Below are 288,358 nucleotides of genomic sequence, written 5' to 3'. Positions count from 1 at the left end.
TATTGTTATTTTATAGTCTTAATAGTATGAATTAATGTATTACTCATTGTTTTAATTTTATTGTTAATGTTATTAGTTAATTAATTGTTAAGCAATTATGTTAATTGTGTCATGTTTTACAATAGTGGTGGTGTTTTTATAGGGGTATTTGGTGAGAGGTAAATTATTTTTTATTATTTAAGTATTTGTTAATTAATGTTTATTATTTTGCTGGAGTGGGAATAGTAAATTATTCCCCTTCGCTATCCAACACTTTCCCTTCTGTTGCACTCGCTAGAGTGGGAATAGTAATTTTATCTCCTCCGCTATCCAACACTTTCCCTTCTGTTGCACTCCGTGGAGTGGGAATAGTAAATTATTCCCCTCCGCTATCCAACACTTTCCCTACTGTTGCACTTACTGGCGTAGGATTAGTAAATGTTACCCCTCCACTATCCAACACTTTCCCCACTGTTACACTTGTTGGAGTGGGAATATTAATTTATACCTCTCCGCTATCCAACACTTTCCCTACTGTTGTACTCACTGGAGTGGGAATAGTAATTGTTACCCACCCGCTATCCAACACTTTCCCTACTGATGCATTTGCTGGAGTGGGAATGGTAATTTTTACCCATACGCTATCCAACACTTTACCTACAGGTGCACTCACTGGAGTGGGAATAGTAATTTGTACCCCCCTGCTATCCAACACTTTCCCTACTGTTGCAATTACTGGAGTGGGAATAGTCATTTTAACCCCTCCGCCATCCAACACTTTCCCTACTGTTACACTCCGTGGAGTGAGATTAGTAAATTATTCCCCTCTGCTATCCAACACTTTCCCTACTGTTGCACTCTTTGGAGTGGGAATAGTAATTTTATCCCCTACGCTATCCAACTTTTTCCCTACTGTTATAGTTAATGTAGTGTGATTGGTTTTTTTTACAAATAAATATGAATTTTAATATTTTAATTTACTATATATATATTTTATTTTTATATTTATATTACAGGTTTAGGTATATATATATATATATATATATGTCACACCACAAAGAGGCCCAATACTGGAGGGGCAGGCATTTATTCACCAGCATAGCAGCGCAAAGGATTCCCCCATTTCCTTACGCGTTTCGGCATAACTTCTGCCTTGATCACAGGTGGGTTCATTAGCTTGCAAAATGCATACGTGCGTGCTTTAAAGTCGTAAGGTCACATGACTTGCTGTTGCAAAAATACAATCCCCATGGTGCACTGCACTGGTATTCAAAGTACTGTTCAGGATCTTAATAAATCCATTTTCGTTTTATAGTTAAAGATTTTAAAAGTACAGTTTTGCGTGCATCCATGTTTCATTAATGTTCTTTACTCACGCAGGCATGTGTTGAACAATCTTAGCATGGTGCTGATATTCCATGTGCGTCTAATGAACCCCACCTGTGATCAAGGCAGAAGTTATGCCGAAACGCGTAAGGAAATGGGGGAATCCTTTGCGCTGCTATGCTGGTGAATAAATGCCTGCCCCTCCAGTATTGGGCCTCTTTGTGGTGTGATGTTGGATTTTGACGGGCTGCTCCGTGCCCGTTGTCAGAGGCCGCCCTGTAGGGTCGGGGGCTCCATGGCTCGGAGGCTTGTTTGGAATATATATATATGTATGTATTTATAATTTGTATTATTTTTCTAACATTTTATATTTACATAAAATAATTATGTATTAATATTAAGTTACTATATATATCATTGTTTTTAATATGTATGTTTAATTTTTTTATATTACATTTATTATTTATCATTTTTAACTTTTTAAAATAATTCTAACTATGTTTTTATTAATTATATTTATTATTGAATTAATTTTATATTATTTTTAAGACATTTAAAAAAAACAATATTTTAAACAGCGATATTTTAAACAACGATATTTTGGTTTCGATATTTTTGTACTTACCTTTGTAGAGCTAGGATGTCGATATTCTGTTCATCGATATTTGTACTCGATATTCTTCTAGGTCGATATTCGGTCCGTCGATATTCTGTCAGTGATCCCTCCTAAAACTCACCACATTGTAATCAAGATCACCTAAAACTCCTCCCCCTCCTACATATTTCCCCAGTAAAAAAAAATAAGTTTTACTTTGAAATTGTTGCAAAGCGTTCATTTTAATTGGCAAGTCCAATAAAAAATATAAATCTTAAGTATTTCCATAGGTTAGCCCATTTAATTGATTTACAAAGTCCCATGGACAAGTAGATTTTTTTTTTTTTATTCCACATCCCTGAAATTCTACCATGATTTGTCCAAAGTGTAGAGCTTATATCAATGCCCTTTGTTACTACTTTTGAAGCAATTCTTCCTGATAATGCCCTGTAGGCACCTGGACCAACCACATGCACAAGAGCCCCAGGGTATGTTACATGATTAGACCCCTTCAAAGCCAACTCTGGTAATTCCAGCTACACCCCTGACTGTGAGTCTCTGGTAATTCCAGCCACACCCCTGACTACAAGTACCTGAAGCCTCCAACCCCGTCTCTGGTAATCCCGGCTCCACCCCTGACTACAAGTACCTGAAGCCTCCAACCCCGACTCTGGTAATCCCAGCTACACCCCTGACTGCAAGTATCTAAAGCCTCCAACACCAACTCTGGTAATCCCGGCTACACTCCTGACTGCAAGTATTTGAAGGGAGTCAGTGCATTTCTGCAAATTTTAGAACACTCAAGGGCTTTGGAAAACTATCCAGGCCCAAATCTACTGCTGGCAAAAAGAAGTACAGCCAAAAGCGAAACTATTATTCTGGTTTACATATCCAATACAATAAACCAAAATTATGATGGGAGGATGGCTCAGTGAGTTAAGCACTTGCTTTTGAGATAGATGTTCAGCAGCAAGTCCCAAATACGTATCCTGACAAAGCATTCTAAGCATCCCAACCTTCCGATGTCAGTGAATTGACGATCAATACATCAAGCAATATGAACACCTGTTATTTACAGCGCTGAGAAACAGCAGAAGTGCTGTCTACAAAACAAGTTATTAAAATTAATTGAATGTATTAAACAGGTACATGCAAGAAAGTAGGCTTTACGATTAGGAATCAAATTTGAAACGCAAACCTGCAAAGAATAATTTCTTTTTAAAGTTCTCATTCTTCTTGAAATATGGCAGAGTACTTAGTTCAGAGAATTCCTCTCAGAGCCAGGAGCCAAAACAAATGTTGCAATGCCAACAAAAATTTGGTTGGCAGCTGGCACAGGTAAGAGTGGTGTGTCGGTGGGGTGGGGCGAGGGTGTGGTGGGTGGTGAAGTCGACAGGGATAGGTAAAATTTCATAAAAAATAAATAAAACCACTTACCTTGCGCTCGCTGCATCACCCCCCACCCCATCCCCCCCTACCGCTGTTACCTGTGCCAGCTGCCACGGAACAAAATACTATATAGAGTAGCAAGGTGGATAGATGCTAAATGAGACACAATTAAAAGTATTGGTGATCCAAGGTTACTATGGTGCTGGCAAAAAGGATAATTGCTCCTGCATGCAGGAGAAAGACGCATGCTTTGTTTGGTGGGTGAAGGACTTGCAATGTTACAGTGAAGTGAAAGTAGGTTCCAGGCAACTGACCCACCCCAACCAGAAGACCTGTAACTTCTGGGATGGAGTTCTTGGAAGCTAAATATGGCAGATAAGCTAAACATGACTGATACCACAGATGAGCAGGGAGGGTTTAGCAATGCATATACCGAATGCGGATGGGTGAAAATAAACATTTCTTCCCGGGTTTTGTGCAGTGCTTAATTTGAGCTGGTGGTTTCCTTGGTGCTCAGCACAAGCGCTTAATTGCCAACACCGGGTCTTATGTCACTCTGCAACATGGTGGCGCTGTTTGTGTTTTTTTAGAGATGAGCACAACAACAATTGTTTATTAATTAAATATTCATTGAAATAACTAATACCGGCCACCCAAGCCATTCTTATAGCTTTGGGGGCCTGGAGTAGTCTGAAGTGGCACACTTGAAGGAATGTGATGTTCGTACATGTGTTTGTGCTGTCACCGACAGGGGCAATGGGTGGTGCAAGCTGCAGAGGCCTGGCTCTTATTTTTCTGCAAATTAAGCACTGGTTTTGTGAAAGCAGACCACTGCATAAATCCCCTCACGGAAAACTACATGCAAAGCATGTAGTATCCTTGGACCACCTCTACTTTGAGATTCTTCTGAGCACCCAACCTGTGCTCCGGGGCCCAGGTTCTAGAAAGGTCTACACAAAGAGGCCTGTTCTGATTGGTTACAAGGCAGTCAATCAAGATTTGGTATTAACCTGCTCTTTCACTGACTCTGATTGGACTTCTTTCAAATTAGTCTTTTTTGATCCGTGTTTACATCATACTGAGTTACTGAGAATTACTGAGAACAGCCTGCAACTCCGTAGACTTTATTGCCGTTCACAGACAATTAAGGAATACTCCAACACCCGCAGTGTTCTGTGGCTGGGGAGGGAGTCTGTCTGCCTCTATTGTGGTTTAACGGCAAAGCAAAACAAAATCCTCTCCACTCACCGTCTAAAAAATAGCAAAATCCGCAACTTGTGTCTTTATGCAAAATTAAAGATAACAAAGGCCAGAAGATGAGCTTTACAAATGGCTGCTGACAACACAAACAATATCCCGCATGGCGTGACTCATTCTGGACACAGGAGTGGAAACGCCAACTGAAAGATTTAGGAATGCTGCAGATTACAAGCATCTATCAGGCCTTTTTGTTGTGCCGGTGTCTTCTGTCGTGCCTGAGGAGCCACTGTCTGCAATGCGAGTTCAAAGCCTTGTGGTGAGCCACAGTCAAAACAGGCTTAATAGGTTTAAAATAGAAGTGTTTCAAACTTGACTCACGCCACTCGTCGAAACAATGCGTCATTCACGGCCCAGGGCAGGGCTCCGGTGTTGCTTGGGACAAAAATAGCAATTTATTTCCCTTCTACACGGCCTGGTGCTCACAGTAAACTTCAATAGGTTATATATATTTTCTTCGCAACATAACTAGAGGAGTGGGCCAGACATTTGGGATGGTCCCTCTCTGCCAGATAATTTCCGAAATCTCAACACTAATAAGAGGAATCCCTATCCAGCTCCCAGAATGTTGCACCTTTGCCAAGTGCTTGAAATGGTAAAATAGAAGTGTAGGTACTCTATGCCAGAGTACCTGCTTGTTTCTGAGAAGCGCTGGTACTCTCCAATTAAAAGTATTACATTTGTCTTGAAAAGTTCAGGTACTTTTTCACTCAAAATTAAAAAAGTGCCGGTACTCCATACCGGATAGTACCGGCCCATTTAAAGCAATGTCTTTGCCGGGTTCTCCTCTCCAGCACCTGCTGAACTGAGGTTTTTCTTGGTGTTGAAAACTTCAAGTATCAAGAGAACCACTTATTTAATTACCTTGGTGAAAAACGCTAGCCACGCATGCAATGGATGCTTAAAGCTACCACTTACAAAGTTTTAATGTCGGCTCCGGTGCGGTGTATCCAACCTCTCCGGAAAAGGTGGTGGTCGGTGGGCGTTGGAGGAATTAAAGTTAATTGGGGCAAACAATTAATTTCACAGCATAAACAAGATTTAATCAATATAGCTGCTAAAACGCGTCAAAGCAAGCAATGAAATACTGATAATAGATTTTCTTCTATCCAAGGCACCTTATTTTCAGGGGCAAAACTGTATTTTTGATCTGAAACATTGCATTTTAGTTTTTATTGAAAACCTGTTCGGGCCCCGAACTTCAGCACTCACGTATGCTACTGTCATACATGGACAATTTGCCTCTCACGTTATTTATCATCATTATTAATGTCTGCCTTTATGTGGTAGTGATTTTCACAACCATTATGCACGGTTTAGAAAGAAGTATGTCAATAATGGCACAATAGACCTGGGTACCGAATAGCATGTGTTACCACTAAGGGTGGGCGTAGTGGGCCTACGTGAAGCAGCGCGTAGTGTACCCAAATCTACGCACACTACGTGCTCCGCGTAGCCCCATTACGCGCCACCCACCTCCCGCCCGCACATGCGCGGGCGTCCGCGCATGCGCATTTGTCAGAGGAAGTTGGAAACCAGGAAGAGGGAGCCCCGGAGACGCCGCGCTTCAGGTAAGTGTCTTTACTTTTATTTAATTTACAATTAGGGTATGTTTTAAAAGGAGGGCGGGCGGGAGGTGGGTGGCAGGCAGCTACGCTTTGCCCTGGCGTGTGCGTAGCGCTGCCTGCTTCGCCTACTTCGAAAACTGCGAAGCAGGCAGCGCTACGTACACTACGTGGGCGAAGCTTAGTGTCACGCCCAGGGTTAGTTACCACGCATGCCAGAACCATGTGTGGCTTAACACCGCAGTCAATGCCACAACTGTGTCGTTACTCGTTACCACGAGTTCCGTTACAACGCAAGTCATTACCACTCCTTGCTTTAGGGAAGCACTGGACTTTGGAATAGTTTAAATTACTATTCCAACTCCAGTCGGTACATCAGTAGGGAAGATGTTGGACTTAAAATTCAACACCAGTCCAACACAGCATTCCCTAAAGCAAGTCGTTGTAATGACTTGCGTTGTAATGGAACTCGTGGTAACGTTGCAGTCGTGGTACTGACTGCGTTGTAAAGGCACTAAGTTATAATGCCTGCATTGTAATAGGTTTCCCATGGGTACTACTGTAGCAGGGCAACACTTACAGAACCAATTACCACAGTTTTGTCAACAACGCACACTGTCTGTCATGCATTGGCAGCTATGTACAAGGGTTAACCAGAGTGTTGTCAAGAATGAATTCCCACAAAATGTCAAGGATTTGGCCGCAATTGCGCCGATTTTCACCATAATAGCCAGCAATATGTCACAATTGGGCGTCTATAATGTCACAAATAGCCAGAAGTTGTGGATCAATGCACACAATTTGCCAAGGATGGACCATTGATATACAATAATACTGCCAGAATGTCTCTTTGAATGCCCACAGTGTGTCATGATGGGCTGTTTTAATGTCACAGATAGAAGTCCGCAGGAATGCCCACAGGGTTCAGCACCTGATATTCCTAGGATAGCGACTATATATATAGATAACCAATATAATCTGTTGTAAAAATAACGACATACATTCACAATCTCAGAATCAAACCAAGTGGCAGTTATTTTATTCATAGAGTATCACTGATTTACAAAATGCCCCAAAAAGTATTAATTCACCGTAGTAGTCAATGTGTAGCTGCTGCATTAATACAAAAGATATAGAATTCATTACATTAATTATCAAGTCATTGTAAGCAAAGTTCCCCCATTTTTTAAAATCGCTTATTGAATGATTCATCTCGACATGATACCAAATTTCAATTAAAAAAACAAAACATTTTGGCCTGCCATTCAGGGTATTTGGGCTGTCAGGTGCCTTCCAATTCAGTATTACCAAGGATCGAACTATCAACACACAGATAGATATAAGATTTTTAGAATGTTTATCACACCAAGGGGCAATTCTATTAGGTCAAGAAGAGTAGGGTTGGGTTTGGATTCAATAGTCGTCAAAACATTTCTACTAATTTCATCAAACATTTTTTGCCAACACTGCATTAGCTGCCTGAAAAGCCAAAACAATAATGTAGTCAATCACCCGTACTGTTGAACTTAGATCATCTATCAGTAAAAGTTGAGGAAATGGTGTTGATTATGCAGGTTGCATTGGTAGCTATATAGATCTTAGTTCAATCTTTTTATTTAGTTCTAATCACAGTGTTTACCTGAATAAAATCAGAACGCAGTCCTTTATATCAATAACTCAATGAGAATTTCCGCCTTTTCTCGGAAAACAGCTTACTAACTGGACCAACTGAATTCACTATATTGATATTAGGGAGTTTATTAAAAATACATTTTATCTGCAGGAATGCAAAATAATAGCCATGACGACTAGGAATTTCTAGCAGACAGAGCTTTTCGAAATCTTTAATACGGGTTGCTACTAAAAAGATTGCCCATTTTGGCATAACCCACTTGTTTCCTTTTTTGTGCCGGCCCTTTTGTATTCTGGGAGATACATGTATACAGTTTTGCCAGTGGGTCTCAGGGTGAAAAAGAGGAATCTTAACTGGTGAACAATGTTGTCTCTCAGTCTTCATTAGAGACGGAGATTCTCATTTTTCATGTTTGCGAATTTTAGGGTTCGTTATACAATGTGGCAAATCTGGTATATCTAAACTTCTTAGCATTGTTTTACCTATGGTATTATCAAAATATGAAGGTGTGTTTGAAAATCTACTGAGTTTTAAAGCGTAAGCAGCTATATATTCGGCAGTCCAAAGGAATACCTGGCAGTCCAAGTCTGTCTTCTTCCTTAGGTAATCGCCAAATACTTATTTTGGCCTGGGGCTTTTTGCATTTCATATAAAACAGATAAACAGACTCTCAAGTTTAATAAAAAATTCACACCCAGGTTACATATTATGGTCAAAAAATAAAAGAGAAGAATAGACATTTTAATTAAAGGAACCCTTGCAATCACTGATATTGGTAAAGATTCTCTGGCCAACACAACATTTATGATTTTACTTATTAACAGAATGAAATTGTTTAACTAAAGGTCTTTGGGATGTTTGGAATAGAAAACCCCAAGATATCTATTTGGTTTATCAAAAAAGTTGGATCTAAAGCTCAGTGGAAGAATTTCAGATGATAAATAACAAAGATTCTGTTTTTGAATAATCAATTATGTATCTGCCAAAGCGTTTTTATTTGCCTCAGGTGCCAATTGTAAATTAGAGCTCTTAGCTTCTAAAAATAAACAAATGTAATTGAGATAAAGTTTGAGCTTAATAGCTTCGGAACATAAAGTTTGAGCTTAGTAGCTTCGGGACTCAGGTGGTCATTACGATGGCCGTCGGACTTTCGTCTGACCGCCATAGTTGTGGTAGTGGGACCGGCCGCCTATGAGGCAGCCTACCCACCTACTGCATCACGATGTGACTGCGGCGGTCGCAGTCCCTATCCCTAACATTGCGGTGGAGATGCAGTCAGCAGCCTCTGCCACAAATCCCGGAAAAAGGCACTGGCATATTCCTGCACTACATGGCAGACACAATGCCACGCTTGCCACATGGTGCAGGGATATGCAGGGGTGCACCATAGGTGCCTCTCAGTGCCCTTGCCCCAGGCCCAGAGATGAAGGGGGGCCCGCTACAGGCCCCCAAATCCCTTTCCGCCATTAATTTTGCTGCAGATTGTCCGCCGCTAAACGAACGGAGGAAAGGGATATCATAATGCCTACGGTGGTGCCTGCAAGGCACTGCCGCAATGTTGGGCAATATTTTGGTTCCGACAAGCGGTCGGAAAAGGACCGTCTGTCGGAACTGTGGCGGGCAGTCTTTACGACCGCAGCGCTTAACCAACGATTCCCCCACCATCATAATTTGGCTGGGGGAAAACAGCAGCAAGATGGCGAAGGACCGCTACCGACAGGCTGTCGGTGGCGGGCCTTCCGCCATCGTAACCAGACCCTCAGTTTGGAAATGAATTATTAGAGCAAATAAATTGTGCAAGAGGTTCAATTAAAAAAGGGCTAAGAAAATTGGAGAAAATGGGAAGACCTGGCACGTTCCTCTGATAAGAGAGATTTGATCAGCTGTTTGATTATTTATAATAACCTGAGCTTATGTGACCTATTAAGGTTCAGAAATCGACCATGTGAGTGAGACAAAAATGTTTCCAAATTTTTTTAATCAAAATCTCCAGCACACTAAGTCAAATGCTTTTTTGGTATCTAACAGATTAATGGCCATATTAATTGTGACTAGGGTTACAATATCTGTAAAGTCAGGCATATAATGTGTATTAGCAATGTGAGTATGGTCCGGTTTAAACGTGTTTTGGTCTGAATGTATTAGATGTGGTTCACAAAATTCAGACAATTAGCTAATATTTTTATTGGGATCTTGTAATCAGTGATTAATAATTTTATGGGTCTGTAGCAGGCTAGATAAGCTTCTGTTTTCCATGATTTTGAAACGTTTATCAAAACGGTGCTATCAAAGGAAGGGGAACTTGAGCCACCCTCTAGTAAGAGATTGAACAAAACTATTTAGAGAGTTTTCAAAATAATCCACAAAAGTTTTCATATAATTCCGTGCCAAAGCGATCATCTCCATGGGCCTCGGCATTTGGTTACTGTCTTATGACCCCTCTGACTTCCATTTCCGAGATGGGATTCTCTAATAAAAATGTGGCTAGATTAAGCCCTCTGATGAACAGATTGATCTCTTGTTCGCCACTCAAAGTGTTAGGATCCTCCTCATTATATTAAGCTGTTTAGTAACTTATGAAGAGCTTTGAAATTTGGGAACAATAAGAAATGTACTCATTAGAAATCAAATTTCTAATTTATGTAATCAGATTTCTATTATTTTTTCTCTAATGGATCAAGCTAAAAAGTGATGCCCTTCTTCATATACTTCGTTCTCAAGTGTTCTAAAATTAACAATCTCTATTTGGAGATAAAAACTGCACATTTTGTTTTTTGCAATGGTCCAATCTTTAATAGTGTGTGAAGAATTATTAAAAGAGATTACTTGGTGAGCAGCCTCTAGCTCAGACTGGATAGAATATCTTCATGTTTTTTTTTTAATGCAGTATGGTTTTAAAGAGATACAACTGCTAATTGTAACCATACAGGCTTCCCATACCATTGCATAGTCTTTGGATCCTTCATTGTACAAGAAGTAATATCATATTTTTGTACTTGACATTTAGCGGTCCATTAGGATGTAGGGCGGTGGGACCACCGCGGCGCTGGCGGGCGGAAAAATGCCTTTTCCGCCCGCCAGCATCGGACATCGCGCCCGCCATATTAGTATTGTCAAACATAGGCCAATTTCCGACCGCCGCGGTGCAACGCGCACCGTCATCAAAGTGAGCCTGCCACCGCGGCTGTGGGAGCCAATGGAGACCCTCCGCCGTGCAGAATGACGCCCGCCCGCTCCACAAATTAAGATGACTCAAGCAAACAGACGCACCGCAGCGGAGACACTGCCCAACCAGAGACAGCGGAAACTCGACAGCGGAGCACGAAAGCAGAGTCCCGGTCACGACCGCCATGGACCCAGCTCTACACGTATTTCTGGTGCTGTACCTGCTACATCACCAGGAACTCATGAACCGCCGCGGACGCCGCCGCAGGTACGCAATAACACAACACACAACCCACGGCCTGACACAGGGTCCATATCCACATCAGACACCCTAGGGGGGACAGGACACATCCACAAGGGCACCCACACATCACCCACCTGCCACAAAGTCACCCCGCTGCATCCTGGACACACAGCTACCGCCACCATGCAGCAATGTCCCGGTCACATCACCGCAGCAGCGTACACAAGCAAATACATGCGCACAATGCAGAAGGCAGGGCCAGTGCCAGGCATGGGCAGGGCACAAAGACCACAGGGACACACCCACTTCCACCACACACTAGCACACCCCATGAAGGCACATGCCATGTGCCCCCGTGCACCCCATGCACAACAACAAGCCAGGGCAATACATACCCTTCACCACACAACAAACAATCATGGAGACACACAATGCAGGAGTGGCAGCACAGGAACACACAATACACAGCACAGTAGCACAGGGCCAGGGAAACACACACAACACCACACTCAGGGAAAAAGCAATGAGGACAAGCAACAAATGAACACACACAAGGAATCAACATCCAAATGGACACACAGCCTGCACAGTCACACATACATATCACAGACTGACGCACACACACATACACACCCCACATGCCAACAGCAATGGAGCACAACAAATAGGGAAACCAAAGTGGGCTGCACACAAATGGAAGGCCATGGAGACACACAACAAGCATGTGTACATCACATCAACACAAGGAACAGAGCACAACACCCTCACACCATCAAAGCACACATGGCTGGCACAGTCAGTGAAAGCAAACCACAGACAGCTCAGTGCAACAACACATGGTGACAGCATGGCAAACCATGTATAGGCACAAGGATGAAAGGAAGGCCCTGAAGTCAAACTGGGTACAGCCACACATCCATACAACTACTTCACAGGAGTACATCAGCAGCACTACACACAGGGACCATCTATACACCTCAGGATTGACAAACACCAGTAAGAATCTACACACATACCCCCCTCACAGCAGCAGCACACAACACCAGTGACAAACACACTGAAGGCTGGCAATACTTGACAGGCAATAAACACACAAACAACCACACACCCTGGGCCCAGCCACAAACATCACACACACAGGGATGCCACCACAAATGTGGAAACAAATACAACAGACAAACACATAACCCAACAGAAACACACACAGAGCCACAACAACAACAGACATGCCCTGTGCAGCTAAACTGGGGAAAGGCAATGGGTGCTCAGACACAACAGGAGTGCACAACCTCATCACTCATGAACAATGCACAGACAACATACCACAACACACACAAGAAGTGCACCATCACAGAACAACACAGCCACAGCAAACAAACAACAGGTGCACCCACAGAACAATCACATAGCAAACATAGCACGCCATCAGGCCATCAGGCAATCACAAGGCAACATACACACACAGCACTGCATGCACAACAAGCTGTGTGTGCACACCAAGCATACCAGACACACACAGACATCAGTGACAGAACAGCAACCCACACAACATCATACAGCACAGCATAAAGACAACAGCACACCCAGGAAGTGAAGCAATAACACCAACAACACACATACATCCAACATAACACCCAATAGATGCACAAGTCTGGGACACAAAGGTGGAAACAACTTGACCACAGGACTGGGCAGCACACACAGCTGAACTGCATATCGGCAACCATGACTGACAAACAGCACCAGAACATCACACATGACCCATTGGGGAGTGACACATTGACCCTGGACAAAGAACTGCACCACAAAGCACAGTGGCACAAATGAAGTCATGGGGAGGCACACACACATACAAACCAAGGGGACAGCTCACACCAAAGTGAAGTGTACTGCATGTCAGTAGGTGACATGGCAGGAGTTTACCATACACAAAGAGAGGGAGTGCAGACCCACAATGGGTAGGCAGCTGAAGCACAGATAGGGGATGGCATGACAACACACACAACATGCCACACTGGAGGCAAGAAGTCACCATGGGACAGCAAGGCATGAGAAAACACAACCACAATGGCAGTGTGGAGCAGCAGGTCTGCACAGACCCCACAAACAGCCACCAGACACATGGATGTGCAACAAAACACAACACTAAATTGCCAGTAACACCCTCTGCATACTCACAAGTGACAAGTAGGAGTCAGGCAGAACTGCAAGGACACATCAACACACTGCACAGTGCACAACATACAACTCACACATGGGCATACAACCACATCCACAGGGATGAACAATCAAAACAACAGGCACACAACTCCTGGGTGACAAGTGTGTAGTTGACATTGCATATGCACGCACTCATCAACACACCCCACAAACTCACCCCCTTCACACTCCACACTACCTGCCCATCCAAGAGCACAAATGGAAAGTAAGCCATGGGACTAGGATGACTGGCCATCACAAGATGACCACATACATACACCACTGGGCACTCATATAGGAAGAACACACACATGATGACCCTGGACAGCCTGCCTGCAATACTGTGTGCAGAAACCCACCCTGTGCTGGCAGTGCCCCCCAACCTGACATGTGTACAATAGAGCCAACATGAACTAATCAAGTAACTGACTACTGCTAACCATTCGAAATTGACACCATTGCCACCATAAGTATCTGGGCCAAGAAGAACTGAAGACCCGGTCACCCCTGAAAAAAAGAGAGCAAGTGAGCCCAAACATTGACCATGTTGAAGTGCCCCACAGACCATGTGGCACAGTAAACTATTTACTCACAGCAAAATAACTTTATTCAGTAAGGACACTGACAAAATAGACAAATGGAGCAACTGTCTTTATTCACACATTGCACAGATAGGCACCATGAGAAGAGAAGAGTAAGGCGCAAAATGCAGAGCATGTCCATGAGAAGCTGCACGGGCAAGGGCAAAACTACAAGGCCAGTGGCCAGGGCAGAGTGCAGAGTATGTCCATGAGAAGCTGCACAGGCAAGGGGAAAACAACAAGGCCAGTGGCCAGGGCAGAGTGCAGAGTATGTCCATGAGAAGCTGCATAGGCAAGGGCAAAGCAGCAGTGAACAACAAGGCCAGTGGCCAGGGCAGAGTGCAGAGTATGTCCATGAGAAGCTGCACATGCAAGGGAAAAACAGCAGTGAACAACAAGGCCAGTGCAAGGGCAGAGTATGTCCATGAGAAGCTGCACAGGCAAGGGCAAAACAGCAGTGAACAACAAGGCCAGTGGCCAGGGCAGAGTGCAGAGTATGTCCATGAGAAGCTGCACAGGCAAGGGCAAAACAACAAGGCCAGTGGCCAGGGCAGAGTGCAGAGTATGTCCATGAGAAGCTGCACAGGCAAGGGCATAACAGCAAGGCCAGTGGCCAGGGCAGAGTGCAGAGCATGTCCATGAGAAGCTGCACAGGGAATGTGTGCGACTGTATCTTTCCATGGTCAGCAACACAGTCGGGGCAACAAGGTGCAGTACAGACCCACCTGTGTGAGACACAGGTGTGTGAGGGTGACTACCACTCAGACTTGGCGGACTGGGAGCTGGCTGTGTCTCGGGACTGTCGGGGCACTTGACGGGGGAGAGAGCGGAACAGCAGAGGTAGAGCTATCAGTGGCTTGGCAAGCTGGAGGGCTGTTTGGACCAGGTGGTGTAGTGGCACGTGGAGGTGGAGTCATGCAGACGGGAGTCACGGTGTGGCTGGGAGATTGTGGAGGAGTGCTCTTCCACTTCTTGGGGATCCTCAATGGCTTGACTGACTGTGGATCAATGGGAAGTGGTGTGGGCACAACAGGCAGCCCCTCTGGTGATGTGCTGAACCCAGCGGAACGCTTTGCCTTGCTTCGCCTCTGCCCCCCCTTCCTCTGTTTACTAGGTGTTACCCCTACAGTGCCTTCCTGCCCCTGCTTCACTGGGCTTGGAATGGGAGTCAAGGTGGTTGGTGATACTGCCTTTGAACCCTTCCTAGGTGTACCCTTGGCATGCACCACCTCCTTGGTGGGCACAGACACTGTACGATTATCTTTGCACGATGCTTTAGGGACAGGAGAGTCCCTGGATGGGGATGTCACTGAGGCATGTGTGCCTGAGGTCTGCTGCTTTGCTAATTGTCCACTGGTGTTGCCTGACAGGCTTTTCTCCCTGCGCTCTGGGGTGCCTTTGGTCTTCTGTGGGGATAGTGTCTGTGCCCGGGACCGTTTGGGTTGCTGCTGCTTTGTGCTCCTTGTGCTGTATCGTGACTTTGATGTATGTGGACCATGGTCACTATCGTCAGACGTGCCCACTGCCCGGGGGGGTTGAACAAAGGGACTGGACTGTGAGAATGTGCCTGTTGCAGAGCAGACGTCAATGTTGATGACACAGCCTGGACTGTCCGGTGCAGCCCACCCACGTTGGAATGTATGCCCTCCATGAAAGCAACCACCTTGGCCAATGTCTTGTCATGGTCAATGAAGGCATTGAGGAGAGCTGTCTGGCCTACACACAGCTGGCGCAAAAGGTCCACAGACTCAGCACTGATGGCAGCAGGGGGGACAGGGGCAGGGGCAGCGGTGCCAGGGGTGAAGGACACTCTTCCCCTATTACTGAGGAGGACACAGGCAGCACCAGAGGAAGTGGCTGGGAGGGCGGGCAATGGCCGCTGTGTGGTGGAAGTCGATGCAGAGTCCCCATTCCCTGTGCCCTCCAACATGGATGCATCCCCGCTGGCATTGGATAATGTGGTGCTTTGCGTCTCAGGCTGGGACTCCTCTAGCAGACTCCTTTCCCCCTTTGGCGCTGTGTCACTGGGATCCTGGGCAGCTGTGGTGCTAGTTTCACCCCCACTGGTGTCCGTCTCCTGTCCCTCCGTAACCACAGATGAGGCTGCATGGGAGAGAGAGATGTAGGGTCAGGTCAGTGGCAAAAACAGAACAAACATATGCAAGCAATGCATGACAAAAGTTGAGCAAATCTACATGTTGCACACCATCCTGTGCAATCACATTGTGCCAACTCACTACATAGACTCAAGCAGTGCGTAGAAACTGGAAACTCAGGCATGAGTGAGCCATGTGATGACCACACAGCACAACACCCTGCTTGTGGCTCCGTTCAAACAGACACACAACTAGTTCTGAGCACACCTAGGGACATGATGGGGGGCACAATACTTGTTGCCAATGACAGAACTGGATGGAACAGGAGGGGACAACACAGACCCAGACTACAACATGACAGTCCACAATGGACATTAGCCCATGCCACCCACCATGTCGCACCTTGGGGACAATAGAATGCTGCACATTGCTGTAAGATGTCTAGCCCTCCCCAATATGGGTGCATTCAATGGACGCATTGATGTACGCACAGTCAGATTAAGCACACTGCAGTTCCCTCCCATGGGATTCCCAAGACTACACCAATGCAGAAGAAACCTGAAGAGCACAATTCAGAATGTAATGTGAAGGCACAGCATCCAAATATACTTTGCAAGTACAGGTAGGGCAAATGCATGCCACAGGCACCCAGGCCAGCAGCCACTTACATGCCACAGCATCACACTACCAACATCACAGAGGCCAGCGCTGGCACAGACTCTGTACACATGCAGCCAATCCCATCCAAAGTTAGACTCCCCAAATGCTCACCCCTGGCTTGCTGCTGATGCTCCTTCAAATGTGCATCCAGCTCAGGCTGTGTCACCGCCACGATGCGCCCCATTAGTGGTGTCATGCTGTGCCGTGCCAGACGCCCAGTGCGAGGAAGCAGCCCCAGGGTCATCTCCGCCACATTCTTTGCCAGCCGGCTGATGTCGTCCCATCTCTTGTGGCAGTGGGTGCCCCGTCGGTTTGAGACCCCCAGGGCTCGCACCTTCACTGCAATGGCAGAGACTATAGTACAGCTCACATGGGACCCCTGCATGGGAAAAGCTGATGTTAAAGCATGCAGTTGTGAGGGGGAACACAGTCTCTGCACATCTCACATACATGCAGGATGCCAGCACTGAAACCTGCCTGCCCACATCTCCAGTCAATTGTTGGGTTGAGCAACACATACATCACATATCAACCTGTGTTTGGGGGGTGACCCACTGTGTCCAAGACTGCGCAGCCCTCAATGTCCCTGTCCTGTGAATAGATAACTGTGTCATGGATGTCACGTAAAAAGTTTCCACTCATATACTTGGATATAATTGATGCGAACAACGTTCAGTTTGCTCGAATCCCTGGAGTGGGGGATAGGGTAATTCCAAACATGGAACGAAGAGCTGCGTTGATTTATGAAGCACATCTGGGAGAGGGTCTGTCACATCAGGGAATCTCTAAAACAATATTAACGTTAAAAGAGAGGTACTGGTAGCCTGGAATGAATACACTGATTCACATATTCATCAATAACTGCATAGACTGCAATAGAGATCACAGTGCAGAACGCCACTAGATACCAGACTACGAAATAGCCTGCCCAGTACGGACACCATTGTTAGACAGCATTAGTCTATCTACGTGCAGGCATCCTTTTGGACACATGCAATTCCATAAACACTAAGTCAATGTTCATATGGATGTGGCCTCAGCGCTCGGCTGACGCTCGAACTGTTATAAAAGATTTGCGAGTCTTTATCGGCACATACGCAATCGGCACACTACACTCTGACCAGGGCCCTGCGTTTAGCTCTCGAGCTTACAAAGAAGCCATGGCCAGTTTGGGCGTAGCATTGCAGTACTCCTCTCCATTCCATCCTGAGGGAAATTCTGTTGTGGAAAGGAAAAACCGAGACATAAAGTGGTCTATAACAGCTAGAGTATTAGGTTCGGGTGATGGGTGGGTCAAACATCTTTATGGGGTCCAACGCTCATTAAACAATTTGCCAAGAAGTTCTCTAGGGGGTGTCACTCCATATGAGGTCCTGTTTGGGACAAGAATGTGGGTACGAGATCTCAATTACAAAGGCACAGTGGTGGAAAATAAACCTTTTGATTTCAAAGATCGTTTGGCTGTTTTACAGGACTTAAATGAACTAAGATCGAAACAAAGCAACGTGTTCCTGAAGCCAACCACTACTGGGGAAAATCCAGCCGTCCCAGCAAGGCCTGTCTGGATCCCAAAGCTTGGGGATCTAGTCAGAATTTGGGGCTTCTTACAGACAACCAGTACCTGTCCTAGCTATCCACGGATCAAGAACAGTACTTCTGCCGCCCCTTGGTGGAAAAAAAGAGAAAAGATTTGTGTCCATCGACCTGATCAAACCACACTATGTGGCCGATACTAAGCAGTAGACCATGTGGACTCCGACCAAGTAGCAGACGTACTCCTCTAGCTACTATCCAAGAGGTTCAAATTGAGAGACTCATCACCATTGAGAATTCAACAGTGAGAAATGAAGGACTAAGCAACAATAATATGGAACTGATTCCTCTTGAGACCCGAATAACAGTTCGTCCTGATACACCTTTCTACACCAACCTAACAAGTGATCAACTGGTTCCAGCGATTTCAACGAATCCTGATGCAATTTCAACCATAGACAGAACTGCCTTTGGCTATTTCATTAACTTTGATACATTTTCTGAGGATCCAAGTGAACCTGAAACGTCGCCAGCAAAAAGAACTTTCAAAGAGCAAGCAACAGACTTTTTTCATCTCCTGGAAAAGACTTATCTGGTTTCACCATGGATTGAACTATGGAGTATCTCTGGAATATTTTTCTTTGTACTTTGGCTAGCTTTCGTAGTATGAGTATGCTGATAAATGGAAGATATATTCAAATGGACACAGCAAGTAAAAGAGTGAACTTACTCCTGAAACCACACAAATCCTCCCATCGTGAAGCAAGAGACTTGTCAACAGTGAACATCACAGCCATTCCTATACAAGATGGTATAGTTTGGGACAAAACTGATTATGATATATTCGGCCCATCGGAACTTTTGAAGATTCCACACTTATTTAAAATTTCATTAAGTGACTTTATTACCTGTATGTTGGATAGGCCACATGAAGGGCTTGCCCCCTCCCCGCATGACAGGGCCCAAGCCCCGGCCCTCCAGGTGTACCCACAGAAACAACCCGCACCCCGTCTCCCGACGGAACTCCTGCCCCCGGACATCTATGTATCATGGGGCCGAACCACTACCGGCTCCCCCGGCCGGACCAGCCGCCATCTTGGACACTGCACCACGAGGCCGCGTGGCCTCAGCTCGACCCTAACCCTGGGCCTGGCCAGGCCCCGACATCCCGGCACCACCATCCACCCAGGAGGTGAACGGACCACTTGGCAGGTCAATGGGAGAAAGAAGTGTCGATGGCTCTCCCCCGCCAGGTGCCGATCGCCCTCCAGCTCCCCCGGGCGCTGACTCCACCCCCCTGCTGGGTGTCTGGACTCCCTCATCCTGGACCTCCCGACCTCCAAGTGCGAGGGTCCGGACATCAAAGGGCGCCAGACCTATAACTAGGGCAGCTCCGGAGCAGGAAGGCAGTTGTATCCTGGAGTCGAGAGACACCGAGAAGAACTCATCCTTGACGGACTACCGGCGCTGCCGTAGCCCTGCCTTGTGAACTGTCGTCCTGCCTGCTGGCGTTGCCGCGGCCTTCTGCATCCTCCATCCTCGTTGGGACCTGCTGGCGCTGCCACGGACCGTTGTAACCACCACCTTCATCGGGACCTGCTGGCGCTGCCGCGGACCGTGTAACGACCACCTTCATCGGGACCTGCTGGCGCTGCCGCGGACCGTGTAACGACCACCTTCATCGGGACCTGCTGGCGCTGCCGTGGACCGTGTAACGACCACCTTCACCGGGACCTGCTGGCGCTGCCGCGGCCCATCCAAGCTAGAACACCGAGCTCGAGGATTGTGAGCTATCCATCATCGCATCTACCAGATTGGTAACCAGACTGTCCCGCTACCCCCTTTCCCAAACCAAGAGACTAGAATCGAGGGGACCCCTGAGTCCAGACCTCCTTGTACCATTCCATCGTACCTTAAGAAATCGCTTATAAAGAACGTTAAAACCTATCCTTGTGTGGTGTACATCTGTGGGGGGGAAGTTACTCGTCTGTACGATCGCTGGAGACGGCTCTCCCCGGAGACCTCTCCCCTTGTCCTCGGCCGACCCTCCCGGTCCGTCTAACATTGGTGGCCAGCGGCGCGATCCGAATCAACGCGTAATCGTACAGAGAGTAGCTCACCCCACGACAAAACCACAATGTCAACCAAAGAGAGCGGATCCACCGAGAAATTCCAGATGGAGAAATTGGAAGAGTACAGCCATCGTGAATTGAAACAATTCTGCATGGAACTAGGCATTGCTACCACCGGCCTGAGTACCAAGGACGATTTCAAGCACGCCATTGAGTCGTGGGCAGAAACCGGGGTCGCCAGATCCCCAGACCGAAACATGGCAGCATCAGAGAGGAACGCCACGGCTCCCGAGGAGCGAGGAACGGGCCTCTCGCAGGAAGAGATCCAAGAAAGAGAAAAGAACAGACTACATGAGTTAGAAATGGCACGGCTCAAAATGGACGGTGAACTAAAATTAGCCGAGCAAAAACTGAACCTAGAACATCTGCGGCTCCGAGAAGAACGGGAAGAAAAACAGAGGCAGAGAGAGCTCGAAGAAAAGAGATTAGCATACGAACACGAGCGCAAACTGGCAGAAATAGACCTACGGAAGCAGAACAAAGAACCGGAGGTGCCCGAGCGACCGCGCACCCCGGGAGCGACAGAAAAGAAAGTCCACATCCCCAAGGATGTCGTTCGAGAGTATGTCCGAGAGGACGACATACAACAGTGGTTCAAGGCCTACGAGATCGCCATGACCTCCCACCGGATCGATCGAAGTGACTGGGGAGCCGGCCTATGGGGGAGGTTCGTCAACGAAGGCCGCGATGCCCTGCTACAGCTCCCAGACCATCAGATGTCATCCTATGACCACATGAAGGCTTCCCTCCTCACCCGATATGGGCTCACACCCGAAATGTACCGCCAGAGGTTTCGAGACTGCACCCGGATCCCAGGTACAACTTGGGTGGAATATGTCAACTATTTCAGCCGAGCCTTCGAGGGTTGGATCAAGGGAAGCCACGTAACGACCTACGAGCAACTTTTTAATCTCATGGTATGGGAGCACCTCTCTAACAACTGCTTCGTCGAGCTCAGGCAGCACCTCCTCGACAGTAAATTGACTGACCCACGGCAACTCGCCGCCGAAGCTGACCGGTGGGAAAGCACCCGAGTGGGCCGGAGAGGGCCACACGAGCAGAACCGGAACAACCAAGGTCAGCACCGTCCCCGAGGAGGAGGCCAGGGACGAGGAAGAGACACCGTCCCGGCCGCTCCCGCTGCCAGCACCCCGCCCCCGGCCAGCCGGGGCAACCCCCCGATGCACCCGGGGTTCCGAGCCAACGTCACGTGTCACCGATGCCAGCGAGTCGGCCACTACGCCAATGACCCGAACTGTCCACAGAACCAAACTCCAAAACCCCGCCAGGTAGCTGCCGCCGCCCTGGGGGGAGAACAAATCTCCGAAGAACAAGAAGAATACGAGCAGGCACAACAAGAGTGGGAACCGGCCGCCATGGTTCTAGCGTGCCTAGGGGGAAAAGACATGGTCCCGCGGGCTCCCCTACCCGCCAACACCAGGAAATATAGTCAGTGGGTGAACATTAATGGGCGCCGGGCCGAAGCACTACGTGACACGGGGGCCAGTGTGACGGCCGTCCGCTGTCACCTGGTAAAACCAGAGCAGATCCTGCCGAACATTCTCTGCCCCGTCCGTTCAGCCGACAATTCAGAGAGTCTATGTCGGATGGCCTGCGTCCCCTTCGAATGGGGAGGAGTCTCCGGCATGTTGAAGGTGACGGTCCGGGATGATGCCCCCGTGGACTGTCTCCTGGGGAATGATCTTGAGAGTTCCCCGTGGGCCGCCGTCGAGAGAAGAGAGCACCTGGGGATGTTGGGCCTCCCGGACTGGGCGTGCGTAACCACCCGGTCCATGGCCGCCCGTGCCATCCCCCGACCAGAACAACCAGAATGGCCTGCACCTCCTCCCCCGATCGCTCCAGTAGAGGACACCGACTATACCGACCCCCCAGAGCAAACCCCCGAAGGGGTCGCCCAGGCCCAGGACCTTCGCGACCTGGCTCAGTGGCGTCAAGAAGGGGGGCCCACCCAGAAACAGTTCCGTCAAGAGCAGAAGACCTGTCCCTCCCTCGAGGGACTCCGCCAGCAAGCCCTCGCCCAGAGCGCAGGGGACACCACCGGAGCCCATTGGATCTATTGGGACAACGACCTGTTATACAGTGAACAGAGAATCGCGGAGTTAGGGGCCAGTCGAGTGCTGGTGGTGCCCCTCCGTTTTAGAGACTTCCTGCTAAATTTGGCCCACGATGTCCCTCTGGCTGGACACCTGGGCCAGGACAAATCCTACAGTCGCCTGGTGACCCACTTTTTCTGGCCGAAGATGAGAAACGACGTCCTCAACCACTGCCGGTCCTGCCCCACGTGCCAGGCCAGCAGGAAGAGCGGCCGCAAACTCAAAGCACCTCTGCAACCCTTCCCAGTTGTCACCACCCCGTTCGAGAGGGTGGGAATAGACATTGTGGGGCCCCTGGACCCCCGTACAGCACAAGGACATCGGTTCATCCTGGTACTGGTGGACCACGCCACCCGCTACCCCGAGGCTGTGCCCCTGCGAACTGTAACAGCCCCGGTGGTCGGCCGGGCCTTAATGGGGATCTTCTCCCGGGTGGGCTTCCCCCGAGAAGTCGTCAGCGACAGAGGCACAAACTTTATTTCGAAATATATGAAGTCCCTCTGGCAACAATGCGGGGTCACCTACCGATTCACGACCCCCTATCACCCTCAAGGAAACGGACTAGTTGAACGATTCAACCGCACGCTCAAGGGAATGATTGGGGGATTGGAAGAGCCCCTCCGTCGCCAGTGGGATGTACTACTTCCGTGTCTCCTCTTCGCCTATCGAGAAGTTCCCCAGAAGTCCCTCGGCTTTAGCCCTTTCGAACTCTTGTAAGGGCACCCTGTGCGAGGGCCCCTCAGCCTAGTCAAAGAAGGTTGGGAGATGGCCCCCCCTAAAAACCCCTCCAGACGTCTTCAAGTACCTCCTGACACTACGCAATCAGGCCAGGCGATTCAGGGAAATGGCAAAAGCGAATCTTGAGGCCAGTCAGGAGGACATGAAAAAATGGTACGATCAAAATGCCTCCTCCGTCGAATTCGAACCTGGTCAACAAGTGTGGGTGATGTCCCCCACCGAACCGTGTGCCTTGCAGGACAAGTGGACGGGGCCCTTCAAAGTGGTCGAACGCAAGAGCCCCGTCACCTATCTCATCGATATGGAATCTCCCCGGAACCCCCTCCGGGTCCTCCACACTAACAGACTCAAGCCCCACTTTGTGCGCTCGGAGCTCAGCCTCCTGATGGCTACAGACAGTGGAGCGGAAGAAGACTCCGAGCCTCTCCCTGATCTCCTGAAGACTCAGGAGAAAGATGGTTCCGTGGACGGGGTCCGGCTCTCCGATGCCCTCACCCCAAAGCAGCGCCAAGGCTGCCGGGACCTCCTGCTGCAGTTTGCTACCTTGTTTTCCCTCACCCCAGGGGTCACCCCCTGGTGCTTGCACGACGTGGACACTGGGGACAGTCCCCCTATCAGACACCGGGCATACCGCGTACCAGATCGGGTGCGGGCCTGTATCCAAGAAGAAGTATCCAAGATGCTCACGCTCGGGGTCATCGAGCCCTCGGATAGCCCCTGGGCCAGCCCGGTCGTGCTGGTCCCCGAAGCTGCTGCCCCCGGCACCACTCCTGAACTCCGATTCTGCGTCGACTATCGGGGCTTGAATGCTGTCACCAGGACCGACGCTCATCCCATCCCCCGAGCGGATGAATTGATCGACCGCATGGGGGCTGCCCGCTACCTCAGCATCTTCGACCTGACAGCGGGCTACTGGCAGATCGGTCTCACACCCCGGGCCCAAGAACGGTCCGCCTTTTCTACCCCCGATGGCCACTACCACTTCAAGGTCATGCCCTTCGGCATGAAGAATGCCCCAGCTACTTTTCAGCGACTAGTGAACCAGGTCTTGGCGGGGCTCGAGGAGTTCAGTGCCGCCTACCTGGACGATATCGCTGTGTACAGCCGCCACTGGTCCGACCACCTCCACCACCTCCGAGAGGTCCTGCAGGCCCTCCAGCGGGCCGGCCTCACAATCAAGGCCGGCAAGTGCCAAATTGGTCAAGGATCCGTGACCTACCTCGGACACCAGGTGGGAAGCGGTCTGGTGGCCCCTCTGCAACTCAAAATCGCTGCCATCCAGTCCTGGCAACCCCCAGTCACGCAGACAGAGGTCCGAGCCTTCTTGGGGCTCACCGGCTACTACCGGCGGTTCGTGAGGGACTATGGCAGCATTGTGGGGCCCCTCACGGGACTCACATCCAAAAAACACCCGAAGAAGATTAACTGGACCCCAGACTGTCAAGCGGCCTTCGAGAAGCTGAAAGCCGCCCTGTGCACTGCCCCTGTGCTCCAGGCCCCCGATTACAGTCGGGAATTCATTGTGCAAACGGATGCCTCCGACCATGGCATCGGGGCGGTCCTCTCCCAGCTGAACTCCGAGGGACTTGACCAACCGGTGGCCTTCATCAGCAGACGCCTCCTGGCCCGAGAACAGCGCTGGAGCACAATCGAGAGGGAGGCCTTCGCAGTGGTGTGGGCCCTCAAAAAGCTCCGGCCCTATCTCTTCGGTACCCACTTCCGGGTACAAACAGATCATCGACCCCTGCAGTGGCTAATGCAGATGCGGGGGGAAAACCCCAAACTATTGCGCTGGTCCATCTCCCTGCAGGGGATGGACTTCACTGTGGAACATCGACCGGGCCAAGACCACGCCAACGCAGATGGCCTGTCACGCTTTTTCCGCCTCGACGAGGAGAGTCCCCAAGAGGATGGGTGACTCTCCCCGCCTTCAGCTGGGGGGGACGCATGTTGGACAGGCCACATGAAGGGCTTGCCCCCTCCCCGCATGACAGGGCCCAAGCCCCGGCCCTCCAGGTGTACCCACAGAAACAACCCGCACCCCGTCTCCCGACGGAACTCCTGCCCCCGGACATCTATGTATCATGGGGCCGAACCACTACCGGCTCCCCCGGCCGGACCAGCCGCCATCTTGGACACTGCACCATGAGGCCGCGTGGCCTCAGCTCGACCCTAACCCTGGGCCTGGCCAGGCCCCGACATCCCGGCACCACCATCCACCCAGGAGGTGAACGGACCACTTGGCAGGTCAATGGGAGAAAGAAGTGTCGATGGCTCTCCCCCGCCAGGTGCCGATCGCCCTCCAGCTCCCCCGGGCGCTGGCTCCACCCCCCTGCTGGGTGTCTGGACTCCCTCATCCCGGAACTCCCGACCTCCAAGTGCGAGGGTCCGGACATCAAAGGGCGCCAGACCTATAACTAGGGCAGCTCCAGAGCAGGAAGGCAGTTGTATCCTGGAGTCAAGAGACACCGAGAAGAACTCATCCTTGACGGACTACCGGCGCTGCCGTAGCCCTGCCTTGTGAACTGTCGTCCTGCCTGCTGGCGCTGCCGCGGCCTTCTGCATCCTCCATCCTCGTTGGGACCTGCTGGCGCTGCCGCGGACCGTTGTAACCACCACCTTCATCGGGACCTGCTGGCGCTGCCGCGGACCGTGTAACGACCACCTTCATCGGGACCTGCTGGCGCTGCCGCGGACCGTGTAACGACCACCTTCATCGGGACCTGCTGGCGCTGCCGTGGACCGTGTAACGACCACCTTCACCGGGACCTGCTGGCGCTGCCGCGGCCCATCCAAGCTAGAACACCGAGCTCGAGGATTGTGAGCTATCCATCATCGCATCTACCAGATTGGTAACCAGACTGTCCCGCTACCCCCTTTCCCAAACCAAGAGACTAGAATCGAGGGGACCCCTGAGTCCAGACCTCCTTGTACCATTCCATCGTACCTTAAGAAATCGCTTATAAAGAACGTTAAAACCTATCCTTGTGTGGTGTACATCTGTGGGGGGGAAGTTACTCGTCTGTACGATCGCTGGAGACGGCTCTCCCCGGAGACCTCTCCCCTTGTCCTCGGCCGACCCTCCCGGTCCGTCTAACACTGTAGTACCTATTCTGATGATTGGGACTTTGAGACTGTTAATAACATGATGTCTGATCTAGAAATGTCTGCGACATTCTCTAACCATGAATACTTAGAGTGTTCAACAGACTATGAACAGCTTTTTTGTTACAACCACTATGGTCATCATTTCTTGCATAAATCTGCAACACCTAGAAATGTATTTATGTGTAACCAATGGGAACATTGTCCTACGCCACCAAAGGGTAGTTCAAAAACTTTTGCAATGAAATTTCCATATTTTTCAGGGTTCAACATATCCAATCCAGAAACGTTCCATTTAAAAAATGTGAACAAAGCAGGAACGAAAAATATGTTAACCAATGCAAAACAGATTTACCCTGCAGCCTTTATTGCCCAACTGTCTAAACAAGGTTTCGACTTTTGGAAAGACACAATTGACACAAAATCTGTCTGGGGTACAAAAGATTGGCAAGTACAGGGGATAGAAGCTTTGTTTAGAGCCTGTATCATCCCACAGCAAATAATGTTTTTGAATGACACTGTCCAACAAACGTCTTGCCTTGGGTTAGCCAAGATCAAAGACATGAACACTCCGTCCATACCTACACCTACTCGTAATAGCACTACACAGGGGGAGGTCGACGTACATACAATTTTACAAAACAACCGATCACATCCTGAATGGGAAAAATGGTTGCTCTGGCCCACAGACAGAACGATTCCTGAACAGAATACAGGGTTTTACTATCAATAGGCCAGACCCACACTATGTTCAAAGACAGCATCCAGGGGTACTAACAACATACAGTGTAGGAAAACTATGCCTTGATTGGCTACAGACATCTACACTAGAGGATGTGAAACAACACTTATCTTTACTTAAAGAAGACGCAGACCTTAGGGATTTCTTGCTAGGTCCAAGAAAACCGCATCAAAAACATTTCATATATGCCGGTATTTATGCTGCTTATAATGAAATATGGAAGGTTACCCAAGCAGACGCTGCAGAAAGAATACGAGAAATTGATAGTATTCATTTAGAGAAATCTCTCCCTGTAGTCGACAATGGGTTAACGACTCTGTCATCCAGTGTATATTCACTGGGCAACATTGTATCCTCTGCTATAGACATTGTGGAACAAGATTTGGTCCTGCTTCAACAAAGCCAGTCTCAATTACGTTCTATTCTGTTATTAGGCTGGACGCTACAAAACTTGCGTGCAGGCTATGTGCCTTGGCGTTTTATCAACACGACGTCTCTGTTTTCAGAATACAATCTCACTGATAAACAGATCGAACTGGCACAAAGGAGAGCAAAGTATACAGTGCTGAGCATTGAAAAACTGGAAAAATTGCCATTTATGGTAGCAAAAAAAACAGCTACAAAATGGATAATTCATGGCAAAATAACTCTGCCTGTTACAACTTTCCATTTTCAGTATTGCCTAGAACATATACCAGAAGGCAAATATGAAAGGTTGAGTAAAGAATACATCAAGACATCCTGGTATTTACCTTACACACACAGATGTTGGAGTGGGGGGGCGTGAAGTGTTTCTTAGCGGTACACACTGTGAAAATGCACTGAGCGGTTCTCTCTTATGTCAAGGTATTAATTTACATGGGGCCCGTAATGGTTCCACTGCAAATGTATCCTGTCACCTGCAAGGTTCACCAGCCGCAGTGATTAATCCAACGTTTGGACTACTTTCGAATGGAAGTTACCTCATGTAGAATGATCACAGCTGTTGTGGCATGTTGCCAGGCATCCCATATCTAGTAACGGTTACTTCCAGGATCACTTGCTGTATGCAAGTCTTGTTCCCCCAAATAGACACAGCCAGGGAGTTGCCTTTATGGCCTTCACTGAACATCTCTTCTATACGAATTGATACTTTAAGCAAAATGAAAGCCATTCTTTTACAACAAACCTCAGCCAAAGAAACCTATGATCTGCAAGTTGCAAGGATTTCGGCTGAGATACAGGCTCTGTTAAGTACAAACTGCCCTCCGCATTTCACAGAAATGTTGGGATGTATCTTAAACATGTCTGATACGAGCGGTATTGTGCATGTATTTAAGACCATATGTTCAGGACTGTTAACACCTTTTCAAGCAGTCCTCGGAATCATTCCAAACTTCGTGCACTCGGTGTTTGGTGGTCTGCCGCTAATTCTAGCACTTGTTGCAGTAATCCTGTTTTTATTCCTACTGCGACGCTATGGCAAGCCAATCCACCAGCGACTTGGAGAAAGCTCTCCTGGAGAGGAAGTGTTGTGAGTGCATAGTACAGATATTGGGTTTATCTCGTCTATGAGAATTAAATACAACTTGGTTTCTGTCATTCGGACCAATCTGGCAAGATTGCATCTTACCTGTTCTACGATGCCTGCTTTGCGGTGAGAATGCGTGCTAGACATCTGTCTAACACTCCCATCAGTCATGCCAACGGATATCGATACTCTGCTGGACCCGATAACGGAGATCTCACAGACACAAATTGCTACTTCTGAGGTACGAGAGGAATCAACGGGCACACAGGTAACATCGGAAACGAACATTGCTGTTGTATCCAATGCTGAAGGCGATGCTTCGCATCTATGTGCGGTTAATCTTCTAAACGAGGTATGCCAACTATCACCTACATCGGTAGATGATTTTTTGTCTACAGGAATAGAGGATTTCATGTTTTCACCAGCCCCATACACTGACTTTTGATTTGGCTCACAGTGTACCGGGAAAGCTACGAATTTGGCCTTCCTTTTTCAAAACAAAGACAAACCTTGCAACTATTTCCTATGTTTAATTTTTTTCTTCGGAAATTGAATTTTTCTTTTTATGGCACAGTAATCTGCTTACAGTAGAACTATTCATAGAGAACAGACTTCTTTGAACACTTCCAGAGACACATTGTCACCTTGTCACAATAACCTAATTTATGTAATTTGACATGAAATGGTTTTTGTACTTTTTCTTCTGTAATTACTAGCGATTTCGTCATGTGTATATATTTATGTCCATTCATTTGCTTTGAATGAAACATTGCTTTGATATGTACAGCACCATTGCATTTCATGCAAAGCAACAGTTTTAAATGCTTTTTAAAAATATGTTTTAGACATGTTTTTAGCAATTCATGTGATACTCTATTTTCATATGTTTAGCATGTTTAGCATTTAGTAATGTCGATCATTCGAAACTGGAGTGGGTGTTGTGTTTCGTTTAGGTACCCGTTCATAGGTTTCCCGAATCATGCCCTTATATAGGCACAACTCACATTGCCCTTAATTAGGCATAGAATCCCAGTCCTTATTTAGGTATTAGCAATGTTATCCAAATACAGGCATGGTCACCTACATCCGTCCATCCCACGTCACAAAGAGTTCTTAGAAACCAGACCCTTAAGCCATTGGGACTTTTCCTGCTTGAAATATTGATTTCTCCAAGAACTCATTTATTATGCATGAACTACTATTCCTTAGGGGTTCATTCATGACGTCTTCCTCTGCCCGACTTTACGTCAATGCTACCATTCCTAGGCACCTTCCAGGTATAAATATACCTTTACTTACCATGGCAAACAACGGCTCGGCTGCACAGCTCGATACGGCTCGCCACAACAAGTTCGGAAGGAATTCAACTCCCCACCTGGCGCACTGACGCTGTCATCCTGCTCGCATAGAATCCAGCTTCCAGTGTTCTGACTCCCTTCGCGGGGTGTTAGAGATTGAGATACGGAAAGAGATTCCCACCTCTCCCATTTTAAGGTATGGAGCAGACTAGAACCTAGAGGGACTCTTGGCATACGGTTAGCGGGTCAACGTGAACAGACACAACTCTATGTGGAGTTAGGGAAGGTTTTATTTTGCGTATAAGTTTCTTTCTCAATGCCAGGACGAAAGTTCAAAAACAACAACAAACAACAGAGGATGGTCTTCGGTTCCCGCAGTCCTCCTCCTCTCACCCGGTGTCGTCAGGGCGAGCCTCGTGACCTTCTGGGATCCCGACCCTGGTCCACAATGGGCGGTGACACGAGGCAAAAAGGAAAGAGATTGGGTATGTGTCCTGGCCGGTTGATATACGGCGGGATGGGGTAGTGAAGGAGCACCTAAAAAACCCAGTGACGAAGCCTAAAGAAAAACATGGTAGTGATATTGTGGGGCAGGGGGTAGTTAAAGGCACAGGACCCAAGGGAGAGGATTAATCCCCTAGTCGTCCGGTCTCTCCCGCCTCCCTACGCAACCCAGGAATTGTTGCGTGGCTGGGCGAAGCGCCGTCCTGGCCGCTCCTCGGCTCTCCTGACGTCTTCGGACTCCCGACGTCTGCCTCGCCAGATGGTTTTCGCATTTCTTCTCGCTTTCTGACTTCTCCCTTGTTAATTTGGCTACCGCTTTCCTCACTCCGTCGCTCCTCTCGCTCCTTTCTCTCTCCGGTGTAGAGACACACCTCCTTCCGGTATACGTCGTCTTTTGTTTGTGTGATGACGGCCACGTCATGGACAAGGGCAGAGTCGTACACCCTTTTGTCTCAGTTAAAGGTACAGTACTCCAGATCACTGGGACTCTCGCTGCCTTTATGTGTCATTGACAACCATTCATCTTGCTGTATAGAAAAGAGAGCTGAGTGATCAGGTTGCTCCTCCCACCAGTCCACCATTCTAGGTAGCGCCTCCCCGGGCATCCCGTCCTGTGACACATACAAACTATAGCTAACCATACTATAGAAAAAAGCACCTACTTCTTACCTCGTCCTACACTTAGCTTGGGTACCCAGGGCTAGAACTATTTAGAAGCACCAGACGAGTATTCACATTTTAGCCTGTGTTATTTATGTATGTATATATGAATATATGTCATAGCTAAAAGACAATGCTATTGCAGTATTATTTCTTCTTACTGCTCAAGCTGTATGTATTATATCTCGTATACTGTCTTGCGATTGTAACAGCTCATATCTCTTACACGAGAAATAAGATTGTTCAATAAACCCTTTTTATTGAAACGCCCGTCTATCTATTTCTGTGTAACTCTGAAGAAACTAAGCATGCACGATTGACTGAGTGATACTGTTATCTATTGTTTCCACGTTTCTGAGACAGTTCCGATTCTAAGGGAAACAAAGTTGTCATGTTTATGCGGTTGTCAGAAACGACTCCCTTCTTGTTTATTCGAGACGTTTCTAGTGACCGCTGAGTTAGCTGCCACATAAAGTAATTAAGTTTAATGTACTTGATAGAGGCATACTGACCTCAGTCCTATGCCACAACTATAGTGTATATTATTCCAATGCGCAGAGCCTATAAGGGAAATAGGAACTACACTACAGTACCTCAATCTCAATCTTACCAATTAACATGTTTGGGTGCCTGCCATAATTAAAGAAGAAGGGAGTAAAATCAGTGGAAGAGTGTACGGAATTATTATAGGCAAATTCTGTTGTCCAGAGCAAAGCGGACCAATCTCCCTCCTGATCCAAGTATTGCTCTAGATCCTGATCACCCTTTCCGTCTGTCCATCAGTCTCAGGATGGAAACTGGTAGACAAGCGGAAATCCACTCCCAAACTATTCAAAAATGATCTCCAAAAGTGAGACACAAATTGTGATCCCCAATCGGAAATCACCACCTTTGGAATTCCATGTGCCTTAACAATGTGTTGGGTGAACAAGTTTGCTAACTGGACTGCGTTTGGAAGAGCTGCTAAAGGAATATAGTGGCTCATCTTGGTAAAATGGTCAACCACCACCCAAATGGTGGAATATCCTTGACTAGAAGGCAAGTCTACAATGAAGTCCATAAAGACTGTATGCCAAGGCTATGGGGCTACAGGGAGGGGCATTAACAGTCCCTGAGGAGCCTGTCTACTGGCCTTCCCTTACACACACTGTTCACAAGATGCCACATACTGCCTCACCTGAGCTTCCATGCTAGGCCACCAGACAGTAGCGGTCCGTGGAGGGAGTTCCGTGGGGCGGTGAGGCGGGGGAGGGGCGGGGCTGGGGAAATGTAAACACCGGAATATGGATGAACGGAGGTAAGTACACATTTAAATAAATAAAACGAATTTCGTTGCGCGCGCTGCATCGCATTTTGCATGGCCCAAGCAGCGGCATCTCCACTCAGGTAAGACAATATGAAAGCTACCTTGGATTGATCTTCCTTGAATATTATAGGCCTGCACAAGAAATGTAAAGAACACTGCGTAAAGAAAGAAAATCTGTGCCTTGTGTGGGTCCCCATGAAACTTCTCGGTGGGGTGCAATGGAATAGTTGGGGAGATGGCATGGATCACTTGGGTAGTTAACTCTGCTGCTGAGGGAGAAGAAGTGAAAGACTGGGATTTTTGTTCTCTAGTACTAGAACTGGTACCAACTGAAAACTCCTCAAACTTTTGTCGAAGAAAACTAGCTTCCTGAATAGATTTCCTAACCTCCTCCCTAGTTTCACTCAACTGCTTCTGCAACCCTTCTAAAACAGACGCCAAAGCTTTAACGTCTATGCCTTCAGCCATTCTGCCCAGGTGTAGGATTATTAGTAGGCACTTCAATCTGTCGGACTAGGTACCTGAACTTGTGCCTCCGCGGGATCAGAAGGGCTGAATTACTGCTTGGACAATAATTTCCCAACTCCCCATCCACGCTATGCACAAGAGTACACTCTGCCCGCAGAGAAGAGGGGAAAGGGGATTGGAAAAATAGAGAGACTGCCACAGCGGTGCCACCTCTGGAGCTCTTCCTCAATCTGGTCTCCTAGCACCTGTAATTACAAACACAAGATTACTCTGTACACTACTCAGACAATATATACTCAATATTTCTCTCTATATATTGTATAGTAAGATTTCCCTGTACCTGTGTTACTCTGCGGACTAGCTTCTCTCTGTATATGTATTTGCCTTATTATATGTTGTATCTTGTCAACTCTGAGTCACTAACACTCGTCTTCTTTCTTTTCTTCTTTCAGATGAATGCGGATGAAGGAACTGTGCCAGTAGAGTTGCTAAGTAGAAATATATATATATTTATACCTACTTGTAGACAAGTAGGAAGAGCACTGCAGGTAAGTGCGAGTTCATGTTTTAGAGGTTTAATTATATGGTGAGACTCTGTGCCTTTCGTAGCGCTGTCTGGAAAGTTCTGCGCTATGAGTTCTGCAATTAGTTTTCTGTATTAGCAATGTTTATAAAGAAAATGAAGACTCTAGTCTACAGTTGAATGGAGGTAATGTAGCAAACAGATTCTTTTCTGTCTCTGAAGGAAAAATCATATATTGAATGTCTCCATGCTGACAGCAAACGAAAATGCCTTTTCTTTTCTGAATTTCTGGGTGAATTCCTGACTAGGATATTGCTAACAAGCAAGGAAAAAAGGTGACAAGGCGGACTGCTCCGGGAATCCACTGAACAGGACTCCCTCAGGTCCCAAGGAAAAAATACCTTTGTTCTCCCTCAACGGCGGCAAAGGGAACCGCTTACTGACCTACGGAACTATCTAATACTGGACTCTTCTAAGAAAAAAGCGAGCGAAATATCTCTCGCAACTTTTCTTGTGAGGAACTCTGGAATAACGTTGCTTCTCCGGTTGAATGATGGTTGAAGTGCGAGGCGCTTCAGGTGCGCGAGCACGATAACCAGCAATTGCCTCGGAGGAGAGAAACACTGAAACGCTAAGTTTCTCTGCATAGCCGTCATGTTGGAATTTGCGCGGCTGCTAACAAACTGACTCTGAGCTGCGGAATGTTTTGGCAACTAACTGCCTCCAACTCATTGGAACCTGTCTGACACCTAGTCCCCCAATCAAACCACGAACTGATGAAGAATGCTTCTTCCTTAAGGGGAACCGATCAGCCTTCACAGCTGTTTATAAATATAATGATAACAATTGTTGTAGGTTTGTAATTAATAATATTATTAATTACACATTTTTCTAATTCTATTTATGTTTTCAAAGTTATTTAATGTATATTTTTATATTTTCAAACATATATATTACTAGTTAAAAACAAACATTTATATACCGACAAATCAAACATTTGTAATGCAATTTTATTATAACATAAAAAATAGAAATCATATTTAAAATACGTTTTTGCAGTTCATATTAAATAATTTCATATATGTTACAGTTTTGTACAACATTTTTTGACATGTTTTACATGTTTAATAATGTCTTTTAATTTTTTAATACATTTATTTAACATTTTTAATTTCTTTCCCATTCATTTCTATGGGGAGGTAGTCTTTTTTTAGTGTCATTTAGCGGCTATTTTTGTTTACGACTACCCTCTATTTTGTAGTCTATCTGTGTCATTTTTGTCTTTTTTCCTGGATCCAGGTTGCGGTAAGGTGCTGCTGTTCATCAAACCAGGTAATTCCTTTTTAAAGGTTTTTTGATAGGTTTTTGAAGTAGAGAGGGTATGTTGTTATGTTATGTTAAAAGTGCTTGTGTAGCGCATGGCTGTCCCAACATCGGGGAGTCCCTTCTCGCGGACGGATAACCAGAGAAAGAGATGCTTGCCAGATGGAGAGACAGCCGAGTGAAGTCTGTATCTAAAAGCCAAGGGAACAAGAACGCAGCAAGTACACACTCTTGTGTTAGATGGATGAAAATAGCCAGGTTTGGATCTGTTTTCGAAATGCCCCGTGATCTTGTGTGCTGCGCGTCGTGAGTGGAATAGAGTTCCATAGGGCAGGGGCCAGAGACCTAAAGGAGTGCCCCCCGCTCTGCTCCTGCGCACCCTAGGAGTGCAGGCCAGGGGCAGGGGGTTTAGAGGTTAGTTATAGTGTAGTTAGTGAGGTTTCTGTCCATAGTAGTGTTTTTTACTAATGTGTAGTTTGGGGTTTTGCGTACACTGTTTTAGTAATGTATTGTTAGGTTATGTTATATTTTTTAATGATTAAGTCAAATATATATTTATTTTTGGGAATGTATGTGTTTTGCGGGTGTTTTTTCAGGATTTTGTCCATGCACGTGTCCTATGTGCATCGATAGTTAACATCTAAAAATTTTTTAAGGAAATCACTTTTAGTTTCAAATAAACCATTCTTTTTCATTTTTATTTCCTTTTTCGAGTTTTCCTTTTTTTAAACACTTTCATTGTTTCAGTGGATCTCTGTTGGATTTGCTTTGTTTTTGCATTTTTTCGGAAAAACTTTTTTCCTGTTTTTGGTAGTATTTTTGACTACGTGGATACAGAGGAAATATGCAGCTACAGAACAGTAATGCATATTTATTTTAATTGTTTTGAGTGGGAAGAGTTCTTTTTTATTGTTTGTATAAATGTTATGTGATTTTTATTTGTAAATGTGTGGTTTGTGTGTTGTATTTATTTTACATGATAGATTGAATTTGTTCTTTGACCTTTTTGGTTAGCAAGGTTTAGATTTTTCTTGTAAATAATTTATATATTATTTTATCTCAGTCTTACTTAACATTGGAGCTTTATTTAATGTTTAGACTGATGTAATAAAATATGTTTATTATTTATTTAAAAAAACGATTTGTAATGTTTGTTTTTTTAATATATTTTGTATTTATATGCATGAATCAAAAAGAAAATACAATGGTATGCACAACGTGCATCAGTGTCAGTACAAACTTGAAGGGAGTATACAACGTTGCCCATCTCATCCTACACAAATCGTAGGGTGCCTAAAGTACAATGGAAAGTAATTAGTAACTCAAGTTTGCAACCAGTCACCCCTTAATATGGGCATGCTGATGTAGCTTCCAAGCTTAAGGCTGGTCCGGGACTGTCCTCCTAAAACCCCAACCCATAATACTCTCTCGAGCACTCCATATATTATGGAACTTACGGGGGCAACCCCTGCTGCGGTATGTAACCTACTCCACTGCCATATGGAGATCCATCGCCCGCCTCCAATCATAAATGGTTGGTACTTCTGGTGCTCTCCTTTCCCTGACCATGTCCCTTTTGGCCCCCACTAGGCCCAGGGAACTAAAGAGAAGCTTAAAACACGGTGCATCTACATCATTCAGAATTTCCAGTAGAACGTATTTCGGGTCTTGTGGGAGGGTAATCTCCAGTACAGTACTGAGCTCCTGAATAATCGCTGCCCAATATGTCTACATGAGGGTCACTCCCAGAGTGTCTGCATGAATGTCCCTCTGGCCGCAGAGCAGCGCAAGCAAGTCGGCGTGGCAGCCCGCCCCATTCCATGTAACCTGTGCCGGTCATAATAAACCCTATGCAGTATTTTAAACTGAATCAACTACAGTCAAGACTTTATGGCAACTTCTCTAGGATGCATCAATGCCCCCTCCCAGTTGATGTCCTCGTGATCCCCCACATTTCGCATCCACCTCACACAGAGTGCCTGGCAAATTATTATTTCATGTCTTCTATATAAAGCAAAGCAAATTGCTCCTTTCCCTATCGCCACTATAAGTGTCTCTCCTTCTAGGGGAGCATAATACAAGATCTCTGTATTCTCCCCCCCAGTCTTTCAGCCAGCCAGGCATATCTAATTTTAGCATATTTCAGAAATTGAATCAGGTGCAGTTGGTATTTCCACTGAAAAGTGGAGAAGGGCATTATGTCTCCGCTCTCTAATATGAAGCCAATGGTTTCCCAGGTCCCAAACCCCCAGAGCTTCTTCAGTTCGCCAAGCCATGGTCCTCTCTAAAGGGGTGTTTCCCTAGTAATTTTACGTGCCCAATCAATCGTCTTTCTGGTCTTGTTCCAGGTCACCAGGGCCATGTGGGTTGCCGGTCGAAGTCCTTGTGCCCCCCTCCCACCAAAGAGATAGTGCAGATGCAATCAATCTTGGCTCCAGCATTGCCCTTTCCAGCATAAAGGTTGAAAGGTCTTGGGGTGCAAAAATCAAGTTGTTTATGTTAATTAGGTCAGTTGCCCAATAAAACTCCTCAGCATCGGGGATAGCAATCCCCCGGTTATAGGGGTTGTGCTGCAGCATTTTAAATGACACTGTAGGGTATCCCCCATTCCTGATCAGGGATCTCATTTCCTGCCTCTATTGTGGTAAATATGTTGTGTGCCACCTGGCACTATGTGTTCTGTAGTCCATAAAGCAGCTATGGTAGCATTATCATCTTGAAGAGGGCCACCCATCCCATCAAAGAGAGGGGCAGTCCCCTCCACCTACCAGCATCAACTTGAATATTCAATATCACTCTCTCTAGATTACGGCAGAAACACAGCTCCCTCCATGGGGACAAGAACATCCCCAGATATTTAAAACCCACCAGTGATGCATCTCGCCCTGGAAGTAGTGATAGGTCTACCTGCCCCTGCAGGTCGAATAGCACCGATTTGTCACAGTTAGAATTATAGCCAGAATGTGCTCCATATTTCTCAAAGATCTGGAAGAGCGCCAGGATCATGGTTGTCGGTTAGGTAATGTACAAAAGGAGATTCTCAGATAGAGCGATATTTTCTCTTATACCTCATTCGCAGCGGATAAGCTGAACCGCTTGACTCTGGGATGTGGTCTCACAGTGCAGGGCAGGGATTTGACTGTAAGGGCAAATAGAAGCGGAGACAGGGGGCATCCCTGTCTGGTCCCCCTCTCAATCAGAAACTCAGAAGACAACACCTGATTCACTCAAACCGGTGCTACAGGATCCTGGTACAGCACTGCCACCCACTTCCTATAATTTAGGCTGAACGCAAACCTCTTCATCGTCTGCTCAATGAAGGGCCAGTGTACCATGTTAAACGCCTTTTAGGCGTCTAGGTAGAGAAATACATAGGGGCCCTGTCTGTCTTGAACTGTCGCCAGTCAATAGTGTGTGCGCTGCAAGTTAAACCAAGTTGACCTGATAGGCTTAAATCCCAATTGATATCTGTGGATTAAAGGTGTAATGACCAGCAGATACCGTGTAGCTAAAATCGTAGCCTAGGTTTTGACTTCAATGCTACGCAGCGAGATTCGGCAGAATGAGTCAAACCATTCCCTAGGTTTTCCGTCCTTGGGTATCACCGTAATAGTGGCTCTCCTGAGGTTCGGGGGTAATGTCCCCTGCTTCCCAGTATCCACAAATAAGTTCAGCAGGTGAGGCCACATTAATCCAGCGTACTGTTTATAAAACTCAGCCAGAATGTCATTAGGTCCCGGTGACTAGCCTAGTCTTAATTTAGCAATAGTTGTCTAAACCTCGATCAGTGCTGAATCCTCCTCCAGGGCCTTTGGGGACTCAGCATCAAGCACACGGATGGGGACCTTCGCCAGGTACTGCTTAATGCTGGCAGTGTCTGTGGAGTGGTCAGGCCCTATTGAATGATTTGCACTAACAGGTGAATTCCTCTGCTAGACCCGAATCCGTGTCACATGAATCCTCCTCCTGACTAGTGATAGTTTACACCCACGGGCTTCCATTTCCCTCCTACTTAGCCATGTTATGAGCTTGTCCACCTAATCCCCTGTCTCATACAATCAGTGACGAATCACCATCATTTGTTTGTCTGCCCCTTCCTGTGCCAGATCCTGGTATTTAGTTTGTTTGGCTGCAATCTTGCTAAGAACAAGGGGATCTGTTGTGGACCCCAACGCCCCTTCCAGTTGTAGGATCTGGTTCTCCAGATCCTCGAGTTCTGCTACCTCCCTCTGCTTCTTTTGTGCAACCAGGTTTTGTGCTCTATCATCAAGCACGGCCTTGCACGTCTCCCACATTACCATCTTAGAGGAGACTGAGCTTTCAATTTTGGCAAAATAAAACTCTAAATCAACCCTGTGGCTCCAACTTCTCGATCCCTCAAGTCCCAGGCATTCAGCTTCCACCCAGATGACCCCAGTCTCCTAAGCCTTCCCATCTTGGCTAACAAAGGGCGAATGGTCCGACAGGCCCCTTGCCAGAAACTCTGCCTGCAGAATTTCCCAAGCCTCTGCCACAGGGGCAAACACATAATCCAGCCAAAAATAAACCCTGTGGGTCCCGAAATATTGGAGTACGTTTTAACTGATGGATGCCTGCGCCACCACAGACCACACAGAACCAACAAATTGTGCCAATGCCGAAGACTGTGGAGGGAGGGCAACAGGGGTCTCAGAGCGGTCGAGGTCAGTGGCCATGACATTGTTACAATCTCCACCCAGTATGTTGTTAGACTTGGCATCTTTTGACATTTTTTCCCTGACTTTTTGCTTTCTGACCTCCCATTTTTGACTCTGTTTTTGCTGGTGTAATGATTCTGCGCACTTTCCTCACTGCTGTCCAGTGGGAAAGTGCCAGTGCTCCTGTATAAAATGTGTTATGGATTGGTGTTTCCATGATGGCCTATTTGATCTATGTGTCAGTCCCTAGTAAAAGGCACTGTGAGTGCCAGGGCCTATAGATAAAATGCTGTTGTTGGGCTTGCAGCACTGGATTCTGCCACCCACGCAAACAGCCCATAAAGTGTGCCTAAGGCCTGCCATTGCAGAGCCTGTGTGCAGCCTGGGGCTGCCATGTCGACTTGGCAAGTGCACACACTTGCCAGACCCTAAACCTTCCCTTTTCTACATGTTAGTCACCCCTCTGGTATGCCCAAGGTACCCCCATGGGCAGGGTGCATTGTATGTGTAAGGTAGGACATGCCCTGGTGTGTGAGGTATGTCCTGATAGTGAATTGCAGTCTACTTCGTTTTCACTATTGCAAGGCTACCTGTTCTCTATAATCTTAACTAACCAAGGGAACATGCTAGAAATTCGAGTTTAGTATGCCTGAACTCAGAATGATAAAATGCATCTTTTAGTAAAGTTGGTTTTAACATTCAGTGTTTGAAAATATCACTTTTAGAAAGTAGGTATTTTCTTGCCTAACCAGCCAAGCCTGCCTCTGCTAGGTTGTGTATTCCTTGTCTGGAGTTTGAGTGACATGATCTGGGGGATTCCAGGAGACAGGGTGAGTCAGCACAGGGCTGAATGGCAACATCTACATGTAGATGGGTGGGAGGAGTGGCACCTGGGACCTGAATAGGACTGGGCCTTCCCTCCACAATGCTGGCTCCACCTCCTGTGATGCGTCTGATGTCCCTGGCCTACACTGTGAAAGGAAAGAAGGAGTCTAGTCAACAAAGTGTTCCAGGACTGACCAGAACTGGTTTGGACTAGGCAAAGGCCTCTCTGCCTTCAGAGAACAAAGAGAAATTTAGGATAAAAAGGGGGACCCAAACCCCAGAACTTTAGAACTCTTTGGGATCAAGAAGACTGCCAGGAAGAGCCGGAGAAGCTGTGAGGAGGAACTACCACTTTGCTGTGTGCTTTGCTGTGTTAGCCTACAGTGGCTGCTTCTGTTTTGGACAGTGAAAGGACTGAACGTTCTGCAATCTACTTTTGAGAGTGTATCCAAGGGCTTGAGGTAGAGCTTGCCCCCTGTTCAAGAAGTCTCAGGACCAGCAAAGACTTCAAGCCTGATGCTGTCTACGACGCCGCTGCCGATTCCGTGTCCTGAAGGCACCACAGAGGGCACTGCCGCAACGCCGCACCGCAACCCTGGTCTCACCGATGCTGCCTGCCGCCACCAAGCCGCTGCTCGCAGCGCGACCTGTGGGCACCACACTCCGCACCGCCTCGCTTTACGCCGAAGCTTTGGCACCGCAGAGAGCAATTCCGCAACGCCCCACCGCAACCCTGGTCTCACAGACAATGCCTGCTGACGCCGCCACCGAGCAGCTGCTCCCACCGTGACCTGTGGGCACCGCACTCCATACCGCCCTGCTTCACGACGATGCCTTGGTATCCCCGACGAGGCTGCTCCACGCCAGACTCGACGCCAGCGCCGCTGCAGCACTCGGCGCCTGCCGACGCCAGCGCTCCTGATTCCATCAGAGAGGAGATCGACCTGCAACGCGTGTGACAGCGAGGACCCCGACTCCTGCACTGACCTCCGGAACCGACGCCAGCGGACGCCCTCTTTTCGGAAGCCCAACGAGAGGTCATCGACGCCCTGCATTTCTGAAAGGCACTGTTTTGCGGGTCTTCCCGACACCGTAGCCGACCCGCGACGCCGGAGTCAGCCAGAACTGTTTGGATTTGTGTGTTCACGACGCCGCGATAGCCCCGGACAGAGCTATCAACATCAAGGAACTGTGTTTTCAACGTATCTTTGCAATTTAAAAACATCTTGCAACGCATCTATTTTTAAAGTACTGTACTGTGGATTTTTATCGTAATTCGTCTTGTTTAAGTATATAAAATATTGTCTATTTTTCTAAACTGGTGTGGTGTCCGTTTGTAGTGCTTACATTGTATTACTGTTGGTTATGTGCAAATGCTTTACACACTGCCTTTAAGATAAGCCTGACTGCTTGTGCCAAGCTACCAAGAGGGTGAGCAGGGGTTATTTTAGGAGTGTAACTCTCTCAACCTGACTAGGAAGAAGGGTCCCTGCTTGGACAAAGGTGCAAGCCCTTGCCAACTAGAGACCCCCATTTCTAACATATGTGCAATGTGGAAGTCGCCTCAAGGAGTGTGTCCATAAACTTAGCCAGGGTAGGTGTCTGTAACCTTGGCGGCACTTACATGCACAATAAGGTCATCTTGGTGCATCCCAGGTAACCTTGCAGCCCCACAAATCTATTATTGGGGTCTGTCCTTGGCTTCTTGAAATGGAGGATTCTCCCTGATCAACATGGCTACATCCCCTTGACCCTGAAGTGTATCCCACATGAGCCAGTGTGGTATAAACCCTCCCTCCCCAGGAACCTGCACTGTGTCCCCTGGAGAAACGTCTCCTGGAGAAGGTCCAAGTCAGGCTGAAGCTGTTTTTTGCAATGCACCACTAGGCCTTGCATAACTCTGTTACAATATCTATTGACTTTCCATGTCAGGATTGTGAGACCTATGTCCTCTAAAGGTCTGGGCAGTGCTATAGCTCAAAGATGGTGTACTGCGTGTTCGAGTATCACCCTCTAGTGCCATGGGTAGGCAATCGCTGTAATGTCTTCCCTCCAAAAAACATAGTAACAAAAAAGAACAACTAACCCCTGTGGCCCACTCCCACTGTCCACTCCTTGCACAAAACCACCTTACCAAAGCAAAGAGTATGAGAGGCCTGTAGCCCACCATTTCCTCAACTCCGAAACACCAATAATAATAACACTTAAAAGAACAATCTCTGCTCCTCCCGAGAGTTCTGGGGGATGAAAACAGGTCTCTCTTGTCCCTCCCAGCTCAACGTGCCATCTCATGTGTTTTGTTCCCATGGGTCCAGTATCGGGTCCTCTACCGGGAAAGTCTGCTACGATAGTTTGTGTTCCAAGTTGTTGATGGCTATAGCAAGTGTGTGAGTCGGATGTCAGCTCTCCCTCTATAGAGCCAGGAGACAGATCCCCATGGGCTCTGTACTTTTTGGTCTTTTTTGATGCCAGTCTCATCTCTCCTGCCGAGTCAGAGGACACCCCCGGAATCCTCTCTCACAACGAATCCAACAGCGGAGTCCCTCTGCGGCCCAGTGTCATGGTCTGACCTCACCTACTCCTTATTGACAGTTTGCCCTTTGGTTAAGCACACTCCTCCTAGAGGGAGCGCAAGCCAGGCCGCCCTCCCCCCCCACTCTCATCTCGTCTGCCGCTGGCGTTCCTCTAACCAAGCCATCGCATCCTCCAGCGAGTGGAAAAAGATTGAGTTTCCCTAATAGGGGACTTGTAGCTTTGCTGGAAAGAGCAACATGTTATGCAGCTGCAGTGCACACAGATTTGTTTTTCACCGTTGATAATTCACCCCTCTCGGTCTCGGATTTCCAATCAACCATGCGGTTCATTAGTCACTGGATGGACAGAAATCATCTAAAACTAAACCCAGGAAAGACTGAATTAATCTTGACAGGTGGCAGCCAGAAATTCTGGGGCTCTCACTATTGGCCAGGAGAACTGGGCCCAGCCCCCACCCCCTCCTCTTCTGACAAGAGCCTTGGAGTTATTATATCAAACGACCTGTCCCTAAAAAGGCAAGTGGGTTCTGTTATATCGTCCTGCACTCACCAGTTACGAAAAATCAGAAAGATATGCAGATTGCTGACCCAAGCCACGCTGGTACAGGTTGTAATGGCCATGGTTCTATGGCGGCTCAACTACTCAAATGCAATCTACCTTGGATTACCAGCTGGTCTTATGAAACGGCTGCAGATAGTCCAAAACCAGGCGGCTAGACTGATATACCGGCAACCTAGATGGCATCATGCTTCCCCCCTTCTGAGGGAATTGCACTGGCTTCCTATGCCCCAACGATGTGCTTTTAAGACTTGTTGCCTGGTATTCAAGGGGAGACACCCATTACAACGACGGTAATTTCACGCGGTGCCTTCGCAACGCAACTTTCACATCGCGGGAGTCTTTACATCGCATGCTTTTAGAACGCATGCTACAACTGCGCATTTACATTTACATCGCAAGCAATTACAACGCGCTGATATCGAGTTCAAAACCGGAGTACTTTTAGCCATAATTGTAAATGCAAATTGTCATGTAAATGTACTGCTATTACAAGACAACACCACCACACAAAAAGCCCGGGTTTCGCTGCAGCCGAATTCCAGGGAGTTTACGAGCCAAAAAGAGAAAACATTACGCGTTGTAATGGCGTGCGAAATACCTGTATGCGTCCTAATGGATTGTGCTATAGGGTAAACAACATTGGCGTTGAAACGCCATGCGGTGGAAAATCGTGCGAAGTAAAAGTCTTTGCGATGTGGAAACTGCGTGCTAAAAGCACGCATTGTAATGGTTTGCGATGTACTATCATACATCCGTATTCAAGTCACTGCATGGTCAGGGTCCTGGAATCATAGACAACCTCATTTCTAGATACACCCCTTCGCGAAACCTTCGCTCTGTTCACCTTCAGCTACTATCAATCCCTACCTTCAAATTAAAGCGACAAGGAGGTGCCAGGTTTGCCACCCCGGCCCCTAAGCTATGGAATTCTACCCCGCTGGAAATCAGGTCTACTACTGACCTACTTAAATTTAGAAAACTGCTTAAAACTTGGTTGCATGGTCAGGCTTACAATTGAACTTTCCATCTCTCTGGCATTTCCTAGATCCAGCGCCAAGAAACCAATCCGGTGAACGAGCGCTCTATAAAACACTACTAACATAACATAACATAACAGAAGCAAAGGTATGGTACTGCTTCTGAACTTCACATGTGTAGTCCGGAAATACCAGGATTTTTGAGTTCTCCTGGTGAATTTTACTTTGGCGCCGCACTTCCCAAAAAATCATGTCCTGGTCAAGGAAATTCAAAAATCTCGCTATCTCTGGCCGAGGAAGGGGCCCCATGGGGGCTTCCCACCCAGCGATCTGTGGGCGCATTCTATTACAAAACACGAGAGCTGTTTAGGTGGAAGGGTCGCTCTCATTCAGGGGTCCAGAAGGGCACCAATGTTAGTACCCTTCTGGAAGCCCACAAAGCATAGGGTATTGTATTGTGCACCATTATCAGCGTCGTCTAGCCTCCAGACCACATCCTTAGCAATGGCACGGACACTTGCCACATACTTCTGGAGCCCCTGGACTGCAGCTTCCATTTGGACACATTACGCAGGTCTTGTCTCAAGAGGGATACCTTGGATCTCACCACTCCCTTCCTCCCCTTCAGTGCTTCTCAGGAGGAATGACTCACCAGAAGCAGCGCACGTTGTCCAGCATATTGGGTGCCTATACCTCTGCCAGTAAAACCACTACTTTTGTATACCGGTCCATTTTTTCCTGTCTTCCCTGTTATCTTTGGCCATCGCCATGGCTGCATCACCACCACTGAGAGAAAGGATCAGTGCACAAGGCCTGTTCAAAAACAGTCTGTCAAGCACAAGGCAAACACTCCCCCTTCCTCCGTTGTCTATCCAGTCTCAGTGGCACCAACCAGCAGTACAATACCGCCCTGCCAGAGTGGGAAGTGCAAGGCTCCTCTGCTGTTGTGGCCCTAGTGGTCCAATTATAGTCCAGAAAAGGATTATTATTATTTTTAAACTTATAAGGCCCACAGCTACCCGGAAGTTTCCCGGCGCCGCCTGACAGGACCAAAAGAAAGGGGAGAAAAAAAGAAAGATCTATTAGTTAAACAGCCAAGTCTTTACACCCTTACGGAAGTTCTCGTAAACTGTTTCAATTCGAAGTGACAACGGAAGGGAATTCTATAAAGAGGGGCCAAGGCAAGAAAAGGACCAACCGCCCATTCGCGATAGTCTGATCCTAGGGACCATGAATTTAGCCTGAGTAGAGGAACGAAGCAGACGAGTGGGTAAGTAGGGAAGAGCTAAGGCATTCAGGTACTGTGGTGCTTTGCCAGTTTTGATCCTAAACATATAGCTCAGGGCCTTGAATTTAATACGATTCTCCACCCTGAGCCAGTCAAGGTCCCGCATATATCCTGAGATGGAAGCTGATATGGGGACCTGGCAAAGCAATCTGCACCACTTGCAGTTTGCGTAGCACCTCCTTATTGACTCCCAAATGCAGGATGTTGCCATAATCAAGCCTCGAGGTGACAAGAGCCTGGACTACAGTTCTTTGAGTGGGACCAGGCAACAGCCAAAGGATTTTTTTGAGCCATTTAAGGATAGTGAAGCATGTTGAGGCCACTTTCACGACCTGCTGCTTCATTGATAGACTTTCATCGATGATAAAGCCTAGGTTGCGGACCTGATGCAGGAACCCATTTCCGTGGGCCAATGTTGAGGACCCCAGAGATCCTTGTTCTTCACCAGAATTGGCACTTCAGTTTTTTCCCCATTAAGTTTTAGCAGGTTGGCTTGCATCCAACCTGCAATATTCCTTAATCCAGTCTGAAGAGGAGATGCTTTGGAGGCCCGTTCCGCACAGAGGGAAAAAATAATCTGGGTGTCATTGGCGTAAGAAAAAATAGACAATCCAGCTTCCTCTGCAATATCGGCCAAAGGCCTGACATAGATATTGAACAATAAAGGGCTAAGAATGGAGCCCTGCGGGACCCCATAAGGTGATATATGCGTTGTGGAGCTGGCCATGGGAGAAAAGACTTGGAACGTGCAATGTGAAGAAGGAGGTGAGGAAGAAGGTAGGTCGGGGGACCTTCCTGCAAGGAATGTCCGTTCAAGTTAAGTGGACCTTTCCCCCTTGGTCAAAGCCCCATGTGCTGGTCCGGCCTCCCGCTGTCACTCTCTGTGGGGGATATCGTCCACTGCCCTATGAAAGACACCAACTGCGGGAGGAACCCCTTTCTGCAGCGTCAGGGAGCCCCTCCGACCTTTTCGACAGATTGGGTTTAGCAGGCCCACTCCCCCCGCCTCTGTCTGGATCGCCTCTGGGCCGCCTCTACTCCCTGTTACGCATGTCCACCAAGCCAGCCAGATCATCAACTCACCCCCAGCATCAGAAGGGTGAAGGGTTGAAGCATGAACAAGGCAGTTTAGGCCACCTGGGTTGTCCGACAGTGTCCGTCCTGCTGTCGCCACTGAATTCCAACCAGTGGGGCGCTTCACTACCCGGCCGCCGCCATCTTGGTTGGTGTCAAAGTCACCACACCCACCTAGCCAGAGGCCACGTTGTCCCCATGACCTTGATGGAGCAAATTTGTGACCCATACTGCTGCCAGCGTCCACCCTGGGTGTCTGGGATAAAGTTGACTATTGGATGACAAGTGTGATGGGAGGATAAATGCAGGATAGGAATCGGGGCGCCTGAACCCACAGACAATACTGCTGTTTGGCCATCTTGCTGGCTATGCCCCCACCAATGATTTGTAATGTTGTTTAAGATTATGCTATACCTTTTTGGGAGTTTTGTAGGTTAGTATTTATTTTATAATATGCTTTTTGCTATTATGTCTAAGTAATTAACTACTGTGTTGTTGATAAAGGGTTTTACTTTATACTATTGCATGTTTTACATTTTTGGGTTTGTTTCCTAAGTTTAGGTGGAATTTGGCTTACAGATTGATCCATTCATAGTTGCTGGTAGCTTTGCTCTTTTTGCAATGCTTCTATATATTTATACAGTGTAGGTTGGGTTCTGCTTAGTGTGGATTTGAAGGCATTGTGCCATCCTTCCTCTGCATTGTTTGTTTTGGCTTCCTGTGCCAAAGTGCTGTCGTAGACATTCCACCATGGTGTCTGGCAATTTGTTTGATGTCTGTGTCCAGAGCGATGCAATCTGCCAACCCAAGTGTCTTGGAAATAATCCATTAGAAGGCTTAATTTGTCTTTGTTTTGCTGAAAGAAAGGGCTTTCTATTAGTAAATTGTAGTGGTTAGCTACCTGTTTCACAGGGACATAGGGTAGTGCTGTAGTTTTTTTATTTCAAAGGAAAATTAGGTGTTTGGAGCCTATTCTACACTTAGTATACATTGTTGAAGGTGTCTTCATAAGCTTTTATTGAAAAGGTAGTAACAGTCTTATATGGCTGTATGGGGTTACATTTTTAAAATGCTTTGAATCATGGCTTGTTCAAAGTCTATGACTATTTTTGTGGGTAGTAGTTATTTGTTTTATATTTAATGTGGCTTAAGTTTCTAGTAAGTGCTGCTTGTTTTATTTAGTAGTAGGGGCATAGATAAAAGGGATATTTGTGTTGCGATATTTACCATGTATGATGTTTAGCCAAGGTTTGGGACACATTTTGGAGGTCTCATCTATCATACAGGTTTGACAATGGCCTAGTTTTAGTAAGTTATTTGCTGTAGAAAATATCAAAATGTGTTTATCATTGCTTAGGTTGTCATATATCATGAAAGGTTCTTCATTATGTGCCAATGCTAAATGTTCAGTAATTTCTATGTCTTGGTATCTTCTAGGGACAGGAGGAGTATCGTTGGTGGCTTTTTTAGTTTGTTAAATTAAATATTTTAAAGTGGGTATAGGTGATAGCTGGCCAGTGATGTGTTTGTGGACTTTAGGGAGTATATTTTTAAAAGATTTAGGTTGTGGGTTCCTGTGAGCTAGTGCTTGCTTCTCTTATTTCCTACAGTACCCCCCTTACTTCTATTTCTGTTACATGTGTGGGGTATTTGTGTTCTCTTAAATGAATTACATCATCATCTTTTGTAGTGGTTCTCCCACAGTATGAATTAGAGTAATATTTGGTAAATTTCCAATTCACATTTTCTGTCAATGTACGTTCTTGGATGTAGTTGTAGCCCATGAGACCTAGTAACTGCTTTCCTTTCTGAGATGTTATATACTTAGCTCTCTCTGTCATTGTATCAGAAAGTAAGGTAATTGTACAAATAAATAACATTTTTGAAAGTTTAAATGCTTGTTATATACATTATAAAATTATTGAACCACTTCTATTATTTATACTTACATGTATGTTCTTTTTGTATGATTCTCATTGATTTGCAGCTTTTCCATTGTGGGTGTTGTAATGTTGAGCAGGTGCTTTCTTTTCTGTTGTCAAAAAAGTTTATAGAGGTTGAGGTCATTAGGTTTATCTTTACTTGCTTTTGGGATGAGTTTATATTTTTTAACAATTTATTTATACTTACTTTGTCTTTGCTGGTTTTTATTAGGTGTTTTTCTGGCAGTTGATCACTTTTCGAAGTTGCAGTGTTTTAGTTTAGGAAGTACATGTAAAGAGATAGAAATTGAAAAGTGTTTTGTTAAATATTTGTAATTTTACATTTTTTATTTTATTTACAAGCAAGTTTTAGTTTAAATATAAGTTTTACTTTCTTAAGGCTTCATTATGGTGGCGGTCGGACTTTCGTCTGACCGCCATCATATCGGGAATGGAACCGTCCCGCCATGTAATTTACAATGCAAAAGTGTATTTTTCATATTGGGACATGTGCTGCAGACTGCAGCACACGCTGCAGTACAAAAAATACACATTTTGCAAATCCCTGCACTATGTGGAAGGTACCATGTGGTGCCTGCCACATGGTGCAGGGATGATCCCATGTCTGAGTGCCAGGGGGCAAGGGTGGGCCTGCTATCGGCCCCAATGTCCCTTTCCGCCTGCTTTTTCATGGCATGTAAATCGCCATGAAATGACTGGCGGGAAGGGACATCGTAATCCCTACAGCGGTGCCTGGCAGGGACCGCCACCGTTTTAGGGATTGCGGTTCCCTCCGACGGGCTCGTTGAACCCGTCGGATCCATGGCTGACGGCCTCTCCGACCGCCAACCATCCGCCCGCCATAAGAATGCTGTGCGCGGTGAGGCAGGGTCTGATGGCGGTGGAAACACCACCGACGGACTGACGGTGGTAGTGCCACTGCCATCGTAATGAGGCCCTTAGTTAGGTAGTTGTAAGTTTCCTCACCTTGCAGTGTTTGTCATTTTAGAATTATTTAATTGATAAAATGAGTTTGCCTTTCATGTTGTTGATTTAATTGTTTGTCTAATTTTATTGGTAGGGTTGTTTATAGTTTGATTTTATTGGTTAGTTTAGGTTTAGTCAAAATGTTTGTTATCAGTTATGTCTTCCTACAGTAAATGCTAATTTAGATTTTATTTATAATGTTTGATATATAGTTTGATAGTTTTGAATATACTTTTATTTATATATCTTTTTATTCACATTTAGATTGTTGTATAAATATTAAGGTTAATTTAATTTTTTGGTTACTTTGTTATGAATTTAGTTATACATTTTATTGAGGTGAATTATAAATATATTGGTGATGTACATTTTTTATCAAACATTTGTATACAATGTTTTATGTTTATTTTAAATAATTGTTTTTTGTAAACAGTGCTTATATTTTTAATGAGAATTTCATTATTTTTGATAAATTATTGTAGTTGATATTGTGTGAATTGATATTTATGATATATTTTATGTTTAAGGGTGACAATATGTTTGTTTCCGCTATTTGTGTTTTTGATATAAGTAAATATCGAAATTTTTAACACTATTTGTGTTCTCGATATTTGTGTTTAGTTTAGTTAAGTATAGGAAGGTGATATTTTTGCTAATTAATTTTATGTTCTGATATTTTTGTGTTTCGATATTATACGCATTAATACTATATCAATGATCCAGAAACTTGGGCAATAAATGCCTTTCTCCAGAACTGCTTTCTATTTTGCCCTTATGTGTTCCTTCCTTTTCCTTTTCCTTTTCTCCCCAGGGGTCTCCTCTTTGCTAAACACTTTTTCTGCAGGATGGTCTTGGTCACTCCACATTGGCCCTCTTAGGCATGGTTTCCTCATCTGTTGGAACAGCCCACAGACTTTCTGTGATGTCTTTGAATTCTTTGTCATAAAAAGTTGGGCCAGAATGTTTGACAGAGAATGTTTAATTTGGTGGCAATTTGAGAGAGCCACCAAAATGAACAGTGGTGGATGAGCCCTTGGCAACAAGCTGAGGACCTGGTTAAGACAGACCTCAATATGTGCGTGGAGAGAAGCATACTTAGAATCTTACCAGCCTCCTGTTTCGAGCTCTGAAGTATATGTGTCATCTGAGAATAAGGCAGATGAGAATATATGTGTTCTGGTCATCAAGAACAAAGAGAAAAGGTTTTGGAGCCTCGGTTGTCTGAGCGACAAAGCAGTGGTATATCGAAACCTCGTGTGTCAAGGCCATGGGAAAACAGAGTGCAGGCCCAACTTTTGTTTAAAATTGGAGAAAAACATTTGGTGGGCATATTTGGAGGTTAGGAGAGTTTAATAAGGTGTCCAACTTCTCAGTAAAAACATCAATATCAACATAGGTTTTTGGAAGCCATTTTGAAGGTTTGGTCTGAAAGAAAATGCATGCCCAATCTGCTGTAGAAAATACGTTCTTAACCGTGAATGGTGCCCTTCTTAGCACTTTGGGAAGAAGTACATTGTACTAAATGTGATCAGGTTACTGGTAACAGTCACACTTAATGGGTGAGAAACATCATTCATTCATGCATGCATTTTGGAACTTCCTACCAGCAGGTGTGTAATTCTGTACATATCATTAGTGATAGGCTCACCTTGTGTACAAGTTTGGATTTATCGGAGTCTGTCAAATTGGCATTTAGCATATTCTTTCCATGATTGGCTCACTATGTCTTCAAGTTTGGATTTATATGAGCATGTCATATTGGTGTTAGACACATTTGCTATCAAAGTATTGTAACTCCTCTCCTTGATTTAACACATTTTGTATTTTACAGTGTCTGTCATCAGTTGTGTACATTGCTACTCCAGTGACAAGCACACCATCCAACATCAACTTATGCTTCATCCTTGTGGAATAATTTGGTGTTTGTTGTTTTCATTTCTTTGTTTTGTTTTTTTTAAAAAAAGAGTAAATAAGATGCAGAACATCACTGCACCTCCACTTTTTTTTACAGGCTCATGGAGAATGACAAGTGATGTGGTCAAAGTGGAAGAAAGCGTTTTTGATTTATATAAGAATTTGTCTTAACAACATGACTATGGAAAAAAGTGTCAATGTTGATACATGGTTTAGGAGTAAAGGACAATAAGTGTATGATGGCCTACCAGAATTGGATATTGAGGAATTTAGGGGGTTGAATGAGCTTGAGCTTTGCATTAAAAAACTTGATTCTCATTATTTACCAAAGATAAGCACTATCTTAGAAAGACTTCTTTTTGTTGAACAAGTTCAAGTTGGAAATGAAAGTGGGGAAGAGAATGTGACAAATCTACAGAAACTTGATGCAACTTGCAAATTAGGCAATCTGTGTGATGAAAGAAATCATGATCAGTTTCTTCTCAATTGTAAGGATGAGAGGTTGAGGGAAGTACTTTACCTAAAGGATAAGCCACCTCTAGCTGATGTACTATTGTCTTCAAGGAGAGTGGAACAAATGTTGGCTCGTGTTTCTAAAATTTGTGGGGGCTCTAAATCTAGTGCTCAGCCACAAGTGAGTGCCATCAAAGGCAAAAAGAAAAAAACAGGAGAGTGATGCCAGGTTCAAGAGATGTTGTTACAGATACAGTATGCATGGTCATATGGCCAACTTTAAAGATTTTCCTGTGCTACTTTCTATAAGAGAGGAAAGAGGGGTCATTTTATGAAGTGTTTTTGGTACACTGTGCAGTCAAACAAAACCTGTTAAGTTATTGGATGTTGTGGGGAGGTGATTTCACAACTGGGTTGTAATGGGTGTGGGACTCCATGTGAAACTGTTCACCTGGATGGGTTGGACATGAAGATGTTTTTAGACTCTTTTTCACGTTTAACTATGATATCTCAAGATACATTTCACAGCATGAAAGGTGTCTAGAGTGACTTTGAGGAAATGGATGTGGGACCTGATGGATACAGTGGACAAGAGGTTCCAGTGCAAGGCTATTTTAATTAACATATAGAATTTAAAGACAGAAAAACTTGAGTCACGATTTTTGTATCAGTAAAGGGGGACAATATTCTGAGTTGGTCTATGCAGAGGGACCTAGTCCAAATTCATGAGGTGGCAGTGGTATATATGAATGCAGTAGGGTGATACAATTGCCCATAGGTGTTCCAGATTGAGGTAGAGCAGAACTGGACAAAGCTAATCAGTCAGGATCTGATCACTCTTGTTGAGGCAAGTAATGGGTAAGCGCTCATTGTGGTTGTGAAAACATCTAGCTGTGAGATTCGCCTTTGTATTGACTTAAGAGCACTAAATAGGGCTATTGTTGTTGACTGTCACTCCCATTCCCAACATGTCGGAGTTGTTGTTGTCAGTATGAGGGGGAAGTTGTTTTTTCACCCTAGATTTGGCCTTGGCTTACCATCAAGTGTGACTGCATGAAGATTCATAAGATTTAACTACTTTTATAACTCTCTGGTACATTTAAGTTCGGTGCCAGCCATTTGAATTTGTTTAGACATATTCACTTTTCAGAGGGGAATGGTGAATTTGTTGGTTGGCATCTCTGGTGTGAGGTGCTATCAAGATGATATACTGATTTTTGGGAATACTTGGAAGAAGCATAATGAGTGACAAAGTGCTGACAAAGTTAAAAGAAAATGGGTTGATTTTGAGAGCTGAAAAATGCAAGTTTGGGAGGAGTGAAATGTGTTATTTGGCTCACATGCTATCCGCTGATGGTATTCTCTAAAAGCATCATGGTAGAGTGAATAAGTAAGATGCCTTCTCCACAGGGCACAGACGAGTTGTATGTAGGAATTTTGGAGTTTTACTGTCACTTTGTTAAGCCTGTAACCTAGTCGCTATCTCAGGAAGCAAATTTGTAGCAAATCCATTAACGAACAATCGGACACCTCCTTCCACCGACAAATCCTGTCCGCTAAAATCCCAAAACACCCCTTGAAACCGAGTGAAAAAATCAGACACACTCTCATCTTTCTTCTGACGACATGCTGTTAACTTGTCCCAATCTACCCTTCTCGGTGGAATAAGAGAGTGCATGTACGTAATTATTCTACCAGGCAAAGCTAGTATCTTGGCCTTAGGCTTCTCCCCAGGCTTCCTCTCCTGGTCCCATGTTTTAATCTGGTCCCAGGTACCACACAATTCCCCAAAGTGATCCTGAGGGTGCACCTGCCTCCAAATATCAACGGGCACCAGCAAACCAAAAAACATCTCAAGGTACGCAAGCATCATCACTGTCGATGAAGCGGCCTCAGTCAATTCCTTATAATATGCAGTAGGATTTTTCCTACGGTCAGGTATCTGAGTCTTAAGGGACAAAACTTCATTTCTTTTCCACGAAGTGTAGACCCATTGTTCTTGGAAATGGGCCTCTACTCTCTGTCTAATAAAAGTATTCTGCTGATCCCGTAGCTCCGGTAGTTCAGGGTGATATATGGGGTGAACTGCCCTCATCGGAAACTGGGATATTGTCTTCGGGCTCTTGTCAAGCAGTCTACTTCGCTAAGTGACCAGCGTTGTGACGTTACTTAAAACCTCACCAGGTGCCATACCAGTAGCATATACAAGATTCCTAAAACCATAAATAATTTGGGGTGCCACATCATTAAAACACTGTTCCCAAAGTCCAATCAAAGTAGCCGACATGTGCTTAAGGGCATGCTGCTGCACAAACAGCTCATAATCTTTCATCACACTCCACACATTCTCCACACTGTGAATGGGCTTACGAGCCTACTGAGTTGCTTGATCAGCCACCTCCTGTTTTTCAGCTTCCCCCTCATCAGATCGTATCAACGTCCGTCCTAACCGGTCCTTGAATTTCATCCAGTCCCTATCCACAGGGCCGTGTACTGGTGTCTCAAGATTCTGCAACATCGGGGAATAGGGGAACACAGTGGGAGTGATAACAGAGGTACCGGGCAATGATGTCGCTGCTGACTGGGTAGTGGGTGTAAGAACTGGTGAAAGGGATACCAAAGCAACAGGTGTTGCCGAAGTGTTAACACTCGTAGTTGCCACAGGCGGCGATGACAAAGAAAGGACAGGAGGTGCCATGGCCAAGGTAGACGGAGCAACAGTAGCAGAGACAGCGGAGATAGAAGAACCGGGTAACTGGGGCTGCGGGGGAAGTACGGGGTATACCCTCTGTGGGGCATACGGAGGCGGGGGTCGAGCATCCAACAGTTCCTCCGCAAAAGTATCATTCTCTTCTCGAGCAACATAAGACTTTTCACATTGTAATCTAAACTTCCCATCAGCACACTATATTCCCTTTTCTATTTACTCTCTATCATGGGCTACGGCTTTCTGAGTCAATGTCTGCATTCTCCCCTTCCGGGCCTTTTTCTCGGTTTTCATTCATCTCTGTTTAGCTTCCTTTTGCCACGTGCTGAGGGAATCAAACAATCACTGTCTACTCCTTTTCGCAAACAATTTATCGTGTAGAAAATTAATTTACTGTTCATCAAAGGTGCCCGTCAACGGCCACTACAACTTGGCATTGTCCCTCGTATATTTGTGCCATAACATGTTTTACGTACATGTCAAAATTTGGAGTGCCTTCCGGAGGCACTGGCTAACTTTCTTCCAATCGAGTATCAGCAGAACAACAACGACAGCCCAAACAAAACACCTCACTAAGGCACGGCATCTTTCAAAAGAAAACCAGTTCACTATTTATGCAGAGCAGATATTTGTAAATATCTTTTTCAAAGTCGGTCCTCAGGCCTCATCAAATACAAATCAAAAATGGTACAACCTTCACAAAGATCTCAATCAAATTCAAGCGCTTGTTCAAAGATGGTCCTTAGACCATGTCAAATACAAATCAAAATGGCATCATATCCACAAAGACGCAAAGCAAACTCACCCGGTGCACACAGGTCAAACAAGTTTATTCTCCACTGTCAACTCTTCGGACCAAAAGGTCAGATCCAAGGGTTTCGCAGTTCAGGACCCCAGTCAGGATGACAGACGGGGCAGCTGCGAGTACAAGACTCGCTCATGCAAGGATCCCCGGTCCGCCCGTCCTGACCTCCTCACCCAGGATGGGCCACACGATGGAATCCCTGTTTGGACACCAAATGAAGGAAGTGACCCGATTATGGCCACCCGGTTCACTCTCGACCACCTCTCAGCCTTCCTCACAAATGAAGAGTCGGTCAGACAGTAGAGAATACAAACCAAAGGTATTTATTGAAAGTACACTTGAGTGGAGTCCGGTCTGACCAGCCTCCTTAGATTGCTGCAGAGGGACTGACTTCTACCAACATGGTAACACATTATGTACATCTCCGTGTAATGTACATTTTCAGAACCACGAAAGACACGCCCAGACTGTAAATTTCGAGTTGGTAGCGGATGAACAATGGAAATACAGAAGGATGAGTTGCAATTCCAGGAACGGGTACATGTTATCTCAGCATCAAGGTTACTCTGCCTGCACCCTGCCTCTCTAAGAGTGGGAGCAGGCCTATCTAGTGAGGAAGGTATGCAATGACAAAAACAGTCTATTCATTAGCACAGCTTAGCTCAACCTTGGAGAAATACAAGAAAATGAAAAAACAATATAGCAGCTGCTTTCACTGAGGCAGACATACGTGTGAGACAGAAATTAGTTTCAATCATGGTTCAAAATGGCGGCTCAACTTAAAATGGTGCAGCGAATGCTAACTTTACATAGAGCAATACACTAGCAAAATGAATGCGTAACTTTTGCATTTCAACAATAGCTAGTTTATTGAGGAAATTTATAACTGTGAATCTTGGCTCAGCACCACCGCATGTGGTCTGGGATACTCTAAAGGATTATGTAGATGGTGTTCCATGCAGTTTATCCTGAAAACGAATAAGCTAGAGAAAGTTGGGGTGTGTAACCTTTGTCTAGAAGTTCATGAGCTGGGGCAACAACATACCCAGGCAGTTCTAGATAATAGGCCAGATGAGCAATCAATTTATCTTAAGCTCGTAAAACATCACTGTATAGTGGTTCGTAGGTATAGGAGGAAGGTTGCAGAGACATATAAGATTTAGGAGGAGCTTCAATATAAATATGGGGAGAGCATTGGGAGAGTATTAGTGCATCAGATAGCAGAAAGGAGACATAGAAAATGAAATGTATCTGCTTTCTCTGTAGATTAATAACGGGTGTACCTGTTAATAAAATGACTAGCAGGGGGGTGCAAGTACATTGTGTCTGGGGAGAGCTGACCTTGAGCATTTCTTATTTTTGTACATATGTATTTTTAATTATTTCACTTCAAAATAGTAAAGTTCTTAAGGTGCTTCACATGTATACCGTAATGTATAAAATTAGTGGGACGTGAAATCCACGCACACGTTAAAAGAGGAGGCCCCACAGACTGCGTTATTCAGTGATTTCGTACCTGTACGGAAAAGCCATAAATCTAGAGCTCGCCACCTATGGGGCATTTAGCGGGCCTTGGGGGGTGGCATAATTTTATGCAGTTTCAGGCCCACAGGGCAGGCGAAGGGACCAGGGTGAAATATTAAAAAAAATAAATCTAGGGCCCACAGGGCATGCAGCGGGCCCAGGGGGCATTCGTTTTTTGCAGAATAGCAAAATGTAGTGCTGTGAAAATGCTGCAAAATTTCCTAATTAATACCGCAAAATTTCCAAATCTATGCCACAAAATGTGCTATTCCATGCCGCAATTTCCTGGGGGGTCTGATTAGGGAAAGGGGAGTCCTTGCTACTACGGTACAAAAGCTATACTGAATTCGTTTAGCGATTTTTATAAAGATATTTATGGTATTTATGGCCAATAGTTACCACCTACGCAGTCTGAAATATATGATTACCTACAGAAGGTGAGTCTATTCCATCTGTGCCCGTCTCAGGTTCAAGCCTTAGAGGGCGATTTTACTATGATGGATGTCGAGACGGCAATTTGATCTCTGCCCCTTGAGAAGGCAGATGGGGAGGATACTATTCCACTGGAATTTTATAAAACCTGTCTGGTGGTACCTCCTCCCACCTTCATATCCATAGTGGCTAGTATTGAGGATGGAATCGAAATTCCGGCTTCATGGAACGATACTAATATTATTGATTATTGTTTTTTAAAGGAGAAACTGCAGAAAAAGAGAAATCAAATCTGACACTAAAATATTTGCTAAAGCAGTAGTCGCACAGCTTGCTCTAGAGATTCAACATCGAGCTTCACCACAGCAACACAGATTTATCACAGGAAGAGCTACTACTAGCCACATTAAAGCCACTATAGCAGTTTTTGATGTGGCCAAGGTAATGGAAAGCGGGGTTGGAATGATTTTACTTGATGCTGAAAAGGCCTTTGATCAGGTTTCTTGGGCTTATCTCTAGTTGACTATGTGGGTCATGGATATTGGCAAAAGGGTTTTAAATAGATTTAAAAGTCTCTAGGTTGGTTCTGAATGGGCATTGCTCCCCCTCACTTAGTATATGTATGGGTACTCACCAGAGGTGTCCATTATCCCCCCGCTATTTGCTCTTTACATAGAACCTTATGGAAGGCTACTTATCAAGAACTGTCTGATTCATCCGGTTGTAATAAACGGGATGGGGTTTAAAATGAATGCTTACGCTGATGATTTAGCGATATACTCATCATCAGATCCTATCCTAGCCATTGACCAAATTTCAATTGAGATTAAGTGGTTTGGGGCGGTCTCTGGATATAAGCTGAATCCGTCTAAAACACATATCATACTTATCTTGGAAACAGATAACAATATTTCTGGTATAGACCCAGCTGCTACCTATCTAGGGGTAAAGATTTGTCGTAAGGTGCAGCAGGTTTTGCAGTTGAATTATGAGTCACTTTTACAGTCATCTATAGCCAAGATGCAGTCTTGGAATTGTCTCCCAGTAGGCATAGTTGGACAACATAATATTGTCAAAATGAATATGCCCTCCAAATTTCTTTGTCTTTTTTGTGCCATTCCGTTGTGGTTTCCTGATTCTTTTTTTAAAACAATTGGAGCAGCCATTGGTAGTTTTATTTGGGGACATAAGAAAGCTAGACTGGCTAACTGATTTATGAACCGGGGTGGATTTTAGCTGCCAGATTTTAAGATCTATTTCTGGGTAGCATTTGGTGCCTGTATTATGAATTTGTTAACCGATCATAATACAGACTCATATGCCCTTGGATATCAAATAGTTATGGTGGCCGAAATGAGGTTCCTTCTGTGCAGACTCTCTGACCCAAATTATTTCAAACGGACGTGTTTTAAGATTAATAAGGATATTTTTAAAGACTGGGGTGCAATTTGATTTAAATATTCTGTCCCTACGATCCACCCGTTTACACCTCTATGAGGCAATCCCAATTTCCCCGCTGTATTTCATGATTCCGTTGCCAGATCGTGGTATGACCATGGTCTGAAAACTGTTAGGCAGGTATATGATTACAATGGGCTATGCATTTTTGCTGTATTGCAAACACTATATGATCTTCTGCAACAGTAATTTTTTTAATATCTTCAAATTCGCAGTTACTTCCTAAATAATCCTACATATAATACTGCTCTTAATGACCTGGATATTCTGACATATTTTTACACTACTGAGAGCAGGTTAATGATTAGAGAGATATATATACAATTATGCGCGATCACAGTGATGACGACCTGGCCATTCTTACATGTAAGTGGAGTTCCAAGCTATATCAGTCCATTAAACCAGAAGGTATCTCTGATGCTCTAGATATAATTAATGCATCGGTCTTTTCAGTTAGTCTCAAGCTTCAGCAGTAAAGAACTGTTTGTATGCTATATTATACACCAGAAAAAATGTATCAGTGGTTATAATAATACTAGTCATAAGTGCTGTTGCCCAAAATGCTGCCTGCAAGTGGCGGATATTTTGCATATGTTTGCTGGGTACCCTTCTTTGAATGCCTATTGGTCCAATGTATTTGCATCCCTCTCTCAGGATCTGGGGTCTGCCCTTCACTAAGGATATTATGCTGACATGTAAATTTGATATTAGCCCCAGCTTATCCACCATTAATTCCATTGCAATTATAGCTGCCCATCTGTGCATTGCAAGGACTTGCATTACTCCCACACCTCCGAGGGTGCATGAGTGGTGGGCGCATCTCTGTCAGATATTTGAACTTGAAGCAGCTATTCTGGAAGTGAAGGGCTTTAGAGGGAATAACTCCTCAAGTATATCAGGGCCGCAATTTTTGAATGCTGGTTTAAGATGGTGTATTTAGTTGGTTGTTTGTGTTTTGTTTTTTAGTATCTCAATTTATATATTGGTACCATGCTATCCCTGTGCTATGAGTTGTACTTTTTTAATATCTTACCATTGGGTTTGTCAAATCAAATGTGCTTTCAAGCTACTATGGAATATCTTTTGTTATCATAATCAATGTAATTAAAAATAATTTTAAAAAGATGACACAAACACTTGTTTATCAGGAATCTTTTCCTGAACTTTGATGAGACACCCATCAGCAGCTTTGGAAACTTATCTTCACAGCTGGCAGAGTTGCAATGCATCACATTGGATAGTTTAGGTCTGGCTTATTTAATGTTTTGTAACAGCTTTTGATGAGGATCTGTCAGCCAAATCTACTTCTGCTACATTCACAGGGAGCTGTAGACCTGGTTTATACTCTGGAGAGCATTTTATATGAAGTGCAACCACCTAATATTCCTCTAGGCAAATTATTTAGTGCTCACTGGACTTCTTACAGATTATGCAACCAACTCAGCCCTGCATTCAACATCACGGCGGTAAAGACTTGTTGAAGATAGCAGAAAGTTTACACGCTTAACCTATAACTCCCTAGACTAAAAAGGTTGCTGAATTACAGACAAACACCCGGAGCAGACACACCATCCCTGTAAGCTTTAAGGCGAACGCAGAACCATTGTCTGAAGGAGAAGAATAAAAACTGCTCCTGGGGCATTAGGATACTGCAAGTCCTTTGTGACCCCTCAAGCATATCAGCACTTCTTTGTGGACAAAACCCATAAGAATGTGGAGCATTAATCAACAGAAACCAATATAATATATTATTAGTTTGCTTCTGTGATTGGCCTTTACATTGCCACTGTCAAGAAAAAAGAGCACCACAAAAGGGTGATCAAAAGAGTGTGGAGAATCTCAGTCTGCGCTGGTCTTACAAAAATAAAATGTCTCACTTGTTGACAAAAATATTGCATCTCTGCACATATTTATTTTTCCTCTAGTTTGCTTTATGGAAGATAGCTACCTTAGCAACCAGTTTCGGTCTTTTAGCTGTGACACTATAGATTTTATGTCAGCACACGCAGATGCAGTAATCCCCTGAGCTGCCGTGATTAAATCTAGCAGAGCTCGCTCATATAATAGCATGTTTCTCTTTCACTCCCGTTAGACCATTAGAGTGTTATCTGAATTAAGTTTGTAAGAGTGGCACGAAAACTCGTCTCCATTTAATGTTACCTAAATCACTGTTACAATATCTTTGACAACCTTGACTTGAGATTGGGTTACCGAAAATTCCTTAGAAAGGTATGATCTGTTTTTGCAGCAAATGTTTGCTGCACGTTTGCTGCATAATTCCCTTAAATGTAAATTCTTTCACTTTTTTGGTCCGTGGTGTGCTAATTTTGTGGACAGGGATAGCTTTCCCCAATACCTAAACACCCTATGTCGACCTCAAAAGTCCCAAGATCAGCCCTCTCACAAAATCCTCCTGGACCGATGCAGTTGCAACTGAGCAATAGGATTCCCCGCAACCCACTGATGTCTCAAAGCACTCCGGTCCTCATGATTTTTTAGATTTACACAAATTGTGATCATAGTGGATAGGAGTGCATACTTGGCACAATCCGAGAAGTTGACCAGAGTGGACCGAATGTAGATGGAGATGTTAACTGACATCCCGTATCTTTCCTGGTAGACACAGGAGCCACTATTTCGACTGTTAGAAAAGTTGAGGTCCTAACCTACCCCTCTCTGGAAAAGAAGTCCAGGTTGTAGGCCTCAGATTACTGCCCCTTTAGAGTAAAAATTTGAGACACGTAGATGGAGAAGTTAACTGACATCCTATTTCTTTCCTGATAGACACAGGAGCCACTCGTTCGACTGTTAGAAAAGTTGAGGTCTCTAACCTACCTCTCTCCAGAAAAGAAGTCCAAGTTTTAGGCCTCAGATTACCGCCCCTATCCCAGTAAAAATGTGAGACATCAAGGAACAACAGCAGTTCGTAGTGTGCAATTCAAGTCCTGTAAACTTGCTAGGCAGGGATCTTTTATGCATACTCAACTGCGTCATTTACTGTACGCAGGATGGAGCTGGAATTGAGACCCAAGCCGCAGATGCAGAGTTCAAATTGCAAATGCCTGAATCTTTCATCAGATCATATCTGGTTATTACTAACGAGGACCAATCAATTTATCTGAGAGAAATGGTTAGATAAGATGTTTGGGATTTCTCACAGAGAGAAATCAGACTGATTAAGGATGCTAAACCCCTACAAATAACCCGTCTGACCAATGCAGTTTTTCCTCAAACCCATCCCTACAAGATGACCCCAGAAGCCATTGCAGGACTCCCTCCTTTCATTGAGAGCTTCATAGAATAGGGCATCTTAAAGGACGTTATCTGGAGTCCATGTAGTCCCCCGATCATGCCATACAAAAAGCCAACAAAAAGTGGAGGATCATGAAGGACCTCAGGAAGATTAACCAAATTAACGTTCCATGCTATCCTGTGGTACCAAGCCCTGCCGTGATCCTGTTCCAAATTCCCCCAGAAGCTGAATGGCTCATGGTCACTGACCTCTGTAAATCATTCTTCTTGGTTCCCCTTCATGAAGAGATACAGTTTTTCTTTGTGTTTCAATTGCAAGAGAAGCCTATCATGTGATGTCACGCTCCACAAAGGTATTCAGAAAGCCCATCCTATTTCAGACACTTAAAAGAACCTAGAATCTATGCAGGTACTATGCAGTTTGACCCTAATTCAGTACATTGATGATCTTTTGATTGCATCAATGACAAAGGAAGCCTGTGGACAAGACACAATTGCTTTGCTCAACCACTTGGCTGAGATTGGGCACAAAGTTACCCCAGAGAAATTACTGTATTGTCAAAAAGAAGTCATGTACCTGGGACATCAGATAGAAAAGGGAGTTAGGCAAGTGTCCCATGAATGTATCGAGACAGTCCTTAAGATGTTCCCAACCACACAGAGAGAAGTGTGAATGTTCTTCGGTATGGTTGGCTAATGCTGACAATGGATCCCAAACTTTTCCTTCATGATGAAGCCATTAATGAGACTGATGCACACTGATGTCAATGACCTGGTCCCAAATGATGACTGTTAGACCCGGCCTCGTGGCATGGCCATCCCTGTTCCCGCACCACATATCCTGACCCATGCACCTCAGGCAGCCCCCGAGCACACGGCCTAGCCGATCCTTCCAACCAGAACACACACACACCCGACCCGGACTTCCCCGTCCGTGGCCTTCCTCCTTTCGGCCACACCGGGCCCGCGTGCCCACTTCATCCACCAAGATGGCCGCCCGGTCCCCAGCGCGACCCTGGCCTAGAGGCGCCACTCCGGCTGGAGGATATCGCGCTCCCATTGGGATGAGAGAGGGAGGAGCAGTTTTCATCGCACCTCTGAGCTCCCCTGGGAAGGTGGGTTTCGATCGGCCCTCCGGCCTCCCCGAGGGCTGGCTCCACGCCTGCTGGGTGTCTGGGACTCCTCCCAACCCGGCCCTGAAAGGATCAAAAGACACTGGCAGGAAACCCCGACAAGCGACCCCCAGGTGACAAGACCCCTGCCTGCACAGACTCCGGACATCAAAGAGGAGTCGACCTATAACAAGGGGTGCTCTGGGACTATCCGGCAGATTCGCCTTTGGAAACACCTGAGCCCTGCTGAGTGACTCGCGGCTCCCTGAAGATCGTAAGACCGCCGAACTTGTGCTTGAGCCATGCTGAGTGACTCGCGGCTCCCTGAAGATCGTAAGACCTCCGAACTTGTGCTTGAGCCCTGCTAAGTGACTCGCAGCTCCCTGAAGATCGTAAGACCTCCGAACTTGTGCTTGAGCCCTGCTGAGTGACTCGCGGCTCCCACAGACTCTCCTGGGCCCGCCGGACCCCGACGACGACAAACGTATCCCCCAGCTCGAGGATTGTGAGCTGTGCGCCGGGTACGCCCCTGCATTTGATCCATATCCCCAAAGACTGTCCCGCTACCTCCTACCCTCCCCGAGACTCTGTGAGCCCGTGCTCTACTTGTATATATTTGCCTTGCTGATCATAAAGATCCTACGACTCCGATTTGATAAAGATTTGTTCTTAAGAACTCACGGTGTGGCGTCTCTTTGTCGTGTGGTGCCGAGTGTACGATCCTAGATACGAGATTCCTCCCCTGAGGAGTCTCCCGCCAGTGCCCGGCTACGATACCTCGAGGGTTGGTCTCAGGATAGTCAGGGCCCCCTCCGGGCTCCTCTGAGGTCGCCTTCTAACAATGACGAAAGCATGGAAGCCTTCCAGGAGCTCAAAAACGTAATTTGCAGTGTGCTAGCTCTTGGAATGCCAGACAGCACTAAAGAATTTGTGCTCTTCTGCCATGAGAGATTGGTGTGCTTAACCGTGCTAACACAGACCCACATGGAGACCAACCACCCCATTGGGTACTTCTCAGCGACTCTTGGTCCTATAGCAGCAACATTTCTGGTAGAGTGAAAGCTGTTGCTGCGGTAAGCATACGCATTCCGCAAACGGAAGGGATAATGATGGGTTACCAGTGAGTTACCACTGAATGTAATGGTTCCTCATTCAATTGAAATTGTATGACTTGTACCTGCACATAGCATTTCACAAACAACTGCTTAACCTGCTATGAGAGAATCATTATGGCTGATGAAAATGCCTCCATCAGGAGATGTAACATACTAAGCCCTGCTTCTATATTGCGAACTCCAGAGGGAGATAATGAGGGTGACTTTGACTATGATTTTGTTAGTCTTACCGAGCTGTGCACAAAGCCAAGGCCCACCATACTGGATGTTTCCTTTCCTGAATCCATCCATACCATTTTCTTCGATGGGTCTTGTCTGAGAGACCAACGGGGCATTTTAAGAGCCTCCTATGCTGTATGCATACTCAGTTGAGTTGTGGAAGCACCCTACCTGTGCCATGTAACGTCTTCACAAGAAGCCAAATTGATTGCTGTCACCAGAGTCTGCTGTACTTCGGAAGGTTCATGAGTTGCCATTTGTCCTGACAGACAGTATGGATTCCGAATTGTTCATGATTTCTGGCAGTTGTCGTCACAGAAAGTATTTTATGACCTCTGCTGGTTCCCCCATTTGGAATGGACTCTATGTCTCCAATCTATTGGAAGCTTTGCAACTGACGAAAGAGATCACAGTGGTGAAATGTACTGCACAAAAGAGTGGCAATGATTTTGTCACCAGAGGCAACCGCTACATGAAGGAAATTGCCTGATACTGTGTTCTTGAGTACAGCACCTTTCACATGGATGAGCCATGCAATGTAGAGGGAGAGACTGTGTCAAACATGCTGCTAAATGCTGTGCATACCTTCAATGAACTGAAAGAATTGCAACATACTGCCCCAGAAGTTGACAAGGCTAAATGGGAAACAATGGGATGTGTGAGAGTTGCCAGGGACATTTGGGTGTCCAGTGATAGGAAGCACACCCTCCCGAATTTGTGTTGCCACATACGTAGGAAATGACAGGATGGTGTCTACTTTTAAGCAGTATTGCCTCAATATCTATTTTTACATGAGGGGCCGCACAGTAGTGTAGCTCTGCCGGCCGCCGAAATAATCCTATCATTATCCTGCTCCTAACGTGCCATCCACCGGCGCTTTCCGGACGACAGTGATTGCTGTTACCTGGGGCGTGCTGGCGGTGAGGTAAACAGTGGTGGATTTGACCGAGGGACCTGCAGAGCTCTTGCTGGACGTCCCACTTGCGGCCATGATGGCAGCTGTGAAGCTGATGTTGGCCGAATTCCTTTGAGCGCTAGGCCTGCATTGCAGAGCCTCCGGCGGTGCCCTGGTGCGATCTGCGACCTGCGGCGGCTGATGCTGAAACGCTGAGCTGTCGCGCTACCCAGCCTGACGAGAGATCCCGTCCCTATCGGCGAGCGCCGATTTTCCGGGGGACAGGCGAGTGCTGGAATTGCAGGGTGCATGGCATACTAATACTCTGCTGCACGAGGGGCCGGCTTCGACTTGAAAGGTAGGCCTCTGTCAGGTTGCGGCCGTCAGCCTTTTCCACCACGAGACATCCCAGACCCGATTGGCATTTACACAACTTTTCGAACTGCACCCCGCTTTATACAGCGACCAGGACATTGACTGTGGGGAGGTCCATTACGAACTGCGGAATCTCAGCGTACAGTGTTTAGGCCGCAAGCTTCCTGATACTGTCTGCTGCATGCCTATGGCTTCCCGCCACCCTGGATATCATCGCCTGCACTAATTGACTGTGTCCCTGTTTTCCCTGCGTTTCAGTGTGCTCGCCCCGTGAGCTCCTTGGGCCTATTCTGACTGCCCACTTATTTCAATAGTTGAGGCCTGCTACTGCCGTGGCTCGGGGGCACCACACGGGCGAGACCAGGCCTCCGAGCTACTGCAACGGGCTGCTGCGCCACATTGCTCCGGAAAAACCTTGCCGGAGGACATACCGACCTGAACTCCCTGCCGCAGTGTACTAGCAAAAGCGGGCGCACCTCCACACGTCCTCACTCCCGGGTTCGAGGAGTGTGCATGTCCTCTTGATCGCGCCACCTGGGTCATTATTGGCGCCGCTGCAGGGCACTTGTTCATAAAACGCTTGGATAGCACGCGTTACACTCTGCTGGTTGAAGCCTCCGCTGACCACAGAATCCGTGCCCCTCCTTGTCGCTCATCGCGGGCTGGGATGCCCCTCGCCTCCGTAGACACCTGGGAGCGCAGCTGAGATCACAGTAACATGTCTCATTCCTCTGAAAACACAATGGGCAAACCAGAGAAAAAACAGCCCAGGCTGACCTTCGACTTACACAAGGGCGGTAAGTCCTCACAAACTGCTGCTTCAGACTCGGAGCTGGACTCTGCAACTCCGGACTCCACCGCGCTGGAAAAGTCGTTGTCTGCAATCCAGGCCAGTCTACAGGCCATTGATGGCAAAATCGAGGCCCTCAACGGCCGCATGGATCATTTTTCATCAAAACTAGACAAGCATGCAGCGAGGATTGGAGAGGCTGAACAGCTAATTTCGGATGCTGAAGATGGCCTACAACAAGTTGCCGCCAAAACCACGGACATTGCAAAGCTACTGGCTGTCATTCAGGTGAAAAATTAGGACATTGAAGCGTGCTCTAGGTGCAATAATGTGCACATTTTAGGCCTGCCGGAATCAACTAATGTTGGACGCCTGGAGGACTATGTTGAGACCTTACTTCCGATGTCTGTGGAGCTGAGAACCTTTCCAATATGTTCGCCATAGAGCGGGCTCATAGGTCACTGGCGATGCGACCGCCGCCTGGAGCCCCACCCAGACCGATCATCACCCGATTATTGAACTTCAGGGACAGAGATACTGTATCACGTATTACTCGCCAAAAGGGCACCATATACTATAATGGCAATATTTTATCATTTTATCCTGACTTCACGGCTACGGTGCAGGCTGCGTGGAAGGAGTTCCAGGGGGTCAAAAAACTGCTCATGAAGGAGCAAATTCAATATGCTATGCTTTACCCAGCTCGCCTGCGTATAGGCGCAGATGACAACGCCAAGATTTTTATGAACCCGAAGCTGGCTCTGGACTACGCCAAATCTCGGCAACGCCAGCGACACTCTGCAGCCACTACTTCTGATGTTGATGATTGATCAGCGGGAGCTCTCCGTGCTTCTGAAGGTTTTTTCTACTGTCGCAGGCAATGTACTAGTAAATGTTTTTGTGGTGCATTGATGCATTATATGTTAGATTTGATGAGCCCGCATAGGGTGTTTATAGGATCATATGTTGCGATGCATATTTGTAGTATGGTCTCCCAATGTTAACTCTTTATAATGGATCCATGTATGCATGTATACCCGCTGTGGACAAACAGGGTGAGATCCCCTTCGTTTATAGGGCTGGCTGCGCTCAGCATCCTCGGTTTGATGCAGCTCCCAAGCTTAATAACATGGTCATTGCCCTTGCTCATAATGTCGTGCGACATGTCCTTCCTTTTAGGCCCGGTTGGGTGGGTCGCAGGTGGGAGATTTTCAAAATACATCGGCGGCCCCCTCCGCCTTCCTCTGGGAGTGTTCTTTGCCGCTACGTCCCCCAATGGGTAAACCCCACACTATGTTCTATGGTATTTTGTCTTTGTTGGGGCTGTTGATGTTAATGGGATTTGTCTTTGGCAAATTGCGGTTGCTAAAGTGGGTGGGGGAGGGAATGGTTTATTTTTATTTACAGTTGTAGGTACAGTGATCGGATTACACGCTACAGTTGGTGTCCCTACCTATGCTAGCACTAACCGCCAACAACCCAGCATTCAGGGTGTGTTGAATACTCTCGGAACTGATAATGGGTGAAACGTATAAATGCATAACGTGGGATATACGCGGTCTTAACACCCCCAAGAAAGTTTGCCAAGTGTTAACATATTTAGATAGACACACTGTGCAAATCGCTCTATTGCAAGAATCACACTTGAGTAAACTCACAGAAGCCAGGGTAGCACCCAGGTGGGCAAGTTTCTGTCTGGCGTCATCCTACTCTAATTATACCAGAGGAGTGCTCATTCTCGTCAAAATGGGAGTATCGTTTCTGTCCATACATACTTGCACAGATACAGAGGGCCACTAGGCCATGGTGCAGGGCAAGGTGGGAATGTCCTTATTAATGATTATTAACATGTACGGTCCCGTAGTGGATGACCCAACACCATTTCTGCACATGCTCAACGTTTTGCGGTCATGGCCTGAATCTACAGTCCTATGGGGAGGCGACTTGAATACCCACCTTAGCCCACAAGTGGATAAATCCAACCCATCAGGCGCGCACACTATCAAAGTAGCCCAGTGTGTTCGTGAGGCCATGGCGGAAATGGGGCTGGTGGATGTTTGGCGCTTGCGAAATGCGAAGGTTCAAGAAGGCACACATATTACCCCTGCATACAATAGCTGGTCTCGGCTAGATTACTGGCTGCTGAACGAAGAAGCTAACGGGTGGATCACACATGTACATATCCTGCCGCGCACATTATCAGATCACAACCCTGTCAGCTTAAGCATTTGCATCCCCACAAACCCCCACTGCCCTTTCACCTGGCGGTTCCGAGCTGAGGCATTACTTGATCCTATATACAATGAAGCCATCAGGACAGCTATTGTACAATATTTCGAACTAAATGTGGGTTCAGTGGATATTCAGGCCACACTCTGGGAGGCATTTAAAGTGACAATACGGGGATGTGTATCAGTACCAGAGCGGGGATTCTGAGAAAAATTAGGGGCCAATGGTAAAAAACGGAGAAGGCTTTAGGGGAACTGGAGAAACAGTATTTGAACACACCATCTGCAGAATCACTGGCTTGTGTCCACGAACTTTTGACAGAATACAATACGTTGGCTGACACATAGGCAAAATACATAACAAGTCGTCATGTGGCCCGAGCATATGGTGAAGGGGGCCGACCTGGTAGGAATCTGGCCTCTAAACTGCGATTCCTGGTCGACCACCACCAGATTGACCAAATAGTTGACCCTCATGGTAGCGCGCATTTCACTCCTCAAGCAATAGTTGGTCAATTTAGGCAAATCTATTCAGATATGTACACCACGAGGGGTGGAATGGAGGATGCGGCACTGGACGAATACTTATCAGACATAGCTTGCGCATGGTTATCAAATGCCCATCGGGAGTATCTGAGTCAGCTCATAGACGAAACAGATGTGAGAGAAGCTATTCTCTCTCTCCCTAATAATAAGGCCACTTGGCCAGATGGCCTAATGGCAGAATTCTATAAAACCTATGCGGCTCTCCTTGTACCCCACCTCTTAGAAATGTATGCGGAAGCTCACGAGACCGGGATCCTTCCCCCTTCCCTTAGACAAGCCCTGATTATTACCCTTCTTAAAAAAGATAAATCACCCACTCTGTGCGAGTCATATCGTCCCCTATCGCTTATTAATCTGGATGCAAAAATATTAGCGAAGATACTGGCTACAAAAATCCAACCTCTGATGCCTCTTCTTGTGCTCCCAGACCAGTCCGGTTTTATTCCAGAGCGTTCCACCTCCCATAATTTGCGCACCATCTTTGGTATGTTCCACGTTCTTAATCCTGAGTTGCCAGCAGCTGCAATCATGCTTGATGTGGCCAAAGCGTTTGATCCATAGAATGGAGTTATATGTGGCGCATATTATACAGAATTTGATTCCCTCCTGTCTTGACGAGATGGATACAGATCTTATACACGGACCCGTCGGCGAGGGTGCGAGTGGGTGGACTCACCTCAGAACCTTTTAATATCGAATGCGGCACCAGACAGGGGTGTCCTCTGTCCCCCCTTCTCTTTGCCCTTGTTTTAGAACCGTTGGCTTGTAAAATTCGCCAATGCCATAGAGAAGCTGCTCTCAATTTTAATCACCGACCGGTCGGTATTTCCATGTACGCAGACGATATGGTCCAGTTTATCCATGATCCTCAACAACATCTGTCCCCAGTCATCCGCGAATATATCAGATTTGGCCTATTCTCCGGACTCAAGATCAACTGGGAGAAATCGGTTATTAGCCCTTTGACGTTAGTCACGACTCCGCCCCAGCTGGAATACCCATTAGTATGGACCGCGGACCCGGTTAAATATCTCGGTGTCGGGGGAGGAGCCAAGATGGCGACCGGAGCAGACGCTTGAGCGCTCGGCTCCGTCGGCCCGTGGCCTCGGACTACTATCCTGATGCCCATCCTCGCCGAATTTCGAGGTGCAACGTATGCGAAGGCGCGCTGACCGCGCTGCCGCTTTCCCGGAGTCTCAGCCCGCCCGGATGCCCGAGTTGTGGGTGCTTTTGTCCTCTGCACTAAACCCCTGCGCCATTATGGCCTTTGCCGGCCCCCTGGAAACTCCGCAGTTACCGGACCAGCTAGCGCTAACCTGAGCCCCGCGGTCCCGATTTCACCTCGCACCACGGTTCGTTGCCGGATGAGCCCGGGGAGAGACGGCCGGACACCTTCTGCACCCTGTGCCTGACGGGCTGGAGCTGTGGGGTGGGCCCCGGTGCGGCGGGTCTCCTGCCCCGCTCTGAGGACCGCGCTGTGGGAGGCTGCTGACCCCCTTCACCTATTGCCTAGCCGGCGGCAAAGAGAACCTGCGAGAAGAGAAGCGACGGTCGGCCTTCCCTGCTGCGGCGTAGACCTGAGGGGAGTTGACTCCTTGCCACGACCCCCCCCCCTGGCCTTTGCAACGTATAGCGGCAATACATGGCGTTGAGTGCCTGCTCGCGGCTGGGGGGTGATACTCCGGTCTCGCCCGCTGCCCACTTTGCCCTACCTCTTCCGGACACCAGCTCCACAGTGCCGTCCCGGATTGCTGCCGATGTGGGGGCCCGGCTTCCGCTGACATGCGGCTCCGTTCTGGCTGTCCTGCGGGACTTTCAACTACAAATGTGCGCTGGCCTGCAGGCGCTGAGTGAGCGGTTTGACCCCATACTGTCGGCTGCGGGTCGTGAGCGCTTTGTTTGTCATCCACAGGGCGTGGGTCTCCCGGTGCTTTTGTCCTCTTGCGGGGACACAACGGCGGTGTATGATTGTGCTGCACTGGTGCCTTCATCCGGCGTTCCCGGCACCCGGGATCCACCGCTCTCCACCTCAACTGCGGATACTTTGTCCCCCTGGTCATGGCTGCCTGCTTCATTGTTGCCTGCCTCACCGCGTCCGCAAGAGTATCCTGCTGAGCGACACCTAACGGCTTCGAGGACCCGTCCGCGGTGGCCTACTGCTTCCTTTTTGTGGAACTCCTGTTCTTTACTTGCCAGGTTTGGATTTTATGTGGTGCAAAGAGGGACCTCAATAGATGGTCGGCGGCCATTTCGTGATCCTACTTCACCATCTTCTCACAAGCGGCCATCTTGTCTTTGTCTGCTCGGGACACGGGGCCTTCATGTAGGGGCTGGTTTAATCCCAAGCCCGCGATCGGGCCAGGGCTAGATTGACTTCTATCGCCAGGGTTCATGGACGGGCTGGCCTGGGACGGGAACTGTATGTATGTTTTGTGCGCACTCGTCGTGACTTGTCTTCCTTCGCTTAAATTGTGGTGACATGGTATCTTTGCATGCAGTTGTTTAGCGTAGTGGGCTCTCAGTTTGTGGAGGCCATAACTGGCTGATGGTTTGGGGCGCTCTGGTGTCCCGTGGGCTCCTCCCCACCTTCTCTTCTTTTCTGTTTTCTTAGTCTCTTTATTCTATTCCTACTTTCTCTCTTGTCTATATTTCGGGTTCATTGGGCGACAGGCACTATGCCGGGGGGGGGGTAGGCCGTAGCCTCCGCATTGGTGTAGGGTGGGGGGGTAATACTCTGTTCTTAATTAGTTCTATGGGCCTTTTTCTTTTATGTCTCTGTGCTCTACTTGCCTCGATTCGGGGTCCGGGTGTGGGGTGGATCGAGTGGGGGCGGCTCTGGAGGGGTGCGTACTTGCTCATGTGACTATCCTGATATATCTCTGCACCGCCTCACTGCTTGAGATTTTACTTCCATTGTTGTTTTTACTGATGTTGCTGCTCTCCCGTGTGGTGAAGCTATCTTGCGGACTCGAATCTCCTTTGTTCTTATTCTTCACTGACCCTTTTTTCCCTGATACAATTATCTTAAAACTTAAAATTAACCTTCACTTCTCCTTCCCCGGGTGTCAAAGATATCTCCAGTATGTAACTCATAACTCGTTGCTAATCTTGACCGTTGACGCACGGGGGATGTAATGTGGGTATCAGTGCTTTACTGTATCGTGGCCGGCCGGACGGTTGTAGGCCCGTATTTGTTCTTTTAAGATGCACGAATAAAGGTTTTTAAAAAAAAAAAAAAAAAAAAAAAAATATCTCGGTGTCTGGGTGCACCGCGACCCTGACACCGTGATCAAAGAGAATTATGGCCCAACCTACAGCACTTTAGTGCAACAAGTGGAGAGGTGGTCACATCTCCCGCTGTCCCTGGCTGACCGCATCGCAGTAATTAAAATGGTTATCCTTCCACTTTTTTTATATCTTTTTTGCAGTATCCCGATCAAACTCTCCAAAGGCCCATTAAGCTTAATATTGGTTCCGGACACACGATTTTATACCACACATTGCGGTAGAAGACGGAGATGCACACCCCATACCACTTGTGAGCGTCCTCACATACACTCACAGACACATGCCAAGACTTGAAATGAACACCATTGAGACTACTATTGCAGTCTGGCAGGCGATTGGCAAACGCGCACAGAAACTCCCTTTATATGCACCTGCCTGCCCTTGGCTGGTCATGCGGCCTTATCCATCACTCAGAGACAAGGGCCCATAAAAGCTTTAAAGGAGGCTGGCTTCACGCATATGAGCGACCTCTTTCCTGGGGGTAGGCACATAACTAGGGACGATCTGGAATACATTCAAAATCCTTCTCTAATCTTCCAGTACTCCTCTTACCGCCTGAAATGTGCACTCAAGGATCACTATCCCGACTTCCCTGCTGAGCCCACTACACTTCTATCACTTCAAATATTATTAGTAGCCCCAACCAGGAAAAAACTGATTACCAAATTATATAAGGCAGTGCAAGAGAAGACGGTGCGTGGGCCAGATAACAGTCTCGGGCGTTGGAACACTATATTGAATCCCCAGATCTCCTTGAAAGATTGGGAACAGATTTGCATGTTCAAAGGTCGCCTCACGCCTAATGGAAATCTGTGTATCATTCACTTTAAGTTTATCCATCAAATGTATCATACCCCTGTTAAATTGTATAAAATGGGCCTCAGAGACTCTGATCAATGTAAGCGCTGCGGGCAATCCAATGCTGATTGTATCCACCTTGCGTGGCAGTGTGCACTTGTGTTCAAATATTGGAAAGGTGTGGCTGCACGCATGCACTCTATGACAGGAATCGCTCTACAATGCACACCTCTGGAGTGTCTCCTTGGCTATGTCCCCCAGCTGAAGGCTACTTTGGGCAGGTTTGTTAGAGTGGCCCTCCTGCTCGCCAAAAGGCGGATTATGTTCACTTGGGAAAGTAAATTTGCTCCGAAAATTGATGAATGGATTAAAGATCTAGTGTACTGCCATGAACAATTGGAACTGTATGCCGAGGAACTGCCTGTAACATCCAGACCTAAAGATATTTGGGCACCGCTAAGAGAATATTTACTACTCCAGACTCATAATGAAACTGTGTGACCTGACTGGCTATCTGTAATATTGTGTTATCATATCACTCGGAATGCATGTAATGCTTCGTCAAGGTGGGACCGTTATCTCGCATGTATTGTAACATCTGATCACAAAATGTACCTTTAATGCTTTTGTTACTATTGCTTTAGTTCACACTGCTTGATCTGGCAGTACGTTTGTATGGTACTGAGAAACTTCAATAAACAGAATTAAAAATATATATATATTTATTTTACATCAATGGCACAGAGTTTGTGTCAGTGTTGTGCAACTTGTCAGAAAAAAGAATTGTGGGCAAAAAGGTTGTGGTGACCATGAGTCACATTGGAAAGTCTGATGGTCCCCTCAAGTGTCTCCAGATCAATTTTGTGGAGATGCCCCAGAGTAGCCAATTCAGGTATATCCTCGTCATTGTATGGTTATTTTCCAGCTATGTATGGGTATATCCCACTAGGAGATGTGACAATCTGACAGTCATCAAACTATTTTTGTGGGAGTTGATACTGCGATTCAGGATGTCAGTTCATCTTGAATCTGATCAAGGAACCCACTTTAAAACTTAGATAATTTAGTTGCTATGTACATTACTAGGGACTTGCCAGAGTTCAGTTGCAGTTAAAGACCTGAGGCTTCAGGCATGGTATAGAGACTGAATGGGGTGAGCAAAGCAAAATTGGGCAAAGCCTGTTCCTCTACATCTCTTAAATGGCCTGATGCACTTCTTTTGGCATTGATGAACATTCAAAGTACCCCTGTAAACACACAGGATTATCTCTTCACAAAGTGTTGATGGGAAGAGCCATCTGAATTCCTTCTGATCTAGCAGCTGCTCTTGTGAATAACACAGGTGATCTGGTTCTCGAGTACTGCAAGGGATTGGCTGATGTGGTACGTTCTATCTCTCATCACATTGCGGCTGCTACTCCTGCTGTCAGAGAATCCTTAGGGCATGACTTGAACCCTGTCGATTGGATTCACATAAAGAAACACGTTTGCAAGTCCTGTCTGAAAGTAGCCCTGGCAAGGTCCCTCTCAAGTGATCCTGGTCACCAAAACTACTATCAGGTGTTCTGGTCTGCCAAACTGGATACACACCTCCCATACCAAAAGGGGAAGACAAGAAGAGGAAGAAGCAGAGCCACATTCACTAATTCCTCGTATCACCCTACATTTAACGTTTCTGAAGCTTCCAAAGAAGAAGGCCAGTCTGAGGGTTCACAGTCTCCACTAGTAGAGCATCAACATGAACAAGACAGGTGAAGGTATCGTCATCCCAGTGACCACTGTGATACCAACCAGTGGATTGTGAATACGCATTCACCGAGACAGCGAACACTCATGGAAAGCTGAAACAAAGCTGCCTAAGCTAAGATTGCAGGATCCAGAGCGTAGTACTGCTCAAGGAAGTTCCAACACTGAGAGGGAATCGGCCTTATTGGAGCCAGAAATCACAAGCACCTCTAAGGATCATGGCTCGGCTGAGGAAGGCTGGCCAAAGACCACAACAAATTGGAAAAGTCTGTTAATGACTAGGAAAAGACCAGTAGTGATATGGGAAGTTAGTGAGTTAGAAGAACTAGAACCTGCTCAACAACCTGACTTTGTGGAGGAGAGTGTAGATTTGATGACCTCCAAATGACCCAAGAGTGAGAAAAGGTAAATCCAAAATCATCAGGTCCAGATTGGACATACCTTGCAAAAATCGTTCTCGAATCCGATGACTGCTTGACCGACACTGACAAACCTCCCTGAAGCAAATACAACTCCAAAAACAATGAGCACTACATGTTAGCTACATCATGTGGATTCTCAACAAGATTTGAAAACCTTATCTATGTCTAAAAGATATGGTTGCTCATATAAGATGCAGCCCTCATGTTCTGGAGGGTGTTGCACGACTGAATGAATCCCAAATGATGATGCTTGATACTCTTGGTGGCTGATGGGATTTATTAAAAATGATAATGTTCAATTGCTTCCTTCTTTTATAATTTCTTGAGTATTCTTACTGAATCTTGTAGTGCTCATTGTTTTTGACCCTAGGTTGCAAGATAGGGTTGTGATGATGGAGTAGAGGAACAGAATAATTGCTTAATTTCGAGATTTATTTCCTTGATCTGATATAAACTGACATGGCGCAGCAACACTGCAAATGCTTACTTGTAGTTTTGGCAGTTTGCAATTGTGTTTCTATGATTAGGTGGTTGTTGGATGTCTATCTGCTTGGTAATGATAGTTCTCATTCTCCAGTTAACTCTACTATTAAACTCATTGTCAGTAAACTAGTGTATTAAACTAAAGTTTCACATGTCACATGTCCCACAGCATTGGAGTGTCTGTACCTATAATGTTTATTTGTAGATGTTAGCCGAATATGTGAAAGTCATGCAGGTAGAAGGGTGCTTTGTGTGTTCCTACCTTCCAGCCTCTGCAGCTGATGGGTAGCATATTTTCATTTGCCTCTGTCTTGCTCATTCTCTTGTTCTTTCTTTTTAAATCTTTATTACCAGCAGAATTAAATTACGTTTTTTATTCTGAATATGATAGGCTTTTGGAGAATGTACCAAATGTGACTGATGCAAATATGTAGTTGTGAGCTACTACAGATGTTTCTCATTATTTCAAAGGTTTTAAATCAAGGGATCAGTGTGAGTATATGATTAAATTCTTTACTCCCTTATCTAACATGAGCGCTACAAAACAAAGCATGCATGCTGTAGGATCCGTAAAGATGAGCGATTTGAATGAGAGGGTAACAATGGATGAAGAGAAAAGGGAAAAGAAAGTTGTGACAGAACACATTATCGGGAAAGGTAAAGAGATTTTTGAGGAACCAATCTCAAGATTGAGCATTGATATTACCATGAGGGGATTCTTATGTATGATAAGGAAACAAGAAGGAAATGTAACTGTTGAGGTATTAGGGTGGAGCGCATGCAAGCATAGTTACTTGGTAAAAGGCAGGACCATTACCGAATCTTTTCAATCGATTCGGAAATGTTTCCGAATTACCGATTACGATGGCTGGAAAGCCTTCAGACTTTCCGAGTTGGTTCCAAATGGCATTTGAAAGAACCGAGTTGTTCGAAGCTGACTCGAACAGGTCAACGGACTGCGTTTTCTGAGTGAGCGATAACGATCAGATTCAGGCAGCCTTTCCGAATCAGTTGTTCTGACTCAGACCTGCTGTCGGAATCTGACTTTGGGGGCCTGTAGCAGGCCCCCCTTCACCCAGAGCCCTTTGAATGGGGCCTGTGGGGGTACCCAAGGGACCCCCTTTTCAGATCATGCATAGTGTGGTAGGCACCATGGAGTGCCCTCCACAGGGTGCACAATTTTCCGCAGCCACCCCTTTCTTCAATGGGAGCCTGTGTAATTGGTCAGAACACAGGCGGAACACAGGCTCCCATTGAAGTCAATGGGAGTCCGACTGAATCGTATTCGGAAACATCATTCGGTCAGGCTCCCTAGATCCGATTCGGTCGGAAACCATTCCGAGACTGTGACCAGCATCGTAATCGACCCCTTAGAGGTGAGTATTAAGGGCATCTACTATGTGGAAGGCAAGTTAACTTATTTCCACTTGCCACACAACTGGGTAGGCATTTGTTAAGCTGCTTAAGTTTTCCCCAGAATTTGTCATATTAATGAGCTAGATTTTCCTTTTGACCGCTACATTCAATGAAGTAAGCAAGACTGTAAGCATATCGTTTGTGATATTTTTGGAGCACTCATCAATAGGAGTCACTTCAAATTAAGTTAAGATTAGAAAGTTATAAACTTTAGTATATCGGTGTGAGGCGATGACCTCCGTAGACCCCCTTCCCCTCCTACCGTTACACCTGGCTCCGCACCAACCCGTCTTTCACAGGCAGGGAGAGAAAGAGTTAATCCCTGCTACTGCCTCTTGCTCACAGGGAGGAGTCCCATCAGACGGATGCGGGAACCAATGGGACAACAGGAAGGCGGGACTAGTGGAGTACGAAAGCACCCCGGAAGAACAGCCTGGGGTGCCTGCACCAGAAGGAGGAGAAGAGTGGACTAGCGAGGAGAGGAGACAGACGGAGAACAAGAGTATCGAGGACTGTGGAAGACAGCCAGAAGAGACGAGCGAGGAAACCAGCCCCGGCGCTTCTCACGGACCGGAGGAAGAAGCAGAGCTCTGGTCCGAAGAGTGGTGGACACCCCGGTAGACGCTGACGAGCCGCCGCAACTCTGGAGGGTTGCGGCTCCCGCGGTACGTGACACGGGAAGGGGGGGTGGGTTACAGGAGGGCAGGGTAACCGGGGCACTGTATATCGTACTTCACGCACAACGTCTCTTCTTTACACTCCACGGCTAAAGTTCCCGTATCTCTGAACACCAAGCACTATTCTGTATCTTCCCTTCTCTTGAGCACGGGTCAACCTTTCTAGGGAACCCCCACCAAGCCCAAACAACCTTCATCAACCTGCACTGTTTTAGAGGCTTTGCTCGTTGTCTCTCTAAGTTTCTTACTTCTACCGCTTTCGTATCCTCTTCCGGCCCCTGTGGTCCTGACACGATCTGGCCGTTACAAGCCGGTCTCCCGAACGAACACAACGGGTGCCTCCTATTGCGGTGAAGGGTTCACACTCCACATAGAAACGAGACCAAATAACTTACCGCCCTTCTGTCTTTGTCTTTCCCGAGGCTGCTGGGGTGTGTATCCACGACAAGTTGGACCGCCAGTAAGAACCAACCCTGCGAACAACTCCACAGAGGAAAGGAAGTCTCCGAGGATATCCTGCTAACCAACAGACCAATCACCTATACCTGTGTTTTCTGTTTTGCTTCAATAAATCCTATCACCATTGATCCCCGAATTCGGCCTCCTAGGTTTTTCTTTCGCCCATCCCTCTCACAATCGGCTTGCAACTAATACTGCAGGAACTTTAACAGTAATAAATACAGAATCCCTTGCTATAAGAGCCATGATCATGCAGAATTGTCTTGCATTAGATTTACTGCTGGCAAAAGATGGCTGAGTCTGCAAGGTCATTCCTGCAGTGGAATGTTGTGCCCAAATCTTAAAAATAAATAACTGCCTCCCAGTATGAATGGCATGTGAATCCTACACCTTGCAGTCCCCTTTGTCTTATGTAGCATTTTCTATACACTGATGTATGATTCATTGTCTGCATATGTGTGTGTGATGTAAAATGCTCCGACACCCTACACTGGTACGAGAGGCGCTATATAACAAATTAAATGCATGTGACAGATCGGCTATGAAGAGATGAGCAACACTGTTGGAGGTAATAGTGAGGGAATGATTGAAGAGCCCCGGTAAAGATTGCCATATCCTCAATCACTGTAAGGTCCTCATTTACTATGCTTTAAAAACGAATACAATTGAATATACAATGAAAAATGTGTTGTAGAATGCATAATATTTGCCATTTTCTTCCAAATATTCTTGGCGGAGAATGCCCAATCTCCCTTGTAGTGGTCCGGCTTGCTCACTATGCACTGTATGGTGGCTGGACTGGCTGCTTTGGTTTCCCAGTCTGGCGAGGTGCAAAGGCAATAAGACATATCTTTTTGTAATTCGCCATAATAGTCCTGCATTTAGCTGCAATAGTAAAATGACAAACCTTAGTAGTATCTCTGTGTAACCAACATTCATGAACACATCTCTCTCTCTCTTCATATATCTACTTCATGCTTTGTCACTATGCACTCTCTACAGAAGTTGAGTTATAGGTTCTACTTGAAGCATGTGCCATTGAAAGATAATTAACGTACATTAGTATCCTGTGATTCCTAACTGAACAACTCGTACAAGCATTATCAAACTCCAAATACCCTATGCATTATAAATCATACGTTTTATGAGCAAACAGGTTTCAGGCTTAAGAATCCTTCCTGTTCCAAGAAGAGATATGTTTAAGTGTAAAGATAATCCCACAGTCTTCAGCAACGTTCAAATTAAATGTTCAAAATAGTTCAAAGTTTGTTTTCATACATGACTTTGCTTTTATAATACTTAATACAAAAGAGAGTAAAAGTTCTTGCAAAGGAAATCCTAGATCCTTGTAGCAAAGTTCTTAGTGCAGCAACATAAATTCACAATTGCCTAGCCAAGATGCCTGAGCCACAACGACAGTTATAAATTTCAATCCAAGACAGCCACTGCATCTTCAAACTTTATGGAAGGTTATGGCCAACTGGGAAATGTGGCTCATTGACGGGGCACTGCGTTCTCCACATACACCGCAAAGTCTCTCTCCAGACAGCGGCAACAGTTTTCCGGGACTCCGGGGCTTCCTACCGTCCGATGAACTCAGCATAAGCAGGTTTGGAAGGCACCTCCCATGCACTCACCGAGTCTTAAATGTTAAGCCATGTCTCCAGCCCTGATTCCTGACAGAGTATAACTTTGTGTTCTTGGTGCTGGAGACGAGGAAGCAAAGTATGATTGTATGCCATGGGCCAACCTACTGTATGCAAAGCCATCTGAATGCATTTAGCTAAATGGTGTCACCTCTGCATCTACACCTATTAGGAGGGGCACAAGCCATTTATGCCTGCTCTGACCATTTTTATTTGCCATTGCTATAGAGCCACTGGCCATTCGTATGCATGAGTTTCACTTTAATGCGGGAATTATATTCTGTAAATGCATATTACTAATATTGCTGCGTGCGGTTGATAAACTGCCATTTGTGATAAGCCCAGCAAACATCTCCTAATACTCATAGAATTGGTGAGGTGTTGGGGCAGGAGTATCCCTTGTATGGTGTACAGTGATATTCTATTGCCAGGAGCGCCCGACTGCGTGTATATGGTATGCTGGCTTTTGAATTTGGCCCTAGCCTCACACTACTAGGTCTAGCCAATGTCTGTCCCGTGACATCAGTGAGGTCAAAAACCTGTGCTGTAAACTCGATGTGCACACCAAGAGTGCCCTCGTTGAACCAAAAGTGTCCCTGTGTTTGGTTTAGCACATATGGGGTGTTGGCGTCATAACATATGACTCCATAGTTTGACCAGACCTTTTTGTCTGTGTCACTGGAGGAAGGTCTGCTGGCCCATTTGTGTAATGTTCAACTTCTATGCACTAAACCAGATCCTACGGCTAACATCCCCAGAGTATGTATGTGTGTTTTGTGCATGTGACCTGTATTGTACATGCATGATGTGTGAAAGTGAGCGGAGGGCTGTGGCATCCATTCTGTAAGCCCCAAGCCTGACTTACTGCTCAGGAGGGATGTGAGTAAGTTTTACCAGACAGTGAAAATGTATTGCTGACATTGCTGCAGATGGTGGGAGGAGATCTAGACACCAAAGTGAGGTAAGTGGAACTCACACTTATTTGTGGATTGTCATAGGTGCTCTAGGCAGGAGACAACCCTGCTGTACAAAGCATCACTTCACACAAAGACTGTTATAAAGTACAGCCTGGAAAAGACCCTTGAAAGGAGACCCACCTCTGTCCGATTCTGAAAGTGCTAACAATGGATCCACATTTCTTGTCTCCTTTTACTGTATGAATGCTGGTCCCCATGACCTCTTGTTGTTCCAGTTTCAGCTTCTCTATGACCAAGGAGTGAGTGGAATGGGGAATAGCTGCAGGCACAGAATACAATTAACAGTTGGAATTCCATACAATATTCTCTATTTTGTTTTCAGATTTTAACACGGTAACATTTACATTATGGGGCAGCACAAGCAACATCACAGTATTACAATCAGATACATTCTTCATGAAGCAACATCAATGTTGTGAATACAGGAATGTGATCTGTTAGTTTACTCACAAGACCACAACCACACAGAACACCAGCACAATTTTACCTTATAAACCTAGATGGAAGGTCAATGTAGGTCAGCATGGCTAGTCAAGTATGCACAGTGTGGACCCCAAATGGCTTTAGGGCGGGATGCACTTGAAAGCCACGATGCACACATGTCTGATTGTTCAGTACAAATAGATATATCTTTCAGCCAGTCCTCAAACTGCAGGGCCTACTTTTCCGTCAACACATAGCAATTCTACGTTTGCCCAGCAGCATTACCCTTACAACTAATTCCATGGATGTTTTTTAGAAACATATCCCAGGAGTGCCGCAAAAAGAGTGAGATTTCAGCGTGGCTCTATCATCACCCTAACTGCACCAACAACATACAACCAAAATGCATTGACTACTGGACAGTCCTAAGCTAAATGTGTGAAGTCTGCACCAGGTGCATTGCGTCATCAGCAATTCAGGCTTGCGGCCATGCTAAACAGCATCATGTCACCAGGTGTGTGGTATGCCTATGAATACATTGAAGGTGCATGATCTAAACATCCCTTGTTTGATGGCAGCAATATGGCCATTGGGCTTCCAAGATCTCGTGGCCCAAGTCCTAAGCCCATTTTACCCAAGACTGAAGCTGTTTAATCTTGATGTCATTCTTTGCTCTATTCTACATTGCTGTAATTAGCCTGGTGGCCTAGGAGTGTAAAATGATCAGGGAGAGCAAGTCCTACTCCGCCGGCTCCGACGGTATTGGTGGATAACTTCTGCCCATAGTTGACGAATCCTCTAGCATGTCGGCTTGTCAAGCAACCTACATGGTGTACTGTCCAAAAATTCCATAAGGGCTTTAAACTTTTTGCTAAGAAATAGATCGCCCAGTGTACCCAAACACCTATTTGCAAGCTGTCTGATCTCTCCTGTTTCCCTGTTGACTTTCATCCATAGGTGTTAAGGGGAATGGGGTAGAGTACATCTCACTAACCTCGCACACTGCAGCCACCTAGCCCATGACCAGATGGACAACCTTCACAGTGTGGATCTTTCAATTAGATCTGTGTGGTGTTAGCATCAAAGTGATGTTGACTGGAACTGGGGCACCAAGCCCTACCTCAAGGTCAAGAATGGGGACTGCTTGGTCCTATGAAATTAGCAATGTGGAAATTGTACTTGGAAGATTAGATAGTCCATTTAGACATACGGAGCAACAAATCTGCCCTCGCTGTTGTCTAACTGCATTTTATTGCATGATTTCTGGGCTGCAGACCGGCCCATGCAAGCCTAACCATTAGCAACCTAAGCTTGTCAAACAATGCTCTTGTAAGAGGCCTAGGGATATTCTGAATTCTCCGAACGTCCTCATCACAGTCAATTACTCGTGAGGTGTACCCAGCTCGCTGACAGGACTAACTTTTCTTTTCACCTCTTGGTAACAAACCCCCCCCCCCCTTTTTTCAAGAAAATTGTATGTTTTGAATTGAACCATGGATATTTGCCTATGAATAAATTAATGTTGTGTTTCGGCATAACTATACCAGTGGGTACTGTTTCATTTAACAAGGAATGTATTTTGGCTATGTTCTTCTTTTCTATTTCAGGATTTAATCATTTATGAAAATTATCAACATTGAATCTAACATTTAATAATATTGTCTAGGACCTATTGTTTTCTGTACCAATTGATACCCAGGTCCTTTGACGTCACCCCATTTATATTAATAGCAAAGGATTCCATGGGGGACAATCAGTGGGGTAACAAAGGCCGCCGCAGCCTCCACAGTGTGGGGTGCCCCCAAGCTCCAGGGGTCCCCCTCAGCACAGTACCCTGGCCTGAGAGTTCCTAAGTGAGTCCGGAGGGGCCCTTCCATGTACTTTGCAGGGGGGCACTCAAGTTTTGTTCCGTCACTGGGGACAATCATACCTTGTCCTGCTACCTATAGTAATTGGGGAGGATAGTTGGTTGTTTATCTTAATTATGGTTACTGGAGCGGAATAAAATGAAATGAAATACCAGTATTTGTAAAGCGCGCAGCTACCTCCGAAGTGGTGTCCCGGCGCTGGGGGCCCTCTGGAAGATTAAGCGAGCTATTGCCCAGAGTCACATGTTGCTGGGCTAACTTGCCGCTGGCACCGGGAATAGAGGAACTTAATCCATTGGAGAATGCGATTCTCTTTTTCTATCCACTTCACCACTGCAAATAAAACAACCAACTCAAAAGGCTTAGTGGCATCCAAACAAGTGTCAACCTGACAATATTTGTCTCGATTTGATGGGTGACTGCAACTGTAGGACAAATTTACAAGGGGATTGCGCCACCAGAACATCTCTGTTTGCGACGTTCTAGTGACGCACTACTCTGCATCCTATTTACAAAGTGGTGTTAAGCCACTTTGCATGGCTTAACACCGCTTTGTACAAATGGTACCCTTTCATGCAGTTTTCTGCATGAATATGGGCGTGAAATGGGTATTGCTGTGGGCGTTCCACCGCAACACCCAATGCTTGTTGATGCTGCCCCAGATTTACACAAATCTGTAAATCTGAGGCAGCCCCAAAAACTAACGCCATGCAAATGCTGGTGTTAGATTTGTGCACCGAGGAGAAATAAAAGTATTTCTCCTCGTTTTTGCTTTTTCTATGTGCATTCTGCAGCACACATGGAAAGAGCAAAACGCATTTAATGATTATTTATGTGGAGGAAGGTGTTCCTTCCTGCACATAAACAATCATTAAACAATGACGATTTGCTACTTCCAAGTGTGCTACAGAATGCAGCCCACAAAGAAGTAGCAAATCGCCGTTATTGATTGTTTCTGTGCAGGAAGGGACACCTTCTGCACATAAACAATCTTTCCCTGCAACGCAGGTACCCTTGCACTATGGCGCAAGGGTGTCTTTGTTGGCACTAGGCAGCTATATTTAGCGCCAGCGCAAGGGAAAACAAAGGGGTGCACCGTATTGTTGTAAAACAGCACATCCCAGCATTTGTTAAATTACGCAGCGCGGAGCTGCAAAATTTGCTGCTGCGCTGTGCCATTTCCTGGTAGATATGTCCCTGTGTGTGTAGGTTGTCTGCCGTAGATATGCCAGGAATACAAATCGATTAGTCAGTCTGTTGTAAACAAGACCGGCAGGAGAGGCAGTTTTGATTTTTGCCAAAATCTTGTTATCCACGTTGATCGGTAATAGAGGTCTATATGAATGGCAGAACTGGGGGGGAGGGGGCGTCCGCGGGGAAACCATCCCCTGTTTGAAGATTCCTTATACCACCAGCAGGAACGAGGCCTGAAACCAGCAAGTTTGGAGTGCAGATCTATTTGGCGGCCAGGGTATTTGGAGAGGATGTTTTCATGCTCAAATTGTCTGATGCCTTTTTCTACTGAACTTACCCTATTGCAAATTGACTCAAGAATTCTATATCCCTTTGGAACGCATTCACGCCAAAAAACAGCTTTAAATGCCTCCCACAGTGTGGCATTACTGGATACTTACTCTGGTTTATCTCAAAGTAAAATTTAATTTTTTATTGACTCTCTTTTATAAACACCATGTCAAGCAAGACTGTCAGTTACAGCCTCCATATTCTATGTATATATGCATAACCTGTGGGGGCAACCAAGGCATGCATCGCAGGGGAATGATCAGAGAGTGCTCTGGGACCATGTGCAATGAAATTGACCCAGCCAGCCACATTCCTAGTATCCAGCCAACAATCTATTATAAACAGGCCCCAAGGATATTGCACCATAGATTAGCAAATTTAGCGGCAGAAAAATGCTAATTTAGCGACACAAAAAATGGGAATTTTGCTGCATTTTAGTGGTGATTTATTTTGCTACAGTTAAACATTGCTTCTAAGTTCAACCTGTCTGCTCTGTGCCATAGCTACCAGTGGGTTGAGCTCAGGTTCACCTTCACAAGGATTGTGATTATTACTGGAGGTGGGTACTACTTACCCCCCCGCAACTAACACTCCAGTTTCTTACAGTTGTATTTTGGGTGTAGGGTGGCGGGACGAAGGATAGTGTTTTGGGTGGTGGTGGTGGGGTAGAGGGTCACTGCTGCCTTGGGTGGATGAAAGGGGATGGGGGCCCCACTGCAGGCCCCCCTTAATTTTGGGTGCTGATGGGTTGGAGATCCTGGTTTGGAGGAGTGATGACTGGGACTCACTGCGTCCCCAACTTACTTTTGGGGTGGTGGTGGTGGGGTGGAAGGGGCATTACAAAGGGCTAAAAATTATTTTGCAGGCACTTCGGTAAAAATACTCTTATTTGTACAAAAGGGCAGATTTTTGCAAGTCGCAAAATTGCTATATCTTGGGGGGTCTGTTTTATAACAATAATTTGCATTTTAAACTTACTTCCTGTGTTGCCACTGTCATGGGTACATCATCGCTTCTGGAGATGAACATTGTTAACGAACCGCCACCCTGGCTCAAGAACCAGCGCCCATTAAGGCTGCAGTCTCTTTGGTGCTTGATGACACGTTTGAGGGCAGCGACACTCAAAAATCGCTCTTAGCATATCTCAGATTATATTTAAGGCTCCCTGTTTTCCGTTTTTACTGATTTTTACAGCTAAATACAGACAGAAAGAATTCATTTTTTTGTCTGTATTTATCTTAAAATGTGGATAAAACGGAAAATGGGTTGCTTTTTGTGTAATTCTAAATACTGTCTGCCATGACTGCCAGGCCAGTCGATGTCTAGATTGATAGGTAAGGGGGTTAAAAAAGAAAGACATTTTAGTAAAGAGGCTTTAAAAGCAATAGATATGCACACGGTTGATACTGAAATTTGCACATTTTCATATAAGTGAATAGATTTATCTTCTGCAGGTGTTCACAGCACTGAAACCTGGCAGGCATTCAAGCATGAGTGCATATTTATCGGGTAAATAAATGCAGAAATACACCAGTTTCAGCTTAATTTTTCAAAAAAACCCAAATAAATATAGATAAATACAGATAAAATTAGCAAAAAATAAATATGGATAAATACAGACGGAAATGGCAAAAAAATAAACACCATAAAACCGGGAGCCCTAATTATATTCTGGTGCTGAGAGTAAAGTGGAGTGCTGAAGGCACTCGCCATGGCAGCCGCTTGGCTGGCAAGGTAATTCGCTCAGTTGTACTGGTGGGGCCTACTATTGTGCAACACACAGTTAAATGGATAGTGCGTTCAACGCAGTCTGTAAGCACCCTTTGAGCACGCTGAAACGCTCTTTTTCTCTACATGTCTTGTTCTGGGTCAAAGACGTACAACACATTATTTGCTATCAGGTTTTGGATAGCTACACCCAGTTCCAGATTACCAAATAGGCAAAGTGGGCACCCTCCTATGGGCCCCACTCCTTTTATGGCACCCGCAAAAACAGATCAAAAATATATTGATTTGATCTTGAAAGAAAATTACAATCAAGCTTTCTTAAATTGTTTGGGAGGGGGTGCATCGCAGGGATGCACACATCTAATTTCACTTTTTTTCAGCTATATAACTGGCCGTGACTTCACACAGGTGGTGAGCACACCTAAAATTGAGTCGAGAGCAACATGACTAGTGGTGTTCCCCGCCCAATGGCCAGGATATCGTTTTTCTTAAGAGCATAAAAGAAAACTGACAGTGTAACATGCACACCTAATATAAGCATGGCGGTTTAAAGAACTGTGCTGTACGTGCAAAATAGTCAGTGACACGCACATTGAACACTATTGCGTCACAATTGTTTACAGTTTCAAAACAGTCCTGCCACAAAGCCCACGTATGATGGCGCTTGTGCGTTTCTGAAGATTATTTTCTCTGTGTCTCCCACTCTTTACAGGCAGCACACTAGAATCTTGGCTGCAGTCCACTTTCCACAACACTCTTTCATCTTGCTGTTGGTTACTAGGTGCAACCAACAAGTATTTCATTACTGCATTCCTTGTTTGTTAAAGAAACATACCGAAAAAATTCCACACTAATGTCTGCACCAGGCACTATGAGCTCAGTGATGTTATGTTATGCTATTATAACTTTATATAGCGCAAAGACTCACACCTGTAGGTGTTTCTTGGCACTTTGCTAACAGTGCCAAACAACTGATTAAAACAACCAGGTCTTCAAGAGTGTCTGTAACATAGCAACGTCTGGACAAGAGCAAATGCAGTATGGAAGCTGATTCCAGGCCGAAGGGGAGGTGAAGAGGGAAGATGTTCCGCCAGATCTAGAAATACAAATGCGGGGAACAGGCAACAAGGCTTTGTTGCTAGATCTGAGATTTCCAAAAGGACAGTAATGACTCAATTTCTTCTGTAAGCAAATGGGACCCTTACCCATCAGAGACTTGTGGGTAAGACAGCATAGCTTAAAAACAGAATGTTTCGTGACTGGCATCCAATGAAGAGCTCTCAGCGTGGGGGCCGAGGGATAGCCAGCAGGAAGGTTGCACACCAAGCATGCAGCAGTGTTCCGCACCGCCTGAAGTTTAGACAACGAAGTGTCGTCGGCGGCTACTCGCAGAGCATTACCATAATCAAGCCGGCTCATGACTAAGGCTTGAACCAAACTTTCCTTAGCAGAGGATGGCAGCCAGGAAAGCACTTTCCTCAATGCACTCATGGTGGCAAAACAGGAACAACAAATTGAGGAGATGTGATCTTTCATCAATAAGGCCTGATCCAACCATAAAACCAAGCATTTTCACAGTTGCCTGGGAGACGGGGGCTGCACTGAGTTCCGGGGTCCACCAGTCTGCTGACCAGAGCTGCTGGGCTCTACCAAACAGCAGTATCTCTGTTTGGTTGCTATTCAGTTGCAGACAATTAGTCGCCATACAACCAGCAACCCTTCACATACAATCTATGAAACTGTGTTTTACCCCACTAAGGTCCTGTCCAAACTAGATAATTAACTGAGTATTATCCGCATATGATATATCATCGAAAGCTCGAGATTTAACAATCTGGGCAAGGGGGGCCCAGTAGATAGTGAATAACATAGGGGTCAAAGGTGAACCCTGGGGGATCCCCTTGTTAATAAGCAGAGTGTGTGACTTGAAAGAGCCCAAAGAGATCATCTGTGCCTGGCTGTGTAAAAAGTCAACAAGCCATAGTAAGGCTTTACCAAACCATACAGCTTGCAAATCAGTGTTGTGTAAGATATGGTGCCAAAGGAATGTATGATGGTACAATGCAAACAATTGCAAGGCATGCCTTTACAATGCGGTTTTTACATTGCAACTACCATTACATTGCATGATTTTACAAAGCATTCCATTACAAAGCATTTTTTTTTTAACTACCATTACAACACATTCCATTACAACGCATTCCATTATAACACATAATACTTTTAGGGTAACAGTGGGGTAAGTGTTGGATAGTGTAATGGTTAAAATTACTATTCCCACTCCAGTGAGTGTAACAGTAGGGAAAGTATTATATAGGGTAGGGGTGAAAATTTCCCATGTAACCCAAAACCCATACCCACCCTAAAACTAAAAAATCTCCATTACTTACCTTATAATGCATTGTAATGGCATGTGTTGTAATGGTATGCGTTGTAATGGCATGCGTTGTAGTGACATGTGTTGTAGTGACTGCGTTGTAATGGCATGCAATGTAAAGTCAGTTGCGTTGTAGCAGCTGCGTTGTAAAGGTAGTGTGTTGTAATGACTGCGTTGTAATGGTTGTTTCCCGTGCCAAAGGCTTCTGACAAGTCCAGCGACATGAGCATGGCAGGGGAACCTGCATCTAAGGACAGTCGGAAGGTATCCGCAAATGCCACCAATGTGGTTTCAATGCTATAGAAAGCTCTCAATCTGAATTGGGAAGAATCAAGAACCTTGAGATTCTCCAAATATGCTGTAAGCTGCTTATTTATCAGGTTTTCCAAGGTTTTTCCCAGAAGTGAAAGAAGCGAGACGGGGTGTTAGCTCGATAGGTTCCTTAGATGTGCATCCGTTTTTTTTAATATTGGAGAAACCTTTGCGGCCCTCCAGGCTAGGGAAGTTTGGCCGTGTCCAGGGATGAGTTGAAAATGGTGACAGTGGTAGGTGCAAACAGGCTCGATAGGCTGGCAGTGATTTTTGGGGGACATAAGTCAGAGGGGGAGCCAGATTTGGCACTTACAAGCTGCCCCTGACTTTGGTATAATGTAAAAGGATCAAACCTAACCAAATAGAATGCAATATAAGGAGGAGGAGATTTAAAGCTGGTTAGATCCACCAGCCTAGGAAGATTGGTGAAATTCTGTTATGTGGTATCTATTTTCTCCTCTGAGAAATCTGCCAAGGAGTCAAGTAGCTCTTGGGATGCAGAGATGGGATGTCAGCAGGCTCAAGGCTGTGTAAAGTCATTGAGCACTTTATTAAGTTCTCTGAACGAGTTGCCCACCAGCTCAATTTTACTAGTGGTGTAACTTCTCCGGGCCATGCTGGTTTTTTCTGTGGTAGCTCGTGAGCATTAACTTACAGGCTTCTTTATCTTCCACAATTTTCTTTTGAGCGTTTTACAGGAGGCTTTCATACTTCTTAGCTCCACAGAATACCACGGTGCCTGAGGTGTAGAAGAAGTGGGCCCAGCCTGTTTGCGAGAGGCAATCTGCCAAATGCTAAAGAGAGAAGGTTATGATATTCAGACCGAGCTGCGTTCATATTTGAGCCCTGAGTAATCGCCATAGGATGAAAAGTCTTGGAGAACACGTCCGGCGAGACTGTTTGAAGAGAGTGATGAAAACAAACAAATGAATCCATGTGTAATGTACATGGTGCTCCAATACCTTCGGGTCGAGTCTGACCTTATAAAAAATGAAAAAATCCTCTAATTTTGAGGGAATTTTGTCTGAATTGCTGGATTTTTACAAAATTTCTTATTTCACAATTATTTAGCAAATCACGAAATCGCTATATCCGGGGTCATCTTTCTAGATGAGGATCCGTGTACATCAAGGCGAACAAAACATGAATTTCCTGCCAGCAGGGTACCTAGGGCACAATAGATCAGGACAGGGCCGGAGTTAGGGCAGTGCGGCTGGTGCAGCTGCACTGGACACTGACTTGTGGAGGGGGCGCTGACCTTGGGGGGGTGGGCTGTGTTTAGCAATAAATTATGAATGGAGAGATGAGTGCCACTATTGATCGGTAGCAGTGAGAGAATCCGAGTAGGCTGTCATAGGGTGTGGGGCACCAAAAATTATTGTCACACCAGGCGACACCAGGTCTATAGGTGGCCCCGGATCAGGAAGCCCATATTGGCTCAATATATTAAGCAGCATATCCTCACCCAGTTATGCTTTCTGGCTCTGCTAGCCATACCAATTCTTCATGTGAAATGAGGTTAAAGTCTCCACGCCATTTAGTTGTCTGTCGGAGAGGCTTGCATATTTCATCATTACATTGGAGAGAAATTCAAGATTGTCATAATTTGGGTCGTACGTGTTTATATGTGTGGTATCCTCGTAACAGTTAGATATTGTCCCTCTTGGTCTGATATAGTGTTAAGGTGTCTGAATTGTACACTTTGTTTTATTAGAAAAGCTACCCCTGCCCCCCTTCATTTCCCTCCAGGAGTACGTGGATTAGGGGGAAAAGACCCAATGGCATCCCCAGCCCTTGCAAAGCTATAAGGTTGGTCTCTGGAGACATATTTCTCTTGTAAAAAGGCAATTTCTATGTTGTGTCTATTTAGGTAGGCCATTATCTGATGAGAGTTCCAATGCTTGTTCAGCCCCCTCACATTCCATGTCATCATCTTAATTGCCAATGAAGCCAAAGACTCACACTTTTCTCCAGTCACCAGTATCTTACAACTCATTAATACAGAGTATATGCAAGCAATGTGCCTTTGTGTACGAAAACCGGTCAAGTCAATACTTTGCTGTTTTTTTGGTTCCATTAACACCCAACTCCCCCACTCAACCCGAGTCTTAACTTCTCAGGGGGATTTCCCATAACAGCCCTATAACTGCGGTGCCCTGGAGGCGCCACATAGCTAGCACCAGTCAACAACACTCGGGGCGCCAGAGCATTAATAAGAAAAATGTTTTTGCCCATAAAACCACAAGAGTTGCACCCGGGGAGAAAGCCCAACCAGTCATGTCAGGTTCACAGCACAATGTATCACCCCCAATATGTGAGGCACAGCACAGCAATCAACACATATCGGTCACTATACAGTAAGAAGCCAAAACAGAACATATCAAGGAAACAAGAAGGCCATCATCACAGACTTGGAATGACCTAGTCATGAGTTCAGTTCAACCACCCTGTTGTGTTTAGTTGGAAAGAACATGGCTTGAAAACGTAAGTAACAAGCTTTATTAGCTCTTTATCTCAAGTCGGCTTCAGCAACAATGGCCAGTGACAGTTCCTCTTAGCATCTCTTTGGAATGAGCATGAGAGGAACAAAGTCAATTGGAAAGGGGGAAAAGGAAATGGAATGTCGCACTTTATTTACAATAATGTAAAACACAACATATATCCTTCCTTCAATGAATGGACAATTAGAAACCTTGAAGAACTTTCCAAGATGGGGTTCTGTTGTGGCACGTACATTTTATCCTTCCTGCTATAGATGCAGCATCAAGTCGCCCCTCGCCTGCATCAGAAGTTTCCAATGGCTGTGCATTCATGGCCACCCCGCCTGGGAAAAATTCTTGATTGGTGGTATCAGGGTTTGTATTTTTCACTGTCCCGGATGGGACCTCAATGTGGATTGGATCACCATCATCATTTACTTCTGAGTCGTCCATTCTCTCAGCAGTCGACAAGCCATTCACACATCTCAAAACTCTCCTCTTATTCCAGTATTTACCATCATACTGAGTAATGATACTCTACTCATTGACTTTGGGTATTCTTAAGGGTTTGTAGTACTTGCTCTTTTCCTTCACAATTCTTTTGGACCTGACCTCCCACTTGGTAGTCCATCTCGGTGGAACTATGTGAAGTGTCATACCTATATTTGGATTTCCCTTGGTATTTGGCAACTTAACTTTGAATGGAGGACAATTCCTGAATGGTGCAATGGTTGTCCTTTACTAGCAACCGAGATTTTAACCACCATGGACAAAGACACAAAGAAGAATGTCGTCCTTTAAGCAACCAAAACAGGGATACTCCAGTAACCGAATTGGGTGTTATTCTGTATGCCCACAACCTACCACGTATGGACAAACTATGGGGCTCTTTACCCATTAGGGCTAGTTGGACCCTTTCCTTGAGAAATCTATTAAAATGTTCCACTTCTCCATTATGCTGGGGTCATACAAAGCAGTTCTGATGTGTTTCATATTGTTGTGTTGTAAAAAAAAAAATCACCAATCTCTCTAGAACACAATTGGACACCAATGCCTGTGACCAGAGTTTCAGGGAAGCCTTCCATCCTGAACACTTCCATCAGGATTCAAGCACCACCGTAATGGTAATTCTGTCTATGAATTTAACTTCAGACCATTTGGAGTAATGCTCAATAAGTACCAAGGCATCTTGCATGTTTGAAGGTAGACTCTTAAAAGGGCCTGAAATAGCTAAGCCTAAGGTAGTGGGTTTTGCAATTCTCATCAGACATGACAAAAATCTTGCACAATCTTACCATATGTTGTGCCTCAATATCTATGCCTGGCAACCAATAATTCTCTTTTAGCTAACTTTTTAATGCTGTCATTCCCATGTGACTTTGGTAATCATTTATTACAAGATTCTTCCGTATGCCACTTGGCGGGATACATTTGTCATTCCTGAAAACCAAACCATTGGCTACACTCAGTTCAAATGCAATTTGGGAGAACAAATCAAGTGAAGTTTTTTAGATTTTTAGGGGAGGGCCATTGTTTAAGTATGTATTCCTGCACAAGTTTGAATTCTTCACACTTGGTATTTTCTGAAATCCACTCACTGTCTTTCACCCCATCCCCACATTCCATGTAATGAATGCCACTATTTGACATTAATCAGCATAGCAGAGGGTAACAGATCTGAAGATTCTTCTAGGGGCAGTCTCGACAAACAATCAGCTGGATGGTTAAATGGGCAACTTCAAAAGTATACTCTTGTAATTTGAAACACAACCTAGCTACACGTGCTGTAGATTTTAACCCTCCACCAGGTGACAATATTTATACTAAAGGTTTATGGTCGGTGTGTAACACAAACCTATTTCCCCACACATAGTGCTTGAAATGATTAATGGTCGAAATACATGCAAGCAGTTCTTTTTCAATCACTGAGTACTTTCTTTCAGTTTCATTTGGTGTTCTGGATGCATAGGCCACAGTCCATGTGCGCTGGTCAGCTTTCTGGCACAGTATACTGGCCAAACCATAGGCACTGGCAACGACTGAAATGATACACAATTTCTCTTTGGCAAATGGGTGCAGTGTGGGAGCTTCTGCTATCTACCAAACCCGCTCAGATGTGGAAATGCTTTTTGAGCAATGTTAGATCTCTGCCTAAGCATGCTACTGAAGTCTGGGATTTGCTTACCTCAAAAAAACCTGACTTCGAGTTTCTTACTGAGATATGGCTCAAACCCAACTCCTCTCCTTCCATCACTGTGGCACTCCCCGAGAGCTATCGCATCTAAAGATTTGATAGGGAGCATACGGCAGGTGGAGGTATTGCTATTATCCATAAAGACTATCAAGGTATCCATACTTGAACACTGCTGTGATGATAAGATAGAAATCTGTGTTTTTAGAATTGATTTCTCGCCCCATCACTGGTGGAAAGGTGCCCTTGTATATCGGCCTCCTGGACCCCTCCGTGATTTTTCGCTTCAATTGATGGAATTGATTGCTCCCCATACCATTTCCACCAAACATTTTCTTTTATCAGGGGATTTCAATATACATAGTGAAATTGCCTCCAACACGGACCCCTCTCTGTACCTTTCTGACTTGGCCACAATAGGACTAAAAAAGATTAACGACGGCCCAACTCACTTGGAAGGACATACGCTAGATCTTATCCTCACCAACTCTTTAAACATTCATTGTGAGGTGCCTCGCCCTCTTACATGGTCATTCCCTAATTGATTTTCAAATCCTTGGGCCCAAGGTGGAGCCTTCCCCCTCCAATGTTCCCTATAGTTTTAGAAGACAGAGGAACAAAATTACACCTGACAGCTTCATAAATACATTTTTGGTAAATGTGAACTGGGAATCAAGGAATATCAATGACGGCCTAACTGACTACCATACTGCAGTAAAATTGGCTATAGATAGCCTGGCCCCTGCTTGATGACCACATGCAGCCTGGTTTTCTCAGAAACTGCGTAAGGAGAAATCCTGTTGCACGTTGGCGTCACTCTCACAACCAGAATGATAAGGAAATCTTTAGGACCTCCATAGCTCTTTATAACAAGAACTTAAAAAATGCCTGCAGAGCTCATATTTCCTCACAACTTAATCAGGCAGGGAATGCTCCTAAAGAATTATATCAAATTCTCAAACCTTTCACTAACCTGAGGGCCTGTGACAATGAAATCCCCCCATCTCTAGAACTTTGCGAGGGGATCGCCAATCATTTTGAACACAAAATCAATTTGATCTATGACAAATTCACTGAAGGTAGGAGCCCCTGGAGTGAAACTTTAAATCTGTTTCCACTTAATTCGACTAACTACCATCTTTTAAATAGTTTTACACTCCTTCGCTATGATCTCCAGAGTGGTGGCCCCATAGTTAGGTGTTGCCCCAGCCCCTCAGACAGTGGTCAAGAACCTGGGCATCCATCTAGACCAGAAACGTATGATGAAAGATTAAGTGGCAGCCACTGCAGGTTCCTGCTTTCAAATGTTAAGCCTCCTGCGCAGAGTATTTCCTTTTCTTCCTCTCTCTGCACGAAAAACACTTGTTCAGGCACTAATGATAAGCCGCCTGGATTACTGTAATGCCATCCTGATTGTGGCAATCGATTCTCATTAAACAGACTCCAGGTGGTACAAAATTCTGCTGCCCATCTCATTTGGAACTTACCAGCCAGAACAGTCTCCCTCCCCCTCTTACGACAATTTCATTGGCTTCCGAAACGTAAGTGGGTTGGGTTCAAGATAGGCTGCATTGTGCACAAAGCTTTAAATGGCAGAGGATGGGGTTGCCTAACTGAAAACCCCATCCCTTACCAGCCAAATAGATCCCTACAATCAGGAGAGAAATCCCTGCTCTTCACTCCCTCTTTTAGAAAATCTCGCATGGGCGGAAAAGCTTTCTTCTATTTAGCCCCTTACTATTGGAATCAATTTCCGATTCATCTTCGTAAATGCTCAGAGTATCTTTCGTTTAGAAAACTTCTCAAGACTGACCTCTTCTGAGTTTTCCTCACCTGGTCTGCACCAAGGGCTACTCCTCCTATAGCGCGGAGATACCCCTTCAAGGGTGATACAGGCACTTTATAAGTAAATATAATAATAATAATCAGGTTCTTAATATTGAGAAAAGCTACTTGTTGCTCTTCCTCCCACTTAAAATTGGCATCTTTTCTCAGTAATTTGTGTAGAGGTTCCATCAGGGTGGGAATATCTGTAAGAAATGTTTTGTAGTATTTGCATAATCCAGCAAAATACTTCAATTTATCTTTATCATCAGCCAGTGGAGCTTGAAGGATATCTTCAGCGAGAGATATTTTAGGCTTCACCCATCTTTCTGAAAACTCTACTTCAGTTTGGAAAAGTTTGCAGTTATGAGCACTAAAGATTAACCCAGCTTTTGACAGCCTTTTGCATACTTCTCTCAAAATTTCTATGTGGTCTTGTTCAGTCTTTGTGAAAACAAGTGTAGAAGTGGACCTCAGCTTGGCCTACCAGTGCAAGGGGTTCGCCCTTCTCTGCACAGAGTCCTCAGACCAATAGGAAGAAGTTGGCACAGAAACTGGAATAGAAAATACAAAGTTTAATAAACCTCATGAGGTGGAACTACATTCACACAGCACCCTTCGGTATTGAATGAAGTAGCACACCATACAGAAGGAGCATGGTCCTTTTATACCCACACAGGGGCTTAAAAGAGGGCAGTACAAGTACAGGAGAAGGTTTTATGTACATATAAGGTCATATAGAAATGCACAGTCGACAAGTAGGAGGAGTTAATAGTTTGCCAATGCTAGTAAACACATCCTGACAGTTACATACTACTAACAGCTACAAGGACAGCTGAAAACTCACTGGGCATGTGCAAAGGTGGAAGATGCTAAATATAGTTTGTTTCTAGGCAGATTACAAGAGCAGTCAACACTGAGGGAGGACAAAGCACATGGTGAGCACATGGCAGCACATGGCAAACAAAATGGCTGCCAGAAATACAAAATGGATTTCACAAAATGGACAAGATAGCCTCTAAATACAAGATGGATTCCGCTAATGCTAAGCCAATCGTTGCCAATTTACAACACAAGCATGTCATCTTGGAAGCACCTTACATTGTTTTCCATGTCCTTGAATAAATGGTACATCATTCTTTGGAAAACTGAAGCTGCCAATAATAGGCCAAATAGCATCCTTTATACTGGTGCATACCAAAGGGGGTTATAAATGCTGTAAGGTGTTGTGAATGCTTAGCTAATTCTATGTGATGGTACGCACTGTGTAAATCAAAAATTGTAAATAACATTACTCCACTCAACATTCCTAAAATCCTAAAAGATCATTTGTTTTTGGTAAGGGATGGCCATCAGTATTCATGAGGCCTTAACTGCTCTCAAATCCACGCACAATTTGAAATTTTCATCAGAATTTTTCATGAGGACAACTGCAGAAATCCAATCGGAAGACTCAGTCTCTTTGATAATGTCTTCTCTCTGAAATTTGTCTAACAACCTTTGTAGTTCATTTCTAAAGCTGAAAGGCATATTCATAATCTTCTGTCTGACTGGCATGGATTTATCTCTCACTTTGCTGTGGTGTGTAAATCAGTTCAGTTTCCCAAATTTGTCACTAAATACTTTTTGAAAGGAGTTAAGAAGGTGCATTTTGGGGTTTTCTCCTTCAATTGCTATTACTTGTTGTTAGAACTGGAGGTCTCTAGTTGGCAATGGTATACACCTTTGTCCAAATAGGGACCATTGCTTCTTAGTCAGGGAAAGGGGATTACACTACTGGATAACCCCTACTCATGCCCTTGGTAGCTTGGCATGAGCAGGCAGACTTATCTCAGAGGCAGTGTGTTAAGCATTTGTGAACACATACAGTAATACACTACAGACGGACATCACACCGGGTTGCATACAAATGAGTATTCTTTATATAGACTTATCACAAGACCACAAACGACATAGAAACCACAATACTGTAATCACAAGTAATACTTCACAATGGTAGGCGTAATTCAAAAATAGTCTTTAGCAACAGATAACCCCAACGGGAGTTATCATGACGTCAAAGTCAAAGAGTTCCCTAAGTGCGGCCCCGACTGCAAAGTGCGCAGCGTCGGGCCTGCAGTCAAAACAGACCCCCACCGAACAGTAACTTGGAAAGGGAAACAAAGACAGTTCACGGCGTCGGGGAGATGCAGTGTCGTTGGCGCGTTGCACCGTCTGTTTCTGGATGCTTGAACAAGCAGGGAAGCGTCGGTTCCTGACCGGAGAGGAGGTGACGTTACAATGGTGCCGGCACCACTGTTCCTTACGATGTCATGAGGTCGATGAGTTCTTGGCCACCTTCATCGAGGATCGGCTCCGCGATGATGTCGGTCTCGAAGTCAATACGGCACAGCCGCAGCCGTCGGTCTACGTGTACAAGTCGGAGCAGCGCTCACGACTTCGATGCAGATGGCGGCGACGTTCGCTGGCGTTGGTGTTGCAGATTCCTTCCGTAGCGACTGAAACAGCAAGTTCCAGAAGCAAGCAAACAGAAGGGGTGAAGTCTGGTATCCTTGAGACTTCGGTCAGGAGGCAAGCTCAACTCAAGCCCTTGGAGTAATATTCTGCAAGATGATGAAAGTTCTGTAAAAGTTCCTTCTCCTTTCATCTGCAATGAAGACACCACTGCAGGCCAAACCAACAACAGCACACTGGCAGAGGAGCAGTCCAACTCCTGCAGCTTCCTTTGGTTCTTCTCCTCGGCAAAGGTTCACCTTGTATTCCCAGAAGTGATCCAAAGTCCTGGGGTCTGGACCCCAATATTTATACTCAGAAATCCTTTGTCCACTGAAGCCAGAGGGTCCTGTACCTAGTCTAAACCAGTTTGGGGAGCATTCTGCCTGTGCACAACTTCTTCTTTTGTCAGAGTAGGCCAGGGTCATCAGACGCACCACAGGAGGTGGAGCCAGCATTGTGGAAGGCAGGCACAGCTCTATTCAGGCCCAGGTGCTACTCCTCCCACCACTCCTCAGGTAGATCAGCCTATTTAGCCTAGTGCTGACTCACCCTGTCTCCTGGAGCCCCCCAGACCCTGTCACTCACAGAACCAGACATACAATACACAACCTAGCAGAAGCGGGCTGGATGGTTAGGCAAGAAAATACCTACTTTCTAAAAGTGGTATTTTCAAACACAGAATGTTAAAACCAACTTCACTAAAAGATGTATTTTATCATTCTGAGTTCAGGCATACTAAACTTGAATCTCTACCTTGTCCCCCGGTCAGTTACAAATATAAGATGTTATAATTGAACCACCCATTCTGGCCTATGGGGACAGGTAGCCTTGCAATAGTGAAAAACGAAATAGGTTGTAATTCACTATCAGGTCATGCCACATACACCAGGGAATGTCCTACCTTTTATATACAACGCACCCTGCCTGCAGGCCTACCGTAGGGGTGACTGATATGTAGAAAAGGGAAGGTTTAGGGACGGACGAGTGGGTGCACTCGCCGAGTCGACACGGCAGTCCCAGACTGCGTACAGGCTCTGCATTGACAGGCCCGAGTTTCACTTTACGGGCTACTTCGGTGGGTGGCACAATCGGTGCTGCAAGAACACCAGCAGCATTTGGTTCACAAGCCCCGGGCACATGCGGTGCACGGTACTAGGGACTGACAGTGAATCAAATAAGTCAATCATGGAGTCACTAATCAAAACATTAATTTAACACAGGGAGCACTTGCACTGTGGCACTGAATAGCAGTGGCACAGTGCCCAAGGCATCTAAACCAGCAAAACATATAAAAAACAGAGGAGGCAATCAGTAAAAAACTGGAGGGGAGACTCACGCCAATGGTACCAGGTCTAACACTTGTTCTTCAGCATATGAACTGAGAATTATTTTCATTTGTTTTTGATCCCTACAACTCCTGAATTAGCAATATAAATCTTTATTTTTGTAGATCTCTCTTGGAAGAACACCATGATGCTAAAGTACCCAAGTAAGTTGATTCTATTGCCATCAAATGTTACTGTCTTAATGTCAGCCGGATTCAATTGTATGTTCTCTGATAGCAAGGTAAGTTCAAAAATGTTCTTAGGCATTACGGGGAATGGTGATCCTGAATCCACAAGGAAAGGGAAGTCTTTTTGTGATATTTATAGTTTGCATTTAGGTGATTCCAACTTCCTCTCATTGTTGGCTTCATTCTCAGATTGAATCATTAACCCTTTATTAGTATTCTCACCACACTTCCCTGCAATAAATTTGTTATCTCCTATATTTTCTTCAGTTATTTGTGCTATTTTCACATTTCGATTGTTTTTGTTTTCTCGGCATGCCTTCGCAAAAGGCCCTCTACGACGACATTAACTGCATTCCTTGTTAATTTCCATGGGAACCTCTGAAATTTTCAATGTGGGCCGTACAACCACAACTGTAACGCTCCACTTCAGTTGCGAATGTCTTGTCTTTGTTGATGTATTTTTTTTTTTATATTTCCTTTTCTCTATATAACATACTTCCATTTCTTATTTCTGTTTCTTCATTGACTTCCTTCACCCAAGACATAGATTGTTCTATGGCCGTAGCAGACTGTATTACATCCTGTAAGGATGGATCACCCAAGACCTATAAGTATTCTTGTATCCTTTTCGCATTGTTATTCACCATCAGTTGATACTCTGATCAATTCATCAGTGTGGGAACCAAAGTTGCAGGTATTAGAATGGCTTCTCAGAGCACTTAGAAATTCATCAAAATCTTTATTTTCTCCTTGTCTACTCGCATAAAAATTATATCTGTCTAGGGTTCTACAAGGGTAGTTTTGAATCTGAGTTCCAATCTCATCATTGCTTCCTCAGATTAATCTAAGTCATCTTCATCTTATGAAGCTTGAACCTTTGGAAGGGATCGGAAAATCCCTTGCCCTTCTGACCCTACTAGATGTAATAATATGCACTTTTTCCTCTCCACTGGCATTTTATCCTCATCAATTGCTATAAGGTAAGTCATAAACTCCTCTTTTTATCTTTTCTATTCTACCGAGGGGTCACCTTTCACTTGCAGGAATTTGTGAGGTGGATCAAATTGCATTTTGATGACTGGTGTTTGATATTTAATTACGAATACATTCTGAAAGTGTGTGTGAAGAGTACTGAATGGATTCATTGTACTTCAAGTCAGACTGCAATAATACTGGGTGCATGTAAATCAAAATGTTTGTTGATGGTCTCTAAGGAAATATCATGTAGCTTCTTGTAATATTATCCACTACACTATACAGTTCCTGGATGTTTCTCAACACGAACAAATATAATTGTGTTTCTCATAGCTTATACACAGGCTTCACAACATTGAATTTCTCTTCTAAGATGCTGCGCTTCAGTTGGAATGCATAATTATTATTGACTTCAATATTTTTCAAAATAGTGTCCTCTTACCCAAAACGAGGCTTAAAGTGCCATCAATTCCTGAGGTGAATGCATTGTGTATGGCCACTAGGGTAATCAATTCAAAATCCTCCCAGAGGGAGTGTACATTTTGTACCTTCTCCATTGTTGGCGTTCTCGATAAGGCCAGAAGGCGGAGAATGGGAAGGAAAGTCTCACCCCATAAGACCATGCTCTAGGAGAGGGATTAAACAAACAATGGATAGCTACGACTGGGCTCGAAACTCAGTACGATGGTGGCAGTCGTTTCAGTATTCCATCTAATGGCACCAATAATGTTGTCTTCTGTCAGAAAGAACATGGATAGAAAACTTGAGGAACAAACATTATCTGCTCTTTATCCAAAGTCGGCATCAGCAACAATGACCGTTGACAGTTTGTCTTAGAATCGCTTGGCCACAAGCGTTCCAAGAGGAACCAAGTCAATTGGAAAAGGAAATGGAATATCACATGTAATAAACAACACTTTATTTACAATAAAGTAAAACACAACACCCCCCTCTTAGGACAGAAATATGTTTAGTTACAGCAAGTCATACACTTTACACTTCACTCTATATTACTGAGCTGGGACTCTACATAAGGATTCGCCATCTCCTTCTGGTTTCAATGCATCAGAGAATTATTTTTTCAAAAGGCGGCAGGTTCTATAGGGTCAGCGATCACATGGTCTTTGAGTCATAGGTTGAACAGAACTTTGGCCCAGTAAAGCATTGCGTACTGTATCCCCAAATTGTGAAGCTTTTTCTCGAAGTGGGGGTACATTTCCCATGGCCTCTTTATACTCTGAGTGAAACTGGGGTAAAAGGCTATTGAGACACCTGCATGCTGGATACTGCTCTTTTACTTGACCTTTTGGAGAAGCCTGTACCAGTCCCTGTTGATCAGAAGCTTGGCATAGATGGGGTGGGACACCCAGTGCATGTCTTGCGTCCCGTGTGCAATGTGACTTCTCCAACAGAAAAATAGGCGAGAGATTGATGCACCCAAATATGTCCATAAGTATTTGTTCACTGACGCCTTCAACACACACCAAGGACACTGACTCAGGAATACCAATTATTTGTAGGTTGATATTTCAAGAGCATGCTTCCAAGGCTTTAGTTTTATACTTGATTTTCTCTAGCTCCATTAACATCTTCTTAGGTAACTCAAGCTGTGCTGCTGTGTCATCTTCCAAGAAGAAGACCCCTCAGATCCACCTCCTCATTCATAACATCCTCTTGAGATGCCACAGTTGCAGAGTACTGATCTCTGGCGTGCCCCTGACAGTGCATAGCATTCTTTACTTCAAAGGTCCATTTTGGTTGCTTAGTGTCCGTATTGACCATCCTACCTGAATAGGGTTGCCCTGCTTTACTAATGTCATGTGCCCCTCAAGATTTCCCTTCACAGGGTAAGGCCACCAAATGACTCCATGTACAGGCTTACGTCGGCTGACCTTCAGGCCCGGAGTCCAAAAGGAGCCTCACAGAACAAGTGTCATGGGGTGGGGTCTACTGCGGCCAGGCTCAACACTATAAGACTCATGCGGGGACCCTCAGTACCAAGCAGTCTTAGCGGAAGGTCAACTACTCATCAATCAATGGGCAAGGGAGATCCACCACGTTCCCACTGCAGGCTACATCTCACTATTTAGTTCCAAAAAGCAGGCTGATTAAAGCAATAGGGACTGCAAGTGTGCCACCACTAATGGGTGCTATGGACTCCTTCTATGCAGCTGCATTATTTCAGTTATGACCACAGCCCAGCAAACGGACAGCTGAGGGTTCACTTGCCATGCTGTACTGCCAAGTAGTGGGGTGTGTTACAGGACCATCCAGCCGGATAACTCACTGCAGCACCACCACAGGGCCTTAATTTGAGCTGACAATTTTTGCCCATCTACGGTACTCCAAGTCAGGACTTCACGACTGACAGCTCCCACTGATCGTAAGTAGGTAGTGGAGGTTAGCAAAACTCAAACAGATGCTGGAGGTAATAGAAAACAAGGTGAATGTGGAGAGTCGAAAGAAAGTAGAACACGAAATAAATAAATGAAAGAGAAATACAGAAAAAAGAAATCAACAATGAAAGACAAATAATGTGTGTAACGAAAATAAGGAGAAAAATAATAATGGCAAACAAGCACTGGCAAATCCAATAGGTCTCGCCTATGTAAGAGCTAGTGGCTTTGCCAATGTGTTTTAGCCATGTTGTACACCACAGTGGCGGCTGTTCAGCATGGCTAAAAGTAAGTGGTGTAGAAGAGACAGGAGTAGAGTGGCGAAGAGGGGAGTGAAATGGAATGTGACAGAATCGAGTGGAGTGTTGTGGAGTGTCATGGACTAGAGTATTATGGAAAGGAGTGTTATGGAGTGGAGTGTCATGGGGGCATAGAGTGGAATAAACTGGCGTAGAGTGGAGTGTCAAAGAGTAGGGTAGAGTAGAGAGGCGCAGAGTGGAGTGGCGTAGAGTACAGTAGAGCCGTAGGTAGGAGTGGAGTGGCGCAGAGTGGCCTAGTGTGGAGTGGCATGTAGTTGCATAAGAGTGGAGTAGAGTGCTGTAGAGTGGAGTGGTACAGACTGAAATGGTGTAGAGTGTCTTAGAGTGGAGTAAATGAGAGTGTTATAGAGTGGAGGGGAATAGAGTGGAGTGGTATAGCCTCTTCGCTGCGGCGCAAATTCCGCCGCAGCGCTGCCGCACTGCTGGACATTCCATTCGTGGGCATGGTCATGACGTCTTCCGGCTGTCGTCCGCACACGCCCATTGTGACTCATGACGGCCGGGAGACGTCATGAGCATGGAAGAGGATAGAGTGTAGTGCTGTAATGTAGAGTGGGGTAGAGTGAGGTGTGTGGCGTAAAGTGTCAGAGTGGAGTGGCAGAGTGGCATAAAAAGTAGCATGGGGTGTCATAGAGTGGAGCAGAGTGGCATGGAGTGTCCTAGAGTGGAGTTTTGTTGTTGAGTAGTAGAGTGGAGTAGAGTAGTAGAGTAGAGTTGTAGAGTGAAATGGCATAGAGTGGCCTAGAGTGAAGTGGCTTATAGTGACATAGAGTGGAATAGCGTGTCGTAGATGGAGTAGAAGGTCATAGAGTGGAGTGGTGTAAAGTGTCATAGAGTGGAGTGGCGTAGAATGTTGTGGAGTGGAGTAAAGCATTAAAGCAGAGTGTTATAGAGTGGAGGGGCATAGGGTGGAGGGTCATACAGGGGTGTAACACAGGCCCCCACCGTCCCCGCGTTGCGGGGGGGGCCCAGGTCGCCTTACTCTGGAGGGGGCCCCCCATCCACTTCTGAAGCCGGCTCGCAAAGGCTGAAGAACAAAACATGACAGCTGCTGCCTGGCTGAAGCCTGCTGTACGGGATGGGATATCCCAGCACTGTGAAACACATAACAAACTTGCAAAATCAATTAATATTGGCAGAGGAGGCCCTCGGGAAAACGTGCCTCCATGTCTCTTTATGTCAGTGAGAAAGGAAACTTCTGCAGAGCTCAGGGTGAGAGAGGGTAAAGACAACACAGGGAAGGAGAAAGGCAAACGAGAAATAGTGGACACTTTAAAGGCACAGGTAAGAGGGAAAAAGAGAAAGAGAGAAGTGCGAGAATTAGTGTGAGGTAACAAAGAACAGGTTATATACAGAGAGAGGTGGAGAAGTGGGAGAGGTGAGAAAAAGGCAGATGAGAGATGAGACAGGTGCGAGACAGAAATAGGAAAGAGACAGCTGCCAGAGAATTAGAGTAGAGAGGTGATAAATAAGCAGGAAGGTGGGAAAGGAATAGGGTAGAAAGACAGAGAAGAGACAGGTGTGAGCGATAGACAGGTGAAACACCATGGGGAGCGATGGAGGGGAGGCAAGTTAAAAATGTATAAAAGAGAGTGCGAGAAGAAAAGAAATAGTTGAGAGAGAGACAGAGAGTGAGTGAGATGGGGCTTGGTAAAGAGACAGCCATGTTATAAAGAACAACTGAGGATAACAGTGTGGAGGAGACAGATGTGAGAGAGATTGCAGACAAGTGAGAGACAGTTATAGATAGAAGGGGAGAGAAGTGATAGAGCTAGAACAGTAATAATGAAAGACAGTTAAGAAAGAGACAGACTGTTGTTGGGATGGAGATAAGTCAAACACAGATAAGAGATAAGGAAGGAGAGATTTGTGTGAGAGAGGTGAAAAAGACATAGAGGAATTATGAGAAAGAGACAGCTTAAAGGACACACAGAGGAAGAAGGGCTTGGAGGGGAAGACAGGTGAGTGAGATAGTGGGTGGTTAAGAGAGAGAAGAGAAAAAAGGACTGCAGAGTAGAAGAGACAGAGATACTGAGGAGACAGGCGTTTGAGAGAGATGAAGAGAGGGGAAAGACAATTGAGAGAGGTAAAAAGTGTGACAGATGAGAGAGGTTATAAAAAGAAGCCAAGAAAGCAATAGCCTTGAGAGAGCATAAGTAGTCACAAAAGAGAGGGATGAGAAAGAGACATACAGGTTAGAGAGAGGGAGGTAAGAAAGGGACAATAAAAAGAGGTTATTAAGCTACGGAAAGTGAGAATGGGGCAGCAGGGAGAGAGAAAGTGATGGTGGACATGATCAAGAGACAGGTGACAAAGAGACAGGTGGGAGAGAGAGTAGGGTAAATCAAGAGACAGATACATATGAGAAATAACTGAGAGAGAGGTAGAGAGAGTAGAGAGATACGAGACAGCATGGTGATACAGAGACAGGTTAGAAAGAGCAGAAGGGGTGGGGAGAGATAGCGAGTTGATAAAGGGACAGGCATGAAATAAAGAGACAGGTATGGAGAAGAGGTAGAAAAGAGGTAATTACATGATTTTTGAGTGAGCGATAGCTGAGCAAGAGTGGGGAGAAGGGTGAAAGAGGTAATAAAGAGATATATATGTAATCAAGAAACAACTGATAGGAAAAGGTAGCGGTGATGATAAAGAGACATGAGAAAGAGGGGGTGAGAGAGGAAACAGGTTACACAGAGAAGTGTAATATGGAAGGGGGAAAAGACAGACAATCCAGTGGAGGAGAAATGACAAAAAAAGCATGGAAGAGAGGGCAGAGGAGAGAAGTGAGATAAAAGACAAAGAAATGGAGGGGTGAACCATAGGACAGGGAAGATGTGAAGTCGAGAGTAAAAAGTGAAGTCCACATGAGATAGAATATTAGTAGGAGAAGACACAGATGGGTAGAATATCTACGGGAAGGGGAAACTTGCAGAGAAGTACAACACAAAGGAGAAAAGTAAGCATGTCCTATTAAAAATATAGATTAACTTTCTAGTGTTATATTATGGAGAATATGTATATATTTAGAGTGTTGGCCACTGTACAAAGAACAGCATCACCCAGCAGAACTCATCCGTAGCTAAACATTTCCTAGAAATGGCTGGTTTTTAACAGTTACTCAGTTGCCTAGTTCTCCAAAGGCAGTATGTAACATAGGAAAACCACGAAGATGGCAAAGAAGGCTCCACTTTTACAGTATTTCAGAGACATAGGTCTCATTGAAGCTGAATATCTCAAATGTCTTCTGGGGCAGTATCGTCTAATGACTTTTCAAGGCACAAATCTCCTTTGTTATAAATAGCTTTATGGGCCAGACATAGTACCTTTAATTCTATGAAGCACAACATAATGTGGTTTCTTCACTCTGTAAATCAATCACATAGCTTGATCTTGTGCCATCTGGAACATGTAAATCTATCTAGCAGTTATCTTGACATGAAGGACGTTGTCATAGGCCATACAAACTAAAATGATAGCCCTCATAAATGCAGCCCTTTTCATTGAGCCCAAGAATGGAAGACGATTTCTGGCCAATCTGGACTAAAAACTTCTGTCCTAATTTTGGGAACTAAAAAGTTGATGGTCAGTATAAACTCTCAGGTTCTTAATGGTAGAGCTGGTTCATGAAGCTGCATAAGTAACGCCGGCCAAGAAAACAGAGATTAAGATAGAATAGCCTCTCCATTATATGATATTTGATTTTTTCCACCACTGAAAGTTGGTTTACTTACTCTTATCCCCACAAGAAGCTGTAATTTGCTCTCCCTCTATTGTCAGAAATGAGGGGGTAGAATACAATCCACACTCTAAAATGGTGCATGCCTTCTGATTTACAAGAAGACACAGCACCAAGCCTCAGGATGACGGCAGTCTAATTTCTGCCTTTCAAGACTGCGTCTTCTAACTTGCCACTACGAAAGGTTCTGGAGTGAAATGGTAATCAGCAGTAGAGTTGACCAGCTGTAGACTAGACAGAGATGGCAAAGAAACCAGAAGCCTGGAATTATGCACTGCTAGTTGAAATTCTGACCTGAAAATGCCTGGTAATGAAGGTATCTGTCTGACCTGGGCTAAATATAGTAGGTAAGTAGAAAAGTTGCACAGTGGAACTGAAAAGGCAAAAAAGGATAATTTGGAACTGAAAGACTGTAGGAAATCTGGAAGAGTGAGAGAGTACATGCTAAAGGGTAGTCAAGGAGAAGAATGTGGAGCAGTGGTGAGCAAGAGGGCAATTGAGGATGGTTAGATGAGCTGGAGAGGTTCTGTACTGCAACGAAACACTGTGGAACACTGACAGTTGGAGCTAAACTCCTTTTTAAGTGTACTGATACTTGAGCATGTTCAAGGGATCAGAGTTTTCTTGAAGGCATTTGCTGTATTCCGTTTACTGACAAGAAGGCATGCGCAAGACAACAGCTAATTCTGTGCTTGCTGGTGAAGGCAATGATTCCGTGATTGAATGTTGCCACCGAGAGGCCACAATCTCTGTGAGCCAGTAAGAATGTGGGTACAGAGCCTGGAAACTACCTCCAGATGAACCCTTATTTGGGTGTCATCTATTTACTGCTGAACGTCTAGTACAGTTGAAAGTCCAGCCATATATCCTTTAAAAAACAATGGATAAACTGCAGAACCTTGTGGCAGCTCAAGAACAAAGCTCCCTCACCGTGGTCTAATTATCATAATCACTAAACCGAGTCTAAAGCTGATTACAGCCAAGCTTTGTACCTCAAATCTGTAGGGAACAGTTTTCCCTTTCCAGAAAAACCGTGATCTATTGTATGATAGGACACAGACAGGTTCAATAAAATAAATGACTGTCTCTGTACCATGCCCCAGTTGAAACCCTAATTAACATTTACCGAGTAATTAAAACTTACAAACATGCTGCATGTCTATTTCATCTACCACTTCCTCCGACACGTGATCAACACTGGCAAATAAGAACTTGGTCTAAAATTGGCAGTCATCCATGGGAAGACCTTCTTTTTTTAAGGTGGGGACTCACAGCAGCTGTTTTAATCTATTGTGAGACCACACCCTCTTGCAATAACAGGGGCAGATACCACAACATGCTGCTGGGCAGAGACCCAACAGTGCCTCACTCAGTGAAATATGGAGAAGAAATTAGAAGTCCTGACTAGGAAATATTCATATGTTGGGCTGGAATATAATGATCTTGTGTTGAAAGGTAAGAGTCCCAGTTGGTCACTAAACTCTGTGAAGGCAATACCATCAGGAAGAGGCCTGATGGATGAGTAAGCTAACTGAACCCCTAGCAGCACGATGTTATGGCTTCCATTATTGTGGTGATATAATATACCTTTTGTTTTTTCCTATACCTAATGGAGCTGCAGATGCTTCCTACAGCAAGCCCTGTCTTCCTAAAATTCTCTCTTCCTCCACCTTCTTTCTGATATTCTACACATCTGCCTTTGGTGATAAATGGACGAACTAAACCAGGGTTTAAACTTATGCCTATTAGATAGACTGGCTGCCTCGGACGGAGGCACCAACATGTTCAAACGTGTGTTTATTGCTTAATAAAAAGCCTCAAGGTTTCTGCCTACCATGTCCCCAAATCCTAAAACAAAGTGTTGTGCTAATCATTGCTCAGTGCTTAGTGCTTTTGGCTTTTGCACTACATAAGCCTCCCGATTGATTGATTTTCATTCTTGTCTAAAGTTCTTTGCATTCCGCTCTGCCATTTCCTTACTTTAAAAAAATCTTTTTAGATCTTCTAATTTCCTCTCTGCCAGCACAAGCATTGCATACACTAAGAACAATAGTAATTTGTCTAAGATGCCTCTCTTTCTTGTATCAGTAACATACCTACTCCCCAGTTTCCCACCCAGTCTGGTTGATGCCATTTAATGTGTGCAGCCTATCAGCCATTTTTCACTTGAGGTACAACACAATCTCAATCCACAGCCTGAAGATTTGTGTAATCTGGGAATAGATCTGCTGAAAGTGTCTATATGTTGTGTGGTTCTGAAAGTCCTTGCAAAGGTGAAAGGTGAGGGGCATAGATTGCATGTAGGTGGGCAGGGCCCCTTCATTTCACCTTGCAGGGGGGCCCCCTAAGGTTTTGTTGCGCCACTGGTCACAGATTCAGATCTCGATGGGGCAAACGCAACCTTTCATCATTCAAAGTAAAAACAGAGTACCTTTGAATCGGGCTATTACAGCTCCTGTCATTCGAAGCACTTTAAGTGTCAGCATTATATATTAACAAAAACATTCTCAACGACATTAATATGAGGTACTGATGAAACGGAGCCAGGTGACAGCTGATGCCCTGCCCTCAGGTGGATAGAGGATGCAGCTTCCAGGCTCCCTGGCATTCTGCCACAGCGACACCTCGAGCACAGGAAAGCAGAGGTCCGGTTACTGTGGCCTACATAACACCTGAGGCCTCAACGTAGGTTTTGTGTTCAGCTCTTTTGTGGCATCCGAGGATGTGTGCCGAGTTCTGAAAACCTGGCCTGGAATGCCGTGACCGGCCCTGGAAGCATCAAACGAGACTTGTGTCCACCTCTGAAAAACGCACATCGATAAAGATGATTCAACTAATGGTATCTTGCTTTTTTTTTAATAGATGGCGCAACGCTACACATTTCGACCCTTCAAAGCACATAAAACAACAGCTGGCATTACACCATTTTGTGGTGCGCACGTGTAATGCATCTAGTGCTGGAGTATCGCGGGTCGCAAGCCTCGTCTCCAGTATTGGGAGATTAAGGGGGGAGAGGGGGGCAAGCCGACACCAGACACTTTATTGTGTGTGAAAAAGGCCGCTTTATTGAAACAGGTGCATATCACAATTTAACTCCTTGGCCACTGCCTTACAAAACTAACGCCTCGCTATACAATAACCTCCTGACCCCTTGTGTTTTCCCCCCACCCCTACGATCCCCACATCATTTCCCCCATCCCCCCAAAATACAACATAACCTTCCATAACCAACATATAACCCAATCCTACACCATGTAACCTTTCCCAACTCCCAAACTCCCCTGACCGTAACCCCTACCTGCCTTTAGTGCAACTGTAACTAACCAACCTCTAATCTAAACTTATCCAACCTGTCTACCCTTTACCTGTCCCTGGACCCACATTACCAAAACTCTAACAACAAACTCTAGCCAATCCCGGCCAACTGTCAACCACCCCGCCACCCAGGAAAAGGGGGGAAGTGTCGGCGACTGCGCCTCTTCCTCCCCTTTTTCTGCCCCCCCAACGCGCCGCGACCCCGCATGACCTAACGCCTATACACTCCCAACAGACGCGCCAGCACTTCTCTCAACTCCAAAAGATACAGATCCATTCCCATCCTGGACAAGTGCACCCCATCATCCCTGAACATCTCCCTCGCATCGTATCGAATGTCCCCGTGTGCCACGCGGTCAATCCCCAAATGCCGACAAAACCTCACCATCTCCGTATTAAGTTTTCGCCGCGCCTTATCTACCGCACCTGGGTTCACTGCCCCCCTCCAACTCCTCCGGGGGACAAACTCTGTCCACACGATTGAACAACCCGCCCATCTCTCTTTAATCAAAGCCAGGTCCTTCTTCATCGCCCGCATTAGTGCCAACCCTGTCTCCCTTACCATATCGTTTTCCCCCAAATGAAGAACCAACACGTCTGGGCACCGACCTGCCCTTAAGATCCCATTCAACACCGGCACTAGTTCCTTCCAACGCATCCCCCCCCTACTCCTCCACCCCACAGAGAACACATCTTTGTTGAAACCCAACCGTTCCCCAAAATAGCTCTCCTGTGCCTGCAATTGGGCCCTCCTCACGAACGAGTGCCCCACAATCCAGATAGACATTTCTCGGGCCAGGGGTCCCATAACCGATCCTGAAAAGAAAAACAAGAATGAAAACCTGACCACAACACTGAAAAGCTCCGCTGTACTGTGTAACGTCCCCTTTCTCCCCATTTATTTTATTTTTTTTTTTTTTTTTTTTTTTTATTGTGTCGCCCCCCCCCCCGTCTCGCTGCGCACGTAACGCTGGTAGCAATTCGAAGACCACCTTCCCAACTTCATGATTTCTTCCCTGCCCCAACCCCTCGCATGCGCCTCCGACGCCGCCCCAATGCGAAACGAGTGCGTGCCAAAACCCTTTTCTTCGACCCCCAGAGTCCTAAGTGCTTTCCTCAGTATTGCCAGTAATTGCGAAGCTTTAACGCCTCGCCCCTGCTGATGGGAGAAGACCAGTCCCCCCAGACCCCCCGCGCACGCTCTCCATCGCATACCCCAGCGGAACGGACACACCCTCGGGGATCGCCCTTTCCTCAACGTAACCCACTTCCCCCGACTCTTCTGGTCTGTCTTTGCCTTTCGCAGCCAAATGCTCACTACCCGTTCCCCAAACGATACCTCCTCCCAAGTAAAACCCTGTTCCCCTTTCGCCCCCAGAAGCTCTGACACCCGAAACGCCCCAAAAAAACATCCAAGACATGAGCGTGGCGAACAGCAAGGCCTCCCCACTGTCCCAGCACACCGCTGGCAGAACCCCCATCACCCTACCTAAGAGCTCCCATGACAGAGGCCTCCGCACCTTGGCCACTCTCCCACATTCCCGCGCCCAGCCTTCCAAAATCCGCGCCCCCAGCTCCCCCGCGGATGGCGCATAACCCCACAACAGTTTGCCGATGAACGCAACCCCCGCCAACTTGCCCACTATCGTCACCCTTGTCAAACCCCTCTCCACCAAATCCAGAATAAATTGCACCACGTCTTCCCGTCTCTCCGCCTCGGAGGCCCGCCATCTCGCCCCCGCGCGAACAAACTCCTCCCATGCCGCCCTGTATGCTAGTTTCGTTGACCGCGCCAATGAACCTAGAACCAATTGTAGCATCCGGTATTGCCTACTTCCCAGAGTTGGTTCGGCATCCTGGTCGGGTTCACGTCCGCGTCCTTGGCGAGCCCACGGAATCTCCCCCACTGTGAACGAGACAAAGCATCCGCAATGTCATTGTCCACTCCTGGCACATGCACCGCGCGAAACGCAATATCATGCCTCAAACACCCCAGCACAAAAACCCGCAACAGCTTAAGCACCTGCGCATCCCTCGCCGACTGCCTGTTCACCACCTGGACCACTGCCATGTTATCGACCCTGAACGTGACTTTTTTGTGGGCCAGCAAACCCCCCCACAGTGTGACTGCCACCACTAAGGGAAAGAATTCCCAAAACGCGATGCTCCTGCCTCCCTCTAACCAGTCCTCGGGCCAGGGCTCCGCACACCAGCTCCCCTGCCAATACAGACCAAATCCCTTGCTCCCCGCTGCATCCGAGAAAATCTGTACGTCCCATACCATGTCCACCTCCCTCATCAAAGGCACCCCATTGAACTGGTGCAGGAAAAACTGCCACATGCGCAAGTCCTCTCTCACCCCTGCTGACAACCTCACGTGATGGTGCGGAGGCCTCTGCCCCTCCAGTGCGCGCCCCAGTCGCCTACAGAACGTCCGCCCTACTCTGACCACCCTACACGCAAAATTGAGATGTCCCAGCAACACCTGTATGTCCCTGACCGTCACCTTCTGTCGTGCCAACACCCCGGTCAGCAAACTCAACATGTTTTGTTTCTTTTCCTCCGGGAGGCGTGCCTCCATGCGGACCGAATCCAATTCAATACCAAGGAAGGCCAGTGCCGTACTGGGGCCCTGCGTTTTTTCCGGGGCCAGCGGCACGCCCATGTCCCCCATGATCTCATGGAAGCTGTCCAGACCCTGCTGGCAGTCCGCGGAGTCTGAGGTGCCGACAAAGAAGAAGTCATCCAAGTAATGTGTCACCCCTTGGTGACCCGTTCGTTCCGTAAACAACCATTGTAGGAACGTGCTGAAACATTCGAAAAGTGCGCAGGACATGGAGCAGCCCATCGGCAATGCCTTGTCCACATACCAGTGACCGCCGAATTGTATGCCTAACAGATCCCAGTCATCTGGATGCACTGGCAGCAACCGGAAAGCCGACTTGATGTCGCACTTTGCCATCTGAGCCTTTGCGCCCGCGGACACCACCAGTGCCATGGCCACGTCAACCGATGAATAGGACACAGTGGCCGCGTCTTCCGCAATAAAATCGTTGACCGACCCACCTTCTGGCCATGACAAATGCTGAATGAGGCGAAACTGGCCTATCTCCTTTTTAGGTACCACCCCGATGGGTGACACAATCAGATTGGGCAAGGGCCACTCGCAAAATGGTCCCGCCATGCGGCCCTCTTGCACCTCCTTGTCTAGTTTTGCCTGTACCACTTGTGGATGCTCCCTCGCTGATCGCAAATTATCTGCCCATCTCCGGACCCTCGGCCCCTCGTACCCCAATCTGAACCCCTCTTTGAACCCCAATCTCAGTGTTTCCGCCGCCGCCCTGTCCGGATAGGCCCCCAACGCCCCCACCAACTGCTCTACCCTAACCGGAGTATGAGCCCTTTGCCCCAGCCCCTCTCGCCCCCCTCCCTCCCCCTCCCTGCTGTGACTGCTGCTGGGCTCCAGCCTTAGGGGCTCCCGACTGCCAATGCTGCCCGCTCTGGCCCGGACCTTGTGTCCCCCAACACTTGACCAGCGGGTGTCGCTTGCCGCAGCCCGAGCATTCGTGCCGAAACTTACAATATTCTCTCGTGCATAGGCCTTTGTTAAAGTCCCAGCAAGCCCCTTTGTCTCCTGTCGTCCCTCTGCCGGCTCCCCCCACCCCCCGCGGGTGGGACCCCCTCGAAAGGGCTGGTACACAAGCGGCAGCCCACTGGCAGTAAAGATAGTCTTCCCCGACCCCGCCAGGCCCATGGTATGCTGCCATAAATCCGTATCCAGCTCTCCCCATTTTGCCTCCGCATCCCATGCCATGCGCGCCCAGAATTCCTCATCATACTGAGCCCAGGCATATCCACCCCCCGTAATCTGTGCCTTCCTAATGACGTCCATGTATTTGAACATGGCCACTGACCTCTCCGGAAACTTCTCGCAATACACGCTGGCATATATCAGAAAAGCCGCTGTCCAGTTTTCTATTGTCAGCGGCACCTTAGGCCTCTTTGCGAGCTCAAATTCCTCTTCCTTCGAACCCTCTTTCGCCCTGACCTCCCTGTGCAGGAGTTTGAGTATCTCCACATACTCCCCTTTCCAGATCCGTTCCTTTGTAGCCAACATCAAGTGCGCCCCCAAGGGCTTGGTCACTCCCATATATGGTAACCGCTTTACCTTCAATTCCTTACTCTCCAGTTTTGTCTCCTCTGCCTTTGCGTCCCCTGTTCCCTTCTCACTTGTCCCCTCCTTCTTGGTCTGTCCGCTGTCGCCCTGCCCTACGCCGTCCGTGCCCACAGCCACATCAACCACATACGTACCTTTGCGCAATCTTTCCCCTACGTCCCCCTCCGCCCCCGCCCCCCCCACCCCTCTCGACACCATCCTTGGCCGCCCGAGCAAATGTGCATTACCTGGCGCCAATGTCTCCGTCCGTCGCTCCTCCCGGCGTCCAGGCCTGGGGGCCGAGCTGCTTTCCCACCTGGATGTCCGACCCGTGGGCTGCGCCTGGCGTCGTGACACCTGTAAGAAACTATCCACAACATTACTCGGCCCCCCGTCCCTACCGTCTCCCACCTCACGCAACTCTCCTTCCTCCATACTCTCCTCCTCATAGTCCAGAGTCTCCTGCCCCGCACCTTCAGCGCTGCCCGCTGGTAGTGCCACCTGTCTCCGTGATACAAACAAAGTTTCCTCTCCGGCGTTCCTCCGGCGCTGTCCCCCGGGGCGCTGTGACCCCGTGGGTGTTGGGGCTGGCGAGCCCGTCACGGGCCTACTTGTGCCAGCCGCGGCGGGATCCCTCGCCGGTACTGGGCACGCCGCCCGAGGCTCCACCCTCCCTTCTCCTTGGCGTCGCCAGGCCGCTCCCAGCCCTGCCAAGTCCGGTACCCCGCGATGCTCCTGCTGTCGCTCCGCTACCTGCAAAGAAAATGAATGGTCTGGTGTGCTGGGCCTACCTATCTTCCTTCTCCCATCCCATCCCCGCTTGCCAGCCCCCGACGACTCCGCGACCCACGCCTTGCCCACCGCGCTCAAATCCCCCACTTCGACGTCCTCCCCAGCTCCGTCGTCCCCGTCACTCCACTCCCCCTGCCCACTCCACCCCAACCCCTGCCCGCTCGGCCCCCCCCCCAACCGCGCCACCCCCTACGCCTCCCCCCCCCTCCCCCCCATCTCCCCCGTACCTGCGCCCTTGGCCCCCACCCCCGAGGCCCCCCCCAAACCCTCCGCCCACGACTCAAAAATATCCAAGCCGTCCCAGTCCCTCTCGCTGCCCTCTGACTCAAATAACACGGGGGATTCCCCACCTGTCGCATCCCCCCCCAGGACCCCCCCTTCCGGGCCCCACCCTCCGTCGTCGCACTCCGCCAAGCCCCTGACCCCTACGCTCCCCCCCACTGAGCTCCCTTCTCGCCCCCCCCGCCCCTCCCCGATTCCCCCCCTGTCGCCTCCTGTCCCGACGCGATCGCCCCCCCACTTAAGGCCGCGCCCCCCCCCCCTCCCCTGCCCCGCCGCCTGCCGCCTATCCTGCCAATCTACTCTATTCCCAGCCAGGCCCGAGCTGCCCACCCCCCCCGCCCCCCCACCACCCTCCCCCATTCCGCTACTTCCCAACTCGGGGCCTCGTGTCTCCACGCTGTGCCTGCCCCATAAACCCCTTCCTGTGCTGCCGTCTCGCCAGGGCCTTCCCCACACCTTCCATCTCCCTCCTCCTGCTCCGCCCGCCCCCGCGCGCTCCGCGATCCTGTCATCGGGCCTGCCCGGCCCTCTCTCGAGCGTCTCTTCGCCCCAGCCGTAACCATGGCAACGGCCGCTCCCCGGCTCGAGGAGCGGCCCGCGTAGGACCTGGGCCTCTCACGTGAGGCGTCCTGGGCCTTCCCCCGTCGCGCCGCTCGTCCCCGCCCCCTCCCCGCCTCCAGGCCCCTAGCACTCCCATCCACACCCGACGCAGACCCGGAGGCGGCGCTCCTGGCATATGCGCCGCCTCGAACACTCACCGCTACACGCGACGGACTCCCGGGTGGCGAACAAGCCGCGACGGCGGCCGCCACCCCCGCGGACGCGCGCCTCGCCGGGCGCTTCGTCCAATTGGCCTCCTGGACCAGCAAGTCCATCCTCCCTGCCTCGCTCAACAACCGGATAGCCTCCAGAACACGGTAGTCGCCGCAAGACATGTCTCCAGGTACTTCTAATACCCCTACTCTCGCCTACTACTACCCAACAAACTTCAAGAAAAACTTTAAGCTAGCGCACCCAGCCACCAGGTCACCAAACCTAAAATGGTGGCTGGGAAAGCGCGCGTTTCCCTTATAAAACCCTTGGGCTACTACCCCTGGATTTGGGCTACATTTGGGCTATCCCTCAAATGTAGCCCAATTACTTACAAAATGGCCGTTCGGCCACGCCCCCCTCTCCCCCCTCCCAACCTGCCCGGGCGGCAGACCTCGCGGTGCTCGGCTGCCCCCCAGGCTCCCATTGTGTACCATTCTGGGCACACATCTGGATTATTGCGTCTCATTCGCGAGGACATTTCTGGAGTGCTCGGCTCCGAGGGTCACGTTTGCAATTCTGGGTTGAGTTCCAGAGGCCTCTTCCGGGGGGCTGCGCACAAGTGCTGGAAGCCTCTCCTGCGGGGTCGTGGGTAGTTATGGAGGCCGCGTGCGCGTCTCGGGACCTGGGATTCTCTGCCCAGGTCTCGGCGCTCTCTTAGCATCCGGAGAAATAGCTAAGCGCAAATCTACATTGATTCAGAAAGGCCGCCTGAGGCCGTCTTTTTGTGTCAATTGTGTAGCAGTGTTTATTATTTTATTTTGAATAGTTCTTAAACTTTATACAAAGTATATATTATGTGCTATATCTGATCTGACAAGGGCAATCAGAGAACCAACAGCAGTGGCGCGAGCAAGACGCATCTGGGTACAATACATGGCTGCAGCTTCAAGAAACGGAAGTGATCACTTTGTCTGGGAGCACATCTGATTTTCTTATCAAAAACGAGTCAGCAAACTTCCTATCCGCTTCTGATTTTTTATTCACTCGTTTATTGCATTTCGTTCTGGGATTTATGGCCCAGCCATATATGTCAAGAAGACTGCAACTGCCGTATGCCATTCTGAGCCCGGACGGCCCTTTCAGCTGTTTCTTTTATCGAATGTACAAACAGAGGTGTGGGAAGTGTTTTCCCTACGTGTGAAGCTATGTTTGCAAAAGGTCAATGCAGCCAGGGCGGGCCTTTAGCATGTGCGAGTTGGGATCACGCCTAGGGCGCTGACCTGCAAAGGGGCGCTTGAGCTGTCTGCATCAGTCTTCCTACGATTTAGGACTATAGAAAAGTGTATGTAAACATTTTTTTTTAAGGCTGCTGGCGCTCCTGCCTGGGTTTTCTTTATGGAGCACCTTTCTCCTGCTCCTTCCATGTTTTCATGACATTGGCAATTAAAGAGGGCTAGGGGAGGGCGCAAAATGTGGCTTCGCCCAGGACGCTCGCCGAGCAGAGGCCAACCCTGGACGGGGGATGGGGCTGTCGGTGGGGATAGGCCTGCCCGCACCCTCAATCAGAAGTGAAGTGAGACTGCGTGGCAGCAATGCCAGCCAAGCGCCATGTAACCAATAAATGCCAGGATATCCGTTTGGCATCGAGTCCAACAATTGTTTGCTGAAGGTACTTGTGAACGCATGATCTTAAAATCTTTCTGTTCCCTTCTCAGAGACTTCTGTTTTCTCTTTTACTAATCTTTCTTCCTTTCTGTTATCTTTCTATGCAGTTTTTCCTTCCGCTCCTATTTTCTTTCAATCGTCTCTCTTTTTTTTTTCTCGTTTTCTTTCTTTCTCTCTCCATCTTTGATGTCGTTTTTCTCCTAATATTGTCTTTATCCTTTTAGTTATTTCCTTGGTTTTCTTCTTAATTTCTATCAAATCCGTCTTTTTTAACAATTATTTTCCTTATGCTTCTCTTCTTCAACAGTTTCTTCTTCCGTCCTCTCCTCCCTTTGTGATTTTATTTTTTTCATTATCTTGATTTTCTTTCATTTTTCTTTTGTGCTTGTTTTTCTTTATTACTCTACTACTTGTTTTTCTTTCTCCCTTTTCCTGGCTGCCGAGTGGATGCATGCAGTTTGTGACATCGCCACCCGGTCCTTGCTGCTTAGCCAAAAAGACTTTGCATTTTGGTTATTTTAGTTTTTTCATTTACTTTATAAGTCTGGACTTAAAAGTCCAAAATGCAAAGTATTGTATTCTAAAAATCCAAGACTGACCGAAGGTTACTGAATTCTGCTTGGCAGCTGCTACGCTTTTTTCTCGGTTTTCCTTTCATTTTTAGGTTGAAGCGTCTGGTTGTGAAAAGATTTCTTGTGGGTATTCTGAAAGCTTCCCTGGGAATGTATTCCACCCCATTGCTTAGCATTGGCCTTGTGTTGTGTGGCTCACATTTTCTGGCTTTATTTGTTCTAAGCTGTCCAGCATGTTTCCCCCTCCCACTCATCTGTGGAGCAAAGCTTGTTCACCATTGCTCCTTGTATTCTTCCATGAGTCTGTACTTTTTGTACACAGGGATTTACATTTTGTTCTTATCTTGTCACATTTACTGTGCGTTCAAAGACAGGGGTCAAAAAAGGAAGCTTGATGTTGACTTTTCTTTCTCTGACCTCAAAGTGAGATGAAATATATGACAATCTTGACAGGTACTGGGAAAGAAAACGTTTTTTTTCTAGCACACAATAAAATTTAAATGTCTGTAAATGAAGTGTGCAAATATTTTAGAATGTATCAGAATTAGGAAAGCACAAATGAAGCATATTTTCTGTAATTCGGAAGTGTGGTGAAAACAAATATTTTACTACGACAAAGCAAATCAGTACAATAGGTGATGCCATTTCCACACAGATTCGTTTGTGTGTGCTGTATATTTTTATCAGTAACACTGTGCATGCAAAAGTAATGGTCATTTCAATTGAAAATGTATTTTCTGCAATGGCAGTGTGCTACCACACCATGTCTACTCCACACTAAGACACTCTACTCTAAACCACTCCACTCTACAACACTCAACTCCACTCTATGCCCTCCATTCTATGCCCCTCCACTAAAGCCACTGCACTCTATGCCATTCCACTGCACAACACTCTACTGCACTCTACAACATTGTACTCCACTCTTCAACACTCCGTGACACTCCACTCCACCACACTCTTCTCCACTCTAGTCAATTCTATACCGCTGCACTCTAGGCCACTCTACACCACTCTAAGGTACTCTACTCCACACTCTAACAGTTTGCTGCACTCTAAAACAATGTATTCCACTCTACGACATTCTAGGGCGCTACACTCTACAACGCTCCATGCCACTCCACTTCACTCTACGACACTTTACCCTATGACACAACAATCTATGAAACTCTAGTCTACTCTGAAACTCCATGTCACATTTTACGCCACTCCACGCTACACCACTTCACTCTGACACTTCATTCTGTTCTACGCCACTGCACTCTACACCACTCCAATTTATAGCTCTACACTCTACGCCTCTCCACTCTATGACCAGACAGAGGCACTGCGCACCCGCTGTTCTATTTCCTGAGAGAGAAGCCTACCCCTTCACGTCACACGTTTTGCAAATGTTGCATCCTTATCCACATCACTTCTGTTGGAACCCATAGCTGTCAGCTTGCTTCATTAACGTGACTAGAGCCTGCGATCCATCTGTCTGGTGCACAAATATCTCTGCCGAAGGTGTGGCCACCCTACAAGCTATCAAACGCAGTGAGCCTCGAGGCTGGCCTGATCTAAACCTCTGAACTGAAACAAGATTCAACTAAGTCATGGAATTTGAATGTTTTTCCTTGAAAAAGCTCAGTGGAGCAAAACACGTGTCATCTGTGGGTACACATATATGTTTTACCTCAAAATAAAAGAAATTTGAATATGACTGAATCTAAGAGCATCTTTGTTCTAAATACAGGAGTGGCAGGATACCTTTTTATCCAAGCTGCATAGACTTACTTGGCTTGGAGTCTAACCCACTGGCATAGTTTTAAGTGGGCCAGGCTCTGTCAGGTCTCAGACCCGACAGTAATTAAAAACAGGCTTTGAAACGGGTCTCTTTTCGAGCTCTACATTATTGGCCTTAAATGTACTGGTAAAAAGACTGAACGAGTTCACAATTAATGTAAAAACCCTTAAGGTATTGCATCTTAGTGATGCAATCCCTACTTACATTTCAAGTTTTACGTCATCATGCTTTCTCTAAGAATATTTGTTTTCAAGATGTTGTGTCTGTAGTTTTTGTTTCTTGCAAGATATGACCCTTATGTAGTGAATAGTATGAGATGAGCAGCCTCCTGTCTGAGTGAGTTCAGATTGTGGGTCCCTGTTGATGAGGGTGCACGTGTTTCTCACAATGCCTGTCAGTGGATCACAAAACTGTCAACTCACACGGTGCCACTGTATGTCACACAATTTCGTGTCCCTTCATATGGTCACTGGTGAGGAGCCGAAATCACACAGTGGCAGGAAAGACGACTGGAAAGCACTGCACAGAGCAGCTTTCCAACTCTTCTTCGGAGGCTGCAAGCAGCCAATGCCCATTAATTTGTATGGAAACACCCCAAGACATCCTAAAGTCTCAGCGACCCCTTGTTTTTTTGAGTGGGAGAGAGCGTGGGGGATTTCTGGAGTGCAGAGTGCCTCTTCAGTAGCTCTAGGTATGAGGCCTTCCAAAGCCGCACCCCCTCATAACATGGTGGAATGTTTTGTAAATAGGCAGGACTAGGGTCATAGAGTAGTGCAGACTACATGCACATGCAATCCTGGGCGCCTCCGTAGAGGGCACAGACTGATAGTTGCTTGTGTGCCAATGGCATTTGTGGGAAAGAGAGCGATATGCAGATTGAGAATTTCTTAAATATGTAGGGAGAACAATGGCGTGAGAGACTGCCGAAGACAGTGGTGTGGAAGGAGAGCACGTGTGTGTTACACACGCTGGAGGCCACTACCCCTTCCACCGCTTTAGTAATGTTTAATTCCCAATCTCATATATTCAGAATTGAAACATTTTCATTTGTAATTATTTACTAAAAAATCATTGTTGTTATTCATTCATCTAATATAGTTAACAAGCATTGACAAAGCCTATAGGACTGGCTTATTTTAGGTACATATGTTTATTGTTGTGTGACATGTATGGATCAGCAGTGGCCGACACTGATGAACGTGGTGGGCGAGGCGGGTGGGGGGGACCCGACAGACGACGGAATAGGTATAAATAAATAAATAAATAATACCTATTCTGTCGTCTGTCGGCTTCCCCCCCTGCCTGCGCCCTACCACCCTTACCTGTGCCGGCTGCCAGTGGTTTGGAGGCAGTATTAGAAAACTCACAGAAAGGAACTCAAATACTGGCCAGGCGGCCCGCTGTGTTAAGCACAGGATTTTAGCTTTCATGTTTTATGCTATGCCATGATTACATTGGCCACACCTCTTAGAAAGGATTCCTAGTTGATGCGCTTCTTTGGCTACACCCCTTTTAGAGACTTCCCCCTCCCCACACTCTTTTTTTAATCCCACTTTAAGCACAGCTCGTGGCTATCGTTGGCACACATAACTCCCACACTACATGAAAGATGTGCTGGACCAACTATCAGTTCTGACTCTTTCCACAGTCCACTATAAATAGATTTTTATCAGCATGTCCATCAGCATTATTTTGTATTAAACTTGCATTTACACATTGTTTACTACCCCCAGATGAGGAGCTGAAACATGATAAACTACCATAAAGAGATTGGAACCTTTTAGCTGGAGGGTTCGCACCTCTCCAGGGTCGGACTGGGCAATATGGCAGTGCCAGAAGACCTGGTCTGACAGGTAAGCGTGTGGGACAGTTTTTTGGCTGTTGTGAACTAGTTTTATAGTCTAGTGGGCTAGCATTAAATTGTTGAATTGTTTATTTTACAAATGCATGTAGTCTTCCATATCTTGCAAGACACCTAGATGGCATGTCTTTACAAGTTCAAAACTGCTCCAATTTGCACTATGTGGGCTACTTTTTAGCCATCTCAGGCCAGATGTACAGAGCTTTTTTTCGTTCGCAAACAGCATGATCGCCGAATCGGGCTGTGTGCGAACACAAAAAGGCATTTTTTAATGTACAAAGGCCCAATTAGTGATTCAGTAACCTGTTACTGAATTGCAATTTGGGTGTGCGATTCGGTATTAGGAAGGGGCCTGTTTAGGGCGTCCCTTTCTAATACCAAATCACAGCGGTATGTGTGAATGTTTTGCCACCGAAATGCGGTCGCAAGACATTTGCATTTTACTGCCTACTTCAAGTACGTGGTAACCCATTCGCAAATGGGAAGGGGTCCCTTTGTAAATGTTTGTAACCACTGCCTACTCTTAATTAATAGAAAGAAAACTTTTAATTTTTCTTTTCGAAATGCATCCCATTTTACTTTAAGGAAAACGGGCTGCATTTTATAAAAATAATTGCTTTATTGAAACGCAATCACGACATGGTGGTCTGCTGACCCCAGCAGACCAACATCCCTGTGACTTTTGCGATTGCCAATAGGTCGCAAACCGAGACCTACTTCATGAATATTAATGAGGAAGGTCTATTTGCGACCTACGGGGAATCACAAAATGTGTAAAGCACACATTTGTGCATAGGTGTTTGCGATTAACAACTACCAAATCACAAAAATTTGCTATTTGGTAATCGCAAACGATTACCTACATACATCTGGTCCCTGATTCGGTAATGAGGGCCACTTTTATTTTGGTCTTGGGCCTTTTTAGGTCTCGCCTGACCCAGCGCATGCGCTGGTCTGGCGAGACTTATTGAGAGGGCTCCAAAAAGTGCAACCAGGCCAGCCTAGAGCTACAGTGCATGTGCGCGGGCGCACGTGCCGTGCTTTACCGCGATTACTTTCACTTTCGGCCGCTTTGATGTTTGATTGTGATCGTGATCGCGTTCACTTTCGCGGCCGCTTTGCATAGCCAATAGGTCTCGCTTTTGGGACCTTATAAGTATTTAGTTATGCAACTGTTGCATGGCTAAACACTTATAAGGTCCCAAAGGCGAGACCTATTGGCTATGCCAATGCTTGTTTCTATTTCAGTCCGAGACTGCACCTCTCCCCCTCTTATTCACCTCATCTGTCTCCGAAGGTGATGCTTTTATCCAAATGAGCTATTTGGGGCTTGAAGGAATTTGTGATCTGCAGGTTACAGAGATCTCTTCCACAGGTGCATTAACCCTCTAGTCGTGGATCGAACTCGCAGGCAGCACGCCGACCTCTGAAGCAAGAGCCATAGCGAAATGAGACACATCTATCACAGCAGTCAGTGAATGCGGTTAACCCGATGAGCTATTTACTACCGTGTTTCTTAACCTTGTGACTACCGTCAACCTCTAGTGAATCAGCACTGGAATGCGGGGACGCCGACGAGTTATTATTGGAAGCTGGGACCCCTGTCCTAAGCAATTTCTATGATCTGAACTTCAAAACAATACACAAAATACAAAAAACAAGTATACACCAAAAAAAAGCTCAAATATTGAAACATATTTTTTAATTCACAATCAAATATAAAGTTTTCACATTTTCAATGTTGCTTCTTGATTTGTATAAACTTAATTCATTTTGATGTATTCATTCTAATATTATGTAACTTTGTAACACAGCTGCGGCCCTCTGAGTAGGCTTTGTGGACCCCCAAGGGTCCACAGGTTAAGGAACACTATGTGCCAGGTTTGGAGATTCACCTGTGATGTGCAGGCGGCACCCAGAGCTGCGCAGCAGGTGCATTCGACCTCGGAGACGCTTCATTGGCTGGCTAGAGGCCCGCTGCTCGACATCAGTGCGATGGAACTTTCAAGGAAGTTCTTAGGAAAGGTGCCTGCGATGGGGGTGTGTGTGTGGGGGTGGGGGATATTCTGGCTTTGAACGTTCTACTCCCTCGCCCTGTCCGCCTTGGCGCCCCTCTCTGTGGGGGGGACCTCTCCCCTTATTTCTGAAATGGATCCTGTCACTTGACATCACGGTGGTGGAATTTCAAAGGAATGGCAGGGGGCGGGGGATTAGGGGCGGAAGCGGAGGCCTGCCAAGTCCAGAGGAGGGATTACAGGCACATGGACTGGGGGAGGGAGGGTTTAGTTAAAGAGACCAGGCGGGCGGAGAGTTTCAGGAGAGACGCCCGGGCTTGTGGCAGCAGCATGGAGATCCTGACAGGTACGCGAATAACACGATGTTGACTTTTCCCCACTAAAACAACATGCTGTGCGCTTTGTCGCGCTGTCTAACCGCGTGCTTCGTGGGGAGGAGCGGAGGGAGGCGGGAGGCGTTTATATGTATTCACCTCACGCGATCCCCCGTCTCTTTCCTACATTTGGATGGCAGTGCCTTCGCATCCCTTTAGTTCCGGCCTTAAGTAACTAGAAACTAAAAGTTTTAGACAGACTTCAGTCAGCATCCTTCCGGAAGTATTTTTAAGTGATCGGCTCAAGTACCATCGGCGGGTCACAGGGTTTGGTCCTGAAGAGGATTCTTTGGGTGATCGCTGCGTCTGCCGCAGAGATGTGTGTACAACCTACCGGGCAAAAGTTAAAATCCAGTGAGATAACTCGGCGGGTTAATGCCGATCGCTGGTCTTTGGTGGGGGATGAATGTGTCCACGCTATATTGCAGAATGCCCTCCGCCACGCAAAACACACTCGAGCCTGTCTGCTGTTATGCAGGTAGGGTTCAAGCAGACACGCACAATACGTGTAGGGACACACTTCCCTAGCTTTCATACCTCCTTCTCTTCCTTGAAGTTGTGGTACTGGGAGGGGTAGGTGCTGTACATTCCTTGCTCCTGGGAACATTCCAGGCTGGTCCAACCCCTCTCGGGTTGTGGGTGACCTTGCATTCATTCGCATAGGCATCAAATCCCCTGTACTGTCTGGCACAGACCGGATATATCAAGTGGTGACCAAGAAGTCAATGTTTTCCAAACTCCCAGAAATCTCTCTGTCAGGTATACAATTTGTTTGACTTCATCGTTTCTTCAATACTTTTCATTCGGCTGGCTGTTCTGGCTAAAGACCATAAAACAACAGAACCACACTCGAATCCCAACTACAATATTTTATTTTGCGAAAGCGTTACAGAAGTTGAACAATTATATAACCAGATGTATGTTGCGCAAAGAGGATCCCTATCCCCCATGACAATAGTAAGAGAAGCGGTTCTTGGGCAGAAACTTCCCTCACTGCATTTCTTTTTCCTTTTCGCCCAGCATGCCCCCATTCTCCCACTTCTACCAGAGGAAGGTGCATTGTGACTGTACCTCTTACAGAAGTGCTTCCCAAACCTTTAAGAACCACAACCCAATTTTTAGAACCACAAACTTTTGCGACCCACTTTAGCTTTAATGGACATGAGGCACACCATTTTTTAAATGTAACAAAAGCATTCTGTGGTAGTGCAGTGTCATTTACAAACAGCACAGTTTCCATTGAAATAGCCACTTAATTTGCACAAACATATGGTTTTAGTGATACAAATATATTGCACACAAATGATGATGTGTGGAAATCAGGATTTGGTGAATATTTATTACCTGTGCATCACCAAGTAAAGTAACTTCCTATTTAAATTTTTGTTTCCATAACATTTCAGAATTACTTGCTTTTCTAATTGCTGAATGTGTGAAGTTCATTCACAAGTATTTCAATTTTGTTGTGTGTCATAAAAAAGATGACATCCTACAACCTTTCCTTTCATATGCTGTGTGCCCCAGCAAGATTGTCACATAATTCTCTTTACTTTACTGACTGCAAAGTGAGAGGAGTTTTTAAACACCAATCCCCATGTTAAAAAACACCAATTTGTCAGAAAACACAGCCTGACACCTGACCTTTGTCTTTGAAGGACAGCAAATGTGACAAGATAAATGCAAAATTTAATGGCATCTTTATTTATTGCTTGGACTTTGACAACCTACCAAAATCCGTCTCACGGCCCACCAGTGGGTCGACACACAGTTTGGGTAACACTGCCTTAGAGCATAGCAGCATCTTATCATCCATTTCCAATATATGTCTCTGGTTTACACGCATCAATTGTTTTCCAAAAACTCTTATATTCGTTTTACACTACTGCAAGGTCTACCTCTCCCATAGGATAGCATTGGAGTTACCTTATAACATTTATTAAGCAGGAATTTTTGAAATGGGAACAAGTAACCTGTTCATGTCTGGTGTCTCTGGAAATGGAATTTAAAATCCTAACTTATGGTGAAGTAGGATTTTGAATTACAATTTATTTTGGAAATGCCACTTTTGAAAGTTCCCATTTTCCTGCCTGAGCCATTAATGCCCGTAGCCTGTTCCTGGGTCAAATGACTGGGTATAGCTGACAATTGACCTTTGTGTATTCCTCCTAGACAGCCATACACAATAGGGAGCTTAGGTGTGCCTGGATGGGCAATCACTGGCAGGATGGGCACAGCCCCACTTATACTTGAATAGGTTGTGTCCTGCCTCCAAGCAAAGGGCTGCATACCCCCTGTAGTTAGTCTGAAGCCAGGACAGTTAAGGCAGAATGCCTAGGGGCTTCAAAGGGAAACCTCTAGAAGCTTCTCCCCCACTTCAAAGGCCCAACTGGGTTTAAATACGAGACCTCAGACATCACCACTTCAGTACACCTCTAGACCTGTGCATACTCTGCCAGGGGTAAGGACTGCTGAACATCTTCGGTGCGGGCCCTCACACCCTTCGTCAACAGCAGACTCGACGAAAGACGCCAGACTCGGAACTGATGCAATGCCACATCTGCGTGATGCATCCTTGATTCAGGGCTTTGCATTGCAAGCCCTCGTTGTGTTGCATCAGGACCTCGCATAGCATCATCGCTGCATCTCGGATCCGGCGCATCGCTACGATTGCTTGACACATCTTCGACACAGGTTCTCACAACGTTCACAGCAAATCAGAATTGAAGATGCTCTGTTCAATGAGCCTAACTGGGTGCTTGTCAACGCGGTCGGCCTGAACTTGTGACTTTGTCCCAGTGCGTGACCAAATATCCACAGTTGGCTCTTTATGCCTTTTGGCTCTATTTTTGCTAAAATCTTTAAAACTGAATATCTCCAGTTCTACTAATAGGATTTTTGTCATTTTAGTCAGGTTTCTTTTTTATTAAAAATTACTTTATTTTTCTAATTCTGTTGTGTACTCCTTTTGTGGCGTGTTTTCACTGTGCTGCTGTTTGAAGTGTTGCACTAATACTTTAAACATTGTCTCTGATCTAAGCCTCACTGCTCTGAGCCAAGCTACCTGAGAGTTAAGCATAGGTTAATTTAGGGTTTGCTTGTGGCTTCACCCTGAGAAGAATTGTGGTTGCTGTTTGAGAAGGGTTTCTCCCACTCAACCATAAATTCGATTTCTTACAAATGTGTTTTGACTCATGCATGCGGTGGGCCAATTTTCAGGTGCCCAAATTCTGTGTGCTCTTTGCTCTCTGTCCCTGAGTGAGTATGTATCATTTAATGCATAGCAAGTGGAGTTTTACCTTTTTGCATTTCATATTTTTGCTTATATATACAAATTGAGTATAGGGAAATTAGAATCAGGAAAATGTTCGCCCAAATGTGCCTCCTAGAGATAGAACCGAGGTTTTCCAATTTCTGAGGACTGCATCTGACTAAACCACAGTTCCTCAGAACACAGCAGCGGAAAATGCTTCCAGGTATATGAATAAATACATTTATTGCTGTCTGGTGCTTGCTGCTGCGGTGTTACAGTACTGCAACTAACAAGTGTTTATAGTAGCTAACTCAATGTTTCTCATTTAACCACCTTCAAAAGAAAGAAGAACTTCCTGTCCTGCCTGGGGATAATGTTCAGATTATACACAGAGCTCAGCAACAAGTGGTCTACTCCATTGAGCCATCCAGTGCTTAATTTGTAAAAAAAAACAAGAGTCAGGGCTCTCTGCAGGAGGCCACTGCAGCTTGCACCACACATTGCCCCTGTCTGCATTGCCAATGATAGTAACAACACAGCTACGAACTATCACACTCTTACAAGTCTGACAATTCGGACTATTCTAGGCCCCTAAAGCTGTAAGAATGGCTTGGGCGGCAGGTAATAAACATTTTTATTGTATACTGAATTAATAATTGGAAGTTGTTGTCCTCTCAGACAATGCCACCTTGTGGAACACTGCCACACACGCCACTGTTAACAATTAAGTGGCGGTGCCGAGCACCGGAAACAACCAGCTTAAATTAAGCATTGGAGCTATCCCTCCACCTAGCCCATAGCTTCATGGTCTCTCCATGGGATTTTGCAACAGCATACTGGCATTATGTAGAACTCAAGGGACCGGTTTAAAACTGCCAGGAACATATCACACTAGCTTGCCAAGGCCATACCTATTGGTTTTATCAATGCTTCTTTTTCTTCTAGGCCAGCTGGTCCCCTACTTAGGAGGAGATGTGGTCTGATGACTTATGTTGGTGACTGCCGTCAGCCATAGTTTCTATCGTGGGTGATTTAACTACATTATTTGATTCTGGTTAAAGCACTTTACCTCCAGCCGCGGCCCGTGCAGTTAAGAGCAGTAGGGGTAGTGGGGCAAGGTTGGGGTGGATTTCGACAGACGACGAGTGAAAATTAAATAAATAATTAATTTCCCCTCATCGTCATCTGTCGAAATGCCCCCACCCAGCCCCATCGCCACACCGCTCTTACCTGCACGGGCCACGGCTGTTTACCTCTCTAAGCCTCAGTTCACCAATTTTCTAAAACAGGGATCTCCAAAAACTGCTAAACACCTATCTATATTTAAAACAAATAACAATTGATGAAACCAAAGGTGCTTCGTCTGCTCAATTGAGGTGTGCACTTGATAAATGAATGTGGCCCGTGTTTGTGGCCTTTCCCCTGTTCCCAAAACGATCAACGGCTATTGTGCTGTATCGGCGACAGCCACTATCACGTACCAACCGCAATGGACCGCACTCCGCTAGCCCCTCCTCCGGGTCGCCCCAAGGGAAGCTGGTACATGAAGTTCTTAAGTGGTTCACCCCAGTGGGTGCAAGTAAGTACTTGTTGAACTGATGATCTCTAGACCCGGTACATGTCCCGGGTTTTAAAATATCACCCGAGACATGGCTCGGGTTTCGGGATAACTTCCCTCATCAGTAGAGAAAATAGTTAGGGGTGGAAGAGAGGGCCGCCAAGCAACCGCCAAAGGCCTCAGTGCCCGCACAGGCACGCAGGTGCGTCGTCCAGGAGCTCGTCAGCTCAAAGCTCGAGGGAGCCATTTTTAGAAACAACCGCAATGGACCGCACTCCGCTAGCCCCTCCTCCGGGTCGCCCCAAGGGAAGCGGGTACATGAAGTTCTTAAGTGGTTCACCCCAGTGGGTGCAAGTAAGTACTTGTTGAACTGATGATCTCTGATGGAGTTCTTGAGTGGTTCACCCCAGTGGGTGCAAGTAAGTACTTGTTGAACTGATGATCTCTAGACCCGATACATGTCCCAGGTTTTAAAATATCGCCCGAGACATGGCTCGGGTTTCGGGATAACTTCCCTCATCAGTAGAGAAAATAGTTAGGGGTGGAAGAGCAGGCCGCCAAGCAACGGTCAAAGGCTTCAGTGCCCGCACAGGCACGCAGGTGCGTCGTCCAGGAGCTCGTCAGCTCAAAGCTCGAGGGAGCCATTTTTAGAAACAAGCGCAATGGACCGCACTCCGCTAGCCCCTCCTCCGGGTCGCCCCAAGGGAAGCTGGTACATGAAGTTCTTAAGTGGTTCACCCCAGTGGGTGCCAGAAAGTACTTGTTGAACTGATGATCTCTGATGGAGTTCTTGAGTGGTTCACCCCAGTGGGTGCAAGTAAGTACTTGTTGAACTGATGATCTCTAGACCCGATACATGTCCCGGGTTTTAAAATATCGCCCGAGACATGGCTCGGGTTTCGGGATAACTTCCCTCATCAGTAGAGAAAATAGTTAGGGGTGGAAGTGAGAGCCGCCAAGCAACCGTCAAAGGCCTCAGTGCCCGCACAGGCACGCAGGTGCGTCGTCCAGGAGCTCGTCAGCTCAAAGCTCGAGGGAGCCATTTTTAGAAACAACCGCAATGGACCGCACTCCGCTAGCCCCTCCTCCGGGTCGCCCCAAGGGAAGCTGGTACATGAAGTTCTTAAGTGGTTCACCCCAGTGGGTGCAAGTAAGTACTTGTTGAACTGATGATCTCTGATGGAGTTCTTGAGTGGTTCACCCCAGTGGGTGCAAGTAAGTACTTGTTGAACTGATGATCTCTAGACCCGAGCCATGTCTCGGGCGATATTTTAAAACCCGGGACATGTATCAGCTTCCCTTGGGGCGACCCGGAGGAGGGGCTAGCGGATTGCGGTCCATTGCGATTGTTTCTAAAAATGGCTCCCTCAAGCTTTGAGCTGACGAGCTCCTGGACGACGCACCTGCGTGCCTGTGCGGGCACTGAGGCCCTTGACGGTTGCTTGGCGGCCCTCTCTTCCACCCCTAACTATTTTCTCTACTGATGAGGGAAGTTATCCCGAAACCCGAGCCATGTCTCGGGCGATATTTTAAAACCCGGGACATGTATCGGGTCTAGAGATCATCAGTTCAACAAGTACTTACTTGCACCCACTGGGGTGAACCACTCAAGAACTCCATCAGAGATCATCAGTTCAACAAGTACATACTTGCACCCACTGGGGTGAACCACTCAAGAACTTCATGTACCAGCTTCCCTTGGGGCGACCCGGAGGAGGGGCTAGCGGAGTGCGGTCCATTGCGATTGTTTCTAAAAATGGCTACCTCGAGCTTTGAGCTGACGAGCTCCTGGACGACGCACCTGCGTGCCTGTGCGGGCACTGAGGCCCTTGACGGTTGCTTGGCGGCCCTCTCTTCCACCCCTAACTATTTTCTCTACTGATGAGGGAAGTTATCCCGAAACCCGAGCCATGTCTCGGGCGATATTTTAAAACCCGGGACATGTATCGGGTCTAGAGATCATCAGTTCAACAAGTACTTACTTGCACCCACTGGGGTGAACCACTCAAGAACTCCATCAGAGATCATCAGTTCAACAAGTACTTACTTGCACCCACTGGGGTGAACCACTCAAGAACTTCATGTACCAGCTTCCCTTGGGGTGACCCGGAGGAGGGGCTAGCGGAGTGCGGTCCATTGCGATTGTTACTATCATGTACCACTCGGGCCTCGAATAATACTGCAGTCTATTAGGTGAGCAAAGTTGCCCCCTTTGCACACTTAACTTGCCAGTAGTAGCAAAATTGAACAGAACAGCCTAGGCTTGCTCCGGGAGCATGTAGTAGGTTTGTAACTCAAACACCATTTGATACAGTAATCTCCTTCAATATCTAACCTAGGTTACATTTTCGAAAAAGAATAATAATATATATATACATATATACTTAAAACAATTATCATCATAAAAGCAATTTCCCAACATCATCTTAGGCCAAGTTATGACCCATTACATGTACCCCCAACAGAAGTCCCCAGGAGGTACCAAACGGTAGGGTCTGTTAACTTGTTTAGCATCTAATAGCAGTGAGAAATGTCCTTTTCTCTGCAACATCCACAGAGCATGGACCATCTACCGGTTACCAAAAATGACATGCAAGCTTGGGTCTGTGGTCCAGGTCCCACCACATCCATCAACCTCACTCTACTATGTCTCCAGAAGTCCTGGCAGTTAATGAGTGGTTCTAATTGGGAGTAAGGTTACTCGCTTCTGTCACTGAAACATGGTCCAGTGACCTAAGATGAGAGCAAAAACTCTTTGTGTCTCTCTTAGGGTGGGGAAAGGATGCAAGTTTCCACAAACTCGGGATATGACAAAATGGCCACACAGATTCACCACCCGGTGTAGTCAGTCAATGGTCCAAGCACATCCTCTACCCTGAGGTGTATCGGGGGTCTTAAATTCGATATCAGGCTGTAGGATGCAGTCTCGCAGGGAAGCTGAGTCCCACAAGACATCCTCCTTGGATATCAGATCCAGATATCTGGTTCTGGAGTGCAATATCACATCCAAGCCTCAGAGGCACTGGAGATAAACCAGGTCCAAACCAGGTTTGGTCAGTTCTTTGCTCTAAAACAAAACTTGGGACTGGTAGGATCTACATGTGGAGTCCCTGAACCCTTCCAGACACGCTCCTGGTGCTTCCGAGAGAAAACAACAAAAAGGGTGTTGCATCTAGAAAGGAATCACAGAAGACGACCTTTGTGTCAGGGGTGCATAGTGCAGGTACTGAAAAGCAGGTTCTATTCCCAGATTTTTGGGTAATTTTAAATACAATTAATAAACACAGAACTCGTATACAAAGTCAGCAATTATCCTGTAAATTTGGACTGGAGTCAGCCCCTAGGACCTGAGTTGAACAACCCTGTTTTTTTTTGTGCTTTAATTCTCATGCCACCTCAGAGGACACTCCACCGAACACGTGGATTTACAGGCTTTTAACATGCAACCATTGCACTAGAAAAATGCCACATTTTACACAATCACCTGTATACAGGTAGCCCAGGTACCAGATATGAGGTCTGGACTGATATTCCATGAAAATATCTGTAGGTTAAAATAAAAAAGTGGATGTGTTTGCTGTGTCAGCATTGTGGTCTCCTTTTAACTTGTAACAGGGGCAATAGCCGCTAATGTCTTTAGTTGGGTGCACTATACTGCAGCTCCATGTGCTCTGCTTGTGGAACATTGAAAACATTAAGGTATACAAGATAAAGACCTATGAACTGCTAATTCACATGTGAATAGTTATTTGCCCCAGTTTTAACATTCTGATACTCTTTTGGGGTAAGGTGTTTTTTTATCAAATTAACTGAATTTGTTAGTAAATGTGGTAAAAGCTCGCAATGAATTGTACTATATCTACTTAAGCGCAATCATTGAACTTTGAAGACTTTCCTATGAGATAACATTTGTTTAAAGTCCCCAAAAACACATTTGTTTTACATTTTGCAAGTCGAGTCCTGCTTGTGTAATATTTCTCAGCCACTCTCTTGTAGTGTACCTCAGTTGTTAAATTCTTTTTGGGACAAAAAACAAATCAAGATTATTTTGTATTTGTATGCGAAAATGCCCCCAATGACTTGCTTAGGTTAAGAGATAAAAGGGTTCAGGATTTTGAGGTTGATGTAGGCAGGGAAAATATCACTACAACCTTTACCCTTATGAGACGAGTGTTGAACCCTGACAGTCTGGGATTAAGTAATACCAGATTGTATGGCATCTTTATTATGCTTTTTTTGTGTTGAATTGTCACTGGAATGATGCTTCAAGATATACAAGCTGTCAAGGGGATGAGGCAGAATTGGTACCCAGATTTGTGTATCCATCACGGCCAGCCTTGGCATTTTGATGAGGATGTTATATTTTCCCTTTGGTGATGGTGCTCAATTAGTCCTTTTGTTAGATTGCAGAAGCACCATGATGTAATTCTGAGTCAGTGTGTGTTCTATGATGTACTTTAACTGACATGACATTATAGTTGCTGGTTTATGGCCTTTTGTTTAAAAAAGGGTCCTCGTTGTCTCTATGGCAGACAGCTGGCTATTCACTAATTGTCCTGGAAAGTTGTTCCACTTTTCTCTCTTGATGATGTTGTTGGGTTTACTCTACTAAGGCAGTGTGTTCCACAACATAGGGTCCCTGCTTTCAGTTTTCATAATGTCCTAGCCTAAGGGGTTGCTTTATTATCGTATTTTCTTTCTAAGACAGCTTGGAGGAGCACATATAGAGTAGCCCAACCCTTGCTGGGCACTACACCTAACCAGAAGCAAGGCTTTTTGGCTTTGCCAGTGCTTGTTGTCATTAATGATGTCATTTCAGATGTTGCATTGATGTTCTCAAAGTTGTCGTAGTATATGTCATGACTGATGTAATATGCAGTCCATGGCAAGGGTGCGAGTTATAGATACTTCATATAATAATTGGTGATTTTCAGTGGTTTTGATGAGTTTAAAATGTAATGTTTTAACTGACAATTTCAGCTGATTATAATGCCACTTTAACCCTTTCGGTGCTCATGACGGAATGGTTCCGTCATGAGCACCGGTGCTCCTGTGCTCATGACGGAACCATTCCGTCATGAGGACAGGGGCAGGAAATCCCTCTGCTGTAATCAGCAGAGGGATTTCCCTTTTTTTTTTATTGGCCTCGGGAGGTTGGGGAAGAGCTTCTCCAAGCTCCCGAGGCCAATTAGCATTTTCATTGCAACGCCGATCGCGCGCATGGTTCGCTGTCGTCATTGCAATGAAAATGAAACTGAAACTTAGTTTCAGTTTCAGTGTTTTTGGTGCTCGTGGGGCTATCTCAGTCCTACGAGCACCGAAACAGATGGGAAAGGTATCGTTGGAAAGGGGAGAATCTCCCCTTTCCAATGGTACTCCTCCCTAGTGGATCCCTGCTTGGGGATCGCCCAGTGGGACGAAACCCAAGCAGGGATCCACCCACTAGGCACCAGGGAGGGGGGAGCGGCTCCTTGGGCAAGAGCCTTTGCTCCCCCATATTTTTTGGCATAATTCAGTCTTTCTGCCCCCCCGGGGGGGGCAGAAAGCCCACTAGAAACCAGGGATTTATTTTATTATGAAAATTAGGGGTGAGGGCTGCCCAATATGGGCATGTGAAAGCCCCAACCCCCCCCTGCACAATAACAGGCTTTCTGCCCCCCCCCCCGGCTGCAGATGGGGCTGGTAGCCCCCAATCTGCCCCCCCGGGGTAGGCAGAAAGCCCACTAGACGCCAGGGTTTTATTTTTTACATTTAATTTAGACGTGGGGGCTGCCCAAGATGGGCATGCCAATGCCCCCACCCCTCCCCCCACAACATTCCAGTCTTTCTGTCCCCCCTAGGGGGCAGATGGGGGCAGTAGCCCCTAATCAGCTCCCCCCCGGGCGGGCAGAAAGCCCTCTAGACGGCACTTCTTTTTTTACGATTCATTTAAGGGTGGGGGCTGCCAAATATGCGCATGCCAATGCCCCCAACCCTCTCCCACACAAATTCCAGTCTTTCTGCCCCCCGTGGGGTCAGAAAGCACTCTAGACGCCATGGATTTTTTTATAGGCCTAGGGTGGGGGCTCCCCAGAATGGACATGCAAATTCCCCCACCCTAGCCCTCCAAAGAAAACTAAAGACTTGCTGCCCCTCCAGGAGGACGATGGGGGCAATAGCCCCTGATCTGCCCCCGGGGGGGCAGAAATCCCACTAAGCGCCAGGGATTTTTTTTTATATAGGTAGGGGTGGGGGTTGCTCAGAATGGGCATTTCAAGGCCCCCACCCCCCCAAAAAATGATAGTCTTTCTGCTCCCCCGGGAGGCAGATGGGGCAATAGCCCCTTATGTGCCCCCCCCTTCCCGGGGTGGGACAGAAAGCCCACTAGCTGCCAGGGATTTTTTTATTTCCAAAGTTCGGGGTGGTTGTTGCCCAGGGTGGGCATGCCAATGCCCCCACCCCCAGAAAAAAGATACCACAGCCTTTCTGCCCCCCGAGGAGGCAGGTGGGCGCAGTAGCCCCTGATTTGCGCCCGGGGGGCAGAAAGTCCACTAGGCACCAGTGATTATGCTGGCTTTTCTGTTAGTAGGGGTGGGGTTTTCCCAGAATGGGCATCCCAATGCCCCCACCCCCCAAAAGAATAGCCACAGTCTTTCTGCCCGCCTTGGGAGCATATCGGGGCAATAGCCCTCGATTTCCCCCCTTCCCAGGGCGGCAGAAAGACCACTAGGCACTGAATTTTCTTCAGGATGTGCCTAGCTGTAGATTTTGAACCCTAGCTCTGCCGGCTCCTAGGGAAACCTAGCAAACCTATACATTTTTGCAAACTAGACACCCCGGGGAATCCAGGATGTGGTGACTTGACTGGCCCTCTCCAGGTTCTGTTACCCAGAATCCCTTGCAAACCTCAAAATCTGTCCAAAACAATCATTTTCCTCACATTTCTGTGGTGGAAAGTTCTGGAATCAGTGTGGAGCCACAAAATTCCACTCGCCCCGCATTCCCCTAAGTCTTCTGAGAGAAATGGTACCTCACTTGTGTGGGTGAGTCAAGTACCCGCGACAGGCAAGGGCCCAAAATCTAGTGAGGCGACATCAAAATTACCTATCACAAACCAACCTGACTTTCAAGGGGGGGTCCCATGAGTTTTTGGCCCCGTGCTCTGCTGCCATCTAGGGAAACTTACCAAACCCACACATTTCTGAAAACTAGACACCCAGGGGATTCCAGGGAGGTATGGCTTGCGTGGATACCCCAACGTTTTCTTACCCAGAATCCCCTGCAAACCTCAAATTTAGCTGAAAAAAAATCACTTTTTCCACACATTTTTGCGTGGGAAAGTTGTGGCATCACCGGGCGGACACACATTTCTACCACCCAGCGTTCCCCCAGGTCTCCCGATAAAAATGGTGCCTCACTCGTGTGGGAGGCCCAAGTACCCGCCACAGGCAAGGGCCCACAATGTATTGAGGCGACATCACAATTGCCTATCTCAAAACGACCTGGTGTTGAAAGGGGGGGTCACCTGGGTTTTACAATGTGTAAAAAAGAAGTCATTTTGAAAAATGACATATAATTCTCATGCTAGTATGGGTACTCCCAATTTCGGAAATGTGCAAATATCTACTGTTTCTAAACTCTATATTTTTCCATGTATACATTTTCCCAAAATAATTGCTATATACCCGGTACATAATAAAAAACCATTGCAAGACGCTACTCAGTTATTGGCTCTGGGTTTATCGGGTTCTTGGTGAACCTATAAGTCCTATATATCACCACAATCAGAAAGATCCAGCAAATGTAACGGTATATTGCTTTCAAACAGCTGTCATAATTAGAAGAAGTTATAGGTGAAAACGTTGACACAAATGGCTGTTTTATTCAACAAATTTTCAATTTTTCCTATATTTAACTGTTAGTTTCTATGAAGAAATCTTGAAGGATCTGCACAAATGACCCCTTGCTGATTTCAGATTTTTTTTAATTGTATAGCTTTCCAGGATCCATTATTGCTTTCATACCCATTTCTACCATTAACTGGAAGGAGGTTGAAAGCAGAAAAAATAGCAAAAATAGGCTATGTCCCAGAAAAATGCCAAAACTGTGTAAAAAAATGTTGGTTTTCTGACAAAAGTCTGCTTGTCCTGGAAAGCTGGGAAGATGGAGATTTCAGCACCCCAACCCCTTTTTTGATACCATTTGCAGGGAAAAAAAGAGACGCTTTCATCTGGAGCCCTTTTTTCCCATTAAAAAAAAAAAAACAATGTATGCCTGTTCCCATTATGTGTGGCCACCTTTAAAAGCAAAGGATGTGACGACACTCCCATTCATGATTAAGACTCGAAAATGGAGCCGAAATGCCTTGGATTGCGGCATCCTGCCATGCATTTAAATCGTCAATAAAGCGCTCATATTGAACCTCTTGGGATCAGGCGTACGCCCTTCTTCCTTCTCGGAGAGAGTATTTTGTGATGTATAGCGGGCATCCATTGCTGCCCACCGAGGCTGACCTTTCAGGGTCAGGGGCTTTCATAAATAAAGAAATGGCGTTTGCAATATATCTATATATATATATATATATATATATATATATATATATATATATATATATATTGCACAAAGCAGTGTTTGTTGGTAATTAGAGGGCGCACTTTTCTGTCAGTGCAAGAGGTGGGAGCAAAACATGTTCCCTATAACATCATACATTCACGTTTTTTTTTTAAAAAAAGGCCGTCGCACACCAGTCTTCTTTAAGTTTTCAATAGTTTATTGCATCAAGCAACCATCAATGTGTTTCAACTCTTACAAGTCTTGCTCACAGTTTGGGAGTCCTTTGTTTATTTCAAATTTTTAAACATTTGTTCCCACCCTGCCAATTAGGAAGCATTCTGGGATTTGTTATTTTACCGTAAACAAGTATTTTTCGCCCTTTGAAATGACTTTTTCTGTTATCATTACATTACACATGTATGGATGATATTTCTGGTTATATCGCATTTATAAGAAAGCTTTCTTGAATTGCACTTTCTATTTACAGTATTTATGTCACATACAGAATTGCTTCTGTTTTTTTCATTCCCTTTAAAAATGTACTTAGATTGTTCAGAGTTGCTACTTTGCTAAGTGCCCTTTGTTTTTTCACTGCTTTTGTGTACCCGCTGTTCAGTATTAATTTATATTGTTTATTTAAAAAGTGCTGTTTTGATTACGTATGCACAGGTTATTCTTCATCCATGTTCAGGCCAAAGGGTATCTTCGTTTGTAGTCTTATAATGTACTTGCTTTCCAGTTTCCGGAGTTGCAACATGCTACCAACTCCTCTTTCATTTTTGGGGATATGTCCAATACCATAATACCTCATGGTTTTCCAGTCATTGTTGTGTGTTTATGCATACTGTTTGGCAACTGCATAACTCATGTCTTGATGTAGGACTGTCCGTATGTGTTCCAATATCCTTTTTTTTTAATGGACACACTGTGCTACCTACACATTTTAGCTACACATTTTAGATCACATATGCATGCAATGATGTGTACCACGAAGTTTGTATCGCAGGTTATTTTTTTTGTTCAATCAGGATTTCCTTATTAGTTGGATCCTTGATATTTTTCCTATTTTTTTTCCTATTCTGCATGCTTTGCAGTTGTTGCACTTGAAGAAACCTTTGTTTTGTAGCCAATTACTCGGTTTTTTGTTCATGAAGTGACTTCTCACTAATCGATCTTTAATTGAACGCGCCTTCTTGCAAGTAATTTGTGGTTTTCGGGCCCACCACTTTGGCGTGTTATTATCACTCAGTAGGATATTCCAATCTTTTTGAAAGGTTTGTTGAACCTTAGAATGTTCCTTATTGTAGGTTGCAATCATTCTGAGTATGGTTGTATCTTCATTTATTCTATTCTCTTCTTCTGTCAAAATTTGTGCTTGTTTTAGTTATTGCCCTTTTTGCCCCATGTTCAATGTAGTGTGATGGATATTTCCTTTGATAGAATCTTCTTTTTACTTCATTGAATTGAGCCAAGTTGTCTTCTTCTCTAGAGCAATTTCTTTTAGTACGGATGTATTCACAATATGGAATGGTTTTGATTAATGCCTTAGGGTGGAAACTAGTTCAGGTGTTGTACAGCGGCCTTTTTCAACAAAAAAGTGGATGTATAATATATATATCCTGTATGCGTTTCATTAGGACTAATTTGGGAAACATGAGTATAGCAGCTAAACCTATCTGTAGACTAGACCTAAAAAAAATAAAAAAGAGAAATCGCCCGCTGCAAGTTGATAATATGTATCTGTAGACTACAGCTAAAAAACTAAAAAAGAGAAAACGCCCACTGCACGTTTATAATTTGTAAGCAGTGCTGCTGAATCTTCAATTAACTGTTAAAGCCAGTTCAGAATTTGTTACATCTATGTAGGGGGTATAATCTCAGTGGACACACATAGCTAAAGTCACATAACACTGCTCTCTGCGACGTTCCCCACAGTGAAGGAGCGTATTTTGGTGGGCTGGAAGAGAGCAGTAATTTACTAAAGTGCTGCTCTGTGCACTACTCTGCGATGCAGAGAGAACTCTACTTTTAAGTGTAAACCCTCCAGTGAGGCAGCCCCTTTGACCTAACTGAGAAGTCTTGCACTAAAGAAGACACTGACACTCCTAGTGCACTGAACAGTCATGATAATTCATGCAGCGCTGCACAACATATTTTAAATGAATAGATCAATGTATTATCCTTCAAACTTTTTTTATTTTGTATTCTCACTTGAGCTTTCTTTTTGTCTTTATATATGTAGTTAGTGAGTTCTGGTCACTTTCTTTGGGTTGCTTTTTAGTCTCGGTGGTTTTATCGATAACAGATTGAAACTTAACAGCTTCTATGAACACAGTATTGCATAGCAACCATAGGCGAGTATGCACAATGCCCAGCCACCAACAAAGATAACAGCTACTCTCACTGTCAGAGGAGAGACAAGTGACAGACAAGATCAGGGTAATGAATGGGCATGTGGAGAAAAAGCAAGAGGTGGTGAAATAACAAGCATTTGCAAAGCCAATAGGTCTCGCCTACGCAAGAGCTATTGGCTTTGCCAATGTTTTTTAGCCATGTTGTACATTAGCATGGCTGCTATTCAGCACAGTTAAGTTAGTGGTTTTGAGTAGAATGGCAAGGAGTGGAATAGAGAGGAATAGAGTGGAGTGGCATAGAGTGGCGTGACATGGAATAGAGTGCATTGAGTGTTGTGGAGTATCGTAGAGTGGAGTGGAGTGGTGTAGAGTGGAATGATGTAGAGTGGGGTGGAATAGAGTGGCATAGAGTAGACTGGCATAGAGAGGTGTAGAGTGCAATGTCATAGAGGATCATGGAATGGAGTGTTGTAGAGTGGGGGACAGTGGCATAAAGTGGAGGGGTGTAGAGTGGCATAGTGGAGTGGCATAAAGTGGAGTAGAGTGGCGTGGAGTGTTGTAGAGTGGAGTGCTGTCAGATGAAGGGTCATAGAGTGGAGTGGTGTCATAGAGTGGAATGGTATAGAGTGGCATGGCGTAGAGTGTCACAGAGTGTCATACCGTAGTGTAGAGTGGAGGTGATTAGAGTGAAGGGGCATGGAGGATTGTGGACTAGAGTGCCATAGAGTGGAGTAGATTGGCTTAGAGTGCCACAGAACAGAGGAACGTAGAGTAGAGTGGAGTGAAGCATAATATAGAGGAGTAGAGGGAAGTGCCATAAACTGGAGTAAAGTGTCAGAGTGGAGTGGCATAGTATGGAGTCACGTAGAGTGGAACAAAGTGGAATAGAATGGCTTATAGTAGACTGTGGTAGGGTGGCATAGAGAGGCGTAGAGTGGGGTATCATAGAGTGGAGTGGCATGGAGTGTCGTGGAGTAGAGTGTCAGAGTGGAGTGGAGTGGAGGGGCATAGAGTGTCGTGGAGTAGAGTGGCACAGAGTGGAGTAGATTGCCGTAGAGTGGAGTGGTGTAGAGTGTCACAGAATAGAGTGACATAGAGTGGAGAGGTGTAGCATGAAGTGGAGTAACATGTAGTATAGTGGAGTAGGGTGGAGTGCTATAGAGTTGGGTGGCTTAGAGAGGAGTAAATTGTCATAAAGTGGAGTGGAGTGGAGTAGAGTGTCATAGAATGGATGTACAGTGGAGGGGCATAGCATAGAATGGAGTATGGGGGAGTAGACTGAAGTGCCATAGAGTGGAGTAAAGTGTCATAAAGTGGAGTGGCATAGCGTGGAGTGGCGCAGAGTGGAGTAAAGTGGGCTAGAGTGGAGTGTCGTAGAGTATCATAGGGTGGCGTAGAGTGGAGTGTCATAGAGAGGCCTAAAGTGAGGTGGCATAGAGTGGAGTGTCGTAGAGTGGAATGGAGTAGAGTAGAGTGTTGTGGTGTGGAGTGTCATAGAGTGGAGTGTTGTCGGCTGAATTGTCATAGCCTAGAGTGAAGTTGCATGGAAGGGAGTGGCACAGAGTGGAGTAGTGTAGAATGGGGAATAGTTTAGTTGAGTGGTGTAGAGTGTTGTTGAGTGGTGTAGAGCGGAGTGGCATAGCATAAAGGGTAGAAGAGTGTTGTGGAGTAGAGGATGTGATAGAGCACTGCCAATACAGACATCACATTTTCAATTCAAATGACCTTTACATTTACACAGACATACCATTTTACTGATAAAACTATACAGGCAACAAGTAGTATTTAAATATTTGTTTCCACTACACTTCAGAATTACAAGAAAATGTACTTCATTTGTGATTCCCTAATTCTGATATATTCAGAAATATCTGCAGAGTTCATTTACAGAGATTTACATTTTGATGTGTGCTAGAAAAAAATTAAATTGTACAGCCTTCTTCCAGCACATCCTCAGTACTAAGTATGTTTTCACCTAATTCCTTTCACTTTGAAGTCAGAAAAAGAAAAGTAAACACCAAGCTCCCTTGAAAGGCAGCGCCCGACATTGGATCTCTGTTTTTTTAATGCACTGCAAATGTGATAAGAGAAGAACAACATTTAAAGGCCTAGTTACAGAAAGAGAGCACTTGTGGAAGAATAGAGTGAACAGGTTATGCTCCACAGGAGGGACAAAGACATGCTGGACAGCCTAAAACAAATAAAGGCAGCAAATAGCAAGCAGCTGTCAGTTAACACAAAGCCAATGGTAAGCAATGGGTGGAATGCATTCCCAGGAAAGTTTTCCGAATGTCCCCAAGAAGCTTTTGCAAACCAGACAGCTACACTGTCTGGTATCCTTTGACCTAAAAAGGTCAGAGGTACCAGAACACGGAAGAGGACATCACCCGCTCCATCTAGGTATTTCCTGTAATCATTAATAAAATTAATGAAGCAGACACAATCCCCTATCAAACCAATCTATGTTTTAGATAACAATTAATTAAACTGTCTACCTTTTTGATATCCAGCCTTACAGAGCCAGTAGCCATCAGAGTGGTGATTTTCTTTTAGATGCAGCAACTTTAATGTTGAGTGACTGCAGGCTGAATGACCACCGCAGGCAGCTTTAAGTTTGCCATATTCATTGATGTCAGTCACCTTAACTGATTGTGGCTGAGGGCTATAGATTTTGATCAATGGGGCTGTGGTTGCCATTTTTGTACAGCTGCATACTAATTCTCTATGCAAGCTAGACGCTCTAGTGGATTTAGCTACCACGCCTGTTCCGGTCTGCAAGGTGGTTGACTATAGTGAGGTATTTTGCCCACAGTATGTGGTCAGGCAGGGGTCAAGCCTGTGTTGTATAAAGCCAGCACAAATGCATCTCTTTCAAGAATTTGAAGGCTGCACTGCCGTAACTAATGGACTCATACACGAAATCATAAAAGCAGTGGACTTTGTTGAGAAAAATAATTAGATTTCTCACACCTCTACTCACTCCCACTTGTATTTGTGAACTATTACCGAAAACAATCTATAGTGAGCCACCCGGCCACTGTAATACTTTGTAGCGCAGTCAACTCCCTGGGCCGGGTGCGGACCAGGGAGTATATAATAAAGGGTGACGTCAGCGCACGTGGCTGACGGCACAAACAGAGTATCTGAGTAGACGTCCCTTATTGCAGCTCCGCCGTTAGTAGTTAGGCCTACCCCCTTCCACCTTTCCCCGAGAAGTCGGTTGAAGCCCCGACCGCATGTCCCAGGGTTGTCCCGTAGGTTCCCAGTGCCACAGAGCCCAGGCAGACCATTACATTGGTGACGAGGTGAGAGCGGACCTCGCGGGCGGCCACGTGTCTAGCGCATGGGCTGGCCTTTGCCTTCAGCTGCAGAGGTGCGGACCCACTGGGGAGAACAGCAGGTGGTGTCTGCACCTGGAGCGAGGGGCTGCGCTGGACTGTGGGGGGTGTTGTGAACCCGCCCCTGGTCTCGGCCTGGTTGCCTGGCCTGATCGGCTTGTTGCGGGGCGGTGGTCGTCGTGCCTATCAAGGAAGGAGTGTGGCATGGCCTGGCATAGACGGAGTGTCGTGGATCCTTTGCCCAGCGGCCGGACCTACAAGAGGCTGCCCCGGCAGTGTGGTGTGTCCTGCCTGAGGGAGAGGGGTAGCAGCGGTGATGCCAGATTCACCGGAAAGGGCCGTTACCCCGGCAGCGGGTGCGGCGGGAGGGCAGCCTGGTCGCATGGCCACGAAAGCCCTCCCGGAATTCAGCCAGTTAGCAGACCCGACGATGGCGGCTCCGCGCTGGAGGAAGTGGCTTGGACATCTGGAAAACTATTTTGTTGATATGAGGGAGACCGACAATTCAGTGAAGAGGTCGCTGATGCTGTTGATGGGTGGCGATGCACTTTATGACCTGTTCCAGGATCTGCCCGATACTGGGGACAGTGACTACTATGAGAAGACGGTCCGGACCCTGAATCGCCATTTTGATATACAGGTTAACCCGGATATCGAACACTTCAAGCTGCGGCAGGCGAAACAACGCTATGATGAGTCTATTGACATATTCTTCGTGAGACTGTGCAAATTGGCCCGTACCTGTGTAGACATTGATCGCGCGTTTGAGACCAGAGCCCAGCTGATTGTGGGGTGCAAGTCTATAGAACTGCGCAAGCTGATCTTGCGACAGCCTGGGATCATGTTGGATGAGATTCTGGTTTTGGGAGGTCGCATGAGCTGGCTGATGTGAGGGCCGGTGAGATGAAGGTAGCACTGGCGAAAAAGTCTGCGGGTGCACAGCCGCTATTCCCAACGGCCATAAAAGAGGAGAGTGTTGAGGCGCTCAAGAAAGCAAATGGCCGAGAGGCTGGAGCTGGTGCCAGGCAGGAGGACAGGTGCCAGAAGCGGGAGTGCCAGAACTGTGGCATGGGGCGCATGCACCAAGGGTATGTCCAGCACAAGGAAGACAGTGCCTCAAATGCAACAAATATGAACACTTTGCAAAGATGTGCCAGAGTGGGACACAGCAGAGTGGAGGAAGGCCTCCGAAACAAGGACTTCCAAAATTCGCGAAGGTGGTGCAGGAGGAGGTTGACTTGGACAGCCAACGTCAGAAGCTGGCAGTCACTGAGGACGATGAGGACAATGTGTTTGTCATCTCACATATCAGGGGGGTCAACACTGACAAGAGGTCACCGCCTACGTGCCAAGTGTGGATAGGGGAGTCGTGCGTGCGGGCGCTGATTGACACAGGGGCGTCCGTGAACATACTGGATGCTGACCAATATAGGAGGCTCAGCCCGAGGCCTCAACTGATGCCGACTGCAATCAGAATTCTCGCTTATAGAGGGAGCACTCCGATTCCGCTGCAGGGAGTCATCGATGTGGAAGTCAAATACAAGGACAGGACCACGGCCACTCGCTTCTATGTCACATGTGATCGGGCTGGATCATTGCTGAGTTGCCACACGGCTGAGGATCTGGGGTTGGTAATATTCGCAAAACATATATACACGTCACAGGCGGACCGGATCCTTGACGAGTTCTCCGAGCTATTCCGGGGGTTGGGCTGTTTGAAGGGAGTGAAGGTCCAGTTGCACATTGATAAGTCTGTCCAGCCAGTGGCGCTTCGCCACCGAAGAGTGCCGTTCCATCTCAGACCATTGCTGGAAGCCGACCTGAACCGTCTCGAACGTGATGGAGTCATCGAGAAGGTGTCAGGTCCAACGCCCTGGGTATCACCCCTGGTAATAGCTCCCAAGCCGAAACAGCCGGGGGCTATTAGGCTGTGCGAGGACATGAGACTGCCGAACAAGGTCAGCCGCCGAGAGAGGCACATCACCCCGACCATTGATAAAATAGTAACTGATCTCAATGGGGCACAGTGGTTCTCGAAAGTGGACTTAAACTCCGGGTACCATCAACTAATGCTTGCGGAGGAGAGCCGATACATCACTATGTTCTCCACGCATGTGGGGCTGCGCCGTTTCAAAAGACTGAGCTTTGGGGTATCCTCGGCGGCGGAAGTGTGTCAAGAGGCAGTCCGAGAGGCAATATCGGGCCTTGTGGGAGTCATCAATGTCAGGGATGACATCCTGATCTATTCAAAATCACTGGAGGAGCACCATGTGAGGTTGAGAGCCACCCTTCAGCGACTGGTATACCAAGGCCTAACCCTGCATCAAACAAAGTGCAACTTCTATGCTACAGAGGTCAAATCCTTTGGGTATCAATTTTCAGCCCGGGGATTGCAAGTGGATCCGGCTAAGGTGGAGGCCATCAGGACAGCAGCCATCCCTCAAACAGCTTCTGAGGTGCGAAGCTTCTCAGGGATGGCTAACTACTGTGGATGGTTCATTCCCCATTTGGCCACTATCTCGGAATCGCTCCGGCAGCTCACCAAAAAGGATGTCACGTGGCAATGGTCTGATAAAGAAACCCAAGCGTTCGCCGATGTCAAAAAGGCTCTGTTGAAAGGCGCAACGGTAACATACTTTCGGCCAGGAGCGACCACAGAGCTTATTGTGGATGCTAGCCCGGTGGGGCTTGGAGCTGTGCTACTACAGAGGTCAGACCAAGATGAGTGGGTGCCTATTGCATACGGCAGCCGGGCACTCATGGTGGTGGAAACCCGCTATGCGCAGATCGAGAGGGAAGCCTTGGCGATACGATGGGCGTGTCAGCATTTCAACATTTACCTGTGTGGGTACACGTTCACAGTGGTAACGGACCACAAGCCGCTGGTGCCTCTCTTCGCGGGCACGGCACGGAATGGGCCTCCACGAATCGAGAGATTGGCAGTTCAGATTCAGCTATACCGGTTTGAGATGGTGTACCGCCCGGGAGCGAGCAACCCGGCTGACTATCTGTCGCAACACCCTCTGGCTCCGAGCGGTGCACATGGGCAGGAGGTGGACGCAGGGGTCGAGGTGTTCGTGAGACAACTGGTAGAAGAGGCCTGCCCCCAGGATTTGCTATTAGAGGACATTAGGGAAGCGTCGCGGCAAGATCAGTGCCTACAGGAGGTTGCCCGCACGTTACGTGACCACCAGTGGAGGTGGTTCCTACGGGGCAATGACAGAAGGTCAGCCTATGACAAGGAATATTGGGAGAGCATGTGGAGGTGCCGAGGAGAATTGAGTGCGTCAGGGGGATGGCATCATCTTGCGGGCCCGTGGTTGGTGATACCAGCAGGGCTGCGAGGCCGAACAGTCAAACTGGTGCACCAGGGGCACCAAGGGATCGAGAAGACCAAGGTCCACCTGAGAGCTAAAGTATGGTTCCCAGGGATGGATCGACTTGTTGAAGACAAAGTACGGAAGTGCCATGCATGCCTGGTAACGGGGGCTGACCCGCCGGAAGTGCCTGTCATAACGGAAGGGCCGAGTATGTCACCATGGGCGCGAGTGAGCCTGGACTTTGGGAGCTTCCCGGATGGGAGGCAAATGGTCGTGTTCGTGGACAGCCATTCAGAGTTTCTGGTGGTAGAGGTGGTCGCATCGACGGCCTTTGAGTGCATTCAGCCGGTACTGGAGAAGACTTTTGCACTCCTGGGAATGCCGGAGGTACTCCGAACTGACAATGGGCCGCCGTTTCAGGGGCAGGAATTCCGCGCGTTCCTTGATCAGCATGGCATAAGGCATAGGAAAATTACACCCCAATGGCCCCAGGCGAATGTAGATGTGGAGCGGTTCATGAGGACATTAAACAAAACATTGAGGATTGGGGTGGCTCAAGGTACAAATCTGGAATCCTGTTTGTACCAGTTTTTGAGTGCTTACCGTCAAACGCTTCACTGCACGACTAAATGTGCGCCCAACGATCTCCTGCTAAAAATAGCCCTGAGGGATGGTATACCTAACAGTGAAGCGTGGACCCCTGCGGTTCTGGATGTGGAGAGGTCCCAGGCCCGCCGACGAAATAACAATGACCGGGCCAGCAAGAAAAGAGGGGCTCGATGGGCCGACATCCTGGTAGGAGACTACGTTGTAGGAAAAGATCGACACCCGGGGTCCAAGTTTCGTACACCCTTTGAGCACGAACTCTGGAAGGTAGTGGGAGTCCAGGGAACTCTAGTCATTGTGGAGAAAGGGAGTCAGAGAATAGCCCGGAACATGTCGTGGTTCAAGAAGGCCCTGAGTCGGAGTGTGGTGGAGTCGGAACCCGAGAGAGAGGTGTGGGAGGAAGCTGAAGTAGAAGTGCCGATAGAAGGGAGCTAGACGGCCGAGGCTACCCCGGAGAGGCCACGGAGGGTGGCCGAACAAAGTGATCCTGGCCCCAGCCGGGATAACCAGCACCCAGGTGCCAAGAGCAGAGAAGACCGGGGCAGGCATTCCCACTACGGGCTAATCGGGAGCCGAGCTCCAGGTTACGGGACTTCTTGTGGTGAGGGCTACATGATGACGGCAGAACACTTGGGGGGCTGTGAGATGCTTGGTGGAGGCAGTCTCTGTAAGTTACAATAATGTAACTTTATAATTGTATAATAAAGTTACAATAATGTAATACTTTGTAGCGCAGTCAACTCCCTGGGCCGGGTGCGGACAAGGGAGTATATAATAAAAGGTGACATCAGCGCACGTGGCTGACGGCACAAACTGAGTATCTGAGTAGACGTCCCTTATTGCAGCTCTGCCGTTAGTAGTTAGGCCTAGCCCCTTCCACCTTTCCCCGAGAAGTCGGTTGAAGCCCCGACCGCATGTCCCAGGGTTGTCCCGTAGGCTCCCAAAGCCACAGAGCCCAGGCGGACCATTACACAATCCAAATATTAAAATATCTGCAACAACGAACTACAGACCATAACAAAGCGTTATTCAAGGATTATGGACAGGTAGCCAGTCTGTCCCAGGCTCACGCCAAACCATATTCTTGCAGGTCGCAGGTGGGAACTCAGAGGAGGCGCCACATGCCTACGTCACTCTGAGGCCAATGAAGCGAGCACCATGGAGCCGGGTAACGTGCGCCTTAGCAATTGGGGTTATTATCATTCATAGTGTCAGACTGCTGACAAGTGTCAATATTCATTTTATTCAGTTATTTTAGGCAGTTTATGGCACATTTTCAGTCTTTTATGGCTTGGAACTGCCACAGCTTCCTGCCTCGCACCTTGTTCTTGGCACTTCATTTTTCATTGCTTCACAGTTTAAAGCCTCATTAAAGTGCTGCGTAGTTTTCCTTTAAATCAGGTGACATTTAAACTAGGGCGTACAGTAGACGCCGCTGTCGATGGCCCTTCCGGCTGCTCAAGGGAGCAGAGCACATCTTCCTGCTTATTTTTAGCAGATAAGTATTTCGCCGTTTATTATCCTCTTTGTTTTCTTTTTCTACTCCAGACATACCTTGACTAAAATAACTTCAAAAGAAATACCCGTCTCCTCTTCTGAAGGGACTATTCTTGGAAACGTGTTGATGTAAACGTTAATAAAAAGACGCCTGGCTTAGATTTCACCCCTTGAACCTTGGGACCGGCTCCTCTGCCAAATAAAAAGAAACAACCGCGCTGCTTTGCGGAAGTTAATAGCTGAGCCCGCGGTTAGTGACGCTCGGAGCGCGGAGTGAAGCTGCTGACACACTGGTGGGCCCAGGGGTGCGCGAGCTCTACCGACCTGTAGACCTGAGATCCCCAGTGGCCTTCCAACTGTGGAGGCAGGCTCCCAGAGCAGCCATTTTGGTGATAACCTAAAACTTCGGTACGAGTTTTTATTGTTATTTTTTATATTGACTTGAGGGAGAACAGCATATTGCACTCAGTTAGTCAGTGCAGAAAAGTTAAATCTGTATATCCCTCGACAATACTTATGTCAGCTTCCAAAAAACGTTATACCAGTCCATAATAGGCCCTTGACTTTCCCCAACTTTCGGCATGTTTCTGAGGAGATCTTCTTGTGGCGTGTATGGTGGGCTCTTTGTGCTTTGCACACCGGTCCATTCCTGAGCACCATTCGGCCACGTGGGCGGTGGTGGTGAGTGGGGGAGAAAGACCCATTGGAATTCCAGTGTTTGGCAATGTCTCTCTTAGCAATCATCATACCAATCCCCACCAGGGTCCAGTCACTTCGAGGGCCCCCCAGGTCGTCCAGGATCCCTAATAGGGCAACCTTTGGTGAAGGGTTAATCGGGACCCCCAGGACTCTCGACAAGGAGGCAAAGATCTCTTGCCAGTGTGCGGCGATGACAGGGCAGCTCCACACCATATGAAAGAAGTCTGCCTTGAGTTCTGGGCAGTGGAAGTATTTAGGTTCAGGCAATCTGTGGGCTCTCCTCAGTTGCAGAAGCATAAGGTAAGTGAGATGGAGGTATATAAGTTGAACAAGCCACAAGCATGCCTGTACTAAGAGTTACTATAGTCCAGAGGACCCAGCCATCCTTCCTACCTCATGCGCAGGCTCAACATGAGGTCAGGGATGTGAATTGATCAGTGTTATATTAATTTGGGCTATCACTCTATTTCCTAGGGGGCTCATAAGCAGTCATTTCTCCAGTGGTTTGGATTTGGAGGTGTCTGAAAGTGTCTCTCAGTGGCTCAAGAGGGCGTGATGCAATAGTATCGACAGACCTGGGATTTATGTAGGTCGAAGTCTGCCAGGAGCTTTTGAAAGGGCTTCATGTTTGCACCTTCCCATACATCCCCGACCTTTCATATTCTCATCTGTTCCCAACTACGGAACCCATCCAGTAGCGCCACATGACCCAGCCAGTGGTCTCTCTAATAGGTAGTCACAAGCATCACCCTTCAGTCCCAGGGGGTCCATCACAATGCTGATCTCCACATCTGTTGCACCACGCTGGTCACCTTTGGGTGCGCTCCGGGGCCGGGAGCGCCATACAAAAGATCTAGGATACTGTCCAGGCCCATCAATGCCATCTCTCCCTTACATGCAGGGTAGTCCCACCCAATGTGCAGGCAGTCACTGATAACCAGAGTCTGTGTCGCCCAATATTATGGACACACATCTGCCATGGCAAGCCCGCGGTCAAATGTAGATTGCACACACTTGCCAAAGGTAGCCTCAGAGGTTTCTTTGACTATAAGAACAAGAGCGGCCGTTATGCTGGAGGAGTGGGGCGGATGGGCAGGAGAGAGGGAGGAAGAGCCACTAGGGGTTAGAGGGGGGGGGGGTTAGAAATAAAAAAGCTACCTGCAGCCGTCCCCGTCGCGCTCTTCTGCTCCTCTTCCCCTCATCAGGAAGGCACAGGCTCCCAGAATGCCCTTTGGCCAATCCTGAAGCTGCTCTTGTGCTTGAGAGCAGCTTCAGGATTGGCTGGACCACCCTTGATTTGCACTCCAGGGCAGACTGTGAGTTTGTGCCTGCTGTCCAAATCAGCTGCATTGCTGGGTTGCAGAGATCTCTCACTGCACATGATTTTTGGCTGGCCCCAGACGGACGTCCAAACCATCATGTGCCATGATGAGAGTGCACTGCCACTCCCCTCAGTGCTTGTCACTACCAGACCCCGCCCCCAAGACTCAGCTGGAAAGGAAAAATAAAACGAGTGTTGTTTTATTTTTCCTTCCCTGCAGTTTCTTTTTGGGGGGGGGGGGAGGTGGGCAACGCTCATCTGCCATAGCGGAGGAGCCGCCGCTGCATAAGGATGCACGTACCCTAGCCATCAGGGCATGGACCTAGCTCTGCAGGCTAAGGAGAGAAAAGTTCTTGATCACAAAAATCATACATGGTAGCACCATCATCTTGGGCAGTGCAACCCTGCCCAAGATGTTGAGCAGTAATTTGGCCCATCTATCCAGGTTGTTATGGATTTTGCATAGAGGGGTCAGAGGTTTAGTCTCCTGGTCAGGCCTGGTTTCCAAGTGATGTGTATGCCCAAGTAGTGGCCGGTGTACCAGGGGGTTCGGCGGCCAGGTCTCATCCCCTCTGTCACTCCTCAAGGGTACAAGGAGGGATTTCGCCCAACTGACATGAAGGGCAGATGCCTCTCCAAAGATGTCCAGAATATGAATTAGCCGGGGTCCAATGATGGATGGGTGGGCTAAGAATAAAACATCATCCACATACAAAGCAATCCTGCGCTCATCCCCCAGTAGAAACGCCAGACCTGGGTGTAAAATCGTGCATATACCGCCAGGGGCTCTATGGCCAGAGTAACGTTAGAGGGGGAGGGAACAGTCCTCTTTGGTCCCTCTACGGATAGGGAACTAGGAAGAAACGGCTCTATTCTCACGAATGTATGACGTTACGATACATACATTTACAACGCCTGCCTTTACAACGCAGTTTTTACATCACAACATCCTTTACAACGCATTCTTTTACATCGCATTAGCATTTTCAGAAACTACCTTTACAAAGCATTCCATTACATCGCATTATACCTTTACAACGCATACCATTACAATGCATACCATTAAATCGCATTTAAGGTAAGTGTTGGATAGTATAGGGGTAATAATTACTATTCTAACTCCAGTGAGTGCAACAGTAGGGTAAGTGTTGGATGGTGTAAGGGTACTATGCGTTGTAATGGTAGGCATTGTAATGGTAGGCATTGTAATGACTTGCGATGTAATGCCTGGGTTGTAGTGACATGCGTTATAATGACATGCGTTGTAGTGAAATGCGATGTAATGGCTGCGTTGTAATGACATGCGATGTAAAGGATGTTGCGATGTAATGACTGCTATGTAAAGGTAGTGCGATGAAATGACTGCGTTGTAAAGGTTGTTTCCCTCACACCTGGGCTTGTGGCCATGTGCATAGTTTGTCAATATATGACCTGAAGTTGGGGCCAAAACCCAACTTACGCAGTACCTCTTCCATGAAAGCCCCGCAAATCAAAAGCTTTTTTAAAATCAATGGGCATTAAGGCATTGGAGCACTGTAAGGATTGAGAGTGTGCAAGTGCTAAATGAACCCTGTGTGTGTAGTGTCTTGTACTGCATTGTGGGATGAAGCTGCACTGATTTGGACGGATTAGGTGCATCAGCACCCGAAGGACCCGTTAGGCCAGAACCTTGGTGAAGAGTTTTCTCTCCATATATATGAGGGAGATTTGGTGATATGAGGCACATTGGCCCAGTGGCCAGCCCAGTTTAGGTTACACAACAATGGTCACTAAATCCAGCTCTGGTGGGAAGTAGCCCCTACCTATCAATTCAAGATACTTCGCCAGAAAAGGCAGAAGTATTGCTGTATAAAGTCTGAAGCAGTATTCAACGGCAGTAGCGGATGGTGTTGTAGAAGCGGGGCGGGAAGGCGGAAGCGGTCGGGGGACAATTGATGACAAAGGACAAAATAAAATAAAAACGTTAAAAAAATCTTCCCTGCAGCCAGCCGCGTTGTGCTCTTCTGCTTCTCTCCTCTGCAGGCATAGGCTCCCAGACTCCACTGCAGCCAATGCTGACTCTGCTCTCATGCTGCTGGAAGCCGCATCGGGACTGGCCTGAGCGCTCTGAATTGGCACTCTTAGTGAGACTCAGAGCCTGTGCCTGCGGTCTCCAACATGGCAACGCAGCTCGGGTTATAAGCAGCTTCATTGCGCATGATGGTTTGGCCGGCCGTCTTGCAGCCTGTCATCCCCATGGCCCGCCCCCAAAGACTCTGCAGGAAATGTCTTTATTTATCATTTTGTTTTTTCCTTTCTTGACGATTTGAGGCAGCTGGGGGGGGGATGTTCGTCCACTATAGCAGAGGAGCTGCTGTTTAACGGGACATTTATCTGGTCCTGGCGTCCTACCGGGATTCATATCCGTGACGGCGTTGCCTATCTCTTCCAATGTAAGAGGCTGCTTAGAGTCGTCTCATTTGTAAAGGGTCAAATGGGGCATTGGAAGATCAGTTACGATAAGGGAATCATACTAATGCCTGGGGTGCCATGTTTTGATGCATAGAGATTGATAGTAGTAGCGAAGGTAGTTGCTATTTCGTGGGACACTGATATCCATCTACTGGTCTCAGATATAAGAAGGGTAGCCAGCCAGTAGAGGAGTTTGCTTGATTTATGCCCCAATTTGTACTCCCGCACGTGGAAGCCAGCTAGCACTAGTGGGCCTCCTCCAAACTGAGCTGTCGCAGGGACACCCTGCCCATCGCTAGGCAGCACCTTACGTGTTGCAGCATGATTTTCTCCTTCTAGTGATAAAATCTCTATATCAAGAGTATTAATGTGGGCATATTTCTCTTGTTCTTTACCTCGCAGGAATGAGTGGCAATCCCCCTCATAGTAGCCTTGCCGGCTGCCCATTGCAGCCTGGGGGACTCCACCATCCCTTAACTGATTTCAAGGAATGCTTGTAGAAAAATATCTAATTGGTTGACTCCAGGAACCATGCATTAAGGTGCCAGAATGGTCTCTCACCTCATCCATGGAAGCCAAAATGAGCGTGACCAGGGTATGATCCAATATAGCCCTAGGAATGATAAGAGGGGGGCTGTCCTGTGGAGGAGATTAAGGGCAAGAAGGAGCAGCAGGTCGATTCAAGACATCAACTCATGAGAAAATCACCACCCCTAGTACCTCGGGAATGCCCTGCGTGATATGCCACGTCATATTCATATTGCTCTAGGCATGCGCATTGGGTTCCCAGGAGATACGTCTCTTGGAGCAGCAAGATTGCTGGTGCATGGCATCACGTAAACTGCAGGACAGCCCCTCTCTTCACCCAGTGCAGCAGGCCAATAACATTCCAGGTCATCTCGGTGAAGGCAGGAATGTGGAAAAGGATACTGGATGATACCGTAGGATGAGGAGGCCTTCGCAGGCATCATCCGAGTTTCCTAAGCACCAGAAGGCCACGGCATACAGACCATGAGCTTTAGAGACAGCAATGCAAGGAATATGACATTCGCCGAGTGCAATATAAAACTTGTAAGAAGCAAAACGAAAGAACAAGAAAAAGAAAACCACACCCACCAACTCTCCCCTGTCCAGAAGAAGCCTCTGTTGCCCTAGAACACTAAACTAGGGGAAAACTAGGCGGCAATTATGTCCCCGCCTCGCCCACACTTCCTTTTACAAAGTAACTCAGATAGGATACAGCGACGCTGGCATGCTATTCACTATGAAAACCTTCTGAGTTGTCCAAGATCAGGCCCAGTTTATCCCTTTCAGTTTACTGTTTTGTCCAAGGGAGAGGAGGAACCTCCAGGAATCTCTGGCCCTCTGTTGTTACTTGCTTCCTGTTCTCCTCCCTCATAGCCTGATGCAGGCTCATGTGTCGCAGGCCTCCCTATGCCTTTTACTAGATTTTCTGTGAGTGCTTGGGCAGGTAGTCCTCATTGCTGGTTTTAAAGCTGTATCCTTTACCTTTGTGGGTTAAGATCACTTGTGGAAATTCATTGCTTTAAAATATTTCAAATTGCATTTGAGAGAACTACAAAGTTAAATGTGTACGATATGTAAAACAGCTATTTTTGAGAAGATGTCCCTTGTCATTTTTTATGCCTTAGCACGTTTACTAGTTGTATCCCCTGCCCTCCAACACTGAACGGCACTTTGCATTCTGGGACTCGTAGGAGTGTGCATGATCTGTGTCTGATCACTTAATTTGGCTGAGTGACCACTGGCAGCACATATCTCTGAAAAAATGCCTTCTTCCCCATACAAGGACTGAGAAACTCTTCAACTATAAACGAACACCAAACCAACGTTTTATCCCAATTAACAATCTTCTAACTACATGCCAGTCTCTTATTCATCTTCAAGAATCAATGAATTCTTCCCACTTGGTGGTCCTCTGGCTTTAGCCACCAAATTCTCTCCCTGATCACACATTTACGTGCTTTGAATGCAAATGCAGAAGTGCTGTTACTCACTAGCTACAGTATATGTTTGCTATGGAGAAGTGCCGGTACTCTCCCATTAAATGTATTGCAGCAGAGCGTAAAAGTGCAGGTACTTTCCCTTTCAAATCAAAGAAGTGCAGGTAGTAAGTACCTGACAGGACCTGCCCATTTAACGTGCTGGTCCATTCTACCCTAATACCTCACTGCTTTACTTATCACAAAGCTCAACTTGCACAGAATCATCAGAACTTCACGATTCATTTCTAAACCTCCAATTAAGTCCTCAGTTCAGATACTTCTATAGTTTTACTTTTCGGCGTCACAACACTTTCATATTTCACTATACTAATTCACCACTAATCCTTATGTGTTCCGGAGTAGCGTGCTACTCACCAAGAAAGTGCTTCAACACGCCATTAGAAGTAACAAGCACCATATAAATGCAAACCTTTTTTCCCTCTTCTATCCCTTCGGTATCTTTCTCAATCCAAATAACTGACTAATATCCACCACTCAAATTACTTTCATATTTCACTATACTAATTCACCACTAATCCTTTACGGGTTCTGGAGTAGCGTGCTACTCCTAAAAATAAAGCTCTTCAACACCCCATCAGGGGTAACAAGCGCTATATAAATGCAAACCTTTTTTCCTCTTCTAGACCTCCACTAGCCTTCTAAATCCAAATAACTGACTAACCTATCCACCACTCAAATTACTTTCATATTTCACTATACTAATCCTTCTTGGGTTCCGGAGTAGCTTGCTACTCGCCGAAAAAGTGCTTTGACGCCTCGTCAGGGGTAGTAAGCGCTATATAAATACAATTACAATACAATATCACTCCGCTATTTTTGACGTATTACACACCTTATTATCCTCTATCTTTCCATAATTTCCCTATCTGTGTCCAACTTTGTCATTTACTTAAAGCACATCCCTTCCCACCTGTGCCTTGTTTCACTGCACAGACTGAATCGTCTCTTTCCATTACTGTGTCACCACTGGCTTTCCCATCAATAGCTGAACTGAGGGAGTGTGCATTATCTCCAAAGGCACACATGGAACTCAGTTGGCTGTCACTATTTTTGGGGACAAACACGTCTTCCAAGAAATCAATCAAACCCTTAGTATTTGCCCATCCTACAAACTTTTAAAGGAATAAACAAGCATTATCAGAGCTTGAATATTTTCAAACTTGCAGCAGCCCAGCAGTCAGCTTCATATTATGTAGGGCACACTTATGCCTTGATTCAATGGCGGTACATTGGTTCTTTAAAAAGGCAACCACGAGTTTAACAGTTGCACCTCAGGATACATCTGACCACAAACAACAATTTTGTTTCCACAGAAAAGTCATTCCTCTGGGAACTGGAATAGGGAGGGATATTTCGGTCCTCAATATCCAAGAGCTGAGTAGTTCATTCAGAATGAAATATGAATTAATTTAACTTAATTTAACTTGGTATAAACTAGTCCATGAGCTAGTCAATGTTCTCGGATGTGAGGGCCTGAATTACTGTCCAGACCTATTGGTTTTAATGCTCTGTTTGTGAGGAATTTGTATTCATATATTTCCGTGATGGGTGTGACCCATCTATAGACTTGCCAGTCTCAGGTACTAGCTGTTTGTTATGTACTGGAATTTCATGTGTCATTTACTGTATGTCTTGTCTTTTTCTATTTCTTTTTCAATAAAAATGATTTGAAATTAAAAAAAAGAATGAAATATGAAACATTATAGCCGCTCACCCTCAATTTCTCAATACATTCCATCCAGTATGTATCAAAAGTTCCACTCAAAGTGTGTGTTCCTCTTTCCAGAGTTGGGCGGCCTTCTAATCTGGAGTGCACAGATACCGACTCTGGCCTCAACGAGAAGTCTTATCAGCCTGCCATACTTTTAAATCCTCTTGATTGCATTAACAGCGCTGGTCTTCTGAGTTTCATGTCATGTTGAGGGGTTACACATGTACAATAGCTCCATCTACTTCAGTCTCTTGGTACATCTCATTAGAGTTACTTGTTTGGCTATGCACAGAACCACAAGTGTGTGTGTGTGCCGATTGTAACGCCGACCTTTCTTCAACTTGTTGCAGTAAATTAACATACCATGGAGCCCTGTTTTCAATCAAGGGAGCCACACTAAACTGTAAAATACTGTTTGCTTTTCTGAAGCACGCCTGTTAGGTTTGCACGGAAGGCCGTCTTTTATCACCTCTGGCTGGCTCTCTCGCTGACCTTCTGGTACCTGGAAGTTATGTCTCTAAAGCAAATGTTTTTTTCACGTGGAATGCAGCGGTGTTGATGGACTACATTTAAGTACCCAGTATTGCTTTGGTGACAGTAATATGTAATAATTTTATTGCTTAAATCATGTGATGTGTTTTGTAAATTGGGTGCTTACATTAATTGCAGCGCTTATCTCACAACTATTTTCTCACGTTGTTGCATGCGCACGCACCCATGAGATTATCTTTAGGATAATGCCAAGAACTCACATAGGGAAACTTTTGATTCCTTTAAGAACTATAATAAAAAATGTGTGTAGCGATAACTTTTCTTTTTCTTAAAATGATTTTCAGATAGTTTTGCACAGTCGTGACTCCAGAGCGTTTTACAGGATGTTGTTTGACAAAACAAAGTGTAACTATATAAACACATGTCGTTTTAGAAAGTGTACAAAGCTTCTTCTCATTAGTCGAGTAGCGTGTGTTGGTATGGAACAGGTGTATTGGTAGTATTCAAATAAAGTTTAGGTAGAAGGCACTTTGCAAGAGCGTGCACTATTTGAATTAGGCGACTAGTGCATCCCCACATATGGACTATAAATATTGCACCATTTGTATAATATACTTATTGCAACCAGATCAAAAAATGCACTTTTGGTACTGTATACTTGCACTACTATATTCTACTACACTTCACTCTACAATATTAAACTCTATAATGCTTTACTCCATTAAACTATACTCCAATAGAACTCTAATCCACTATATGCCACTCCACTTGACAGCACTATACTCCACTGTCTCCGTTCTACAACATTACTCCTCTCTAATCCACTATACAGCACTCTACGCAGCTCCATCTATACACCACATACCACTTTACTCCACTATACTCGATAACACTATACTCCTTTTTTTTCTTTTTCTTTTTTAGAGTTTTATATAGCGCGAACTAGACCCGAGACGTCGGGTATCAGAGCGCTTTACATAGCACCAGTTTTGTTACATGAGGACACATTCATTTTTGTTAGGCTCGGGGAGATTAAGTGATTTGCCCAGAATCACAGGATGTTAAGGTTCCTAGCCGAGACTCAAACCCGGTTCCCCAGCTTCAAGGTCGACCGCTCTAGCTATAATAAGGCTACATCCTCTCCTACACTATATAAACAATATAGTACTCTCTATCCCACTGTACTCTACAATACTCTATACAACCCATTCTACATTACCACACTGTACTCTACACCACTATAAAAAAACTCCACTCTACGACACTATACTCGGTCCTATACTATACTCCACCATACTCCCTCCACAACACTTCACAACACTTTAAATTACTTCATAACACTACCCTTCACTCCTATCCACACCACTAAACTCCACCATACGGCGAGACCTATTGCATTGCCAATGCTTGTTCTGCTTTTCTCACATCTTGTGCTGGGTCAGTCTAATAAGTAAAAATTAGCTTCCTGGCCAAATATGAGTTCCGTTGCCCACCACCTTCACCAATTAAGGACTGGACAGAATATTCCCTTTCACTAAATGTGAAACCCCTGGCTGTTACAGCCCTGGGAATTTGGCTACATCTCAAATGGCCAGGCTGCTATGCTGTTCAAAGGCCTACAATTCCTGGCTTAATAGCATGTCTTTGGGGAATGCATGTTCCTCCTGGCTTCTGCCCTCCATCTTACATCATCGGAATCTCATGAATGTTTTGAGCTGAGCACTCAACAGCAGGGCAGAGAGAAAGGCAACCTGGACTTTATGTAGGGCTGCAGCGAGTGATCTATTTGCTATAGCCTATGCCCAGTGGTGCTGGAACAATTTTCAGAGTGGGGGTGCTGCCGTCAGTGTTACATCACTAAAATCATAGGGATTTGGAAATATTAGCCACACCAATTCAGCTGTAGACTGGTAAGGGTTTGGTATGAAGCTGGTGGTGCATTTTGGAGCACACAAACGCAAATATATTACTAAAGCATGGTGTGGTACTGCTATAAAGGGCAGGCTGGGGACCGAAACCGGCCCTGGCAAAGTGCTCGGCTGGCCCCCCGGGGGTGCGGGAGGGTGCAACCGAGCTGTTTCCTATGGCCGGTTTCGGTTCCCAGATCGTCCGATATTGTTACAGGGGGCCGATATTGCTGGCCCCGGTAACAAAAACGGCCCCCCAGTAGCCCAGAACCGTCCCCCACCCTGGCCGCCCACCAGGGAAACGCCCGGTGCCCACTACAGCCGGTCCTGCCCTGGTGCTATATCTTTTACAATATTTTTTGTCATATCATGTGGGTTTTGGACCTTTTTCGCCTGCATTAGCTATTCCTGTTTGGGAATTTGCTTCTGATACTACTTGCATTATTACAACTGACATTATTAATTATACTTTGTATCTATGTCCTGATTCTAATGGATGTCTCCTTTCTGCCTCAACTCTTGCCCTTTTCATTTTTTTCAGGAAGTGCACTCTCAGGCTTGTCATTTAATTAGTCCTGATGATGATCTATGTAGTGCTTGAATAGATCGAAACGTCGTCGACTTGTTGTACAAACATGCATGTTAAACACATGTGTTAAAAACTTGTGCATGATTGTTTACCGTCTTGAAAGCTTGCCCTTTCATTCTTTATCGGCGATAAGCTTCTCTCTTTAGCCTAAAAAATGTCTTTTAAGTGTGATTGTCCGTAATTGTGTGGTTTGTTGAAGGACGCAAGAATGTGTCCCACTCAATATCTGTCTGTATGTCTAATCATTCATTACTTTGATTATTAAATTCAAGTGTCCAGCTGGACATTGCATATTTATATAGAGCCGATTCTGGTCTATATTTATTTCTCCTATTCTGAATTGTTTTTGAAGGACCTATTGTTTTTCAAAATAGTAAGTACCCCAGGTCCTTCTTACCTTAGGGGTTTCCCCTTGTTCTGTATTAATATATATTTTACAGAGAGCACATTTTCCATTGAAATGGCCGCTAGATTTGCACAGACATGTAGTTTGCTGATAAAAGTTTACAGTACACAAATAATAATGTGTGGAATTCAAATTTTAGTGAATAGTTCTCATTTGGGTATCACTCGTAAAGTGTCTTGATTTGTTTTGATCCTACTAGAATATATGTTTCCATCGCACTTCAGAATTACAAAAGAATGTGCTTCATTTGTACTTTCCTAACGGCTGATATATTTTTAAATATTTGTAGAGTTCAAGATCTGCTGTGTTAGAAAAAATGTAACATCCTACAGCATTTCCTTTCACACTCGGTGAGATTGTCACATACTTCATGTTATAAAATCCTCGCACTATGCAGTCAGAGAAAGGAAAAAGAAACACCGATTTTCATGTTAAAAGAATAAGCAGCTATTTGTCAGAAGACAGAACCGAACATTTCACCTCTGAGACAAGGTAAAAATTGAATTTAAAGGCTCCTTGTATTGCTCATTCACTTTCTGAACTCCAGCATAGAGATTTAGGGGGTGATGCTGCAGCGTCGTTCACACCCCTACTTCCTACACCTATCATGCCTCAAGTTTGAAACTAAACCTGCTTTCCAGGTTGCACACGTTGCTATCCTAGCAGCAGATGAGGAGAAAATGAGTAGCAATGCTCATCTTTGATTGGTTAGTAGGCTTTGGCACAATGTATCATACTATGCTTATGTACGGGCACTATCCAGTCACCTGGAAGGAAGCAATTTTCTCACCTCTCCTTAAAAAAACCAACGCCTATCCCTCAGAGTTGAAGAACTTTGGACCTATCTCCCTTCTTCCCTCCCCGGCCAAAATCCTGGAAAAATTCATTAATGTTAAGCTGATAAAACATATTAAATCCCAGGAAATCCTGTACAGCTCTTAGAACAGTTTTTGAACCGGCCACAGCACTGAATCCGCCTTGGTAGCAGCCTCGGACTGTATCTGCATGCAGGTTAACTGAGGCGGATATGCAGTGTTGATTCTGCTCGACCTCTCGGCGGCATTCGATACCATCTCGCCAGCTCTCATAACTCAGCGAGTGTGGGAAGCAGGAGTCACTGGGAGGGCCCTGCAGCTTCTCCACTATTTTATGACCGTAGAACCAATATCGTCAGCTGTGGAGGTTTTAAAGCAAAGGCCTTTGGCGTTCCTTGTGGCGCCCCCCCAGGGAAGTTCACTCAGCCCCACTCTTTTTAACCTCTATGTGACCCCCTTGGCAAAATTGGTGAGATCCTTCGGGTTCCAGGTGTTCTCCTATGTGGAGGACACACAATTCATTGTTTCCATATCTAATGATTTGCAATTGGTTGCCCAAAAATTCAATCATTGTATGTACAGCATTATATGCTGGATGAAGGACAATTCATTAAAAATCAATGCAGACAAAACCGAGGCACTGGTCTTTGGCACACAGACTTCCATCTGGTCTACTGCCTGGTGGCCCGTAGATTGTGGTCCCCTTCCTGTTCCAGTTAAAATTGCTAAAAATCTGGGGGTCCTCTTTGACGAGGGCTTGTCTTTTGACTCCCAGGTGAACCGAACAGTCAGCACCTGCTTTTACATCCTCAAAATCTTGAGGAAAGTATTGCTGTATATCTCTTTGGAGTTACATCTGCCCACCATCATTGCACTAGTCACCTCCTGGCGGGACTACTGCAACGCTCTGTACCATAACATCAGTGCAGGTTCCCTGAAGAAGCTTCAGGTGGTACAGAATGCTGCAGCAAGGCTGATTCTTAACATCCTGAAGTATCAGTCAACCAAGAAAGGAATCCGAGCCTTGCACTGGCTTCCCATCAGGAAGTGCATCTCCTTCAAGGTTTTGAACTTGGTGTACAAGGCAATGCACAGCAACGGCTCATCACATCTTAAAACCATGTTTCAGTGGTATACTCCAGAGAGGGCCTTGAGATCCTCTTCTCTAGAAAACTGTTTTCTCCCAGATTTCGCAGATCTAAATGGGGTGGCTTCTCATTGTCTGTGGCAGCCGCTAAACTTTGGAACTCTTTGCCCCTTCCCATTTCCTTTTTATTTTTCTTTAAAATCTTTATTCAAGGTTTCCCCCCCCCATATTACATTTCGTATTCCCCCTCCACCCCCCCCCCCCCCCCCCACCCGGACCAAAGGCGCTACATCACATAAAGAAGCTTGTCAGAAACATAAATTCTGCATATTGTTCCAAAAAAAAAAAAAAAAAAACAATAAGATAACGACAAACGTTTGAGGTCACAAAACGAAATGATAGTTAAGTGTGGATGTGTATCCATGAAAGCAAAGGTTCCCAGATTGTCATGCCTCTTTTTCTTTTATTATACCCTTTATTTTTGTAAATGGCCACCTCAAGACTACATGTTGCCAGTAATCTAGTTCTCCATTGTGCAAAAGCGGGTGGGTTCGGATCGGGCCAGGATGTAGCGATACACATCCGTAAAACTGCCATAGCAACAAAGATTAGGCCTTGCATATGCTTTAGTCTCTTCTGGTTTGCAACTCCAAATATAATCTCTTCCGTCTGTCTGGAGTTCCCCACAGAATTATTAAAAGCAATAGATGCAATTTTTTCGAGATTCCTTTGGGGATATAATAATCCTCGTCGGGCCCTCAGATGGATCACCTTACCTAAGGAAAGAGGGGGATTAGCATTACCTAATTGTAAATTATACTATTGGGCCACTGTCCTAAGGTATAGTGTAAACTTGATTTCCCAGGATTCCTATGATCATATTATACCAACACCTCAAGAAATTATTCTAGGGGAGGGCTGTGAAGGATGCTTTTGGCGACACATCAACGATTGTTATTTCAAGAAAACTAAGTTTAAGACTATATCTAGTGCATATAAAGTCTGGTGTAATGTACGAAAGCTAATTGGGCTGGGACGATATTCATCCTATACCCCCTTAAACAATAATAACGATCTTCCTGAGATCTTTCACGATAGTTGTATGGAACGATGGGTCATTGCCGGGCTGAAGCGCTCGGTTGTTTTTATACTCCGAATGGTCTCAAAATATTTTCGGAGTTACATCTCTATTATGGAATCGGCAACAAAGATTTTTTTAAGTTCCTTCAAATCAGAGATTTTTTTATCCAAGAAGGGGGGGGGGCGATTAAAATTTAAAACGAGTCAAATTATAGATAACCTATGTAAAAAACCTACTCCTAAGATCGGGGAACTATATGACGCTTTGAATTCGCTACTCCCAGATGATATGGAGAAACAATACACAAGCTGGCAAACAAAATTAGCAGTTCGACCAGAAATTCCCCCTTTTGCGTTTGAATTATCGCAAACATATTTGATGTCCATTAAATTACAAGCCCAATTTTATAAGACATTCTTTTCCCTATACTATACTCCTCATAAAATTGCAAAGTGGGGACCTGGAAAAGGAACTACATGCCCGCGATGTATGTTGTATGAGGCTGATATTATTCACATGTTCGCGTCATGCAATATGCTTACAAACTTGATAACAGAAATTTCTGGTTTTCTCTCCGAGATATTTCAAATCAGGATGAACATAACAACGGCCCCTTCCCATTTCCAAGGCGGACTCGCTTCCGGTCTTCAGGAAACTTTTGAAGACCTAGCTCTTCGCCTCCTAGCTGGTTGTTGGTGTTCTCACTCCTCCCTATTCGCTTAGCGCCTTGACACCAGCTGGTATAAGTGCGCTCTATAAATACTATCCTATCCTGTTACTTCATTCAATCTCTAGGGTAATAAAGGCAGAGTGAACTCTTGTCCTGCATTGTGCAATATGTCCTCTGCTCTTTAAGGGGGGAAGGTGGGACGATGTAGATTATCCACACAACAGTGGACTACAATGTTGGGGCAAAAGGTCACCCTCCACATGAATCCCTTCTGGATGTCTTCATCCCTCCCAGTTTCAGTTCAGTCCTTCTTACAGGAATACAGACCTTGTGCCCATCAGCGCCATGAACCGACGGCGTTCAGGTCCATGACTGCTCTCTAACAACCATTTATTGGTCTCTCCAGCCTGCTGAAGGTCACAGATATAAGCCTAGCCCTAACCCATAGAGTCAATAGAACTGGCTGGGCTTCCAGTTACCACTGGATATGCACTCGGCACCTATGGTCTAAGGTTAGGAAGATGGTGGTGAGCAGACCCAACATTTCCAAGCTAAGGTTGATTGATATTTAAATCAGCTCATGCCTCAAGCTAGAAACTAACGGCTCTCAAGACCACTTGTGTTGCTATCCTACCTGCAGACGAGGAGCAAGTTGAAGGAATCTTCATGTTTGATTAGTCGGTGGTTTTTGGCACAATATATCATGCATTTCTAGAAATGTCTTGGACCAGAAGTGGCTGGGCTAGATTGGTTATATCCTTCTTGCTTGATAAATACTACACTGTCCTTTTAGCGAGCCACCAGGTTAACAAAAACGTGGTGGACTCTAAGGCAGGCACCCCTCCTCCAACCCCAATGAAGCAGCTTAAGCAATGGTCCTATGGGCTGGTGAAATGTGTCTCACTAAAAATTAATTCGTTTTTGTGGGCCTCCCTTATCTCCTGATCTGGTGACAAAGTGCTAATCAATAATAGTGTTAGGCAATAAATGGCAGAGAGGTATAGGAGGTGGGCAAACATGCACATAACAGGAAAAAACAGAAAAGGCCGGAGTCACAAAAAATGGGGCAAACACAGACAGACAAATAAAATAGTAAGCATGAGAGAAAAGCAAGAAAGAAAAAGTAATGATGAAGGACAAAAGATAGGCAACTTAGAGAAAAGAAAGAATGGGAAGAGAAAAGAAGGTTCAAAGGAAGGAAAGGAGAAAGGAAGTAAGAAAGAATGGCTGAAAGCGGGATGAAAAGGTCAAAAGATTGATAGAAGGGTCATAGGAAAGACAAAAGCGCAAACCAATTGATAGGTTATGGGGTGAAAGTGTGGAAGGATGGAAATGGAAAGATTGCTAAATTCCCAAATTCATGATCTGCATTGTGCAATTTCACATTTTATTTAGCCAGAGCACACACCTCCCGTAAGAATGTCTTGCGAGACACCAGCAGGAGACTGGTTTCCACAGATAATGTCTTGTCGAAATATATTTGCTATGGAAACCAGTCTACTTCCACTATGGTGCAAGAATTTTTATCAGTGGTGCATGCTCAGGTAAAACATGTTACACGAGATACCAGTAAACAACGTTTCCGAATGAGAGTGTCATTTTGAAAGCCTTTAAAAAAAACTAAACAATTTCATATATTCCCAAGGGGCTTCTGCTGAAAGGGGGTGGAGTCCTGAGGAGCAAAATCTGACAGTCAATTTATACATCATTTTTTTTTTAAACTTGCTTCAAAGAAATTGGCAACAAATGCAAAAGTAAAACCTATCTGGTTTATTTAGTTGGTAATAAACAAATCCGAATATTTCACGGGGGCCGCCCCGGATGCAAATCAATAGCCTCTTGGCTATCAGCCCTTCATAATATAAAACATTATCCAGGATGGTGAATAGCTGGCCACGGCGCGACGATCTCCACCTAGCCCTTATCCTAGGTCTGAGCCGAATAAAAGCCAGCGGTTTTAATACAATCCAGCCCTCAAGCTCTCCAAACAAATACTTGGCAATCGCAAAATCCTTTTACTTCAGAAGGCGTTAGTAGGGACACAGTCCAGCAGAGCCTGGGATTCAGGGCTGCAAAGCCTCTATGCCTTCTGGAGCTCAATGGCATGAATATGGGAGGCGGGCGCTTCAGCGATCTGGGCTCCAGGACCTGTATTTTATTGCTAATTTGGAATCCCGGATCCATGTACAAATAATGTGTCTATTTCCTTAGTCACATGTTTTAGATAGCAGCCAAGTCCCTTTAACTCTCTGTCCTATCAAGTTGTAGATATACGATGCGAAGAATCCATTTTGAGTGTGCGCTGTATCGGTGTCTCCTCCCTTATTCATGAGGCTCTACAGATGGCAGGCATGGCAAGAGGTATAGTCTAGCATGTGGCAGGGTTCAGTAATTCATCCCCCTCCCACCCGCCCCTGAAGCTCAAAGAATAGTGGCATTACTTACCAGCAAGCTCCATTACCACCTAGTCCATCTTTCTCCTTCCTGTCCTCACTGGTTGAAGATATACCAAATCCAGAAGGAGAATAGAACAATCGTGTCCAAGGAAGCAACAGATTGAGACTGATGTAAACAATACTGTTATACTCATGAACTTTCTACAAGAAAATATATAACAAAATCTTGATCCCAAAATCAGATAACAAAGACAACGGTGGCCGGCACACGTAAACGCGGTGGGGCGTGGTGGGGTGGGAAAGGGGGGCTCGTCGACAGACAGCGGAATAGGTATAATTAAATAAATAATACCTATTCCATCGTCTGTCGGCTTTCCCCCGCCGAGCCCCATCACGCTTACCTGTGCCAGCCACCGCTGAACAAAGAACCCACAAAATTCCAACCTTTTGTGTGGCGTGAAGGTATGAGGGCAAGCCCAACTGGCTGCAGGGCGAATGCCATCCACTGGAGCAGGCTTCTCCAACGAGTAGCCCGTGAGCTACTGGTAACTCTCCAGCTACCTGTAAGTAGCTCTCCAGTGTGACCCCAATCTACTAAATTAGAAACTTTTGCTTGGTCCAATTAATGTATGTATCCCAAAAATAACAATAACCATATTTCATTTGTGCCACGAGCATTGCAGCTATGCTGTCATGTATTAACCATAGGTAGGCATTCCAAATTGATGAAGCCTTTTTCCCAATTACTCTTGGCGACCCTGCCCGATGCAATGGGGTGATCACTGCTGGTAATCGTGCACGGGGTGGCCAAAAATCTAATCTTGTCTGACGAGGTCACTATTACCACGCTAATAATATTACCAGCTAGGGGTGATTTTTACTTACCATATAAGTAGCTCTTATTACAGAAAAGCCCCTGACTGTTGGCACCAATCTATTCACCTCAAGAGCAAGTTAAATGTAAATTTGATACTTGTATAGCGCACTACTCACCCGCAAGGGTCTCAAGGCGCTTGTACGAATACCGCTGTGGAACCCATCCTGGCTTTCCCTGTGAGGCGTCCACTCCTGGGCACCCCCAAGGTGGAGGCCAGGCATCCTTAGCGCTGTGGGGGCTGTTGTGGAGATTAAGTAAGGTATTGCCCAGAGTTGCAGAGTGGGACTCCATGATTGGAATTGGCACCGAGGCGAGAATTATCAGGTCCGTGGAATTTGTTGAGCCCAAGACCCGCCGAGGCGGGGAATTGAACCCTGGTCCCGGGCTAGACCTCTGCATCAGGGTCTGCCACTCTAATCATTGAGCCACGCTTCTCCACTTGAGCCACACTTCTTGAAGTCTGATGGCGGAACTGTCAGAGGAGCAATGGGGGTGATACTCAGATCTGCAGAGTGAGAGGGAGATCACCCCTTCGAGATACATTTATCCATTCGTAGCTCAATGAATGCTCACTTTAAATCCCAATAACTGCATTAATAAGATACTGAAAGGACCAGTAAGTCGGAAGCTTTCCTTGAAAAATTCTATCATAGTAAAGCTGTTGGAGGAGCTAGGATACAACCCCTGAGGACAGCAGGAGGCTGCATAGTTGTTACATATATAGAAAATGACGGTGGTTTCTTCAGTTACAATTACTAAAAAGTTGTTTGAACGTTCACGGTTAAACAAATTAGGTCCGTGTGACCTATGAGGTGTCTTGTAAATTTAGAGCAAAATTAAGGGCAATTTAATTGCCTGTCACATTAAATGTAAGTGTTAAACATATTGGACATAAGAATACATTTTGTTTTGCGGATAACACAAATATTTTTATATTGAAATAGGGAAAAATATTTTACACATAAACCCAATCCGTATAGTTCGATTACAAAGGGTGCCACAAGTGTGAGTCAAGTGTGCAAGAAGTAGTGAGGCGCAGGTGAAGCACCCTTAAAAGATTTTGGTCAAAATAATCTCATATGACTCATAACAGAAGGCCCAATACAGTTCTGTTCTTCCAGGTGCGAATGACTGTAAATGCCAAAAGTACCAGGGCTGGACTGGCTGTTCTGCTAGTCAGGCATTTGCTACAAACGATGGGTCGGTTTCCACAGCACGACGGGTCACTATAAACCAATGATGCACCCCTTGCTTTATTCTTGTCATGGCCTTCTGCAGTGTGGGGCTGGTTTGGGTTTTGGTTTCTAGACCTGCCCTGAGACCACTGATATGTCGTTTTCCAGGAAGGGACCAGAGCTTCAAGAAGCTGCAGGCCGATGGCTTTAGGTGGAGGCAAGGACATGGGGAGCACACATGCCCGCCCGCTCCCCGCTCTGATCGCGCCCTGTGCTGTGCTGGTGTTTGAGCCTTGTACATTGACGCGGCGCAAGGGTCTTAATAGCCGAGCATATCCCGAGTATAAGTCAGACATTTCCATGAAGGTTCCTGCACTGACACGCCCTATTTCCAGGCACAGAGGGAGTTGCCGATGGGTACTGATCATGGCGGAGTGTGTGCAGGGTCTGACTGAGGGTGTGCATTGTCTGAGGGTGTGCATTGACTGAGGGTGTGCATTGTCTGGCTGAGGGTGTGCAGGGTCTGAAAGAGGGTGTGTAGGGTCTGGCTGAAGGTGTTTAGGGTCTGGCTGAGGGTGTGCAGGGTCTGGCTGAGGGTGTGCAGGGTCTGCCTGATGGTTACAGGGGCTGACTGAGGGTGTGCAGGGTCTGACTGCGGGTTGCAGGATCTGACTGCGGGTTGCAGGATCTAACTGAGGGTATGCAGGGTCTGGTTGAGGGTGTGCAGGGTCTGGTTGAGGGTGTGCAGGGTCTGACTGAGGATGTGCAGGGTCTGGTTGAGGGTGTGCAGGGTCTGGTTGAGGGTGTGCAGGGTCTGACAGAGGGTGTGCAGGGTCTGACTGAGGGTGTGCAGGGTCTGACTGAGGGTGTGCAGGGTCTGACTGAGGGTGTGCAGGATCTGACTGAGGGTGTGCAGGGTCTGACAGAGGGTGTGCAGGGTCTGACTGCTGGTTGCAGGATCTAACAGAGGGTATGCAGGATGTGACTGAGGGTGTGCAGGGTCTGGTTGAGGGTGTGCAGGGTCTGGCTGAGGGTGTGCATTGTCTGAGGGTGTGCATTGACTGAGGGTGTGCATTGTCTGGCTGAGGGTGTGCAGGGTCTGAAAGAGGGTGTGTAGGGTCTGGCTGAGGGTGTTTAGGGTCTGGCTGAGGGTGTGCAGGGTCTGCCTGATGGTTACAGGGGCTGACTGAGGGTGTGCAGGATCTGACTGAGGGTGTGCAGGGTCTGACAGAGGGTGTGCAGGGTCTGACTGCGGGTTGCAGGATCTGACTGCGGGTTGCAGGATCTAACTGAGGGTATGCAGGGTCTGGTTGAGGGTGTGCAGGGTCTGGTTGAGGGTGTGCAGGGTCTGACTGAGGATGTGCAGGGTCTGGCTGAGGCTGTGCATTGTCTGACTGAGGGTGTGCATGGTCTGACTGAGGGTGTGCAGGGTCTGACTGAGGGTGTGCAGGGTCTGGCTGAGGGTGTGCAGGGTCTGGCTGAGGCTGTGCATTGTCTGACGGAGGGTGTGCAGGGTCTGACTGAGGGTGTGCACGGTCTGACTGAGGCTGTGCATTGTCTGACTGAGGGTGTGCAGGGTCTGGCTGAGGGTGTGCAGGGTCTAGGCTAAGGTTGCGCAGGGTCTCGCCGAGGGTGTGCAGGGTCTGACTGAGGGTGTGCAGGGTCTGACAGAGGGTATATCTGACAGAGGGTGTCCGGGGTCTGGCTGAGGGTGTGCAGGGTCTGGCTGAGGGTGTGCAGGGTCTGACAGAGGGTATATCTGACAGAGGGTGTCCGGGGTCTGGCTGAGGGTGTACAGGGTCTGGCTGAGGCTGTGCATTGTCTGACTGAGGGTGTTCAGGGTTTGACTGAGGGTGTGCAGGGTCTGGCTGAGGGTGTGCAGGGTCTGGCTGAGGCTGTGCATTGTCTGACGGAGGGTGTGCAGGGTCTGACTGAGGGTGTGCAGGGTCTGGCTGAGGCTGTGCATTGTCTGACTGAGGGTGTGCAGGGTCTGGCTGAGGGTGTGCAGGGTCTAGGCTGAGGTTGCGCAGGGTCTCGCCGAGGGTGTGTAGGGTCTGACTGAGGGTGTGCAGGGTCTGACAGACGGTATATCTGACAGAGGGTGTCCGGGGTCTGGCTGAGGGTGTGCAGGATCTGACAGAGTGTGTGCAGGATCTGACAGAAGGTGTGCAGGATCTGACTGACGGTGTGCAGGATCTGACTGACGGTGTGCGGAGGGTGTGCAGGATCTGACTCAGTGCAGGGCATGCCCATTGCAGGCTCGTTCACAATGAGGCTGGATCAACGAGTGAGGTGGCGCACCATTCACTGGGACTGGAATGTGCTGTACATTGCCATCCTGCCAAGGACACGCACTCTCTCAGCAGCCTCGTGGCACGTCACTGGATGGCAGGCGCGCGCCTCTCGAGTTCACTCCTGGCTCATCACCAGGTCCCTTCGTTTGCCAGAGGCGCTCGTGCTCCCAGAAGAGGCTGCAGTGTGCTCTCGGCGGTGGCGAGAGGAGGGTGCAGGGTATAGGAAAGAGGGGAATGAGAACAGGATCGTGTACGGGAGTACGGGAGTAGGATCAAAAGAACGGGCACCTCTTCTGCTCAAAGATTGCTATGTGTTGGAGGGCAGCGTTCCCAGAGTTGCTTCAGAAGAGAGAAAGAACGCTTTGTTATATTGTTGCCATGTGTTTAGCGCGCAGGCTGCCGTTGTGTGCGTCGTAGCACTGTCGGCTCTTTGGCGGTACCTTTACAGCACGGTTCAGAGGACCCTATTACAGACTGGGGTTTGAGTCATGATATATTTGGAATATCGTGTCCTGGTCCACTCTAGATTGTGTGGCAATGTCTTATGTGTGTGCGTATGTGATTTCTATTGTGAAACGGTTTATCCTCGGGACTTTACAGATTGCCTACTAGTCTCTTAGGTGATTACAATGCTTGTTTCCTAGAGTTGGAGATCACCGGGACGCGAGTATATTAAATGCGGTATATTTTTGCTGGAATAGATATGAATAGTGTTATCCACGAAGCTATTAGAAAGGAGACAAGGAAGAAATTAGCTATTCCGCAAAGAGAGAGGCTCAAAGGCGACAGCAAACCACAACAAGCATCAGCAAAGCCAATAGGTCTTACCAATGCAAGAGCTATTGGCCTTGCCAATGTGTTCTACAAATGTTGTACACCACTGTGGCTGCTATTCAGCATGACTAAAAGTTTATAGCACAGAGGAGAGTGGAGTGGCACAGAGTAGAGTATAGTGGCATGGTGTAGAATGTTGTTGAGTGAAGTGTCATAGAATGGAGAGGCATTAAGTGGAGTAGCATAGAGTGGAGTACAGTGTCATAGAGTGGGGTGACGAAGAGTGGAGGGCTCAGAGTGATGTGGCATTGAGTGGAATAAAGTGTCAGAGTGGAGTAGTGTCGTAGAGTGCCATAGAGTGGAGTGCCATAGAGTAGAGTCAAGTGCCTTAGAGTGGAGCGGCATAGCGTAGAGGGGAGTAAAGTGTCATATAGCAGAAGTGGTGTAGCGTGGAGTGGCGTCAAGTGGAGTAAAGTGGTGTAAAGTGTTCTAGATTGAAGTGGCATGGAGTGGAGAGTCGCAGAGTGGAGTGGCACAGTGTCGTGGTATGTCGTAGAGTAGACTGTTGTACAATGGAGTGGAGTGGCATGGAGGTTCGCAGAGTGGAGTGGCATAGAGTGGAGAAGAGTGTCTTAGAGTGGAATGGAGTAGTGTCATAGAGGAGAGTATCGTGGAGTGTCACAGAGTGGAGTGACGTAGAGTGGAGTGGTATAAAGTGAAGCAGCATAGAATGGAGTAGACTAGAGTGGAATGGAGTAAAGTGCCATAGAGTGTACTATCGTGAGTGTTTTGTCATAGAGTGGCCTAGAATGAAGTGGCCTAGAGTGGAGTGGAGTGGAGTAGAGTGTTGTAGATTGGAGTGGAGAAGAGTGTCGGAGAGTGGAGTAGAGTGAAATGGAGTAGAGTGTCCGAGTGGAGTGTCGTAGAGTGGATTGTCACAGATTGGAGTGGCATAGAGTGGAGGTGAGTGGCCTATAGTGAAATGGTGTAGAGTGAGTTGAATAGAGTTGCGTAGAGTGGTGTAGAGTTGTTTAGAGTGGCATGGAGTGGCGTAAAGTGAAATGTCATGGAATAGAGTGTCGTAGAGCGGAGGTGCGTAGAGTAGAGAATGCATGGTGTGGTAGCAAACTGCCATTACAGACAACACATTTTCAATTGAAATAGCCATTGCATTTGCACCGACAAACAGTTTTACTGCTAAAACTATACATTGCACAAATGATAATGTGTGGAAATGGCATCACCAAGTGTATTAATTTGTTTTGATAGTATTCAAATATTTGTTTCTTTCACACTCCAAAATTAAAAAAAATTTGCTTCATTTGTGCTTTTTTAATTCGGACATATTCTGAAATATCTGCACAGTTAATTTACTGACATTTAAATTTTGTTGCATGCTACAAAAAATAACATCTCCCAGCCTTTCCTCTCACATGGGAAACCAGTAGGATTGTCACATAAATCCTCTCACTTTGAAGTCAGAGAAAGAAAAGTAAACACCAAGCCCCCTCGGAAAACAGAGCCTGACATTTGACCTTTCTCTTTGATTGCACAGTAAATGTGACAAGAACAAAATGTATAGGTCTGTTTAAAAGCAAGCACTTGTAGAAGAATACACGGAGTGTTGTTGAACAAACAATGCTCATCAGGAGGGACAAAGACATGCTGGACAGCCTAAAACAAATAAAGCCAGCATATAGAAAGCAAGCAGATGTGTATTACAAACCACAAAGCCATTGTTAAGCAGTGGGCAGAATGCATTCCCAGGAAAGCATTCAGAATGTCCCCAAGATGTCTTTGCAAACCTAGGCTTCACCCTAAAAAGGGAAGAAAGTGGGAGGATTATTATATTATTCAATGCATAAGCAATGCATTGCTTGGGAAGATGAGGAAGGGGGCTGATGCCAAAACACAACAGGGGGGGGGCTAAGGAGGTTTAATGGACCAGCGGGGGCATACACCCCAAACTTTACAGTATCAAATACACAAAGAGCCCCCGGGTCCAGGGTCGCACTTGGCAAATGTCTAAGTAGAGAAAAACTATGTTGGGAAAGGGGTGGGGGAGTCACTTTTAAGGACGGTTTCACTCACACACCAGAGATGTCATGCTTCATCATAGGGATACCTCCTTACGTCATGAACCTAGTTGTGATGTGGGCTACAACCACCTCACTGCGAGGGAGGAGCTCAGGGATGTTTTCAGAGAAGAGCGGTATTCATAAAACCCAATGCGAGCATAGTGTGTGGTGGAGGGAGTGCAGTGCTACCTAAACAGTGATTAAAACTAGCTATGAGGTAGCCAGACACAGTTTATTATTGCTACCTGGTGCTAGGATTAAAAACAAGTAAAGTATAGTGTGAGTGCTGAGATTAGAGGCAGTTTCACTAGAAAGTGATCAACATGTTTCAGCCGTTTGACCTACACGAGTGTCATGGCTTTCATCAGGATCTCTTACAAGCTACTGCAACACGTGAGTGCTTAAAGTAAAAGACCTGGGAGTGTAATACTAGACCAGTGATCCATCAGTTCAGCAGATTCACTGGTAAGACCTCTGGTAAAACAAAAACAACATACCGCGCAGTTAAACCAGTGTGGTGGTGTACAGCATAATTGGACCACACTCTCGCAGACCCATAGAGACAAATATATACAAATTGTACATGATTCGCAAGTGCCATGCAACAGGACTGGTGTGGTGCTTTATTAAACGATAACTAAGTACTGTATCACTCACCTGCAAAAGTAAGGTATAATACATCATCTGTCCTTGGCAGGTAGCCTTAGGTACATGCGCTCATCCAGCCTGATAAGTAGAGGTGGTGGCGTTAATATATTCAAAAAGATTATGCCCAGTTTGAAAAGACAATTATCCAGAAGACGAGAAATCAGTTTGTCAGAGACCAAAGACTAGTGCCTTATTTCTGTCTGTAATCTACATGGGAACGCTACCAGCAGCGTCTCAATTGGGGCGGAGACGCATCCCTGGTAGAGTCCAGGGTAGGGACTGGAAAACCGTAGCCGCGTATCACTGATGCAGCTATGTGGTGTCATATAAGGAGGTCCTTGCGGGACAACATGTGTTGTGGTGTGCCAAGACTCTTATTCAGAGGCGCTGGTGAGCGCTGCTGGCGGTGAACACATAGCAGTGCTTCGAACGAAGGCACTACAAGGAACGGATACAGCCCCTATTGTTATCCTCGGGAAAAGATGATTGAGATAATTTGCGATGCCTAGTGGTGTACCTACCCCCTTATAAAGAGTGAACGGAAAGGCTAAAGTGATAGTACTAGTGCAGCCCCCCCACTTTGTAAAACGGAACAGCGATGAACACAACCGCGTTGATTTCATATGAAAAACGGGAGAAGCAGGTTCTGAACCCCAGGGTGATATTTACAAAGTACTCCGGGGTGTGTTCTAGTGGTGGGGGCCCCTGGATAATGAGTAATAAGATCGGAGTAGAAACTCTGAGGTGGACAGTACTTGACAAATCTAACCTTTACACTACTACACCAAACTTAAAGGAAAGATTGCTGTGAATCAAGCAAAGATGGATGTTTAGACTAGGCACATCTGCAAATGGGCTGAACGACGACATACCTTGGTTATCACTTACCTAGTCTTTAAAGAAACCCTAAGTACTATGGGGGTGACACCACATAGCTGCATCAGTAATACGCGGCTATGGTTTTCCAGTCCCTACCCTGGACTCTACCAGGGATGCATCTCCGTCCCTATTGAGATGCTGCTGGTAGCGTTCCCATGTACATTACAGACAGAAATAAGGCACTAGTCTTTGGTCTCTGACAAACTGATTTCTCGTCTTCTGGATACTTGACTTTTTAAACTGGGCATAATCTTTTTGAATATATTAATGCCACCACCTCTACTTATCAGGTTGGATGGGCATATGTACCTAAGGCTACCTGCCAAGGACAGATGATGTATTATACCTGGCTTTTGCAGGTGAGTGATACAGAACTTAGTTATCGTTTAATAAACCACAACACTAGTCCTGTTGCATGGCACTTGCGAATCATGTACACTTTGTATATATTTATCTCTATGGATCTGCAAGAGTTTGGTCCAACTATGCTGTACACCACCACACTGGTTAAACTGCGTGGTATGTTGTTTTTGTTTTACCACAGGTCTTACCTGTGAATCTGCTGAACTGCCGGATCACTGGTCTAGTATTACACTCTGACGTCTTTTACTTTTAGCACTCATTTGTTTGCACTCATGTGTTGCAGTAGCTTATAAGAGATCCTCATGACAGCCATGACACTCGTGTAGGTCAAAGGGCTGAAACATGTTGATCACTTTCTAATGCAACTGCCTCTAATCTCTGCAGTCAAACTATCCATTACTTGTTTTTAATCCTAGCACCTGGTAGCAATAATAAACTATGTCTGGCTAACCTCGTAGCTTGTTTTAATCACTGTTTAGGTAACACTGCACTCCCTTCACCACACTCTATGCTCGCATTGTATTTTATGAATACCCCTCTTCTTTGGAAACATCCCTGAGGTCCTCCCTCGCAGCGAGGGGGTGGTAGCCCAAGTCACAACTAGGTTTGTAACGCGAGGAGGTATCCCTATGGTGAAGCATGACACCTCTGGTGTATGAGGGAAACCGTCCATAAAAGGGACTCCCAGCATAGTTTTTCTCCACTTTTTCTCCACTTAGACACTCGCCAAGTGGGACCCCGGACCCATGGGGTCTTTGTGTATTTGAAGGGGGCTAATGGACAGCCTGGCACTGGTGTTAGACCCACAGTTTGTTGATGGCTTTTACGTTTTTTTAATCAGCTTTATTGCATACTAGTGATGTCACTGCCCTGTACATGAAGTAGGGTATAAAACACAATGACATTTTCATATAGCACAGTGAGGTCTGCAAACACCTCTAGGCACTTGGGTCATTGGTGCCATCGGGCAGGTACAGAGGACTAATGTCCTCCTTGGCAGCTCGAGATGACTCACCCTTGTATTCCATGAGCTATAAACCTGCTCCTGCAGCTGAATGAGAGGAGTGCTAATGCCCAGGTAAGGGTAGAGAAACCTACTACTTTTCTCTATCTCCCAGACTCACAGGATGATTGCCTGGCTGGGCCGCAAAGCATTATCTCTCCAACCTCAAGACAACTGTGCCATGGAACATGACACCTGTCCGTCACACCCAACGGGGATCAGACTTGGATGCTCTGTTACCCTTGCTTCCCACTCTCTTTTCCATGGTTTGTGCTGGGTCACAAAATACAGTATTGCTAGGTGTGAATGAGTAGAATGGTGACTGAGTAGATAAGTATTGGCAAAGCTAACAGGTCTCGCTTGTGTGGGAGCTAATGGCTTTGTCAATGTCTTTTAGCCATGTTGTACAGCAGGGCGGCTCCCGCTGACCACAGACAAGCAAGGAAATGAAAGTGGCGATGAAGCTAACTAATGGTAAGCAATGGGTGGGCTCTAAACCCCCTATAAGTAAACCAAATAAATGTCTTGCAAAGCCCGTGCAAAAGGCCCATATGTTGAGGCAGCGTGATACGCCAAAGAAGTGTCTCTTCTATGATAATATTGTGGAATGTCCTAATTTGCACTATGCTTACTCCAACTTACTTTGTTTTATTGGGACACATGTTTTTTTCACTGCTATGGCATAAATGTATGTATGGTACAAATGTACATGTATATAATGTATATAATCATATTTTCACAAGAAATTAATGTTTTTCTCCTGCGTGTGAGTGCAAAGACTTGAACATTTTTGACAGTCCATGAGTTTATATTTAAAGAATAATGCAAGCATTTATAATCATTTAATATTCCTCATAGTAAAAATAATTAACGTTAATTCTGCAGTGCAATTTAATGTATATTAAGAAATACAAAGAATAAATGTGTAGTCTTAGGGTCTTATATATATTTTAATCTCATTCAATTTATATTAGATATGATTAAGTTAAATGCAATTATTTGTGAGATATCAAAAAAGCAGATGGTACTCGTGAGTCTACATCGAGGTGTAAATCTCCACTCAGAAGTGGTAATTAGCAAAAAAGTGACTAGCTCTAGGGGTAAATCTTTACATGCAAAGTTAACTTTCTTTAATCCCGCCCATCGAGTGGTCTTTGGCTCCACTGAGGAGTAATCCTCTCTCACTTTATGCTATTGGTTGTTTGGTGCATCATCCAACCTCCTATGAAGTGCTTGCATTGCAATGCATTATTCGGTCAGGCTTGACAATACAGCTGTCTAAATAGCCTTCTGTCACCAATTCTTTGAAATATACTAGCATAAGCTTTATCTCTGCCCACATGAGTATTTCGCTCTCGTCATGCTCTTAGGTGTTGATGTATAATTCTGCCTCCAATAGAATGCTTGCACTGAAATACATTACGTAATATTTTGCATCTCAGGATTGCTCTGAATCATCAGACATCTAGGGCACATGCATCAAAGTAGGCTTTTGCGAGTCCTTAATTGCAATTATTAAGGAATCGCAATTAGGGACTCTCAAAAGCCTATGCATGTAGGAATCGCTATTAAACTAGCGATTTCTAAACATTCCTTAATTGTGACTCGCAATTAAAGAATGACTTCCCATTCATTCCTTTGGGCGTACAGGCCCGTAGGAATGAATGGGAAATTGTATGCACAATTTGCGAGTACCTAATTGGGCATGCAATTTCAAGGGTGCAAAGTGTCAAAATGACACCCTGTTGCACCCGTGAAATTGTGATGTGCACCCTTGTTGCGCACACAAATGCCCCAAGGGCATTTGTGTGTGTGTGTGTAACCTGAAACCTTGAAAAATGCACTAAAGTGCATTTTTCAAGGTTTTTGCAAAATGCAGACCAGAGTTTTCTTCTCTGTATTTTGCGGCCCCAAATAGCGAATTCACTATTTCTAAGGGGTACATGCATTGCATTTAAGGAATCTGAAATTGTGATTCCTTAAATGAGAGTGCCTTACACTTTGATGCATTGCAAAAGGCCTTTTTGCGGGCGCAAACGGCCAATTTTTGCGAATCGCACCGTTTGCTCTCGCAAAAAACGTTGATGCATGTGCCTTCTAATTCTTTATATAATAGATGCGATGTATACAAGAAACAGCTGATTGTGTTTTGTTTTTATACTGCAGCATGCTTTAATGATTAACTTAGCTTAAAATGTAGACCACACATATTGGCTTTGTCAATGCTCGTTTTAAGCAGAGTCTAAAGCACAAAAGAGTCTTCCTCAAACATTCTCATCTCATTGGCCAATAACTGGCGCCCTGGCTGACTTTTTCAGGTACGCTTTCGGGCAAAGAAGGAACATTAAAAGCAAAGGGAGAGGATGTGGCCTAACAGCTACTGCGGTTGACCTCAAAGCTGGGGAACCAGGTTCGAGTCTTGGCAGGGACGCTGAACATTCTGTGTTTCTGGGCAAATCACTTAATCTCCTAGTACCTAACAAAATGAATGTGTCCATCTGTAACGCAACTGCTGCTCATGTAAAGCGTTCTGGTACCTTTTGGGTCATCTTCGTGCTAAATAAAGCTCAAAAATAAAATATTAAAATGCCGAAAAACTCAGTGGGATGAATAAAATGAAACAAACATGATTTTTGGGGGGTCGGTAGAGCAGCATCAAGTAAGGGTCCTATGCAGAGCTGGCCCTTATTCGAATAGCGCCCTTGGCGGGATGAAATTTGGCACCCTTGCCTGCTGCTGGTGAATAAAATAAAGCAGCAAAGGGGTTCCATTTGCGTTCCAAGATCAGTCCCTGACTGATTACTTTTGAGCAGTGACTGGCCTCTGAACGCAAACATCTGCACTACTCTCCCAACTCACTTGTTACACTTGCAACTGAGCGCCCTAAAGCTGGTGCCAAATTCTTTGTTGTAAGGGATGGCGTTGGTATGTGGGGCCCTGCCACAGGGGTTGAGAGCAAGATGGGAGCGGAAGGAAAGGGGCTGATAGTGTTAAAACAAGGATTTGCAATGCAATTGGTCTTGCATTTGTGAAATTTAGAGCTATTGGTGTTTCAAACTATATTGTTTTTTATTAGAGGAGTCTGGAGGACTAAGAATGAGGAATTGCCACTGGGAAGGGAGACACAGCTGCTGCACTGCCTAGAGGACTTAGAATGAGAAATTACAGATGAGACGAGAGAACCAGGTAGCAGCACTGTCTATAGGACTTAGAATGAAGAATTACCAACTGGACCAGAGAAGCATTAAATATAATGGGGTTGTCCTGCGTCCCTCAGAACTTGGGTATACAGTTATAAACTACAAAGGGTTCTGTCAGGTGACCCAATTATTCACCAAGAATTGTGAACAAAGAGTCCAAAAAAAATCCCTTTCAGAGAGAATATCAACCTTTTTTGAGAGCTACATCTAATCAATATTCAAAAAAGAAGAAAACCACAATCCCAAGACAAAAAGCCCATTTTAGTTCGATATATTAATTGTCATATATCTAAAATGTTTTCTTTTTTCACTTTTTCGTTTTTTGTGAATGATCAGCTGCCCATAGCACAAATAATACATATAATGAATTATACAAACATATACATGGTGAAAATTAAATAATCTCAGTGTTACATACATAAAACTTGAGACATCGAAAACATATAATGACTAATGTTGAAAGATTCAAGTTTTATATCATAGGATAACTGACGTAGGACATAGAAAAATGTTGTTGACGTTTCGACCCTCTGATCATGTGTTAGTATCTATGCATCATACTGGGTATTCCTCAGGACTAAAAAGGTAACAAACCAGAGCACAGCCTTCAAGCTATGTAATCAGGAACACACACCTTGTGCCCTGTCAAATATCTTTCATGGACTCCAGCTGGGGTTCACTCTATATAGAGGGTGTGTGCATCCCCTTATCAATCTTCAAGCAGTGTAATCCCACAATATTATTCGTAGTTTTTTTAAAGAGGATTCTTCACATCGGAGCAGAAGCCGCTTGCTCATGTAGCTTCTTCAAGGAATTACCTACGGGACCAGACAAGCAGTTGGCAGTGCTGTCTAGAATCCATGTAGGGGACCATTCCCTACTTCAATAGGTGCAAAAACCAGTTTTTTGTGACATTATTATACTGAAGGAATATAGAATGGAGCTCATTCGGATTCCTGTTTAAAATTTGTTAAGCCTGCACATAAATAAGAGGCACAAACAGAAAGCGCAAAATATAAATTCACTCCGCTCCTAATTTAACTAAATAAAATCTTGCATCTGGAATAAGGATATTGCATACACGTTAAACAAACCCAAATATAAAGTAAAATTACGAGAACAAAAATTGAGTCTGCAATGAAAATAAACATGACGCAAACAGTGGGCACGTTTTACAAAATGTGAAGAGTTAACAAATAATGTTTGTCACTGGCTAATAGGCGTTTAAAACAAAAAAGAAATAAATGTAATAAAATTAAGGGTAGGATGTGAGGGGTCGACTTCCTGTGCCTCTTTGCCTTGAGGCAGACATTATACATTTCTGTTACCAAGCATTTGGACTAGAATGAGTATAAAAATTCTGCCTGATTTGTGATCTGCTCTCCACTTCATCTAGCGTGGGAAAGCATCCGATGGCTGCACAAGCGTCTTACAAAAATGCTTAAATAAATAGCAATTAAACTAATGGGAGGATATCTTGTTCTGTGCTACTTTCAGTGGTTCCATGTGTAACGTAGCCCTGCACATGGAAATCGTCAATTTATTTGTAAAAGTTCCACTGATAACTCAACCCTCAGGATGCCTGACCTTGAAGCTCTCTACAGGGGGCGCCATTAAAGTGCCCTCATTCCACGGTGTGAGAAGTTGGCCTGGTATATGCTGTTCACTATTTAAAGTGGACACCTTGCACCAGTACAATTCGACTCTTATGGTAGTAGGTTTAAGACACACTATATAAAAAGGTATTCCCCGGTTAATTTAAGGTTCAAGAGGGGGGAAAGAGTCAAGAATATTGAAATATAAGCCTCTTAACCAACCTATCTTATTTTACTGGGTAGAAAAATCTCTAAATCAATGTAACAAACCCCACAGTGTTCCCCATAAACATACTGTCTTTACAACATAGATGCTTTTTCTTTGTTTTTATTATTTAGTCAAAAGCAAAACATAGTTTTTTTGTATCAAAAATATATATTCATATAACATTTTCAATTTTTCTTTTTTGTTTTGTGGTTTACATAAATTATCAAAAAACATACATATACATAATCAATAAATGTAAACACCAATTAGATTGTTGTCTAAAGCAAAAACAATACTTGAATAGTTGACAGTGCCCCTCAAAGAACAACAAAAAATATGTACATAAACATCTAGCTGCCTAATCTCACATACCAACATCCATACCACATACCACAAAGTATACACAAAAAAGATTGTAAAACATATATATTACAACTGGAAAGGTCTTCTTTTAGTTATTATTTGTCAACGTATTATTCTGCTGACATTTTTCTCAAACTGAATTTTTCTTTTTTTCCCTTCGGTTTAAGTTGATCCGTAGGAGTTTATTTTCCAGTTGTGAAAATAGTTGGTCTGAAAGAAAAATTGAAAATGTTATATGAATATATATTTTTGATACAAAAAAACTATGTTTTGCTTTTGACTAAATAATAAAAACAAAGAAAAAGCATCTATGTTGTAAAGACAGTATGTTTATGGGGAACACTGTGGGGTTTGTTACATTGATTTAGAGATTTTTCTACCCAGTAAAATAAGATAGGTTGGTTAAGAGGCTTATATTTCAGTAGGTTTAAGACAACCTTTCAAGAAAGCTATCCTAGTGGTAGCTGTGGAGAGCAGCCTTCAGGCTAAGTCTTTAGAGGAATGTAAAGCAGCTTGTTTTACCTTATAATCTCTTAAATTACAAAATGAAAGGACACCACACAGGTATATATATCAAATGTATATGTATTTATTACTAAACAACTCTCTACTAATCTCTTTATGAGATTAGAAGGCAGGAATATATGCACAATCAATGTTTCACAATAAGTTAAGCACACATATGGCTGTGGCCCTAGGGGCGTACAAGACCATATACTAAAAAAGAGACTTAAGAACAACGACTTGCAAAGGGACAAGGCCTAGGGCCTTCAGAAGCGCTGGGGCCTCACAAAACCACCCAAGGCAGGTAAGTAACACAGCCGCAAATCCCTATTGACTTCAATGGAGCAAGTCGCGATTAGAAATTAAGAGTTTAAGGATACTTCGGGAGAGTCTACAAGCAAGCACTTACAGGGTAAGTAGTTCAAGAGCCAACACCCACAGGAGCACCGTAGTGCTGGAGTTACCTCACCCAGGGAAGCCGGGTGCATAGGTGTCTTTTGGTGTCGGGTCGCGGCGTCGTTTTCAATGGGAGCCAATGAAGACATGCTGCTTGTGAAAACAGGCGAAGTGTTCCAGTGGAATCCAAGGCTGGATTCAGAAGAAGGAAGACCTGAAAGCAGAGGGGACAGTGTTCAAAGTCACTTGGCAGTGACCCGGGCAAGGAAGATGGATGCCCACAGTCGTCGGGTGATTTCAGGTGATCGACGGGTGTCTTGACTCTTCAGCCACGAGATCCAGGAGGCGTCGACGATGACCAGGAGCTGGATTCGGCGTGTCCCACAAAGTCTGCAGCTTACTGCGGTGTAGGCGACCAGATTGGAGCCAACAAGCCTTGGTAACAGCAAGTCTTGTGGAAAGGACAAAAAGTCAGCGGTGCAGACCAGCAAGGTCTGACGGACTCACCCAGTGAAGGTAAGTCAGGGCAGGCCTGCAGCAACCTGGGGAAAAGTCTTCAGGGGACCCACAAGCCAACCGGCAAGGGATTGCGAAGATGCCTTAGAAGGATCCTCTCAACAGGGGCACACGGTCACTCGGGATGGGGTAGGCCTCTGATCTTCGGAGGGATTCCTGCTAGACACGTGGTCCAATGCACAGGTTCATAGAACATCGCGTAGGGGTTGCACTCGAAAATAGTGCACTGTACCCAGGGGTTGCTGTTCCTCGTCACTCGTGGGGTCCACTTGCCTCAGCGTCGCTGGGGACTCACGATGGCCTTGGAGAAGTCAGGAAATCCTCTTCCAGGGCTGCAGGGACTTCGGGCTCCAGCAGGAGCGATGGAGTTTGCGACCGTTGATTGCAGTTTTTGGTGCCTGCCAAGCAGGGGAGTCCCTCCTTGACTCCAAGGGAGATTCTTCCGTCTTCCAGAGGTAGTGGAATGTCGAAGGTCTGGGATTCATCTTCAGAACGTTGTCCAGGGGTGTCTAGTTTGCAATGGCAAGGGTTCCCTAACTTTTATTAGAAGGATGGGAGGGACTAGCTCTATGACCCCACCTATGGGAGGGTCAGGGGAGTGGGTGGCTACACCCACTTCCCTTTGTCTAGTTTCGCGCCAGAGCAGGGGCAGGTAGCCCCTGAGCCTGTTTGAACTGGTGTATGCACAGATTAGCCTACTGCTCCCCCAGTGCAGGACTTCAAAGCACTCTAGGAGTGCACCCACCCAGCCCCAATACACTAAACCCTGTCTGGGAGGTGGTCACACCTCCCTGTGACAGGATACGTATTGTTGGGCCTCCTCCACTGCGAGTTTCGATCATCAGCAGGAGGGCAGCCCAGTGTCTATGACTGGTGGCATCCATTTTGTGATGCCAGGGCTCTTCAGGATTCTACTGGGTTTCCACAGTAGGTATGTGTCTATCCCTCTAGAAGGGTGGGATCATACTCCCACACAAGTTACTGGTGTGGGGGTATGATTCCAAAGCATTTGACACCAAACACGACATGTTTTGATGCAGCCATCCCAAAGTTAGCATTTACCGCGAGGTTATAATGCACTTAAGAGTATATGGTTTGACCGCATTCACAAACAGCCCCAGAGAATGGACTCTGAGAGCTGCAGAGGGGCCCTGCTCAGGCAGAGGCACCCCCTCACATGGAAACCAAGCACTCTGCCCTCAGGATTGATAGGGCCTGCCTTAGGGGTGACTGATAGGTTTAAATGTGTGTGCAGGAGAGATATAGTGAACCTATATCTCAGTGAGGGGTGCTAGCACCACCTCACCCAGGCTGCAGTAGCAGGCCTGTGGTGTCGGATTTAGTCTTCTTCCCAGGTGTGGCATAATACATGCTTCAGCCCCTGGTAGGCCTGTGAAGTACCTATGCCCTTGGTACCTAAGGTACCATATACTAGGGACTCATAAGGCACCACAGTATCCAATCACTAGTGCACCTAATATGCACTCCATGTTGTTTAGAGAGAACAGAGAGGCTGGGGCCCTGATTAGCAGGGTCCCAGCCGGACTATAGCAAGAAACCAGTGTAAACATCATAACAAAAGTGGGGGCAACATAAGAGGCAGATCCTGCTCTCCTACACACAGGCTCTGCGAGGCAGTAAAATGTGAGCCAAAGCTCCTTGTCATAAAGTATATAGCAGCCTGCCTCTCTCCTGTGTTCCCTCCCCGAAGCGAAGGGTAAAGCTGGAATACACTTCTCAAGTTATGAATTCTAAGTTATTGGTTCAAGACCTGGCTCTTCGAATGATCCAGAGCCGCAGCCCCCCCCCCTCCCCCGCTCCCAGCACCTTGAGACCCACACGGGTGAGTAGCGCGCTTTATAAACCCCCGATTCATTGATTGATTGATTGATAAGTAATTAATGCACAAAGTAGAACATTTAGAGAATGAAGGAAAAAGATTTTGGTCTTTTACAATATCCGTATGATAATATCAAGTTGGTATAACACCTTGATGGAATTAATCGAAGTTGTTTGCCCTTTTTCCAGAGCTCTACTGAGTACAGCGCGAGGCTTTTTATTTCGTTCACATTCACTCTTCCAAGAGACTCATTCTAAAGCATGAGCAGTGGAAGCACGGAACTGCACCGGGTGGTCTGCAGCCCCCCCACCCCCATACTACTAGTGGCACCTTCTAAGTTTACTAAAACTACTTATTATTCAAGGCCAACAGGGTTTTCAAATATGATTAATGTAGATTGGTAAAAAAAAAACGGTCGACTTGATTTATTAGTATTTTGGCTGGCCGTTTAACTTGCAACATAAAATGAATTATATCAAGCACATTAGAAACAGTTAGATGATCAAAGAGCTGGCATTAGCATTACTCAGCTCAGTGCCAGCCATTTTATCAATCCTGGAAAGATGATAAACTGAATTGGCAGTCATGCCTCCAAGTACGCATGTGGAAAGTTGATATGGTATTATCCACAGTAAAACCAAAGGGGATGATGGACGGAGTGTTGAACATTGCAAGCACTCACCCCCAGTCAACTGATCTGGGTTTAATCCATCATCATTCTTTAGCTCACTCCGCCACCCCAGTTCAGGCATGGCCATATGCAAATCAGTCTGAACCTGTGCCTCATGGGAACAGTCCAGCCCAAGCTGCCAAGCCATGTCTTCCCTGGACCGGAAACAAGCATCCTGGGACCAGGTTCTGGCTAATCAGCCGTCATCAGCCAGGCTAGCTTGAATCCAGTGGCAAAGTGAGCAAGGGACCCACGTCTGGGCATACCCTGCCAACTTACGGCGAACAAAACAGATGCCAGACCCGCTAGACTAAAGAAAACAAAGGACTGCCTGTATTGAAGTTTCTTCACTGCACGCGTCACTCACTAGCTTTGGAAGCGTAAAACATCCATTCTTCACGAGATTGCACTAGTTTCTTTTCACTCATTAAGAAATACAGGGCACAATTACTTTTACCCCCGTTACCACTTCCAATAAGCACGAAATAAAGGACGCATGTTAACGGCACAACACCCGATTTCTTCACTATCTGGATACACCATTCACCCACATGTCTTATACATTGATACAGCCATATACTAAAACGGCACACATATCTCGTTTTTTTCAGAAAAACCCCCTGATGAAGGCTAAAATACAGCCGAAATGCATTGGGATTTGTAATATCGTGGCACTTGTTTAACACTGCATCTTCGATTTTCTAAAGAAGACATAAACGAATACAAACGTTGTGATGAAATAAACGAACGTTTATCAAATTGAAAGTCTAAGCAACTTTATTAAAACTCCAAAGATTCACCTTACCCCAGTGCCCTGGGGACTCACCCTACTCAGGGTCAGCTACCTTAGATACATAATGTAACCTCAACATAGCACTCACATGCTACGCCTTGACATTTGTCACAAAGGTTTGTTAGAAGCGATGAACTCCTTGTACGTGGATTTATAATAGGAGCTCGAGAAGAGCGCTTGTAGCACCCTCCAGCCTGCACAACCCTGAGAGCTTCTTGGACTTTCTAAGCGGGTAACACAAAGGGCACACTAAGCAACTTTGCTGCAACCAAAGGTAACAGCCTCACAAGGGTAAAGGTTTCACACATATACCTTGAGCAGATCCAAGAAATTTACCAAGGTGTAGGTTTGAATAGTGTCCAAGAGTGCCCTTGTAACCACACTGGTGTGTAACTAAAATAAAGACTCCTTAAAGTGCGAAGATTCTTTATTCCTCTAGACTAGGATGCGAGGAGCAATATAGAAAGCTTCCCGCTGCTGCGCCTCCAACTGGCAACTGTTCCACATACCAGCAGTACCCTGTATTCATGCAAGGGTCTGGACCATGGAACTGCTAAGACGTGCCTCAGCGAGCACAATAAAACCCAGATTTTTCTTTTATTGATTAGGATTTCATCGTCCAGTAAGTACTCCCTATGGAGTGACTTAGACACAGGCTAAGATCGAAAGTAGGGGGCAGATGGGTAAGTTCTATTTACAAGCAGGAGATCATCCATTCTTTTTTTGAATAATGTTTCATGTGTGCCTGTGAGGCCCACACACTCTGTAAAATACCCTCTGTTGGCATAAAACAAGCAATGAATTGGGCGGCAATATTTACCTGTGTGGAAAAGTGTGACGTCAGCAGGGAGTGATGGTCATGTTATCACAGGCACAGACCTTCCTGTCTACACATGAACAACAGGGTATTTGGTTGGTACTATAACCGAGATCAGACTTCTCAAGCACCTTTGGGTCAAAAAAGGTACAAAGAGAAGGGTACTGCTAACCACAGAGTATACATTGAGGGAGTTGTGTTACATACCGCCCACCTAGTATTTATCCCTGCACCTCCACCACTCTAAAGAAGTCCTAACCAGAAAGAAAATCTCTACAGTGCCACTCTGCCAAAGCCACCAGCATGCATTTGCAGGTGCCAGACCAGGCTGTGCTTCCACAGTGTGCCCAGGGCGGCCATTAGAACAATGGTCCTATTATAACTTTACTGGGCAGATGCTGTTCAAGATCTCGATGAACCTGTTAATGGACTGGTCCTGCTTACCTTGGAACGCAAGAGGTTTACATAATCCTGGCCACTCGTTTCCACATTCAGGCCTGACATGAGGTTGTCCAGTGACATCACAATTGTGTCTGTGGTGTTGACAGCCATACTTCCTGATGTTCAAGCTCAGTCCCGGTGTAGCGACATCACAATAGCGGGGTTCCATGCTCCGATGTCACTGCCTGTGCATCAGTTGAGACCAGAAGAACCCCAGGAGCAGGGTTCTCGCCAGAGCAGGCGTCCAAGAATGCAAAACCAGAGCCTGAAGCCAGAGGCCACGTACTGCGAGGGTAAAGTTGGGCAAGGTACTGCGTATCAGCCTCTTGTGCAAAGAAACAGCCGTTTCACCTTACTGTCTGGGGGGCTGTTCTTGGGAGCCTTTGAGGTTTGCCCCTCACTCATAAGATTTTCTAGGTCTCACTTCTCCCTTTCTGTATGGGCCCTGGGTCTTCAGCCAGTCTCATGGTGTGCTTTACTATGCGCATGTGTGGCTCTATGTATCGATACTTGTAAACGTCTTTTTTTAGCAGCACACTACTTTGAATGTAATTGTTTTACAACTTTGGCGGGGGGGATGGACCAAGTGGGTCCATATTTGTTTATGTAGTACAGGGTGACGTGCATGACACCAAAAGGTTCTGGTTGGAAGAAATGGGTTAAAGGTAGGGGTACTGTCAAGTGGGAAGAAACAACCATATGCTACTCCATAAGTAACTTTCAACGCAGGTATTCGTATCTTGTTCACAGCGCTGTTTTGTACAGAGCTGCCTTTCTGGTAGGTACTGAAAGGCGTGTGGGTGTGTCTGGTAGCCTGCCCTAACCTTAAGCAGAGTTTATGACCTTGTCCAGTGGGGCTAACAAGTACACACTGTGACAGTAATCCAGGCTGCAACTAGAGAATGAGTTAGTGCTTTGATTTTGAGGATTTAGATGAAAGGATGTAGGATTGTATTTATGTTCAGTACTTGGTACCAAGGCGTGGAGGCAGTCAAAAGGTATGGTAGGACTGAAGCAAACGCTTGGAGTCTGGTGTGGGGGGGGGGGGGGGCGATTGCCAGGATAGAAAGCGATTGGAAGCGGTAGAGATACAGACAATCTGTGTATTTTCTCGACTACATGTCTCACTTCTCAATGATTGTCATATTATAAGAAGCACAGGAAGACACACAATACCAAACCGACTTCTTGTGCCACATTAAGCCCAATGTGCTCGTGCACCGTGCCTGAGAGTGACTCTTCTATGGTTAACATCTCTGACAGAAATATAATTGTGCCAGTTTTCTCTAGTACCCTCTTAACCCTCTGGCCCCTGCCATCACGACAGGCCGCTATCCTGTGATTTTATGTCAACGTCACAGACCACTAAATCCGCAGTGTACCCCTAAAGCATTCTAGGGGATCCAAAACTTTTGACAAAAGTGTTTATTTTCAGTAGTATTCGTACTTGAATCCTGCTGCCCAGATTCTCTGCTAATAGCTTCTACAAGTTCTCTCAGCCAAAGGCCAGTGGTTGAAATTTTATTTTAGAGAATGAACCGTTTCCTCTTGTCAGAAAATGGGACATTGAGCCTATGTCCCACATGTCAAAGTCCCTGTAAAGTAGTAGGTCTTAATCTTTTGACATTTGTGGACTGTAGCATTGGGGTTTTTGGTAGTGTGAATTAATATGTAGAATGTATGCTTGTATACATTCTGTGTTATCTGTATATATTTTGAGGGATTAGAATGTAGCGGCATTTTAGGCAAGGCTTTGCCTCACAGTCATAGGATGTACTCCTGGGGTTGGCATATTAAAGAAACGTTACATTGAGGTCAGCGGATGAAGTTTCCTCGCGAAGCCCTTGCTACCATTTGAAAATTGGGCCGCACGCTTAAAGAAAACAAACTGGTGCTGCGGACTGTTTCTTTGCGTACCTCAAAAGCGGCTAGTGTGCTCAGCGTCTTTCTCATGGTGTGCGCATCTCGACGCAAGCATTACTGCTAATGTTGGCATAACTTTGAGCACATCTGTTAGACCTGACCGCCTTAGGGTGGTCTTCTGCCCAACGTTTTGCCTTCCTTCTCCACTTTTTGCTAAATTTGTTTTTGTTGGCCTTAGAACTCTGAGCACTTTACCACTGTTTGCCAGTGCTAATGTGCATGTGCTCTCTCCTCTAAACATGGTAATATTGGCTCAAACCCAATTGGCATATTTAATTTAGTTATTAGTCCTTAGTAAAGTGCACTACATGTGCTCAGGATCTGTAAATTAAAGACTACTAGTGGGCCTGCAGCACGGACTGTGCCACCCACATAAGTAGACTTTTAACCATGTCTCAGGCCTGCCATGGCAGAACCTAAGTGTGCAGTTTACACTGCCATGACGAGCTGGTAATATAATTATTTTGCCAAACACAAACTTTCCCTTTTTATACATATATGTCACCCCTAAGGAAGGCCCTGAACAACCCAGAGGGCAGGGTGCCACTGTATTTAGAATGCAGGACCTGTACTTTTAAGTTTTACATGTCCTGGTAGTGACAAACTCCCAAAGTCGTTTTCCTTTACTGCAAGGCCTATATCTCCCATATGATAACAATTGGATTCACTTATTAAATTTTTATAAACGTGATTTCCAAATGGGAAGATATAATTGGATACGCTCCTCGTCGGGTCGGCTGTGCAATACCCGACGGGCCCCCATAAAGGGGCTCTTTAGCAGAGATATTCTGTTCCTGCCGTATGGTGCCGTGGGTGTGAGGGCCCTAGGGATATGTGTAGATGTGAGTGAGTGGTTTAAAAAAAGGTTGGATAGTCCACAGCAAAAGTTTAATGGAGTGGTAATCCACCTTATTAAAATACAATAGAGAGGCTGCTCGCTGGCTCAATGGTCCAGGGGAGCAATGCTCTACTTTAAACTTATGGTCGACATGTTTCACGCAGTGTGTTCAAATTGATACTGTGCATTTCATCAGGACCTAGAAACTATCTACACATAGTGGTCTGGTGGCAGAGTTCCTACCTACCACTATTCTTGTGTGCGAGCACGTGGTCCCGCCAAATCTAGTAAAAAACCTAGACAGGGATGACACAAGCAAAAGCATAAGGAAATGGTAAGCGGAGTCATCATTACAGCCCCACAAAACGTGGTCCATCAAACAAGTGCATACGAGGAAGAGGTGAGTGCTCTTCATAACAAGTGGGTATAAAGATTAGAATTAAAAACAATGTATGACTGGGAGAAAACGCATAGAAAACTGAGACTAGTATCTTGTAAAAATGCTTCACCCAACTAGGTGAAAGCGCTGGCTTCAACTGTGTTCTCAGCAGATGACACCTCAGTTGTGGGTGTGCCTCACCCAACTAGGTGAAAACGCTGGCTTCAACGGTGTTCTCAGCAGATGACACCTCAGTTGTGGGTGTCCGTCCTGTATGTAGGGGAATAAAACAGCACATAGTTGACCAAGGGCCGCAGTGCCCCCTGAAGCTCTCAGTTTTCTATGCGTTTTCTCCCAGTCATACATTGTTTTTAATTCTAATCTTTATACCCATGTATTTAAATAAGGTGGATTACCACTCCATTAAACTTTTGCTGTGGACTATTCAACCTTTTTTTTAAACCACTCACTCACATCTACACATATCCCTAGGGCCCTCACACCCACGGCACCATACAACAGGAACAGAAGCTCTCCACTAAAGAGCCCCTTTATGGGAGCCCGTCGGGTATTGCACCACCGACCTGACGAGTAGCGAGTCCATATAATGAAGCATGACGACTAGCTTGCTGGCTGTGTGAGGACTCTAGTTCCAACAAGGAGGATTCCCCACCTTTTTGTCTCCACTCACGTTGGTTCATCCTCTCCCTCTATTGGGGAACTGCGTACTCTCCTTTGTTCCACAGTATTTGGGCACGTACGCTGGACCCCGTAAAACAGCCCTCTCAGTCCCTCTCTTTGTTTAAGATATAATTGGATCACATCTGGTGTCTCTGGAATCCTAATTTAAAATCCTAATTTATGGTGAACTTGGATTTCAAATTACCATTCTGAAAATACCACTTTTAGAAAGTTGTCATTTTCTTACTTTAGTCATTTGGTGACTACTGCCAGTCTCTGATCACATATCTGGAGTGGGTGGCAGCTGGGCTTTGCGTATTCTCTCTAGACAGCCACGCACAATAGGAGCTTAGGTGTGAATTGATGGGCCATCCTAGCAGGATGGGAGGGAGGAGCTGGACTCAGCCTCACTTACACCTAAATATGCTGTGTCCTGTCCATGCACAAAGGGCTGCATACCCCTCTGTAGTGAGTCTGGAGCCAGGGCAGGAAGAGCAGGACCTCTGTGCACTTTAAAGGCCTTTCTTTTCAGTCTCCCCCACTTTAAAGGCCCAACTGGGTATAAGTACTGGACCTCTGACACCACCACTTCAGTACACTTCTGGACCTGTTAAGACTGTTAGAAAGAAGGGCTGCTGTACTGCTGAAACGACTTTCACTCTACTTGGCTGCTGTTTTACTGAACTCTTGCCTTGCTGTCCTGACTTTCTGCCTGCTGCCCTCTTGCATGGGTTTGGGGACTGAACCGGCAGCACTTGAACCCAGAGTGACTCCAAGGGCTAGCTGGGTGGCCTCCTGATATGAAGTCTCAGGGACATAAAATACATCAAACCCACCTGCTTCTGCACATAGACTCTGCCATTTGTGGGTCTACACTGCCAAGTGGTTCCACCCCAGTCCTAGACCTTTGGAAGTGGGCCTAAGGTTTCTCCAGCAGAACTGATGCATCCTCTGCTGAACGACGCATCCCCGAAGAACCGTCGCATCTCCTCGGGTGAATAGTGCATCTTCAAACAGAACCGCTGCATCGCTGCTGTTGCATGGATTGGGCCCATTGCAAAAGACTTGCATCGCCACTGCATCCCACATCTTGGGACCGACGCATCGCCGTAAAAAATGCAACTGTGCAATACTTTACCAGTGCAAGCGCCTCACATCACTCGTTGACAGCAGCCTCGACGGCGACGCCGAATCTCCGCATCTCAGCTTCACCACTAATCGGAACAGCGCATTGTCTCCACTGTGCCTCAAATCCTCGATGCTGGCCTTCACATCATAAGCCCAGTCAACGAGATCCTTGACATCAACGCATCATGACCTCGCACCACAGCCTTGTCGCATCTCATAACTGATGCAGTGCCTCTGCTGCACAATGCATCTTTGAAGCGGATCCATGCAAACACTCTGCAACCAGGGGGCAAGGTACTTTGGTTCAGTCGGCCTAGCTTGGTCCCTGTGGCCTGCTCACGCTCCCTCTCGGTAGGTCTGAACTTTTGACTTTGTCCTGGTCTGGTGCGTCCTGGTATCCCAAATAGTGCTTTTTGAGTCGCAGCCTACCATACAGCACAGCTGTCTGGTTATGCGAAAGATATCTTGGGGACTTTCACAAAGTTGACCTGGGAATGCATTCCGCCCGTGGCTTGCTATTGACTTTGTGGTTTGTAGCTCACGTTTTCTGTCTTTCAATTTGCTGGCTTTATTTGCTTTAGGCTGTGCAGCTTGAGTTTGTACCTCCCCATGTTAAAGTGCGTTTACAGTATTTTTCGACAAACTCATTTTCTGTAATATACAGGCCTTTACATCTTGCTCTTATCTCGTCACATTTGCTGGGCATTCAGAGGCCGAGGTTAAATGTCAAGCTGTGCTATTGTGGGAGCCTGGTGTTTATTTTGCTTTCAGCTGACTTCAAAGGGAGAGTGTTTATAGGAAAGAGGAATGCAGCGTACTTTCTCCATGGAGCCTGCTTATGCCATTTTTTTGTTTTGTTTTATTTTAGACATAGCCATCTCATAAGTTATCTCGTTCATCAGCTGCACAAAACATTTACAAGTTTTTTGCAAAATTCATCATCTTTGGTGTGTCCAGTTAATTTGTGAAACTGCCTTTTTAGGAACAAACCGCATTTCATTCTCAGCGTCATTCGAACATGGGGTGATCTAGGGCAATTTCCACTGTTTATGGCCCATTCACTGTCAAGCACAGGATAAGATCTTCTCATAGGAAAGAGCCGGCCACATTGTAACCCAGTTTAGCAATGCTTGGTTTTCACTTTGATATTTTAAAGTGTATGCTCTATTTATGACATCTGTGGCAACTCGGTTTGGAGAGTTTGATAAGTTTAAAGGCACTTTTTTATGAAAGCTTTTGTGTTTTTACTTAGCTGCACAATAATTATGTGTTCCGTCTGCATCTTTTTCAGAACACATATATTACTGGATAGAACGAGTTCCTCATTTGCCCTTGGCGGCACCAGGGTCATGATTTGAATGGTGCAGCAGGTGCTGTGGCACAGGGGCCAAAAGGTCCAGGAAACCCACTGAACACTGATTATTGCTATGTTTTACTACTAAACAAGCAGTCAGGAGTGGTTGTTTGGTTATTTTGTAAACATTGCACCCAAAGTAATACATAGTCTAAAGCATCATTCTAATAAAAGCTGTATCCTATTAGACCTTTCTGTCAACCTACAACTTATGTCACATTAAGGGCATTTTTATGGCACATATTCACAGTTTTTGTATGGTACTAAAATGCTTCTGAATCTGGACTCACTAACACCGTGGCAAGGGCATTTTCCATTCTATGTCATTAGCACTTCAGCCATTGCAAACACTGCATAAATACTTATAACTTACCATATGGTATTCCATTTCAAGCATTGCTAAAGCCAATAGGGCTCGCTTATGCAAGATCTATTGGCTTTGTCAATGTTTTGTTTGCCATATTATACAGCAGCGCTAACTTCAGGGCAGCATAACTGAAAATAAAAAAAGTGCTATAACGCGGACAAGGCTGGCTGTGTCATCCAGCTTTTTTAACATTACCTTCAGCCATTTGCAATATCGCTAAAAAAACATTAGCAAAGCCAATAAATCTCACAAAGACAAGATCTATTGGCTTTGCCAATGTTTGTTGCTCCTTGGTGCTGTTTTCCTTAAAAACTTTGAAATTCAATATCTCAAGTTCTACTTATTGGATTTTTGCCATTTTGGTCTTATTTTATTTACTAAATTAAGCTCAATTTTTCTAATATGGTGTAGAATCATTTTGTGTGGTGTTTTCACTGTTTTCTTATTTGAAGTGTTTCACAAATACTTTACACATCTCTTCTAAATGTAAGGCTGACTGCTCTGTGTCAAGCTACCCAAGGGTGAGCACATCTCCTCACTTAATTGGCAGCGACTGGCAAATTTTGTAATTTGCATGATGAGTTAATCCATGATCAAATTCTAGTGTTTGCAAGAAACAAAGGCATACAAGAGAGATTATAGATTGAAGGAGATTCTAGTTTATAGGACATTATTGCCTTAGTTAAGAAAGAACTGTCTGAGAGATGTGCCAAGGCTACTGCCCCACATTTTGACAATGTTTCGGTGAATAAGGTTACTGAGAGAAAGAAAAAAAAATTGAATTCAAGAAAAGTTCAGGAAAATAGTACCAAAAAACTGTGCAAAGACTCAAATAGTCAAGGTAGGGTTACGAGCCTGACGTGCTTTCGTTGTGGTAGCATCTCGCATAGTGCAAAATTTGATAAACGTCCTGCCAAAGCTGCTTAATGTCCAGAATGTGGGATTATAGGGCATTCTGCTAGAGTTTGCAAAAAGAAAAGCCAGAAAAAAATAGAGTGGCTTGTCTCAGTGAGAGTGCCTGATGAAGCTGTGCATAAACATTTTTGGCAGCGATCGCAGTAAATTGTTATGTGTGTTTACTTTTGGGGAAGTGGTCCTTTACAGGTTGCTGCAGGTTCAAGATCACCTTTTGCCATTATAGCATATTCTGTGTGGGAAAATAATTTTGTGAATGCTATTTGTCCTCATTTAGAACCCACTGATGTGAGTCCTGAGCGCTTTACAGGTGAAATAAATCGATATGTTAGGGTTTAGGCGTTTGGATTTTGAATTCAAGGAAAGACGTGCCACTTGTAAACTATATGTAGCAGCAGATGGCCATTCTGTATTGGGTAGGAGGGACCAAAGGGTGTTGCACATTGCATTAGAGCCCAACAGCCCGGAAAAATCTTTAGTTGCTTGTGAGGGTGAAGACACTCAAAAGTTGGTCGTGAATTTAATTCAGAATGTATTTAATGGTAAAATGGGAAAACTTTAAAAGTTTTACTCATCAGATTAGGGTTAAGTCTTCTGCGGTTTCTAAAATGCACAAGTTCCACAATGTTACTATCACTGTAAGAGACAAAGTCAAAATGGAGCTCAGAACATTATAGGATATTGGTGTTATTGAGCCTATTGAAGCAACAGAATGGATTTTACCAGTGATCACAAGACGAGACAATGGTAAAATGAGTTTAGATGTGGACCTTAGGTGTTTGAATGACAATATTGTGATGAACCAGTTTCCTTCACCAAGCATTGATGAAATGCTGTCTTTAACCAGAGTTACAAAGTGATTCTCCACGATAGATCTGTATTCGGCATACCACCAAATTTCCTCACACCCGTCCAGTAGATATTTAACAGCATTCTGCACCCCCTTTGGTTGTTTTCAGTTCCGTCATATGCATTTTGGTTTAGCTTCTGCTGCAGCCATATTCCAAAGACTTATGGCGGAACTGTTCAATATTACAGGTGTTGTGTTGTTCAGGACAACATCTTGGTAATTGGACGGAATATATAAAAGAACATGATGAGAGGTTGAGAAAGGTCTTGAGTGTGTTACAAGGAAAGTGGGTAACAGCTGAACTTTTAAAATGTTAATTTGCTGAAAAGAAAGTTACATACTTAGGCCAAAAGGTTTGTGTTGAAGGCATAAGACCTAAAGAGAAACAGATTAGGGCCATTGTCAATGCACCTTCACCCAAGTCCAAGGATGTTCTTAGGTAATTTCTGGGTTTGGTTGAATTCTATTCTAAATAAGCCTGGGCACAGTGCTCCGCTCCACCCGCGGAGTGTGAGTAGTTTTGCCTACTTCATGATCCGCGAAGTAGGCGTAGGACAGGCAGGCTACGCACATGCCTCCCTCCCGCCCTCTTTTAACCCCTTTGCTGCTAGGCCTTTTCCCCTCCTGTGCTAAGCCTTTTTTGGGCTATTTGGGGTAGTGCGCGCTTAGGCCCCTGTCACTTTTTGACCGCATTAGGTATCCACGCCAAATTTGCGTCCTTTTCTTCCAACATCATGCGGATTCTAAAGGTACCCAGGGTTTGTGGATTCTCCTAGAGGGTTCCCAGAATTTAATCAAAATACAGCAAAATTTTGTTTTTTTTGTGAAAAATGGGGAAAAGTGGCTGCAAATGAAAGCGTCTGGGATTTTCTCTGCAAATGATATCAAAAAAGGGTTTGTGGGGCTGAAATCACCATTTCTCCAGCTTTTAGGGAATGACAGATCTTTGTCAGAAATCCAACTTTTTTTACACAGTTTTGACATTTTTCTGGGACATACCCTATTTTTGCAATTTTTTGTGCTTTCAACCTCCTTCCAGATAATGGTAGAAATGGGTAGAAAAGCAATAATGGATCTTGGAAAGCTATACATTTTTGAAAAGTAGACAAAATTCTGAATTCAGCAAGGGGACATTTGTGTAGATCCATCAAGGTATCTTTATAGAAACTAACAGTTATATATAGGAAAAATTAAAAATTAGTTGAAAAAAGCCTTTTGTGTCAACGTTTTCACCTGTAACTTCTTCTAATTATGACATCTCTTAGAAAGCAATGTACCGCTACATCCGCTGGACGTTCCTGGTTGTGGGGATATATAGGACTTGTAGGTTCACCAAGAGCCCAACGAACCCAGAGTAAAAAACTGAGCAGCATTTTGTAATGGTTTTTTTTTTAGTTCCGGGTATATAGCAATTATAGTGTGAAAATGTATACATGGAAAAATTGGTATGAAAGACACCTATGTATTTCTGAAATGGGAACAAATTACAGAGTTTAGAAACAGTGCATATTTGCATATTTTCGAAATTGGGAATACTCATACTTGCATGACAATTATTGGTCACTTTTCAAAATGACTTTTTTTTTTACACAATGTCTTTCATTTGGAAGGGAGAAATGCATCAAAAATCAATAGGTAATAACAGTTGCTTTACAAATCTGAACTACCCTAAGTCTCCCAATAAAAATGGTACCTCACTTGTGTGGGTAGGCATAGTGCCCACGACAGGAAGTGGCTCAAAACCTAAGGTGAACACACCACATTTTCACACTGAAAATTTACACATTTTTTGCGAAGAGTCTAGCTGTAGTTTTTGAACCCTAGCTCTGCCGGCACCTAGGGAAACCTAGCAAACCTATACATTTTTGAAAACTAGACACCCAGGGGAATCCAGGATAGGGTGACTTGAGTGCCTCCCACCATGGTCTGTTACCCAGAATCCCTTGCAAACGTAAAAAATTGACAAAAATAAACACATTTTCCCCATATTTCTGTGATGGAAAGTTCTGGAATCTGTGTGGATCCACAAATTTCCACCCGCCCCGCGTTCCCCAAAGTCCTACGAGAAAAATGGTACCTCACTTGTGCGGGTCGGCCTAGTGCCCGCGACAGGAAACGGCGCAAAACGCAACGTGGTCACACCTCAATTTTGCAGTGAAAAATGACCCTTTTTTGGCAAAGTGACTAGCTGTAGTTTTTTAACCCTAGCCCTGCCGGCACCTAGAGAAACCTAGAAAACCTATACATTTTTGAAAACTAGACACCCAGGGGAATCCAGGATGGGGTATCCTCAGTGCCTCCCACCATAGTCTGTTACCCAGAATCCCTTGCAAACGTAAAAAATTGACAAAAAAAACACATTTTCCCCACATTTCTGTGATGGAAAGTTCTGGTATCTGCGTGGATCCATAAATTTCCACCCACCCCGCGTTCCCCAAAGTCCTACGAGAAAAATGGTACCTAACTTGTGCGGGTCGGCCTAGTGCCCGCGACAGGAAACGGCGCAAAACGCAACGTGGTCACACCTCAATTTTGCAGTGAAAAATGACCCTTTTTTGGCAAAGTGACTAGCTGTAGTTTTTGAACCCTAGCCCTGCCGGCACCTAGGAAAACCTAGAAAACCTATATATTTTTGAAAACTAGACACCCCGGGGAATCCAGGATAGGGTGACTTGAGTGCCTCCCACCATGGTCTGTTACCCAGAATCCCTTGCAAACGTAAAAAATTGACAAAAAAAACACATTTTCCCCACATTTCTGTGATGGAAAGTTCTTGAATCTGCGTGGATCCCCAAATTTCCACCCACCCCGCGTTTCCCAAAGTCCTACGAGAAAAATGGTACCTCACTTGTGTGGGTCGGCCTAGTGCCCGCGACAGGAAACGGTGCAAAACGCAACGTGGTCACACCTCAATTTTGCAGTGAAAAATTACCCTTTTTTGGCAAAGTGACTAGCTGTAGTTTTTGAACCCTAGCCCTGCCGGCACCTAGGCAAACCTAGCAAACCTATACATGTTTGAAAACTAGACACCCAGGGGAATCCAGGATGGGGTGTCTTGAGTGCCTCCCACCATGGTCTGTTACCCAGAATCCCTTGCAAACGTAAACAATTGACAAAAAAAACACATTTTCCCCACATTTCTGTGATGGAAAGTTCTGGTATCTGCGTGGATCCATAAATTTCCACCCACCCCGCGTTCCCCAAAGTCCTACGAGAAAAATGGTACCTAACTTGTGCGGGTCGGCGTAGTGCCCGCGACAGGAAACGGCGCAAAACGCAGCGTGGCCACACCTCAATTTTGCAGTGAAAAATGACCCTTTTTTGGCAAAGTGACTAGCTGTAGTTTTTGAACCCTAGTTCTGCCGGCACATAGGGAAACCTACCAAACCCACACATTTCTGAAAACTAGACACCTGGCGGCTTTCAGGGAGGTATGGCTTGCATGGATCCCCCAACGTTTCCTTACCCAGAATCCCCTGCAAACCTCAATTTTAGCTGAAAAAATCACTTTTTTCACACATTTTGGTGTGGGAAAGTTGTGGCATCACCGGGCACGCACAAATTTACCACCACCCAGCGTTCCCCCAGCTCTCCCGGTAAAAATGGTGCCTCACTTGTGTGGGAGGCCCAAGTACCCGCGGCAGGCAAGGGCCCAAAACGTAGTGAGGCGACATCAAAATTGCCTATCGCAAAACCACCTGGTTTTGCAAGGGGGGTCACTTGGGTTTTTGGCCCGGTGCTCGGCGGCCATCTAGGGAAACCTACCAAACCCACACATTTCTGAAAACTAGACACCCGGCGGCTTCCAGGGAGGTATGGCTTGCGTGGATCCCCCAACGTTTCATTACCCAGAATCCCCTGCAAACCTCAATTTTAGCTGAAAAAATCACTTTTTTCACACATTTTGGTGTGGGAAAGTTGTGGCATCACTGGGCTCACACAAATTTACCACCACCCAGCGTTCCCCCAGGTCTCCCGGTAAAAATGGTGCCTCACTTGTGTGGGAGGCCCAAAACGTTGTGAGGCGACATCAAAATGGCCTATCGCAAAACCACCTGGTTTTGCAAGGGGGGTCACTTGGGTTTTTGGCCCGGTGCTCGGCGGCCATCTATGGAAACCTACCAAACCCATGCATTCCTGAAAACTAGACACCCGGCGGCTTCCAGGGAGGTATGGCTTGCGTGGATCCCCCAACGTTTCCTTACCCAGAATCCCCTGCAAACCTCAATTTTAGCTGAAAAAATCACTTTTTTCACACATTTTGGTGTAGGAAAGTTGTGGCATCACCGGGCTCACACAAATTTATCACCACCCAGCGTTCCTCCAGGTCTCCCGGTAAAAATGGTGCCTCACTTGTGTGGGAGGCCCAACTACCCGCGGCAGGCAAGGGCCCAAAACGTTGTGAGGCGACATCAAAATGGCCTATCGCAAAACCACCTGGTTTTGCAAGGGGGTCACTTGGGATTTTGGCCCGGTGCTCGGCGGCCATCTAGGGAAACCTACCAAACTCATGCATTTCTGAAAACTAGATACCCGGCGGCTTCCAGGGAGGTATGGCTTGCGTGGATCCCCCAACGTTTCCTTACCCAGAATGCCCTGCAAACCTCAAATTTAGCTAAAAAATGCACCTTTTTCACACATTTTTGTGTGGGAAAGTTGTGGCATCAGCGGGCTGACACAAATTTCCTACCACCCAGCGTTCCCCCGGGTCTCCCGATAAAAATGGTGCATCACTCGTGTGGGAGGCCCAAGTACCCGCGGCAGGCAAGGGCCCAAAACGTAGTGAGGCGACCTCAAAATGGCCTATGGCAAAACCACCTGGTTTTGCAAGGGGGGTCACATGGGTTTTTGGCCCGGTGCTCGGCGGCCATCTAGGGAAACCTACCAAACCCATACATTTCTGAAAACTAGACACCCGGCGGCTTACAGGGAGGTATGGTTTGCGTGGATCCCCCAACGTTTCCTTACCCAGAATCCCCTGCAAACCTCAATTTTAGCTGAACAAATCACTTTTTTCACACATTTTTGTGTGGGAAAGTTGTGGCATCACCGGGCTTACACAAATTTTCTAGTCTAGTGGGTGTTTTGCCCCCTGGGGTGGTAGACTGGGGGCTACTGTCCCATCTGCCCCCCAGGGGGGCAGGAAGGCTGTAATTTTGGTAGGGGCATGGGAATGCCCTTTTTGGGACCCTCCGCCCTAATACAAATTTGCCCCCAAAAAATCCCTGGCATCTAGCGGGCTTTTTGCCCCCCCGGGGGGGGCAGATTGGCGGCTAAAGCCCACTTCTGCCCCGGGGGGGGGGGGGGTAGAAAGTCCATTAGATGCCAGGGAGGTTTTTGGGGAAATTTTTATTAGGTTGGGGGCTGTTCAAAACGGGCATGCGAATGCCCCCACCCTAATTAAAATTTGCCTAAATAAATCCCTGGTGTCTAGTGGGCTTTTTGCCCCCCGGAGGGGCAGATAGGGGACTACTGCCCCATCTGTCACCCGGGGGGGCAGGAAGGTTGTAATTTTTTCGGGGAGGGGGTGGGGGCATGGGCATGCCAGTTTTGAGCAACCCCCACCCTAATTCAAATTTTCCCCAAAACACTCCCTGGCGTCTAGTGGGCTTTTTGCCCCCCCCCCCCCCCGGTGGGGCAGATTGGGGGCTAATGCCCCCATCTGCCCCCAGGGGAGGCAGAAAGTCCACTAGGCGCCAGAGAGTTGTTTGGGTAAATTTTAATTAGGGTGTGGGTTGCCCAAAACGGGCATGCCAATGCCCCCACCCTAATTAAAATTTGCCCCGAAAAATCCCTGGCGTCTAGTGGGCTTTTTCCCCCCGGGGGGGCAGATTGGGGGCTACTGCCCCATCTGTCCCCCACGGGGGGCAGGAAGGCTGTAACTTTTGCAGGGAGGGGGTGGGGGCATGGGCATGTCAGTTTTGGGCAACCCCCAACCTAATTAAAATTTGTCCCAAAATAATCCCTGGCGTCTAGTGGGCTTTTTACCCCCCCAACAGGGCAGATTGGGGGCTGATGCCCCAATCTGCCCCCCAGGGGAGGTAGAAAATCCACTAGACGCCAGGGAGTTTTTGGGGCAAATTTTAATTCGGGTGGGGGCTGCCCAAAATGGGCATGCTAATGCCCCCACCCTAATTAAATTTTGCCCCAAAAAATCCCTGGCATCTAATGGGCTTTTTGCCACCCGGGGGGGCAGATTGGGGGCTACTGCCCCATCTGTCCCCCACGGGGGGCAGAAAGGCTGTAATTTTTGCAGGGAGGGGGTGGGGGCCTGAGCATGTCCGTTTTAGGCAACCCCCACCCTAATTCAAATTTGCCCCAAAATAATCCCTGGCATCTAGTGGGCTTTCTGCCCCCCAGGGGAGGCAGAAAGTCCACTAGATGCCAGGGAGTTTTGGGGGCAAATTTTAATTAGGGTGGGGGCTGCCCAAAACGGGTATGCCAATGCACCCACCCTAATTAAAATTTGCCCCAAAAAATCCCTGGCATCTAGTGGGCTTTTTGCCCCCCGGGGTGGTAGACTGGGGGCTACTGTCCCATCTGCTCCCCAGGGGGGCAGGAAGGCTGTAATTTTGGTAGGGGCATGGGCATGCCCTTTTTGGGACCCTCCACCCTAATACAAAATTTGCCCCCAAAAAATCCCTGGCATCTAGCGAGCTTTTTGCCCCCCCGGTGGGGCAGATTGGCGGCTAAAGCCCATTTCTGCCCTGGGGGGGGGGGGGGGGGTAGAAAGTCCATTAGATGCCAGGGAGGTTTATGGGCAAATCAATGTCCCCACCCTAATTAAAATTTGCCCAAAAAATCCCTGGCACCTAGTGGGCTTTTTGCCCGCCTGGGGGGCAGATTGGGGGCTACTGCCCCATCTCCCCCCCAGGGGAGCAGGAATGCTGTTATTTTTGTGGGGGTTGGGGGTGGGGGCATGGGCATGCCCGTTTTGGGCGCCCCCACCCTAATTCAAATTTGCCCCAAAAAAACTCCCTGGCGTCTATTGGGCTTTTTGCCCCCTGCCATGGCAGATTGGGGGCTAATGCCCCCATCTGCCCGCAGGGGGGGGCAGAAAGTCCACTAGACGCCAAGGAGTTTTTGGGCAAATTTTAATTAGGGTGGGGGCTGTCCAAAACGGGCAGGCCAATGCCCCCACCCTAATTAAAATTTGCCTAAAAAATCTCTGGTGTCTACTGGGCTTTTTGCCCTCCAGGGGGGGCAGATTTGGGGCTAATGCCCCCATCTGCCTCCAGGGGGGGCAGAAAGGCTGTCATTTTTGTGGAGGGTGGGTGGGGGCATGGGCATGCCCATATTGGGCAGCCCCCACCCCAATTTACAAGAGAGAATAAATCCCTGGCGTATAGTGGGCTTTCTGCCCCCCCGGGGGGGGGCAGATTGGGGGCTACGGCAAAAAGACTAAATGGCACTAAAAATATTTTGGGGGAGCAAAAGCCCTTGCCTAAGGGGCCGCTCCCCCCTCCCTGGTGTCTAGTGGGTGGATCCCTGCTTGGGGATCGCCCTCCTGGGGCGATCCCCCAGCAGGGATCCACTGGAGAGGGGTACCATTGGAAAGGGAAGATTCTCCCCTTTCCAATGATACCTCTCCCGTCTTTCTATGTGCCCGGGGGGCTGAGATAGCCCCCTGAGCACAGACAAAGTGAAACTGAAATGAGCCTAAAGGCTCATTTCAGTTTCGGTTTCTATGCAATGAAGACAGCGCGACGTGGGCTCTGATCTTCATTGCACAGAAACCAGGGAGGGGGCCTCGGGAGCTGGGGAAGCTCTTCCCCAGCTCCCAAGGTCAAAGGCATTAAATAGAAATCCCTCTGCTGTCTGCAGCAGAGGGATTTCGTGCCCCTGGCCTCATGATGTAATGGTTCCGTCATGAGCACAGGGGCACCGATGCTCATGACAGAACCATTCCGTCATGAGCATCGAAGGGGTTAAATGCAGTGATAATGTTCAAAACTTTTAAAAGCAAGCGCAAAGTAATTAAAATAACTTAACTGAGCAGCGGTGTCCCGGGGCTCCCTCTTCCGTCTCTATCACCGACTTCTTCCTCACAAATGCGTATGCGCGGGCGCCCGTTGCAGGGTGTTGTAAAAAGGGGCGTGGCCTCTGAACACGTCTCTGCAACGCAGCTCCCTGGCGCATACTGGAGGTACCTGGTGGGCTAGTTGGCCCCCAGGGGACCGCAGGATTGAAGAGGAATTAATTCCCCAATTTAAAACGCGCCACAGGGCGTGTTTGCACACGTCACCTCAGGCCCCGCCCCCTTCCTTCACCATTGTACAAATATTCCTCTAAAATCAGCTGAACTACGAATTCCGATTTACTCACCTGTTATCAGGAGAGAAGCCAGTGCTGCATCTTTTAGCCCAGCACTGACCCTGGAAAGTAATTCTAAGCGTACTTACCAGTAACTTGTATTTCCTTCCATAGGAATCCATTGTGTGGTTTTCACCAGAAAAGTTTCTAAGTGTCCATTTTTTAAATGTAAAAATATTCCTCTAAAATCAGCCGAACTACGAATTCCGATTTACTCACCTGATATCAGGAGAGAACCCAGTGCTGCATCTTTTAGCCCAGCACTGACCCTGGAAAGTAATTCTAAGCGTACTTACCAGTAACTTGTATTTCCTTCCATAGGAATCCATTGTGTGGTTTTCACCAGAAAAGTTTCTAAGTGTCCATTTTTGAAATGTAAAAATATTCCTCTAAAATCAGCCGAACTACGAATTCCGATTTACTCACCTGATATCAGGAGAGAACCCAGTGCTGCATCTTTTAGACCAGCACTGACCCTGAAAAGTAATTCTAACCGTACTTACCAGTAACTTGTATTTCCTTCCATAGGAATTCATTGTGTGGTTTTCAGCAGAAAAGTTTCTAAGTGTCTATTTTCACAAAATAAAAATATTCCTAAAAAATCGTCTGTATGACTTAAACACATTCTTTCAACTGTTTACAGGAGATTCACCAGTGCTGGATCCAGGATCCACCATTGAGTAAGAAAAAGTAACGATAACACTTCTTACCTGCTAAGAGAATTTTCTGCCATAGGATAACATTGGTGATTCTATGTGAAAAAAATTCTAAGTGTCAACTTTTAAAATACAATAATATTCCTTAAAAACCACTACTGTAACCAAAACGCTTTTACTCAACTGTTTACAGGAGATGTCCAAGGACTGAATCTAGGATCCAATCCTGTGGTTAGAAAAGTAATCCATAAAGTAACTTATTGCATTTGACTAGAAATTCACATTGAGCTCAATGTTGCATTGCGTTTGGAATTGTGTTGCCCATTGCAACAACTGTAACTACTGTACTTAAAAGTCTATTGCCTATTTGCAAAGTATTTCAACTAAAGTAATTCATTCTGAGAAAGTATATTTTGTATTGTAATGTATAATGTAATTATAATGTAATTTATAAAAAGATCTAAAAATAAATAATTTAAAAAATGTAGTAAATCAGTATCAAAAAAATCAGTATAACAATTAATACATTAAAAATTGTCATTTACAAAACCTTTGAAATTCACTGAACAAACCATAGGTTTCAGGCCTGATATAGTTAGGAATTAGCATTTAAAAAACCTTTGAAATTCACTGAAAAAACCATAGGTTTCAGGCCTGATATAGTTCGAAATTAGCATTTAAAAAACCTTAGAAATTCACTGAAAAAACAATAGGTTTTAGGGGTGTTATAGTTAGCTGGACATTTCACTCGAACAAAACCATTGAAATTCCTCCGATATTGTTAGTTGTACTAACTACATCTCGCGCGCCCGCAATCCACTGCTGATGATGTCACATATTACATCATTCATGACATGGTCTGTGACATCACTGATGACATCTCAAATGACATCACTGGTGACATCACTGATGACATCATCCACGTGACAATCAGATACACCTCATCATACACTAGTATAACCTTTCATCACTAACTGTAAAATACAGAGTGCCAGATTTAAAACCATTGACACACCAATACAAGTTTCTAAACACACACTCAGTGATTCCTAGATCTATACACACATCTAATCACTTACCTATAGATTCACTCATACATGCTGTCAATGATCAATAGAACACTATCAAATATACTTATACACGTATATTAACATTACACACCAGCACACATCCTAATCACTTATGAAGTCATCCTACTCACTTATGCAAACAATGGATCATACTTACTTTTACTTAGCTATACACTTATAAAATCACCACTTCATCTATTCATATAGATAATAACTCATACTTAGTGTGTTATAAAATCACTATTACAAGAATACAGTTATCCATACAGTCACTCATACAATCACTGAGTCATATATATATACTTATTTATATACAACAACTGACACATACACTGGCTTTTATTTTTCTAGTTTGTTGGACATGTACCATTGAGACATATATTTGCTCATCGCCACACCCTTAAAGATATTCACTCACCCAAATAACTGTTATAACATGTAGTTCTAACTTCATATACCTACTGAATCAACTATTCTCACATCTTTGGGCAGTCACACACCCCCCACCGAACCACACACACATTCACTCTCCCATACAACTACTCAGTTAACTAATCAATAAATAATATAGACTTTCACATAGCTAGTAACCAACTGGTGCAGCAGTTTACACAACAACTGACAAAGTGATACAGATATTCGCACAGTTTAGTCACTATCCAATATATTTAGTGAGACACTATAAATTAGTGAGGTAAACAGTCAATCACACTGCTGCTAAATCCTCCATCCAGATATTTATATTTATATATCCACTCATTCTTCAATGCAAATTGCTATATATATATATATATATATAATACATATTTAAATAACGAACCAAACCACATTCACTGGATGATGTCATCAGTGATGTCATTTGAGATGTCATCAGTGATGTCACAGACCATGTCATGGATGATGTAATATGTGACATCATCAGCAGTGGATTGCGGGCACGCGAGATGTAGTTAGTACAACTAACTATATCGGAAGAATTTCAATGGTTTTGTTCGAGTGAAATGTCCAGCTAACTATAACACCCCTAAAACCTATTGTTTTTTCAGTGAATTTCTAATGTTTTTTAAATGCTAATTCCTAACTATATCAGGCCTGAAACCAATGGTTTTTTCAGTGAATGTATATATATATATATATATATATATATATATATATATATTAGAGAAAATCTTCGTATCACACTTCATCAACAAAGCGTTTCGACCACAAGGTCTTTTTCAGAGCCAGTTTGCACAGAAAGACAATCACCATTTTAAAGTGTTAAAAAATAAGTGACATAGAAAACAGACATGGCGTTCCCATTTGATACCAGGCATAGAAGACAGACTCACTGCCTAACCTGTTATACCTTTCACAGGGTGCTCATTATGCTTGAATTGGCCATAATATCTGATATTTCAAAAATCAATTACATGAAAAAGTCCTCTTATTTAATTTAACAAAAATTAATAAATGTATGAACTTCCAACTAAAGAAACAATTCATACCATAATTCCTCTGAGTCTGTGTATGATACCACATTGACGGGTGTAGACCTTATGAGACCACTTTCACTGTTTGGTCTCACAGTAAACAAAGATTCCGGCCTAGTGGCCTTTTTCTCAACTGTCAGCCACCACACATCCGGGTACCACTAAAGCATGCCAGATTAACTCTACACATCTAAATATCACAGTTCCCAGTCACCAGACCCCTGGTCCGCTAGACCACCTGTGAAGGTATATATTCTATCTATCTATCTATCTATCTATCTATCTATCTATCTATCTATCTATCTATCTATCTATCTATCTATCTATCTATCTATCTATCTATCTATCTATCTATCTATCTATCTATCTATCTATCTATCTATCTATCTATCTATCTATCTATCTATCTATCTATCTATCTATCTATCTATCTATCTATCTATCTATCTATCTATCTATCTATCTATCTATCTATCTATCTATCTATCTCTATATGTCGCCAGTAGGAAGTTATAGTTAGAACCTTGTTTCCATAGGAAAAATATTTTTGATTTGCCAATAACTTTTGCGCCGTTTGATGAATCTTCACGAAGTTTTCAAAATTAACTGTTCACTCAGGTCAGCTTCTGTCTTGAACGTTATGGGGTGATTCGTCAAGCGGGGGCCGAGATAAAAGGGGGTCTCAAAATGTGTTTTCTCCATGTTAATTTCCAGAGGGAAACTTTAGACACGGCTACAGCCTGAACTGCTGAACGGAATTACACCAAATTTGGCAGAGAAATGGCTCTTGGTCCAGAAAGCACGCTTTTGTTAAATGGTGTAAATCCATTCAGTTGTTTTTGAGATATTTAAACATTTACAGATATCGATATTTGAGAATTGTGAGATCTGATTTGCTGAGCCCTCCCGAGCACAAGCTTGCCTCTGAATCGCTGCAAACACTTCAAACCAGGAAGTCTTGGCAGCCATCTTGTGACTCTGTACCGAGGGAAAAGGAAAAAGGTGAGAGAAACATTAAAAAAGAAGAAAAGGGGGCAGGGTAAAAACACCCTGAACCCCTAGGCCTGGTCAAGGCGTCCCACAGAGACCCCCAGGGCCAAAAAAAGAGACCCCCAGGGCCAAAAAAAGCATTTTTTAGTAAATATTCGTCCAGAGTCGCGCCAGGTGCGTGAATCCGTTGGAAAATTAAACAAAAAAAATGAAGCATGGCCTCCCGTGCTTTGTTTTTTAAAGCCCGCGGGTGGGCAGGTCCCGTCGGCACTCCTGATTTATGTAGCAGGGGTCCCCACAGCCCCGGGGACCGTCACCTCTGCGGGGCTTTATTATGTATATGCGGGGCATGCGGCCCCCCCGCAGCCCTGGGGACCGCTCCAGGTCTTTAATAGAAAAATGCGTGGGGAGGCTCCTGCCCCCCCCACACTGCCCCGGGGAACGCCACCTCCCCGGGGCATCTGTAATTATGTGTGGGGGGGCCTTGCAGGCCTGCCACCTCCCTGGGGCTTAAATATAAAGAAAGTGTGGGGGACCACCACCTCCCTGGGTCAAACTGTATGTAAATACGGGGGTCTGTTGCGGGCCCCAGGGACCACTACCTCCCCAGGGCTAAAATAAGTTGAGAGGGGGGCCGCGTGGCACCCCTCCTGGAGCCCTCAATGGCACTGGGGACCGCCACCCCTGGGACATTGCTGTTTGCTATGACAGGGTGATAGCACGGCTCCCGCCCTGCCATAGCAAACACTGCTTGGCTTCATGGAAGCGAGAGCAGGAAACCTGCTCCCGCTTCCATGAAGCGAAGCAGAATTGCTTTTGGACAAGGTGAGCTGCATGTTAGCAGCTCCCCTTGTCCAAAAGCAATACTGGCTCCCGAGGAGGTGGAGAGCCAGCTGGGACCGTGGGGGCATTTGGGCTCCACCCGCGTTCTCCAACAAAGAGGCCAGGCCCCGGGGATGTGGTTCCCCCAGGCCAATAGTGGCCCAGGGAAGGGGGGCCACGCGTCCCCCTCCCATATAGAATTATTTTTTAATTAGAAAACGAGGCCATGCCCGGGGGATGGGGCCCCTCCCTCCACCACTCTGCAAACGCGCCACCTGGCGCATTCTAAGTTGGGAGATTAAGTCACCTTGAATCCTGAGGGTTCCTGGTGGCCATCTAGCCCACCAGGTACCTCCAGTAAGCCCCACACAGTGGGATTGCTGAGAGGTGATCCGATTTCACGCCCCTCTTTACACCACTCAGCAAACGCGCCTCTTGGTGCACTGCTGGTGGGGCGAAGAGGTCCTCTTGTGTCCTGAGGACTTTAGGACTAAAGTGGACTTCATCCCCTGTGCAGCAGTGTGCCAGGAGGTGCGTTAGCACAGTGGTGTAAAAAGGGGGCATGGCCATGGACCACGCTCAGCAATACAGCTGTGTGGGGCTTTCTTGAGGCACCTGGTGGGCTAGTTGGCCACCAGGGACCTTCAGGATTCACGGGGACTTAATCCTCCAACTAAGGCTGCGTGTTTGCAGAGTGGTGGGGGTTGGGGAATGAAGTCCACTTTACTCCTGAGGGACTTTGGAGACCAAGTACCCCTTTTGGTACCTCCTGTAAGTCCTACGCTGTGGAATTCCTAAGCGCTGGTCAGAGGCCCAGGCCCCTTTCTGCACCAGTCTGCAAACGCGACTACAAGGTTACAGTTCGAAATTAGCATTTAAAAACCTTAGAAATGAGAAATTCTTTGAAAAAACCATAGGTTTCAGGGACGTTATAGTTAGAAATTAGCATTTGAAAAACCATAGAAATTCACTGAAAAAACCACAGGTTTCAGGGACCTTATAGTTAGTTGGACATTTCACTCATACAAAACCAGAAAAATTCATCCGTTATAGTTAGTTGAGCTAACTATAACTCGCGCCCCTGTAATGCACTGCTGATGACGTCACATAGCACATCATTCATGACATGGTCAGTGACATCACTGATGATATCACTGATGACATCTCAAATGACATCACTGATGACATCATCCATGTGATAATCTGATGCACCTCCTCACACCCTAATATAACCTTTGATGCACCCACTCTAAAATACAGAATACCATTTTCTAAACCATAGAGACACCAATACCAGTTACTACATACACACTCACTGATTCCTAGGTCTGCACACACATCCACTCATTCACCCTTACAGTCACTCATACATGCAGTCACTCATCAATGCGTTTAAACAAAAACAAGGGGACCCTATATGGTAAACAAGGACCTTGGGTATCAGTATTTTATAAGAACAGTGGCCCTTGGTAAGGAACTAATATAGATATACAATCAATATAGACTAGAATCAGTGCTATATTAATACTGCCCAGCTGGACATTGAGATTTTATGAATAACAGGGTTAAGATCTGACACGAACAAATAAAGTGGGACATAACCCTGCGTCCTACACATTACCAAAAATATACAGTAAACAAAACATTCAGGCAGGACCAAAAAAGCGTGTTTGCAATGTAACCAGTAAACAGTTAAACAAGCAAAACGAAAAACGACAACCGTTACACTAGAGTATCAATTAAGATTGTGTGCACGGTGTTCAAGCGAGTCGACGACATTTCGAACCTTTTTCAAAAATATTAGGATCATCATCAGGACACTTTTATGCAAGTCTGAAGAACATGACTCCACCAAATTATGTGACACGAAGGACTAGAGGAGCCGGAATGGGTGGAGGCTAAGGTACCGGGCCTTAATAAAAAGCAATTGGGCAATGCAATCCTGGAGGACTGAAGACCTTGCTGCTGGAATGAGGCACGAATTCCGAGGCTGTTCTGACCTGACCTTATGATTGTGCACTGTGGTGGCAATGACCTAGGCACATTGACTGGGGTAGGTCTGGAAATGCTAATGAAGGACACTTTTGAAGAATTGATGTTGCTTTTCCCCCAAACTGTCTTTGTATATTCTAACATATGCCACAGACAGAAATAGAAGTGGTCCAATCAATTATGTCCTCCAATTGAGAAAGCTAGAAAAATGTCAATTAAGCTGTTTCTGCTTATTTCAGAGACCATAGGATGGGCTCCATATACAACAACAATCTGCGTTTCCATATGGATGGCATCTACAGGAGTGATGGTGTACACTTCACAGATAAGGGAAACAGAGTCCTTCTCAATAGCCTAAGGCTCTGCATCTGCACTTATATTGAGCTACAAAAATCTCCCAATAAAAACAAGGGCTCTTTTTAGAGCCACCCAATAACCCAACATATAACCTAGCTTTACTATTTAAAAAAAAAAGTATTTATACTTGGAGTCACGCACCCATCGCGTTCACACCAAGGAGCCCCGCACACCCATTGCGTTAACACTAGTGGGCCGCGCTGAGAGCTAACATACAGCTCCCCTTGCCCAAAAGCAATCCTGCTTTGCTTCCTTGAATCAAGAGCAGGTTTTCCTCCTCTCGCTTCAACGAAGCAACCAGGGTTTGCTGTGACAGAGTGCGAGACATGCTTCTACCCTCTCATAACAAACAACAATGTCCCGGGTTGAGCTCCCCGGGACATTGCAGGACCCGGCCCTGGGGAGTGGCCGTCCCCAGGGCCATCAAGGGCTTCAGCAGGGGAGCCGCGCCCACCCTATATTTTCAAAACCCCGGAGAGATGGTGTTCCCTGAGACTATGTGGAGCCCGCGAAGCCCCCCGCATATTAATTTAAAGCTCCGGGGGGTGTTGATCCCCGAGGCTTGGGGAGGGCACGGAGGACCCCCAAAAACTTATAAAACAAGCCCCGGGGAGGTGACAGTCCCCGGGGCTACGGGAGGGCCTGGTGTTCTCCCGCACCTAATTTACATAGCCCCTGGGAGGTGGTGGTCTCTGGAGCTGCGGAGGCCCCGCAGGCACCCACAATATAATTATAGAATTGCCCCCGGAACCTGGACCCCCGGGGGCTCATTTAAATGAATTGGGGGAGCCCCCACTTCATTTTTTTAAAATGTTTTTCATCCGGATTCGCGCACCCAGCGCGCAATCTAACTTTTTTTTTTTAATAAAAAATATTTTTTAAGCCTGGAGGTCCTTGTGGGACCACCGTGAGCAGCACTAGAGGGTCAGGTTGTTTCAACCCTGCCCCCTTTTCTTCTCTTTTAATCTTTTTTTGACTTTTTCTTGTGACTCGGTTCTACCGAGTCACAAGTTGGCTGCCAACACTTCCTAGTTTGCAGTATTGGCAGCCAATCACAGTGAAGCTTGTGGTCGTGGCAGCCAATCACAGTAAAGCGTGTGGTCGGGAGGGTGCGCGAACCCTCCGCTGCCCCAGATATCAAAACTTTTAATTTTTGAAATTCACAGCAACTACTGAACGAATTTACACCATTTTTAAAAAAAAAGACGCTTTCTGCATCAAGCACTACCTTTTTGCCAAATTTGGTGTAATTCCGTTCAGCATTCGGGCTGTAGCCTTGCTTAAAGTTTCCTATGGGAAAATTATTTTTTAACTTTTATTTTTTTAATTTCTCAGCAACTACTGAACGGATTTACACCATTTAAAAAAAAGGTCGCTTTCTGAACCAAGCTCTACCCTTTTGCCAAATTTGGTGTAATTCCGTTGAGCAGTTCGGGCTGCAGCCTGTAATAAAATTTCCTATGGGAATTAACATGGAGAAAACACTTTTTGGGACCCCCCTATTTTCTCTGCCCCCGCTTGACGAGTCACCCCCAAACTTTCAGGACAGGAGCTGACCTGGATAAACCTTTTTTTGGAGAATTTCGCGAAGATTCGTCAAACGACGCCAAAGTTATTAGCAAATCACAAAATGCTTTTCCTATGGAAACTAGGTTCTAACTATAACTAACTAATGGTGACCGCCAGTAGGTAATGTGTGTGTGTGTGTGTATATATATATATATATATATATATATATATATTCACTTAAAAAACCATAGGTTTCACACATGTTATAGTTAGCTGGACATTTCACTCGTAAAAAACCATTGAAATTCCCCCGTTATAGTTAGTTCAGATAACTATAACTCGCGCGACCGCAATCCACTGCTGATGACTTCACATATTACATCACTCATGACATGGTCAGTGGCATCACTCATGACATCACTGATGACATCATCCTTGTGATAGAGTGGCGGTCGTGCGAGTTATAGTTATCTGAACTAACTATAACGGGGGAATTTCAATGGTTTTTTACGAGTGAAATGTCCAGCTAACTATAACATGTGTGAAACCTATGGTTTTTTAAGTGAATTTGCAAGGTTTTTTAAATGCTAATTCCTAACTATAACGTGTGTGAAACCTATGGTTTTTTAAGTGAATTTGTAAGGTTTTTTAAATGCTAATTTATGTATGTATTATTATATTTTTTATATATTTTTTTTTTACAATAAACGACCTATGTATATAGTTATAGATTGACTGTATCCTGTAATATGGAATGGCTCGTTTAAAATGTTTTTTTTTTTAAAAGGTTTTTCACCGTGCGTGCACCCACCCCGCAATTTTTTGAAGAAAAAATCAAATGTTTTTTTCACCCTTCGGGGTCCTTCAGGGACCCCCTGACAAAGGCTAGGGGGTCAGGAACTCTCTACCCTGCCCCCTTTTCATGTTCTCCACCTTTCTTTTTCACTGTCACACACAAAACACACAAAATGGCGGCCGACACTTCCTGATTTCGACCTATTTGAATGTTGACTGACATGTAACCACCAATCAGAATTACGCTCGCGCACGTTATGGTGCGTGCACGTGCGCGCACGGTCCGCGCATATAGATATTTATGTACTTTTAACTGCAATTTTCTCAGGAACTACTGAACAGATTGACACCATATATGCAAAAGGCACATGCCTGACCTGAGGACTACCTCTTTGCAAAATTTCAAGTAATTCTGTTCAGCCGTTCGGGCTGTACCTTCGACTAAAGGTCCTATGGGAAAATGCATGGGGAAAATGCATGGGTAAAGCGCGTTTTGGGACCCCCCTTTTCTCTCAGCCCCCGCTTGACGAATCACCCCGAGACTTTCAGGGTAGGAGCTGAGCGGAGCGCCCCATTAGTTTTGTAAATTTTGCGAGGATTCGTCAACCGGCGCCAAAGTTATTCAAAATAGAATTTTCAGATTTCCTATGGAAACTCGGTCCTAACTATAACTATCTACTGGCGACCGCCAGTAGATAATATATATATATATATATATATATATCACAAGAAGCAAAAGCGTTTCCCCGTTTCCGGAGCCCCAAGCCCTTCAGGGCGGCCTCACTACATGGGCACGGAGAGCCCACAACTTCACACTGGAAAAACACACTGTGAGGCCCAATACCTTGGAATTGGCTTTATTTCAGAAGTCTTTACACAGCGCCTGTTCCCTTTGGTCCAACGTTTCGGCTGGATGCCTTGCTCACGGACAGGAATGCAAGCGCCCAGGTGCGCTCGGTCGTAATTTAAACAGTAGATCACGTGACTGCATTGACCAATACTACCCGACCCATAGTGCACTGTGCATGTTAGTTAAATATATGTTGGCAATCCATGAATGTTAATAGCCACACTGGCGATTGTAGTTCTGCACAGGCACTGATGTTTTAAGGACTCGTTTTCTGCAGTCAGGTGAATTATTTCAACCTTGCAAGTGTTCATAAATTATGACTTCAGAAAGGCTGCTTCTTCCAAGCACGATCAAAAGGGGAGATTATCCCCTCTGAATCCCTTCCACGCGCCGTTCCTTTTTGCTGAATTAGCTCTCCCTCGTGGGTCGGGGGCGCGAGTGGGCTAGGCTCCTCAATTAATATTCACAAGAAGCAAAAGCGTTTCCCCGTTTCCGGAGCCCCAAGCCCTTCAGGGCTATATATATATATATATATATATATATATATATTACATACTGGCATTCGCCAGTAGGTAGTTATAGTTAGGACCTGTTATCCATAGGAAATCCGCAACATTCTATTCCCAATTACTTTTGCGCCGATTGACGAATCTTCACGAAATTTTCAAAACGTTTGGCCAGCTCCGGTCTGCTCCTATCCTGAAAGTCTCGGGATGATTCGTGTAGCGGCGGCCGAGAAAAAAGGGGGGTCCCAAAATGTGTTTTCCCCATGCAATTTCCCATAGGACCTTTAGCCGCAGCTACAGCCCGAACTGCTGAACGGAATTAGACTAAATTTGGCAAAGAGGTAGTCCTCAGTTCAGACTTGTGTCTTTTGGTTAAATGGTGTAAATCCGTTCAGTAGTTCCTGAGAAAATCAAAAGTAAAATCACATATATATCTGGGCGGAGCCTAACCGCACATCTCATCGTGAGATCTGATTGGCTGTCAGCACTTCATCCAAGAAGTGTTGGCAGCAATCTTGGGACCAATATACATGATAGCACCTCATTAAAAATCATTGCAGTTAATAGAAGGTTTTACGACTTTAGTTACGTTATAAATCATTTGTTGATGGTACCATACTCATTCTAGGAATTGTGGTGTGTTCTAAAGTGATTTTACCATGTGAAAAAGCCTTCTGCTGGGATATCATGAATCATGTTTGAGAGAAAACTATTTTCTCATGCTTTTCCCACAGAGGTTTGGAAGGTGATCTATAAGCTAAACTGAGAGCATAATTTCATTAAAAATTTCTGACATGCAGACTGAAACATGCACTTTCAATAGCAGCAGCAGACTTCCCTGGTGAGCAGTAGCTTTACTACAGTGATCTAATGAGCAACTAGAGTGCTAACATTCAGAATTTATGGCATATGTGTGACACATCTGAATGCCTTCTTGATGGAACCAAAGTAAACAAGCATTGAAAATGCAATAGGTCTCGCCCTTGTTTAAGTTAAAGCAATTCTGTTTGTAATTAGGTGGCTTTTTTGCTTTGCTTTTATTAGTGTTTTTCAAATGTTCATGTACATAACATGCATATGTATGCATATATATATGTATGCATGCATTTATATTTGTATTTATATAGATATGCAGATTGTATTTATGTTGATATATGTATGTATATATGTATACACATACATATATTCAATGAAAAGACCATAGGTTTCACACATGTTACAGTTAGCTGGACATTTCACTCGTAAAAAACCATTGAAATTCCCCCGTTATAGTTAGTGCAGGCAACTATAACTCACGCGACCGCAATCCTCTGCTGATGCTAATACTGTATTTAGACACTTATTTGCCCATGTCTTCTTCGATTAAATTTTAGCTATACATATATTACAAATATTTTTTTTTCATAAAGACACATATGTCATCAGCAGAGGATTGCGGTCGCGTGAGTTATAGTTGCCTGCACTAACTATAACGGGGGAATTTCAATGGTTTTTTACGAGTGAAATGTCCAGCTAACTGTAACATGTGTGAAACCTATGGTTTTTTCATTGAATTTGCAAGGTTTTTTAAATGCTAATTCCTAACTATAACGTGTGTGAAACCTATGGTTTTTTCAGTGAATTTGTACAGTTTTTTAAATGCTAAGTTACTTTACACCGTTCTTTGCGCACCGCGCGCCCACTTTACGCAGTTAGTGCCGTGCACGCACGGTGGGCACGCGGTGCGCTACGCGCACCGCGTGCCCACGTTACGCTGGATGGGCCATGTACGCACGATGCGCTTCGCGCACCGTCCGCACACGGACATATTATGCGCTTCGTTGTGAAAGGTTATCTATTATTTGTTCGATTAGTTGGATATTCCATGCACAAACGGTGCCCTTCGGGCACCTTTTGCACACGGGGTGGGGCATTTTTGGATATTGTTTTTTTATTTTTTTTTATTTTTACCGTACGCGTACGGTAAGCGTAATCGGCGTTTTTTCAACAAAAAAAAAAATTTAATTTTTGGCCTTGGGGGTTCTTTTGGGACACCCTAACCATGGCTATGTGGTTAGGAGCTGTCTAGCCTGCCCTTTTCATGTTATCCAGCTTTGTTTTTCCTCCCCCCCTCAGAGTGCGAGAGAGAAAATGGCGGCTGACACTTCCTGGTTTCGACCGATTCGAATGTTTACTATGATCTAACAGCCAATCAGAATCTCGCTCGCGCACGTCACCGTACGCGTACGGTAAGCTTACCGTAAGCGCACGGTAAGCGCACCGTAAGCTGCCACAGATATATATATTGATTTAAATGCTATTTTCTCTGGAACTACTGAACAGATTTACACCAGACCTACAAAAGGCACGTCCTTGACCTGTAGACTACCTCTCTGCCAAATTTCAAGTAACTCTGTTCAGCCGTTCGGGCTGTAGCTGTGTCTAAAGGTCCTATGGAAAAATGCATGGGGAAAACGCGTTTTGGGACCCCCCTTTTTTCTCAGCCCCCGCTTGACGAATCCCCCCGAGACTTTCAGGGTAGGAGCGGACCGTAGCGCCCCATTAGTTTTGAAAATTTCGCGAGGATTCGTCGACCGGCGCCAAAGTTATTCAAAATAGAATGTTACGGTTTTCCTATGGAAACAGGGTCCTAACTATAACTATCTACTGGCGACCGCCAGTAGATAATATAAATGCATATGCATATATATGCATATATATATGCATATGTGTGCGTGTAGAGAGAGGTAGAGGTGTAGAGGTGTAGAGGTGTAGAGGTAGAGGTAGAGAGTAGTAGTAGAGAGAGGTAGAGAGGTAGAGAGTAGAGGATGAGTAGTAGAGAGTAGAGGATGAGTAGTAAAGAGTAGTAGAGAGAGTAGCAGAGAGTGAGTAGAGTGAGTAGTAGAGAGTGGGTATTAGAGAGTGAGTAGTAGATAGTAGTAGAGAGTAGTAGAGAGTGAGTAGTAGAGTAAGTAGTAGAGAGTAGTAGAGAGTGAGTAGTAGAGAGTGAGTAGTAGAGAGTAGTAGAGAGTGAGTAGTAGCGAGTAGTAGAGAGAGTAGTAGAGAGTGAGTAGTAGAGAGTGAGTAGTAGCGAGAGTAGTAGAGAGTAGTAGAGAGTGAGTAGTAGAGAGTAGTAGAGAGTCAGTAGTAGAGTTAGTAGTAGAGAGAGAGTAGTAGAGAGCAGTAGAGAGTGAGTATTCGAGAGTAGATAGAGCATGAGTAGTAGAGAGTGAGTAGTAGAGAGAGAGTAGTAGGGAGTAGTAGAGAGTGTGTAGTAGAGAGTGTGTAGTAGAGAGTGAGTAGTAGAGAGAGTAGTAGAGAGTAGAAGAGTAGTAGAGAGTGAGTAGTGGAGAGTGAGTAGTGGAGAGTGAGTAGTGGAGAGTGAGTTGTGGAGAGCGAGTAGTAGAGAGTGAGTAGTAGAGAATGAGTAGTAGAGAGTGGAGAGTGAGTAGTAGAGAGTGAGTAGTAGAGAGTGAGTAGCAGAGAGAGAGTAGTAGAGGGTAGTAGAGAGTGAGTAGTAGAGTAGTAGAGAGTGAGTTGTAGAGAGTAGTAGTGAGTAGTAGAGAATGAGTAGTAGAGAGAGTAGTAGAGAGTAGTAGAGTAGTAGAGAGTGAGTAGTAGAGAGTGAGTAGTAGAGAGTAATAGAGAGTGAGTAGTAGAGAGTGAGTAGTAGAGAGTAGTAGAGAGCGAGTAGTAGAGAGTGAGTATTGGAGAGTGAGTAGTAGAGAGCAGTAGAAAATGAGTAGTAAAGAGTGAGTAGTAGAGAGAGAGTAGTAGAGAGAGAGTAGTAGAGAGTGAGTAGTAGAGAGTAAGTAGTAGAGAGTGAGTAGTAGAGTAGTAGAGAGTGAGTGGTAGAGAGTAGTACAGTGAGTAGTAGAGAGTAGTAGAGTAGTAGAGAGTGAGTAGTAGAGAGTGAGTAGTAGAGAGTGAGTAGTAGAGAGTAGTAGCGAGTGAGTAGTAGAGAGTGAGTAGTTTAATTTAAAAGGAACACAATGGGGGGGTTTATTTTGCCATAGAAATTATGATTAGTGCTGAAAAAATAAAAATTAGGGCACATTTTGAGTGACTTCTCAAATCCTCTTCTATTTCAATAAAACATTCTGACATGCAGACTGAAACATGCACTTTCAATACCAGCAGCAGACTTCCCTGGTGAGCAGTAGCTTTATTACAGTGATCTAATAAGCAACTAGAGTGCTAACATTCCGAATTTATGGCACATGTGTGACATATCTGAATACCTTCATGATGGTATCAAAGTAAAAAACTGAAAGTATTTCCTACTGAGGAGACTGTGGTAAATGAGGAAATTAGGAAACTTCATAACAAATAAGTCTTTCAAGATGGCCACCAGAGACAAAAGAGCCCAAATGTAGCACAAATATCACCCAGATGTAGCCCAAGTATCGCCCACTGACAGAATGTCCCAGAGTGTTCGAAAGAACGACTAGAGCGCTAATAGTCTTACTTATGACAAACGTATGGCACACCTGAAGCCATCTTGATTGCAATAAAGTGGTAACACTTAAAACATTTAATTTGCAAAGGAAAAAAATGAGGGGGTTCATTTTGCCATAGAAATTATGATTAGTGCTGCAGGAAGAAAAATTAGGGCACATTTTGACTTCTCAAATCCTCTTCTATTTCATAAACAAATTCTGACATACAGACTGAAACATGGACCTTGAAAACCAGCAGCAGACTTCCCAGGTGAGCAGTAGCTTTACTACAGTGATCTAATGAGCAACTAGAGCGCTAACATTCAGAATTTATGGCAAATGTGTGACACATCTGAATGCCTTCTTGATGGAACCAAAGTAAACAAGCATTGAAAATGCAATAGGTCTCACCCTCGTTTAAGTTAAAGCAATTCTGTTTGTAATTAGGTGGATTTTTAGCTTTCCTTGTATTAGTGTTTTTCAAACTTTCATGTACATAACATGCATATGTACGCATATATGTATATGTATATGTATGCATGCATTTATATTTGTATTTATATAGATATGCAGATTATATATGTTTATATATGTATGTATATATAGATATACATATACACATACATATATATAAATGCATATATGTATGTGCATATGTGCGTGTAGAGAGAGGTAGAGAGGTAGAGGTGTAGAGGTAGAGGTGTAGAGGTAGAGAGGTAGAGGTAGAGGTGTAGAGAGGTAGAGAGTAGTAGAGAGAGAGGTAGAGCGGTAGAGAGTAGTAGAGTGAGTAGTAGAGAGTGAGTAGTAGAGAGTAGTAGAGAGTGAGTAGTAGAGAGTGAGTAGATGAGTGAGTAGTAGAGAGTTAGTAGTAGAGAGTAGTAGAGAGTGAGTAGTAGAGAGTGAGTAGCAGAGAGAGAGAGAGTAGTAGAGAGTAGTAGAGTGAGTAGTAGAGAGAGAGTAGTAGAGTGTAGTAGAGAGTGAGGAGTAGTGAGTAGTAGAGAGTGAGTAGTAGTGTTGTAGAGAGTGAGTAGTAGAGAGTGAGTAGTAGAGAGTAGTAGAGAGTAGTAGAGTATTTGAGAGTGAGTAGTAGAGAATGAGTAGTAGAGAGTAGTAGAGAGTGAGTAGTAGAGAGTAGTAGAGAGTGTGTATTAGAGAGTGAGTAGTAGAGAGTAGTAGAGAGTGAGTAGTAGAGTGAGTAGTAGAGAGCGAATAATAGAGAGCAAGTAGTAGAGAGTGTGTAGTAGAGTAAGTAGTAGAGAATAGTAGAGGGTGAGTAGTAGAGAGTGAGAAGTAGAGAGAGTAGTAGAGAGCAGTAGAGTAGTAGAGAGTGAGTAGTAGAGTGAGTAGTTGAGAGTGAGTAGTAGAGAGTGTGTGGTAGAGAGTGAGTGGTAGAGAGAGAATAGTAGAGAGTGAGTAGTAGAGAGTAGTAGAGAGTGAGTAGTAGAGAGAGTAGTAGAGAGTAGTAGAGTAGTAGAGAGTGAGTAGTAGAAAGTGAGTAGTAGAGAGTGAGTAGTAGAGAGTAGTAGTGAGTGAGTAGTAGAGAGAGAGTAGTAGAGAGTGAGTAGTAGAGAGTAGTAGAGAGTGAGTAGTAGAGAGGAGTAGTAGAGAGTGAGTAGTAGAGAGTACTAGAGAGTGAGTAGTAGAGAGTGAGTAGTAGAGAGAGTAGTAGAGAGTAGTAGATAGTGAGTAGTAGAGAGTGAATAGTAGAGAGTGGTAGTAGAGAGTAGTAGAGAGTAGTAGAGTGAGTAGTAGAGAGGGTAGTAGAGAGAGTAGTAGAGAGTGAGTAGTAGAGAGTGAATAGTAGAGAGTAGTAGAGAGTGAGTAGGAGAGAATAGTAGACAGTGAGTAGTAGAGAGTAGTAGAGAGTGAGTTGTAGAGAGTAGTAGAGTAGTAGGGAGTGAGTAGTAGAGAGTGAGTAGTAGAGAGTGAGTAGTAGAGTAGTAGAGAGTAGTCAGTCGTCCGTGTCAGTCAGTGTCAGTCAGCCAGTGTCAGTCAATCAGTGTCAGTAAGTGTCAGTCAGTGTCAGTCAGTCAGTCAGTGTCAGTGTCAGTCAGTGTCAGTCAATCAGTGTCAGTCAGTGTCAATCAGTCAGTATCAGTAAGTCAGTGTCAGTCAGTCAGTGTCAGCTAGAGCAGTTCTGCTGACCTGGTTCTCTGGCTCTAGAGCAGCTCTGCTGACCTGGTCCCTTGGCTCTAAAACAGCTCTGCTGACCTGGTTATCTCCCTCTAAAGCAGCTCTGCTGACCTGGTTCTCTCGCTCTAAAGCAGCTTTACTGACCTGGTTGCTCTGGCTCTACAGCAGCTCTGCTGACCTGGTTCTCTGGCTCTAGAGCAGCTCTGCTGACCTGGTTCTCTGGCTCTAAAGCAGCTCTGCTGACCTGGTGCTCTCCCTCTAAATCAGCTCTGCTGACCTGGTTCTCTGCCTCTAGAGCAGCTGTGCTGACCTGGTTCTATGGCTCTAAAGCAGCTCTGCTGACCTGGTTCTCTGGCTCTAGAGCAGCTCTGCTGACCTGGTTCTCTGGCTCTAAACCAGCTCTGCTGACCTGGTTCTCTCCCTCTAAAGCAGCTCTGCAGGCCTGGTTTCTCTGGCTCGAGAGCACCTCTGCTGACCTGGTTCTCTCCCTCTAAAACAGCTCTGCTGACCTGGTTCTCTGCCTCTATGGCAGCTCTGCTGACCTGGTTCTCTTGCTCTAAAGCAGCTGTGTTGACCTGGTTCTATGGCTCTAAAGCAGCTCTGCTGACCTGGTTCTCTGGCTCTAAAGCAGCTCTGCTGACCTGGTTCTCTCCCTCTAAAGAGCTCTGCTGACCTGGTTCTCTGGCTCTAAAGCAGTTCTGCTGACCTGGTTCTCTGCCTGTAGAGCAGCGCTGCTGACCTGGTTCTATGGCTCTAAAGCAACTCTGCTGACCTGGTTCTCTGGCTCTAGAGCAGCTCTGCTGACCTGGTTCTCTGGCTCTAAAGCAATTCTGCTGACCTGGTTCTCTCCCTCTAAAGCAGCTCTGCTGACCTGGTTTCTCTGGCTCTACAGCAGCTGTGTTGACCTGGTTCTATGGCTCTAAAGCAGCTCTGCTGACCTGGTTCTCTGGCTCTAAAGCAGCTCTGCTGACCTGGTTCTCTCCCTCTAAAGAGCTCTGCTGACCTGGTTCTCTGGCTCTAAAGCAGTTCTGCTGACCTGGTTCTCTGCCTCTAGAGCAGCGCTGCTGACCTGGTTCTATGGCTCTAAAGCAACTCTGCTGACCTGGTTCGCTGGCTCTAGAGCAGCTCTGCTGACCTGGTTCTCTGGCTTTAAAGCAATTCTGCTGACCTGGTTCTCTCCCTCTAAAGCAGCTCTGCTGACCTGGTTTCTCTGGCTCTACAGCAGCTCTGCTGACCTGGTTCTCGGCCTCTAGAGCAGCTCTGCTGACCTGGGTCTCTGGCTCTAGAGCAGCTTTGCTGACCTGGGTCTCTGGTTCTAGAGCAGCTCTGCTGACCTGCTTCTTAGGCTCTAGAGCAGCTCTGATGACCTGGTTTTCTCCCTCTAAAGCAGCTCTACTGACCTGGTTTCTCTGGCTCTACAGCAGCTCTGCTGACCTGGTTCTCTGGCTCCAGAGCAACTCTGCTGACCTGGTTTCTCTGGCTCTACAGAAGCTCTGATGACCTGATTCTCTGCGCTCACGATGCACGCACCCGACTTCGCAAAAATATATTTAAAAATAATCTATGTTTATTATAAGTACAAATATATTATTTTTATGAATATCTTAGATAATCTCTTGCCCTAATATGTATATTAAAGACACATACATATCATTTTGGAACATACTTTTTTTTGCGGGAGTCGCGCTCCCAGCTCGCCCCAGCATGTATATGACATCACGCGGGACCCGCCACCGCGCAAGCATCTCGTACCGTAATGCGCTTGTGTCACGAATGCGCAGGAGTCGCGGATTGGTCGCATACCAATCGCGCACATCACGTAATATTAAATGTATATGATGTAACTGAAAAACATGCAGCCTTCGCACACCGTACATGGATCCTTCACAACTTTTCTAAAATGGCGGCTAGAATCCACGCACCCACCGTGATGTGTACACTTTGAGTGTGCGACTCCGAAAAAAAATTGGTAAAAAATGTTTTTCAAAAGAAAATAATATAAATATATTAAAATGAAAAATGAAAACAAAAAAAGTATCACTATTTCTGTTTGAATGTTTTAAAAAAAACTTTTTTGCAATTTTCAGAAAAATATATAATGTTATTTAATGAATAAAATATTTATAAATAAACAGTTAAAAAAAACTATAGGAAATCAGTAGAAAAAAATAGGTATACTACTATCACACTTAAAAATTAGCATTTAAAAAACCTTTGAAATTCACTGAAAAAAAACATAGGTTTCAGAGACGTTATAGTTAGAAATTAGCATTTAAAAAAGCTTTGAAATTCTCTGAAAAATACATAGGTTTCAGAGACGTTATAGTTAGAAATTAGCATTTAAAAAAGCTTTGAAATTCACAGAAAAAAACATGGGTTTAAGGGGTGTTATAGTTAGCTGGCCATTTCACTCGTACGAAACCATAGAAATTCCTCCGTTATAGTTAGTTCTACTAACTATAACTCGCGCGCCCGCAATGCACTGCTGATGATGTCACATATTGCATCATTCATGACATGGTCAGTGACATCACTGATGACATCACTGATGACATCTCAAATGACATCACTGATGACATCACTGATGACATTATCCACGTGACAATCTGATACACCTCATTTTACACTAGTATAACCTTTCATCACTCACTGTAAAATACAGAGTACCATATTTGAAACCATTGACACACCAATACCAGTTACTACATACCCACTCACTGATTCCTAAGTCTACACACGCAACTCCCTATTCAACAACAGAATCATTTATACATGCAGTCACTAATTAATAGAACACTATCAAATGCACTTATACACATATATAGACATTGACACATCAGCTGTCATCTTAGTCAGTTATGCAGTCATCCTACTCACTCATGAAAAAAATTAATTACACTTACATTTACTCACTTACACAATTATCCAACAACACCTCATTTATTCAAACACATAGTAACTCAAAGTTAATATGTTAAAAAATCACCATTACAATTATACACTCATTCATATAGTTACTCTCACAATCACTGACTCTTACACATACTTATTTATATACACCAACTCTCACATACAATGCCTTTTATTTTTTTAATTTGTTGAAGATGTACAACTAAAACATATATTCGCTCACCAACACACAAATAAATACACTCCGTCACCCAAACAACCTAGTCAATCAACCATTCACACATCTATGCATAGAGTTACACACACCCCATCCAACCACACACAAACTCAGTGTCCCATACAAATACTCACCCAACTAATCAATAACTAATATACACACTCATGTAGTTAGTGACCAACTGATGCAGCATGTCATACAACAACAGAGACAGTGATGCACACATTCCCATAGTTCAGTTACTAATCCATGTATTGAGACACTTTTAATTACTCACTTAAACAGACAGTCAGACAGCTACTAAATCCTCCATCCAGACAGTTATATATCCACTCAATCTTCAATACAGATTGGTATGTATATAATACATATTTAAATTTCAAACTAAACCACATTCACTGGATGATGTCATCAGTGATGTCATCAGTGATGTCATTTGAGATGTCATCAGTGATGTCATCAGTGATGTCCCTGACCATGTCATGTATAATGCAATATGTAACATCATCAGCAGTGCATTGCATAGCAGAACTAACTATAACAGAGGAGGTTTCGTACGAGTGAAATGGCCAGCTAACTATAACACCCCTGACACCTATGTTTTTTAATGTGAATATGTGTGTATTATGTATGTATATATGTATCTTTTTTGTTTTGAGTACACCTGTATCATTTATGCATTATTCCATTCCCCGACACAGCCAACATGCAGGAGCAAGGACTGTGGAAGTATAACCACCAGCTGCTCCTTTGACAAAGTGAATTAACAGGTTTATACACATTCTACCAGCATTGTTTTCTTGCATAATTAAAAATCTGAATACAAGATTGACTCTTCTCTAGAGTTGGACTACATGGAGGTCTTGTCCTGAACCCCAGTGGGCTATAAGTAACCTCATTTGGGGGTACGTTTTAATTGCATCCTGAACAACCCTGCCATTTGTGTGCATGGTATTTTACTCAACACAGTATTGTGTTGCACATCATGTGATACATGCGAGTGCGGTTGATGCAGCGCAGAACGTCAAATTCCCCCTTCGGAACAGACCAACTACCTCGGCATCCAATTCACTCACATACAGTATTAGTACATAACCCAATATTAATAACCAATAATCAATAAGCTATTTACAAGCAAAAATCACCAACCAAAACAATAAAAACCCATCATACCGCTACCAGAAAAACTGGTGCAGCGTGGATCATCAAATTCCCCCTTCGTCACAGACCAAATATCTCAACAGCAAATTCACTCAAAGACATTCATTGGTGGGGCCCATGACACCAACACTCACACTCCGTTGATCTGTTTTCCTAGAAGAATAAGCTTCCAAATGCTGACATGAAAGGAATATCTATACCTCACTCTAAATACATTGACTTCACCCTAAGATATTCCTCTCATAAGGAGATGAATCATTTAGTTGTTCTCTATGGTTTAGTGACACAATCATTTATCTACACTTTACATACTGACTAAATACTCTTCTTTAAATAATTGACATACACATTTGTCAATTAATCAAATATCCTTTATCTAAGAAATATTGCAAAAATCGTTAGAAATCATCATCAGCATTGCAGAACATAATATTTACCTAATCTGGCTAAAAGTCATCCTCTAAGTCAGTCAGGTCAGGGATAGATCTTTATTCAGCAAAGTTAGGCCGCAATTCAGTCTCTCAAAGATTCAGGATAACAGCTGTCCAGCAGTGTCACCGTCCTCTCCGTCAGCATAACGTCAGGAAATCGAGTTCATCAAAGAAGAGCCAGCCTTAGTTCAATTCCCTACCTACTTTTATAATGAAAATAATGTCAAAAAGTATCAAGATTGGGGTTTAGAAAGTCCTGATTGGTTGACTTGGGCTCGCGGGTGAAGTTCTCAGGGTGTCCGTGTGATGAACTCATCGCACTTGCTGGTTCCGGTTTTAAATTGTCCATTGTGTGATTGCTGGCGAAGTTCCCGGGATAACCTTGGTGGGTACATCTTCTCCTGGGGTCAGGTCCAGGCCACTGCTGCTGGCGGTGACGCATGCGCACTTCACCCAGAACCTCGTGTTTGTCAGGGCAGTCGCGTTTAACGTCTCGTTCAGCCATCTTGTCTAGGCCGAAATGGGCAACTTAAGCAAAAGAAACACAAAAACTTAATTAAAACATAGAAATGGCTAATAAAATGTTATCCCTTTGCTAATACCCATATGTGTGTGTATTTATCTAGCAGAAAGCAACACTCAAAGCGATTTATACTCACTTAATAAAGCACAAATCACGAGTACATCACCAAAGCAACATATATCATGCAATATTCGAATTTTCTACTATTAGTATGCGTACTCAAGTTAGTGTTAGTACATAACCAGTATCAATAACCAATAATCAATAAGCTATTTACAAGCAATAATCACCAAACCAAGACAATAAAAACCATCGTCTTGCTACCAGAAAACTGATGCAGCGCAAAACGTCAAATTCCCCCTACGGCACAGACCAACTACCTCGGCATCCAATTCACTCACATACATTCATTGGTGGGGCCCATAACACCAATATACTTACACTCGGTTGACCTGTTTTCTGGGGGAAAATACGTTTCACAACGCTGACATGAGAGGAATACCTTCGCCCTACCCTAAATATACTGACATTAAACCCAAGATATCCCTCCCATAAGGAGATGAATCATTTACTTGTTTTACTTGGTTTTAATGAATAATGCTCGTCTATCCATTCATTACTTCCTTACCACATTTCTTTTATTCAAATAACTGAAACAACACATTTGTCAATTAATCAAATACTCTTTATCTAAATTATTTTGCAAGGAAATTTTGTAATCATCATCATCAACATTTCAGAGCATTATATTTACCTATTCTTGCTAAAGTCGTTCTCTAAGTAAATCAGTCAAAGAAGAATTTATTCAAAGTTTGGCCGCAATTCAGTCTCTCAAAGATTCAGGATAACAGCTGTCCAGCAGTGTCACCGTCCTCTCCGTCAGCATAACGTCAGGAAATCAAGTTCGTCAAAGATGAGCGAGCCGGTCGAAGCGAATACTACCCTAATTCCCTACCTACTTTTATAATGAAAATACTAACAAATATGTATCAAGATTGGGTTTAGAGAGTTCAGATTGGTCAATTTCGACTGGCAGTGAGCGGTTCTCAGGGTGTCGTAGCTGAAGTCATCAAACTTGCTTGTTCCGGCTTTTAAATTGGGCATTGTCTCTTAGTCTTGGATGAGTTCCCGGAATGACCCTGGAGGGTACATGTTCACCCGGGGTCAGGTCCAGGCCACTGTTGCTGGCGGTGACGCATGCGCACTTCACCCAGAACCTCGTGTTGTCAAGGCAGTCACGTTTACCGTCCTGTTCAGCCATCTTGTATAGGCCGAAATGGTCAACTTAAGCAAAAGAAACACAAAAACGTAATTAAAAGATGAAAATGACTAATAAAATGTTATCCCCTTACTAATACCCATATGTGTGTGTATTTATCTAGCAGAAGCAACACTCAGAGCGGTTTATACTCACTGAATAAAGCACAAATCACAAATACATCACTTAAAGCAACCTATAACATATAATGTTCTAATTTTCTACTATTAATATGCGTACACAAGTTAACTCACAATTAATATAGCCATGCAAAGTGCAATACCCACGTATATTTCTCTTTTTAATATAGTTGGTGAGTTAATCACTTCAAACAGATTAATACTATTACAATTAATTGATTATTCAGATTAATATAAACATGCAGAATGGGGTTTACAAAATTTTGTACTACCCGCTCCAGCACGGTTTGCGGTGATAACACTATTCGGTGTGCTTTTTATCACAAAAAATGCTTTCACTGCCATAGACAGAGTAATATCTAAAGTCACATAAATTGTTGTGCAACTATGATGAAACATATTTCCTTTTTTCCTCTCTACCTCTACAGATGCTTACCGGACTCACTGGAGTCCAACAACCGTACGTATGTGTGACTTGGTGCATGCTACCCTATGATTAAGGATCTTTTGCATGAACCAATTGCTGGGTTCACACCTATAATCAACCTTGTTCTGGATCCTGAGAAAGGCCAACAGACCAGGGTAGCAGATGACGGCCGTAACATGTAGATCAGATGCAGTGGTGCTAGAGCACTTCATTATCTCTAGGCTTCAATTTGTACTCCTTGTCCCGTTTTTATTTTACCTGGGGACCTATGAATAAAAAACAAAAAGGGTTACCCCACCTGTCGTTACAACTTTTTTTCCTTAAGGTTCCACATATTAAAAGATCAGGAGCTTCTTCAGGAGAGGGTGATCCCATCGAGAGAAATTCTCTCTACTGGATGAGGATTTTATGATGAAGCATGCCACAGAAACCTTGTGAGTGAGAGCCCTTTTTAGCAATTCAATGGTAATTTGCCAGTAGAGAATAAAAGTAGCTACAAATATGAAAAAAATATATTTTTTTTAAACTCCTTTTTCAACAATACAGGAGCAGGAGACCATGTCTTTATTGGTTGCTGTTAACTTTGGAAGAGGATTTGGCCTTAGTAAACTCCCTCTCTCCTCTTGTAGAATTAAGAAGAAAAAAAATTGGGGTTGGAACCAACCAATAAACGTTCATGTTTGAATGCACTGCTCAGATTAGAAAAGTAAATTTTTAAAGGCATTACATCTTTTGGTCGCAGATAAGGACGACTGTTAGTTCTCCTTCGACAAACCGGTAAGACCCAGCAGCCCCCTCCCCTCTTTCCCTTCTTCCCACTCCTCTTCGTACCCAAGGTGCATCATCCGCCGAATTGAATGCTGGGACATGGAGTGTGCAGCTGGCTATGTGCAACGGAACTAGTGTGACGCAGGACTACACTTCTCATCAGCTCAAGCTTTGGATGCATCATTCCGCTTGGAGGCGATCTGAAGCATGACAGTCGCAATGGCTGTCGAGATTCGTTGTGTATAACTATTTCACATAGTAGCTAGAAGTGTAACCAAGACTTCAGTTCCCAGCATACCCCAAGTCACATCACTTTGTCTGAGGCAGTTGAGTCTAACTAGCGAGCAGTGCTTTAAATGGGCCGGTACTCACCGGTACTAAGTACCGGCACTTCTAAATTTTCGGCCCATGAGTACCGGAACTTTTCCTTGTACAAAGAGAGTACCGGTACTCATGGGGCATCCAGCCAAGCTCAGGGAAATTTTACATGTACAAAAAAGAAGCGCAACACAGCTGACGAGTTAGTCCGTTTTCCTGAAGCACTCTGATGGAGTGCTAATCTCCCCTCCTGCTGGCATGGCAGAATACGGCAATGTTTGTTTGGAGTCCGATAAAGGAGGAAGGTGGTGATAGTGACGCTGTAGCGGGGAGGGGGGAGGAATCAAGGCTTAGTAATGTGCGCAGACTCCCTTTATCGGACTCCAAACAAACGTTGCCGTATTCTGCCATGCCAGCAGGAGGGGAGATTAGCACTCCATCAAAGTGCTTCAGGAAAACGGACCAACTCGTCAGCTGTGTCGCGTTTCTTTTTTGAATGAGGGTTTTTGAACACAACTTATAGACCCTGGCACAAAAAGAAACATGACTAATTTCCCTTTGATTCATACCATTACCAACTGAAGAGACATTAATCTTTGCGTAGCTCTCAATCTGTATGATATATGGATGTCAAAGAATGTCCACAGAATCTGTTTTTAATAATTGAACGTGGAATGTGATTGGCTGGTAGGTTCTGCTCATTTCACTCCCTCTTCCATTTTCTGAAGACAACAGACAGCAAAACTTATGCAGACCTTATTGTGTAAAAAAAATAAAAGGGGCACCATTTGTTGGGCCAGAGTTTAAAGGACTGTCGAGGTGATGAATATACTAAAGGAAAATTCTCCCTCTTTGCCCCCAAAGAAAAGAAATGGGTATATTTTTATAGTGAAATTGCATTAATGAGCCTGCATCCCATACATCTAATCCTAAATCCAACTCTGTGCAGTGACTGTGCACTGTTGCTGTTATCAGTTGGTACCATTACTTACTGGTACTGAATGCTGCTGTAGAAATAGCATTTATCTATTGTCTGTAAATTGTGGCCTTTATATTGCAGCAGAAAGAATTCAAAATATGCTTGCAGTTGTTTGCGTGTAGGTTGCTCAATTGGAAGTTAAGTGTCCCAAAAGTTGCATTTTTTATTGAAATTCCTGTAACAAAATCTCGATTATCAATGATGCAAAACCCCTGCCACTAGACCGACCCATTAGGTACTAATGCCAGAAGTAGTGGCCACAAGACACGGCTTCCGTCCGTTCCTCCTAGCTGGCCTGCAGGCCCTTCTATAAAATGCATAAGATAATGACTCCGATTTAATCTGCTTTCCTCACGTTTTGCTGGGTTTTGTGAGCAGACTTAGCTGCTGTGAAGATTGTTGGCCTATTTAGTGAAGCGTAATCAAATTGTTCGCAGGCTAGATCAGAAGCAAATTTGCATTGAGTGGCTCAGGTGAATGTATGTTTTGCATCTCAGTATCATTCTGCACATCGGCGCATCAATTGAATCTCAGTCAAATTAAATGTGTGTCTCTGGCCGGGTCCCTTAGCATTGTCAGTAGCCCCGCTCCCATACCCCCGCCACAATAGCCCCGCCCCAAACCCCGCCCCCTAGTCCACATTTCAATTTGGTGAGTACCTGCACTTATTTTTTTCCATTTAAAGCACTGCTAGCGAGAGAATGTTGTGTAGGGAGGCCCGGTATTCAAGTTGGAGACTGGAAAGCAGGTTGGGATATTTACGTTTCATGGCAGTCTGTTGCATTGCCCATTTATTTCTTTTAGTCTAGGATACGGAGTCTTGTCTTATACAGAGTCACAAACATTTCAGGACTGTATTCCTAGCATTGTCTGTACCAGGCCTTGCATCCAGAGAAATGTAGTTCTGGTTTAGGCTGATAGCATGTTTGGACTCCCATGATCGCTAATGAATGGGAACTTCGCGTTACAGTTTTCAGTAGCTTGGTATTTTATTAATTTGAGTTTTATAAAGCGCTAGCTCAACCCGAGATTATCAGAGCGCTTTACAAGTTGTGTGAATGTACAAATACAATTACAGACCCGAGTGTATCAGTGCGCATTACAAATCAGGGGTAGTAAGCGCTATACAAATGCAATTACAATACAATACAATATGCAAATACGCAGGGCTCGAGTCGGGGTACCACGCGGGTGGACGGCGTCCCCCCACTTATTTTACCGGGTTTTTACCGGGTGGACGACGTCCCCCCTGCCCAAAAGATGGAGCCGGTACCCGAGCCTGCTCGCGCGCTCAGCACTCACCAAACCCCACCTTCTATTGTCGAGAGAGGGCGAACAGAGCTCTTTAAGTTGTTTCACGTTGATGGAGCCGTTCAGTATGACAGACGGGCGCTCATGGCCGTATATTAGAAAAGGTCAGTATGTGTTTATGCATTTCAGACGGAGACCGGCAAATTTACTGTGGGCAATAAATACGCACCGAACAAGCGCAGCTTTCATTTCCCCGCTCCTTTGAGTGTCAATACGGTGACTAATTCCAAGGTAAAAATTCTCCTTTGCCCTTTGAACCTGCCCCCATTGCCTTCTAACCTTTGTTAATTAGTGGGGACTACATCTCGTGACGTCACTTCCTGTCGTGAGGTCACTTCCGGTGACACCACCTAACTCGGAGCGTCCCCCCACTTCTTTTTTTAGGACTTGTGCCCTGCAAATACGTTTATAAGGGGTACATGAGGGTATTCATAATATCCAAGACACTGGATAGTAAAGTACTAAGTGGTTATAAAGTCATAAGGTAGAACGCAGGGCACATGGAGGAGAACAGCATCAGGGATAACAAGCATTGGCATAGCCAATAGGTCTCGCCTTTGGGACCTTATAAGTATTTAGCCATGCAACAGTTGATGATGTTGCACCAAGGATATTGTGCTGCATAACTAAGTACTTATAAGGTCCCAAAAGCGAGACCTATTGGCTATGCCAATGCTTGTTTAGGACTTGTGCCCTTGCTACACTGTTGGTTTTATGGGTTGCCTTTCTTATAAACGGTCCCCACCATTATCATGCCACGTAAAACGCTACTAATACAGAAGCCATGTACTGCCTAGGAATACTGGCTGTTTTGTGTATGAGTTTGCAGATGCGCACAATCCATCAAGAGATATGCGGGGCCCGCAGGCCTCTTCCACTTCACCTCTTCTGCCGAGCTGACATCCCGGTGGTGGTGGAGCGCAGCGCCCCGCGCTCAGTTATCTGTTGCGGGGCATTAACGAGTGAATATCCCACCTCAGTTTGGCGCGCAGCCCACTCCAGCCTTTGTCGGCGCTAATGCGCTTCAAGCCTTTTCCAGTAAACGGTCAGCATGGATGACATCAGTCAAATTCCCGTTAGGAAACTCCCCTCGCCGCCTCAGCACAATGGTTACTGCTACGGGCACGTGACCGCCTCCGTCCTGGCTCTGTTGACCTCTCAGAGGTCACCAGCAGGACAAGTGGCCGAGTGTGACTCAGTGGCACGTTGTGGTCTTCCTTCGAGCCGGGTCAGTCGCATTACCGGTGTGACTTTCGTCGCTCTCCTAGAGGAGGGCTGCCTGTACTCGTGCACGAGGGCACGTCATTCAACACACGAGACGTGTAGTTTGCAGACATGATGAGTTGTGTCTTGTATGGGGTCCCAAGTGCGCGTGTTATACGCTTTTCCAGCTGACTCGTGCTTGGTAAGAGTCTACGTATGGAAAAGTTGCAATCCACCTTTCTCGATGCAGAGCTGCGCATGGGTCACTGAGCACTGATAAATGTGGGGGGCGTCCCTCCTACCTTCAAGGGGTGGCTGAACGGAGGACTTCTTGTGAATAGATATGATGTGTGAGACGCCTCGATCCTAATTCCTTGAATACCGGTAGTGGGTTCAAAACCGTATAAAAAGACGAGATGCAGAAATAAATGTTCAATTCTGCATCGTTATGTGCATTCAGGTAGCGTTACCTTACCTACCTGGTGTATGGTCCTGCACCAATTTCGTAATTTGGGCAGCATTTACCGGTTCTGTGATCTTGCTAAGTCTGTTGACGCTGCAATTGGTCTTGTATTTTACCGTGTAGGGTGATTTACATTAGCTAATGGCCCGGAGAGGTTAGAAGAGAGTCATTCTCGCAGTTAGTCACTGACTTCTGTTTCTTAAGCAACACCGGAAGGTATACCGTTCTTCTACCAGGAGTGCACTGATTTGGGAGTGACGCTGTATTCTGTGACCTGCAGCTATTGTTTATTCATAGATTATACTGGATAAAGGCCAGCCTGATCCTGCCCTGGATCTGGGAGGCGCATTCTAGGCATGGATTGGCGCACCGCTGTTTTACACAGGGGAGGAGCTGTTTACGTAAAACTAGTGCATACTTTCCCAGAAGGGGGTGAATGAGCTCCATGATAAGTCATGATTAGTGCGGATGTTCCGCAGGGTGCCTGGTGGTAGGCAGCATCTAAGAGTACATGGAATGTGTAGATGAATGAATAATACGCCTTTATTGTATAAAATATATATTAAAATATTTGTACAGTAAAAAGGGCATTAAAATCACAGCGCATCTGCGAATATTCCTTAAAAGCGGCATTTCAGTCACAGTTCCTTAAAACTAGAATAGACCTAATCTGAAAATGTAGTTAACTTCCCAATAAATTGAGTACGTAGTGGAAAAAAATAAGCAACAGCCTCTCTGATCGATCTACAATTGATTGATTTAAATGTTTTCTTTTCATGTATTTCTTTCGTAGCTCTAATAAATTAGGACATAGACAGATTAAATGCTCAATCCACTCCTCTTTGTAGATGCACAAGCCGCAGGCTTTGGAGGGTAAACTGTTAATATCCCAAGGCCCCTTAATTTGAGCTATTTGTATCAACATGAAGCAAAATCTCATATATTTCTGTTTGCATCCTGGCTTCAAATTAGAAAAAAATACTATTGTTTTAGTCTGGTATATGATTCCGTTGTACAATGGGCATTTCAATATTTCTGCAGTGTCAGTAAATCCTCAGCTGTCGCAATCTTCCAAAGAGCCTGTTTGGGGTAAATTGATGAGATCTGCCAATGACAGCAAGTTGTTTTCTGCAATTGTTTTATTGACAGAACCCAGGTTCAACGTCAAGCCCACATCTTGGTTCTTGATTACCTCGATGTAGATCAGGGCTCCCAATGAGTCTTTTTACGCTCTTGCACAGTCACAGAAATATGTCAGCATTGCCGCTAAGCGACAAACAGTTTAATCAGATCAGTTTTAACTCCAGCCGTAGTTTACATTGGGGAATTGAGGAGCAACGGTTCAGTAAATATCTGAGTTTTTCATAAATCGTTTTCCAGATCGCTTGTGGATTTTTCGGGCAGAACAAATGCTCCGTACAGTAGTGCAGGCCCTAGTTTAGTTTCCAGCACCCTTATAGAGTGACAGACCGCATGTCCTCCTTGTCTTCAAGTTTGTATGGTATGCATGGGGAACGGGCATGATGTTTGAATCGGTGTGGAAAGTGGTTTAGTATTCTCGGGGGGGGAGTAGGCAAGCAGGACAGAAGTGACTAGAGGTTGATAGGGGTTAAGAGGTTAGAATGTCAGGGGTTTGTTGATTCAGGGCGCATTAGTTTTGTTAAAATCAGGATGTAGAGTTCACGTTTTAGGGTTACATGGTATGATTTGGAGCTCGCAGTTGAGAAGGGTTATATGTTTAGGGTGATGGGATTTAGTTTTATAGGCACTTTCAGTAGAAACCGCATTGGATAAATTAAGCACAGGAACGCAGGCAAATAATATTTTGATATTACGGGGGTTGTAAATGCAATGTGACTGATACACGTATTTTTAATTTGTAGATACTCCTGATGAAGGTTTTTTCAAACCGAAATGCATTGAGTAAGATGTGTATCGAACTGAGTGGAGGATTTGAAAATTCTGAACAAGTTCATGTATAGGCCTGGATGGGCAATACTCAGAACATTAATACGCTAAAAGTAATATTAACAAATTTTTACATCCTTTGACGTGATGAAAAACAAGGATAAATGATGAAAAAGAAGGAGAAAATAAAAAGGATAAACAATTGATTACTTTGGTGGATGTGTACTACTTTGAGGTACTAATGCGTATACAGCTGTGCAACCTGATTGTGACCCACTAAAACGTTGGCCACTACTTTCAAATGTACAAGTTTGAAAGACAGCATGTCCAGCCTAGTAGGTTATCAACGGTTAGGCCTAAGTAATGATAAGTTGGTACTTCTTCCCAAGTGTTGCCTTCAACTGTTGATTTAACATGCTTCCCGACTATACCAAAGATCATGGTCTTTGTCTTACTTAGGTTGACTTTTAGGTCATGTTCGACATGCATTTTTGTAGGTTCTGTAACTGCAATTGGAGTCCTGATGCGTTCAGTAAAAATAAGATGATGTCATGGTCAAAAATAAGATGATGTCGTCAAAAATAAGATGATGTCATGGTCATAACTGATTAGTTATCTTCCTAAATTGGGGGCAAATCCCTTTGGAGCGTTTGAAAGCATTGATACATTTGCTATGTACAGTGCAAAGAGTAGTGGTTTCAATGCATTGGCAGTGTGTATCTTTGGGGACCAAATATTTTTTTGTCAACTTCAACTGTAGCTATGTTTTGTCATGAAGGGATATTAAAAAATGTAAAATGGTGGGGTTAATCCCATATTTGAGCAATTCCAATTTCACCCAGAGACACAGATAAAGGTCGGGTTTGCTGGTTGATCTGACACAAATCTTCCATTTAGAGCACAAAGTTCTAGATCTGTGAAGAATTCACACATTGCCCAATTATTTTGCCTTGGGTTTTCCCATCAGATTCCCATAATTGGTTCAGGAATATTTCAGACTAAGGGCTTGATTATGCGCTTGCTGAATCTGTGGTGGTGGTGCTGTGGCCACTGCTGCACCCGCCGTCCGACCGCCGTATTCTGAGTTTAGCAGTCAGACCGCCACAGGACCACTGCAACCGCTTGGGATCATGGATCCTGCGGTGGTGTTGCAGTGGTCAGAGGCTGCAATATGCTAGCGGTGCCCCTGCGGCACGCCAAACATATTACGAGTTGCTTCCCTGCGACTCTATCCACATCTGTGAGCCTGCCATGAAAGGTTGACGGTGAGGCAACTCGGGGGGCTCTTACAGGGCCCCCATCACCTCTGTGCGGGGGGGACATGTAGTGCCCGTCTGCTTGTTTGCACCCCCAGTTCCTGCACAGGGAGAAATGCACGACATGGTACATTTCTTCTTGTGCAGGACCGTGCTGTGGCGCTCCCTTTCTATGGCTCTCCTTTGAGCCTATGAAAGGTACTGCCGTGTGACCACTGCCGCAGTACCACCCACCAGGATTAAACTCGAAATCCGGAGGGCGGTCTGACTACGTGCTTGGTGGTCTCACAGCAGGGTGCTGGTGTGGAGGCCTCCTGTGAGACCTCCAAACTCGTAATCAGCGCCTTAATCTGGAGAATCATCCTTCATGGCGGGTGGGCATTATAAAAATAAAAAGTCATTATTAAAGTCCCTGGTTATCTTTACTATATTTGAGGCATACTGTTCTAGAATTAGTTCCAGTTCATCTAGCACAGTTTAAGTTTTTTTTTTGTGCTTTTCACACTTGATGGTGCAAAATAGACATTTACCAATAAGATTAGTTTTCGCCTCGGATCCTTTAGAATCGCTCTTAGCAAACAGTATGTTTTTGTGTTAATTCTGAAACTTTTTCAAAGGGCTCACGGTGGCTTGGATTTCATATGTTTTAAAGTTTGGTATGTTAAAAGGTTTTGTTGACCAGGTTTCCTGGAGACATATTAATTGATGTTGATTAAAAATGTGTAATAAATCTAAGGGTGGGCGTAGCAAGCGGAGTTGCTCTACACGGAGCACCACGGAGTAGGCCAAAAACTCCCTGGAGCTCCGCTCCGCGCCTCCCACCCCCCGCAATAAATATTTTCTAAATGCAATCTACAATTAATGTAAAATAAAACTGCACTTACCTTATCGCAGCATCCTGGGCTGCCCTCCTCCTCCTCGCCGTAATCCATGGTAGGACTACGCATGCGCGCGCATGCGCAGTCCTACTATGACGTATGTCTAACGTAGGAGATTATGGAGAGGAGGGCAGCCCCGATAAGGTAAGTGCGGTTTTATTATACATTAATTGTAGATTGCATTTAGAAAATATTTATTGCGGGGGGTGAGAGGTGGGAGGGTCCGGGGCTGAACTCCGCTCTGCTGCGGAGTCGAAAGTTTTGCAGGAACTTCGCGATCCCCGCAGAACGCGGAGTATGCAAAGTTCCACAACCTCCGCCAGCGGAGCGGAGTTCAGTGCCCAGGGTTAATTAAATCCTCGCCGCCAATGTTTAAAGGCCTTTCTATCCCTGTAATGTTCCAAGAGCAAATTAGCAACTTCTCAATAGCATTTACCTCTGGGTCCCTGGCGCTAGGACTGGCCTGAGAAAATCAAGGTTTGATGAAAATGATGCATCGGCTGGTCAGTGATTGTGACTGTATGTTCTGCCGTTGGAAATTTAACAATGCTTATTCACAGGTTCGGCTCCTTGACTGCACATGAAGGGCCTTGAAAGTGGCTTATTTTAGTAATTACTTTTTGATATGCCAGTCTTTCTTGCAATTTAGACGGATAGTTTGGCTTTACTGACTTTCCAAATATAACATCCCATAATGCTCTTATTGCCAGAATCATTTGCACTATTCTTTCACTGACCCAGCTTGTTCTTATGAGCTCGCTTTGAGTGCTAACATTTTAGATTAAGTGAACACTTAACAGGTCTGCTGAAGAGATATCTGCTAGGTCTGTGAAGTGATGTAATAGCCTCAAAATGTTTTGGCGACTCCAGGCTTCATGCGGACCTTGTGAAACATAATCAGGAATGAAATGCAAGGGGGAAGCACCATTAGCCAAGGCTGCAAAGCCCATTGGTGGAATGCTATTCCTGCGTTGTGGCGCCCAAAGGATACAGTTCAGATCATCCAGTGGCTTGAGTGATCCAGCTATGGCTGTATTATAGTCTTAGAGCCCTCCGTAGCGGGCTCTACTGGCCATTAAAGGCCTGCTCCATCGTTAAAAGCCTGAACCGAAGGCGAGGGCCTTTATCAAGGGAGCAGGTCTTTAATGACCAATAGAGCTCATTACATAGGGCTCTAAGACTATTAGAACATTCCGCCCATAGAGGGCGGAATGTTCTCATTTGTAAAACAAAGGGCTCACGGAGCCTGAGGGTATTGAAATCCCCTAGGGCACCGTGAGGTCTTTTGTTCTCAGCTGTGAACAAACATTAGAATCTTAGATCTCTGCTTCTCCTGGCCATTAGAAGCCCGGATCACTACACTGTTTTCAACGGAGCACTCAAAATTCCATTGTTTGGAGCACTCCATTGTTTTCAATGGAGTACCCAACATTCTATTGTTCTAACATTTATTTCTTTGCTATCACCCACTATTTGTATCGACTGAGAGCAACACTGAGGGCTCAAGATTGCGTGGCGTAGCTATCATGTCTGCATTAAAAACTATTAAAGATAGGATGTTAGCTACAAATGAGAAACCATCCGCAGTAGTCTTGGAGATTTTTGTAGATATGTCTGCCTGATTGTCTTTGTTGTTAGGCTTAACCAGGGTAGAAGTCCCGAGGCAAGCTGTGCTTCTGTGAACCGTACTGCTGTTAGAAGTCTGTTTTGCGCTTATTGATTTTACTTCTTTGATTGCAGTAGATCCCTTAGTCCTACCAACATAATCATCTGTGTTAATTCCAAAGTTGGCAGCTGCACTAGGAGATAACCCCTTATTCCTGCAGCCCTTTCTCTCTGGTCAAATATAGGAAATAGAGGTACTTTAGATTTATCGCTTGTTTGAGGTCTCTGCGCATTTATAGAATTGCCGGATTTTTATTTTTTTATTTAATTTCTTTAAACGGCGTTTGGTGATATATAGTCCAAACTCCTCTTCAGTTGGAGAAGCTAGGTCAATAGTTAAAACTTCTCTACCACATGAGTTAGTAGTTCAATTCAATTTAATCAACTTTATTTTGGCTCAACAGAACCATAAAAGTACACAGTCAAAACAGTATAAATACTTTAAAACATTATAAATACAAATCTCAATTCATAGCAGTAAGTAAACAGTTGTACAACATCAGTAGTCAAGTGATTTACCACCAAGCTCAGATAAAACCAAAGGAGCAAAAACCTGGGAAGAAGTCCTTAAGAGGGAACTCATTTGGGGTCCGTTATGTCCCCCAGAATTATCTAAGCAAGATATCAGATATATTAAGAACAATCAGTACAACAATAAAAGGCACAGCAGTCAGTAAAAAAAAGAACCATTTAAGTATCCACCTAGAATTCCTAAAACATTACAATAAATAGTAGCCCTCCACTTGATGGCGTGTTCAATATATGTGGCAGCAGAGATGCAGATCTTGACCAAGGGTAAGGTGTGCAGGTAGATAAAGGCGGCTCTACAAAAACGAATATTGGCTGCCCTGAGGCTGTGCAACAAATAGCTTTTCCTCAGCAACAAATACAATTTACAGAAAAACATAAAATGTAGGGTAGTTTGAGATGATTGGTTGTCACATGAGCATAAAGGAAGTTGCAAAAAGTAAGTGCCTTGTGACGGAAAAGCAACAAGAAAATGCACCGTGCATAACCTGAGTCTCGTCAGTTACAATTTGTGATTCCCCACCCATACTAAGTATGGCACAGGACTTAGAGCCGGACAAATCCCCATATAGGTCTGGACCATTGGTTTATCTACTGCACTCAGCATTCTATTTTCCAGGCATCCTTCTAAAAACGCATTCTTCAGAGTCCTGGTAGAGCTGGCTAATGCATTGCTAGGAGAGGTAAACCAGTCCCCCCGTCTCATACTACAACATAAATTCTGTATATACTTAAACCAAGGAATACTCAATCAGTGGTCGAGCTTTAAGCAGTCTGCAAGCACAGCCCTATTAAAGGATGTCTGACGCTTGGTTCAATTTCTGAGCCACAAAATGAGTGGTTGGATTTTGATGAGATTGCTAATATAGCCAATCCCTACCTCAGTGTGCCAGATGAAGTAACTAGTGCTTTGGAGGACAGCTAGCAGTGTCTTGATAAAAAAAAAAAAAAAAAATTCAAGGGCCCCCTAATCTTCAATGCCCCACACCCCAGCCCTATACGAGACAACAGCACAGAATGTGGCTTATTGACTTTCAAGAGATCCTTTATTGGTTTCTGACCAAGTTTGCGGAAAAAATTAAGGACGACGTCCACTGATTTGGAGAAGGCAACAGCTCTACTGGTCTTCAGAGGTCCCCATGAGAGATGGGTATCAAAGGGGATGCCAAGGTAGGAAAAAGTAGGAAAAGAACCAACTTTCTTGCAGTTTACAAAGGAGATATTGTCCTTCTTCCTTCCCCCAAAAATCATTATGTGGGTCTTATTTTGGTTGACCATAAGGTCTAGACTGGCCATGAATTTGCAAAACATGTCTGGCAGACGTTGTAAGCCATTCGCAGTCCTGGTGATTAGGACAGTATTGTCTGCATAAATTAATGTGGGGATACTCCAAGCACCTACACGTGGGCAATTAGCCCTGAGGTTAACCAGTTTATCCTCCAAGCTGTTTATATAAATGGAGAACAGGAAATGAGCCACGACACAGCCCTGGCGTACACCCCTTGCAAGGTTGAAAGATGGTGTAGTTTCTCAATCTGAGCCGTACCTTATACTGGCAGTGATATTATTGTGCAGATCTCTGAGGAAATTAACAATGTAAAGATCAACTCCCTTATCGGTCATGATGTCCCACAATTTAGGCCTGTTTACAGAGTCAAAGGAAGAACTCAAATCCATAAAAGCCAATACAACTTGCCACACTTGGCCACAGTGTATTTGGCAATTAACAAATGTAGATTTAAGGACTGCTCGATTGTGCCTAGGCCGGAGCAGAAACCGAATTGGAGATCCGAAAGTATGTTACGTTCCTCGGCCCAAAGCTGCAAGCAGTCCAGCAGAATTCATCCCATATTCTTCGTGGTGGAATTAGTCAATAAAATAGGATGATAGCGGGGGGTTGTTTTTTGAGCCTTTTTTAAAAATAGGAAAAATCGTTGCATGGGACCAGTTCTTAGGAGGGCCAGCCACTAAGGCGGCATTAAAGACCTTTGTCGGTAAAGGGGCCCACAGTGGGACATTGGCTTTAAACATATCAGAGGCACGCCTGTTTGGACCAGGAGCACTCCCAACCAGACAACTAGCCACAGCCCATATAACCTCTTGCAGTTCAATAAGTAGACCCGCCAAAAACTTAGCGGAGCGCTGGGACCATTTAAGGTGCTGGTCTGCGGCTGAGTAGGATCTAAAGGGATATGATTGAGGATCTCAGGGTTCCCTAAACAAGGGTCAGCGTAAAGCTTGGTGAAATGGGCAAACCAGGTTTCAGATGGAATAACAGTATCTATGCCAGTCTCTTTTTTTGGCCTAAAAAAACTGTGATTTACTGTTGCCCAGAAGGCCTTGCAGTTCCTAAGTTCACTTGCCTAAACCAGTGATGAAAAAGCTACCTCTCTGATAGTATTCTTTCTGGTTTTGAGGGCATCTTGGTACAAAGTTCTACATCTTTGCACCGTGTCCTGATCTCTAGGAGTTTGTTTCAGCACAGCGAGTAACTGGTTGTGTGCCTGGGTGCAGTTAGCATCAAACCACTTTACAGGTGGCTTACGTCCCCTATTGTGCGGGACCAAGAGAAGGTCAACTGCTACTCTACAAATCAAGTTAAAGCTATTGAGGAGGGCAGGACCCGACCCTTGTGGGAGTCCACTGATAAGCAGACCAAAAAATCGGAGTAAGTGGAGACCAATAACTGTGCTAAAAAAAGAGGGTTCATCAACCTTGGACCATACTTTTATTACCCCATGATTCCTAGAGAATGATAAGCGCGTAGGATGGACCACTACAGGGATTCTAGTGATCAGTGAGCCATGGAGAGAGAGACAGGAGCCTGTGGTCACTAAATTAGTAGTTAAATAGTCAGGCGCATGGGTATTTCCCTTCCCATTTAGGGGAGGATTGGTAGCCAATTAGTCGTTAGCATTAGTGTTGAAAGTATTTGAAGAATTGGCTTGAAAGTTAGCTCCTTTGTTCATCACATCACTAATGTATTGTTTGGCAATTGAACTTGACTTTAGCTGTAACTTATATGATTCGAGTCATGACAGGTCCAGTTTTTGCAGTTTTTTCGGTAAACATTGTAATGAATGAACAATATTGTCCAGTCTTGTCAGGATTGCAAGATAAAATTAACACTTTACCGGACACATATGTTTTTGTAAGAAATTTTCCTGAAGATTGCACATTATTTGGAGCTCATTTTTTATATCCTTTAACAAGATTATTCGTTCGGTGCAACCGACTGATTCGCTGTCCATGGTATCAGCCATTTTAGTCATAGTTGACGTAATTGCTCCCATTGCCTGTAGGATTGGGTAGGAATGTGTAGAGTGTGGATGGTACAGCACTAAAAAGTTAGGGCTATTGATTACAGACATGAATATCTCAATGACAGTATATTTACCACACACAACCCATCTATCACTTCTATCACTGGTTGACTTTATGCCTGTCTTTCACTCTGTACAGTGCTCCACTGCCTTTTGACTAGGTTTTAGCTATAGAAACACCATATGTGTCCATTCAGGTATATGGATGGGGTTCATGGCCAGCTACGATTGCCAAGTTAGTTGCAGCGTGGTGGGATACGCCATGGTGGTGGAGAGAAGTAAGGGTTTAATCTCTGCTTTACACTTTATCCTGACCTTTAAAACAGTCCTTTACATTATTTCTGTCCTCACCTCCCTGCATCCATCCACCAACCTTCCCATTTGTCAGCTTTTGTCTCATTGTGGGCACATTGCAAACCAACCAAACTGAACTATACCTTGATTTATTTTTGCGCTTATTGAATTATTTTTCTTCCATCCACTTTTGTTTAATCTGAAGCATGAGTTCGCTTCTCCATGTACAGTTTGCTGGTACCCCAGGGTTAAGGACTCTATACGAATGTATAAATAATTACAGTCATACCATGTACGTGGGCAGCTCCGATACCCACACAGGCAGTGCTGGATGACTAGACACTCTGGCTCTTTGTAGTCAGGACAGTCCACCACACTTGATGATCAATGGGACAAAATCCTCTAGGGATTCTGGGCAGAAGGGTGGACAAGCTGCCATGTGCAGAGGGTAGTGGCTCAGGAGGAGTGGTGAAAGAATCAATGAGTCAAAGAGAAGGGCGGAGGAAGGTCACAGTGCTGGTGAAGGAAGATAGGGCCAAAGTACTGTACGGAGGGCAGCATTCTGACGGGGCATGTGGCAACACTCCAAGCTGCTGGGAAACCGGGCCTGGGGGGACGACGAGGACACCACTCCCTGTGAATGAGAGAAATGTCAGGAAGAGCAGCATCTATTCATCTGCCTGATAAAGCAAGTAAATACTGCGTGGGGAAACACCCACAGGGTGACTTGGGGAGGTGAGCCACCGGGCAGCTGCCCCTGGTACAGAGGCTGGCAATGCATGCCTTTCTTCGGGTGGAAGCAAAGTGCCACCCTTCTGAAGTTTGTCCAGACGGCCGCATTTATATTGCTAAATTGGTCGGATTTCTAGTCTAGATTCCAGCTGTTAGTCCCCCCCTGTGGATATCAGGCAAGCTTCTCGTTTAAAAGGCGCCTGTGATTAGTAAAAGAAACGAAAGAGGGCACACTGCCCACCCCAACTACACTAAAACAGCAATCAGTGACGCCTGTTCAGACACGTGTGTCCTGGAGTAGGTCAGGTGTCAGCAATGTGCACACCTTGGTGCGGCCACGCCTTCCCTCCAGACTCAGCAAGCGATCTGTAGTAGCAGGGGACACACCCCTGCTGCATCCTGGCCAAAAGATAAGTCAATATAAAATAGTTCACTGTTCTCACGCTCTCTAGACCAGACAGAAAAGGAAGAAAACATGCACCATCTTAGATGAGGAACAAGGAACGGAAGTTGTAGTTTTCTTGCTGAAAGATAAGTTGCATTCTATGTACAATACAGGCAAGGACAATAACATGTTACATGCATGTCGATGCATGTTATGGGTAATAAAATGTATCAAAAGTATGCTTGTGTTTGTGTAATAATTATAGTAAGAATCATAATAACGCTAGCGAAATCATTTTTGCCATTTAATGGTTTTTAAAATATGCCAGTGCCATGAAGCCATACCCCCGGGAAGGCTATGTGTTATACAAATGTCAATAAAGTACTCAACAGAAGTAATTTTTATCCACCTTAGAATTATGAGAGTTTGAGTTATAGCATCAGGCATTCAAGCGTATGCCTTCCTTATTATTTATGCAGGCACACACGCCACAGAATCATTGATCAGGATTCAGACATGTGCAGGGTAGAGTAGAGTTGTATAGAGGAGAGTGGAGTAGAGTGACATAGAGTAGAGTTTTATTCAAACCAATGGTTCATCTAGAAAATGTTACGGTTTATAAACTTTCAAAACTGTACGTATGTATGAAATTACTGAAAATTACTTTAATTCTTGTTCCAGACACTAATAGGACCTCTTCCACACGATGCCATGCGCACAATGACCTAGTTGTTTTATTTCCTTTTTCTGAATTTGCTTCTTGACAATTAGTTTTTTTTGTATTTGACTGATTATGACGTAAGGGACTTTCAGCTCGCCTTCTTTTAGAATATTGCAGTCCTTTATCCCCAAACAAATATGCTCGATAAAGTTTAGTTGTCCTGATGATGACCCACAGACATTTTAGACCACAGGGTCAAAACATTGATAGTTTTGCAAGGAGACAAATGAGCAGTAAAACCATATTTGGGTTACTACTAAATAGAGGGAATTAATTATTCCCTTTTTTTCTTTTAAAACCCTTGCACCTCAGCTGTGCTGGTAGGCACATGATTGTGCTGTCTTCAAAAAACAGTGTACACTGCAATCACAAGCACTTAAGCACTGTTTCAGAAGCCAATGTTTAAATTCTGTATGGCTAGTACAATACCGTCGAGTATTTATACTTATTACTATATAACCGATTAACTGGGTCTCCACATTTTTTTAAGTCCTGTGTATTCATTTCATTCATATCAGCTGTTTCCAAATCGTAACACTTTACTGTTCAGCCACTGTTTTTGAGAATAAGAATGTTATAAAGCAAATGTCAGGGAAAAACAGTCGTGCCTGCATTTTACTTTCCAACTCACCTAACAAGGTGCGAAAATGGAAAGAACCAGAGTAGGACGAACAATCTGTATAGTAGCGTGGAAATGGAAGGAGAAGTTGCGGCATCACCAGGAGAAGACTAAGTGACCTTGCAGTTGGGATTGGGCTAGAGAAATAAAGGGGATATACTGTTGCACTGATCACAGTCTTGGCCATCAGGGACTCAGCAAAATTACTGAATAGGTGAAAAACGAATGTTCAGTTGCATCCTAGTGCATGGAATGGTGAGTGTTGGACCTGGCCCTTTTTGCAGGTTCACCCCTAAACTTTTTGCATTTATCCTGCCCTTTTGTCCCTATGTAGTGTTAGTAGTTTTAGGCCTCTAGGCCCTGTAGCACTGTGTCCCAGTGTAAAGTGTGTGTGCTCTGTGGTACCTTTAGTGAGACTGGCCTGCCCTCTCATAGGAATGCATGGGAGATATGTGTGTGTGTCCATGGTAGTTCCTGATGTGAGAGGATTGCAGGGGCGAGTTTGGTACGTGCAAACTCGTGAGAATAGATGCTGCGCAATGGTGTGCGCAGATTTATTGTGTCTGGTGGAGAAGTGCCACTTCTAGAAGTTGGCATGTCTGTGTGCTGTGTGATGTGAATTGCCTGTCTGGTTTGTGATTGACAGGAGCTGAGAGGGCAGGGGAATTCCAGGAGCCAGGGTGTGTCTGCCCGGCGGTGAATGGAGAGATCTGCATGTAGATGGGAGAGAGGAGTTGCACCTGGGACCTGAATGGGGCTGGGCCTTCCCTTCACAATGCTGGCTCCACCTCCTGTGGTGCGTCTGATGTCCCTGGCCTGTCCTGTGAATAGAGAGGGGAGCTGAACAAAACAAAGTGCTCCTGAACCAGTTGTATCTGGTGCTCCCCTTGCCCTAGAGTTGCAGAACAAAGGAAAAGGCTGTATAAAAGAAGGGCCTGTGACCCCATGAAAATGTTCTTGTTTGTGGACTTGAATCTACCAGGGGCATGCTGCTGCTGGGGCTCGGGGGAAGGCTTGCCTCCCTGGGCCCTCCCCTGCCCCTGGATGCCTGGAGGACTGCTTCTTTGGGCCCCTCTTGCCTTTTTTGATACCCATTGGACTTATTCTCTTCCTTATTTGGGCAGATCCTTTGCTGGGACTTGCCCTCCTTGGGGAAGAGGGCTTTTGGTGCTTCCAGCGCCCTGTGGGCGCTTATTTTCATTTTTGTCCAGGAGAGAGGAGCTGGCGTTTGCAGCACTGCGCTGCCGGAGGAAAGCGAGGGAATCCCCAGCGTAGGGATTCCCCCGCCGTGTGCCTGGTTCGGCTGGTGCCCACCCCGCCGGTATCTTTATCGAAACAAGCGGGAGCCCACCCCGCTTTATCTTTATTTTAATTGGCGGGTGCCCACACCGCAGTGTTGCGCTGTCGCGGGAACCCACCCTGCTTAATCTTTATTTTAATTGGCGGGTACCCACCCCGCAGTTTTGCTCTTTCGCGGGTCCCCACCCCGCTTCCGAGTGAAATTACCCCCGCGGCTCGAGCCGCACATCGAATCCCTTCCGTGCCGCTGCCCAACGCGACCCGGAAGGTAGGCGAGGCTGCAACATCGTGGGTGGGGCTTCTGGGACGGAAGGGAAGCCCCGCGAGAGAAGAGTCCAGCGTCGAGAGAAATGGGGGGCCCCCATGGGTGAGAGAGAGAGCCCCGCGGTGGCGGTTGCTGGACAAGAGAAGTCCCGGGTCCCAGGAGGGGGCCCAGGTGAAGTGCGGAGGAGTGCCCCGTCAGCCCCGGTAAGTGAGGGCTGGGCGGGATCCGGTGCCGGCATCTTCTTCCTGAGCGGCCCCGCCTACCAGAGGGCCGTTGCAACGCTGGGTGCCAGTTCCTCTTGTGGGGGCATATTTGTTTTGAGCGCCAGGGCACTCCAACGATGGGCAAAGCTTCCTTAGAAATCCCGTGTGGTGCCAGTGGAGGTACCATGGTTTTCCGAGCCTAAGTGGCTCCACCTCTTAGGGCATGTTTGTTTTGAGCGCTCCTGCGCTCCAACGTGGGCCATATTGATTTAAAGCACCAGTGCGCTCCACAGTGCCAGGGGGCCCGTTCTTTTTCTTTATTACGGCCTGAGTACTTCGGGAGCTAGTGTGCTCCATGGAACCTGATTATTTCTAGAGCCATGTGTGGCTCCAACGTTTTGCATATTGCTTCGTCGGGCCATTGAGAGCCCCTGCCTCATTGTTAACTCTCACAGCTGCCCAGCAAGTAGTGGGCAGCTGCACCATTTAGGCCCCCAGACTATTGTTCTCAGCTGCCCAGCAAGTAGTGGGCAGCTGCAACGTTTAGGTATTGCGCAGTGGCGCACCCTTGACCTTTGCTGCCTAGGCAGCAGCCCTGACTCTTGGGACAAAGGGCATTTGAGCCCCTTTGGGATGGCCAGGGGGGATTGTTAGATTTATAGGGCGCCAGGCCCTACTGTGATTTTGGGTGCGAGGAATTGTAATGTATGTAGAATGATTTAGGCACCTGTGTTGATACCTCTAAATGCGTTTTATGATTATGAGGTTGGTTCGCATATGGTGGTTTATGCTAATAAGAGTTATTCCCTAATGCAGTTATGCTTAGGAGGTTAGGGTTTAATGTGTTTAGACTTGGGAGAGAATTGCATAATGTGTTTATGCTGATGAGGTTGGCGTACGATGCGTTTGGCGCCCAATGTGATACTGTGCATAATGTGGTTTATGTTACAGACTGATGCTAAGTACAGTGGTTACCAGTAGTTACTGGTTGTGTTCTCTGTTTATGATAAGTTCTACATTTACTAGGTTAACTTTGTGATGGTCCTGACAGTGGTCCAGTTGGCCCTGTCAGGTGTAAATAATCCCTTGTAAATATGACCTAGTGCCAGGTGGCACCCTGTATAATATGTGCTTACTATTCTAATGTGTTATGATAATACAAAGACTATTTTTATATATAACCTTGTGTGGAGTTTCTTTTGTGGTGGGCCTGGGATGTTGCTGCTGTGTGCATGCGCAAATGCTTTACACATGGCATCTGGGATAAGCCTGTCTGCTCGTGCCAAGCTACCAAGGGGGTGCGCGGGGGTTATCTTTGGCATGTAACTTCCTTGCCCTGACTAGAGTGGTGGTTTCTGCCTGGCTTTGGCGCACGCCTCAGCCAACCAGAAATCCCATTTCTAACAGTGAGCGAACCAAGGAGGAGACATGTTAGAAACAGGGAAAGGTGAAAGTGACATTAACTGACCTTTGTCACATCCTGCTGTCCACAGAAGGTTGCCTACTTGGAATACTGTTCCACAAAGAGAGCTTTGTGAGCAAATACTCTTTGGTTAAGCAGCAGACTGCATTGTACATAGGTGCATTTAGTACATATGTTTTTATACTGAATCGTCTTAAGTCTGAGCAAGTGCTGCACTAGCAGAACAACCACATCCCAGTAGGCAGACATGGAGAGGGAACGTTAGGTGTACTTGGCCCTGATACACAAGAGATTGTACTTTTAAAGCGGATGCAGATGTAAAAAACCAAGGTTGAATTCACAATGTTTGCGAATCGCAACAACATGCACAACCATTTTATACTTGCGACCAATTTTAGGTCTCGCCTAGGCAGTGCTTGCTCGGTCTCTTCGAGACATGCTGTGTTCAGAATATGGGCTTGAAGACACTTCCATCTTTTCTATTAGCTGCTCTTACTGTCCTTGGTAAATATCTGCTATAAATTGGTGAAATAGATTACTAGTCCCTCCTTTTCAAATTTTGTAACCTCCAATATGGACTGCTTCTGTCATATGGACTCTTACCCTGCATGTTATTTATTACACTTGTGAGCACTATTTTTTTAGCTGTCCTCGAGCAGTGCTCGCGCTCAGCTGATGGCTGCCTTTCCGTTTTTTGAGCGCGCTCACCTCCAAGCTTCACGGTGGGCTGCTCTTATGCTTTATTGTTTTCCCCCTCCTGGTTCACTTTAGAAGCCCTCCCCCACCTTCAGAGAAGATCGCAGCGTTTCCCTCCCCCTAACCCTTTCCGTGTGCATCAAGTGAGTTTTTTGTCCGCGCTCACTAAGCGCACGTGCTGATGTAATGGCTGCCTTTCCTTCGGTTCAGCAAGCACCACTTCATTTTAATTTTATCAGGCCACCTTGGAGCTTTAAAGTCGGCTTCTCTCATGTTACACTTTATTGCTTTCACCCTCCCGGTTCGCGTTGAGCCCTCCCCCATCCTCCGAGCACTAACTCAGTGTTTCCTTCCCCCCGCTCTTTCCCTCTGCATTGAGTAAGGCACAATATGTGTCATTATCTGGAAGAAGGAGAACATTAAGGCCCTTTTCTATAGGAGAATCGCCAGGGCATAACTTGAACAAATGTCATCTTATAGTCAACTCTTTTTGGCAATTTTATAGGCTAGCTGATCTGGTACAGGCAATTGTGCGTCGCTGACGCCAAACTTTTCTGTGCTGCTGTGTGTGTTTCGGCTTTGCCTTCCAGTGCACCTAAAACTAAGCTCCCAGCTCCAAAAAGAATGCTTTTAATATGCAGTAATGTGTGATAATGTGCTGCATCGCAAAATACTTATAAGGTCCCAAAAGCGAGACCGATTAAGTTGCAAAGTGATTAATTTATATTTCGAATCGTAGTACTTATAACAACATTAGAACTTTCCATTTTATGCATGCAGAATATAAAAAGTGTCTCTATTGAGAGCGCATGCTCATTTGCTTCCAGTCATCAGCCTGCTTTAGGGGATTTTGTGTTCTGCACACATGTTTGTGTGGGATATTGTCAGTGAGCCGAGTTGCTTCGTTTACACGGAGTTAGGAATGGGACAGATCCAGGTTTAATGAGGCATGACTGCGAAGGCAACAATGTGAGGATATATTGGTTAGTGCTTGGCAACCCAACTTTCATAGCCATTCTTGAGTTAAATTTCCCAGCTGGACCTCTCTTCCCTCTCTGTTTGTTTATAGGTCTCTCCTAGCGTTGCAGCGCGAATGCGCTGCCATCGCTTTGCGAGGCATGCAGTGTACACTATAGTGTGGAAGCTTCGTGGAAGCTCCGCCCACTCTCCGGCTCATCTTCTTCATTGGCTTAGGTTCTAAATGCTGCCTTCCAATTGGTTTTAAGCTTGTTAGTCCCTCCCCATGACAGCCGTGTCAGTCATTTGTTTCCTTCCACGGCTATTGGCCCCTTTACTGAGAGTTTTGCATGGTATGTGTGACTGAGATTGTGAGCACTAGTTTTCCCGCACTCCCGCTGTCCCTTCTCCCACCCCTTCACTCCCGCTGTCCGTGCTTTCTCACCCCTCTGCCCCGCACTCCCGCTGACCGTGCCCCTTCGTGATCCCCCAGCACCCACACTGCACTCGCATTTGCAATGCAATGCAATAGGTCTCGAGTAAATGCGAGTCCTATTGCATTGCAAATGCTTGTTTAATTATTTACTACCGCTGTTTCTTTCAATTTGCATAAAGTTAACTTTCTCTTGTAACCTTCCCTCTGCGATGGTGTGAGTCCATCCTTTATTTCAGCGGCAGGGCGCCTCCTCTGTGCGGCTAGTCCTTCTTCTGTGTCGGTGTGGCACTGTAGTTTTCCTGGACATCCATCCTTGCCTGGTTCCGGGTTCCCGTTCCCATTCCCGCCCCTCCCTGGATGGACCCAGCTGTTGTGTCACATGATCCACGTTCACCCCCACCCGCAGCAGCTGGAGGATCGCCATGTGGGTGCTCTACAGAGGAGTAGAAGGGTGCGTGTAACTTACCTCTGTGCATGTCAGTTGACACTATTATCAGCGTAAATCTCTTCTCGCTTTCCACCTCCCGCTGTCTGTGCTCTCTCACCCCTCTCTCCCCTGCACTCCTGCTGTTGTTGCCATCTCTAACCCCCCCCCCCGCCCCCTCCCCCCGGCGTTTGCAATGCAATGGGTCTTGCGTAAATGCGAGTCATATTGGATTGCAAATGCTTGTTACAGTGTGCGATTACATAACCAGGTAGGGGAAATGTTAGTAGGCGAGTTTAATTCTGAGACACAGCGCACACAGGTGCACTTTACACAGTCTTCTGTGAAAGCAAACCCTGTGCTTGTAATTCAAGTCGTTTATATGGGCTTCTCAGCGACACTCTCCTCGGCCTCTGTCGGTAATCGATGGTGTTTTACAACCACTGAGGCCTGTCGCTGGCTAGCATGAAATGTAATATCCTCGCATAAAGTGGCTTCAGGCATCATTGGTTTTTTTAACATTACTGCACTCAAAAGCTTTCCTTTTTACGGCGTTTAAGCACAATCTATCACCTCTTGTGTGCCACCGCCCCATTTCCTTTAGCTCACATTCTCTTTGCGTGAAGAGACCAAAAATAAGCTTGCAGACATGCGGCATATATGTGGTAAAGTGAGCGAATGTGGTGGCGGCTCTTTTGTGGTATTTAATAATTCCAGCTGCCACCACATCTATGCATGCTAGAAGAGTTGTGGAACACGAAAGATCTGCAGAATGATTACAGAGCAGGATATCTGCATTGTTTACCACATCTCGTCTCTTACCACATATTGCACGGGTAATTCAGCGCGAGGATGTGTCTTTCATGGAAGAACAATCATTTGCAGATGTTGGTGCTCTGATAGGAGAATCTACCGGAGCGTGACTCCTTTCCTAGGGTGTGTTGTTTTTTACAGACTTGGGTTGATAAAGTGAACGCCAGCAAGGCCTCAAATAAATGTGAAGGGGCACATGTGTGCTGCAATTACTACTTCTGGCTAAAGTCTGTTAGAGAATTCTGTTGCAGTAAACATATTCTCCTATAACGTCACACAGAATGTATTTTTTGCCACGGCGTTTTCATGGTCTGGAGACCTGCAATTGAGGTGGACACCCACAATGCTGAGCATGGCCCTCCATGTTGAGTGGAGACGTCCAGGGCATCAGGAAGACTGCTGCGCAATCTGCTTATTCTTGCTGGTTTAAGATATATCCTCCAGCTCTCCCACCTCTTTCTTCCCTGAGTAGTGGTGCTACCTTTACCGAGGGCCACAGGAATTATTCGATTGTGCGACTGCAGCGATTTTCGCATAGTTAAAGATTTTCCTCATACTCCATCAATCTGCCGCATAATCTGCATATTGTAGCAATAAAATAGTTTCTAGTCCAAAAGTGACTAAAATTGCAGTGACACGTGTTGCCACATATTGGAAGACCCTTTGCAAAGCTGGACTGGTCACCTTGCTGTTGTTTAGTGCTACTGGTACTAACAAAGTGTAGTCAATGCCTAGAAAGTCTCACCAAGTTTAAAAACAAGCATTGGCATAGCCAATAGGTCGCACCTTTGGGACCTTATAAGTGTTTAGCCATGCAACAGTTGCATAACTAAATACTTATAAGGTCCCAAAAGCAAGACCTATTAGCTATACAAAGCGACCGTGTGGCCGTGAAAGTGAAAGTAATCGCGGTAAAGCGCGGCGCGCGCGCCCGTGCACATGCACTGTAGCTCTAGCCTGGCAGCACTTTTTGGAGCCCTCTGAATAAGTCTCGCCAGTCCAGCGCATGCGCTGGGTCAGGCGAGACCTAATGACGAAATAAAGAAGTAATACGATTGCAATATGTGCCGCATAATGTGTCTTTTCTTGCTGGATATTATACTCAACCCTGCCGCATAATTTGGCTCTCACCTGCCGCATATTTCCAATGGCCCTGCTTATACCTTGTTTGTCACACCAGGATTCACAGGCTCTTTCTTTAAATTCGTTTTGCTTGCCGTCCTGAAAGATGGTTCTCCCAAAACTGGTTCATGCACACAAAAACCTCAAGGTTCCTGGGATTGGGGATGACATTTTTGCTTAGTTTCGTAAGTGATAATACACATTTCAAGATTTTGACGTCGTCCGCCTGATGTGGCAATCCTTTAATTGAAAAAAGAACCCCGGACAATTTGTCTTCGGGATTTTGCAGGGCGAAGTTGCTAAAAAACAAAATTAGAGGCGGTAGCTTGTTGCAGAAAGAGAGGTCAGCTCATTGTGCCACCCTTTATGCACATTGTTAAATGGTTCCCATCCGCTGACATTCCTCGTTTTGTTTTGCTAGTGGGTTTTCAATGCCGAGGTCTAGCCAGGAGGCTGAGCTCCATAACCTGTGCTTGAGACATCCAGACAGATCTCTTTTTGTTCCATGGCCCGCAGTGTGAATTTTTCTTCCTTGCAGATGCAGGGTGGGTGGTTGCCAGCTTTTCATACATTGAACTCATTCACGAAGGACATGAGGAACAAACCACTTAGACAGGCGAAAAATAAAGGCAGATTTCCACTGATAACCACTATGGGTGCTGGATGGGGAGCCAGCGGAGGCCTTGGGGCTCCCTCCATAACCCCAGGAGTCATTTGGTGGTTGCCTGGGCGCCCACGGAAAATATACAATGCTTCCTGTGAACACCCATTAAGGGCTCAGGGCTCTCCCCGTGGCCCAAAAGTTAATTTAAAGTGTGGGTGTCCCAGGAGAGATGGGGTCACCTGAAAATTTAAAAAGAGCACACAAAAGAGAATCAATAAATGAGCGGCAGGAGACGTTCTGTTGTCATTCCTTACTCCAGGAAGGAGTGCCCCATACTGCCCTGGAAGTGCTTTTTAGTTGTATTTTTTTTTATCCTGTTGGTCTCCTAAAAAGGGCAAGGGCCCCACGTGGCATTTTATGCTGTGGAGTGCTACAAGAAGTGCAGCAGCCCACCAGCAAAATAAAAACAAAAAAACTCTATCTCTCTCGTTCTCTCTCCCCTTGGTCATTGAATCTAAAACAAGCATTTGCAATGCAATAGGTCTCGCATTTGCAAGAGTTTGAGCTATTGGCATTGTAAATGACAATGCTTTTAATTATGTGTTTTGAAAACGTACAAGCGGTGCTTATAGTCCTTGCTTACGAGTAGCAAGGCTGGCAGTAACCGCATCGTTTACTGACAGCCTTGCTTCTATAAGTACAAAGTGTGTATTTACACACCGTTTGCAAGTTTTCAAAACACATAAATAAAAGGCGTTGTCATTTACAATGCCAATAGCTCAAACTCTTGCAAATGCTTGTTAGTTGTGATTCCACAGACTCTATTGATGAAGGAGGTGTGCATGGTATCCTGCATGTGGTTTTGTCAGTCCTTTACAGTCTCCCTTCAATTCATCTTCATAGATTTGGTTTTCTAATTGGAAGAACAAAACATTCTGTAATACTTTTCTCTCTCCTGCAAAATTAGAAAAGAAGTGCTCACTGGTCACAACTTACTGTGTCAGTGAGGTGGATAAGTGAATCAGTGAAGCCATTGGTTATGGGCCTCGGCTTGGAGAGCCATACAATCAAAGGGGAAATATGGGCTCATTTTAAACATAAGCCCGCAAACTGGGTCTAGAATCCCATTGCTCCTCATGTAACTTGAAATCCACAGCATTGTTATCAACGGATTGAAAAGCAGTAAAAAACAAGATGTGGCTCCTAAATATTTAGAAGGGAATATTCCTACTAACTCCACATATATGTACCTTGATGATATATATATTAATATATATATAGATATTTTCAAGGGGCATAGGTTTAGACTTCATGGTAGTAAATCTGTGCTTCCCTGTATGCACTTACCTTTTGAAATGTTGTTCCTCTATATTTTAGTTTTTATGATAGTTAGAAATCACAATATCGCCTACTCGATATTCCAGGCTGCAATCAGTAAAAAAACACCCCTACAATATCTATTCCTTTTGTATGGGTGCACAGACTCCGATAAATAGACACAGAGACACAGATTCAGCTACATGCACACCGATACACACACAACACAAGCACACACACAGGCTCAGATACATGAACACACACACAACACACACAACACGCACATGCATACACACGCTCAAATTCATGCGCACACACAGAATCCGATAAAAGCACACAGACGCAGATACATGCATACAGACACAACACACACACACAGTCTCAGATACATTAACATACACATAAACACACACACACGCGCATACGCACAAAACACACACAACTGACAGTCGTGCCCTGTAATTGGTCTGCGTCTTTCTTAGTGAACCCCAGTTAAGACTGCAATGCACGTAAAATCAGAAACTCAATTAACTGTGGGGTAGTTGTCCACAAGTCAACAGCTACACGTCCTCGAGCATATGAAAGCACGCCATTGGCTCGCACAAAACGACTATTGATTCAGGGAATAAGCCCTCAAGGCGGAATAAGGGACGTGCAAGAGTAAAGCAGACATGCTTTAACCGCTGACTACTTCCTCGAATCATATTTATTTTAATAGCTGTGACACTGCTGTGCTTCGAAATACCGTTGAGGAGTGTTGAAAATTGTGTTTACACATTATTATCAAATATATCACCCTAATGCTGTTCTGCATACGTCTTCAGACATTTCCAATCGATGCACATTCAAGCAAATGCTCAACTTTAACAGCTCCTGGAAGCTTGCCCTGGATCTGAAGCGCTATGAAAATTAATAAGGCAGTAACTATTGGTAGTTATAGATTCTTTTTTTCTGAAGGAGGCGTTTGTTTTAGTTGCTCCTGTGTCAGTGCCAGGGGGGAGAATAGTGTATAATTTACCGTCAAATATGTAAAGCAAAGTGCTGGGGGGGTATCTTATTAGAGTGGGACATATGCAGCCTTTGTGTGCAGTTTTCCCCAACAGTTATTCTACGAATAATGAGGTGAGGTTTGAAAACACACACACACACTGAGGTTTACACACACACACACACACACACACTGAGGTTTACACACACACACACTGAGGTTTACACAGACGCGCACACTATGAATAATGAGGTTTGAAACACACACATGCGCAGACACACAAACACACACACACAATGAATAATGAGGTTTGAAAGACACACACATCACAAAAATCACACAGGCATATACACACACACAAGCACATGCACATGCACATGGGGGGTGTAAATGGATTCTATGGACACCCCTAAATGCAATATTTGTGCTAGTTAATATTGTCCAGTCTGTCTACAAGTTGTAATCTAACAAGCACACACACACACACACACACACGTGCACACACACAAATACTGGCATGTACAAATACACACAAACATACATGTGCAGGCACGCACACACGCTTGCACGGGACACCAAATGAATACACACACACTGGACGTGTTGCTGAAGCCGTTCAAGGTGCTTAACAATACACTCTTTAATACCATCAGTCCTTCTTGGGCTGGAGGCTCAAACTTCAGACATAGAAGGGATTTCATTCGATATATGCGTGTCATTGAGTGCTTCTGTTTGCACCGTGATGTAATCAAGTTATCGGTTGGTATCCGATCCAGGCGCGATGCCCATGAGAATTAATAGCTCGCGTGAAGCCTTGGGGTGTATATATAAATAAATACACGGCTGATGGCATGGCCACCGCGCGTGTGATCTCGTGTATCTGTAACTCACATTCAGTTCTGAGCACTGACATTTGAACTTTGCACCTTCGCCCTGCCTTCTGGTTCCTTCATTCTTGACTGACCAGTTTCAGCTGGTACCGTGTTTTCGTGTCCCTTAACTAAGCTCCTCTGACGTAGTACGGGTGCCGTCCAGTGTTTGTCGGGGGGCGCCCCACAAAAAATGTACACACTGGTAGTGCTCAGTGTTTAACTTGTTCAAAACAATAATGCAGGGGCCCAAATGTGTTTAGGAACCCACTGCTCACACTTCCTGTCTCTTTATCTCACAGTTTCAGGTTGTCATCGCAGCTTTCTAACTTTGTTGCTATTTCACTACCTTTCCACAGACCCATCTCTCTCTCTCTCTCTCTCTCTCTCTCTCTCTCTCTCTCTCTCGCTTTTTCTCTCTCACTATCGCCAGCCCTCTCTCTCTTGCTCTCTTAACTTCCCCTCTCTCCCTTCCTCACACTTCCCCGTTCTCTCTCTCTACCACCCTCTCTCTCACTAGCGCACCCTCTCTTTATCTCTCCCTAGCCCCCCTATCCCCCCTTTCTCCCTAACTCCCTCTCTCTCCCTCCTGGAATTAGCGGCAGACATTAAGCACAACCCTGGTGAGTGCACATTGCGCCAGAGCACACATCTTTATTTGTGATACTATCCCCAAAAAGAAAAAAAAAACCTCCTTGCAAACATCTGGCTGCAGCAAAACCTGCCCCCCTCCCGAAGCAGGTAAATCGTCAAATTTACAAACACAGGGTGAAACATTCATTCCGCATTCCCACAGCAACAGGCACACTTGTGCACTTCTCAAGAAGTCGCCTTTGTGCCGCTAGGCTAGGTAGACAATAGCCATGTCAGGTAGAAGCGGCGGCATGTGTGGTATAGCGCCCAGGCTCCGTGCCAACCCCCGAAGCGCTTTTGCTGTCATAAGACGGCGGCATGTGTGGTATAATGCCCAGGCTCCGTGCCAAACCCCTGAAGCGCTTTTGCTGTGATAAGACGTTTCATACCTATATGAGCTGAGACTGCGGGAAATAGGCGAATAAATTCATCCACGTCTCGTACAAAAACACCGCGCTCAAGGACTACTGGACAGTCTCAGTTGCAATACTGACTACAACAGCAATGTTGAGATATTTTAGACAAGCACGGTCCGCTTTCACTTTCGTCCCTCGTGAAAGCTTTCTTATCTTTATGGGGCCATCTGTTTGAAACACATAGCCCCATAAAGATAAGAAATCTTTCACGACGCACGGAAGATGGATGAGCCCGTCCAAATGGTACGGCTCAGAAAGCCGAGCAACAATGTCACAAGGAGCTCTTTTCCAATGGCTAGCCACCGTTTAGCATAAACGGTGGCGCCAGCCAATGGAAAAGAGGGGCGGGGCTTAATGCCCCTTACAGAAAATACCCCATCTCATTAAATCTCGGCAGCGAGACTGCGCATGCGCGCAGCCTACGCCAGGCGAGACCTAAAAACTAGGAGCTGGAGTTGTATGCTCCTCAGCTAGAGTGCAGTGCCCCCCTGTGGTTAATTCTGTGGCTGCACTTTGTGGCCTGAAAAATGTTTTAAAAAGCCTCAGACATGTTTATTTTATGTGTGAATGCTTTGTTAAAAGTATTTTGAAACAATCACTTTTAACATTGTAATTTATGAATTTATAAAATATATATTTGATAATAGTTATTGGTAACTTTTGGTCAAACACTATAGGTCTGCTTTATATATGTGGTTTACTGACCCCTTTGATAAAGACATTAGCCCTGCTTTTTAGGTTGAGCATTCAAGACCTCTTGTGTATATACTTCAGTATATACTTATATACTTTAGTATACACTTAAATGTGTATGTACTTTGTGGGCTCTGGAGATCAGCCCTAGTACTTCTCTGCTTCCGCTTAGGGACTGTCGTGGCCTGGAATCCTCTGGATCATACGTTGCTCAATATGGTCCACCTCTCAACACCCTCACAGTCTGAATGAGTATACACAGACTCCGTGGAGTGATCAAGCGGGGGAAGGGAAAGAAGGGGACAGCAGGGAGGGAGACTTGTAAAGAGAACGAGACAGGTATAAGCAAAACAACAGTACAGTCTTTCCTTTCCTACCCTGACCCATCCTAGCTGATAACAAGATTCAAGGACCTGTACCTGTAAAGAAAGAAAACCTTTTCTTCTAAAATCAGCAAACCAATTAGAGTGTGTCGTAGTGCTTCAGCTAGATCTACGGGTAAAGTATCACAATCAGTAGGTTATTAACACCACATATAATCAATGACTGAGGGTTCAAAGGTAGCAGTCTAACCTACTAAAGGATCAGTCCTGAAGGCTGAGACAGGGGTGCAGAAGAACCGTCATCCTGCTCACTCTCGGTACCCCTGCTAAAGGACACACAAAGAAACAAGTATGATTCCAATGACCATCGTGTAAATGCCAGGTAAAACGAGAAGTAGTTCCGGCCCACTTTCTCAATACGTCTTGGTTAGTGGCCGAACTCAAAGGGATACATTCTAAACCAACAAGGAGAAAAGCAAAGGGATCTCCCTTCTGCTCTCCTACAAAGAGTCCCCTTGTATGAGGGCTGAGATGCTCCACAAGTTATTTCATGCAGTTACAAATGAAAACAAATGATAAGGAAAAGAGCACTCTGCTCTTTGATCTGTCGTAGGAGGGTAACAGAACGTTCCTTTCTTATGCGCAAATAAGTCTCAATTAAACAGGCTTTAAATCCAGAGAGCGTGTTTTACCGCGTGAACCGACATCGGTTCGCCAACGAGTAAAACATGCACCTGGGTACACTTGTCCCGCAAAGTTATGTTCTTTGCCAACATATGAATTCACTCAATAAGGGGAGAACCCAGAAGGGCTTGGTTGGGTCTCTCCCACCCTTGAATCCGGAAAGAGCTCCGCTGGCGGGTTGCTCCGCAATGAACTGCTTAGTCGGTTCAGCCAACGGAGCACATGAAAGAACAGCACCGAGTCCCGAACTGCCACAAACAAGAAAGAGCCTCCATACTGCTGCTACCCAGGAATAAAGGAAGAGCTGGTGCACGAAGTACCCTTACCAGCCTCCACTCGACGCAGCAATCTCTCTTCATAGAATAGTAAGTGGCATCTCTCTGATGCCCCAGAAGCTTTTTCTCGGAAATGTCTCAGGCTCGTGCCGACGTCACTGATGTCGGAACAGCCGAGGCTCATGGGAGTGGCAGTTCCTTCATGGCAGGCTTCGCGCTATTGCGCGTTGCTGCAGTGTTCCTTTGGGACCCCCATGTGGGACGTAACAGGGACTTTTTTCTGTTCAACTGCCTCTATTTAACTTTTTGATAGAAAATGACCAGTAGAGGTCAGTATGGAGCTTTGGATCATATCATTTCCCGCTGAAAGGCAATATTTCTCTCCATGTGTTTCCATACTTGGTGTGTAACACAGTTTGGTGCTTACTTTCCCTCCATGTTAAAGAACAGTAGATGTTTCAGCACCCAGGCTAATGTGCTGCATAGCTAAATACAAATAAGGTCCCAAAGGTGAGACTGATTGCATTGCAAATGCTTGTTCTTCTTTTCTGACCCCAGCCCCTGCTGTCGCACGAGCTGGGACCTTCTAGGCACTCACTGCTATCATACTTTGCACGCCATGCGCTGGGTAAAAGTGAACTTTGGTGCATTTTTAGCTGCACAACACTGTCTCCATCTCTCCCTGCAGCCTGCATGTTAAGGCAGCCGGTCACCGCCCCGTCCATAATTTACTTTTCTGCCCCCTCATTACTTAATTAAATACTAATAGTTTTGTGTTCTTCCCCACATTACAGCAAATTATAATAAACATCTGGCTACAATATAAATGCAGCTCATTATAAAGAGAGAGCCCCAGGTGGTTGATTTTGTGACAGAGAGTTTCTCATTATTATATCATATACTACTCCGGGTGTGGTAGGACCGGCTGACTCACTCCATTGCTGTCTCTGTAGACCAGCGTCCAGACACCCTGTGCAAAGGAATTGCTGCCTCTGTTTGCTTTCACTACACCCTGCCACCTGCTAACTCTCTCTCTGTCCCCCCCACCTCCCTCTCTGCCCCTTTCGTCATCACATTCCTTCAACTCTGCTCTTAGCGCCTACACATTCCAAAAGGACGGTGAAGCGCTTACACAGACATAAAAGACATATAATATTTATAGTTTAATATCTACAAAGTCACTAACAATACAGTATGCATACAATATTCAGTTAAGTGTTCGCCCATGTGTGCTCTTCCTATTGTCCCATGAAGTGGTGTAATTGCGGCACTAGAGGAGCACTTTACATGTGCACAAATCCTGTCTTTCCTCTTTCTTTTAAAGCACTACTCATACCAGCCCTGCTTTCCACTGTTTCCTCTACATCCCCTTTCCTTCCCATCTCTTTAGATAGGTCAAAAGATCACTCCACTGCAAACAATAAACATAACTAAAAAGCAGTGTCATTTGCAATGCCAATAGCTCTAACTTTCACTAATGCGAGACCGATTGAATTCCAAATGCTTGTTATACTTGTACGGTATGGAATGGTAGTGCCTGTCAAGGTCAGGGGAAAACCAGTTACAAAGTACAAGCTGCCCATATTTGACAGCTTGCACTTTTTTGTTCAGTGTGGCGTTGAGCAGACAGCGGTCTCAGGGACTGCTCTCCCCGGGGTAGCGTTCACTGTGTGCCACCCTTTGCAGGAGCAAGCGGCAACAATGCAGGTGCACTGTGAATTCTGGGATAATGTCCAACCCATTTATATTAATGCGGCAGGAGGGTGGCTATTGTTTGTGAAAAGTCCCTTTGCACTACAAGGGTTTTAAAAATGCACTCCTTTACGAGGAGCTAGTTCTTGTGCACAAGGCCCCTGGTATTTTACTTCCACCAAGAAGCCTGGTGGAGAGGCAGTGAAATGCGCATCGTTTGCACAATGGGTGGCATGCAGCCTCGGTCCATGCAGGTAACAGCGGTCGGGCAGTGGGGCCAGGCAAGGGGGGATTTCGAGGGACGATGTAGAGGGAAAATTAAATAAACAATTAATTTACCTTTGGCATCATCCCTAAAAATCCCTCCTTACCCGGCCCCTCCGCTGTTTCCTGCATGAACCGCGGCTGGTGGCATGGGAAAACAGAATGAAAAACATGGATTGCACAAACATGGGCTCAGAAATCTACTGCCAAATTATCTCCCACCAAACAAAAATCAGGTTCCACTTTAGCCCACTGTTAGAAACTTGCCTCTAGATATGCTAAAGTTGGAGTTAGAATAATACATCAATCCAGTTCTACATCAGGTGGGAAGTGAGGAAGGCAAATTTAGAATAGTAAAAAAAGGTCGAAATTTTTGTAGTGAGACATTTATACTGAGCTGATATTTTGAAAATAGATACTTTTTTTTGGTCATTTAAAAAAAAAAAATCCATGGGACGTCTGCAGAGGTCTGGAAATCGCGAGGGGTATGTGTCGACGTGGTCCAAATTAGTCTAGAGGTTTGAAACTTTCAGAGTACGCTCTTTTGAAGGTGATTGGCCTTCAGAAAACAGGATTATAGAAGAAGTTATAGCTTCTGTGAATCTTAGATGTTGCTGGTGAAGCAAAGAAAAGGTTTTGGCAGAGGCGTGGTTTTCATGCCAGGATCACAGAAAAGCCCCTCTGCACATCAAGGAGGGGGGGAGTCGGGGGGGGGGGGATTGGTTATTAAGTACGAATGGCCATGTTTTTTTATCCAATTATAAAGATAGTGGGCGAAGTAGATGTCAGATGATCCAGTCATTGAGATGTATTTGACATGGATGCTTAACTGGTTTGGGGAAGAATGTCCAAGCAGATGGTGAGTCAAACATGTCATATCCACATCTCAGTTATTTAGAATTGGTGCGGAGAAGACAGCCATAAGGGATGGATGAATAATCAAGAGATTGACAATGAAGTGATGGGCGTCATATAGAGCTCCACCACAAAAGATCTTCGTGTTTGAGTTGGTGAACACACACGTGTGGAAGGGAGCTGAGGTGAGCTTTGGGTTTGGTATTAAGCACATCTCGGAGAACACAGTTTGTATATAGGAGGCTTTATTTAATCACAGTGCTTGGGGGTCCAAGGATAAGATCAGAGATGGAGGAATGAGCATCGTAGGAGATACTACTGTGGAGAGGTTGCATGAATTGCAACGGGCACCGTGGTCCACCAGGTCATGGGCATATGGAATATAATGGGAGGGAGAGTAGGACATGTCAGAAACTGAGAGGAACAAGGGAGGTTGTATGTCCCTATATTACAGTAGAAATAGTCAGCAGAAAATATTGTATTCCACTATATTGTCTAGGTAAGTTTAGGTTTAGTATTCTAAACGCCAGATCTACATACCATGACTGACGAAATAAAGTAGTCTATATCGATGATGCAATATTCAATATTTCAACCAGAATGTAGTGACATGAGCTCCCTGCCAGTCAACTTTATACGGTTGCTGTAGAATTTTAAACTTCTTTGTTTCTTTTTTGTTTCAGTGGAACGTGCAGCACGGTTAACGTCAACACAGCCACATGACCTTGCTCAGAAGATCGAACAGGTACAGCGTCAGGTGGCGCTGCACAAGAACCGTTCAGAGAGCCTTCTCCGGGAATATGTACGTTCACAGGTCCTGCTACTTCTCTCGTTTTGTTGTACCCAGTCCTGTGCCAAGGGGCCTGAGCACAGGCGAAATGGTCTGGAGGGAATTGGAAAAGCCATGCATGCATGGATAAATCTGGGGCAGAACTGTCAACATCCTTGATTGTGGCTACTCCCATCACGTCCTGTTGGCCATATGCTGTGCATCCATGTGCCAATGCCCCACCCACCCAGTGCAAGAGGTGGCATACTGAATAACCCTGAGAAAATAGCTTTATCTCATCTAGTCCTAGAAGTGATCTGATGTGTACTACTCTGCCAAAAACCTTAACCCATATACTTCTTGAGATGATACATTGTGTACCACAAGTCAATGCCCTGACCCCATGGAGCCGTGGAGGTAACCAGTGCCATATCTTTTTGTCAATGTCCACAGCCCATCGAGTCCTAGAGTTGACGTGCTGTGCATCTTGGTGCAGATTCCCCAGGCTCTTCCATTCCATGTGGGGAGAGAGATCCCACTGAAAGCACATCAATGAAGACTACTGCGCAGTGCAAACCCAGAGATCAATCCAATGTCCTCAGTCGGTTGCATACTTTCTTTGTTAAGTATCTGGGTGGTCCGTTTCTGTCCATAAACTCATTCTTTTAAAAGAGGGACGGGATATTTCACATCATTTGAGGAATCTCACAAGCATCCTGCAGCCTGACTTCTCAGTGGAAGCAGCCCTGGAGAATATATGACATTACATCGCGGTCTTTACACCGCAATACATTTACAACGCAGGCATTACAACGCAATTCCTTACAACGACTTCCGCTGGAGGGCGCTGGACTTAGGAATAGTATGATTTACTATTCAAACTCCAGCCTACGTAACAGTAGGGAAGGTTTTGGAATAGTAATTCATACTATTCCTTAGTGTATAGCGCCATCCAGTGCAAGTCGTTGTAATGACTTGCGTTGTAATGTTTGCGTTGTAAATGTACTGCGGCGTGAAGACTGAGATGTAACAGATGTCTCCCAGCCCTGGATGTTTGCCATGAACATCAGTTCACCAAAATGCCAGGGGTAGCAGAAGTGACATCACACCCTTTTACCTTTACTTTCACTCACACACACACATACTTACACATAGATACACATTCACACATACACACACTAGCTCTAACATAAAACACACTCAAGCACGCGCATAACATACATTTTAAAGCATTTTTTACTTACCTTATCTGCGAGGTAGGGTCATATTCCAGCAATTGTAATCCACTCTTTATTACACTAATACTGAACAATCTAATATTTACTATTAGTGTAGTTAAAAATTGACAGAAATCAAGGAAATGCAAGCCCCAACTGATGTCCATAAGGATGAGCTGCCCTTGTGTTCCTGGCACTGATCTTGCCACTTTTGAGGCCAGAGGTTGCAAAGGCAGGGCCAGGGGTCGCAAGGGACAAGCCGGGGGTCGCAGCTGCGACCCCTGGTGACCCCTAAATGACATCCTTGATGTTTGCTTCAATGGAAGTTCCCTTTCTAACGTTTCGCTCAGGGCTTGGGGTTTGCCAAAATCACTACTAAAGCCACCAGTTCATTGGTACAGGCCCTACATTAGGAAAGTTGGCATTGCTTGCTTTGAAACCCCATACTTCAAAAAGCCTATTCCTAAAGAAAACTCTGAATCCTCTTTGCTGACTACGCCACCCGCACCAGAGCAAGCAATGTGCCCACCAACTTGCTATTTGTTTTCCCCCAAGTAGGACAGTCTGGCGCAAGGTGTTCTCTCAAATTCTCAACATCGCCGTAGGATACAACAAAGATCCCCAGAGAGAGAACTAACTAATAATAGCATCCCGCCCCTAACCCGTCAACCTACTCAACAAGCATTTTCAAGACCAGTTCGGTTCTGGTTCAAGCAAGTGTAATATAGTTTTGAAAGAGAGTTTGCTAGACTTTAGAGTGCAAACCCTATGCCACGATCAGAAGACGTTTCTCCGGGACCTTTTCATAGAACTGCTCCTCCAAAGCCTAGCCCAGGCAGCTCCCTTGAACCTTCTCGTTATCTCTTGACGCAAGAGGCTGCGGTGTGCTTCGTCAGAAGAAAACTCAGAAGCTCAACTCAATTTTCAAATGAGATCCTTCTAAGAGGGCTACACCCCGAAGTGCTTAAGTACTGAGTAATTAAAGATGGAACAAGATAGATTCGTGTAGCCTTTGACAGGCTCTGTATTCTCTAAATTTCATAGCCAAAGGCACACAGTATTCGACTAGACTCCTAAGTTGTATCAAGGCGTTCCTCCATGAGGCTGGCTGACCCTGACAGGGATCCCAGGCTGCACCAAGGAGCTGCAATGTTAATACCAGGGACATGAGAGTTTGACCTCATCACTCAGATCCTCAACAGCATCCCACGGCGCTCCTTCGAAGCAAGAAGTATGTTTAAGTTGCTTGCACGTTGCATAAACGCCCATACTCTGGATGGCCCTAACTCCTGACACACGACTGGCCATATCTGAAGGAACCGTCTCTTTTCGAATCTCAGACAACCTCCTCCTGGAAACTAATTAAAAAAATTAATAATAATAAAAGGAAGCTTGCTTCAGGAGCGCAACCAATATGTGTGATTCCATTCCCCACCCCATCCAACAATTCGCCCCTTCCTAAAGGCCCCCTAATGCAATGATACTGTGGCTTTGAACTCCCCTGTTTGACTGATACCTCTGCTGTCGTCCGTTCCCATCCATCGTCCATCGCCCTGATGAAGGAGGATGTCTGTGGAATCTGGGAAAAAGGCATTTGTTAAATCCAAAGGTGTCATGATGCGTTATCATCCAATGTGGTTCTTTATTTATTGTTAATATGTTATGGTTTGTCTTTATTACTCTGCCCACTTTGTTAAACGAAAACTATGCACACAACCACTTCCAGTGTTCAGTTACCACCCGGGCCCACGGGAAACCTCAAAATAAGTAAATGGGGGGTACTTCCTGTTCCCATCGCGGCCCTTGTACCAAATTACTGAACCACATACTTGTTTCACAATACATGCTTTACAATAAAGGTGCATATGCACTAAAGTGTTGTGCACTGTAAAGGATGTGAAAGTACTGGACATTGCAGTAGTGGGGTGCAGTAGATATGCAGGCTTCATGTGCAGGGCAGCAATATAGATGAGCAGTGCTATACATTGCATAGACAAGGTACTGTGGTGTGCAGTGCAAAATCCATAAAAAAGTGTTGCAGAGTACAAATTGCATGTGCAATGTATTGCTGTTGAGTGGATATTACATGCAGAGCTCTGCATTTGAACTTTTCAGATTGTACGTTCAGTGATGTATAGAGTAAATGACGTGTAGTGTGCCGTTGTAAAGCTCGTTCAAGACGTAGTCATACAGCACTGATGAAACATACAGTTATTTGCAGGGTTATGCGCAGTAATAATGCCTATTACTTTCTTTCACAGTTGGTGAGCCAAGGGGACCCCTTTGGCCAACCGGACTTCACCCCGCCTCTCCGCCCGATCCCTGGCCTACCATCGCCCGACATTTCCCAGGAGGCCTGGATCAGTCTGAGCGACACAGAGCGCCTGCGACAGAACTACACCGCCTACGGGGTTCTGCCTGACCATCTACGCACTGTGCTGCACTGGCAGCAGGCGCTGAACCCCCACGCAACCCGCCTGCTGGATCTCCTCAGCAGCGCCGCCCCGCAGGCCCAGGGCCTGCACAGTAACCTGGCCGTTCTGCTTCAGCTGGTGGGTAGCCACCTGCCAACAGTGCCGGTTCCACCCAAGCTGAGCGCCTCCACCCTCTTCCAGGAAAAGGTCATCGGTTACAATGTGTGCCGGAGCTACCACCACTGGCTGCTCCGGACCGACAAGGACTTTGGCCTCCTGGCCAAGAAATACCCCTTGTAAAAACTGTCAAGCAACCCCTCTGCTCCACTTTCTATTGTAACGACCCTTTGCCTCATCTCCAACATAGGACAAGGATTTTAATGCAGCAACTTTCTTTTTTAACTTAATAAAGTATTTTTAGTAGGATGTCATGTTGTGCTTTTATTGGGTTGCCCATGACGAGACTATCTCGTCATGGGCACTGAAGAGGTTAATCACCAGAGTTATCTCACCATTATTACTATTCCCTGAGATTTACTGGGCACCTTCACAGCAAATGCCTTAACCCAATCAAATATTTTAAAATGAAGACTTTGCAACCATTTAAGCATAACAGACCTACTACCAGACTTCTCATTGTTGGCAATTCATTTGTGGCAGGGTTTAAACAAATAAATGTATTAGTTGAGGCCCAGATTTTGCGTTGGGATTGCGCCACTTTATTGGCACAACCCCAGCACCAAATCTCATTTGTTAAATCTCATAATGCGCTTAAATGTACTCATGATGTACCTGATAATCATATGTGTGAGGTCTTAATATCTGATGTCACTTCTTGTGATGCCTTTTCCAGTGAGGTCACTTCCTTTTGATGTCACATGCAATGTCACGCGTTGTGACATCATGCGCTGTGATGGCACGTGTCATGATTTCACTTGCATACTGCCTAATCTGGTTAGTCCCTCCACTTCTTTTTTTAGGACGTGTGCCCTGTTCGCAGCCCTGAAGTGTCCCCAAAGTCCAGGATGCCGGCGATCCCAGACGACATTCGAAGGCTAGCGAACGTCTCTATGTCCCATAGATTGGCAATTGGGTACGGAAAATCCCAAAGATTCCAGAGGGTATGAAATATGGGTAGAAAAAACGAGGTGGATGCAGTGGCGGCAAGTGCTCTAATGGTGTAAAACTCCATCAGCAAGAGCAACAGGCGCGGCCCGTGGAGGGAGTTCCGTGGGGTGGAAAGGCGGGGCGGGGGAGGGGCAGGGTGGGGGGTACTAAAAACCGGAATATGGATAATTGGAGGTAAGTAAACAATTAAATAAATAAAACGAATTTCGTTGCGCGCCCTCCACGGGCCGCGGCTGAGCCTTGCACGTGCCATTTAAGTAACGAAATGCTGTGTCCACGGTTGTCTATTACGTGGAAACAGGACACAATGATTCGGCCCCTCTCAAAAGACCAAATCCTCCATGACAGGGTCAGGCACAGTTATGCCTAACCCTGAAATCCGCACACCAAGGCATGAAGAATAAGACATACATCTAAACAAACACATGCTTGCCGCAACAAAGCCAAGAAAATATATGGAACAAAAGAACTCTTCATAAGCAGCTCGTGCTCGCTAAGACGCAGCATGAGGAACCATTTTTCTGTTTTTTCATCCTAAGCACTGCAGATAGTGTTTAAATGTACTTTACATACTTGCAAAGGAGCCAAGTCATCATGTCCTAAAGAGAAGCAAAAGGCAAGAACTGGGAGTGGGAGGCTGCAAACCTTTACTGAACGTAACAGGAAAAGGAGGACTCTGGCTGGAAAAACAAAGTGAAGCACATAGTTTCTCGAATCTGAGTTTGCATTCCTGTTTTTTAATATGGTGTATAAGTGCAGGAGCAGCTACCAATGCCTGTCTTGAGACTAGGACCACTCAGAGAGTGAGGCCTTTGAAGTGAAATGCAGATGAGAAAGGTTATATTACACATTTTCCGCAGTGGCATCACTGGCTACTGCACCAAAACTAAACAAGCATTGGCATAGCCAATAGGTCTCGCATTTGGGACCTTATAAGTGTTTAGCCATGCAACAGTTGATGTTGTTGCACCAAGGATATTGTGCTGCATAACTAAATACTTATAAGGTCCCAAAAGGGAGACCTATTGGCTATGCCAATCCTTGTTTAGACTGTCCCAGGTTTACAAGGATCTGTACATCTGAGGCGGCGACAAAAACAAACGCCTTTCAAAAAGGAGGCGCTGGAGTGGCGTAACAAGGCGAAATTCTTTTATTTCTCCTCATATTTTTCTCTTTCTATCGGTACAGCATTCTGCAGCACACATAGAAGGAGCAAAATGCCATTAATTATTGTTTTTGTGCAGGAAGGAAACACAATCATCCCTACAACGCAGGCATCCTTGCCCCATGGAGCAAGGGTGCCTAGGCTGGCCCAAAGCAGCTTATATAGCGCAAGGAAAAACACAGGGGTGAGCCGTATTCTTGTAAATACTGTGCATCCCTGTGTTTTTGAAAGGACACAGCGTTGCTCAGCTAAATTGCTTGCAGCGCCACGCTGCGCCATTTCGTTGTGAATATGCCCAGGGTTTTAGGTGTGCAGTGGTATTTTACATGCTTAGCGGATGCAGTGTGTCAATGTATTGAGCATGGCAATTGCACACATAGCACACAGGCACCCCCTCAATCACATTTGAAGACAGGCTAAAAAACAGTCTCACTGTCAATGCCAAAAGCTCGGAGCTCCGTCATTGCCGAGACCTATTGGCTTTGTTAATGCTTGTTTCCTTCTTGCACTGGGGCCCATGGCACACTTGCTACGCCACTGAATAACCCTTAACTCGGGATGGGGCTTTCCCTAAACCGGGCTCTGGCACTGTGTGTCGCAACGCTCCTTCACGCTAGTCACCCGGGCTGCGTCCCGGCGCGGCAGGTCCGCGAGTGGCTGCGCGAATAATAATATCTCTAATCCCGCGAGGCAGTGCCAGGCAGAGCCAGCTCTGTGCCTCGAGCACAAACTGCAGCTCGACTCGGGAAACACCTTCCAGAAACTGCACAACACACGTACACAATGAGCTGACATCACCGGCCGTTAAACCCTGTACAAAATGCGGAAAACAATCACTTAAGTGCGAAAGCGCCCCCAAACTGGTTCCGCGGCTCAGTCAGCGGGTTCGCGAGGCGCTGGCCTGACAGGGCCGGGACGGGTCTTTCATCGCACGCCCCGGTGACTGACAGCTGTCAAAGGGACATCAGGAACAACGCCCCTTCCTGGAAGGGAGGCTTGCACCCACACCTTCCCTAACCCAGGCATCTACTAGATGAGCGGCAGCAACGAGGCCCCCCCGCATAAAGCGCCTCGAGGCAGGTCCCAAGGATGAGATGCTACTCAAGCAACGTACAGCACAGGCACGTGCAGAGCTGAAAATCACGAAAACGTGTAGTGTTTGCACCAGCCGCGGAAAGGAGCAGGTCCTCCCCGAGTCCATGTTATGAAATGACGATTTGCACTTTTACTGTTTATTTACAAATAGATAACGTCATAGATAGGGAGGCATACCATACACCGATAGGGGACGTCAGACCGATGAATGAATAGACAGAGAGATAGACAGGTAGGCAGGCTGACAGGTAGGCACACAGGACAGACAGGCCACCAGACAGTCACACTTCTCTCGTCTTCAATTTGCAGCTTCATTTCTTTTGCAAATCGCACTTTACCCCTCCCAGTGATTCCACCCCCTTCTGAAAATTAACCCATTAGAGTCCATCTCAGGCGGCTACCTGCACTTGCACCTGGTGGGGGGCAGTGCTCTGACATCCGAACTACAAACGCACGCTCACCTGTGCAAGTGCATACGAAAAGTAGGCATTTAGTTTACGGAATTCCCCGTATCTGCTTTCCGCTGTATAATGCCCCCTCTGCCCCCCCCCCCAAACACACACACAAATAGCTCCCTTCCACAAATACACAATTTTGCAGTCAAGTTGAGTAAGTGAGGGGAGGGACGTCCATTACCGGCCTGAGAGAGGGACTGGTCCAGCCAGGGCAGTAGCAGCAAGCTGCACCAGAGGGCCACGGGGCCCACCTGCAGCTTCGTCCTTCCAAACCCGGGCTAGAACCAGTGCATGCCTGGGAAAAATCAGCCTTGAGTCCTTTGCGAAATATATATATTCTGAAGGTTCAAATGCGTTTAAATAGAAGACCACGCAATGAAATCCTGGGAAAGAGTCCAAAGTAAGCGTGCAAAAACAAGAAACACCCAGCTGAATAAAGTCCTTTGCCTCTACTTTTCTGCTCTCGGACAGTTGAGAAAGTTGTGTTTTTATGAAAAGTGAAACATTGAAAAGCAAGTGAAAAATAAGAAAACGTCGACTGTGGTGAAAACGATGCGATGCAGGCCGGCGGGAGGAAGTGATATTTAGCCCAACAACTAAGAGCAGACCATCAGCTCGCAATGAAACAAAACAAGCCCACGAATGGTGCGCGCGCCACAGCGAGACATCTGGTTTCAATTATCTCGCCCGTGTCTGGGCACGATAATTGAAACCACATGGCGGCCGTGCGGGTAACTGACACCAATAGGCCATGGGTGGAGCAATGCGCCCGCCATTGGCCAATTGCGTGCTGTCTTTGTTAAAAAGACGCATGCAAAGGCCAATAGCGTGGGCCAAAACAAAACACACACGCACAAGCGTGTGCGATTCTTAGGTTCGTTTTCGAGAGCCCCTACATAAAGTCTTCGCCAGAACAGCGCATTCGTGCTGTTACAGGCTCGACCTAAAAAACCCAATGTTTTTATAAAAGGACTCATATTTTGCTCTGTGTCAGACTCCGCTTGGAAGCCACACAGCAACCGGGATACTGTGCCCCACTCATGGTGGCTGAGGTCATTTGCCTCTGGGCTTCAAGGATCTTTCCTACTATGGCTCTGCAAACTGGGCCAAAGACAACCCTCAAAGGCATCACTCTCAGGATAGCGACAGTGAGCAGTCCAAGCCGTATCTGCATGGGAGTCTGGCAGCCAAGAGCTCAACTCGGCTATCAGCCAACAGATACAATAACTTTAATGTCTAGCCCAGACGTGTCCTTTAGTAAATACACAACCCAACAAAATACTACATTATCCAATTATTGTAAGCGAATGCAGGATTGAATTCCTTGTTGAGTTTTTCAGATAGCACTACGCCCTCCCCACTCTAATGCCCCCTCCCTACCCAGTTAAATCTAAGAGCCACAGTCCCCAGTATCTGGTAGCAGAGACACAAATTAGTCATAGGTGCAGATTATCACAGTTGCACCATGGGGAATAGAAGCGCATCTCAGTCACTCGATCTGGCCCTTGGTTTACTTTAGGTAGGCCGTCTTGCGTCCTTGTACTCTTCTTCCTTACACCGCGACTCAGTAGATGTGTTCTTGTCACAGAGAAAGCCTTGAAATGCATGTACGGTAGTTCTTGCAGGTTGGGTGGCGAGACATTTGCAGCCAATGCATTCAGTCATCACTAAAGCAGGTCTCTCTTGCTAACGTCACTGGGAGAATCCACTTCACTGGCCCAGATGGAGCAGCACAGTCTCACCAGCAAAGGCGGCCTCTTCGGCCGGTTAGGTCCACAGTGGTGACGTGCAGGTATGGCGGACAGGGCTCACTGCGAGGAAGTTCAGGTATGGCCTCAAAGGAATTTCTGAAGGTAGCCCTGTCCCCATCCTCCTCATTTCAGTGACTGGATCTCCACCCTACAGCCACAGGAACACAGGTGGTACACTACAACTACCTGCGGAGTTTGGCATCATTCTCCAGTTTGGGCCTTGCTAAACCAGAGGGATCCTGCTGGCTTCAGTTCTCAGACACACACAAACACACACCAACCCTCACCCGCCACATATGTATCATAAGCTCACTAAACGATCGCTTGACATACACAGGTGGTATCAACGCAAGAGTCTAGGTGATATGTTAACAGTGGAAATTTACACAAGAGTCATCAGTAGGCCACACTCTGACAGTCACAGACAGAAAGGTCTGGTCACACTCTGAATCACAAAATATGGTACACTGCCATCTCTGCTTTGTGTTGTATCCAGGACATGGGCAGTAGTCCACTCTCCAATATGAGGCCATGTTTGGAATGATCGTTCACGTTATTGGGCAGGTCCTGGACCTCACGTTGTCAGGGAAAAGCCTATAAAAATATTCATATACATTCCCTTATCGCAAACGTAAAGCCATTGGTTGATCTGGGAATCATATACAATCTGCCAGAGTGTGCACCACAGATCATGCCCCCATAACACTGTGCCCCTCCTTACAAGTGGCCAGGAAACTACGCCAATATTCGCTCACCTCTGAAATTAACCTTACAGGATGTACCAATAATTCTGAGGGTGGGGATTGCCGGCCTATTACCTGTTGGACCTGGGGGTCTTCTAACAAAAACAGGAACTACCACGAAAATCAGTAGTTCTCATTCCCTAATCTGGAGGAGACTTCCACCTCGCTTTCAGCAGCCAGGACTGGGAGAAAGTCAACAGGCCCACAGTGTTCCTATAGAATTCATAATTGGTGGGGGCTGGTAACCGATGTACCGGCCCCGCTGGAATCGGGCAGCCGCCAGTAAGGAGGGCCTTGTCACAGAAGTGAAAATGTCACATTATACACTTTGTGTGCTAATAATCATGCCACATCAGTTAACCCTTTTGTTTGCAGTTGTGGCACATTAGAGATACTGTGTCTGCAGTTATGCAAGGACAGGCAGTTTGTGGGGCCATGATCATGCCGTCCTGGACATTTATTGCATAAATAATTTACCTGCTCGGGTAGCTTTGTATTGTTTATTGTTCCATCTGTTATTTTCATTAGGCAGGTGTAGTGCTGATGCTCACGTCTGTCGGACAGGTATTGTAACCCATCCATGCCATCATCAAACAATGACCGTGCCATTAACCGTGCCCCATCAATCATGCCCACATGAGACTCTTAGAGAGAAATACTTGACCCAGCTTGGCATTCACTATTAATGCCACTTGGGAGAGTTATTATCAACCACGGGCAGACGTTTGAGGCCAGATACTGTGTCTTTTTTTGCAATGGAGTACAGAGGGGATGTGGTCCGTCAGCTGCGCTGCCGCCTCTGGTGCAGGAAACCAGGGTTCGAGCCTCAAGGTCGCGACCACATCCTGTGATTCTGGGCAAATCACTTAATCTCCCCGTGCCTGAATGTGAAATGTAAATACGGTGCTATGTAAAGCGCTCCAATACCTTCGGGTCGAGTTCGCGCTATAGAAATATGCAACAACAAAAAAAAAGTTCTCTGTGTCTATAAAGACATATCACATGGTCCGTGACTGGCTACCCTCCCCTCCCAGCTTTCCACACCACCTTGAAGAATTGTCATAAGCAAATTATCTTTGGAAGGCGGGGGGTCAGAGACCCCCCGGCCGTATTTATTATACAAAACAATAAAAGGATGAATATCAACATTACATCAGTTATGCAAGAATAAGCAAAATTCATGACATTAGATTTACAGAATCGTAGACAAATATCAAAGGCTAACCTTAACAAACGTCTAATACAGCGTGTTTCCTATCCGAATCTAACATCCTGCCTGAATTTTGCATTCTAACATATCTGGCCGGACGGCAAGGTCGCTAACCGGTGTCAAGTCCTACTAACCACGCCCTTACCCAGAGGTGCACATGCGCGACAGGGGACCGCCTACCCCGTCGGCATCGTGAACTCCATTTAACCAACAAGGAGGGCCCTTACACTTTGCGTCATATGCTGACGTCATGGTGTATGTGCGGGGTGGCTACCAGCCTAAGGAAAGCGTGACTCCCTCCCCCACATTTTTAGCAGCTAGCGGATATTCCTGCCCCTGAAGTTCTAAAAGGGACCAGTGGCCCCTCCCCCTGGGCCGCCCCCTCCGTGGATGGTGACGCCCCCCTTAGGACCTTAAATTGCTGCTCACCGATCATGACCTTACCGCCTGACCAACCCTAATAAATACGACGATGAACCTAGAAAAAGAACTCGCTAAAGGACAACTACACTACACTAAAACCAACAATATAGATACGAAGCATGCTGTGCTAATGGGAAAAAAGGCCTAAGTACACACAATATTACCTTTTTAATGACACATAATCACAGCTATAAAACGGGAAAAAGGCCTAGGTACCCACAACCTTGTTTAATAACATAATCACACCTGTATAACGGGAAAAAGGCCTAGTGCAGACAACCTTCCTAACTAACCACAACCAATCCTACCTTTCAACGAGAAAAAGGCCTATGTCAAACTTACTAACACCCCTGGCTAGCATTGTTTAGTAGCTTGTTTTTTAGGGCTGGTGGGTGGGGGAATAATTAATCCGCCCCGAGCGTGGGACACACGGAAGACACGGGGAGCGAGCCAGGAGCAAGAGGGCGCCCCCCCCGCTCCCCGCGCCTTATAAAGGGGGCTGCACATCGTCCTGGGGGCCCGCACCCCGATCGTCCCGCCCCCTCTGCCCCGGAAGCCGAATGGCTGCTTCCGGGTTCACGGGGGCGGCATCAACCAATCGGTGTTGGGGGCGCGCCGCGCGCGTCATCGCCCCGCGACACACCCCCAACACCGAAAGGCCGGGGGAGGGGGGGCGCCGCACCGCCATATGGGCGTGAGGGCCGAGTGGCCCCCACTTTACACATGGTCCGTGACTGGCTACCCTCCCCTCCCAGCTTTCCACACCACCTTGAAGAATTGTCATAAGCAAATTATCTTTGGAAGGCGGGGGGTCAGAGACCCCCCGGCCGTATTTATTATACAAAACAATAAAAGGATGAATATCAACATTACATCAGTTATGCAAGAATAAGCAAAATTCATGACATTAGATTTACAGAATCGTAGACAAATATCAAAGACTAACCTTAACAAACGTCTAATACAGCGTGTTTCCTATCCGAATCTAACATCCTGCCTGAATTTTGCATTCTAACATATCTGGCCGGACGGCAAGGTCGCTAACCGGTGTCAAGTCCTACTAACCACGCCCTTACCCAGAGGTGCGCATGCGCGACAGGGGACCGCCTACCCCGTCGGCATCGTGAACTCCATTTAACCAACAAGGAGGGCCCTTACACTTTGCGTCATATGCTGACGTCATGGTGTATGTGCGGGGTGGCTACCAGCCTAAGGAAAGCGTGACTCCCTCCCCCGCATTTTTAGCAGCTAGCGGATATTCCTGCCCCTGAAGTTCTAGGAGGGACCAGTGGCCCCTCCCCCTGGGCCGCCCCCTCCGTGGATGGTGACGCCCCCCTTAGGACCTTAAATTGCTGCTCACCGATCATGACCTTACTGCCACAGGCCAGCATTGTTTCCCGACGATCTGGCCCCCCCCACAACTCCTGCCTCAAGGTCCCATTCCTTTTGTGACTTGGCGTATTCCAGTTCCCTATTATCGAGCAGCAAGGAGAAAATGTTGACATATTTGCCCGCCCAGATCATCTCCTTCACAGCCTGAGACACATGTTGCCCCAAGTTCTCCTTCCTTGACGGTATAGCACCATCTTTAAGTAATGGCAAAGCCACCTCCTTACCATTGTCAATACCTTGCGACGTCGCCCCATCCTTCTTCGCCGCTTGCCCGCTGGTAGAACCAGTTGGGGAAGTAAGTGGTGCCAATGGTGCCCCTTCCCCCGCCCTGGCCAACTTAATCATCTCAACCAGTTTCAATGCTTCGGCTGAATGATCCTGAGACGATGGCAATACCCCCCCCAACTGCAACCAGGGCAAAACAGCGGCTATCTGTGATGCCAATTCCACCGGGACAACATTGTTCGGGGGGGTTGGAACCCCCACGGGGGCAATGCTCACAGGGGTGGCAGGGGGAATGACCACGACAGGGGCGACCGGCAAAGCAGGAATAACGGGGGCTGGCCCCGCCGGTGCCAACGGGGGCATAACGGGGGCATCCTTAGGCACTCCCCCTGGCAAACCCTCCCCGTCAGTTGTATGTTTGGGCGTTGCGCGCGCAGTTCTCTTAGACTTGCCCCTCTTAGGAGGGGTGACAAACTCCCCTCTAGGCAGTGGTGGGTTGACTATCCTTTTTGGCCTGCCTTGTGGACCCGGCGGCCCGTCCAACCTCTGATTAATCTCTGCCACATTCCTACCCAACTCATCCACTTTACCCAACCGCCTATCAATCGCCGTCATCCTGCGCATCATAGCCTGCATCATTTGCTCCATGCGGGAACTCCTATTAACTCGTGCACCCGGCATATTTCCACAATCGTAATGCAAACTAGTCCTAGCCAAACACCAGCGATTGTACCTTTTTCAGATGGAGGATGTGAAGATGGCCGTAAGCACCATGCAACTGTGACCGCAAAACACACCAAGCTAGTCTTAGCGTGTGGGCGAGCGCCAACCCCTTGTAGGAAGGTCTCAAGCCCCGCGGCCCTCCAGAAGCAATGAAATGCAGGGCCGCCTCACTCCCCTTACCACCAAAGACCTGCGTGTCCTCAGCCCGTTGCTGCGCTCTGCCGTGTTCTGTAGTCCGCAACTGGAAAGCAGCACCAAAGTCAAGCTTCCTATGAAGAAACAAAAATTACTAGCCTGGAAAAACACACTTTGCACAATCAATCCCTGTAGCTAAAACAAACTCGTAGCGATCAGCGAACCTCTTCTCCAGATCCACAATTCACAGCAATAATCATTAATTCCTTCAAAACTGGGTTAACTGTTCAAATACTAGCAGCCTCTGAGCACTGGGCGGGATAAAACACCTAAAAAACACTTTACACCAATTCTAATTCAAGCATTCACTATTTAGTCTCCCCTCCGGTGGCTGCCCTGCTGTAACCTGCTTTGCCACCAGCCACCAATAAGATACGAGCACTGGTCGGGAGAAAACCCCACTTCAAACAAATCAGAAATCAAGCTTTTCCTATTTAGTCTCCCCTCCAGTGGCTGCCCTGCTGTCTCCTGCTTCGCAACCTGCAAGCCAAGTCTCTTGCCTGCAGCCTAACTCGCCGCTCGATCGCCCCAGCTCCCCCACCTTAACGGTTGGTGAAAACACTCGACCCAGACTAGAACGGCACCTCAAGCGTGCTCGCGCTGAAACCTCTCTGCTCCCTCCGTTCTAAAGGGTGTTCCCCGTGTCGCCGGCAAAGCTGCTTGTAACACGGAATGGAAGTGCTCCGTGAGTATCGTGCCTGCAGCCTCGATCACCGCTGGGAACCTCTCTGCTCCCTCCGTTCCCGGGAGATACTAGCGCCTGGAGAGGACCCTGAAAGCGGCGCACTGCAAGCTATAAAGGGAACAAAAAAAGAATAATTAATCCGCCCCGAGCGTGGGGCACACGGAAGACACGGGGAGCGAGCCAGGAGCAAGAGGGCGCCCCCCCCCCGCTCCCCGCGCCTTATAAAGGGGGCTGCACATCGTCCTGGGGGCCCGCACCCCGATCGTCCCGCACCCTCTGCCCCGGAAGCCGAATGGCTGCTTCCGGGTTCACGGGGGCGGCATCAACCAATCGGTGTTGGGGGCGCGCCGCGCGCGTCATCGCCCCGCGACACACCCCCAACACCGAAAGGCCGGGGGAGGGGGGGCGCCGCACCGCCATGTGGGCGTGAGGGCCGAGTGGCCCCCACTTTACAATTTCAATAGAAAGCAGGGGCGCTAATTCGGTTGTGATTCAGGCCCCGGCTATGGAGGGCCATTAATCACGAGGGACGAAGATCTGCACGGAGGGGACGAGCCTGACTCTAGAAGTCCCGGCACAGCTGGGATTCCAGACGGACTTTCCACCCTGCCGGCGGCCCCTCAGACCGCAGCTCGTCTAGCTAACAGAGAGGAGGGTGTTAGCAGGACGCGGAAATGCCACACACATCCAAAGGATCACTTTCGAGAATGTGTTGCTCATATTTCGACTTGAAAGCCTGAAGAGCATTTTATGACCTTTCACCTCTTCATATCCGCACCCAACCCGCCGATACCAGGGCGGCCCCGCGAGAGAGGTTACTGTTGCCCTTAAAGACATGAACGCCCCCCACTCACTGGAGCCTAGGCCCACCCAGGCGCGCGCCCTTTTTTTTTTAGCATTTCTCTGTGTTTTGTAAAATGGCTTCGGGCTTATTATTATGCCGAGCAAGTAACCCTGGTTCAAACTGGCACCAATCACTGCATTCAACACTCAACCACCCTATGTGAGATCTATAGACAATGCTCCACACAGATGAAAAACGGAAGGAAGTTATTCACCAAACAAACTGCACTTTTCTACAAGTCCCACAACATGACAAAGGAGCTCTGTAAAAGCAAACCAATACAAACCCGTCAACTTAAATGTCACAAGGCACTTCACATGGAGGGTTTTAAAAGTTCCTAGACCCTTCCTGCCCTTAAAGATGCGCTCAAGTTGGAAATGTGTGGCAATCTGGCAATGCCATATGGGCTGGTCTGACTGGTCAGTGTATGCGCTGGTTTTTGGCAGTTTTGGGGCCGGTTTTATTCTCCGGTGAAGGGGTTTTCACTATCAATTTCCCCAATATTACCACAAGCTTTGCCTGTAGCGAACATACATGCATGAAGTCTCCGATATCTTCAAAAACACCTAGACAGCGTGCTTTAAAAGTTCAAAACTGGTCCAATTTCCAAATGTGGGCCAATTATTTATCTATCTGAATGGAAAAGCTGGCCACTATTATTTTAATGCCCGGATCTACTTTTTGCCCCTGTCCGACCCCGTGTGTAGCGGTGGTAGGATAATAGGAAGAGTGTTGCAGAGACAGGTGGGGGCCGCAGTGAGACAGTTCATAAAGTGTTTCAAAACGATCAAGTATTGTGCGTTCTACTGAAAGTGGAGGTAGAAAAAAAGACCCTGCTCACAAGAGCAGCATTACTCGTGCGTGAACTTTTCTGCTCTATTACAAAGTGTTACACGTGGAGGGCGGAAAGGTGGCACGTTTGTCCATTTTGTTATGGGGTGTGCTGACCCTTTTTCATTTTGTTAGTTAAATTAAGGATACCTCTCTGCACAATGTCCATGCACAACACTGGAATAAATATCATGATATTCGTATACAGTGGCGATATTTTAAAACGCCACTAGAGGGAGAGCGTGTCTACGAATTGCAGTCCGGATCTTAGTCACCTAATTTTAGCCCGCCCCCGGGCAACTTTGTAACAAGGTGCATTGTATGCACTGAGTTTAGGACGGTGAGATTTTAACCAAGACAAGCAGAAGGCTCACATTACAGCCATGTAACTATTTCATCACCCTTCCGCTCTAGCAAGAGCTGAACTGTCACATCGCGACACAGTAAGAATATCCATCCAACACGGCTCGCCTCTCGGAAGCACTTTCTTTTCTTTCTGCTTCACACTCGTCTTAAATGTCGTCAATAATACATTATTCTTTCTATTAACTTTATTTAATTTTCTAAATGTATTTTTTTTACTCTTTCTCTTGCTCTGATATTTCCTGTTAATATTCGTTCCTTTTACTCATTTAATTTTGCCAGTACAATCTGTGCCCTTGTGTTTATAAATTGTTTCCAATTAGAAATCCGACCCTTTATTATGTAATTTCGAAATAGTATCTTCATTCAGCTTCAGCAGCCTTTGTTTCGTTTTAATCTCCTGTTTTGTCTCAAGGTGCGCGAGTTGGCGGTTTCCTCCGCAACGCGGCCCTCACGCGGCGCTCTCCGTGACACGCTGCTTCACTGCCGTCTCTACAGATCCTTTCACATTGCTGCTTCGTCTACTTGCTCTGACTGCGTGCGCACGCGCTACCAGACTCATCATTAATCCTTATTCGACTATCTAAAGATAGCCATAAAAGAGCAGTCATTATAGAATAAAACCAATACAATCAAATTATAAAAAACATTACAATTTATACATGTGTATTGACCATAACGTTCATACTTCTACTTCATTGACTTAATTAATACATCTTACAGGTAAAATGATCATTTATAAAACTAATCATGTTTAAAACCATGATAAATCAGTACTCCTATGATCTTATACTTTTCCTCTGGTTAATTGCTTTCATAATGAACAAGGCCACACTATAACAGGTCAGAGGGTCACCTAAGCGTACCAATAATTTCATAGCCTCTATGTGTGACCTGATATTATATGAAATAAATATTGGCTTTAAGTAAAAACATCTAAAAACCTTCTAAAATGTACAAAAGAGCATAAAGTGCAATGTGCTCTGTTTACTTCTATTGTCACATGGACATAAAAAATCTGCAGGCGGATGAAACCGCATGGTAGGAAAAGCTACAAGAAAATGAACAATGCCACATATAAATCTCATTAAAAGCGATGCTGTGCATAAGTCACACATGACAAATAGTTATTAGTAATCACATCACTGATGTATGACATATACTGAGCCACACTAGGTTTGTTCTTTTCAGTCCAAAGCCTTAGATCTATCCTATTTTGTAGAAAGGAGTCTCTAATTTCTTTCTTAGAGTAGATCAAGGTTTTAGACATTTCAGTCCATATTGATGTGTTGTATATCTTTTCTAGAACAGTATTAACGTTTAGCAGCCATGGAATTTTGAGTGCATTTTGCAATTTAAGACAGTCTAAAATAATTAATTTGGTAAAATCTGTTTCTTCCCTTTTCCATATTGAATCCCACAGTAATAGGGGTCGGGCCAATAGGGAGTCTTCTAAAAACTGGAGGCCTATCTCATAATGAGCAATGGTATTAGATGCAGATAAAGGTAAGTACAGCAACTGTTTCAAGAACAAGTTTTCTTCGGATTGCAGGACTTTGGTATTTGAATGGCCCCATAGCCCTGCCCCATACAGGGCTATGCTTGTTCCTTTAGCTGTGTATAAGGCTACCATCTCCTTAACTGGCCGACTCCCCAGTTCGGAAGAACATTTTAAAATACCTTGAGTTGCCCTGCTCATTTTGGCTGTGGTATATGAAATATGTTGCGACCAAGAGCCACTATCCGCAAAAACAATACCTAAAGAACAAAAGGAGTTCACAGTCTTAATAGGAGTTTTTTCAATATAAAAGATTTTAGGGGGTTTGGGCCCAGAAATCATAGTATATATTTTAGATTTATTTATGACCATTTTCTTCTGTAACATGAAATCAAAAAATGCGTCCATCAATCTCTGCAGGCCTATTGGGGTTCTTGCAACAAGTACGGCGTCATCCGCGTATAATAAGACTGGTGTCGGAAGACCTGCCACCATAGGGAAGTCGTCCTGTATTGCCTGAAGGTGATTATCAATCCCGTTTAAAAATAAGGAGAATAAAATTGGTGCCAATATGCACCCTTGCCGAATCCCCCGTCCATTCTTAAGATTTGGTGCACATTCTCCCTGGGGGCCAAATCGGACCTGGGTAGACAGTTTTTCGTACAGGCAGGAGAGGAACCCAATAATAGCCCTAGGAGCTCCCATTTCTGTTAGGGTTGACCACAACAAATGGTGGTCCACTAAGTCAAATGCACTGCTTAGGTCAGCAAAGCAAAGGTATAGGGATCCTGGCTTTGCCCTAGTATATTTACCAATAAGCAGTAAAAAGGTTAGTACATTGTTCGACAGTGCCTAAGCGTTTTCTAAACCCATATTGGGCTGGTGTCAAAACAGAGTATTCAGTTGCCCATTCTTCAAGTCTTATTAGGAGGACCCGACTCATTACTTTCATTGAGGTGTCTAAGAGTGAAATTGGGCGATAATTTCTAGGATCTTCTTTGTTCCCTTTTTTAAATATAGGAATTATAATTGATTCACCCCAGGTTTTAGGGATTATATCTGTTACTGCTATATTAAAGACTCTAGTTAGGATGGGTCCCCATAGATTTGGCGCTGTTTTAAAAACGTCAACTGGGACACCATCCGGTCATGGGGCCGTCCCCCTGCACTTGCACGAATTGCCTGAATGACTTCCTTATTTGTAATATTCAGGGGGAGGTTACTTCCCAAGTCTAACGACCCATCCTGCTGCATAATCGTCTCCTATTACTATCAAACATTTCTGAGAAGTGTTCCACCCATTTGTCCACTGGAACAAAAGAACAGAATTCCGGATTGTTATCATTCTTCAAAAAAGGGGCATTTACAGTCTCCCAGAAAAGTTTGTTATTTCGGGTATTTGCTGCAATAGCCACATTTTCCCAAGCCTCTTCCTTAAGTGTCTTTTTCCGGGCCACTATAGCAGCCTTATATTCATGCCGTAAGGATTGAATGTTGGATAGGTCACGTGGAGATTGAGACAGGGCGTGTCAAACCCCTTGGGGCTTTAGAGCAGGCACCGCCGAACCACCCCTTCTTCTTACCGCCTAGTGTCCCAGGAGTCTTTGTTAAAATAGATTTAATCGATTTAGTTATATAAAAAAAAACTTCTCGGTCATTACTAATGGGGTAATTTCCTCCTGAAGGTAAAATGCAATTTCCCCTTGGTTGGAAGTTACTATTTTCCTTATTGTCAAGGTGGGATCAACACCTGTCTATTTGATAGTGACCCTGTTTGTCCCGACCGGTTTTATATGGTTAGCTAGGTTAAAAACATCTATAATTTTACCCCAGAAAAAAAAGGTTAGTTTTAGAATGTTATGGTCACTAAACAATGAGTGTACCACAGTAAGATTACCGCTTGAGTGGCTCACAGAGGCAGAAATCAATACATGATCAATTATAGAATTAGAGTTTCTGCCTATAAAAGTTGGTTTGGAGGTCTCATTTACGCCACAGGCTCCTCTAAGGAGGAAAAAATCATATTTGACCATCATCTGATTAGGTGCTTCCCCATAAGCATTGTGGCAAAAATGATCATATTCTTCATCTATAGTTATGAGGCCACATGGCTTAGTAGTGGGAGCACCACACGCCTGCAAGTTAAAATCTCCTGCCCACATTAAAGCATACTCAGTATTGACTCTGGATAGGAACGCTTCCAGACCCTGATCGATAGCTGTTACCACACTATCTCGTGAACTGTCGAAGACATCATTGTAGAGGTTTACTATTATCAAATCTTTCACCCCTTTTTTGTTTAGCCATAGGATTTGTGCATATGGGCCCACAGTTACAGCCTTCCGAACATTTACCACAATTTTATTGGAAATGAGGATTTGCAGGGCCCCCTTTGCTCAGCCAGATAGTGAGCTTGTAGCTGCCAGAAAATGGTATGAATATCCTTCCACATGGACCAGGTTAGTACACCAGGTCTCTTGGAAGCATATGATATCGTAGCCAAGGATGAAATTAGCCCAGTCTGTTGTTAGGGTCTTACCGGAAAGCCCATTCACATTCCAGGTGGCAAACACAAAACCTTCACTATAGGAATGCTCTGCCTGGTGCCTTCCTATCAGATTCACAGGGTCACTGCTTATATCATCATTAGTTGGCATACCATAGTTTATTGCTACTGAGGGTAAGTGCAAGGTGTTTACAGTTATAGGCTGAGGTCCCATAATGCTAAAACCAGGTGCGATGGAATTACCAACCGCATCACTGGCTGGCTGTGCACCAATCACTGATCCCCGGTCGCTATATTTATGACCATCAGGAGGGACAGTCCTAATGCTACGGACATCATGGGTAAAGTCCCTTACTACATTGGCCATAGATTTTATACCAGATCTAAGAAAGGTGGTTGGGATTGGCCCTCTTTGCGCTATAGAATTAGGCAGGGGAGTAAGCCAATCTATGTCATCCAGGGATGGAAGGATGTCGAATCTATTATGTGAGGGCAGCCTGAATCGTTCACGTGTATTCAGAATAGTGGATCTCTGTTTAAAGGGGGAGTTAGTATTATTCACTGGGGGATATAAAAATCCAAGGGGCAAAACATTTATGCCACTGCGAATTGAAAGGTCATTACAGAATCTGCGTAAAACCTCAAATACTAGTCTCTGTGATCTAAATGTAAGTACAATACAGTCACCTGCAAGTTTTCTATCCCTATCCCCACCCAACTTACTCGTCTCACCATTTTGAACTCGCCAAAGAGGGCCTCTGTGAGCCCAATTTTTGTCCTGAGACAACAAAGAGCCATGTTTCTCAAGCCCTCCCATGTTTCCTTAGCCATAGGGGTAAGCTGCGGAACATTTGCTAGTATAATGGTATATGGAGTAGATTCCGGGGCAAATTCAATCTGGTCTCCTCACTAACCATGGGGGTCAGGCAGGGAATAGGCAGGGGCTGAATATCTCTTGATTCAGTATAACCCAGGGCACCCCTATTGGCAGTGCTGCCGAGGCCCTTATGACCTTCGGGTGCTTTAACTAAGGTATGGAGGCGTTCAGTCTGCGAGGGAGGAGCTACCTTGCCATCATCCCGCATTGAATTTAAAGAGTTATATGAAGGGTTAGTGAAAGAAGCCCCGCGTCTTGACCTTAGGAGGTCCTCAATGGCAGTAACCCTAGTCAACAATTTATCCAGGGAGGCAGAGGCAATACTGTCATTAGGTACATCAGATACAACTGCTACAGCTTGGCCCACACCCTCCCCTGTAATATCAGTGTATTGTGTCCCTTCAAATTTACCAATCAGTGTGGTCAATACAATATCCATATGATCTAGACGACCTTGGAACAAAGCAAGACTATTATCTAATAGTACTTTAAGACGCATAAAAGTAATGTCAGAAACAAACTCCCCAGTGATATTTAGAGCAGCATCCCCAGGAATTCAAGCTAACGAAGTGGGAGGGGCGACTTCAGTCTGTATGCTGATGGAGCAGGCATGAATCTGTACCCTATTGGCACGGCGAGAACGTTTCTGCTGTTTGGTTTTTTGAATACCCGATCCCCTCCTTCGCTTCACTATTGGCACTTTCGTTTTGTCCTCATCAAGGGTTTTGGAAATCCGAGTTCTCGTAACTCTACCAAGTTCTTGTGTGGTAGCTGCAGGGCTTTCTTCCAAGGCGGATACATTGGGGGATTGCAGCTGACCATGGGTGATAGGGGGCGTTTGTACGTGAGTAACATCTCCCAAATTAATATGACCCAGGGAAAGGCACCTCTGCAAAGGTATAGGGTCGAGAGAGAGGCACCTCTCAGACAGTGCGATCTCATGGCTAAGCATTGATTCTGCCCTAATGATAAAAGCATCCAGGGTCCCCGCAACTCCCTTTTGCTTACTTATTATTAAAACCAATATAAGCCACACCACGAGCACAGTTAATGGTATAGAAACAGTGTTGGAATGTCACAGTACCTGGGAACAGTTTATAATATGTTCAAATGCCCCCGTCAATCTGTTGTTAGAGGGGTGGGCCAGCCCAGCCTCTTCCGGGCGATGACGGGCAAGGACCGGCCCGCCTGTGCGCATCCCGCGAAGCGGGAGCCGCAAGCTGCTTAAATTAAATGCGCCTCAGAGCGCGATGAGCGGGTGACGGCGCCTCCTGGCGCAAAGGCAGTCTGGGGAGTGTAGTCCTCCCTATGGAGCCCTGCGGTGCCGGTTTTGCGTGTATACGCTACCAGACTCAACAAG

At 45.7% G+C, this 288,358-nt stretch overlaps 1 protein-coding gene across 1 annotated transcript; it reads left to right on the top strand.

Annotated features, from left to right (window-relative positions):
* The first annotated feature begins 105,556 nt into the window (after positions 1-105,556).
* Positions 105,557-269,315, top strand: CTF1 (cardiotrophin 1). Its single transcript, XM_085615105.1, has 5 exons — positions 105,557-105,615; positions 124,865-124,933; positions 229,889-229,920; positions 265,173-265,291; positions 268,737-269,315. Exons 1-5 carry the CDS (start codon positions 105,557-105,559, stop codon positions 269,187-269,189), a joined length of 732 nt encoding a protein of 243 aa, XP_085471231.1. The 3' UTR covers positions 269,190-269,315.
* The last annotated feature ends 19,043 nt before the right edge of the window (positions 269,316-288,358 follow it).

This window comes from Triturus cristatus, chromosome 7, assembly GCF_964204655.1.
Source record: "Triturus cristatus chromosome 7, aTriCri1.1, whole genome shotgun sequence".
Classification (NCBI taxonomy): Eukaryota; Metazoa; Chordata; class Amphibia; order Caudata; family Salamandridae; genus Triturus; species Triturus cristatus.
This window is presented reverse-complemented; position numbering and strand designations above follow the sequence as displayed.

Coding starts and splice junctions, on each gene's coding strand:
- CTF1 (XM_085615105.1), top strand. CDS start 105,557: ATGAGAAAGAGACAGCTTAAAGGACACACAGAGGAAGAAGGGCTTGGA. Junction 229,921..265,172: donor CTCACTGGAGTCCAACAACC/GTACGTATGTGT, acceptor TTTTTGTTTCAG/TGGAACGTGCAGCACGGTTA. Junction 265,292..268,736: donor AGAGCCTTCTCCGGGAATAT/GTACGTTCACAG, acceptor TTTCTTTCACAG/TTGGTGAGCCAAGGGGACCC.